Below are 243,793 nucleotides of genomic sequence, written 5' to 3' on the forward strand. Positions count from 1 at the left end.
ATTACGTGGTTGTCTGAGGCTGCGCACGTGGTTGAGATGGTTTGCTGAACAGGGTTTGCTGGCCATATAGAAAACAACTGACAGCAAGGAAGGATTCCCCCTATTCCTGACCCTGGAGAACTCTCTTTGTGCTATGGCATTCAAGAAATACCCAGACCATTCAATAGTCATAAATGTTTTTCCCGACTTTCAGCCGAGAGAAATTCCTTCCAACTGATGTTGCTTTTTTATACAAACCGCAGGGTACATGATCTTGAATCAAACCCAGCCCTTTCGCTTTAAGGTAATTTGTGGCTGTTTCTTGGGTCTGGGCAAAGAATGGGGCTTGAACTTCTCCTTCCCCACAAGCAAGTGGCTGGTGAGTAACACGTGTGAGTAAGCCTCCTCAGATGTCTGTGCAAATGAACCTTTCCCCCACCCAGTCTGAAACATGTACAAAGTGATCCAAAGAAAGTAGAGGTTTTCTGTGAAAACGAGCGGGCAGGAGGACTCGAGAAAGCCTTGGCAGCGGAGCTCACCTCTGACTGCAGGGAAGCTCTGACCAGAATCCGGATTCCTTGCCTCACCCGTGTTTCATTTCCAAATTTAAATGCGGGATAATGTTTACAGTAAATACAGGTCACCTCCGTGTCTGGGATGGAATTTCATATCCATGCACTTCTGTGCTTTCAGAAGAGTTGCATCTTATAGCAAGCCTTTTATTTATAAGCGGCTGGAAAGGGGCTTGTGTTTTAATAAATGAGTAATCAATGGGTAGCACCCAGCATCTTGCTGTCAGTAGCGTATAATTTTCCTGTCTGTAACGTGCTCAAGGATCTCTGTTGACCATTTATGAACTCTATGCATCGCCTAGAAATCCGACTGTGCTGTGAGGTGTACTTGATTGCTGCGGAGACTGCTGAAAAGGCAAATATAAGCGGCCGTGTGTTAAAGGAAATCTCGTGCTTGAGGTCCTGGGTGCTTTAGGATCACACTGTTGGACCGAAGCGAGAAAAGGGCTCCTGTGCTTTTTCAGCCTCTCTCACAAAGAGCAGGACAGATTGAAATTTTGTCCTGGAAATTTGCTTGCCTGGTCATCCCCACGGTCTGGTACGTTTTGCCTGTGTTTGTAGTCATTTCCGGGCAGAGCTGTTGTGAATAATAACTAAACTGAGACCGAAATCATGTTGCAAGCTACTGAAGAAAGCTTTTTTTCCTCTGTGCCCGAGGGTTGTATGCTGAGTTCAGACACAGACAAACCCTTCCCGGACTCCTCTACAACAAGCTTGGAGGGACAGAGCTGTAGCAGAGGGAAGACTTTCCAGCTAAAAACATGATTATAAAAATGATGCTATGGTGGGAAGCAGCTCCAGCTGACGCAGTGGCTGCTGCGGATGGGACCGTGTAGCTCCCTTTGTGGTATTTGGCCTTTAAAGTGGAAGCTACCTCCTTGCCCGGAGTTGCAGGAGTCCTGTCTTCACCTGCTCCACCCTGCACCTGAGCTTCAGAGCAGCGGCCAGCACAGCTGAGCCATGGGCTGATGAGAGGGGACATCAGCCCCAGCCGCAGCCAGGAGGGATGGGGAGGATTGGGTAACTCTCCTATCATCTGCTTTTTGCTGCTCTGTGACGGGGGCGTGGGAGGGAAAGCTGATGACAGGTCAGGCCTTTTACCTCGCTCCAGCTCACGCTTTTCCTGCAGGCCATGTGTAATTTCAGATTCAGCATTTGTGAGCCCTTGGGACCCAGGAGGCGCAGATTCCCTTTTCAGTCCCGCTCCTGGCCCACGGCATGGCTGCAAGAAGTCGTTTCGCAGACGCCCGCCTTAGTTTCCCCCACGCAGTGAATTTTTCATGATTAGTTAGCTTATGCCTATCTTTCACTGCTATCTAAGGGATGCTGAGCGTGAGGTCTATCCAGGGACTAAGTCACCTGTAAAAGAGATCAAAGAAAGGTCCCGGTTACAAAATTAGATTCCTGGTTAGTGGCTTCTGACCTTTCCCATTTCTGGGACTGCAGTCCACTCCTGTTTGCGATTTTGAGCAAGTCTGGAGCTGTCTGCAAGAAAAGAGGATCTGGGTGTATTTTTGCCTTTCCATGAAAGCTGTTCTAAGTCCCAGAAAGGCTTTTCCAACATTAATAACATTTTGTGGCTTCTATCCTCAGGCACATTTAAAAAGGCTTGGTTTTCATAAGGTGGATAATAAGGTGAAAATTGTCTCCTATTATGATTTCTCAAGTCTAGCCCTCCTCCCAGTAAGTACCAGAACTGTCCCCCCTGCTCCTGAGCATTAAATTCAACTGCTTAGACTTGTTAAAAACTCTAGGTTTAGCTTCCTGCTTAAAGCTGTAATTTTAGATCCTCGGTGGGTATAAATAGACACAAATTCACAATGTAGTTAGGCCGACTGACATTAGCTGGGAATAAGGCCCAAACATTTATTCCTTCACCTCTGCTCTCTGTCTTCAGAACACAGACACGCACACATACCTGCACGCACGCTTTCGCACACCGAGACACTGGCGAGGTTTTTGGAACTCTATCTCCTGCAAACCCCATAGCTTTCCTTCTACTGTGTAAATTGATCTGTAGGTTTATTGGTTAAATCTTTATATGAAATAAAATGGCCGTAACAGGAACTGTGTGCAGACCTTTGATGGCATTTTTACATGGCAATTTGCAAGAATACAAAGTCTGCAAATTAATGTGGCGACCCACCAGAAACACTGAAAGTTTATCATTCCTTCTTCATGACTTCATGTATTCAGTGTTTGGAGGAGGCGACTTTTTCTGGTGTTTTTTTTTTTTTTTTTCTCCTGTTTATTTAAAAATAAAGAAGAATTAGAACCCAGCAAATGCTTTTGGAGTTAAAGGGGAACTCATCTCCCATAAGTCTGTCTTGAATGACTAAGCTCTGCGTTGGGGATCTGCAGTGCAGAAACGAGGATATGAATGTGTTTCTCAGCCGTATCTCAAGGAATAGCTTCTTCTTACACGGCCCCACAGGTCCTCACGTATAGCCGGCATCTCTCTGCTCTGGACAAGGGCCATGCTCATCCCTCAGGGACGGGTTGGAGAAGCAGGAGTCTGTAGGAGCCGTGTATGTGCTCATGTGTTAGTACACACGGACGTACCTGCTTCAGCACGGGCAGATCTGGTTTTCTTGCACAGCGAGTGGAGGACCTACGATCTGGGATCAGCCACCACGGGATCAGCCGGGCACGGTGGTCCTGTGTTCATGGAGGACCATCCCGAAGGCTCATTCCGCAGCTTGGCTCCTGCGACCGGAGGTGTGGCCCACAAAAAGGCTGCCTGTAGACAGTGGATGTTGCCTATCACACGTTATCATTGCCTTCTCCCCCTTGAGCTCTGCTTTTGGCAGCTCTTCGCAGCAGCCACTCACAGCAGCCTGTGTGTGCACAAAGCAGCTGGTCAGAAATGTTTGCTCAAGGCTTTTCTTTTCCCCTCCCCCATGAAAAATGACTATTAGACAAACTACTTCCCATGGAGAAATTTCTTTTTGCATGGACTTTCCTGGAGGAGGAGGAGGGCATACCCAAAATGCTGAATTGCTTGTGGAGGATGCAAACATCTGATGATGCTTAAATGGAGGAAAAAAAACCCCAAACACATTAATTTTCACTGGACCTGATTGCCTGAGCATGTTTTCTCACAGCAATAATGTATGATTAACCTTAAGTGGTTTCCATGACTTGATAAATCCTTTTCTAAGGGCCTGCTCTGCACTGGCTGCTCAGGGCATGAATTCCCAGTGCTGTCATCCCTGCCCCTTCCCAAGCCTTAAATCCCTCTTGGAGAAGAGCATCCAAGGGGATCGTCTGCATTAGGCTGGATTTATAGGAAGCAGGCGAGAAAGGAGGGGGAATATTTTCACATTCTTTTGAAACATACGTTGGAAAATTTCCCTAGGAAAGAAAAGTGCTTATGCAGCTTTAGTTACTGTACATGTGCTTTGGATTGTGTGAAACCCTATCTGCTTTTTCTCAGCAGAGTCCTGATCCCCCACATGAGAGAGGCAGACAGACAGGCAGACCGGCAGGCCCAGCGACGGGGACTTGCTGCAGAGCCCCTTCGAGATCCCGGGGGCAAGCACCGAGAAATGGACCCACTGCCTGCATTTGTCGGTCCGGGAAGGTGAGAGGAAGAGGAGGAGGTATTCCTCTCTGGGCTCAGGCCCAAAGAACTTGCGAAAACGCAATATTCGGGGTGTAAAGTCTTTGCTAGAAAAGATGGTCGCGGCTTAGAAATGCCCTCAGACTTTTATCGGGAGATGAGACTTAAGGGTTAGTAGGTCTGTTCCCCTATTCCATGTCTTGATGCTGCTGGTGCAGCTGGGTACTCCCTGCCAGTGGCAGAATATTCTTGGGGTGGCAAACCCAGGACAAAGCCCCTAGCAGCATATTTGTACAGGAGGGCAGCAAAGGACTGAATCAAACAAGTCTCCGGTACTGCTCTGTCCTGCATGTTGGAGGTCTCACCTCCTGTCCAAAAGTCTTTGGGCCTAAATGCTCAGACAGCTCTGTTTGCCTTTCCTGGAAATTAGAAGATTCCTTCCTCTTCCGTGCACGCATGTGTCTTGAAAAAGAGTCTGGGGAAAGAAATGATTGTAGGCGTGTGTGTATGTGTGTGGGCAGCCACACTGCCACTGTAGACGCAAGCAAAAATGACACCTTTTTGTTGCTCCTGGCAGGATCCAAGGGTGAAGGCACCTGTGAGAGGACAGAAAAGTCCCCTCATGCTGTAATGGAAATGAAGTGCTGGAGAGAGCAAGGGGCAGCTTCCAGGAGATGACTGGGCTGGCATTATTGTTCCTCCACTGCTCCTGCCCACTGAAATGCATGTCCCCGCAGGGGCTTGGCATGTGTGTGGAGAGGAGAAGACACCTCCCTGAGAGGGGATAAGGCAGGGGAAGCATCGGGAATGTGAATACCACAAAACCAAATCTGTTAATAGTTACAGCCCAGCAGTGCTGCTAGCAGCGGCTGATTTTCAGGCTGGACTCTCACCCTAAACAGATATCTCAGGCACCCCTGGTCTCATATTGGCTTAAAGCTAGGCAGGGTCTGGTAGAGGAGGCAGCTTCCAGTCTCCTGAATCAGCATTTCGAAAGCTAGACATGCTGAGTTACCCATCTTCCTTCCCCAAAGGCATGTGTGTACATATACAGATATAAAATACACATACAGCTATGTGTTACTACACACACTCCTGCTTCTGTGAAATGTCAGCCAAAAAATAATTCAAAGGTTGCTTGTCCTGGTTCAAATGCTGCCAGGCTTCAGAAATTACACCCCCCTCCAGGAATGGATAAGAGCTGACACAAAGCAGCAATAACCAAAAATTTCCCAGCTGTTGTGTCTGACCTTTGGAAAACAGGAATTCCTTGCTGCAGAGCCTGAAACCTTGCTTTTTCCAGTCGGCATTGCCTGAGGGCGCTAGCATTAAAAGGATATATGAGAAAGGATTTATTGTCAGCAAGGTGCTTGTAGCAACAACGTATGTTTTTTTAAAGACCTGAGTATAGACAGATATTAGGAGGATGGGGGTAACCGTTGCTCGGTCTGGTTTGATTCCCAAGGCTGTGGATGGAGAGCTACTTGCAAGAAACACGTTACGCTCCGGAGTCCAATGGCCCTACAATACTAGCAGATACAGCTCACAACTCTTCGTGGTTTAGTCAAGTTGGCTGCAGTCAGAGCTAGAGAGGAGACATGAAGCAGAACAGAATCCTCTCCGGAGAGCACCATGGGATAACAAGGTACGATGGTGTGCTTGGCCTGTTTTACCGGAGTTTTCTCCAGGGACCTCAATTCTCAAGGGCTGGTGAAACAAACACTGCGGATGAATGTAGGAACTGTCTGTGATTCCCTTAGCTGCTCCCAGAGTCTGTGTAGATTATTCTTAGAAATTCAGGGAGTGGGACGGGAAGCAGGTTTCACCAAGACCTGAATCAAGAGTGAAAGCTGTTCTCTTTTAACTTCCTGGTGCACAGGATCTGAGGCAGGTAGCATCCCCATGAAAGCGTTCCTGGCTGGGGCTGCAGGAGCTGTCTGGCAGCATGAAGGAGCTTTAAAATGCTCCACTGAGCCCCAGTATGCCTTCCATAGGTCTTTGGTATGTGACTTGATGAACTGAAGCGTCAAGTAAAACATTCAAAAGCCCGAGATATTGCAGGGGTTGATTACATGGTATATCTCACCTTAAGAACATAGAAGCCCACAGCTTTTAAAACAGCACATTTCCTCCAGCTTATAACACTACTGCGGCTATTCCCAGGGCAGTCAAAACCTCTGATTTTTTGACCTGGAAATTTTCCCTTCATGGTTGGTACATCGTCTCTAGCTCAAAAGGCTGTTGGTAACGTGTCTTCAGTTGTGTGATGGGTGCTGCACAGATTTATGCTAAACTTCGTGCTTCCTCTAACAAAAGCAAATCTGTGGGAGCTCAGAGCTTTCCTCCTTTCAGCATCCCCCCAGGCCGTCCACATCTTCCCTCCATCTGACGACAGAAACATGCAGCTATTTCAGTATAGATTCCCATTGTTCACAGAGTGCTTTGATCGTTGAAACCAAACTTTGTACTTGGAGTGCTTAATCGGGTACCAGCGCAAACTCTGATTTAAAGCGCTATATATAGCCACGTTCTACATTTTATTAATGCTGCGTGCATAATCATGCCTTTAAACATCCTTTCAGTCAGGCCTCTGCACACGAAGGTGAATATTGGGATCTAGTCATTGTGATAAAATTTTGAATAATCAGAATTTCAAACAGTTGGAAATCACACTGATGTTTCTTCTACATCCTGTTACTTTTAAAGGTTTCTTTCAATATGTAGATGCATGAAACAAAATCTGGTGCAAAACTCTTAGACTTGGTGAGCATTTTAAAATGAGATGAGTGTAAAAAATGGCCTAGATAAAAATGGGAAAAAGATAAGTTGTGATTTGTCTCATGGCTTTAACAACGATTAGTTTGATTTTTTGGTAACAAATGCTGCAAATACAAAAGCCATAAAGAGAGAGTTGAAAAGTGCCTAGTGCTTATTTTGGCTCTAAGAAACCTGTTTTTTTGAGGTGAAGAGCATCTGCAGCTCCTGTTGATTTCAGAAGGAGGACACTACCTCCAGGATTTCAACAACGTGTGGTGGAAACAGTTGAACACGAATCATTCATCACGCAAGTCAGCACTAAGAAAATGACCTCATATTTATTTATGTCCCTAGCCAAATTTGTACACATTTCCTCTGTGAAAGGTAATACTATGCCTCAGCTAGAGTCTTCAGCATCAAGCTTTTAAGCAACGTGATGCCCGCAACCCCTGTGGCATTCCTTGTAGTCTAAAGAGGTCATGACTTCGGCAGCTGAGTGGACAGGAAGAGCCGCCGTGATGGCTCCTACACTCTGTCTTTTCAGGACTACCTTTTCCCAACAGCTGGTGGAGGCTCAGGATCACTAGTCTATGCCTTCTTACATGTCTCAGGAGTAATATTCCGCATTCTGTATTCTTCAGTATTTCTGTGACCATGTGTCTCTGTGCCATGTTTTTCAAATTATCAAACTTTACAACTACAGCACTGGCCAGCCTGCATTTCCCTTCGGCTTTGTTCTTGCAGTAGGGAAGCTGAAGACCTGGGATCATCCTTACATCAGTGAAGTTAATCTTTAAGTGGAATATAAAGAGCTAATCCAATTAACAGTAAAAAAAATTGTAATCTATTGGCGAAAGCTATTAGCAAGTCCATTGAATGAATAGGGTGCCTTTAACCGAGGCTTAAAATCATAGAATCATAGAATCATAGAATGGTTAGAGTTGGAAGGGACCTTAAAGATGATCGAGTTCCAACCCCCCTGCCATGGGCAGGGACACCTCCACTAGAGCAGGTTGCTCAAAGCCCCATCCAGCCTGACCTTGAACACCTCCAGGGATGGGGCATCCACAGCTTCCCTGGGCAACCTGTTCCAGTGTCTCACCACCCTCACTGTAAAGAATTTCTTCCTAATATCTAATCTAAATCTCCCCTCTTCCAATTTAAAACCATTACCCCTTGTCCTGTCACTACACTTCCTGACAAAGAGTCCCTCTCCGGCTCTCCTGTAGGCTCCCTTCAGATATTGGAAGGCTGCTATGAGGTCTCCCCGGAGCCTTCTCTTCTCCAGGCTGAACAACCCCAGCTCTCTCGGCCTGTCTTCATAGGGGAGGTGCTCCAGCCCTCTCATCATCTTCGTGGCCCTCCACTGGACCCGTTCCAACAGGTCCCTGTCCTTCCTGTGTTGAGGACTCCAGAGCTGGACACAGTACTCCAGGTGGGGTCTCACGAGCGCAGAGTAGAGGGGTAGAATCACCTCCCTCGACCTGCTGGCCATACTTCTCTTGACGCAGCCCAGGATGCGGTTGGCTTTCTGGGCTGCCAGTGCGCACTGCCGGCTCACGTTGAGCTTCTCATCCACCAACACCCCCAAGTCCTTCTCCTCAGGGCTGCTCTCCAGCCATTCTCCGCCCAACCTGTATTTGTGCCTGGGATTGCCACGTCCCAGGTGCAGGACCCTGCACTTGGCCTGGTTGAACTTCATGCGATTTGCACGAGCCCACCTCTCAAGCCTGTCCAGGTCCCTCTGGATGGCATCCCTTCCCTCCAGCGTGTCGATCATGCCACCGAGCTTGGTGTTGTCGGCAAACTTGCTGAGGGTGCACTCTATCCCACTGTCCATGTCTCCGACAAAGATGTTGAACAGCACTGGTCCCAGTACTGAGCCCTGAGGAACTCCACTCATCACTGGCCGCCAATTGGACATTGAACCATTGACCACAACCCTTTGAGTGCGGTCATTCAGCCAGTTCCTTATCATCTCCATCGCTTACCATCATTTTGTTTCTGATCATTATTAATTCGTACCCATGGCATGTGTGCAGTGTCCAATACTTATTTCTTGTTTAGCCATCCAGGGATTCATCACAGAGTCATAGAATGGTTCGAGTTGGAAGGGACCCTAAAGATCATCAAGTTCCAACCCCTCTGCCATGGGCAGGGACACCTCCACTAGAGCAGGTTGCTCATGGAACTGGGAAGAAAGTTTCAGTAGTATATCCAATCCTAAGAGTAGTTTTTTCAGATTTTTAAGTTGATCAGTATTTCCAGTAACTGGTAGGGCTGTGTAAGTGGAGAAGCAGTTGTTAATATTGTAATTATAGTTATATTCCATGATGTTTTATTTAAATTGACTTTTTTCTTCTCCTGTCTAAGTAATGTTGCTATGTTATTTTTATGATGTAGCCCTGTGGTTTCTAAAGTAAGGCCCATGGAATCCTGCAGGCTGACTGTCCCACAGCCAGTCCATGGGTTGCACCAAGCTGGAGATTCAAAGAGGCTCCCCGCTAGCTGACATGAAGCTTTGTGTCCCACTGCCACAGGGGTGGGCATGTCAGATGCACACCCTGGCATGTGGTGTGCTCTGTTGCTGCTCAGTAGTTACACACACACAAAATTTAAACAGATTTCAGAACCACTTACCCACTGCATTCTTGCTCTCAAAGGGATATGGCTTCGTCAGTATTTTACATAGAATTAACCCTAAGGCATGGCCCTGGAGAAAGAAGTATTTAATTGGTTCAGAAAGAGCTAAAATCTGCTCCCAAAGCAATCAAAGGAGGCTTTGCTGTTGTTTTATGAAGCTGGAAGAGATTCAGAGCATCCTGTGATGGCAGCTTTGGGTTATGGGAGTTATGATTATGGTTTCTGTTGCTGTTCTTTGAGTCACAGCTTGCTCCAGGTGCCTAAAATTTGAAAAGTCATGTTTTTGCTGTATGAAGTAAAGATGACCTGGGGAAACAGAAGTGGATGGGATGGGTACTCCAGATACCACTTCAGCCCGTGGGGTGGAAGGGCTGTGTGGTACCTTTTATTTCCCCCACTGTGGAGCCAATCTGAAATTCTGAAAAGATCTTCCCTCTATACAATAACTTGTACTTACTACACAAAGACTTATTCATGGTGGTAGCAACGATGATTATGTTGGTGTCAACCCAACTGAGAGCCCCAAGACAGACATTCTTCCCTCTAGAGCTGCCAGTGTGGCATTTCTGGGGGAGGATATGGTAAGAACAGTCATTCCTTACATGCAAGGAGTTATCACAGAGTGCTTTTAGAAGCAGAGTCTGTCTATGCATAAAGCTATGGCACCCATCTGTACAGTCACTTTTGTACACCTTTTAGAGAGGTGTTCATACGTGTGTTTCACTAGAAATATTCAGATAACTCTTTCCAAAAGTGTGAGAGTCCAAAGGAAGTTTTCATAAACCACCTGGGCTGGAACTGGCTGAGTTGGGAAGCTGGCACTATGAAATTTGTAAGACTATTCGCGCTCCCTGTTCCAGTTAGGCTTGTTTGTATGTAAGGTGAATATTTATGTGCAACAAAAGATGTAAAAAAAAAAAGTTTAAGGAGTCCAGGGGATAATTTGTTTTCATTAAACAACTAATGAAGCAAAGGACAGCAATGAAAACCAGGAATTCTCCCTAAATCACTAGGTCTATTAAAACCTGCTTTTTTCTGGTGCGCTAGGACCAGGCCATGCCCCATGACAGAGGAGAGGTGTGAGGTGAGGCCGTATCGGTGGCACGTGCACCTCCAACCAGGCAGAAAAGAAAGCACAGTTCTTTTCGAAGCCTGGCATGGGGCTGGTTCTCTCTGCTAGCCCATACAGTGCTAGAGCTGACTTCAGGGTGGAGGTACTGGACCATGGGTATGTTGGCCTCAAAGCTTTTGTCCATCCCTGTCATAATAGGTGAGCATCTCACTGTCTTTAACGCAATCATCTTCCTCAAACCCTATATTTCAATGTGGAAACAGCAGTAGACGGTATCTTATCTCAGGACATATGGGGAACTTGCTGTAAGGACTGAACTTGGGTCTCCCAAGCTCCAGGTTCCCACTCGGATCACCAGACAACTCCTGCCCTCTTCCCCTGCAGCTGCTGATCCGGGAAAAGCTGTGGCTATAATCTGGTGCTAAATCTCTTCAGATCAAATAGCTTTGCTCTTAACAAAATAATCCTATAGAATGAGTTGGCTCTCAGCTAAGAGCAGGAGGAAGATCTGGGCAGCGTATTACAGTCAGGGCACAGCACCAGGAAATTAAGGTTTATGATGTGTGCTCTGGCAATGGAGCGCACATGGAAGTGATGTTTATGGCATTTGCATCACCATTCTGTCTCTTAATTCTTAATCCTTTGCCCATCACAGTACGGTTGGGGAGTTTTCTTAGGGGAAAACAAAGCTAATTTCTAGGCTTACCGTTGAGAAAAAAAAAAAAAATCTGGCTGTGAAGTTTTCCTCCTTTTTCTTTTTAAGCTGCCAAATGAGCTGACTGCTCTGCCCTGCCTGTCTCTGTTCTCTTTTGGAGTGAGCGTGTCAGATGGGGCATGAACCAGATGTATCAAGGTTAGGTTCATCACCAAAATAGCTCGAACCCCTGGCACCCACTTTTCCTCTTCTGCTTGGCCGCGTGGTCATGAGGCCAGGACCATCAACGTGCCTCCTGTTTGGAGCTCAGGGCAGAATAGAAATGGTTTTGAGCATCACCGCTTCTGCCCAGACCCACAGAGTAATGGACAAAAGAGTTGAGACCAGCTTGTCTGCTACACAGCAGCATGTCAGTAAGACTGTGGATTAGCAATCTGGCATTAAAAAACATTTTCATATATTTTCCCCCAGCTCTGGGAACCTGCTAGTGGTAATGAAAGTCTGAAGCTGTGGCTTCGGTTCCTTTTGAATTGAAAGATTAGATACCAGACTATAAATCAAGAGATTTGGTGGCTGGTCTATAGCTACACTCTAAATCTTTTTCCATTTCCTCTGGCCAGATCTGGAAAAAAACAGAGCTGGAGTCGTGACCCAAAGCAAAATCCCCAGCTGCTGTCAAGTTGCTGGCATACTTCTTTGCCTCAGGGAAACTCTGTTACGTTGGTGAATTCCCAGATTTTATTTTAGGGTATCATAATACTGATAATCGGAGGACCTGTCTCTAGGGATATTTGTGATTTTCAGAAGAATATCTTCTCTGTTAACAGCAGTGCTTACTGAACCTTCAGTTAGCTTGCATCCATGCTTGTGAAGTATTTTTCTGAGCGTGGCCAAAAGGAGGTGCATAAATGGCAAGTTGGTAGTTCACAGTAAAAAATTTTTCCCGAGAGGCTTTTCAGGAGAAACGGAGGAGATGCTTTCAATATGTGAAGGTCTCAGCCAGCTAGAGACATCCATATTTCAGACATGGTGCAGATATCCAACAAAGCAAAATACAGCTCTCCTTAACTTTAGAGCTACAAATGACACATTTATAATTGAAGCTCCAGGAACAAGGGTTTTGTGGTTCAGTCCTACTCATTTAACACTTCTCAGCCTCTGTGTGAGCTTGAACTTTCAATTCATTCAACACATTAATGCTAAACATTGTTGAGGCCGCCAGGTCTCTCTCCAATGGATTTCCTATCAAAACTATTTATTTTACAGGATCTCTCTGTTCCCAAATACGTAGTTGTTTAAAATTGCTGGAAAACATTTGGCTAGGCTTCTTCAGAACTGGACCTTTGCTCACTCACAAGGTTCATGAACCTTCACAACTCTCTAGGTGAACTTAGCCTGACTTTCCCACGTATAACCAAATCCCAGTCCAGGTCAGTCTCATTTGGTTTCATGTTTCACCACAGACATTTTTTTACAGCTCAAGTTTTAAAGACCTGAGCGTGGGACAGATACAGGTCTCCCATAAACATAGACGATAGCCATGATAATAGTTGTGCATCTCATTTGTCGTATGTGATGATAAAATGTATTTCCCTGTAGCAAAATCCTGGTGGAACTGTGATATGAATTAGTAGCAAAGCAGAAATAGAAGAGGAGAGTTTATTGTTCATATGTTAAAATAATTCCACCAAAGTTTGATTTACTCCAAACCTCTGTTTGGTCTAAGGCATTACAAGTTTGCAAAAGTACCCAAAATATTGAGGGAAGCAGCTCAGTTTGTTCTGAATTGACCACAAAAGCGCAAAGGCATTGGCTAGAAATGTATTCTATAATGCACAGTATATGAAGTCTGCCAAAAAGTCTGAATTAGACAATTCTCTCATGCTATTTCCTTATAAGAGCCCAAATAGGCGGTGCTTTATGTCAAGAAGCATGAGTCAATCCTCAGAGGAGGATGCTCAAATGGAAAACAGATCGAAGGAGGACTCTGCAGGCTGTGCTGCTGCAGGTCCTGTCCCTTGAAGTGAAAAGCAGAGGAAGGGAGGAAAAATGGGATTGGTAACAAATGATGTGATGGCAGAGTGTCAATCACAGCGGAATTGCATCCTGGCCCCGTATTACAGCGGCGCTGGGAGTGCTGCTCCAGCGAAGGCTGCGTCAGCGCTTTGTTTAGCTTATACACCAATTTATTATCTGCCCTTTGGGCTGAGGCTGATTTTTCTAGGAGTTAACCTGGCAAAAGTTCTCTTCATATATTTTCAGCTAGTATGTAGCTCAAGAGTTGTTTAACCTCTCACCCCTGCAGCCTCAGTCCCAGCTTATCCTACCACGGCACAATTCTCTTGGAGTGGCTGGGGCTCTAAGCCCGAAATCCAGGCTCGACAGTGAAGACAAGGGTTTGTGCGCAGCTCCCCCATCCTTGGAAAACACCTGCACCCTGTGCCCATCCTGTCCTTAGGCTAAAAGTCCTTTGGTGGCTGATGGACCTGGTGGATATTTTGGGGCAGTTTCCAGCTAGTTTGAATACGAGCGTCATGTGTGCCAAGGGCAGTGATTTACCAATTGCAAGCAGTGGAATTGTCCTACCTAATTAGTTACTGCCTGTCAGAAAAGCTGGAATAAATGCATCTTCTTCATCCAATTCTGTTGTGAAGTCAAATGCAGTAGCTCCAAATCCCCCGTCTTTGTAATGGGACGTGAATGCAGTCAGCTGTATTGGGGAGTGATGGCTCATTAACCCGTGATAACTCGAACGAACAGCAATAAATTGTTAGAATGAGATGCTGTTCTCCCAGAAGCTCTGGTGTTGCTCAGACAGGAAACTGCAGAACCACTTGCTGTAGTGTGAAGCCTCTTGCTTAAATCAGTGTCTGTGCCTGAAGTCTGGAGCATGGTAAATATGTCACCAGTTCTTAAAACATCTCCCGGGACCCATATACCAGGAAGCCTGACTTCTATGTCAGACACGCTGGCAGAAATTTTAGAATTAGTAGGCACTTGGATAAAACTGATAGATTGGGGAGGAGTTAGTGTGGCATTTGTAGGGAGAAATCACACTTCACAAATCTATAACAACTATTTGAAGTGTCAAACAACCCTTAGCTAAGGCTGAGCTGGCTGACAGAGTAAGAAGGCTTTTAACAAGACCCCTCACCATTAGGGAAAGACTTTTCATCAGTTACAAACTTGTAATGATAGCAAAAAAAAGGACAGGGGGAAATCTTCAGATTTTACAGTGAAATGTTTCACAAACACTCAGGAGCATGGCAGGGGGAATGATGGTGTTTGCTAACAATACCTAGTTGTTTAGAACTAAAGCTGACTGCAAAGAGATGCCGAAGGATCTCCTGATACAGAGGGGATATTCCGTAAAATGGCAGATGAGATTTGATTTTGCCAAATGCAAGGTAAAGCACACAGGGACCCCAGCCACAAGCGCACCCAGTTACCACTGCTCCAGAAAGTTTACCAGAGAGATTGGCCTGTACAAACATCAGCTTAGTGTTCACTAGAGAGCAAAAGGTAGGACTTAGCACAGACAAATAGCAAATAGCACAGAAAACACTCTTTGTGATAATATAAATCCCTGGTGTAGGGGTTCCGTCTGCTGTCCTATTCATCTTGTCTCATGAAGGATGAGACACGGAGGAGGAAAACAAGTAAAGGAATGAGTGCCTTGAGGGATGTGATGGAGAGCTTTCAGTCACACATGGTAGGGAGAGTACAACATAGAAATTCAGTGCAGGTCAGGTTCAGGGAGGAGAATTCCATCCATGCCACTGGCAGTCCCTGGCCCACTGGTGGCTGCAAGGAGGAGGGCATGCTGAAGAAAGGATCCCTGCAGGCTCCCCTCTTCTTGCCCTCACTCCTTAGCTATGGCCAGCATACTAGGTTTGATGGGCCTTTGATTTGACCTCAAAAAGAGCTGTTCCTATGATACTTTCTACCCTGTGCCGTATCTTTAGCTGCCATTAGGGTCTATTCAAATGCTCTTTTCTAGCCGAAGACCTTAGGATGGTGGCCTGCTCCAGCAGCTTGCCGTGTCCATCTCCTAAAGATAATCCTCTCCTTTTCCAGCACAGATTGCCCTTGGTCCTTCTCGGTCAAAGACATACGTGTTAGTGAAGTCTCTTTATTTAAAGTGCTTAAGCTGAAGGACCATGCTTGCACTGAAATGCTTTTTGGAATCAGCAAGCAGCCTCTGCTGAAAGGAAGTGGTGAGAAGCTCAGAGCACTGATGCCTTTTTATGCACAGCTCCAGGATGGAAGAGACTTCCATCCTGGCACAGGAGTATGCACCTGCATTTGTTTATAAATCAATACACCTCTTGGCTGGAAGCTCCCATTCTGGTAAAGAAGTTTGGGGTTTATTTAAATCTGTACCCAATCAGTACTTACTTTTGATTTACAAAACAAAACTCCATTCAAGCTAGGTGAGGTAATCTACCCTTGTTCTTAACTGCAACAGTTTAAACTCTGGCCCAAGATCTTGGTGGGAAACTTTTCCTCAGAAATCCTAAAATCTGGTGGCAGGTGAACATGTGCCATCAACAGAGGGTGATTGTTTTTAGAGCGATTGTGACCAATCTCACTGTGAAAGTCCAACAAGGCAAGCAGGAGATCCTGAAAGGAGATATGGCCAGATAAAATAGTATTTGTTGATGAGGGAGAGGTTGTAACGGGGGTGGAAATACTAATGAAACACAGAACCGGAGGAGAGGGCTATCTTTCCGCTAGGATTTGAGCTATTTGAGTTCTGTGTCACCCACACCAATGTTCACAGCAGCTCAGCTGTGTCCCTACATACCTCAAAAGTCTGTCACATAGTCACTATTTTACAGAGATTTTCTAGTCCTTTTAACAGAGGAGTTTAGCTTTACCAAAGAAAAACATACAAAATTTCACCGTAAATGACCGAAGTCCTGAAATGCAAGGTTAAATGGCCATGAGTGAGGGGCCTAGCTTCCAGAAAGCAGGTGCTTCGGGGCTGCAAAGGAAAGACACCCAAATTATGAGCTAAGCTGGAGCACTGAAGCTGCACGTGGGAAGGTATCCAGTGATTGTTGGAGAATAGCTTGTCTTGGTCACTGACCAGGATGATTGCATGTTAAAGTTATTGCTCTTCCCAGATATCCACCACGTACTACGAGTCAGTGGCCAAAATCAATTAGGAGCCATCACATCACACCACAGAAGGCAAATACACTGTCAATCTTTCATTGAGCAACAGTACTGCATATTAGCTTATTGAGGATGTAATAGGAATAGCAATGGGTGAATAGTTCATGACAGATTATTTATGCATCGGATTTTCTCCTGTTCGGTCTGTTTGCAAATTGACCTTGACTTTTCCTGATAAATTCATAATTCAGAACTACTTGGTAACTAATTTCAGTGGCACAGCTCATTTGAGAAGGCTCCATTTCAGCCTTCTAATATCTGAAAGGTGGGCTGGTTTTTAATGACTTAACTCTCTCCATCCAAAGGTTTCGAGGGGGCCTGTATCATGATGGAGATGTTTTATGGAAGCAGTATGGTATAATACAGAGGGACCCAGCAGACGAGTGCCAAGAGCAGAACCCCTCTACTGCCTTCTTTTGACCTGAGTGCTTTAGCCCCTGAACTTGGCACCCACAGCCATATGCAAAGCCTGATGACATCCCCGAGTGCTTTACCGCTGACCCCTATAGGTTTTGGTTCAACGCTGGATCTCCTCACCCCTCTGCCTGTGATATCACAGCCTGCTTTCACACAAACGAGGGGTGAGGTTACACGTTCGAGTCCCCAGGTCTGAAAGCACTGAGGTCAAACCTCATTTCAGTCAGGGGAAATAGAGCAGAAAAGTATTTAGCCCTACGCAGAGACAAGGGAGAGAAGAGGATGAGCTGGGCAGGAGCCCACATGTGATTGAACAGAAAGCGTCTGATGGTTCGCAGACGGTGGGAAGGAATGCTTCGTGAGATGCGAAGCGCAGCCCGGGCTGGATGAGCTGTTTACAGCTCTTGCTTCAGGCTTCAGAATAAAAGCCCAGCTCTCCTGAGAAAGCCACGTGCTCACACGGCAGGGACGGAAACAAGCCACTTCTCCTAAAGCCTGCTTGGGTTATCAAGACTCGAGCGTGACAACACTCTTCCTTGGCCTGTGCGGCTGGGACCTGCAATGCTGAGAAGAGACAAGCTTTTTCTGACACCTAGGAAAAACCAGTGCAGAGGTGCTTCCAGCATGGGTAGCACTGGGAGCATTGGTGGTCTAGGGAAATTACCGACTAGGCACTGCCACTTTTGCATTTGCTAGACTGTCCCAATTTGGGGTCATTTTCATGAAAGTCTGGTTGCATTTGAAGAGCTCTAATTATCCCTTACGGCGATGGAAAGGACCAGCAGACTGTCTGCAGCACATAGAAAGGTCAGGGTCACCCCGACCCGAGCACTGAGTGAGACTGACCAAAAAGTGTCTGTCTCCATGGGCAATATGTTTGTGATTGTCCTGGTCCAGCCCTGAAGGCAAGTAGAGGCCCAGGACAGTCCCAGACAGGCAAATGCCAAAAACGCAACACTTCTGAGATGCTTTCTGAGGTAGCTTGGTAAAAGCGCTTTTGCACTTTGGGCCAAAGCTGTGAAGAGCAGGAATCTGGCTGAGGACACCTGCCCTGGCTGCTAAAAGAGTAGTTGATTCAGCTGTGTTAGGTCTAGCTCTTCCCAAGGTCTCTGGTCCACCACCCAATTAGGCAGCTCTTCTTATAGGTTGAGCTCTGCATCCCTTGCCCTTGGATCCTACCTGTTCTCAGGGGCAGAGGGAGGAAATAACTGCCCCCAGTGACACAGCCCTTAGTGATTGCACAGGTTTCGCTGGGGCACTCGAGGAGCTGCGACTTATAACAGGTATTTAACATTTTATGATGTTGGTTTTCCTTCTCTGGTGCTGGGGCTCAGCAGTTGATATGCAAGTATTTAACCTTTTTTCCTGCCATCCTTTGCCAGCCAGGGTCTTTAGGCTGACAGTGAGTTGTTGGTAACCAAGTGGCAAATGTCCTAATTGGGCACTTGGGTGGTGTAAAGGGGAGGCTACTCAGGAGGTTACATGATAGAGGACTGGAAATGGTAATGTTACTGGGGGAAAAAAAAAAAAGCAAGCAATTTTTGTCTGTTTTAAGAGAGCCTGGAGGTTTTTGGGAGACTAAGGGGTCTTGGAGCACCCAAAGAAGGCTTGAGTGGTGAGACTGAGGTGTGTAGATGTGTATGACTGCTTCTGGGGTTTTGTCTGTGTCTCTTTTAGTCCCTACACTTAGACAAAGTTGGTATGTGACTTCGTTTGGTGTAGCTTTCCTGTGTCTTCCATGCAGTAGCGCAGCGTTAGTCAAATGTAGGCACCAAGGCGGCGTGTTAAGTGCCAATGAAGTCAAGTAAACACTAGCAGAAGGGGCTGACTGCTGTGGTAGATGTTGATGATAGCCAGCCGCCAGGAGATGAGAATGTTTTCTGAAAGGGAAAGTTTTCAGCAGGATTTAAGAGCAAATAAAAGGAGCCCTTGAGAACTCTCAAATCCTACAAAGCTGCGAGCTCAGTGAGAGAGAAAAGCAAGTTCATGTATAGTGTGGTGACAAATCCAATATAGGGAGATGGAAGAACTTGCTCATAGTGGCAAACACTTTGAGGGCATGTAGATTGTCCAAGCTGTCTTTAAAAAAAAAAAAAAAATTTTTTTTTTTTAAAAAAAAGCATCACAGCTGTTTTTGCAGGGAGTTTCTCTGTCAGGGAGTAATGAGATCTTGCTGCCTGATTGATAAAACACACGGGCTTGGAGTAAAGAGGTTTCATCTGTTGTGGTCTTCAGGGCATCACTGTGCTCTGTAATATTTAAAAATAAATAAAAAAATCACTCTCTCTGCTGACTCACGCTCTGCTCTCTGGAAACTGTAGCCCTCTTGGCAATCCCCTTCCTTTCCACCCTCCACCCCTGGCATTTTTTTCCTTGACAGCAGTTTTCCGTTTTTGGATTTTTTTTTTTGGTGAGTTTCTTGGGTTTTGGGTGTTTTTTTTTTTAAACTCAAGCCACATCCAAAAGAATATAGCTTGTTGAAGGCAGGCAGAGTTTTGTCTCCTCTAATCCTATTGGGAACAGATGGAAGATTACAGAAAAGCGTGCCAGTGTGGCTGGAAAAAATGCTACAGTATCTATAGCTGCCCGTGTGCTGTTGCCTTGCACACATCTAGCCATATGCAAGGCAGACTTTAATGTTTTTTTCCCCAAATTACTCCTGTAAAGCAACTTGAAAAGAGGTAGGGTAAGAATTGTGAATGTTTCAAAACTACTTTAATTTCAAAGCTTTCTGGAAAACAATACCATTTAAAACATCCAGTTGCTGTTTTTCCCAAACAATACTATTTTGGAGTGGGTTTTTTTTTGCTGTTGAACTGATGTTTTCACTTGGGATGTGTTTGTAAGATGAAGGCTAATCTGTTCTAACAGTTGCCAAATCAAGACTTCTGATATTTTCCCCCCTTTGAAAGATTTTTCTTTTTCTGTGCTCTCAGTGTGAGCTAAGGTGGAAAGTGCTTCGAGCATCCTAGGACCGTGGTTTGCTCAGGGCAGAAAAGAGTCTCAGAACCAAGTTGTGTTTCCAGAGTCCTCGGATCCATCATCTCTTTTCAGCCTGGTCTTCAATGACTGCTGTTTCCAAAATAGTAAACCCCTCAGCTGCCAGGAATTCCCAATCTGACTTGATGGCCTCAAGCATCTCTGCTGAGAAGCAGCAGGGCGGATAAGTGGTGGTGGACGACCCTAAACGTGTAACACTATTAATGTTTGGAGGAGTTTGGGGTTTGTTTTTTTTTTGAAAAAACAAAAGCAAACAAGGAAGCCACAATAATACTTAACTTACCGTTCTAATTTTACCGTGGTTGCTCTGCCCTTTTTGAGATTCTTCTTACTCATCACCTATTTGTTGCTTAGCATCCGATACTTATGGCAGTTTCAAGTTGATTCCCCCCACCTTTAAGCCCCCTGTTTTGAGTTCATTGTTGTTGTCGCTGTGATTATTGTGATAATAACAGCAATTATTATTTTCATAATCAGCATGACAGACCATCTGAGTAATTCTGGCTTTTGCGATTGTAGTGATTAGTTCAGAGAGCTGAGCTGAAAGCATAATGTGTGTTGGGATTTGGAGGAGGAGGAAGATATAACCCTATGTTTTTCCTGGGAACAGCAGGTCAAATGTGAATAAGTGTTGGCCACTCTCATACTGTTGCTAAGTTTTTCTGTATCTGTTGTGTACCTAGCCATACTTTTCATTTTCCCTGTCTGTTTGCTAGCTCAAAGTGCTGCAACTACTTGAGTTTGAGGGTTGGTTGTTTTTGTTTTTGTTTTTTTTTTCTTTTAACAAAAGAAAAGCTTTGTCTCTGCAAAGTGTTGCAGAGAAAGTCATGACGAATGCAAGAGCAAATTAGATATACTCAGTTGTGTGATTAGGCTAAAAAAATTCAATGTCTTTAAAGCCCAGTGTTGCCAATATAAAGTCCTACACGTATTTTCTTCTAATAACGGCTAGAGACTGTTAAATCAGTAAATAGTCTGCTCAACTCAAACTTCTGCTTGCTTACTTGACTATTGTGCGTTTCTCCTGTTAGAAGTGTGGTGAGTCCATGAACTCAGCTGAAAAGAGGAAAGTGATCTTCTCCATCGCATTTTGGCGAGTAAAGTACAGAGTATCTACCGAAAAGCCCATCGCAAATGTTCACGCTTGCTCTTTGGTGCAGTGACTTGCCCCTAGTAGTTTCCTGAAATGATCCTTTCATTAGAAGATGGAAATTACAGGATATCTGGGGAGCGGTTGTATTTCTTGTACGGAGCTCAGTATAGACCAATTTGTCTCTTAGCACAACTGAAGTAATGAGGGTGGGGTGAGTTTTAGGGGTTTTGTGGGGAGAGGGGTGTTGGTAGTTTTTTGGATATTATTTTTTTATGTGGCGGTTGAGATTCTTGTGGGGTTCTAATTGACAAGCAGCTGAATATGAGCCAGCGGTGTGCCCAGGTGGCCAAGAAAGCCAACGGCATCCTGGCTTGTATTAGAAATAGTGTGGCCAGCAGAAGTAGGGAGGTGATTGTGCCCCTGTACTCGGCACTGGTGAGGCCACACCTGGAGTATTGTGTCCAGTTTTGGGCACTTCAATACAAGAGAGATATCGAGGTGCTGGAGCGGGTACAGAGGAGGGCAATGAAGCTGGTGAAGGGCCTGGAAAACAAATCATACGAAGAGCGGCTGAAGGAGCTGGGACTGTTTAGTATGAGGAAGAGGAGGCTGAGGGGTGACCTCATCACTCTCTACAACTACTTGAAAGGACACTGTAGAGAGGTTGGTGCTGGTCTCTTTGCACAGGTAATTAACGACAGAACGAGAGGGAATGGCTTCAAGCTCCAACAGGGTAGGTTTAGACTGAACATTAGGAAAGAATTTTTCACAGAAGGAGTGGTCGGGCATTGGAATAGGCTGCCCAGGGAGGTGGTTGAGTCGCCATCCTTGGATGAGTTCAAGAGTCGCTTAGATGTGGTGTTGGGGGATATGGTGTAGGGGAGAACTTTGTAGAGTAGGGTAGATGGTTGGACTCGATGATCCCAAGGGTCTCTTCCAACCTAGACAATTCTATGATTCTATGATTCTATTTGTGATGCTATAGGCCTGCTTGGCTTTTTTTCTTCATCTGCTTGTGCTTAGCTTGGTAACTAAATTTGCATCCTAATAAAAAGAAGAAGAATCAGCAAGAAGCAATCGACTGAAGCTGTATCTTCTGCCTGATCTCGGAAAGGTTTCTTGTGAGAAATTTGGAAGAAAGACGAAGTGGGGCCAGAACTGCAGTTTACAACCTGATCATCCATAAAATAATCAGCAGAGTTATTCCAGTTCTTTCAGGTTTGGATAGTTGAGATTCTGGCCCCAGATCTCCCATTTCTAGAGCGGCACCAACCAACCAACCTCCTTCAGCGTTCGCCTTGCCTGGGAAATGACACGCTGGTTTAGTTTAAGATGCTACTGCTTGTTCAGTCAAGGAGAAGCCACGTGAGCTTGGGCTCTCTCTGTACAAAACAGTGGGCTTCTTGCAACTATTTTAAGGGAGCCAGCTTTATGGGACACTGAAATGGACTGAGTGAGAGTAGAAACATCTCTTAAATCTCCATCTCCCATCAGACTGGGCCTTTTTAGGCTGGTTTTACTGGAGACAGAAAAGTGATAGGACTGCAGAATCACCCTCCATTTCTCCAAAACTTGGGTGCACCAAGCGCATGTGTGGGACTGTGTGACGCACTGCTATTGCAGCCTCCTGGGAAAGTCACTATTTTTGCTTGACTTGGAGCATTTGCCATCTGCCTGTGTTTGTTCCCTTGTGCTGGGACACGAGTGTTTGAGGGCAGGCACCATATTGTTTTGTTCTGTTTCATACAATACTTGGCAAAGAGGAAAGAGAAGGGTGTCCTGGCTCTCTACCAGGTCTCCAAAGTGCTAAAATAATACTAACCCTGTAATAAATCTAAGATTTTTCTTATTGTCTGACACTCCACAGCTTATTTTGGCTCTGGGAATCTGTGAATTTGGACAGAAAAAAGTAAAAACTTCTCAATGTGGAGCAAATGAGAGCACCCAGCTTCAGTCTGTTTAGCAAGGCACAAGTATGAATCACTGCTCCTTGGTGAGAAGAACACAGGATTTCCTGGAAGCAAATTCAGGCCTTGACAGAGCTGTTTGATCTTCAATTGATGTTTTGTTTTTGTTTTCTAAGCAGCAATAACATCATTTTAAGCTATAAACAGACCATTTTCCTTTGTCCTTGAAGCGAGTCATTAATTACTTAATAACATGAATTAATTACTGCCTGTGCATAATGAAAGGGGCCATATTTGTTTTATCTACTGTGTTCTTTCTAGTAGTGCATTCATATTAATAGTCTCTCAATATACAATTCTCTTTGCCCCGCTCAGGATCAGCTCTCCCTAAAAGCCTGGTACGGCACCTGTGCCTGGAGTGTAATGAAATGCAACCACAAAGCTTACCCAGGGGTGAGATAAGCAAAATAATTCATCTTGTATGACAAAGAGAAGCCCCGAAGGCTGGGTTCACAAGAGAAAGGGGGGCTTGTCTTTTTTTTCGTGAAGATTGGATCCCTGCCTGCCCGCCCTGGTCACCACCAGCCGTGCTGTGATCTTGGGATGGGAGTTTCAATGCCAAGTTTATGGCCTGAAACTTTTGACAATTGCTTCGTCGTATTTGGTGGCTAAATAAATGGTTTGCCCAATTAATTACCAAGAAGGTGTTTCTGACCGGGGCTGGGGACAGTTTATTGTGAAAAGTTTATGTGCATATTTCAAGCTGCTAAAAGAGGATGCAACTCTTCATTTATCCTCAAATAAAATATAAAATAGACCTTATTCTTTGATGGAGATGCTCCTGGTAAACAAGCAGGGAAAATGCAAAAGCGAAGACGGCTTGAGTGCCTGTCGTCTTTCTAGCAAGACAATTTAGTGCTTAGCTTGGGCTCCTTGTGCTGGGCTCTTCCTCTTCCCTCAATGACCTGTTGATAACGTGTGTTGAATCGGGTGCCGTGGTTTGTCCTCTGAACGAGGTTTCAGTAACCTGGTAGTAGCAACGAAGGAGACTTGCTCCACAGACAGCGAGTGTAGTAGCTTGCAGGAACGTGGGTGATGGCAGCATCTCTGCTGGGTGACTTTAAAACCCACAGTGTTGCTAATCCTAGCTGGACACGAGAGAGAGTCTTCGGCAGGTTCCTCTGCCTGCCTCCAGGCAGCAGGGTGAAACACAGAGTACAAACGATAAGCTGCTCACAGATGAGGCTAATTCCCAACACCTCAGCCTGGCTCCTGCTCTGAGGTAGGAGATCTGTACTCAGCACTGGTGAGGCCACACCTGGAGTATTGTGTCCAGTTTTGGGCACCTCAATACAAGAGAGATATCGAGGTGCTGGAGCGGGTACAGAGGAGGGCAACGAAGCTGGTGAAGGGCCTGGAGAATAAATCATATGAAGAACAATTGAGGGAGCTGGGACTGTTTAGTTTGAGGAAGAGGAGGCTGAGGGGTGACCTCATCACTCTCTAGAACTACTTGAAAGGTCATTGTAGAGAGGTTGGTGCTGGTCTCTTCTCACAGATAATTAATTGACAGAACGAGAGGGAATGGCTTCAAGCTCCAACAGGGTAGGTTTAGACTGGACATTAGGAAAGAATTTTTCACAGAAAGAGTGGTCGGGCATTGGAATAGGCTGCCCAGGGAGGTGGTTGAGTCACCATCCTTGGATGAGTTTAAGAGTCACTTAGATGTGGTGTTGGGGAATATGGTGTAGGGAAGAACTTTGTAGAGTAGATGGTTGGACTCGATGATCCCAAGGGTCTCTTCCAACCTAGATGATTCTATGATTCTATCTATAACCTCTTAAAATACTGTGTTAACAGAGCTGGGTGCACTCGCTTTTCATAGCAGTGCATAGTTGAGATCTGGTGAGTGCTTGAGTATGGGATTTCTCATATTTGAGGATAACACATTGGTTTTTTGCTTGTGGTGTTTTTTTTGTTTCAGTCCTTGCCAACTTGTTCCTATAACACAAGAATTATTTCTCTTATCTAAGGCCAGGCTGAGAAATATATACTTTTTACACTTATGTATACGCTTGTTTGTTTCCTTTCTTTGGACTTAAGGACAAACAACTGTTGGAGAGGGTACAGCAGAGGACTACAAAGATGATGAGGGGCCTGGAGCATCTCTCTTATGAGGAGAGGCTGAGGGACTTGGGTCTTTTTAGTCTAGAGAAGGGAAGACTGAGGGGGGATCTGATCAATGCTTATAAATACTTAAAGGGTGGGTGTCAAGAGGATGGGGCTGGTCTTTTTTCAGTGGTGCCCAGGGACAGGACAAGAGGAAATGGGCACAAACTTGAATAGAAGAAGTTCCACCTAAACATGAGGAGGAACTTCTTTCCTGTGAGGGTGGCAGAGCTCTGGAAGAGGCTGCCCAGGGCGGGGGGTTGAGTCTCCTTCTCTGGAGACATTCAAAACCTGCCTGGACACATTCCTATGCAACCTGCTCTGGGTCGACCTGCTTTGGCAGGGGGGTTGGACTTAAATGATCTCCAGAGGTCCCTTCCAACCCCATATCATTCTGTGATTCTGTGACTAACCTCTGTCTTTCTCCTCTTCTGTCCCCGAAGTGGAAGTATTTGGGGTTCTTTCTTGGCTTTAGCCTCTATGTTCAGACCTACTTAATTCTGTGTTTTAAGCAGTGGTACTTTAAGATTCAGCAGGCCATAGAAACTTGTCAAAATCCCATTTGTGTCACCAGAATTGAGTATTTTAGTGCTCTGTGTGTAGCATGTGGGGTGTGTTGGGCTGCTGCTTGTGTTGTGGAGGGGTGGAAGCATGAGGGCAGTGCCCTGCTCCAAATCTCCCTGCCTGGCTCCCCTCTCTCCTGTACCTTCATGGCCCCTTCTTGTTTGTTATAGTGAAAAATGTAGTGGCTTGTTTTGTGATGTGTGTTTTATATTGTTGGGGTTTTTTTTCCTGTTCTACGTGACCAAGAGTGATCTGATTCTAGTGCTGTAGGTGATGGGCTATAACAGAGCTCCCAGCTCCCTTGCTGCCAGTCTCTGAAGGATTTGTTATGCCCAGGTGTACTGCATGTCAGATAAATCCATCCAGTGCAAACAGGAACAACTCCTTCTTTCCTGCTTCTAGTGTATCTCCCCTGGCCCTTCATAACCACAGATCTTCTGATGCTTTGCTAAATGTGGTGCAAGCCCCGCACTGGCGGCCATCTGAGACATATATCTGAACCAAGCACTTGCTTGCTCAGATGTCCACTGGGTCTTCTTTGTTTTCGGATTTTGGGGTAGTTTCTTTTATATATGCTCCAAGAATTGACAGGCTGAAAGAATTAAGATGTGGCTGGTTGTTGCCGTGTGTGATTTGTGTTGTCCTTGGTGGGACTCAAGGAGTGAAGTCCTCCCTCCCACTGAAAGATTCAACCTTTGCACCAGGACGTGCAGTCCTCTGGAGATGTTTGGATGGGATTGGTGAAGAGGCTGTCTCTGGGACAGTGCCTGGTAGGGCTGAAGTGGGTGAGCACTGAGAGGTGGCTGAGACCAGCGGAAGTTTTGGTTAGCAACGAGGGACTGTAGGGCTGAGTGGGGCAGCAGTCCAAGCAGATTCGAGGCTATGGAAATCTTGCTGGTAGGTGGCTATCAGCCCATCCTGCCCAGGGTCAGCTTCCCTGCAGGCATGAGTCCTCCTTCCTGCTTGTGGCCCCAAGCACGTTCAGCTCCCAGGAGATCTGATTGCAGCTTGGCCCTTTAGGCAAGAAGATGACACCAGCATCAGCTGATGTCATGATTCACTCCCAAATGCTTTTCCATATGCTTGAGATGTGTTTAGCAGGTAAGGGAGAGCTGGCAACTGTCACGATTTCCAAAACAAAAAGACGCCTCTGCTCTGTTTAGGTCCTTCTAGTTCATTTGCCTCGGAGCTCCCTGTGGGCTTAGCAAGCTATGTCAGCACCTTTGCGTCTTCTTCCTGGCTTTAAACCCACCCTGTGAAATGTTAATGCTGGCTTCACTACCTGAGAGTGGGTTCATGCTAGCCAAAAGGGTCAAGGCATTGAAAACATTAGAGAGATCTTCTACAGCCCCAGAGCTCCAAAGGCCGCTGACTCTCCTCTGTGTGTGGGATGGAGGAGTATTTGAGGGACTTGAAGGGCTGTGTGTTTGGGATGTGTTTTTTCTGCTGCTGTCTCACATGTCTCTTGGCAGAGGTACTGAGCCACTCAGGCAGAGGTTGTGACCTAGCTGTCCTCTGTAAGAGGTGTGCGTATGGCCAAACTCGACCTCTGATTATGAGTCCTTGAATGCGGGAAAAGTCCTGGGAGCCACACAGTGGCTACCAATTCCCTTTCTCAGCTGCAGGTTCTTCCTCCTCCCCCCAGGCACCCTCTCTTTGCTCCAGTCTGAAGCCACAAACCACCAGTGAATATTAATGAAACCAGCCCAGTAGCATGAAGCATGTTCCCTACCATGCCCCTGATCATAGGAGTCTTTTGGTCCCAGCCACAGTCACTGCAGTGGTCTTTTCAGTTGATCCAAAGCATCATGCAACAGTGGTCGTTGGGGTCAATGCTTGCTACTACTGCGTGGTTTGGTCTGGTGAGAGCAGATCCCCTATTCCCCAATGGAGAAGGCATGAAAAACACACCTTTGCCTATCTCCTTGTGTCTAGTGCAAGCTTCCCAGTAGTTCATGCAGGACATAGGGATTTTTATAGGGAGTCCCAGGTGATGTTCAGTGCTTCATGCTGACCCGATATGCTGCTCTCCCTTGTGGGCAGCACTAATCCAGCCACCTGCTGTGATTGTCTCGAGCTGTGTGTGGGGCATGTGCATGCTATGGGGTTTTTTGGGGGGGCGGGAGGGGTGTCATTCTTGCGGCTGGCTTAGAAGAACCTCTCCCATTCATCACTGTGGAAAAAATGCACGTTGCTTCCTGAAAGCAGTATTTAGCTGCTCTCCAGGGAAAGCTGAGTGTGAAGGGCTGTTGACAAGTATGAGTGCTGGTATCACCGCCCTTTTCCTCCTGTGGCTGTGGGCAGGGCTTGAGTTGGGACAAAGAAGTGAGGATGGGCCTTTCTCACATTCTGCTGAACTGGCCCAGTGAATGGCAGGGGAGGGGCTGTGGCTGCTTCCCCTGTATCAAACCCAGTTGTCAAATGTTATTGCCTCAGCTCACCTTCAAGAGCAATGTCTTGCCTCCTCGGAGCCCCACAGAGCTTGCTCTGGTCTTAGCTGAGCACAGCTGAAAGCACATGAGCATCTGGTGGGCTGATCCTACATCTGTTTCTAAGAATGTTTTCTTAAGCTCAAGGTACAGCTTTAGGAGACACTGTCCATGTTCACTGCTACCTTCTCTGTAGGCGCTCATGGAGACAGAGACTTGCATTTCAGGCCACAGCCACTAATAGGTGAGACCCTATGTTTCCTCATGTGCTGCTGCAGTATGTAAGAGCGAGTGAAGAAACAGCTTATGAAATACTTCTTAAAACCTTCTTTTAATGTGAAATCCTTTCTAGGAACCTGGCCCCATGCAGCATTTCTAAGCTTGACTCTTGGTTTGGGAACAGCATAAACTGGGGACATCATGTTGATTTTTGTTTTGGTGGTTTTTTTTTTTTTAATCACAGCTTTCCTGGGTAAACCTGCTCAGTTCTTCTTCCCCTGTAAAATATGAGGAATGATAAAAGCTTAGTACTCCTACAGAGACTGTAAAGGTCCATGCCAGTAGATGTTACTGTCAATGAGGGGCTGTGACAATCGGCTGCTGCATGTGGTAACAGGTCTCTGCTCCAAGAAGCCTTTTCCAGGCCACTCCTAGTGGAATAAGAAATGGCACTGACCTGGGAAGCAGAGCTGCTGTGCTTGTGGGGCCTTTGGACTTAGCGTGAGGTGCGTCTGACAAAATTCACACAAGGAATGGTTGTGGCAGCTCCTAGCAAGCTCTTAAAATGAGGAGGTAAAACAAGGGCAAGCAACCTTTCTGGATGAGAGTGGCACTTAGTTCTGCCACTGCTGCAATGTGGATCTGGCACAGGGCCCTTCTTACATCCTCTAAAGCCAAGCTACTTTCTTCTTCGCCATCTCTGATTCTCAGTTCTGGTGAGGGTGTCGTCAAGAACTCTAATGTGAATGAATAAGCTGTTGATATCCATTTGATATTGACTTTTCAGGCTTCAGTGAGACTGGACATGCTAATAGAAGTGCCATGAGAATCACAGGACCTGAGGCTGCAAATGCTGTATCACAGAACAGTGTTTCTATTGTGAGCACAACCACAAAACAACAAGAAACTCATCTCATGATGATTAGCTGTGTGGGTGTTCTTGTTTTTAAACACAGATTTCCATATGCAAGAGACGTGGGCAGTTCCCACTTCATTTATCTTTGCTATCGATTTCGCGTACAAACAACCCAAATACCAGATATGTTTATTTCATGGTGATAAAGTGAATGGGATCCCATAATACAGAGCTCCTTAAAGCTAGGCTAAGTGACCCTCAAAACTTTGAGGGTCATGTTCTGAACTGATGTAAACTGAAATTAATGGGATTGCTCCTGACTCTGGCTTTCTGTATGTTGACTTAACCATGGCAATTTCAACAGAGCTGTGCCTGTTTCTAGAGTATCTTGTTGCCCCCTTTCTTTCAGATTCCTTAAAGTAAATAACCTGTATATCTAGGAGGAGAACAATGAAGAACACCTCTGGTTTGTGGAAAGATAAAATGTTTTGACATCCTTTAACCTATCAGATGAAGGGGTGGGGTGGGGTTGGAATATACAGCAAAAAGCAAAAAAGCTGGAGGACAGGCTCTGAATTATGTTCTTGGTGTCTAATGATCTCATTCAGCCTTGTGAGATGTTCAAGGGCATGTCTGGGTGAGGGAAGTTGGAAAAACAGCAATGCTTTTGGAAGAAGTGGTGTAGCAACTCATGCCTTGCCAGCACACCTAGGTACTCCTCGGGATAGTAGTGGCTGGCAGTATTTGCTCTATTTCTGTCTCTTGGAAGACAGAAAACCAAGCTGCAAACAGTAGGTTCCCCTCTTGAGGATATTGGAAGCTTTCTACAGGGAACATCTACCTACAGCCAGGATTCTCAGTGTTCTTTGCAAAATTAAGGGATTTTGTAGGAAGGAAACAATATAAGGTCTCCTTTTCCACCATGCTCTTCAAACAATTGGGTAAGATGCCTGAAGTGAGAAGTCTTATCATAAATTATTGTTCTTGGCTGATTCTCCTGTTCTGTTTCCAGCATGCAGCTCTTGCTTTGTGTGTTTTCTCCTGTATCTATGCTATGCAGATGACGTTATTTGCGATTAAATGAGAGAATGCAAGGAAAAACTTAGTCAGCTGAGTAGGAAATCATGTGTTTTCCCCCTCAACGCCAGGCGGGCCTTCGTGAGCTTTTGGATCAAGTTATTTCCTGGTCCTCAAGGCTGAAACTGGCTTGCAACAATACCCACTCTTAACATTACTTCAATGATGACTAATTCTAGGAATGGATGTAGTGGGGGAAAATTGGCTGAAGAGCTGCTCAAGAAAACCCCAACATGAATGTCAGAGGTGATAGGACTCATCTGCATTGCTCAAAAACAAAAAGCATCTCTCCAGTTGTATATTCTCTTCCTCAGCCGCTTTGCCTGAAAAAGGAGAAACTTGAATTAGATCACTGGCTTAAAGAAGTCTTTTCCAAAGTGTGGTGGAAAGGCAGAGGGGTACGTGGGGGAGGAAAGAAAGGTCCTGAGTGTGCTGAACTTCAGGGTGCCAAATTTAATATCACAAAAGGCTGCTGGCAAAAGATCTACTTTCCCCAGAGGAGCTTCCCTGCCTTTCTGTGAATATGGAGGCTGCTTCTCTACTCTCTGACTTCTTCTTCCAACTTCTCCAGCCCATCAGCTTTTATACATCAGCCCTCTGCACGCTCCTTATCTTGTCCTCCCTGAGGAAGGTCCAGCCCTGACTCTTCCTCCTCTTGCACATGGCTTGCCTGGAAGAGATTAATTCTTATTGTCTCCTTTCCATTCACAGTATCAGTGCCTAAGAGAAGACAATTTTAATTAGGTTAAAAGGGAGAAGAACTTGCCACTAAGCCTTTTTTTAAACTGAACGATCAAGGTATCCAGTTGTCCTGCTAGGTAGTTCAGCTGAAGAGTGAAAAGGGTTGTTACAACGGCAGCAAGGAAACCTGTGGAATAGTTCCCTGGCACTTTAAAGCCAGACATAAGGAAGAGTTTAAAGACTGGCTCTCACGCCCTTTTGAGTAAGAAGGGAGACCCCCACTAACGGTGGATGCAGCTCTTTGTGCATAGGAGCAACAGCTACAAGTCACGGGCAGAACTGATCTTTCCTCTGTAGCGAAGGCTTAACAAAAACAAAATGCAGGAGTGAGAAACTTAAGGCTTTTCCCCTACTTTCAAAACTAAATCTAAGCCAAGTGATGCATTTTTTCCACTGTATTTTTTTTTTTAAATGGATCCTTTTCTCATAGCTGAAACCATTTCCTGAAGCAATTCCATTTCTCAAGGTCATCCTAAGGCTGTGGATCCTCATGGTATCACTCTTCCAGTGGCCTGCATGGCCCCGGGGGGGCTGCATCTGAAAATTGTTAGGGAAACTAAGAAGCAGTGATAGTTTGTCCCTGTGCCAAGCTGTGTTTTTCTTATTATTGCCAGTATCTCCAGCTATATCCTTCTGTGCTTTGGGGCTTGCAGATTAGCATGTTGCTTCTGATTCTCAACTGAAGGTGGAGATTTGTCCTCGTGTTTCAAGGTTCAGAATTTAATCTTGACACCATAACCGTATTTGATATCTCAAGGCCTGTAGAGCACCTGGCAGGATGGCATTTCCTCCCTGACTGAAGACTCTACTTGGGTAACTTTAGCCACTGGAAGCTGGGTGTGTAGTTTCTCCAACTTGTTTAGGAGGCTGGAGCTGCCTTTTGCAAGTGCCAGCCTCCATTCAGAGTGCCAGAAATTGCTGTGACAGCCTCAAAGGACTATGGGCTAAATTAGTGCTTCACTGTGGAGAGGAGGTGAATGATTTCTTTGTGCTCAGATGACTGGTTAACTCTATTTTAGGTTCACTTTTGTTCCTTACTGACCCTCTTCTCCCTGTTATTCTCCCTTGTTCTCTGAATCAAGTGAGTCCAAACCAAAGAGTAAAACCAGGAACTGCAGCAGGGATGAAAGCTGAGAGCCTGGGTCTGGCTGTCATGGAAGAAATCAATTAGCCTTTGTACTCTTGAGATAAATAGCACAGGGGGATAAGGGTTTGTGGCTGAAGTTTGGAAGTTCACAAACGTTATCTGCTTTGAGAAAAGCAAATATTTGATCAATTGCACTGGATGGAAACTTTTAGGGAGCAGGGGAGGGGGGGATATGTACACAATCTTGAATTTGTGCTGTCATTGTTCAGATGCGGTGAGGGATGTCTCTTTGTCTTGAACTGGTGTATGAAGGGTCTAGTCAGCAGGATGTGAAATGTCTCTGATAGAGAATGGGTAAGAAGTTCTGCATTTGAAAAAAAAAAAAAAAGAAAGAGAACAGCCTCCACTTTCCCTAAAGGAGAAACCTCTAGCTTCTGCTTCCACAGAGATCTTCTGGATGTAGGCAGGCACCAGTGTGTAGGTGTATTGGGAGGAGGAGGTAGGAAGAAAGGAAGGTTCACAGGGTAAATCCTGCTTGCTGCAATACTTCCATGGGCTGTGGTGTGCTCATGGTCAATCTCAAGGACTGCCTCCAGTGGGAGAAACATTTTGAAAGGTACAAAGAATTATAAAGCAAGAAAATTTTCTTGTGCTTTCTTCCATGTTCTTACTGCTGGACAATAAGCCAAGACAAGGATGTTCCTTGCATTTTATTTCCTAAAGTAATTTCTGTAATGGTTACTTTATTGGAAAGGAAACATAGAAATCTACAGAAAGAGAATAAAAGCTCAGCCTAATCATCATCGTTTACCAAATGGAGGGACATCTCCAGTTGCTCAGAGCAAAGGTTTGTTTTTCCCAACATCCTTCCCTCACAAGTGACTAGTGTTTCATGCAGAGGGTAAGAATGCACGAATAGCACAACAGAGTGAAGTGTCCATGGACTTACCCACTTAATGTCCACCAGTCCAGCCTGGGAACCTCTGACGCCCAAAGTCTGTGTCTACATCTTTGATCCAGTTTATTCTCTCATTTATTCTGGAGAGTTTATTCTCAAGAGGACTACTAGATACCAAATTTTAGTACGTTCCTTTTCTACTTAACAGCATTTTACATTCCAGAAATTCTTTCAATATCCTCCTTTTGTGAGGTTAAATGCATTTAGACACTAATAACACCAAAATGGGTTCATTGTCAGTTTTTCTCCACAACTTACCAGCAAGAAATGCATACCTCCATTATTACAGTACATCTTAGAGGCCGGATCAATCATTGTTTTAAATCAGGGTGTTTCCATTCAGAATTATGAGTTGTTCCTTGCTTTTATCAACAAACCAGCTGAGAATTGGCTCGTGCAACAAACCCACACACGTGGGTGTAAACCCAGACAGGATAAAAATAGCTTTTTGCCCCTCTTGGTGTGCGATTCCCTGCCTTCCTTCAGCCCCTCGTGAGAACTAAGATTTTACCAAATACTGTCTTGTCTACCACAAATAGAGAGTGGGAGCAGGGCTCTAACATCAACAGACACTCCCTCAGCCCCAGTAACTCTGAAGCCTACAAATATGTCAGAGAAACTGTGAGAAGAGCAAAGCTGGGATAGGGTTGGTTAGTGGCTGGGCTTGAGAAAGCATCACCAAGATCTCCAATGTCCACCAAGGATGTTAAATTCAAAGTATGCTCTACAGAGGAGTGGAAGAAGTGACAGGGAATGGCAGTCGTCTCCCTCCTGTGTAGCTGAAGGGGGAGTCCAGGAAGTCTCTCTGAAGTGTGGAGATAAACCACATCCAGGGAATATTGCAGCAAGTGAATATTGCAAAACATGTCTGGGGAATACGCCTGCAGTACTTGGGGTGGATGGGAGAAACTCAGACCTCACCATCTGTCTCTAATTGTTGCAATTGAGTGAAAATGGCTACTGAGCTGATTCCAGCCAGGCAAATAGATGTGCTTTGAACCCCCTTGCTGCTTCAGGAGTTAACCTACGCAGTCCCCAAGGTGCGGGTGTGTATTTGAGCCAGGTCTCTTCAGTGCCAGACCACCCCCTGCATGTCTCTCCCCCAGTTGGGACAACATTTCTTGCATCTCTTCCATTCCCTGTGCAAAGCTGAGAAATCTCTGATCTCGCCTTGGCTAGCTGACCTGGGTTATCCCAAAGCTGGTGAGGAGCTGGGCTGTGTGCTGTGGCTGACTTTGGTTCTCTGCCATCATTCCCTGTGGAAACACACCTCTCCCTGAGCAGCATCTGGACATTTCAGCCTCTGCTCCACTAGCATGTGAACTGCTGTCCCTAGGTGACCTTATGGATACACTTTTTGCTCCCATGAGCCTGATGTACCAGGTATCTGCTCATTAATAATTGCAGGCAAGGTTCCTTCTCCAACGTTTGCAATAAGCCTGACTTCAAGGGTGTTTTTCTGCTGAACATGAGCTCTTTTCTACTGAAGCAGTGCCAGATCAGATTTCTCCAGTCTGAGGTCTAAGCAAAAAAAGCTCTTTGTCTTTTAGTTCACGCATCAGACTGGTGTGTAATATTTCATAGTGCCTGCTACAGGACACCAAAGAGTTAAGCTGTTGCTTTGGCTAAAACCTTTTTAGGAGAAATGCAAGAAATTTTAATTCTGCTATATCTGGACTCTATGGTAAGTCTAATGGCATGAGGTATTGTGCTGTGCAGCCATTTAGTGTTCATCCAGACTGATGTCTGCCTTACATTTTGAATTATTTGCAGTAAGTACAAACATGTGCAGTGCATTTTGTTACATCTCATTATAATATTTGTATGATTTTTTTTTTTAATAGACTTCCCCCTTTTTTCCTCCCCCCTTCTTCCCCCTCTGCCATCCCAGGAATCTGGTGCTCTTCTCTTTCTGGTGCAGCTGTGCTTTTTGGGACTGCAAAGCCCTTTCTCTGATTTATCAAGTCCACTGCAGCCCACAGTGTCTGCTCTTGCAGAGCAGCTTCATCTCACACCATGGAGCAGGCAGAGGCAAGAGTTTTCTCGCAAAAGGAGCAGGGACTCAGGCTGCCAGACGCTCTGATTCTTTTTGTCTGCACGTCCTTTAGCAACTCTAAGAGCAGAGGCCAGCAGGATGCAAAATTTGCCCTCTGGCAGTGTCACCAGCTCATGCAACTCTTGTGTTATTTAGTGCTCGAGGACCTTGAGATAAACTGAAGAAGTGGAAAAAAAAAGTTAATAAAACCCTAGCTATCGTAATTCTAGATTCAAAGCCTGAAAATATAACCTACTGTCTGACAAACCGAGATCAAAAGACCCCAAGTATTACTACTTGGTAAGCCACTTGCCTCGCTTCTCAAGGTTTGCATCAGGATTACTTGTAGTGCTTTGCAGTTGGCAAAAGGGTGGGTAGTAAAATAGCAACTCCTGGTATGTGCTTCAGGTATGTAATCATATCCCGAGACAGGCTGTCAGCCTTGGGGCGACAGCGAGCTGTCCTGAAAATTGAAAGAATTCATATAAGCGACAGGAGTGATTGAGTGGCTGAGGAGAGATGTCCTCTTTAATTCTGAAATTGTGGATTTATGTGAACTGAACCACTGGCATTGTCAGTTAAGATGCTCGTTCATTTGTTTCCTCACTCTCTCATACATCCTCCCTCCAAAATCTTATGGTCGTGAATATAAAATGAAGGGACCAGTGCTGTGGGGGATGGAGGTGCCTGTTCAGAACACAAAACTCATTTGGAAAGACCTGCTCTGGGACCGAAGGAGGCTTACAGAAGACCCAGGTGGCAATCTGGACAAGCATGTACCAGCATCCATGTGTGCCTGTGCACATGTATGGTTGGGGCAGGGCCAGTAGTGGGGATGTTACTAAGCCTTGTTTGAGGTCTTAGGGGTGTATTTGTTAGTCTTTTTTAATTCAAATAAACATTGTGGTCCTATTCTTTGGGTTGAAGGACATGGGAGCCTATTTTTCCCAGACACTTTTTCTGGGAATCTATGTTCCCCCCCCAGAGTGCAGAATAAACAAAGTAGAAATTTTGGGTTTTAAAAACAAAAATAACTATTGTTCTGCCTTTTCCTCCCTCCCTCCTTCCCTTCCCACCATCTTCCCAGCTGCCTTCCCTCAACCAGAGCATCCCTTGGGAACTTCTCCGTCTCAGCCATGACGGCAGTCCTGAGATAAAACATCCCACCATCTCTTCCTGATGAAGCACAAGGGCAGCACTTGCTATGTCCTTGCTCCACATCCAGGGCTCTATCAACCAGCCCCAAATCAGTTTGTGGTTTCACGGGCTGCTGCAGCCCATGGCTAACCAACGGAGTGGTCCAGTACCTGAAGGGGGCCTACAGGAGAGATGGGGACGGACTCTTTATCAGGGAGTGGAGCAATAGATGAGGATAATGGTTTTAAATTGGAAGAGGGGAGATTTAGATTAGATATTAGGAGGAAATTCTTTCCTGTGAGGGTGGTGAGATGCTGGAACAGGTTGCCCACGGAAGTTATGGATGCCCCATCCCTGGAGGTGTTCAAGGCCAGGCTGGATGGGGCTTTGAGCAACCTGGTCTGGTGGGAGGTGTCCCTGCCCATGGCAGGGGGGTTGGAACAGATGATCTTTAAGGTCCCTTCCAACTCTAACCATTCTATGATTCTGAGTGGTCCAAGGTGGGACTGCAGCCTGGGTTAGACCTGCTGGCTTTAAACTCTGTCACGAGTGACAACAGCCTAGTTAGAAACGGTGAGACTCTGGTTCAGGTGCATGATTTTCCTCTCAACTCTCAGGAGACTTTATGGACACTTCTAAAAACCTAGTGTTAGAAGGACTAGAGTTACCGGTACTGGTATCTCGGTTGAAGCAATTTGCAGAGATTGCAAAGTAACTTGTAGACTTGATGCTTTGAGTTGGTTAATTCCCGAGCGTTGTCAGTGTCTGAGTCAGAGAGACAGGGAGATGATACTAATCTGGGGGTCAGATGCCATCAGAATAACGGGGTTTAGCTGTTGGTGGGCTGCAAGGGGGCAAGCAACTCTTTGGGTGCCACTGGGAATAATGACCATTGGACTCTGTTTTACACTTAAATATGATCCCACGAGCTTACCCTGTGAAAGCTTTCTCTTGTCAGCATTTCACATCAGTACCTGTTTTTATATAGTGCCTGGTACAACAGATCTCAGGCCTTGGAGACTTGGACAGTATTTGTATTCATGAACCGTTGGAACTGTTGTGACCAGTGGTTAAAATGGGAGGATTGGGAAATGAGGGCGTCTCTGGTGTGGGGGAAAAAAAAAAAATCTATTTGCCAAAAGAAAAAACAACTACCCTAAGCCACTGAGCCTTGCCTACTAGGAGAGCAAGAAAAGGTAGCAGGGTGTCCTTCTGAGTCCCGGGCAATGGTGGTACAGCATATGGGGGTGCAGATGCGATGTTCATAAATTGATCTGAAAGCTGGTGACAGCTTTTCACCAAACTTTGCAAATAAAAAAAAAAAGATAAAATAAAATCCAATTGGACACTTGGCTGACTATAATCACTCAGGGCAGTTTTGGGGGTCTTGCTTGGTGGAAGTCTGAGAGCAAAGCTTTGCTAATTCACATTAGCTGTAGTGCAGCTTGGATCCCACTGGTTATTGTTGGGTACCAAAGATATTAATCGGGCATTGGTAGTTGATTAAACGTGTCAGCAAAGCTAAGACACAAAGTGGTAACTGGAACAATTTGCTGCAAGTGTGGGCCAATGCCAAGTCTAATTACCATTGCTAACAAGCTTCGCTCTACAAGCTGTGTGATAGGTGGAGATGGGGCATCTTCACTGAGGCCCTCCTATCCTGAATAAAACAATCAGTGGAGCACGTCCCAACCTGTGGGCTGTGGCCACAGAGGCTGTGGGAGAGGAAACAGCAGCTAGGAAACAGGAGGTTGTCTTTTCATTGCCACAACACCACAGCTCCCCAAGGCTGCGGGCATGAGTGGTTGTAAGGAACCGTGTGTTTCTACCACACCTCCCACTTCTCAGGTGTCCCCAGGCACAGTAAGCAAGACCAGCAAGTCTGGCTCTGCACCCCTGCGTGGTTCTGGGAATTACAGTGGAGGAGCATTTATTTGCAGTGAGTAAATCAGGCGGTGCTCCCTGCCTCATCCTTGAAAGACGGAGCTGCTGCCAGCAACTGTTGGTAGTTACGCTTCTCTTGAAAGTGTAAATAGCTGCAAGAGACTCCGAGGGCAAGGAGAGGAACCGGATGATGAAGGTAGATGATCCCAAAACAGAGAAAAAGTAGAAAAATGACGAGAATACCCAGATACAAGCACCACCCGAAGGTGCTCGGCTCCTTCCTGAAGCTCTGCTGGAGTCCAGGGAGATGCTTATGTTTCTGTGGTGCTTGAGCCCTTATCACAGCTGTAACTTTGTGCTCTGTCTTTGGGAGAGGCACCACAGCATCTCACCTGAGCTGCCTGGCACTCTGGGACTTTTTCTTATCTCATGAAGGACCCTGTTTTGCCCTAAGATAATAATAGGCTCTGATCCCAAAATCCTTTCCACATGGGGACTCCTTCCATAATAACCAGCAGATTGGCAAGTGAGGGTTGCACTGGTTCTATTAAAAAAAAAAAAAAAAAATCATAAAAAGGAGAAACTAAGGCCTCTCACCCCAACTAGATGCAAATCAACCAAAAGGAAAAAATACATAAATTTAATCTTGCTCTTAAAAATCCAGGGAGGAAGATTCCACAGCCAAACTTGGAGAGCAAGTATAGGAAATTATGGAAGTATTGCTTAATATCTAATAAAAATCATCCTTGATATAACTTAAGCCCGTTACTATTCCTGCTGTCCACCATGACCACTGAGAAAGGATTAATCTGTTCCTCTTTGTCTTTGAAGTATTTGTAGGTCATAATCATCCATCTTCGAGACTTAACAACCCTCATTCTTTCACTCTTTTTCTCATAAATCGTGTCTTCTGGCCCTTCTTGCTGTTACCTTTCGGACTTTCTCCCATTAATTCGCATCTCGGAGCTCGGTGCCCGGGACCAGTCACCGTGTTCCTGGCTTCCTCTTTGATGTGAAGTCGCAGCCTGCGTTTGCGAATCTGCTGGGTAAAAGCGAAGGTCTGGGGTTACCCGAGGCCAGCGTGGGGACAGCGATGTGTAAATTTGCCCCTTGGAATATGAAAGCATCAAGAAAGGGTGTGCAAGCAGTTGTTTGCACGTTAGTCATGACGTGTTGACTGGGGCTGGGGATGTTGGTTGCTGATAGAGAGAGCAGAAGTCCCAGGAAGGAGGTAGTGGCTGAAAGCCAGCCCAGAAGAAGCGTGTCCCATAGCAATACGAACTGGCCCCTTGGTCAGATTGCATGTGTGCTGACATCCTTGTCTTATTAACACAGGGTTTCTGCTTCATAACAGCTTGCACCCAATGTGTGTATTTTTTGGAGATCAGATCTGTTTTATTGCTGATGCCAGGGGCATGACTAATAAAATCATAGCACCATTTTGTCCAGCTCCTAGTCTTTAATGGCATTTTTCCTTCTTCCTCCCCACCCTCACCTGTTCATTATTGATCTGTGAGACAGGTGTGTATTAAAGAAAGACTGTTTTGATGTTTCACTGTGTGGTTAATGGATCTAAAGCCTGGATCACAGAGACACTTGAACATGAGCTTAATTCCTGGGCTTGCATGGAGAGGACAGACGTGCTTGTGCATGAGAAAACAGCATGATACAGCGATATTGTGGGATACCAGGCACAGAGACATTTGCCTGATGCTGATCTGCATCTGTATTTACTTTGCAAGGAGCTGAGCAGTGGTGGAAAACTCCACCCCGATGCGGCAGAGGCATGTCCGGCTGTCCCACTGTCCTTGCTTTGGGAGCATACATCTCTGACAGGCTCTCTGACACCAACAGCTCTTGCCTCTTGCAGCGTAAGAGTGTGCTTTGGCTACGCACACTCTAAGGTGTGGCTTTGAGGAAAAATACCAAGATAAAGAGTAAGCTCTCTTCCCCATGGCTGGGCTAATAGCTTAGGTTACCCCATAGCTTTACCTCTAGAAATAATGCGTTTTTAAATGCTCTCTTGTTTCTGCTAGTACCATCATACTTACTGAAAGATAAGTATGAAAAAGAAAAGAGGGGATGGGGGCTGATTTTGGTGGTGTGGTTTTTTTGTTTTTTGGGGTTTTTTTTCCCTTTGTACATAATGCTGGTTCAGCGGAGAGAGAAAAGGCACCCTTTTATGTCCTTGGCATAGGACACTTCACTGCCTTCAGGAGCGGGGTATAACAGCACTGTCGACTCCATTTAGAGATGAGACAGCAACCAGGGTTGTGTTACTCAAACGCAGACAGCTATGCTCCAACGGATGCTCCTTATTTTTAAAGCCTGCCAATGGCATCCTGGCTTGTGTTAGAAATAGTGTGGCCAGCAGAAGCAGGAAGGTGATTGTGCCCCTGTATTCGGCACTGGTGAGGCCACACCTGGACTATTGTGTCCAGTTTTGGGCACCTCAATACAAGAGAGATGTCGAGGTGCTGGAGCGAGTGCAGAGGAGGGCAACGAAGCTGGTGAAGGGCCTGGAAAACAAATCATACGAAGAGTGGTTGAAGGAGCTGGGACTGTTTAGTATGAGGAAGAGGAGGCTGAGGGGTGACCTCATCACTCTCTAGAACTACTTGAAAGGACACTGTAGAGAGGTTGCTGCTGGTCTCTTCTCACAAGCAAATAGCGATAGAACAAGAGGGAAATGGCTTCAAGCTGCAACAGGGTAGGTTTAGACTGAACATTAGGAAACAATTTTTCACAGTGAGAGTGATCAGACACTGGAACAGGCTGCCCAGGGGGGTGGTTGAGTCACCATCCCTGGATGAGCTTAAGAGTCGCTTAGATGTGGTGTTGGGGGATATGGTGTAGGGAAGAACTTTGTAGAGTAGGGTAGATGGTTGGACTCGATGATCCCAAGGGTCTCTTCCAACCTAGATAAATCTATGAATCTATTTATCTATTTGTCAACCTGCTTTCTAGGCAGGGCAGTGGCCAAGCAGCTGCTCCCAAAGATAGCCCTGCACACAGGGGAGCGCTCAGTCCTACCCCCACCTCCATCAGCCCCAGACAGCACCTTGGTTTGGCAGAGCACCGGCAAACAGCACCCTCGGCCCATGGGATACACAGGGTTTTGTCCCAGTTTGCCCAATGCTGGGCTTTTCTTTTATCACAAAAGCCCAGCTTTTGTGCCTGGGGTGGCTAGAACCTCTTTAGGATTGACTCAAGGAAAAGTGCAGATGGGACTTGTTTACTTTATGCGGGCATCCCTGCCTGGCTGTTAGGCAAAGTCCCTGAAGAGCAAAGGGAAGAGAACAGGGCTGTATTGGGAACTGCTGAAATAAAAGCTCAGGACGGCCACAATGTGTGCTGAGCCAAATGCTTCGCATAGTTGCGTTGTCAGCAAAGACAGAGAGCCAGAGGGCAGGGAACCAGCAGCTAGCACCGCTTCTTTCTTAGCTCCTATTTGCCTTTGCATTTGTTATCTTGGACATAAAGAGGTCTGTAAACCAGGGATTTGGGCAGTTAACCTCAAATAAACCCTAAAAGACCTACTCCAGTGAAGTGTAACAGTGTCCGTTGAATTTAATGGAGCTGGGCTTGCTCTCACCAAGGGTGATTTGGACTCTGAAAGCTTGCTGTTTCCTGGAAGCTAATGGCATTTTGGGGGTGTCTGTTTTGCTTTGTGTACAACTTTAATTACAGCTTTTTTACCTTGGCTTTATGTCTGGCTCCTCTGCACAATTGAGTGTACACATGTGTGAGGGAGAAGAGCCAGCAGCGAAAAGGATGCACCACTGTCAAGACAGTTATTTGGTTTTGCCATGAAATACCCTTTATAATCAGACAGACAGCAAATATTGGACACCGAGCAAGAAAATCAGGTATGCTGTTTGACAAAGAGGATCGCTGCGGAAAGTGGTGTTGTGACTCACCAGCAGATCATTTCATAGCCTCACCCAGCCCTGTTACTTAAAAATACTGTTTAGGATCAAAGTATCCTGCAGGCAATTAGGTTCGTTGCTTTAAACAAAACCAAATCCTGCTTTACAAAGTCAGCAAGCTCCCAAAGAGCAACGTGGTGGAATACAGCTGCAGATGGGTAGCTATGGTGTGAAATTAAACTATTTGGAGAAGCTATCAGCAGCTGACACTGTTCACAGGGGGAGTTGGGTGCAGGAGCTCTCTGTTTCCACTTTTACAGATTGGTGATTCACTAATGGGCAAAGGAAGCTCACAGTAATTAGAAACGATGGTCTCGGCTCTTGACAGGTAGGTTGGCATGCATTTTTCAGCTCTATTTGTTGACTCCTTGAGGATTCTTAGGTGTTCAGGTGCAGGCTGGAAAATAACCCCTATCATGGACTGTTGGAAAGGGAGGCAGTTAAATACAGGCTTTGACCAAGCAAAAAGTTATCCAAATGGGTCTGTTCTCTTGTTCTATCTAATTACTAGCAATTGAGAGATCACTGAAATAAAATATAGATCCAGCAATTTGGAGGCCCTGGAAGATAAAAGCCTGACTGCATCTGTTGCATCTCCTAAAAGCACAAAGCTGGTTGATACAGCTTCTAGGATTTGGAACTTCTGATGCGACCCGACTGAGAGCAGCAAACCAGAGGAAATACAGCATCCCCCACTTTGGGAACTTCTAGACAAAGACCAAGATGGCCCCATCTCCTATTGGAAAAGCTTGGCCAAAGGCAGGCAGGAGCAGAAAGAGTTAAATTTGTATCGAAACCTTAGTTTTTAACAGGATTAGATCAAAGCCACAATTTGGTAATTCAGAAGGCCATGTCCCATTCTCTGGTTGTCCCTGACGTCAAGCAGGATTTCTTACTTACTGGTTTATTTGTTTGTAAGGATGAAGTGCTGTGTTCACAGCTGTCCCGGTGACTTCAATAAGCACAGACTGACCATCTCTGTAGGATCACAGTGCAATCTAACATGTCACAGGTGTAATTCTCCTTTGCACTATTTCACAACAGTGTAGCACAGTCTCACTACACCATCCTGCCCCTAAATGACCTACAGAGATGTGCTGGGTCTCAAACCCCAGAAACCTCAGTGGTGCCTGAGGATTAGGAGTGTGAAACAGCCATCCTTCCCCGGCTGTCCCCTTGTAGCTCTTCATAAATCCAACGAAAGCTACTAGCCCCTTCTCAAAACTTAGACCGTCTATTTTGCATGGCATTTCTAAAGAAAGATCTTGGGTGGCTATCCCTTTTCAAGAAAAGCTTCTGCCTGTGGATTTGAACAGATGAGGATGAAGCTTATGCTGTTGCTGGAGCTGATCTGTGTGTGCAGGGTATGGAAAAGCCCTCTTCAACACATACCCTCTATTCTGAGCCTCTGCCAGCTTTCTGCTAGCCCTGGTTTGTTATTGCTGGGTGCATGGTGAAGGAAGAGGTGCTGATGGCAGTGCTTATGGGGAAGTCTGAGAGCTCTGATTTAATCCAGACAGGGCACACAAGGCAGAGTGGTTTCTCCTTCCCTCCCTGCCAAGGAAGGCAGGATGTTTATGTGCCGCTCAGCTAAAGGTACCCGCAGCCTGAAAGCCTCTTACTCAATTTTGCCTGCTAACTGGGATTTCTTATTGGCACGTCCAGTATCAACGAATCCGGCTGAAACCTGATGTCCCTAAACAAACCCTGCCTTCAAAGCCCGGCTTGCAACATCCTCCGAGAGGTTTCTGGCTTGACGTCATCCTGCTGGGAGTTTCTTTCAAACAGTCCCTTGTTAGCCCAGGAACAGGGTGCATCGCTTAGATGCACGTTCACAGCCCCCATCGCTGCTCAGGAGCCAAACAGCAAGGGGATTTATGAGACATGGAGACCAGAGCCCAGAGGAAAATATTGGGTAATCGGAGAAGTGGCCTTAAGGAGGCAGTTGGGCTGTTTATCTCACCTTCAGGAAGGCAGCTGCACCGTGTCACCTCCATCATACAAATCCCTTCCCAGCCTCATTCATAAAATCCCACAAAAGCCCTATATTTGTGAAGGGAGCCCTGGGCCGGGGAATCCCATGCCGGGCTAGGATTCAGCGCAGGCAAACCATCTTATCGATGTGGGGCTGTGCCCGGTGTGAAAGCAGGAGATCTCCTTTGCCCCTCCTGCTGGGATCCAGGCCAGCTGAGCTGGGGGTGCCTCTGTCTCCCCCTTGCAGTGTGTGCGTGTGCAAGGCTTGGCGGCAGCAGGATCAGGGCTGCCATAAATCAGAGACAACCGCATCCTGGGCTGCACCAAAGAAGCATGGCCACCAGGTTGCAGGAGGTGATTCTACCCCTTTACTCTGCGCTCATGAGACCCCACCTGGAGTACTGTGTCCAGCTTTGGAGTCCTCAACACAGGAAGGACATGGACCTGTTGGAACGGGTCCAGCAGAGGGGCATGAAGATGACCAGAGGGCTGGAGCACCTCCCCTATGAAGACAGGCTGAGAGAGCTGGGGTTGTTCAGCCTGGAGAAGAGAAGGCTCCAGGGAGACCTCATAGCAGCCTTCCAATATCTGAAGGGAGCCTACAGGAGAGCTGGAGAGGGACTCTCTGTCAGGGAGTGTAGTGACAGGACAAGGGGTAACGGTTTTAAATTGGAAGAGGGGAGATCTAGATTAGATACCAGAAAGAAATTCTTTCCTGTGAGGGTAGTGAGGCACTGGAACAGGTTGCCCAGGGAAGCTGTGGATGCCCCATCCCTGGAAGTGTTTAAGGCCAGGCTGGATGGGGCTTTGAGCAACCTGCTCTAGTGGAGGTGTCCCTGCCCATGGCTTGATGATCTTTAAGGTCCCTTCCAACTCTAAACATTCTATGATTCCATGATAAATGCTGTTTGCAGGAGGCAAGCCCCAACCGCCAGCAGGAAGGACAGAAATCCCACGCTACCAACTTCTTGAGGAAGGAAGGAGCAAGGAAATGGTTGTCTGGGAGCTGGGAAGCTGCCTGCCTGGAATCAGCTCTGTGTGAGATGGAGGAGGAATAGCTGAGCAATTGAGGTTTTTTGGTGTGTTGGGTTTTTTTTCATACCATCACACATGGGCCTGTTGGATCATTCCTGCCCTGCAGGAGCAGCACAGCTGCAGGTCTGACCCTCAGGCGGTGTAAATAAGCGTGCCCTGCCATGTTGGTGCTGGATTCGGATCGAAAGCATGGTTGCCACCTGCCTGCTTTGTTAACTGGATTAGCCATTTACAGGCAGTCGCTCTTTTATGGCTTCCGTGTCTGGTTTTCCAACATAATTCTTCCTTTCCCTGTCTCAGACTCTGTTGAGTCTGGCCCCTCATCTCTGTAATTGAAATATAAGCATTGCTGTGCATCAGACAGACTGAGGCTTTCTTTCTGGGTTTTTTCCTTTTTTTTTTTTTTTTTCCCTAATTTCTTTCATGGTGACCCATGGGAGTATGGCTATAACTTTAAATACCTTCCAGCACCACAAGCTAAAATGAGGTTGGGGAACAGGGAGAATTAAAATATGCTTCAAAGGAGTACACAGGAGGAATACAAATAGGAACAGATAGACCCTATAAAAGATTAAATTCAGGCTTTCACAGAGAACAGCGTCAGCTCAGGAGGTGCTAGTGTCTGTGAGGGCAGAAGGAGACAGCCGCCTGCTACCTCCTCCTCTTCCCAAAGTCTCTTATGGAGAGACTGCTGTGCTCTGTGGTGGGCAAATGCAGGATTTTTTTTCAGCTTTCTCATCATACTAAGTTGCTTAAGTGCTCGCCTCACTGTCTTTCCTCTCAGAGCACGCGTGTGGCCCTAAAGAAGACTAAAACTAAATAAAAACCTCGATTGAAATGGCAGAAACTGGTTGTACCCACTAATGTTCTCCAGCCCCATGTGCTTGGGCCGAGCAAGGTACCAACCTGTGCAGTGCGAAGTACTGTGAAAACTTCCCATCTGCTTTTTCCTGGGGTGGAAAATAATTCAAAAAAAGCTGTAACAAGCACTGTAAATTCAAACTGAAAAGTTAATAGTTAGGAAAGTGCATGTTTGCTTCCGTCCCCTTGTTTACTGAAGAGTTATATCTGAAAGGCAGAGCAAATGCCCTTAGCTCCTTGCTGTCATAGATCACGTATCAACCCAGGCAACAGGGCACCCGCTCTCAGAGGGAGCCACTGCCCTGTCTCAGGATGAAATCAGTTCTGCATCTTCAAAAGACACAAATCATTCAAAGGTAGTCGGGGACGGAAGAAATTGTACAAATACAGTGTTTGGGGCCAGGTCCTGAGACACCTGGAATCAGCAGAGCTGCGGTGATTTATGTGAGTGTACTCCAGGGCACGAACCTCTACGCTTGTGCATCGGTTGGAGAGTTGATCTCATCCAGGAGAGCTTGCTAAAGCCATCAAGAAAGGGCTGTGTCCTGAGCAACATCCATCTTCACTGCAGGGTAGGAAGGAGTCTGATGGGATGGCGTCCTGGGAACTCTGGTATAGGAAGGCTTGGGTATCCTCACACCCTTTTGCTGCTCACCGACCTTTGAAGCTACAGAAACATCTCGAGGGTGCTGCCTGCCACAAGTGATGGGGCTCCGTTGGCCTGGGGGACACAGGCTGACATCTTGCTGAACTGGGGAGGGGTTTGAGAAAGGAACCCAAGTGAAAAATAGCGTTTGGTGCACTTAAAGCAAGAAGATAAACTGCTTCAATCGGGTGTGTTTACAACTTAGTCACAGACATCCATGCTGACCTCTTCTTTGCCCACGATTCACTGTTCTCTGCATTTAAAACCCTCTGTCCATGCAAGATTGTTAGATTAAATGGATGTATTATGTCCTTTTGTGTATTTGGAGGAGAGTGCTAATTCTCATAGTTGTAGCTTAGCAAGAGAAAACCAAATGTTGAAGTGCTCGTGACATAAGGATTATTACCATCCCTCTTCAACTCGCTTGTCTTCATTTTTCCCCCCTCCTTGAAGGCTACCTTTTTATCCAATGCTAGTTCACCAAGTGCAGTTAGTCTTTAATGGAAAAGAAATGGAAAAAAAATAGAGAATAGCATCTCCAAAAAAAAAAAAAGCTGCAAACACAGGACTGAAAAGCTGGGTGGTGTGGACCACTCTCGTCTTCTGGATGATCTTTCTTCAGTGCTGAGAAAAGTGTTTACTTTTACCTAGAAACTGCACGGTGACTCCCAGCCCTCCTAAATTTAAGCCTCAAGCTCTCTCCGCTGAAGCCAATCTTTGTGTTTGCATGAATCATCAAAAAAGGAAAGAGTCTTTTTATCTCTAGCAAGTCTTTCTGCTTAGTGCGGTGGGTGGGAGGCTCAGTACCCGGCTGGTGGTTATGTCCGTACCACGTATTTCACAGTATAGCTGTAGGTTTGCTCGCTGTCAGTTCACATAGTTTCATGGTTACGTCTCGCTCTAAATATAGGAAAAGCCTGGTAATCGCTGATGTCAGGCGGTCCTGTTCCCAGTCAGCCCCCCTACCACCTCATTAACTTGTAAAATGTGCAGGTTTACGATAATAAAAACTAGGAAATAGGGCGGTGTGAAAGGTAAGGCTTAAAGGTAGAAAACACGTAACGGCAAACCCTAACACAAAATAAGAAGGATAAAATGTAAGGAGAGAATCTGAAAACAGGCGATGCGTTGGAAAAATGAGCCCGGGTATTTATAACTAGTAATATAAATCGTCAGTGTTAAGGAAAGTAAAGGCTGGGGAGGAAAGAAACTGCTGCTCTGATCCAGCAGATGCTCTGCGGTAGCGTGAGGCGTGTGCGTTGGCTGTTAAGCTTCTTCACACCTCAGATAGCACATACACATAACATAAAGAGAAATTAACATTAGCAAATGGTATTGTGAGTATAGGAGCAAAAACTGTACTGAGCTTACCTTTGAACATCCTGCTTGTGTGTCATCTGTCGGACAGGGTTTGTGTTGGCTTGCAACTGCAAATCCGTGCAGCTGGTCCGATTGCCCATACGGCATTTTGGAACTGAGCGTTCTGTGTGCCGTTGCTGTATGAGGAGCCAGTAATATCTTTATTGATGATCTGGATAAGGGGATTGAGTGCACCCTCAGTAAGTTTGCAGATGACACCAAGCTAGGTGGGAGTGTTGATCTGCTTGAGGGTCGGCAGGCTCTACAGAGGGACCTGGACACGTTGGATCAATGGGTCAAGGCCAATGGGATGAGGTTTAATAAGGTCAAGTGCCGGGTCCTGCATTTCGGTCACCACAACCCCAGGCAACGCTACAGGCTTGGGGAAGAGTGGCTGGAAAGCTGCCCAGCAGAAAAGGACCTGGGGGTGTTGGTGGACAGACGGCTTAACGTGAGCCAGCAGTGTGCCCAGGTGGCCAACAAGGCCAATGGCATCCTGGCCTGTATCAGGAATAGCGTGGCCAGCAGGAGTAGGGCAGTGATGGTGCCTCTGTACTGGGCACTGGTGAGGCCTCACCTCGAGTGCTGTGTTCAGTTCTGGGCCCCTCACTACAGGAAGGACATTGAGCTGCTGGAGTGTGTCCAGAGGAGAGCCACCAAGCTGGTGAGGGGTCTAGAGAACAAGTCATAGGAGGAGAGGCTGAGGGAACTGGGCATGTTCAATTTGGAGAAGAGGAGGCTGAGGGGAGACCTCATTGCCCTCTACAACTCCCTGAAAGGAGGGTGATAGAGAGGTGGGTGTTGGCCTCTTCTCCCAAGGGAATAATGACAGGACCAGAGGAAATGGTCTGAAGTTGGGGCAGGGGAGGTTTAGATTAGATATCAGGAAGAATGACTTTACTGGGAGAGTGGTCAGGCACTGGAACAGCCTGCCCAGGGAGGTGGTGGAGTCGCCATCCCTGGAGGTATTTCAGAAACAAGAAAAGACATTGAGGTGCTGGAGTGGGTCCAGAGAAGGGCAACGAAGCTGGTGAGGGGTCTGGAGCACAAGTCTTACAAGGAGAGGCTGAGGGAGCTGGGGTTGTTCAGCCTGGAGAAAAGGAGGCTGAAGGGAGACCTTATCGCTCTCTACAACTACCTGAAAGGAGGCTGTAGAGAGGCGGGGGTCGGTCTCTTCTCCCAAGTCACAGGTGACAGGACTAGAGGAAACGGCCTCAAGTTGCGCCATGGGAGATTCAGGCTGGATATTAGGAAGAATTTTTATACTGACAGGGTTATCAAGCAGTGGAATGGGCTGCCCAGGGAAGTGGCTGAGGCACCATCCCTGGAGGTATTCAAAAGATGGCTTGACATGGTGCTGGGGGACATGGTTTAGTGATGGGGGTTTTTTTTTGTCAGAGTTAAATTGATGGTTGGACTAGATGATCTTGAAGGTCCCTTCCAACCTAGAAGATTCTATGATTCTATGATTCTATGAAACGTGTAGACATGGCACTTCAGGGCATGCTCTAGTGCCCGAGATTGTTGGTTTGTGTCTGTGGGTGGGTGTGGTGTGTGGTTGTGGGTGTTTGTTTTGGTTTGGTTTTGGTGTTGTGTTTTTTTGTTTTGGTTTGGTTTGGGTTTTTTTGTTGTTGTTGGTTGGACTCGATGATCTCAAAGGTCCCTTCCAACCAAGAAGATTCTGTGATTCTGTAATAGGGAGAGGATGCTATGCTTGTGTTTGACCTCTGAAGCGCGTCTGGGCTGAATTGAGCTCATGGGAGACATCAGGGCTGTAGGGGATTTGACTCGGGTCTCGCTTTCTCCTCTCGCAATGACCCAGGTACGTAAGTACACTTGTTTCATCTGAGCTGCCCTGGTGGAGACCTTGCCACATCTTCACCAGGCATCTGATGTGTTCATCACTAGGATATCACTAAGCGCCTCAGCATGGGAATGGATGGTGGTGTCCAGGTCCGGTATGACCCCTCAGATATTGAAGCAAGAGACAGATTTAAGTGTCTGTTGGGCTTTCTGAACGGTTCACCATTCCCAGTATGTTTGCATGTACTTCGGGGAAGCTCCTTCCCTTCTGCAAAGCAGAATTAGAGCATAAGCCACTTTGATACTTTGCATGTCCTGTAATTCTCCTCTGTTGTCATAGACTTTGGAGAAGTGACACAAACTGCAAACTACACGATTACCCAAACTTGGATAATTTCTGGCCAAGGAGGTGGGAAGGAAAACCGAAAATCTTCTTCATGCAATTGGGCAAGCTAAAGCCAAACAACCCTGTAAAATTGTGTGTCTGATTAGTTCAGGACCAGTTGCTATATATTAACTCTCTCCCTGTTCAGCAGATCTGCCAGTTCATAAACGTTCATGGAAGCAAAAGGCTGCATCTGCCTTTAATTGGGATAGATAAACTGCAGGCAAGCCAAATTCCTAGGCATGCCTGCACATGTCCTTTGCAGAGCTATAGCCTCTCTTGGTGATCTCACTTAAACATAGTCAAAATGATTAAAAGATGCCCTTCCCTTATGTTTTAGAACATCATTTTCACTTGAAAAATAATCGCAGTTCTACTGGCTGCCATGCAGCACACTTTCTTAGTAGATCTCAAAGCAGTTCACAACAAGGAGTTAAGTATTAGGCAGGGTTAGGATTTAAAACAAAACTAAGCTAACAGATTTTCTGTCTGGAAATGCTGATTTATCACAACTGAAACTATTTGTGGGAATAGGTATTCCCCTGAATTAAAAAAAAAAAAAACAAAAAAAAACCCCAACAAAAAATCCAACTGTTTTAGCACTACTTTAAAAGGCACTGCTGTGATCTAAATTTGAAGTTTTATTTTCTGGATAGAAACAATGCTTTTTTCGGCTTATACTAAAAAGCTGGAGAGCATTAAGAAAAGTCAAAATTGAAGCAAAACATCTTGAAATTATTATAGCAGAGTCTTTTGGATAATAGGCTCGTGAACGTTTTAGAGATACGAAGTTTTGCTTGAAGACAGATGCAGAAACATCAAGACCTTGACAGTCCCTCCAGCACAGGAAGACCATTTTGCCATCATCTCTAGTAGGTACGACCTCCCGATCCTACGCTTGGATGGCAGAGATGGGCCAGCTCTGCGAATGGAAAGGGAGTTTCCAAATCCTAGGCCAACTCCCTACCGCCGAGATAACACCATTCCCTTCCCTCCCTCCCACTGCATCCCCAAATGGCTCACTGGGAACTGCTGACTCCACGGGTGCCGCTGGCTCCCCGCTAACCAGATCACCCCTCTGGGCACATCCCAGGCAGGGTGAATCACCCCGCACGGCTCCAGGCTCCCGTCGCTCCTCTATCTGGCTCCTTCACCTAAGGCAGAATGAAAATGCATGTTTAAAGCTAGCCCTGGTCACTTGAGTTAGAGGTATAAGAGGAGTATTTCACAGAGGTATTCTTTCATTCCAAACCTGTCCTCCAGCTGAGTTTAACAAATCTGTTCCACTTTTTTAATTAAAAAAAAGTTTAATATATTTCCTTTGTACCAACCACTATGTTTTTGAAGTAGGTGAAATATTGTGTATGCCAATAATGTTTTCCATACAAATTGCTCGTGCCATTTTTAAAAGGGGAGAGATTCTTTCAAGCAAGGAGGAGGTTGGCTCAGATGACCTCCCGAGGTCTCCTCCTATCTGAATTTTCCCTGTGGTCCCTTGGCCATGAGCAGTGGTTTGGGCTTTATTTTCTTCCTCTAGACAAGTACAGGTAGATCCTCTCGTCACTTGTGGAAATCTTTTCAGAAACCATACTTGTTATTTTAGAGACTTTGATGCAGAAGAGGAATAGATGGGCAGCTGGCAGAAGTTTTGTTTTCGAGTTCAGTGGTGTCTGGACTTGCCGTGGTGTTTGTGTCTCCAAAGTCTGACTCAAACCCAGTTCAAGCCAATGGAAAGAATCTCAGCAGCTTAACAGATATAAAGTTGCCACTCTTGAAAGGATAAACTTTTGGTAGCACGTCGTTTCATAAATATCTCTTCTTTCTGATCTACTGGTGAGCTATCATCAAACTGGGTTTTTTAACGATGGTTATTCAGGCATACACACATCTCATCCTGCTGGTGCTACCAAGATGACGCACTCTGCTGCACCATCACAACACATTTTGGCACTGACGCTGTACCCATTGCACACAACCTTCTCCACCTGCCAAATACTCTCTTCTTTTCTCGGGCAGTGGCCGAGCTGCGCCTGTTTGCCTCCATTTGCTGCCCCCTTGTCTTTGCTTTGGTATGGCTCTAGCTCTTTGGCTGTTCGCTAGTTTGGCTGCCTAAATCTGTTTATTTTAGCGCTGCTGGGATCTTGTCATGTCGAGGGTGCCCAGAGCCTTCATGGCGTCTTCCTTTCTTAATCCAAGCAAGACGTAAAATCCACCTGAATTTATTACCATTTTGAAAAATGACTGTTCTCCTTAAAGTGTAAGGGTAAGGCTTATGGGGAGAGGTGTTATGTTTCATTAGACAAACTGATAGAAAAAACAGACAAGCTTTTGACCGTGCAAGTCTTTGCTTGGGGCATTTAGGAATGGCCAGTGAGCAGATTTCTCCGTGGCCTCCCTTGCCCAGGCGCAGCTCCCCTATGGAAGTGTCCGCAAGGTCTGCAGTTTCTAAGACAAAGAAATGCTTCTGATAATCCGTAACTTGCCTAACAAGGACTCCCCATGCAAAAATGGTTGTTTGTCTTCAAAGGAATACTTTTTGAGAGGTATTTTGTGGTAAGTCACTCAACATTACTGATCCTCATTAGATTAGAAAAGTACATGCTTTCCCTCCAGGAAAAGTATGTAAGTGTTGGGATTTCTAACATTAGAAATGATTGAGACAGAATGGTTTGAAATGGTAATTTTTCCTATAGCTGACATTTAAAAGATGACAGTTTTCTTTCCCGTGTCCATTCTCATTATTTATCAGAACTTACGGTGTGATTTACATCCATAGCAAGTAAAATGGAAAGCCTGACTCCTTTCAGGCCACTGCCTCCCATCTCCGCCTGCTGCTGTTCCAGCCTTTACCAAAAACCTGCACTGCCACCTTCTGCCTGTCTTACAGATCACAGCTGAATTGCCACCATGATTTTTTTTTTTTTTCCCTCATCCTGCCAAATTCATAATGTATGTGCTAGGAAAACTTGGAATACAAAGAAGAAACCATGTGTGCGTATGCACGGTCAAGATGGTCTGTAAATTGATTTTTGTTTCTAGCTTGTCTCTATTACAGATGGCGATTGCCCTGTACATAATTCCAGCTTTGATTTAGAGGAAAGCAACCCTACAGTGTTGCTCCCCATGATCCAAAAAACTAAAATATTTTGTTCAGCCACTGTTAAGCCAACATAGTATCCAGTGATTAGCCACAAATGTTTTGACAGGTTTGCTCAACAGCTTGGTTGATGCAGGAAGCATCTGAAATAGCCAGATGGGCCCTGGTGGAAGACTAAGCATAGACTATCAGTTGGTACAAATCAGGATTTCTTACTTGACTTTGGAGAAGCTACCCTGATTCATAACTAATGGTTATATCTGTTTCAAGTTATCGCACGAATTGTGCTATTTTTGTCTTCTGCTGTGGCAAAGGAAAAGGAAACCCAAGTGGCATGTGTCTGACACTTATGGATGAATTTAAAATGTCCTTTTTAAAATTTTTTCTTGCTTTCCAGCTGAAATATTATTAAATACAAAGTCAATTTGAGAAAAAAAGGAAAGTATCTGAAAGCTAAGAGAACCCAGATGTACTTAAATCCTCTCACATTGCTCATTTAAAAGAATTCTCGGTATTTTTCCTTTTCTGGCTAGTAAAGGGGTCCCAAAGTCACCCTCTATTTAGCAAAAATAAATGTTCTTCATGAACATGCTAATTCCTGCAGCAGCCAGCCCCACACCTCGTGGCACTTCCAAGCAGGAGCAGAGTCCCTGGCCCCTGCCCTGCAGACCTTTGGAAGAGAGATGGGCTCACCGCTGTCTCATGGAAAGCGCCAGAGCAATTATTAAATATCTAAACCCCAACCTTTAACAGAAAGGCAGTTCTTGCAGCCTTGAGAGACTTGATGCATGCAAGAAAAGGCTGGAAAATTTTCCCTTGCGTTGTTGACCTTATTTCCCTCAGCATGGCTAAGGGAACAGTGGCATCTGGTGTTCACTGAGCTCTCTTACAGCCACCGCTTCCCAGGTGGGTGCTGCCAGGCTTTGCTAGACCTGGGCAGCATTTGGCTTCCCACATGCAGGTATCTAGTGGCACGTGAGACCTGTTGGCTGTCAAAGCCATCTGTACAAGCGTGCAGGCGTGATACAGGCCATAGGGGAGACTCCAGCCCATCTGAATTGCAGCTGAGGGTTGGATGGTGCATCAAACGAGAGAAACCCAAACTTGCTTCTAGTGAAGAAGGCTACAAGCTCTTCAGAAGGGACAGGCAAGGAAGTAGAGGAGGAGGAGTGGCCCTGTATGTTAGGGAGGAATATGAATGTGTGGAGATAAATGAGGGTAATAGTAGAGTTGAGTGCCTGTGGGTACGAATCAAGGGGAGGACCAGCAAGGCTGATATTGTGGTGGGAGTCTATTACAGACCACCCAACCAGGATGCAGAGGTTGATGAAATGTTCTATAAGCAGCTAGCAGGGGTCTCGAGATCACTTGCACTTGTCCTGGTGGGTGACTTCAACCTACCAGATATCAGCTGGGCACTCCATACAGCTGAGAGGGAACAGTCTAGGAGATTCCTGGAGTGTGTTGGGGATAACTTCCTGACACAGCTGGTGAGTGAGCCAACTAGGGAAGGAGCGCTACTTGATCTGCTGTTTGCAAACAGAGAGGAACTTGTGGGGGATGTAACAGTTGGAGGCCGTCTGGGGTACAGTGATCATGAAATGATAGAGTTTCTGATTCTCAGGGAAGCAAGAAGGGGAACCAGCAGGACTGCCATCATGGACTTCCGGAGGGCAGACTTTGGTCTTTTCAAAAGTCTGCTTGACAGAGTCCCTTGGGAGGCAGCCCTGAAGGGCAAAGGAGTCCAGGAAGGCTGGACACTTTTCAAGGAAGAAGTCCTAAAAGCACAGGAGCAGGCTGTCCCTGTGCGCAGGAAAGCGAGCTGTCGAGGGAAGAGACCGGCCTGGCTGAACAAAGAGTTAAGGTCACAGCTCAGGGAAAAAAGGAAAGTTTATGTCCTTTGGAAAAAAGGACAGGCGACTCAGGAAGATTACAAAGGTGTAGTAAAGTTATGCAGGGAAAAGATTAGAAAGGCCGAAGCTCAGCTAGAACTGAACCTGGCCCTGGATGTTAAAAACAATAAAAAGAATTTCTATAAATATATTAATAGCAAGAGGAGGACTCGGGAGAACCTCCACTCTCTCCTGGATATGGAAGGTAACATAGTGACAAAGGATGAGGAGAAGGCTGAGGTACTGAATGCCTTCTTTGCCTCGGTCTTTAGCAGTGGAGTAGGGTGTCCCCCGAGTACCCAGACCCCTGAGCTAGCAGTTAGGGGCGGGGAGCAGGACGAAGCCCCCGTAATTCTAAGGGAGATGGTGAGGGACTTGCTCCATAACCTCGACATAAACAAGTCTATGGGCCCAGATGGGATTCACCCGAGGGTTCTGAGGGAGCTGGCAGAAGTGCTTGCAGAGCCACTTTCCATCATCTACCAACAGTCGTGGCAAACTGGGGAGGTCCCAGCCAACTGGCGCCTAGCAAATGTGACGCCCATCCACAAGAAGGGTCGGAAGGATGATCCAGGGAACTACAGGCCTGTCAGTCTGACCTCGGTGCCTGGGAAGGTGATGGAACAGATCATCCTGAGTGCCATTATGCAACACATGAAGGATGCCCAGGTGATCAGGCCCAGCCAGCATGGGTTCACAAGGGGCAGGTCCTGCTTGACAAACCTGATCTCCTTCTATGACAAAGTGACTCGCTTGGTGGATGAAGGAAAGGCTGTGGATGTTATCTACCTAGACTTTAGCAAGGCCTTTGATACAGTGTCCCACAGTATCCTGCTGGAGAAACTGGATGCTCATGGCTTAGATGGGTATACTCTCCGCTGGGTTAAAAACTGGCTGGAGGGCCGGGCCCAGAGAGTGGTGGTGAATGGAATGAAGTCCAGTTGGCGACCGGTCACGAGTGGTGTCCCACAGGGCTCGGTACTGGGGCCGGTTCTCTTCAACATCTTTATCAATGATCTGGACGAGGGGATCGAAAGCACCCTCAGCAAATTTGCAGACGACACCAAGCTGGGTGGCAGTGTTGATCTGCTGGAGGGTAGAGAGGCTTTGCAGAGGGATCTAGACAGGCTGGATCGATGGGCTGAGACCAACGGGATGAGGTTCAATAAGGCCAAGTGCCGGGTCCTGCACTTGGGTCACAGCAACCCCAGGCAGCGCTACAGGCTTGGGGAAGAATGGCTGGAGAGCTGCCTGGCAGAAAAGGACCTGGGGGTGTTGGTCGACAGCAGGCTGAACATGAGCCAGCAGTGTGCCCAGGTGGCCAACAAGGCCAATGGCATCCTGGCCTGTATCAAGAACAATGTAGTGAGTAGGACCCGAGAGGTGATCGTCCCCCTGTACTCGGCACTGGTGAGACCCCACCTCGAGTACTGCGTCCAGCTTTGGGCCCCCTACCACAGGAAAGACATTGAGGTGCTGGAGCAGGTCCAGAGAAGGGCAACGAAGCTGGTGAGGGGTCTGGAGCACAAGTCTTACGAAGAGAGGCTGAGGGAGCTGGGGTTGTTCAGTCTGGGGAAGAGGAGACTGAGGGGAGACCTTATTGCTCTCTACAAGTACCTGAAAGGAGGCTGTAGAGAGACGGGGGTCGGTCTCTTCTCCCAAGTTACAGATGATAGGACAAGAGGCAATGGCCTCAAGTTGCGCCAGGGGAAGTTCAGGTTAGATATTAGGAAATATTTCTTTACTGAAAGGGTTGTCAGGCATTGGAATGGGCTGCCCAGGGAGGTGGTTGAGGCACCATCCCTGGAGGTATTCAAGAGAGGAGTTGACATAGTGCTTGGGAATATGGATTAGTGTTGGGTGGTGTGGTGGTGTGTGTGTGGGTTGCGTGTATGGTGGTTTTTGTTTTTGTTTTTTTGTGTTGTGTTTGTTTGTTTTGTTTTTTGTTTTTTGTTTTTTTTTTTGTTTTTTTTTTTTTTTTCATTGGTTGGACTAGATGATCTTAAAAGGTCCCTTCCAACCTCTGTGATTCTGTGATTCTGTAATCGCTCTTGTTGGGGGATGAATTCCTCCCACCCAGGACTGGGGCAGTGATGTAGCATCCCCAGGGAGCCTTGGATGCTGTTTGAGATTTACATATTTCATGAAATCTTTACTCCAACTTGCTCAGTAGAGAGGAATTTGCTCCTAATGAGGTGCCCTCGTCCATTTGGTGAGGCAGCCTGTCCACCCAGAGGCCTACGACACTCAGTCTGTGCTGCAACAGCTCCAGGGTGTGATGCTCAGCTGTGTATATCATCTGACTTGTTTTTACCGTCTGAACATCTCCTCGGTTTAATCTCATTTTGAGACCCAAATGCAAGAGCCTTTCCCCTCCCAGGGATTTTTAACTTGCCCAAAATCTGGAATGAGTTTCACTGGGAGATGTTTGTTTGTGCTTCTTTCTCCATCTTTGTTCTTGCCATCAAACAATGTAAGTCCCACCGTATCTGCTGTATAGATGTGGGTAACTTTGCCTGTGATGGAGCCTAAATACATCTTTTAAACACCTCTGGCAGGCCAGTATCAAAAGGCAACTGGGCAGTATCTGAACCTTACGGTGAGTGTGTGCCGCCTCTGGGTTCCAGGTGGAGGGTCCCCAAGACCCAACCAAAGGCTTGTATGAAGACACACTAAACTGTGTTTCCTTCTCCTGTGAGCAGAGGAAGCCCAAATCTGAGCAAAACGAAAGTTAAAGGTGTGCATCTCCCTGGTAATTTCTATGCAAATTAGAAAAGGCAAATTATTCTCTTCATTTTACTAACTGAAAGTCAGTTTATCAGTCTTTACCTCAGGTGCACAAAAGACAGGGCACTTCCTCCTGAAATGAACAGAATGATGAACTTGAGCTTGGACCTCTATGGAAACAATTCCTGCTGATTTCTGTAATTTTTCAAGTTGCAGGTTTTTAGACGTTCTACATCCTTACGCTTAACCAAAGGTTGTTCCGCAATATTTGCAGATTCCCCTATGACCGGTTCTATCGGAGTGCTGGGACTGACAGACCTTTTTCTGTTCGTGTTGTGATCGGTCCATAATTTGATGCACAAGTCCCCGAGCCTGGTTACTCCTCCCTGCTGCACGGAAATGAGCGGCTCCGCTCTAATCCCATGCTGCTAATTCCTGCTCCAAGGGGTGGTTCTGCAGAGGTCAACCTCCGTCACCAAAACAAGCAGCACCACAGCTAACAAGACATCTCTTCTTCTCGCCCAGGAGATTTCAGAACTCATCAGGTGGTTTTATGTAACATGTAGTACTATGAAGTGGTAAGATCCCAAGGGCTGACTTTTGGGTGGTGTCACGTACTTTGGCGCGGTGCCCCTCGGACCGCCGGATCTCTCTGTTCTGCAACAGTTTGTTCAAGTCAAACCCTGGAGTTGCCATGCACTGAAGTTTATTTTCTATAAAAACATGGGAAGTCTTCCAAAGCGCCAGCTGAACTTCTGCTAACAAAAAAATAAATCAATGGGAACTGCGCACCTAACTCCATACCCCGCTGAAATGAAATTCAATCGTCTCCATCATCTCCTACAAAGACTCCGGTCCTAAGCTGGCAAATGGCCCTACTCTTGCAAGTCAACGGGCAATTATAAGTGTGTGGAGAACAGGCCACGGAGGTGTACGCTCTACAAATACCCCAACCCTTTTGCTATCAGCACTCAAGATAAATGTTGCTGCCAAACTGGGTAACAGAGAGAGTAAGAAACGATAGTTTCATAATGTGTTTTGTTTATTAAACTCAGTTTTCACTGATGTCTTGAGTTGACAAAAAATGTTTCCCAAAAAGACTGACAAACAGAATCAATTCATAAATATATATATATATATTTAAACACTGTAGGTATAAACAAATAAAAGCTCTGGTTTGCTATTTTGGGAGGTCCTGTGAAACCAGCATTTTCAGCTGGCCAATTAGCAGCATGTGTGTTAACCAGTAAAGAACTTCCACTTGTTTTTAAAAGATCAAATCCAGTGTTTTAAAATTATTGCTCATTACCAGACAAAAACCCAAGATATAAAGGATGTTCATTAAAAACCCTCATTAACAGCAGGGACGGTATATATTGGCAGTACATGCAGCTTTATAGTGGGGGGGGGTTTATGCAATTAAGACCAAATCAGAAATTAATTCAGAAGTTGGGCAACCAATCTGAGGATGTTACAGGAGCCAAACTCTCAGCAGGTCTGACGTTGGCACCTTCCTAAAATCTACCTTCTTTTAAGATCTTGGGCTAAGCACCCCTGACATAAACACCTCCAAACCACTAATGGCAGGGGACACAGCACCCAACAGCGACGCTGCTCCAAGGCTTTGCCGAATCCACTGGGACCTGCCTGGTGGGGCTGCCATGGGTTGGGGATGGAGAAGAGGACCAGTGCACAGAGAAACACAAGGGAGTTGTAGACAACTGAGGTATTTTTCCTCCCTCGCTGGTCCTCCCAGCTAGCAGAGTTGAGGGAGGGGACGGTGGCAGGTACCAGCAGAAGGTGAAAACACAGATCTCCTCACAGCCTTTATAACTAGAGGGATCTCAACTTTAGAAGCTACTGGTAGCAACGCCTTGTGCAGCAGGTTCCCCTTGTGCCTATCGCACACTACTAGGCTAGTGGTCTCCCACCGGGGCTACGCTACAGCAGTTCTTGCTCCCCTCTGCTTGGGAGCACCTTGGGGCCAGCATCTACCTTCCCGTGCCCTCCTGGTGGGGCACAGCTCGCTGACCACCTCGTTCTGCTCCGGCAGGCCCGCTCGCTTCTCTGCCGGAAAACAAGGAGCGGCACTACTTGTGCTAAGCCCGTGGCAGAGGAGCCCGGTCCTGGAGGGAAGGCAACCCTCTGTCCATCTTGCGCCGGCGAGACACGCTCCTCAGGGTATCGTGACGGAGATGCACCGCGGGGCCTTCTGGCTATCGTCCACTCTTTCCCCGCCGGCTCTCTTCGGATACACCACGCTGGCCATCTTGAAGAACTCATCCGCAGCATCCAGAGCTATGAGCCGATCCTGCCAAAGCCAACGGGGTTTTACAGTCACTACGGGCTGCTTTGGGCAGCTCCCTGGTCAGGGTTCTGCTCTTGGGTTAAGACAGGCATTAGGTCTAATTTTTTCCCGCTTCGTTAACAGGCTGCAAGAGCACCCAGTTGCACAGGCTGAAAGGAATTTGGGGGGGAGTGGAGGGGGGCGGGCAAATTTATGGTGCTACAGCACTGACATTTCCAAGGAAGCTGACCAGCCAAGATACAAGTGCAACATCTGACGGGGATGCCCCAGATGCCACCGTGTATTTGAGTATCCTCTGGTGCAGCCCACCTATCCGCTCTCCTCCATTTGAGCTCACTTGGAGAGATGGGGGCCGTGGGGAGGAAGACACGCTCAGAGCTACTCACCACCACAAAGAGGTAGCGCTCAGAAAGCTCCCAGCTGGTCGGGAAGATGTTTGTCTCTTCGGAGAGCTTCAACAGGATATCCCGGGCTTTGCCCATGTTCTGAGAGTCGCTGATGATGCTGAGTTTGGTCACCGACAAGAGGGAGTCTGCTTCCTTCTGGAAACCTAGGAAAGAGATGCGTTACAGAAACGAGTCAAATACGTGGGCAGGGTCATCCCCGAGCCCTTCAGGCTCTTGCAAGGTTCCTTATTTGCCCTCCACCTTGGGCTGCTACATTCCTACTTGCTAAAACAAACTAGCATTTCCTTGAGGAGCCTTGAGGCTCCGTGTCTGCACTTGGGGCAGGTATGAGCTTGCTGGTGGGGAAAAAAGAAAAAACCACATATACCCATTCAGAACAAGTTTGTTGCTAGTTTTCCAGAGAAGGTGTATGAACATCCACACCCAGGGTGTTGCTTCAGCTTTTGCATGTTCCTGATGCTGCCAGAGCTTTCAGGGCTGGTGGGGCTTCCTGAACACCCCAGTGACTACGCCTATATGTTGTTGGGAGGTAACAGTGATCAAAAAAAACCTGCGGCAGTAATGGATGCATGGGTAATTGTTCCCCTAGCAGTCAGCATCTCTTACAGGAAGGGTATCCAGGGAAGGAAAGGGAGAGGAGAATGAATGCAGGGATCTTTAAATCTAACTGCTACCATTAACTCTTTGTTCAGCTCCAGTGTGATGCACCTCACCTGAAAACACTTACAGGGGAAAAAGTAGTGGTCTTAACGATTAAAGCATGGGTCTAGATAACAAAAGATAGCAAGTTTCGCATCTGGTTGCACATCTAGCTTCGCTAAGGCTAAATGATCCCTGGCCTTGAGCTTCCCCACCCTTTGCAAAACAGCTCCAGAGCCATTGCGGATGTGAGGGAGATGTGGGAGACCCTTTGTTAACGTGCAGTAACAGATGTAAGGAAGTTGAGTGATCCCTCCCATGTTTGGTCCGTACAGGCTGTGCGAGCACCTGGGTAAAGATGAACGCTGATACCTATTTATGAATTTATAATGTTCCTCCCATCCAGACGCCAGAACGGCAGGTAGGGCAGGAGCAGCTGAGATACCCATCTCTTTCGCTCCCAGTGATAATATCCTTGAAGAGCCCAACAAGTGTGCTCGACTCGCACATCTTCCTCTCATGAGCTGCCAACCACCGCCAGAGCGTGATGCAAGTCACGGAGCTGATGTTCCGGCTCGGCACCGCTCCTTGTTCCCAAGTGTCACGTGCTGTGTGGAAGGCAATTGGGAAAACCAGGTCCCACCCGCCACTGCCTTGTCCAGAGAAGCAGCAGCAGAGCCCACAGGACCAGTGGGTGCAGTTCATTGTTTGCAGGCTAGGAAACAGCAGGAGTAAGGGAGGTCACCGTTGAGCAATTTCATTTCATGAAGGAACACTTCAGATTCACTTAGGAGCAAACAAAGTGGGTGGTTTAGCTCTGATCGGCTGGCATGGACTAAACAGATGTACCTGTACTTCAAATGTGAAAGGAATATTCATTTCTCCCCGCTTATCTCGCTTAGAAAAAAAAAACAGGGTGAATTCCCAGGTATCCCTGCTAAGTTTCCACAAGGAAGCTTGAAATGGATGATTGTTTATGCTATTATGGGCTTGAAAGGCTCTCCCGCTGGTCACGGCTCGTGGGCTTTTTGATGGGCCTGCAGACATGGTGGCTCCGTCTTCCCCGTGCCCGAGCTCTTGGGAGTCTCCTGCAGGCTCTCAGCTGCTGTGTGGGCTACCCTACCTGACAGCATTGCTCAGCAACCTTGTTTTATTTTCCTCCCTTTCTCCCCTACCAGCCTGATTTTGCGATTTTGAGCCGTTCCCATCTTCAGCCATCCCGGGACCTCTCATTCAGTACCACACAAATGACATCGTTTTGTCCTCTAGCTTACCTAAATCCTCCAAAATGTGTTTCCACCTGCTTCTCACTTCTTTTCGGGTCTGCCGTAAGGTATAAATATCATAGTTGAGCTTTTGCCATTCCTGCAAAGCAAAGGGATAAGAGAGAGTCATTTGCATGTGGGGAGGGCTCCGCTGCTTTTCTAGGAATTTCAGCTTTTAGAAACGGAGCCAGAGTTGAACTGTTGGTGTTGCCACTGAGGGATCGGTGTGAAGGTCGATGGCCAGGCTGCTGTTGCCCCTGGAAGATATTACGCTGACCAGTGTGGAATATTTTAGCTAGACATTTGGTACAGTATCTTTGTGTCTTCTCTGTGTGCACAAAACAGGCTCAAGTTACTTTGAAACTGGATTACAGAATTTAGTTTAGGTGTTTCTGATGAGCAAAGTGGTCTCCTTGGTCAGACAGGGAGAATATAATTCCAGCTCCGTGCTGGAAATTATAATGCTGTCCTAGGCTGGAGAACAACATGAACTTCCAAATGTAGTTCATTTGAGAGACTTCAGTCTCTTTGGTCCAAAGCCCTTTACCCCAAACCTTGACACCCTGCTAATATCAAAACCTGAGGTTGTGAGAATACCTTATTCGGCCTTTGACAGCTTGAGAAAGCACGACCACATATTAATAATTACCTTCTGTAAACTATTGCAACACCTTATTTTCATATCCTTGCAGTTAAACTGGCACAGCACATTTTCTTACAGCTGGTGATAGCCCACGGGAAAGTAAAAGTTTGCAAAAAAGTTCCTGCTCTCAGTTCGGTCACACATACAGCGGCTTCTCCAAACGCCTCAGCCCTCTGTTTGGCATTTAACCGGGGTAGGCGTGTGTTCAAAAGTACTTGGAAAACAAGAAAAATAGACTTTTTTTTAAAGGCTGGGGTACCCTTTTTAAATAGCAAAGAAGAAGGATGCACGTGGATGGTTGAGGGCTGAGCTGGAGTCATTTGACATAATAACTATTCTTGGTGATGCCACTTGCTGCAGTTAATGCCCCACTTAACTATGCAGTTTAAATCCTTGCACTTGACCTCAAGCTTTATATCTACATAATGGGGACACTGTCTAAAGGGGAAGGTTTTGAGATTATTTATTTAAGCTATATCAGCACAGTTAAATGCATCTGTACAACTATGCATTCCTGTGGAAATGCATGTAGTCTGCAAGAAAACCAGCAGTATTTTTCCTAGCTGAGTTTAATCAATGCACTCACTGAAAGGGATGCATTTACAGAAGCGTCCACACGGCAGGTCATAACATCCTTCAGATAATTTCCCCACTCTGAGAACCTTAATTAATCTCATTTCTCAGCAACAGATTACATAGATGGACTCTTGCAGAATAAAGGGGTTAATCTGTGCCATTTCCCTGGGATTTTCCTATGTGACACGCTGGGTTTAAAGGTGTTAAACAACATCCATGAAAGTAGGCTGTGCTCTAGAAATCCCACTGCTTTTCTGACACCTGGAGCCTTAAAGAGTTGACTTGATTTTTGATAAAGAGTTGGAGATTTCTTAGTGTGTTTTTTTCCTGAACCTGGCTGACATGCCACCGCTGCAGAGAATTACATGCCGAGCCTGTTTTCTTGTTGTTCAGTGATAGCTGCAGGAACCCTTGGAGATGATGCTTCGGAAGAAGCAGCCGGTGGGGTTAGGACGCTGGTGAATTCAGGTTGGGAGAGCAGGGGAAACGCAGCTCCGCCTGCAGCCGCTCGCCCTGCGCCGCTCATCCTCCCGGAGAGCAAAATCCCCTTCGTTTTTACCTTTGTGTTGCACTGCTGATTAGAGCTCTTTTTCTCTCTTGCCTGCAGCAGTACTTGAAAACAGCTTTACTGTTGGCACAGGAGGGCACCTGGCTGCCAGGGCAAGGCATCAAAACACCTCTCCAGCCCTTCACTAGAAAAAGGAGGCAGGGACAAGACTCCTCTCTCTCATGACACCGGCTCGTAGCTGGGAACCGAGTTCCTCTCAGTGAAAAAGAAAAGGGGAGTTTTATTATATTAAAGCTTTGTTGGAAGTTTATTGCAACCTTGAAAGTTTTAAACAATGAGAACAAAGGCTGCACGATGCCTTGGTCCCCGCTGGCAGGGATCCCTTGGAAACATCTCAGGCCTGCTCATGACCCCGCGGTATAAGCAGGAACGCCAGCAAATCAGTCTGGGCATGTGGTGGGGAAATAAGCTGTGTGTCTCTGCCCTCCCACGGAGATAAACAAGTGCTTTAATGCACACGATCGATCAACGCAGTGGCTGTGATGCCAGGCGTGCTTCACGCTGCTGAATTAGCAAGCCGGGGGGGGGGGGGCAGGAAAGATGCTCCTCTCCCCGAAACATGGCTTGCTGGCACCTGGCAGCAGCTTTCAGGGCTGCAGGGATTTACCCCCCGTGGTAATGAGCCAGACTCCTCACTAAGCTAAATGGTGAGCAGCGCTTAGCATGCAGGGAAGCTGCTCCTGATTTTCTCTGGATTAACAGCAGTGTGTTTTCCCTTGTCTATTTTTATTTTAAGGGAATCTAGGTTATGGCTTTCGTGTACGTCGTAGCTTCTGAGTTGCATTATGGAAGCGAATACAGTGCATATTTAGTCCCAGAGGATGTCTAACAGTGTCCTGTTGTTGAAGACTTTGGGGGGCGGGGTGGGTGCAAATGAGCAGCTTTGGTACAGAAAATGATGCTTAACAGCTGTGTCTGGAGGGGACCTCTTGTTTTAGTGGTATTTCTTTTGCCTGAGTGTGGAGCTGGATGTATTAGACGAGAGATTATCAGGGTGAGGATGGGCAGCTCCGGGCTGAGCTCTTGAAGGGACTCATGCCCTGTTCTCCACCAGCCTTAGAAAACACCGAGTTTTCCCAGGCGATTCCTTGTAGCAGAGACATCCTAAATGCTGCGGGCACGGGGCTGCCCTCCATGTTGCTTTAATGAGGGAAATAAAGTTAAGAGCATCTTTCCATCACCAAAATTAATCTAAAAACCATCTCCCTTTAACTACGCAGCAGAGGAAGAGCGAAGCTAGTCCTGCCTGTGTCTCTGCATAGGAACGGGCAACATCAGAGACTTCGGGGAGGGTGTTCCCCACGCACATCCCGTGAGTCACCAAGATGTGACCTGGGGAGGGAGCCGGGCAGCATCACGAGGCTGAAGCTGCTCAGCACCCGCTGCCGGCTGGCCCCAGGGCAGGCAGCCGGGACTCCGGTCAAAGCCCACTGTCCCTCAGACCTTGCCGCTGCTGCGATAGGGACCACCGGGACACCAGCCAGCTACAGGACAGGGCACACTGGTCCTTGGGCAACCCTGGGCAGAGCGAGGCCAGAGCAGGCTGTCCTCTGCCCTGCACCCTGGGCTGGCTCCCTGCCGGAGCCCCCTCCCGCAAGGCGTCCGAGCCCGTTATGCGCGGGACGAGCAGCTCTCTCCCAAAAATTCACTTCTTTTTGCACCTGCTGTGCACCTGCATTCCCTGTACTGCCTCTTGCAAAGTTAGATGTAACTTCTGGAGCGGTGAGGGAGCACACAGTACTGGGAGAGTACAGCAGGAGTCTGCTGTTCACCAAACCCCTTGGTGTCTCTACAGGTCTGGGACATCCCAGTAATGCATTCAAAATCAATCCTTTAAGAAAAATACCCTTTTGCCAAAATCTGAATTAACCACAGGAAACCAAAGCAGGTTGCAGTTCCTGGCCCTTTTTTATGCAATCAGCTTTGGCCTTTTAAACCTATGTAGCAGGGCACAACATACACCAGTGGGGGTTTGAGAAAACCCCTTGTGCATGAGACAAGAATATCCCGGTAGCAGCAGGGAAACCCTGCTGCCTCCCTCCTCTGGGCGCTCAGCCCTTCCAATATTTACCTGGAAAACTTCCCCGGACTCCGTAGCATGCTATGCTAAATCTGAAAATGCCAAATGGAAGTGAGGAAATGCTGGGCATGAAATACAAGCCAGGCTGGTATATAACTGAGAGCTCTGGGAAAAAACGTGCCAAGAGAACGGGCAAGCAGCGTCCAACTTTTCACCCCTGCTCGTATGGAAATTTCCTAATTAGTAGGTAGCTTGCTTTATGTTGCCAAAGCAATCCTCTACCAAAGCCTTCTCCTTTATTCCCGTGAAAACAATCGGTGTCAACCTTCTGTTCAAGAGTTATTTTGGAAATGAGGTCAAAACAGAGTTATCAGGGAAGGACTGCAAAATACCGGTCCAGGCAGGTACCACACCACGTCCAGGGATGCTCCCACTCTGGCTCAGCGATTGGCCCCGCTGGAAGTAGCTGAGCAAATACAAACTCTAGATCCGCGCTCACACATTGAACCATCGACCAACGTCTCATCTTAGAATAAGCTTCAATTGGATTCAGTTTTAAGAGAAGCATGCAGGAGTTCATAGATAATTTTTCATACGTATTAAGTGGGTCGGTTCTGGGCTCTCCGACCACAATCCTCAACCCTGGGCAAATCCCATCACCTCTCTATGCCCCAGCAACAGTGTGTCACAATACTGACCTTCTCTGTAATGTGTTTAAAAAAGAATAATCCTGTAGGAGAGCAGGAGGAAGCAGAAAAATAGGCCTTGTCAGTTCGCTAATGGGCTTGCCAGGAGGATCCTACCAGCGCAGCTCTGCTAGCCAGGCCCCCAGCAGGGATGCAGGCTGAGGAACTGCCTTTGCTAGTGGGGTTTATGATCCCACCTCACCCAAGGGAATAAGTGAAAAGAAGAAAGAAACACTGCATTTACAATAAGCCATAAGAACAGTGGTTTTTTTTCTCGGACCTAATGCAAAAACCCACCTTTTAGTTTCCATTCACAGACCCACAGCGCAGCTGCCCTAAACCTGGCTCCTTCTCTGAAGCCAATATTGGTGCAACAGCCCAGGCTCTCTGCCCACGGCTGGGTAACTCCGTGACAGAGGACACTGAGGCCACCACAAACTGGTCCTCGTGGAGCGGGGCATGTGCCACACTGTGCACATAAGCCAAATAAGCCCAGCTCTTGCTGTTAAGATTGGAGGCACAGTAGTCCCCCTTCCCCGTAAAATGCTTTTCTCCCCCTTTAGCAGGGTTTGTGCTGGAACAGTGATTTGGCCTGTATCTATGCAGCATCTTAAATAACATCCTGTTTTCCTAGAGGTCCTCCTTTCACCTCCAGATTTGGGGTTTTACTTCACACCACAACAGGTTCGACGATGCTGCAGGGCAGGAGCAGGAAAAGAAACATTTTTTTCCCTATTTGAAAAGTTGACCTCAGCCTTCAAAAGCTTTGACAACAGCTTTGATCTCCAAAGGCTGCATCAGCTTTACCAGCCCCCTAAAGCCAGCCCTTCAGCCATGGCTTTTCTGGTTTTCTCTGAGCACACCCTCCCCTGCCCCTACTTCGCTTCCGAAATTGCATCCAAGCACATCACGCTCCTCGGCCTCAAGCAGAGAGAAATGTGGAGCTGGAAGTTGCTCAGCCCTTGTGGTTTCAGGAGGCTCCAGCAACTCTTGCCTCACCTACCCATTGCACGGGTGGGTTTTGCAACTGCTGGGTACTCCAGCGTGCCCTTGTGGCCAAGAGGGCCAATGGGATCCTGGGCTGCGTAGGGAAGAGTGTGGCCAGTAGGTGGAGGGAGGTCATTCTCCCCCTTTACTCTGCACTGGTGAGGCCACAACTGGAATACTGCATCCAGTTCTGGGCTCCCCAGTTCAAGAGAGACAGGGAACTACTGGAGAGAGTCCAGCGTAGGGCAAGAAAGATGATTAAGGGATTGGAGCATCTCCCTGATGAGGAAAGGCTGAGAGAACTGGGACTCTTTAGCCTGGAGAAGAGAAGGCTGAGGGGAGACCTTATCAATGCTTTAAGTATCTAAAGGGATATCTGAGGGAGGATGGAGCCGGACTCTTTTCAGTGGTTCCCAGTGAGGGGACGAGGGGCAACGGGCACAAGCTGGAACATAGGAAGTTCCATTCAAATATGAGGAAGAACTTCTTTCTGGTGAGGGTGACAGAGCACTGGAACAGGCTGCCCAGGGAGGTCGTGGAGTCCCCTTCTCTGGAGATCTTCAAGACCCTCCTGGATGCAGTCCTGAGTGAGGTGCTCTGGGCAATCCTGCTTTAGCAGGGGAGTTGCACTAGATGATCTCTAGAGCTCCCTTCCAACTCTGACAATTCCCTGATTCCATGATTCCTCCATGGCCAGCGGCCCCCTGCGCCGTCACCCCCAGCACACAGCGCCCAGCAGGACGAGCAAGTGGGCGTGAAATGGGGTGCACCCGGGATGTCACGGTGCTTGCTTTGAAGAGCTCGCTGCCCTGGTTCAGCGAGGAGCAGGGTGGAGCAGCCCCATCATCCTTACACGAGTTAAGGTCACGCCGAGTTTGGGCTGGAGCTGCCAAATTTCCCAGAGCGGAGCTGCGTGGATCGGGTGTGGGTCCAGCCCCATGGCGGGAGCAAGGAACTGACCCCAAGGGAGGACACCAATGCTGTGACTTGCTGGCAGCTCCCCCGGGAATGATCTAATATCCAGAAAATTGACTGAGCTACAGGGTGCGTTCAGTGTCGGAGCGCCTGGCCCTTCACATCCAGTTCAGCTTATTTATTCACGGTGATCCATGGCGGAGAGGTGCCCAGGACAGGAGAGAGCCACCATGGACCGTGCCCGCTGACATCCAGCACCGTGCCGATGCCACCACTGCTTCTTGGCCCACCACTTCTCCTGTCCTAGCTCACAACACCTTGTCACTACGTGAACAGCCATTTAAAAAAAAACAAAAACAAAAAACCAAACACAAAATACCCAGGAAAGCAGAAGTGGGGTAGGCAGATGAAGAAAAGCGCGATACTGGTTTGAGGCAGAGGTGCCGTACAGATAAAGCACGCGTGACATAGAGCGACCTGCTCTTTGGGATCCTTCCACGGTCCTGTACAGCTAGGACACCACAAAGATAAAGGTGGGGAATGGCAGAGCACACAGTAAATGCACAGCATGCCAAAATTCCTTTGCTAAATGAAGGAGCAGAAATACAGGGAGTAGTTCTCCTTTCAGCCCGATTTTAACCAAGAGGAAAAAAGGAGCTACGGTTTCGTAATGCTTGTCCGCTGTGTAACAGCAAGGGGATGCTCCATCCCCTGTCCTACAGCATCCGCACACCCTCCCCAGGGACTTTGGGAGCAGAGCAGCGCCCAAAGCAGGTTATGGCTTTTGCAGCCCAGTGCTTTTTTTGCAATTGGACTTTTTTTTCTGTCTCCCAGGGCTGAAGCCTCATTAGGAGGGGAGGGCAACGCAGTCTGGCCTAGTTTTAAAATGCTCACTGGAGTAAGGAGAGATTCCAGCACCGGGGGCCGAATACAGGAATGTTGGCTTTGCCAGCCAAGTCCCTCCCTGTCCTGCCACCCAGGAGGAGCTGCAGCTGGAAACTGCAGCAGCTGGCCAGGATTACATATCGTGCCTCAGTTTCCCTAGCTGTAAAAGAGAGGCAGCAGAGAGGCCGGCAGTCAATAGCTGCAAAGGGCACTCTGCCATAAGTCAAATCAAGTGTATCGTGCGTTGGCTTTCTTCAAAGTCAGCCTGATGTTGTCCTCCTCAGGCTTTTTTATTAATTGCACTGCATAAAAAAAAAACAAAACAAAAAATAAAACAGGGTATGTGATCTTACACTCATTGTGGAGAGGAAAGCCCATGCCCCCATACTTTTCTTTTTCACTGTCAGGCACGGCGACTGCACAGACCCACTAAAAACCCTGAAGGCAGAGAGAAAGCATTGATTTTGGGACAAACAGGCGCATTGGGTTTAGGACATGCGGGCACAGGAGCCTTCTCTTGCTCACCCGTAACTGATGCTCTCCTCTGCAGTCCTCAGCAAGGCTGACGCAGAGTGCTCCCTTGCCCAAGGAGCCATCTTTTCAGCAGCCCATCCACTTATGATACTGTTTCATAAATAATAATAGCTTTTAGGAGGCCTGCCGCCCCATATTGAGCCCGAAATCAAGTTAAAAGGCCACTTGACTGGGCACGGGCTGAAATGAGGAGCTTCCACTGAAGGAAGGGCTCATTACAAGCTCGTTATGCCCTGAAGTACACTCAGCTCTGAACAGCCCAGGACCGGTGCGGCCCCCGAAACAGAGTTGTCCTCGTTTCCTTCGGCCGGCGTGGGCTGGATGAAGCTCCCTGTTTCCTCTAAGACAAGCAATCCCAAGATAGAGAAGGCAGTGGTGGGGAGGGAAGAGAGTATCTTCAGTTACAGCTGCAATAGCTGTAAAGGGTATGTGCAGCCAGGAAAATGATGTTACAAACCCATCCATTGTAAACACCACAATTAATTCAAGCCCCGCAAAAAAAAAACCAAAACAAAAAAAAAAAAACAAACAACCCCAAAACAACATTAAATGGAGATTCTGGCCATTAGGATTGCATTATCTCATTTTAAGTTCTAAAAATGGTAATTTTGATCTCAGCTGTACCTCTGGAGTTTAAGGCTTCTCGTGAAAGCTGAGCTGGCTTGTGCTTTAAGGGGACTATTACAGGAGGAAGAGTTACGGTCTTGCAGTCTCTTGGATGAAGTGGGATCATGTTGAAATTAAAAGTGAAGCCTCCAGGCTTTCCTGCAAACATTTTGAAGTCTTAAAAGCGATCAGAAAGGGGAAAATATGTCACTCTTTGCTACAGCCTGCTCCTAATCAGGCCACTGAAATCTCCTTTGCGCAGAAGTGCTTTAGCAAAGGAAATCAGGGCTGCAAAACAGCCTTTATGTAACAGCAATGATTTTTTCCCTTCTGTGCTAAGAGCTGTGCCAGTTCTCCGCTTCTCGATAATTGCCGTACAACCCATTAGAGGAGTATTTAACTTGACGCCTCACTGGAGCGGCAGCTCAGCTCCAGGTGCTGCCATCGCCGGGCAAAAGCCACCGCAGGCAGGGCTGATGCCAGTCTGATCATGGAAAGGCCAAATCAGGGAAATATCGGACAAAAAAAAAAAAAAGCAGCCTGTGAAGCTAGGAAATTGAGCTGGGGGTCCCAGTGCTACCAGCACGCGTTTGCAGGTGGTGGTGGTGGTGGTAGAGGTGCTTGCAGGACATCGTGCATCCCAGCTCAGGGCGGCTCTCCTGGCTCAGCCACCAGAGACATCCCCGAGCTTTCCAGGGAAGAGATGGCTACAGAGACATCCCCGAGCTTTCCAGGGAAGAGATGGCTGCAGATGCATCCATACCAGAAATAGGATAAAATCTGAAGGGCGATGGAGCAGATGGAAGGACCTGATGCCTACGTGAGCAACGCTGGGGGACTTCAGGGTCTTTCTAGCCGCTTGCTGGGTGCTTAAAGAAAGGTACTGCCAAAGCATGGGATAAAAGCACCAAGCCTTGGCCCACAGTGAAACTGAGGGCAAGGAATGGCACCGCCTCACCTCCGAGTCCTTGTCCAGCTGGTTCCTGACCACGATCATGTTGTACAGCACCCGGTCGTCATCTGCCTCTGTGTGGGTCACGTCATGCGGGGTGCTCCACAGGTTCTGCTCCTCGTCCCGTGCCAGTGTGGCTCCGAAGGAGGCGTAGGGGTTGTTGTTACTGCAGAGAGGGGGAGAGCCGAGGCAGTGTTAGCTACTGCAGCATCACGCCACCTCCTTTTACCTTCCCAGGGTAAAGTGTCCATTGCTGTGACACCTCCTCTCGCAGTCCCATGTCCTGCCTGGGAGAGGGAAAGAAGAGGAGGAGCAGGGAATGGGAAGACAGACTTTTTTACCTTAGCAAACAGCCTGACCACACAAGCCACAGTTCAAATTAGGCAGTGCTGCCATGAAAGACATCAGAAACACAAATTTGCTAAAGACACCAGATATTATTTGAGCAGCTAGGATGGAGGAACCGTGGGCATCCGTCTGCGAGGAGGAAAGGCGGCATCTCCCCATCGCTCCCACAGCCCCCTGCCCCTCTCCCCATCACACCTTCCCACCCCAAACACCATGCAAGCCCCCCCGCCCCAGCCTCTCTGATCTTAATGTGGGAACAGTTCTAATTAACTAAGACTCAGAAATCCCTGTGGCTCCTGAGTGTGTGTTCTCTCTGCCCAGCTAACCCTGCAGCTGTGCCAAGATCCGAGATGCATGATCTGTCCCCAGGGAGACTTTGTGTGCAGAGGGGTACGCCTTGAGCAGCGAGCAAAGGGACAAGCCACCTGCAAAGCCTCTCCCTTGCCTCTTGGCCAAACAAGCAGCTTCTACCCATCTTCTCCTGAAAAGCAGTGCCGTTGGGCACGGTTTTATTTTGGACAAAACACACACCACCTCTGCTGAGGGAGCTGGGGCTGGGGAAGAGATGGCTCAGGGGGGATCTTACCCACTTGTGTATGTACCTGATGGGAGGGAGTGAAGGAGACAGAGCCAGCCCCATGGTCCACCATGACAGGACACACATTGAAATATAGGAAATTCTCTTTAATCATAAGAAAAAAGTGTCCTGTTGCGAGGGTGGGTGAACACTGGCCCAGGTTGCCCAGAGGGGTTGTGGAGACTCCATCCTTGGAGACACTCAAAACCCAGCTGGACATGGTCCGGGGTAACCTGCTCCAGATGACCCTACTCGAGCAGGGGTTGGACTGGATGCTCTCCGGAGGTCCCACCTCCGCAACCATGTTTCTGTGTGACCCCACAGCTCTGTTTTCTCCCTAGTGGCCCAAACCCTACTGAATCAAGCAGATGATCCCCCATAGGGGAAAACCACCCTGGTAGCTCCCGCCTGAGAGACGCAGCGATGCACTGAGCTGTGCAAGGACCTGTGCCAGGGCGCAGGAAGGACATCTTTATTTTGGGGATGGAAATGTCCTCAGCCTGCTTGTGAACTCCGGCTTTATTTGCTTAGTGGTCAGCAAAGCAGAGCATCATCTTCTGGGAAGGCTGTCCCCACTGAGGCAAGGAGCTTTTCTCTGCACTGGTGGCAGTTCTGTGGTTTACGACTTTATGTTGCTACTGGGATATGCATTTTTTTATAGGGTTACTTAATTCTGCCAGGAGAACCTTTAGCAGAGTATTTCCATAGTGTTTCTAATCAAAATGTCCAGACGCTTGAGCAGAACAACACAAAGGGAGAAATATTTTCAGCCTTACCCGATTGTCTCATCAGCTATCCTGTGGCAATCCCTGCTCACTTCTTGTTAGAACAGCCCACTCTTTATTCTATTTGCTACCCAAAACCCCAGTCCTTTGCAAGGAACCCATCCAGCGAAACCTCAGATAACTGAATTTCCCTGAATTTCACTGAATTTTTAGAGTTGGAAGGGACCATAAAGATCATCCAGTCCAACTCCCCTGCCGAAGCAGGATTGCCCAGAGCATGTCAGAGCATGTCACTCAGGACTGCATCCAGGCGGGTCTTGAAGATCTCCAGAGAAGGGGACTCCACCACCTCCCTGGGCAGCCTGTTCCAGGGCTCTGGCACCCTCACCAGAAAGAAGTTTCTTCTCATATTTGAGTGGAACCTCCTATGTTCCAGCTTGTGCCCATTGCCCCTCGTCCTGTCACTGGGAACCACTGAAAAGAGCCTGGCTCCCTCCTCCTTCAACCCACCCTTTAGATACTTAACCAAAGGCTAACACTGCAGGCACGTTAGCTGTCATGCCAAGCCATAAAAAAGATGCCAAGAAGAGCTCCAGCACATAGATAAAATAGGAAAAAAATCATTCACATCAGCATTCCTGCAGGAAGGCTAATTAGAATTTCAACAAACCAAAAAACCTGAGCAACAGGTAATAAGGGAAAAGATAATCTCTTACAATCTTTCATTAGACAAGCAAACAAACGTAACTTGGAGGGTGTGGATGGCATAACTCAGCCATTCCTACAGTGGATTCAGCACGGATTCACTCAAACCGTTTAAACATGGAGCAGACGGGATCCCAGCCTGGAAGAGAATCAGTGAGGAGCCAGCCATGCTATCAGCATGAGTTCAGTCCCATCCTGCCTTTCACAGGCGTCTTCCCTCTTAGTGACTTACCGGTACCCTTAACATCTGACTTACTTTAGAAAGCAGTGTTTGGCAATAATGCTAACACGCCTTAGCTTTTATGAGCCGCTCCCTCACAGCTTGCAAGGCACTTCCCAATTCATCCCTATTTCCAAACCACGGCAAGGAGCGTCCAGCAGCCTGTAAGGGATGCAGGCGGTTCCCAGGAGTCAGCAAATCCATACGAGCACGGAGAGCTCTGCCAACAGCAAGCACCCCCAGAGCGTGCTGGACTTCCCAACGACATTTAAAATGAACAAATGGGAGGAAAAAAAAAAAAGGAGGACATGAACAGCAGCCTGCTTTGCAGGGTACAGGAGTCTCCATGGGACCCGAAGGGACTCGGACCACTTCACACTCGGGGCTTTATCTGGGCTCCCTGACTTTGGCCGGGGTTTCTTTTCCCAGCCCTGCACTTAGTGCCGTGCCTAAATCTGTGCTCCGTCCCCACCTCCACGCACAGCACTGGCTGCTCTCACCGGCCTTCTCACGGGTTACAGCCGGCTTTGTATACGCTCAGGTAATATATGCACCTAATTATACATATATTACCTCCTTCTCACTGCTTCGTTCTTTGACGCGTCAGATTTTTGAGGCCACAATCGCTCTGCTTGGGGAAAATAAGGTGAAAAGTCATAAAGTCAACATTTCGGTAGCAATACCAGCTCCCAAAAACTAAAATGCAGCTGAAAGATCTGAAACCTCAAGCCAGTTATTCATTTTAAACAACGCTGCGAGAAAAATAAAAATACAGCAAGCGCGCTCTTGCAAGATCCCCATTTTGAAATAAAACCCCAAAGCCTCCCAAGGAGGGACAAGCCAGCGATTAGGCTGTTAGCTTAATTACGCTGGCACTCTTGTGCAAGAGCAGGTGCCATGCGAATGCGCCGCATTTATACAGGCTTTCCGACTTATCGGCAGCATTAATTGGATCGCCGGCGGAAGGCATGTTACTAAAGAAAGGTGCCCGGCGAGGGACAGCCACCCCGGCTGGCAAGGCAGCAGGAAGGAGTCTCTCCGCACGTGTGCTCGGCTCTCATTAGGTTAATGCCAATTTCCTGAGCTGGAGGCCCCATGCTCAGGATTATCTGATTATTATTTAGGTAACTGCTTCAACAGCACAAAATCAGGACATTTCAAGTCCTGTTGCCGGCTCTGCTATTACCCGCTACCTATGTAGGCCACACTGGGAACATCCCACCCTCCTGCTTGAAATGCCTCTGTCCCACCGATGACACTGGGGGGGGCATGGTCCCTGCCCCATCCCAGGGCTGGGACACCCACCGTGGACTCTGGCAGTGGCCGGGACCCTGGCTGGCGGCTGGGGAAGGAGGGAGAGGTGCTACACACCCCGCACACAGATGTTTTGCAACATGCAAAACCTGCTTACGTGCTTGCACAGCTCACGGCTCTTTCTCCACGACTCAGGGATTCATCTTTCTGTGCACAAATCCCACACCCACACAACCTCCCAGCTCCATGCAGATGTGACCGATGGGAGGACAGAAAAGTGCTCTCTCTAGAAGATCAGCACGCGTGCTGCTTTCACGGAAAGCCAGCTCCAGCAGCCCCATGGCGTGTCCTTTCCAGCATCCCCAGGCCGGGAACGGAGCTCTGCACAACACAGAGCTGCCCACCGCGTAGCGATGTGGGGACCCCCTTTTTCTTCAGCGCCTCGGCCTCCCCTATTGAAATCCCACCGTGGAAAGGCAAAAGCTGAAGGGTTCCTATGGAGAGGGGGTGCACGGGAAACACCGAAGAGACCTCGCTCTCGGTTTGCTCGTTAAAACTCAAGCGTAGAAACCCCCATGGCAGGCGGCAGTCGGGCGTGCATCGCGGTGTCACAATGAACCCGGCCCCTATGGCAAGACAACCCAGGTGGAAAGGGAACTCAAAGCAGCTTCTCACAGCCGGGAAACAATCCATTTGGAGCCTCGCCCGGCTCTCGCAGGGGATGGCCAACTCCCCGCGGAAAGCAGCAGCTGTAAAATCTCTGGAAACTGTTTTGGGGGAAATCGGGGCTCGGCTTGATGCGCCGGGGCGGCCAGCCTCCGGGAAAGAAGGGCTCTGGGGTCCAGAGGGTGCCGGCATGGGGTGTGAAGAGGGGCTCACGCGTGGCTGTGGACCCAACGACCCATCTCCGGTGGGAGCATCCCTCCGCCTGCGCAAGGCGGCGGGGGCTCAGCACCATCCCTCCAAGGGGGCTGGGAGGATAGGGAAGGGGAAGGGGAAGGGGGGGGGGGGGGGGATTTGAAGGGTCTCACCTGAGCAAGGGCTCCTTCTCGGGCGCCGCCGCCTCCCCTCCGCAGCAGCCGCAGCAGCCGCCCAGCGAGCGCAGCCAGGCCCCCAGCCCCATCGGCGCCGCCGGAGAGCCGCGCTGGGGCGGGCCGGGCTGAGCCCTCCCCCGGCCCCGCAGCGCCGCCGCCGAAGGAGCGGGGCAGTGCCGGGCCCCGGGCCCGCCGCGCCTCCCCGCCGCCCTTCCCCGCCACCAGCGGCCGCTCCCACGGCGGCTCTGGGCGGGCTGACTCGGGGCCGGAACACCCCTGCGTCCCCCCCCGCTCCCTCCTACACCCTCCTGCATCCCACTGCATCACATCCCCCCGCATTCTCCTGCATCCTCCCGCATCCCCCTGCACCCCCCGGCATCTTCCTGTACCTCTCTGCACCCGCCTGTGCCTTCCTGCATCCTCCTGCACCCCCTACATCTTCCTGTACCTCTCTGCACCCTCCTGTGCCCTCCTGCATCCTAATGCACCCCTCCTGCACCCCCCCACCCTCCTGCATCCTTCTACACCCTCCTGTACCCTCCCGCATCCCCCTGCACCCCTTACATCTTCCTGTACCTCCCTGCACTCTCCTGTGCCCTCCTGCATCCTAATGCACCCCTAATGTCCCCCCTAATGCACCCCTCCCACGCTCCTGCATCCTTCTACACCCTCCTGCATCCTCCTGCACCCCCTACGTCTTCCTGTACCTCTCTGCACCCTCCTGTGCCCTCCTGCATCCTAACGCACCCCTCACACACTCCCCCACCCTCCTGCATCCTTCTACACCCTCCTGTACCCTCCCGCATCCCCCTGCATTCTCCTGCACCCCCTATATCTTCCTGTACCTCCCTGAACCTTCCTGTGCCCTCCTGCATCCTAGTGCACCCCCTAATGCACCCCTCCCGCACCCCCCCACCCTCCTGCATCCTTCTACACCTTCCTGTACCCTCCCGCATCCTCCTGCACCTTCCTGGATGCCCGTTCCAGCCCGCGCGAGAGGGCCACAACACAATGCGATGCATGGCGGCCTTCTTGCCCCGGCTGGAAGGGGCCACCATTGGCCATCACAGCATGGCCAGAAACCAGAAATCCCCCTTGTCCCATCCTGGGCACCGCTACGCTTGCAGGCTTGTTCCCACTTGGCATTCAGGGCACAGGGCTGTGATCCTGGGAACTGCAATGGGAAATGGGCAGGGGGTGATGGACTCAGCTCTCTGCTGGCGCAGGGGTTTTTGGAAAGAGAAAAGAGCCTAAAAGATCGCTCCCTTCCCCTTTATTTCTCCCTTTCTTACAATGGATATTCCTATTGGAGGCCTAGCTCAGACCCCAAGGCAGGAAAAAAAAAAAAAACAGCTTAAACAGTGAATTAAGATGGTCCTGGATCTCATTTAATCGCCGCAGGTTTGATTGCATTTCAGAACAGGCCATCAAGCATCAGCCAGTCCCCAAAGCAATTGCTCCAAGTGTGGTTGGCCACAGGCACCCCAAAGAGTAATTTAATTTTAGTACAGCAGCTTCCCGACACCGCTGAATTTTTTTTGTTTATCCCAGCAGATACAATAATATAATCGACTATATCCTCCTGCCCAGCACACGCACACAAGGGAAGGTGAAATGAAATCAATTTGAACTCACCTTTCTCTCCCTCTTTTTAATTCCAGGGCTTGTTAATTCATCATCAGTGAATTTATGGCCCCTGGGATGGCCTGGAAGGTGAAGCTCTGTGCTAGAAAAGGCACAACCATTTTGTAACAGGGATGCAAAATACCCTAAAGGAACGTACTCAGCTCCGTACCATCCAAATCCAGCCCTAGTGAGGATTCCCTGACAGTACTTCACATGGAGGGATCGAGTGTGGAGGCTCGCGGACCCCTGACAGGGTGCAGAAGCAGCCGGGAGCAGGGGGAATTGAGCCAGAGCACATTTAGGAGGGGTTAACTAAGCTGCACGGACACCACAACCATCACACACAAACCCAGGCAGCATCAGTGGTGGCTTCCCCTGGGGACCCCCTTCCCCTCCCCAATTCTGTATCCACCAGAGGAGGTGGAAAAACTCTGGGCACCTGAAATGCAGGTGCTGAAGCTAAAGGTAGAGGTACGTGGTGCTTCTCAGCTCTTGCAGAAGGACTGTCTAAGGTGTCTAACTTCAGACTTCACATCTGACGCTCCCCAAAAAGCACTGGAGCCCAAGAGTCCTCCGTCTGTCTCTGAGATCCTTTGCTCCTAAGTGTCTTCTTTATGGTGAGGGTGCCAGAGCCCTGGAACAGGCTGCCCAGGGAGGTCGTGGAGTCCCCTTCTTTGGAGATTTTCAAGACCCACCTGGATGCAGTCCTGAGTAGCATGCTATAACATGCTCTGGGCAATCCTGCTTCGGCAGGGGAGTTGGACTAGATGATCTTTACGGTCCCTTCCAACTCTAAAAATTCAGTGAAATTCAGTGAAATTCTGTGTCTAAAAAGAAACCTTTCTGGTAAGGAGAAGAGAAACTCCCCTTGCCAAAATATGGGTGGGCTGCTCCTCCAACCCAGGTCCTGCCCTCTCTCCAAGTTGCTGCATTGGGTGCTGCGGATGGCAACGAGTTTCAGCAGCAAAAGCCGGCAGCGCCGCAAAGCTGCCAGGATGGCCGGGATCCCGTCAGGAACCGGCTGTGCCCACCAACACCCAAATCACCGTCTGGTGCTTTCGCATCACCCACTTTTGGGACCCTCTTGTCCAAGAGCGCTGCAGCGTTGGATTGCCGTGCCACCAAGGTGAGTCGGGACATTTGGGTCGGTTTAAGGCCGTCAAGTAACAGGAGGTCAGTGGCCCTGCAGTTACAAATGAATTAGAGACAATGATAAGCTGTTGGTCCCGCTGCCGTCAGCAAATAGAGCTGTAAGATGAGCCAGGAAGGACAGAGGGGCCTCCGGTCCCTGCGTGGGGAACGGGAGATCTCAGCATGCTCTGCCACAGAGTCTCGTCTGACTTCTTAATTTCATTCATCCAGCCCCACAATCGGTCTTCGCGCCTGCCTTAATTAAAAGGTGAAATTATGGGAGAGGGGTTGTTTCTTATTGTTTCTGGAAGACCCCAGCACTGGGGCTTTGCTCCCAGCCAGGGCTTTCGGCTCCCCTGCACGCTATCAGTCATTCATAGGGAGGGATTTACAGCAGGGTGAGCCGAGGGGGGAGGCAGGATTTCATTGTTAAGGGCTCTCTGTCTCCACTGACTTCCTCCTCTGACCTTGAGCTTGCCCCTGTCTGCCTTTATTTCTTCTCCAACCTTTTGTGTGCTTGAGGACGAGAATAACCAGAGGATGTGATGGCTGCTATTAAAAGGATCCGGTAATTGGCCGTGACGCTTAATTTGCACGGGGGCAGGTACCTACTCCCCAAAATAGTCACCGCTGCAGAGATTCCCTTCTCCCTCCCCTCTCCCTTGCTGGTTGATCCGCTGGGTTTCTCTTTCATCTGTGCTCTCTTTTCACACGAGCATTGATTTTTTCTGGACTGCAGATGCCAGGGAGCGGGCAGGGACAGCCCCGATCCCAGCTGAGACCTCGAGGCACAGCTGTAACACACACAGCCGTGCAATCAGCTGAGATCCTTGATTTGCAGCTAACTCCCTTCCCTACAAGGAGATTTTAGCCCTGCTGCTTTTAAGCCAAGAGAATTAAGTTCTTCATTAATTTAAAGTCAGAGCCCTCTAGGTTTAAAAAGAGCCTTGTAGAAATATCAAGCATTCTCCAATCCCTTTATTCCTTGTTGTGGTAATAATTTTTGTTCCTTTTCTATCAGAGAACAAATAAACAAGGAAAAGTCTCCCAAGAGCTGAAGCCTTAGTGGGGTCTTAAAAGGAAATAATTTTCTTCACGAGGTAAGAGAAATACTGCCGGCTCCTTCACAGTGCTGTAAATAATCCGGGAGACAGAGCCAGAAGCAATGCTCTGGGGAGCAGCGTGCCCCTGAGTGTTTTTCCCATTCCCCCTCGGGCACTGGGATCCCGTTACGTTTTCATATCACCACTACCTTCTTGGTGGGGAGGGATTCCAGGGTGGAGACACTGGCACCGTGTTTATTTGTCCCCAGAGAGCAAGAGCCTGCTGGTTACGGCATCTTTTGACTCCTCAGTGTAGTCATCACCTAAACACGTGTCTCCCAAGCTCCAAGGCTGTCAGGTAGGAAGGAGGACAGCGCCAGCCCCCATCTGGGATCAGTATCCTGGTGATGGGAAGGTTGGCTCCAGCCCACTCAGCCCTCCTGTGGTGGTTGCTCACCATTTCTGCCCACCTTCTGGGTATCATCCTCCAGCACGGTCCAGCAAAGAGCTGCCATGTCAGTCGAAGCTGAAAATGAAGTTTAAGCCAATTGAATTTGTAAATGAAATGCAGGACCGTGACCGGGCCATTTGCCTCCTCTTCCTTTAGCTCCACGCTGCACACAATCCATTTGCAGGGTTCAGTGCCACCAGGTCAGCGCTGCAGAGAACAGGGCTGGGTGTCTTCCACAGGTCGTGCTGAAGAGTCGGAGCGATGTCAGGTGAAATATGGCCCTGGACATATCCCAGGCTCCCACCGGGGTGAGGACAGTGCATTCCTTGATACATACACTGGGTCCAGATTTCTTTTCCCAGGATAGCATCTTTGAGCTCATTACAAGCAGTAACAATGGTGCCAGCACATGTGTTGTGACCCTACTTAGAACCATAGAATGGTTTGGGTCGGAAGGGACCTTTGAAGATCACCTGGTCCAACCCCCCTGCCATGGGCAGGGATATCTTCCACTAGACCATGCCACTCAAAGCCCCATCCAGCCTGGCCTTGGACACCTCCAGGGCTGGGGCATCCACAGCTTCCCTGGGCAACCTGGGCCAGGGTCTCACCACCCTCATAGGGAAAAACATCTTCCTTATGTCCAATCTAAACCTACCTTCTTTCAGTTTAAAACCATTGCCCCTTGTCCAGTCACTACAAGGCCTGAGAAAAAGTCTCAGTCTTTCTTATCACCCCCCTTTGTATATTGAAAGGCCATAATAAGGTCTCTCTGGAGCCTTCTCCAGGTCAAACAACCCCAACTCTCTCAGCCTTTCTTCACAGGGGAGGTGCTCCAGCCTTCTGATCATTCTCGTATCCCTCCTTTTGACCTGCTCCCACAGGTCCTTGTCCAGGTCCATCTTCAAGGCCTAGAGGGGCAAGATGCCACCTGACTGGGCCTGCCTTGGCCCTGAGCCTCCCGGGGCAGCTCTGCAACTTGTCCCGCTTGCTCTTGGGGAGTTGCCTGGTGTTCAAAATCTCTAAAAACGAGGCTGCTTATTTCATGCCGCAGCCTTCCTTTGCCCTGTAGGTCGGTGTGTCCCCTCCTTCATCTTCCTCCCACGGGCAGGGCAGGACACAGCGGTGGTGCTGAATTAAAAGCGGAAAGCTCTCGACTTGGCTGTGGGCTACAGAACCGCTCCGATTTTAAGGTCTACGTTTAAAGACCTGGTCAAAAGGGCACCTCTGCATCTACTAGAGGCCAGGTCCTGCAGCGTCACCCCTACACAGCTGCCAGCAGCAGCGGGCAGAGATGTCCAGCCCGAGGAAAGGAGGAAAACAAGAAAACTATGGTTATCCCAAACCCCTTCAGGTGCCACGCATCTTCTTGGCACCTTGAGTATAGCGAGATAATATCCCTTTAGGCAGGTGTGGGAAGGGGACCTGGATTGTTTTCCAGGTAGGGGGTTATCCCCAGAGAAAGTAGAGAATTGAGACCTCCGAGCAAGACATTTTGTAATTATTTTAGTACTTGGAGCCTCTGAAATTGGGAGAGTCTCTGAAAGATGTAGCTGGCTGTATCTGGCAGCCTTTGAGCCCTGTGGGCAGGATCCTACGGGCAGAGGCTGGCGTAACCCGGAGGCAGGTGGAACACTGACTTCATTGCAGAGGAGGAGGGTGGAAGGAGAGTTAAATGACACATCGTTAGGAACAGGGAAAACTCATTATGATTTTTTTAAGCGGCCCGGGTAGAAAACCTGAGTGGCCCAGAGTTGCGGTGGCTGAGCTTAAAATACAGTCACGAAGGAAATAAATGAGAATTCATTTTCCATTTGGGAAATAGGTGTAATTAATTAGAAGGTGTTTATGAGTTTTGTAACACATGTTTTGTAGCTGCAGGAAAAGAAGCCAGTTAAGACTTCTCTGAGTGAAATTAGGGAAGATTTTTCTGCCAGAAAGTTATTGCTGGGGACAGCGTGAATGCAATTACAGAGCCAGGCTTGCTCCAAGAGTGACATTCGTATCCTGGATAAAATGGAGCAGCTCTTCCCCACCGGCACCAAAACAAGGGAAGAAGGGAAAGAATATCTTCAGAAATATCAAAGCACGTAGATAAGATGATGCCAGGTGTTTTGTTTTCACGAGGCAGCACTGTTTCCCTTGGATGTCAGGTCATTACACTGAGAAAAAGAATTCAGTATAATATTGACCGACGTGAAATGAAATCGACCACAATAATAGCAACAAAATGGCTTTTCCCATATCAGGATTAGACATTTTGATGCTGTGGAAACGACAGAGCTGTTGGTGACAAACACTGACAAGTGACGCAGAAAGACTGGCAAGAGTCTCATTTGGGCTTTTTTCCCCAAAATAGATTGATTTTTTGTTGTTGTTGTTAATAAATTTCAGAGTGAGACGTGTTCCCAATGAGAAAAAAAAACCCAGACCTCTGTGGAAACGGTGTGAGTGGCTGCAGTGAAAACCCGGCGGCCGAGCAGGGATGCTGGCTGGTACCCAGACCGCTGCGGGAAGGTGATGACACGGCACGGGCTGGGACTGCCGGAAGCAGAGGAGGTGTCGGAAGCACTCGGGCGAGCATCTCTATTTCCCAAAAGCAGGAATTGATCTCCTGGCCGTAGGTGAGGTTAGGGCTTAGCGTGCTGATGCTGTTTAGAAAGGCAAAGCTCTGGGAGCCGGTTTGCCACTGCATCCTGCAGAGGCACAAAGGCCGGGAGGAGGCAGAGCCAACAGACACAAGACTTCAGGAAAGTTGGTGTGGAGGGATGCCGGTATCTTACGTTCTCTTTTTCTGCATTAAGGTTAGGGTTTGGAGATCTATTGATTCAGGACCCCGCTATCTAATTTAAATCTGTGAGGCCTGTATGTTTGGGGAACAAGTCGGGAAGACCCCAGGGTGCTTTGGTATTCCTTAAAGCCTACAGATTTAATAAGTGGGCTTGTAGGGATGGTGGACAGTGTCTGATTCTCCGTGCCACATTAGGGCTAAGGCTCAGCAATCCAAAGGTCAAGGAGACCAAGTTATTGCTGCATGGTGCAGGGTCATCAGAGATCAGCTGTCACTTGGGGAATATAAATAGGTCTAGGGTTAAGGTAGGAAATCAAAGGCAGCTGAATCCAGTGTGTCAATGGCTGGGAGAGCTTAGAAAGGGACTGGTGCCATTTGCAGCCCATGCCTGGCTCACATTTTCTTTTACTGTAGGCATTTGGTCTCAGCTGTAGCCAGAGGATCACAGAATCTTCATGGTTGGAAGGGACCTTTGAGATCATCGAGTCCAACCATAATAGTTGTAATCAGTTAACCTGTACATCGCCCATGAGAGCAGCCCTATGGAGACCTCAGAGTCAGGAAAAGGGCCCATAACTGAAGCCCGGAACCCATCTCTTCCTGTCTGCATTCATGCTCTCAGCAAAGGACAGGCAAAATTAGGGTATCTAAACCTCAAAGAAGCCAGACTCTTGCCAGACGCTGCAGAACACTGCAGGTTATGAAAACACAGTGACCTTTGGTGCTGGTGTTGTGTTTTCTCTTGGTGAAGAGGTGTGCCCCTGGTACAATTAAGCAGCAGGTGACTGGACACAAGCCCAGTAACTTCAACCCGTGCTTTGATTCGGCAAACTGCTTCAAGGCGGCCTCCATCTTCAGCCCCAAGGCAAGTTCCACTGATTTCTCTTAAAATTAGGATGGGCTTAAAGGCTGGGCTTCTTAGCATAGATTCACACAGGTGCTGTGCAAAATACAAACTGAAGTGAATGTGCTTAAAGCAAACCACGGCTCTGCTGGCTTCAGCTGTATGTAATAAGCGCTACTCCAGTGTGTGAAGGGGTAAAATCTTGCCCCCAATCAGGGGAGGGGCTCTGCCTAGTCCTTAAATACCCATGCTCTGTGCTCTCTGAGTTGGTGCTGGGGTTATACAGGCTCTGTTTATGCTTTTTCTCTTTCTACTGGTCGACAGGACTTCAGTGTCATCCTAGACCCCTGTGAGTATGGCTTGGGGTGCCCGGAGCGTTTGAATCCTGTTTTTCTGCCGCCTCACGGTATCTGCTGGCCTTTGCATCTGCGTCCCTGGTACGTGTGGGGCTGCTGAGCGTCCCCACAATTTGTGGGCGACTGGAAAGCTGCCCTTCGTTACCACCTACAGTAACCGCGTGAAGGTGAAGGCTCGGCTCTCGGGCTCCAGCATCTCGGTGGGATGGAAGCTGCCTTCCAGCTTTTGTCCCCTCTCTCGCTCCGCTCCGGGCGGTGTGGGGATCAGCCGGGTCCCGCTGCCCGGGGCCGCACCGCGCTCCCCCGCCGCCGGGGCGGGCGGTACCGGGGGCGGCGCTTGCCTTCCCCTCTGTCCCGGGCCCGCCGCCCTTCCCCGGCCCCGAGAGGACCCCGGAGCTCCGGACTGGGAGCACTGGTGCTGGGAGCAGCTCCGGGCGGGAGCTGCAGGCGGTAAGGGGGGGGGGGGTGATGCTGGGCGGTAAGGGGGCTGCCTGGTCGGAGAAGGCTTCTCCGAGCGCATGGAAAGCACCCGGAGGATCCTGCTCCGAAAAAGGCCTTGGGCAGGGCTGCAGGGAGCGCTTAGCGGCCGAGCCGCTGCCTAGCTCGGCATCTCCCCCCGCATCCCGAGGTGCGGTAACCCTTCACCGCCCGGTGCGGGCTGTTTGCGCGTCCGTGGAGAAGCCCGCTGCTGTCGGCACCCTTCTGCCCACCTCGCTCGCTGTGAAGAGGCGAGAGGCTGCGGTTGCCGGTTCGAAGAAGGGGGCAGGGAGCCTTCCTGGCGGGGTGCGGGGGTGTCTGTCCTCCGGCTCACCCAGACGCCGCGGTCCCGCACGGCGCCTGCTCGGGCACCGCCATCAACAGGATGCGGGCGGGAGCCTTCCGGCGGGCGGAGCCCGGGGACCGAGCGGTTTATAGCGTGGGAGTGGGGGGGGGGCTGTTTAAATTCATGGGGGAGAAAGGAGGGGAGGGGGGAACGCCGTATATGCGAAAGCCGCTTTGGCGGGGGGAGCTAAGGGGGCCCCACGGCGAGGCCAGGCTGGTCTCTGGCTGTCGTTCTTGGGGGGGGGGTGTGTGTGTGTGTGTTCGTGTGTTCGTTCGTGCCTCTGTACTCTGCCCTCGTCAGGCCTCACCTCGAGTGCTGTGTCCAGTTCTGGGCCCCTCACTACGGGAAGGACATTGAGCTGCTGGAGCGTGTCCAGAGGAGAGCCACCAAGCTGGTGAGGGGTCTGGAGAACAAGTCATAGGAGGAGAGGCTGAGGGAACTGGGCATGTTCAGTTTGGAGAAGAGGAGGCTGAGGGGGGACCTCATTGCCCTCTACAACTCCTTGAAAGGAGGGTGTAGAGAGGTGGGTGTTGGCCCCTTCTCCCAAGGGAATAATGACAGGACCAGAGGAAATGGTCTGAAGTTGGGGCAGGGGAGGTTTAGATTAGATATCAGGAAGAATGACTTTACTGAGAGGGTGGTCAGGCACTGGAACAGCCTGCCCAGGGAGGTGGTGGAGTCGCCATCCCTGGAGGTATTTCAGAAACGTGTAGACCTGGCACTTCAGGGCATGCTCTAGTGCCCAAGATCGTTGGTTTGTATCTCTTTGTGGTTGGTGTGGGGTGTGGTTGTGGGCGTTTGTTTTTGTTTTGGTGTTTGCGTTTGTTTTTTTTTTTTTTTTTGCTGGTTGGACTCAATGATCTCAAAGGTCCCTTCCAACCAAGAAGACTCTGTGATTCTGTGTTTCGTGGGCTCTGGGTTTAAAAGAGGCTCTGAGCATCTCTGGGGCAGAAAGGGGCATCCTTCAGATAGGTCGGTAAAGCGCAGGGTGGAGGTGCTGTGACTGTGTTGCTAATACTAAACCATGGATTTCATTTAAAAAAAAACAAACCCCAACCCCCCAAACTTTTCTGCTGTTAGCTTTTCTGATGCTCTGCTCAGTCCTCCCCTAAACTCCCACATTTTCCAGCTGTAAAGGTGATTTTTCAGAAGGCACCCGGGTGGGTGGGAAAGCAAAGGAGTAGGATTTGAAAACCTTTCCTTGTTGGGCACTGCTGGTTTGCTTCTGTGATTAGCTTAGAGCTGTGGGAGGGATGCTTGGAGAGCAGGTTGACGCTCCCTTGCTGGAGCCTCATGGGCAAAGTCCTTCCCGGGGCCCTTCCAGGAGCTGGAGACTTTAGCGCCTGCGGTCACGAGCTAAGGAGGAAGGAGGAGCCTGATCCCATAGTCATGATCCCTGGCTTCCTGCCTCCTGCCAGGTCGCCCAAGCATGGCCACCCAGATGTTCGAGGGGAAAGGGCATGCGGCCGTCTACCAGAAATACAGGTTTGCGCCAGGCAAAGAGCTGCAGCAAACCATCCTCGCCTACCTGCAGGAAAAGGTGAGTGGGGTATGACCAGGCTGTAGGGAACAACAAGATATTTACCCTGCTGCAAGTGTCATGGTGCCATGGCTTGGTGCCATGGGGAAGAATAAATAAATAGGGCAAGATGTGGGCACAGAAGAGTCTTTCCATGGGTTGTGCCATGCTCCTGTGTGGACACTGCAGGAAGGAAGGGGGTAAAAGCACATAAATTGGGTGGCTGCCTGCTGAGATGCATCCACTCCTTCCTGCAGAGAGTAAACCCTGCTGAGCTGGTGGTGGATGTTGGCTGTGGGTCTGGACAAGGCACCCGCTTCCTTGCAGAGCACTTCAAGAAGGTGGTGGGAACAGATATCAGCGAAGCGCAGATCCAGGAGGCCAGAGATGTGCCCTCCCCGCCCAGTGTCTCCTACCTGTGAGTGTCAAGGAAGCAAGCTCAGCCAAAGGAAAAATTCAGGTCCTCACATGGAGGTGGTGTTTTGTGAGTATGAAGGTTGTAAGAGCCAGCCAGCACCAAAGAAAACCCCATTTGGTGGTATTCCTGGTGTAAATGGGCATTATCCTAGACTTAGAGTAACCATGGTCATCATCAACTCCAAAAAATACACACTGGCTTCACATCCTACTGTCTAATTCCCATATTACTGTCTTTTTTTTTTTTCCTTTTTCTCCCCCCTGCAGTGTGTGCCCTGCGGAGGAGCTGCCATTCGAGGATGCCTCAGTGGACCTCCTGACTTCGTTTACGGCCGCGCACTGGTTTGATACCGAAAGGTTCATGAGAGAAGCGAACCGGGTGGTTAAGCCGGGTGGCTGTGTGGCCATCAGCACCTACACTGTGGACATGAGTCTGCGCTACGGAAACTGCTCTGAAAAGCTGACCAAAGTCTTCAGAGAGGTGAGGTCGTGAAAACTAAACTTAGGGGCTTCCCCTCCTGGTCTGGGCAGGGGGAAGTACTTAGATGCAGAGAGGTAGGTGATGGGCTTGGGGGGGTTACATCTAGAGGACTGTAATAGGAGAGGATGGGGCAGGGGGATGGAGAAGTACAGGGACAAGGTTGAGATGGGGTTTAGTGGCTCCCATGCAGTGCTAGGGCTGGCTGAACGAGAAGAGGAGGGACACTAGGATTAATAGGGCAGACTCTGGTGTGGAGAGCAGGGCTGCAGAGCAAAGGATGGGGGCTGGTATCGTCACAGAGACTCTTCCTGTCACCCTGATCAGAGTGAAAATAATGGGAAGTAGCAACTGTTTGGAAAGAGGTTTTCTTAGTGATGTTTCTTGACAAAGAGTGTTTTAGTAACTCACTGAAAGGAGACATTCCACTATGAGTAACAGCAGGGTAAGGAGGAGGACAGGACCTTTATATCTATAATAAAATAGGATGCTTGAACTCTTGACACTGAGCAAGATTTTTGGTGATTTTTAATGCAAGGAGTTTAAAAAAAAAAAAAATCCCCCCAAAAGCAATATATATCTGAATGCATCAGATCTAGGTCCAAGCAAACCTGAGTCAGTGGAAACAGAATGCTTCAAGTGGGTTTGTGTTTGTTTTTTAATCTGCTGTCTTTACAGTCCTGGGACCTGCTTTTAAAGTACTCGCATGAGAGAGTAAAACAAGTCTTGGAAGACTACAAAGATATCTTTGAGGCTGTGCCGTTTCCAGACAAGAAGAGGTGAGCAGAAACCCCCTGGTGCAGTACCTGCAGTGGATAAACACCGTGTCTCTGCTCCTCTGTGGGGCTGCTCTGTGTCCTGGGTTGAGAGACACAGGACTAACTTTTCTTCTAATGCTGGGCAAAATGGCACTTTTAGAAGACTCTGGTATCTGAATTTGTGAAAATATTTACTTTATAGCCAGCCAGGCTCTGTGGGATTCAAGGTTTTAGTGTTTTCGAGCCTTGTCAGGTGCAGGGACGAGGAGGAGCAAGGCCTGGGCATTTGACCCAGGCTGGCCAACAGGAGTATTTCATACCATGAACGTCACACCCAATATAAATTAGAAAAGTTTGCTGCGTAGCTGGCTCTCTCCCTGATGGCAGTGGGTCCAGACAACTCCTTGCCCTGGTACCGGAGCCCTGAGGCCTTCCCTTCCTCCTGAAGCCATTGCGCTCCCAGTGTCCGATACTTGCTATCCACTGCTGGGAGCGCACAGCTTCTGCTGAGAGAATGGGCTGAGTATCATTCCTGTATATCTCATATCAGTATCGGGATTAATACTGGTTCTTTAGTATTGTTGTTAATTATTCAGTCTTAGTCTATTAAATTTATTTATATTTCAACCCTTGTGTTTCTTTGTGTTCCCCGATTCCCCTTTCCAGGTGGGGAGGGGTCATGGGGTGATAGAATAATTGTCTAAACGACAATAGATTGTTATGGGTTCTCTCAAACCATAACACTCTGCCCTGCCCCTGGCCCAGCAAGAACACAAGGGAGCTGGGGGTGCCAGAGCGTGGAGCTGCCAGGTTTCAGCAAATGCCTTTCATTGTGGCAGAGCTGGGTGGCTGCACGTCCAGTCCTGTTGGATTTAATGCAGCTCTATACTGGCCCAGCAAACATGGTCTAAAGGCTGCGAGGACCCATTTATCTTTGACAAGGACCATTCTTCACAGTGAGAGTGGTCGGGCATTGGAATAGGCTGCCCAGGGAGGTGGTTGAGTCGCCATCCTTGGATGAGTTTAAGAGTCGCTTAGATGTGGTGTTGGGGGATATGGTGTAGGGGAGAACTTTGTAGAGTAGGGTAGATGGTTGGACTCGATGATCCCAAGGGTCTTTTCCAACCTACATGATTCTATGATTCTATGACCCTTCCTGCTCGAGGCAGACTTGGGTTAGATTTTTTTTTTTTTTTTAGTTGGTGGTTTATGATAATTTGAGGCTTCTGGGCAGATCACTTATTAGATGAAGGAGAAAAATGGAGTGAGAGAAAGAACCTGCCCCAGACCTCCAGGGAGCCAATGCCTGCCTTCCCACTAAGGTATGGGGCAGGGGCTGACTCCACAGGCAAAAAGGATGCATTGGCAGTGGTGTTTCAGAGGTGCTGGTGTCCCAGATGCTGGAGGGGGAATGGGCTCTGCAGGTAGGTCTGTATTAAAAGGGCTGTTCAAGTCACAGACTATATTAGACTATGCCTGGGACTATCTCTGCTTCTTCAGTAGCCCGTCAGCGCTCCTGACCCACCAAATGCTACGATCAGATGTTGTTTCCATCTGTTGGATGTTTGATGGTGTCAGGTATCTTATTCACCACCACCTCAATCTGTTGTCCTTGTTGCACTACCTTTGAGATTTAGCTTGCCAAAGCTCCTTTCTTCCCCGTCTCCCTTCTAGAATCACTGATATCTTTGACAAAATTCCCATGACCATTGCTGGTGTGGTTGGTTACTTGGAGTCTGTCTCTCCGTATCAAGCCTTTATGAAGAATGACCCTGAAGCTGCAAAATCCCTCCTCCAAGAGACCGAAAAAAGGTAAGAAAACCGCTTGGGAAAACAAGCAGGACATGGAAGACCCCTCTTACACAGTGAATTAAGTGTGAGATTGTGGAGACCTCCTCAAAGCTAGAAGTGAAATGTGCGGTGATACGTTCCCTCCTTCCCCCCTGCATGTGGATGAATACTTGTCAGAGGTGAAACAGCAGATCCTCAGCTGCTCACAGCACAACTGACCTCAGTCTGTGTCAGTTGACTTAATGTTTAAGTCCATGTAGCTGTATGGTGTTCTTACACCTGTAAGTCTCATGTTGAAGGTCTCTTGAGTTTCTCTGCCTTGCAGAGAAGAGGGAAATATTGATAGTTGCATCTTAACCAAGCTATTTTGGCCCACAGCAAGGGCCTGCTGCACAGTCACGAAGGGAGGGCATCCCTGTGCCTGCCATCTTCTTCACTGACCAACGCTTATGCATGTGTTGGAAGCATCTGCCATTGAGCCCTTGGTGCTTTGGGTGGAAGAGACCTATCTCTGGTTGTGAATGTTGCAATACTCTTCCTCTGCTTCTTGTTTCAGAATGCTGGAGATCATGGGAGTTTCTTCTCGTGAAACCCCAGTGGAGTTCTGGGTGAGGCATGTCTGCGTGCTGGGGTGCAAGGGACGGTGAGAGGAAAAACCTTCTCCTGGTCTGGTGCTGGAAGGGAAAGAAAATGTGGGTTATCTCCTAATACCCCACCTGTAACCACTCTTATTCCTTGGGGAAAACTGATGCTGATTTTTGGTGATTAAAATTTTGATCTTCTGTGGAAAGCAGACATGAGTTTATGCCTGCTCTTGGGTTCCTGTCCATGTTGGTCCCCAGGTCTGCCCAGCGCTGCGTCCTCGGTGCTGGAAGGGTTCAGTTTCAGGCTGATGGTGGTTGGGTTGCATGTGAGGATAAGAGTCACAGTAACGGCTGAGAAACTTGCTGCATTTCTTACACAATTAATACTAATAAAAAAAGTTGAGAAAAAATTGCTTGTGGTTCCTCTTAAGACAGGCTCTAGGGCACCTGGTGGGATGGGAATAACTGCATTTCATGAACATTGCTCACCTAGGCCCCAAGTGGCTTCATGGTTTTGGTTAGAAAGGGCTCTTTGCCCCTTTCCCTGCCCGGGCTAAGCTGGGAGCTGTGTGCTCTCTGAAGGCCAAGGTGGAAAGGGGCTGTTCTTGCCCACATCTCACCTCATCCCTGGTGCTTTGCCGGCTGGCAGAGGTGTATCAGCAGCTTATCTACCACAGGTTTGCCCACTGCTGTGCCAGCACTGCTCCTCTGGCCCTAACAAGGTTAGTTGCCCCTAGCACAGCTCCGGGGCCTTTCTGGGATCGCTGCTGCAGGGGAGCAGGTTTGTGCTCCCCTCGGTCCCAGCCTGCTCTTGCTTGCTCATGCTCCAAAGGCAAGATTAATTGCTGTGTTTTGGGGTGGGGCAGGTAGAGGTGAAGGGTTTCAAAGCCAGGTGTAGGCCAGCACAAGTCCCCTCCTGTTTGCTTTCTGCAGATTTTAAGTCCAGGTGCTGCCTCTGCAGGTACCTTTCCTGTAATTCCTGCCTTTGGCAAGAAGGCTGCCGTGATGCCATGGGACAGGACGTGACCTCACTCTTACACCTTGGTGGGTTATTAAGAAAGACATAAGCAATGCCTGTGCAACCTCCCATAGAGAGAGCACTTGGAGGGAGGTTTGTAGCAGCTGGAGGTGCTTCAGCTGTGGTCCTGGGCTCTTGGGTACCATGGGTGCAGAGACAGCCTCCTTGACATAGCAGAGGTGTTTGACCCTGGGTGTATCTCCATAGGGGTCACTAAGTGCTGGCTCAGTCTGCCCAAGGTGGGGAGCAAAGGTTTTGACCCTGCTTGGTGGCTCCCACGAGGGTGGTGGAGTTCCAGGAGGACAGCAGGGGGGAAGAAAGCCCAGTGTTGATCCTAGGCTGGTCTCTGTGCCCATGGCTGTGTGATGGAGAAGACCTCATTGAGTGGTGATGCTGGATCAAGCAATGCAGGTTGCTGGTGAAAGAGCTGCACAGGGTCCATGTTGTGGTTGTGTGAGCAGCACCTGTAAAAACCTCCCTTGCTGGGTGAGGACAGAGCTGGTGGCTTGTCATCTTCTGAAGGAGCACTAGAGGTCTCTCCTTGCCTGGCACTGCATCAGGTGATGCAGCTGGGTGCTACTGGGGGGCCGGTGGCCTGTGCTGCCTTGGTGGGGGAAGCCCCAGCTCAGCTGGTAGGGCTTGTCCTGGTGAGGTGCATCCCCACAGTGGTGCCCTGGGGAGGGAGATGTCCCCAGGAAGAGGACATCTTGTGTCCCTACAGTGCCAGCAGAAAGGCTCTGGGGGAAACATGCTTGCCTGTTTTATTTTCTTACTTTAAATTTAAAAGTTTATTTAAATCAGCTTACTAATTAACTTCGCAATTAATGGCCCTTCCCTCCCTGGTGTCGGCAGGATGCTCGGTGCATCCCCTGGGATGACGCTGTGGGTGACTGGCTGTGCTGTGTAACACCGGAGATTGCATCACCAACGTGTTCAGACACAGCGCTGGCAGCATGGCACAAACCAGCCTGGCACCGCGGTGGCTGATGCAGCTTGGACACGCTGAGAGGCGGTGAAGGGTTCTGGGGCTGGCAGCGCCTCAGGGGCATGGACACACCGGTCTGGTGGGGATGGGTCTGGTGACAGCAGCCGAGCGGAGACCACCTGATTTCCCTGCCACAGCACCACTGGGCCATGGGCAGGGCTCCTGCACATCACCCAGGGTTTTTAGAGAATCGTAGAATTGTCTAGGTTGGAAGGGACCTTTCAGATTGAGTCCAACCATCAGCCCAGCACTGACAAAACCACCACTAAACCATATCGCTAAGCACCACGTCTGCACATCTTTTAAATACCTCCAGGGATGGTGATTCCGCCACTTCTCTGGGCAGCCTCTTCCAATGTTTGACAACCCTTTCAGTGAAGAAGTTTTCCTAATACCCATCTTAAACATCCCTTGGCATAACTTGAGGCCGTTTCCTCTTGTCCTATCGCCTGTGACTTGGGAGAAGAGACCGACCCCCATCTCACTACACCCTCCTTTCAGGGAGTTGTAGAGAGCGAGAAGGTCTTCCCTCAGCCTCCTTTTCTCCGGGCTAAACAACCCCAGCTCCCTTAGCCTCTCCTCATAAGACTTGTTCTCCAGACCCCTCACCAGCTTCGTTGCCCTTCTCTGGACCCGTTCCAGCACCTCAACGTCTTTCTTGTGGGAAGGGGCCCAAAACTGGACACAGCCCTCGAGGTGGGGCCTCACCAGTGCCCAGTACAGGGGGAAGGTCACTTCCCGAGTCCTACTCACTGTTCATGATCCAGGCCAGGATGCTGTTGGCCTCCTTGGCCACCTGAGCACACTGCTGGCTCATGTTCAGTTGACAGTCAACCAACACCCCCAGGTCCTTTTCTGCCGGGCAGCTCCAGCCACTCTGCCCCAAGCCTGTAGTGCTGCCTGGGGTTGGTGTGACCCAAGGACAGGACCCAGCAATTGGCCTTGTTGAACCTCATCCCATTTGCCTCAGCCCATTGATCCAGCCTGTCCAGACCCCTCTGCAAAGCCTTTCTACCCTCCAGCAGGTCAATACTCCCATCCTACTTGGTGTTGTCTGCAAACTTACTGAGGGAGCACTTGATGCCCTCATCCAGATAAAGATATTGATAAAGATATTAAAGAGAACCAGCCCCAATACCAAGCCCTGGGGAACACCACTCGTGACCACCCACCAGCTGGATTTAACTCCATTCACCACCACTCTCTGGGCCTGGCCCTCCAGCCAGTTTTCTACCCATCAAAGAGTGCTCCTGTCCAAGCCATGAGCAGCCAGTTTCTCCAGGAGAATGCTGTGGGAAACGGTGTCAAAAGGCTTTACTGAAGTCCAGCTTTATTTTTAAAGCTGCCTTTTTGGGGGAACTTTTTTGGTTCTATCTCCTTTTCCAAGACCAGCTACTTTAGCAGGAGCCAATTCCTCCCATACAAACCTACCAGCTCCAAAAGGGGTCAGGAAGGAGTGACGTGGGCTCGTCCTTACCCATTCCAGCAGCATGGCTTGTAGCCAAGGCTTTTCCATGTTCATGCCATGCGGTGGCTGATGAGTCACAGGGTGATTGCCTCACCTGGCACCGGTGACAACCCTGCCCGCAGCCCTGCCCGTTTTCGCTTTCCTTCTTGAACCCAGGACTTCCCACGCACCTGGGATTTTTTTGTTCCAAGCAAGTTCAAGTCTCTCCAGCTTGCTGGGCTGTGGGAATCCAAGGAGGGGCTCCACCATCGCCAGCTGCGCCACATTCCTAGCTGGGGTCTGGGACCCACCAGGGACGGACTGATGACGGCAGTGGGTTCCCAGTGCCCTGCAGACCCTGCTGGGTATGGTGTAGTGTCCCCAGCCAGCGCCGACTTTGGGGGAGACTCTCTGCTGTTGTGGCAGTAGCCGGTGCTAGCGTGGTTTGGAGGAGCCGTGCCGAATGCAGCCAGGCTTCCCTGGAGTGGCAGAGCGTGGCGTTGCCGTGCGAAGACGCTTGCCAGCGTGCCGATGCCCAGGATGGCAAGACCACATCCCGTCTGGGAAAAGCCCTTGCTGCTGCTCGGCCAGGCACCAACGGGCTTGGCTACGTCTGGTGGCGAGTGAGGCACAAACGTTTAAGCAAGGTGCCCGGGAGACCTGCAAATCTTCATCACGGCCACCCTAAGCGTGTGGCCCCAGCTTCCTGGCTCGGCTTTCACTTTTCCTTTGGTGCCTTGCGATTTCCTTTCACCTGTGCAAAGAGATGAGGTTTCACTTTACTTCTGCAACTAGAAATGACACCTGGGACATAAAAACCGCAGAGGCGGGGAAGAGGAGCCTAAGGAGGTGGGCCCTGCAGGGATGTGATGCTGCTCTGGGACCTGACGGGTGACCTGAGAGTGTCCCCAGTGCTGTCCTCGGCTGGGACCAGCCTTGCTCTGGGAGCACAGGCTGCAGATGGGGCTGTTCTGGCACAGCAAGCACTGGGCACCACCATCTCAGTGCTGGACATCTCTGTCTGGGTGCTACAGACCCTGCTCCAGTGCTGCTACCAGCCACTGGAGATCCCAAAATGGGATCCCAGCCTGGCTTGTACCTTGGTCTGGAGGAGGAAACAACCCATGGTGCCTGTCCTGTGACCAAGCCATGCTCCACCTCAAGGCAGCACCGAGGCCCCTGCTCCCTCCTCTCCCTCACCAGGGGCCACGTTTATTTTCACATCCGCTGGGATTTTCTGTGAAGGTGCCATCTCTTCCAGCTGAGCTGTGCCTCGCCTGGGCAACGTGCGTGAAGTTATTTATGCTGATCTGGGCTTTTATTTCATAGTTGTATCGCTCATGAACTTGTTGTGTTGAATAAAAATTATTCCTCTAAATCTGTGCCTTTCTTTAATGGGAGAGAAAGAAGTGACAGAGCCGTTGTCGTGTTCACCGAGAGCGCAGATGAAGAACCCGAGCCCTGGTCGGGGCTCAGCATTTTAATTACTGACCTCGCACGATCTGCAGCAGTGGGAGAGGCCGGCACAGGGGCCCTGGGTGGGAGCCCAGTCCGGCAGCGGCACCCGTGACTTGCTGCAAAGAAAAACCCTGTGCCCACCATGCTATGGGGCTTTAGCGCTGTATTTTGCTCTCCTGGCTCTTCTCCAGGCTGTGTCTCCATCTGGTTTTCTCAAAGCTGAGATAGCCACTGCCCAAGCCACACTGCCCACCATCTCCACTTCTCTTCACCTCCACCGTGGTTATCCAGGAAAGACCTGAGCTCTCTGAGATGCTGCTGGGGCAGCAAGGGCCCCTCAAGGAGGGCTGGATAGATCCTGCAGGTCAAGGATCAGTCCTGCTTAACCTCTTCATTACTGATCTGGATGATGAGGCAGAGCATACCCGCAGTGTACCAACTTCACCGATGACACCAGACTGGGAGCAGTGGGTGAGACACCAGAGGGTCGTGCTGCCATCCAGAGGGATCTCGACAGGCTGGAGAAATGTGCACGTGGGAACCTCATGAAGTTCAACAAGGAGGAGGGCAAAGTCCTGCACCTGGGGAGGAAGAACCCCAGGCACCAGGGTGTGCTGGGGACTGCCCAGGTAGAAAGCAGCTCAGCAGAAAAGGCCCTGGGCGTCCTGGTGGACACCAAGTTGAACATGAGTGTCTTGTGCCAAAGAAGGTGAATGGTACCTGGGGCTGCATTAGGAGGATTGTTTCCAGCAGGCCGAGGGAGGTGATCCTTCCCCTCTACTTGGCACTGGTAAAGCCACCCCCAGAGTGCTGGGTCCAGTTCTTGGCTCCCCAGTGTGAGAGAGACATGGATATACTAGTGAGAGTCCAACAAAGCACAATGAAGGTGGTGAAAGGACTGGAGCATCTCTCCTAGGAGGAAAGGCTGAGAGAGCTGGGGCTGTTCAGCCTGGAGAAAAGGATGGCTCATGGACTTTTGGTGGTGCCTACTGACAGGAGAGCAGACAATGGGCACAACCTGAAATATGTGAAAGTCAATCTGACCACAAGAAAGCACTTTTTTTCCTGTGAGGGTGGTCAACCACTGGAACAGGTTGACCAGAGAGGCTGTGGAGTCTCCATCCTTGGAGACAGTCAAAACTGGACAACCTGGTCTAGCTGACCCTGCTTGAACACAGGTTGGACTGGATGATGTCCAGAGGTCCCAGCCCGCCACCACCACTCAGCACAGCACATCTGTGCTGGTCTGCCAACCCACAGGTGTATCTCTCCACAAGCTTGTGCAAGACCGTTTCTCATTTGCTTGGCCTCCTTGAAGGCAGCAGTTTATTTCCAAATACGAACATGAAAAATTGGGTCCTTCTGGAGCAGTGTTCTTCTACGGCCACAACATGAGGCACTGCAAAGTGCATTTATGCCTGTTGCTGCTTTACTGTGTATCTGCTTTTTTAGATACAAGTATTGCCCTGATTTTCTATATTTAATGCTTGGTGAATGCACAAACCTGAAAGCGCAGCAACGATGGCTCCACGTCACAGGAGGTCACCTCGGGGGAAGGATGGGTTTCGCTGAATGGGGCACCGCTCCAGCTGTCAGCAGGGACATGTCAATACATGGATATTCGCATTTCCAGGATAAGCAGGGAGGAAACCCCAGCCAGTTCCAGCGGCTGGGAGGGGTGGCAGCCCTGCTCACCTCCGGCAGCCTCTGTGCACAACCCTACATCCCGCCTGGAAAATGCTAGGTGGAAGTGTTTCTGCTTTCACCCTTTTTCCTGCTTTTGTAGAGAGTCTGGTCCCTGAGAAGATAATACAGACTGAAAGACCATGCCCACAGCCCGCACTGACCAGTGCCTGCTCCCGCCTGCTGCTTTCACCCCCTCCCTGCGCCTTCCGTGGGGAAACTGAGGCGCGAACCACCACCGCTCAGGAGGCACTGAAACCCTCCCGGCCACCCCGAGCCCGCTGTCCCCGTGGGGCTGCGTGCCTGGGGGTTCCCCGCAGCTTTCGGCGGGGTGCTGGGCCGGGTGGTGCCCCAGGCTTCCCCGGCATCTCCTGCGCTGCTGGATGTGGCAGGGCAGGACCCTTGGAGGTGGCGGGGGGAGGAGGAGGGCGCAGGCCGAGGGCAGCCCGAGCATCCCCCCGCAGCCCCGGGGCGCTGGGCGAGCTCGCCCCGTCGAGGCGGGCGGCGGGAGGCGGGCGCCGCCCCGCACCTTGCCGCACCTGCGGGCAGCGGGATTCCCGCCGCTGCCGCTTTCGCTTTCCTCTTTCCCGAGCCGCCAGGACCGCGGATTTTCCTGTCAAGCTGAAAGCGCAATGACGGCGGGCAGGCGGTATAAAAAGCCGGGGGAGATGGGGCAGAGAGGCAGCCGAGGGAAAGGAGGTGAAGCGGGTCTCCCGGGAAGAAGCCACCAGCCCCACGGAGGAAGGAGCGGCAACGCCACCAGGCATCTCTACATCAGGGATTTAGGGAAATCCGTCCCGGAGCACTCCAGTTCATCCTCGCCGGGTCCTTGCACCACAGCCCCTTCGCCCCATCGAAAACCGCTGGCTGTCGAGCTCTCGTCAGCAAAATGCTGCGCCTCGGCTTCATCGTACTGTTTGCATGGCTGTCGGCGGCCAACTTCGGGGCTGCCTTCCCCCGGGACGCCCTGAAGAAAGGCTGCAGTCTGTTCAAGTACCATTTCCTTGAGCCCCACGAGATGAAGGCCATGAGGAAGATGAAGGAGCACTTTGTGAGTACCGCTGGCGATGGGGGATTGTGGGCTGGCAGGGGGCAAGGCAGAGGGGATGCCAAATTCGAGATCCCGTGTAACAAGGTGGAAGTTTTCCAGGGCAGCTTGGGGATGAGGAGGATGGTTTCCAAGGGAGTCTGGGGACAAGAAGGATGCCGGGCCGGATTTCATCCTGGTTTCAAACCCCTCAAGGCTGACCAGGGTTGTACAACATTGCCAAAAGTGAAGATGACAGATTTTCACTCTCTCTCTCTCTCTCTCGGTTTATGCCTGCAGGAGGACATCACGCAGCAGTCAGACCGCAGCTGCAACACCAGGCTCTTCCATCGGAAATGGAACTCAGTGGAGTTGTCGGTAAGAGCGAGGCGATGCTGTAAAAAGGGGGTACACCCACCCCTCTAGACGGGACCTCCTGTCAGCTGGTCCCACCTCTATCTGCACCCCCGGGGTAGGTCTTCGAGACCCCCATCCTGCAGCCCTGGCGCTTTGGGTCCCTAACCAGTATGGTCCTACCTGCAGGTGCCCGACCGAATGATGCTGGTGAAAGCCGAGCTGGATCTCGTCACCGACATGCTGGGGCTCCTCAACGACCCCAGCTTCATCGAGACACACCGGAGGCCCCTGGCCTTCCTCACCCAAGCCCAGGAGGACCTGCGAGTCTGTGTGAGTGGTCCCCCCCCCAAGCCTCCCCAGCCCCGTGCTGGCTCAGCAGCCCCGGTCGCTGCTGGTCCTTACGCAGCCGCTTTCCTTGCAGATGGCCACGGAGGCTCCTTCGCATCAGCCCTCCAAGAAACTGAGACACTGGCTGCAGAAGCTGCAGATAGCCAAGAAAACAGTAAGTCAGGCCAGCAGGGAGAGGGGGTTCGGGGGTGTTAGTGACCCCACAGCTGCATGGGGCCTGCTGCACCCTGTTTCTGGTGCTAACCTGCCCTTTCTCCCCGCCACAGGAGACCACTGGCTGCCCGGAGGCCTCCGCCATCCTCCACCTCTTCCAAGTGCTGGATGACCTGCAGTGCGCAGCCCGCCGGGAGCCATGCACTTAGCCCCCGCCAGCAGCGTGGCTGGCACGGCACAGCAGGGCACTCGCCAGCCCCTAAGGATGCCCCAAGGACTGGGAAAACTGATTTTTTTTTTTTTTTTTATTGCATTGCTAGATTGTATTTCCTATTTAAGCATTTTTCTTATTTATGTGAACTCAGGGAGTAATTTTTTTTTTTTTTTTCAGTTTTTTAAATTATTGGGGTTTATTATGTATTTATAAATGGCTTGGGAGGGTGTAAAGAAATGTCATTCCTGAAAGATGCTGTTCAATAGGGATGAATGTATTTATTGGACGTCTTTGTTTTGCTGGTTTTCAAAACACTGTTTTTAAGGAAATATATATTTTTATCTGCTATTTATTACAGAGTATATTATGTATATTTGCCTGCATAAATTATTTTTTGCAGGCTATTTAATATGAAAAATAAAACAGATACCATAAACAGACAAGCTGCCATCTTGTGTTTTTACTACGTCTTGTTATAATGTCAGCCCTTCAGAAAAGCGAGTTATGGGGAGGGGGCAAGGGAGGACATCGAGCTGAATTTTGAGCATTTGAAAATTAGCAAACCTTTGGCACTCGCGTTCATCTCCAGCTGTCTGGGGGTGTACCCTGACCGTCCCCCGGGGGTTGCCCTCCGGTACAGATGGATGCTGTTGCAGCTGTGGCTGTCCCTGCGCGCTTGGGGACAGGAGCCTGCTGGCCACCTATTTCCAGGACAGAAGCCCATGTTGGGTGGTGCACACCAGGGCACAAAACCTGGAGGAGCCCACAGCCTAACGTGATGCTCACATCCTGGTACGGGCTGGGCAAGCCTCCAGGTTTGGCCATCCTGGGAGCTCTCAGAAGATCCCTGAATGATTTAACCACCAAACCGGAGGTCAGGATGAGTGAGGAGATAGGGAAGGCAGGCACCCAGCAGAAAGAGGAGGAAAAGGACCCATAAGTAGACTCAACCCTCATTCAATCTCTATTTTCTCAGGTTGGGGAGATGGTTCTTTGGAGACAGGTCACCAGGGGAGAGCAGCTGGCAATAGTGACTGCATGTACATGTGATGGCCACACCTGGGGTGAGAAATCATCTGTTCCTGGGGACCACCCAAGGCCTGGGGACACAGAAGGCACAGGTTTTGGTGGCACGAAGAAGAGGAGAGTAGGGGAGCTGTCGGGCACTTGAGGCTGGGGTAATTTTACAGCTGCTGCTTTTAGGTTGCAGGGTTGGGGACTAAGCTGCCAGCGGCCAAGCCGCAGCACAGCCACGGCATCCCACAAAGAGACAGCCGGGGACACGAGCCATGAACGCTTGTAATGAAGCGTGTCCCGTGTTCCACCCACTCATTCTACTCAGGCTTTGCAAGGACACTGTCAAAATGAACCTGTGCTGCTGACAGGGCGGGGGGGGAAAAGTTATCTACCAAGTCATCATGAAATGCAGCTGCTGCGAAACAGCATGTGATGCCACTGCACCTGGGAGGAAGGTGCAGGGCCGCCTGCACCTCTGTCTCCAGGGAAGGAAATCAGCCCAGTTCCCCAAGCAGCAGCAGGGTCACAGCACAGCTCTCCTGAGCAGAAGGTGAGGGCAGAAATCGCTCCTGGGGAACAGCAGTCCCTCTTTATCTCTCCACTGGGCTCATGAGGCACCGTGTCCCTTGTGGTGCTCCTCGCTTTGTATGTCCTGCAAGGGCAGGAAATTAAAGATGTGATGATACCTGCTCTGCTCCCACGCACGGCTGCCTTTGGCGGGTTAACCTCCGGGTATCCCCCATGCAAAGCGTAGTTCACTGCAAATTAAGGCTGGGGAGACTATTTTGTTCTGTTGCCAGATGGCCCAGGCTTCAGCGACAGGGCAGCCAGGCTCCTCGGGGTGCTGGGAGTGGGGCTGATGGGGACAGGGATGGAGCTGTAAGTGCCACAGCTGGTCAGTGTCAGCCTAACGCCCCTACCAGCTTTTTGTAGCTCAGAACAAGCCCCTCTGTTTCTCCTGGAAGGTGCCTGCAGGTGGGCAAAGAGTGCTTTAGCTTTCCTTGCAGGTTCAGATGAGGGATGCTGGGAGGGTGATGCTGGGAGTTCAGAGCCTTTCTGAACATCACCCAGCACTTGGTTGAAGAGCACAAGACACCTTGCGGCAGCAGTGATTGTGGCTCCCTTCTAGTGATCGATGGGCAGAAGGTGTCAAAATCTTCTTTACCTTAAACTGCCCTTTGTCTCTGTTGCCTCCAGCCACCTCCGCTGGCTTAGGAGAACTCATGAAATCCTGCAGAATGTAAATAAAACAGGATAAGGTCCTTTGGGATTTGGCAGATGTCTGGCTAAGGTAAGGCAGTAACAAGCTACCTTATTGATGCTCCTTTCTGCTGAGGCTTTTGTGCCACTTTCAACATCACCTAAATATCCTAGTCCTCGACGAGTGACATGGCTAAGATGCACTGGCGAGACCTGTTTCGTTTTCTCCCTTGAAGAACTGTTTATGCAGTGGAGTTTTATGTTGGTAGCGTTGTTTTTATTTCCTGTATATACACAGCTTTGTTCTTTTATTGAACAAGTGGAATAAAGGTCTGCCAAGTTACAGAAAAGGCAGTGGAGTTTGGGAGTTTTTCAGTTCAGCTTTCTTTACACTGGTCCCAAAAAAACCGACAGCCAAGTTTTACTGATGGATCATGTTATACGCTCCTGGGTCACAAACTTCTGCTCCAAACACTCTGACCAGAATCCAGGTTGATAATATGCAAGGAATAAGTGTGATCTCATCTGTCAGAAGAATTTTCTGGGGATGCTTGGCTCTCTGAGGAATAGGAAAATGAGTTGCTGCTGAAGTTAGGGGAATGTACTGTTCTCTAATACGCCAGATACTGGTGCTCTTGCTGTTTTAATTTCTGCCCCTGTTCAGCGCTGTTTATAATTCAAAATAATAATGCCTGTCTCCCAGCAATCGTACCGGGAATCATTTTGTGACGTGCCCGTGTTGCCATCCAGGAAGAGAGTGTTCCGTGCCTGCTTTTGATTTGCTCTGACAAAAAGGTTATTTGGAAAATAACCTTCACTTTGAACTGTAGAGGACTTCAGCTGCACATGTATGAGTGGCTGACGGGTTACTCATTTTAATGCAACACCCAGGACTTTGGACTAGAGGAAGAGGCCAAAAGATAGACAGCTGTTGAAGGCTCCCGGGACTCCATACTTCTGCCTGGATTAGTAATGATTTGCTTCCTCTGCGCTCAAGAAGTCTCATTTTGGCTGTCACCTCTGTAGCCATGATTGAACCATTTCCTCTGTATCAGGAGATTTTCCCCCAGCAACCCAAGTCCCCTGACTCTCCCTGTGCACTCGTGCTCTGATCGAAGTGCTTGTGGCCAGGGCCAGGACAGCTTTCTGTCCCAAGGAAGATGCCCTTGTCCCAGGGTATTCTTCACTTCCTTTTTTATTATAGAAATCTGTTTGAGTTCTATGTTCTCCTCAGAAAGCTGCTCCTTACTGCCCACTGCCGGGAGGGGGTGGCCTCTGTCTCCAGTTGCTTCAGATAAAAGCCTGAAACCTTTGGGCCCAGCACCAACAGACCAGACAGATAAATGTAATAGCCTTTGAGAAGGAAAAACTGTAGATTTGGAAAGCAGAAGGCTGAGGTTTATGCTAAACTTGCCAGAAATGGGAGAAGGTGTGTCAGGAAAATGTAATAATTGAAATACCTTTGGTGCAGGCATTTAAAGGCTCAGGTTTTAAGAAACAGCCTCTTGTGAGCCAACAAATCAATAAGGGAATTCCAGCTGGTTTATGGGAAAGCTCTGAGAAAGCATTGGCCTTCACAGGTCCAAGACAATGGTCCCATGCCTAAATGCTGGAATGAAAAAAGATGAAGGAGAAAAGTTCATATATACTTCATAAATATATCTCCAGGTCATTCCTGGGTCCTAGTTTACCCCACGGTCTCTTATTTGGGTGGATGTGTCTGGGTGGGTTGGTTGGTGGAGGACTGTGATCGTGCTTTCTTGATGCTGCTTCAACTGCCATTTCCACAAGGAGTTTTACGTAGCAAAAGAAAGCTCTACAATCCATGACTCTCAGTCCCTGTGGTGTCCATTGCTCCTTAGATTTCTAAAGGCTGTTTCTCTCCCTATAAGCTGGGGGCTTCCCAGATCACAGTCTGTTGTAGTGTAGCTTTGCAGGTACAAGAAAGAGTCAGGGTTAATCCCCAACACCCTGTTTGCACACCAGTGCTACCGGGTATGACTGTACGCTCAAATTGCCTGGCTTTCCATCCCTGTGAAACGCTGCCTAAAACCTGCCGTAGTTCCTGCCATCTCAATAGACTGCAGTGGCAGTCACTTATTTTGACCATCCGAACTGATTCCCAGCTGCAGGCAATGTGTCACGCCATGTCGGCAAGTAGATAGGGGCCGTTTAGGATGTTTATGGGTAATGGATTACGGGATGGACTGAAAACTGTAAGTTCTGCTTCCCAGCGGAGCAGGTACCCAGGCTCTGGCAGTGTCACTGGCAGGCGTGCCCTGCTAAAACCAAACCAGAATCTCTTTTTAAAGGAGGAAAAAGTGGTTTTGGGTTTACCATCATACGAACCAATAGCTGAAAATACAATACTGTGTCGTAGTGCCATGCTGGCTCCTCCATAGTTTAACCCCAGCTCCAAAGTCCAGGTTGTCACTGGCAGCTGTGACATAAGGTCCTGCAGGGAGGAGACGGAAAGAGAAGCTTACTCCGCTCAAGAAAGAAATGTTAAGATTAGGCCTGTCTAGGCATGAAACCCAAACCTTCAAAAAACAAATAAAATCAGTGTGGAGCTTTTGACTTTGGTTTTTGTTTTTGTTTTTGTTTTTCCTAGACCTGCAGGCGAAACCTGCCTTTCTAATCTGCTTCTAATCTTGCTCTGGTGTTTTGTTCCTGGTTTTAGCAGTGCCCAGGGGAAGCAGCAGCTGAATTCCAGCTCAGTGCAGTCCCTGATAGGTATCAGCAGTCAAACACGTACACTGATTTTAATCAGAGGGTTGCATGATCGTTTGTTATAAAGTATACATCAAATCTCAGCCGCTTGGTAATCATCATGAGGCAGAGCCCACGGGGCTGTTATGCTCTTCTCTTGGCGTGTTTCTCCTCCAGCGCTCTCCTCACAAACTGTCCACAGTGATGCAGTCATCGACTAACGGGAAGCCAGCTGATACTGCAAGAACTCTCCAGATCCCCTTTTCATACGGCTTTATTAAAGCTGTGTATTGAAAAATTGCTCTGATATTGCCATCAAGACCACAATGAGATTACAGTGATCTCCTCTTCTTCCAAACGGCTTGCAGCAGATGTGAGTTGAAGTCGGCGGGAGGCAAAGTGTTATTACACGTGGCAACGACCTCAGGTGCCTGACATCAGTGATGCTTACTTTTTCCTTGGCTCCACGGATATGAACTAGCAGCTGCGTCACTGCAAGTGCTATTGCCATAGTTACTGTCGCACGACGTCCTCTTCCTTCCGACACGCCAAAGCCAGTCTCAGGTCTGCTGTGACAGGTCAGTCCCTCCTGATTTCACCCTAAAAGCCGAATGCTCCTGTTTAAGAGAGGGAGGCAAGAAAGCCGACACAGGTTAAACCCAAAGAAGCAAACAAGGTGGTGGAAAGCAAAGACTATTAGTGAGCACATTTCCTGCCACGTCAGAAAGTCCTGCTTGCTCACTGCCTTTCTTCACTGCTTAAACACTGCAAATTGCGGAATACCATGTTGCTTTTATCTTTGTACTTAAAATCAGATCCGTTATCTAAAAAGAGTCTTAAAAACCAGCTATTTCTTTAACTTGCCCTTGTTTTAAGGCCTAAACCTATGTGGCCTTCTCCATTAAGATCTTCTCTCCTCCTTTTCTGTAGGCACAATGTGTGATCCCAGCTGTCCTGGCTTGCTGAGCGCTTGAGCACAAACACAGAACTAGCATCTCTTTGGAGACCGCAAACTCTGGGCCTGAAATGTGAGCAGCAGGGACTTGTACTTTATTTTTCAGTAAATGGAATGTGTCTGGATATATTTTTAAAGTAAGAGCACAGAAAAGCTGTGTTTAGAGAACTCATGAGGGAGTTAGGATAATGGTTGGTTCTCTTTGTTCCTGACAACGTGAGAACTTCCACGATTGCTTATTAAGGCAGGAGCTGATACTTTAATAAAAAGCAGACTTCCTCTGTTCCATCCCCAGCAGAGAGATGTATGTGTTAAATAAAAGCATGAACAAAGGACACAGTAAAACATAAATACTCCCTAAATGGTGGCAGTTGAAATGCAAGATGCTTTGTTTCATCTTCTCTAGCTTTAAAAACAGTCACAGTTGGATAATGGAAAACGGTTGGGTAATTGCCTGGAATCTCAGTTTTGTTTGCCGCACCAGGTGATGTCTGCAACTGCTCAAACTTTTGCTGTATGAAACATGAACTACTTGCCAGGTCACAGACAGAGTGATGGGAAAACAAAATACTCCATCATGCGTGCATCGACCTAAAGTGGGTTTCAACTATTAGCAGTTTTCAACCAGTCATTAGTGTTTTTGAGTACTAACTGGTACAGAGGTACAGATACAACATTATGAAATTACTTTATGGACTACTCTCACCGATGGTTATTTCCTTAGGTGCTGATCCTATGGGACTCTTGCCTCTTCAGCAGTACCTGAATATTTTCTTCCGGAAATACCTTGCTTTGATGCCTCAAGCATGCAGTGTAGTGCCTGATTTGGGGCATCCACCAGCAACTTTTTCACTGGAGCATTTTGGCTGAATTTGCCCCAGATCGGCTGGTGCTCGTGAAAACCACGACTCTCTGTAAGTGAATAGTATTTCTCAAGGTCCTGGTCTCCTCACCCTTGAGTGACTGAGAGATCAGCTTCACGATCAGCTTACGCTACACTCCTCGAGCCTAAGTGATAAAAGGAGGTGAGAGAATGAGAAAAACATCCCGTCAAACACAGAACAAAAGAATGAATAGACATGAGGTGAGAAAACATGGCAGTGGGAAATGTGCACGTGCATCACGTATCCCTTGCGATACATATTTTGTGTTTATACAACATGTTCACTTCATTTTTCCCAGACTAGATGTTGTGTGGGTAGAGAGGGATCACAGTAAAAATAGGAGACTCTTGCTCCCAGTAAACACTGCCGTCTCTCTGTCTAGACTTACAACACCACTGTCTGAATTAAAAAGAATAACCGGGCCATGGGTTTAGATTAATCTGATTTTCAAAGACTTTTCTTCACGCCGTTACAAATGGAAATTGTTAAGTAGTTCCAGAAGGTCACCGAACATCGGCTGCTGAATTTCGCTCATCACTAATAAAAGGAACTGGCAGAGGGTGCAAGGAGTCCTGACACCATTACAGACTGTATTGGCTCGGCTTTAATTAGTCTTTAGAGGAGGCAGCAATTTGTTGACAGCACCTTTATGAATTGGCTCATAAAAACATTTTATTAATCCCAACACAGGTCACAGTGACCAGATAGTAACTGAGCTGCTGTACCACAGAAAAGGGAAGGACAGCTGGTGATACCTGAAGATAAAATAGAAGCAGATTTCTTGATTTTTCTGAAGAGCAGCTAAGCTGTTATTAAGGTAGGGCATCTTAAGCCCAACTAATAATAATAATAGTAATAATAATAATAATAATGATGTTGTCATGACTCTGGCCTGCTCATTGAATTTTGGACTTTGGTAGTGGGCAGAGAGAAAAAAATATCAGTAAAAACAGAAGATACACCAGTACCTTGAATATTCAAACTTGTATTTCCAGGATGTTGCTATTAAAAGGCAAACAAGCCAGGAAATACCAGTGCTGAGGTTGACTTCACAACCTTTTTTTGCCCCTGTATGCCTCAGCAGGCTTTCTGATGGGATCACAAAACCATGTTGTGGGGTCTGTAGCCCATTGCAGAGCGTGAAACAGCTTCAGCTTACTGCTGTTGAAAGTGCAGCTGTGTCATGCATGGAGTGATGCACTTCACTCGTGACAGAGAAGCAGCAATGTATTTATTGATATAAAGCAGCCGTTTAACAAAGCTTGATAGTAAACATGACAGTTTTAAGAAGATTCCATGGCAAGGTACACTTGGTTATTTACTGCATAGAGGACCAGGAGAGACAAAACTGCCAGGGAGACACTCCAGTTGAGTCAAGGTTCAGGGAGGTATCCCCTTGCTTTCTAAACTCCTTCTCAGAGAGGAGTCTAGACGTGGCTGGATCCAGTCCTAGTCCCAGACTTGGTCAATGGTTTATGTTGGTCAATGGGCTCTTGGGCTGTTCACTATTTATAGGGGTAAGATGATTGACTTACAGTCATATTTATGTATCAACCACAGTATGAGTACTGTGTTTAGGTGGGCGTGTTGATTCCGTTAGCCCTGGATATCGTGGTGTTGTCTGTCTCCCACTATCCCCTTTGAGCTGGACGCGGCCATCAGGACCAGACGCACCCATGATGACCCCCATGAGTGGTTATCGCTTGGGCAGGGTTTCGGGAGATAAAGATCAGGTTGGGGGGCAGGGGGAGCAGACCGTCACAAGCTGTCCTCAGGCCATCTTCTTGGTTCCTAGCTGCACCGGCACGGAAATCTAGAAGCAGAATCACACAGAGACTTTTCTAAGACACTTGGTGTCTGAGCTGCTCACAAACACTGTCCCCATCCTCCTGGCAAAGGAGAAGGGACTCACTGCTGTGGTGCAGCCAGGGAGGAGGCAGGTGGCAAGGTCTGAACAGACGTACCTTCTGGTGCAAGGTGCCCCATCAGGGTCCTGGCCGTCTCCTGCATCTCTACAGCTAGCTGATGAGCTCATTTTGGATCAATATGCACTTGGATTAAACTGTAATCAGAAAAAAAACCACCCTAGGATTTCAGATAATTTTTGAGATTATGTTCCTTTTAAAACAGGCAATTTTTAAACATCCCAGCTGGTGTATCCGCGTGGCATAGCCATGGAGCCAGGGTAGGAAAAGGAGGACTGCCACGTTCACCGTTTCTAGCCATCATCAGCATATATACACACATTGGGTTTGGTTTTTAATTCTCCTCTTGCCTTTCACCCAGCTGAAGCCAGAGAGCAGTTTTTTTTCTACACACGTACTCTCTTTATCTTTTGTTACAGTTGAAAAAGCAAAGCATGAGCAACTAGAAGTGGACAGGCTGTTACTAAAAACTGTGGAAAAGCCAATTCGACTGGCTGCTTGTCTCTTGCATTAATAGAATAGAATAGAATAATTTCAGTTGGAAGGGACCTACAACGACCATCTAGTCCAACTACTGTGAAAGGCTTAAGATAATTTAAGGACCCTGAGTTGCGGTTCTGCATTGGTTAAACTAGATTTGACTAAATTCAATTCCATTCTTTTTTTTTAATGAAGGGGAAGTGATACCATTCCCATGAATGTTTAGGACGCAGTGAGTATTTCAATAGCTTGTCTGCCAGACTTTCCTTCTGTCTGGTCTCTAGCTTTGCCTCAGCCCTTCTAACTTGGATCCTTCTAACTTGGATCCTTCTAACTTGGATGCTTCTCTAATCGCACAATTGTGGTTCCCTTATTTATCGGAATATACTTAATGGAAGAATTTAAGTTTATGCACATATTTGAGTTTTAAAGGTCAAGAGTCTGATCTATCCTAACTCTGAAAGTTTGTAAAGATTCAACTGGTCACATTATTCTAGTTATGGTATTGGAGTAATATACTCTCCATTATTAAATACACTGATGCTTAGTTTTTTACACTCACTTAATCTGGTTGACTATTGCTTCCACTAATCCAGTGCTGAAATGGTACATATTAAGTGAATTAATTTAAGCAGGCACTAATGCAAAAGCCAGAGCAAGCCACGTGTTTTAGCTCCCCTTCTGAAACCATGCTGATGATTTGTTTGTTCTTCCCCTCTTGTGACATTGCCATTTATCACATCTCCCTGGTCACTCGGCATAATTAATACTGTAGCTGAACCAACCCGCATTTCCACAGCCCTGCAACGGGATGGTAGAAGATGACACCAGTGTTGGCCAGAGGCTGTGCCCTGGGCCGGGGCTGGGCCCTTCCCACTGGCAGGGGACTAACTTCCCTCAGGCACCGGGAGACCCCTCGTCCAGGAGGCAGGGGGCCAGCTTCCCTCAGGCACAGGGAGTCCCTTCGCCCAGGAGGCAGGGGGCCAGCTTCCCTCAGGCACAGGGAGTCCCCTCGCCCAGGAGGCAGAGGGCCAGCGCCCACCAGCCCCTCTGCTGGCAAAGCCGCTGCTCCCTCCACCCCCCCCAAAATGGCGCCGCCCTGCCGGGAGCAAACCGCCCGCCCCCCGCGGCCGCCCGCACCTCTCGCGAGAACTGGACGGCCACGCAACTCTCGCGAGATCGCCGCGCGCTGCTGAAAAAGCTGCCGTTGGAGGGCGCGTGGCCCGCGGCGGCGGTGGCCCCGCCCACTTCCGGCGGCGCCGCTGAGGGAGGAGAAGAAGGAGGAGGAGGAGCAGCGCCGCCCCTCCCCAGCCCCGGGCCAGCCCCGGGGATGGTGTTGGCCGCGGGAGCTGGGCCCTGACGCCGCGCTCAGGTACGTGCGGGCCGTCCCGCTTCCTCCCTCCTTAGGCCGGGGTTATGGCCTTCTCAGCTCGGGCCTGTCCCCTCCCGCCCCGCCTCAGGCCCGGCCCCTCGCCTCACCCCGGCGGTGCCCCCACAGCTCCCGCGGCGGCACCGGCCCCCCAGGCCTTGGGGCCCCAGCGGCGGCGGGGAGGCCCTGCTGGTCCCCCGGAACCACTCCCTTGGCCCAGCAGGGTCGTACCCGGAGATCCCCCACCTTGTCCCCTGCGGAGGGGCCTCCCGGTGGTGGCGGCTGCGCAGGGAGCGGGCACCGGCGTTGCGGGGCAGGGCGGCCCCCCGCTGCCTCCGCTCCTAAGGGGGGAGCTGGAGCAATTCCGGGGCTCTTTTGCCCTTCCCTATAAATAAGCACAACACCTCTCCCTCCCCGGTGTCGTGCAGTGGTAAAGCCTTACTTTCCCCGTGCGGTTAGCAAGTTTGGGGAGCTTCCTCGCTGTGCCCTATTGATGAAATTTGGGGGATAGCTGGAGCAAATTATCTCTTTTCCGCACTGGTGAGTCTTCTCTTTAGTTTCCTAGTTTTCTGTGACAAGCAGTGAGGAAACAGATCTATAAAGATACTTAGGCATTTAATTCCCATTGAAGTTGATTTTATTTGGACTTGGCACCTAAAAGTTTTGTTGTATTTTTGGGGTGGGTGGGTGTGAGGTGTTCCCTGCAGTTTACAGCTTTTCTTTTCTGTGTTTTGGTGGTGTTTTTGTTTGTGGTTTTTTTTTTTCTTTTAGGACCCTGTGTCACTACTTCCCTGATTCCCTCACTCCCCCGCCCTCTTTTTTAAATTTTTTTTTTAAAATCAGCTGTTGTCTTTCTTCTCCAAGGTAAAAAGGACTGTTTTGTCTGCTTATTCTTTCTTTTTCTGGGGTAGTGGGAGAAAAAAAACCTACTGAATGTTTACGTTTTGGTTGAGAAAGCGGGATTTACATTTGCCCTGAATTTTACTTTTTCTTTTTCTTTTCTTTTTTTCTTTTCTTTTTGAAATCTGGGTCTCAAAGCTAACGCTCATACTTGTCAGCTTCAGAGAACTTGACCTTCTTGTAGATCTTACCAGAGTTTCATACTGTTAGGTACTATTATGGAATACGTGCTCTTGTTTTTTTTTAAACCTTGTTACTCACTTATCTATTATAGTCTTCTCAATATCCAAGTGTCCTGTCAGTTGTTTTATGTCCCCTTCTTGATCCTTCACTGGTATTTTGGTGTTGGTTTGATGTTTGGTATAAATCTGTCAGCTTTCTCACAACCTTGGGAAAGCAATAGAGCTGTCTTTTACAGATGCAGTGACTAGATTGGCAGGCCAGAGGCTTTATCTCCTCTTTTCTCTGGAGAAAGAACAAACAAAATGAACAAGTGAAGTAACTGCTGTTGCAGTGGACCTGTTAAACTTCACTTCAGTGCTTGCTTATAGCAAGGAAGGAAACATTCAGAGGTATAAAGCTGAAACTGACAGAGAGAAATCTTTTATCAAGTCTTGTCGCTTTTTAGTGCGATCATCTTAGTGGTTTGCTGGACTTTATCATTTGCCTAATGAATATATCTGCTTATTCTCCATTTTATAATCTAAAGCTGATGTTTCATGTCTCAGTAACTGCTGCATCACACCTGTCTGGTCTTCTGTGGAAAACTAGTTCATGTAAAGACTATATGCTGACTTTTTACATTTTTTTTCCCCCTTCATTTTCTTGAATTAACTCCTGTGACTAAAGGATAAACACTTTTCTCACCATTATAGTGGAGATGGGGCCTAAAGAGTATGGATCTTGTCAGTATTATGTTGGTTTAGGCCAAACTGGTAAGAAGAATTAGTTGCCTTCAACTAGGAGTAGTGTCAAAATGTGTTAAGCCATAACAGACTGTATGTTTCGGTTTTATGACTTTGGCGTTCTGTTCACCTTTTATTGTAATTTGTTTATCAGTGCCGTTATCTTCTATAGTGGAGGACTGACACAGCAAAAAATCCCTTCATTTCACTTACCAAATATCTCTATGTAACTTTTTCCACCATTGCTCTGCACTGTGAAGGGTTACTGTTATGCAGTTTAAATCTGTTTCCTTTCCTGTGTCTGGTAGCTGACTCAAAGCTACTTCCTAGTGTTAGAGAATTGTTCCAGTAGCCCTTCCCCTTTCTCTCTCTCTTTTTTTTTTTTCTTTTTTTTCTTGTTTTCCCCCAGCCAAAAAGTAGCTCTGAATATTTTCACATGGAGTGTGGATGAGAACGGTCTTCAGCAGGCAGTCTGGCCATGGATGTGGCAGGGGTGTTTTCTCCGCAATTCTCTCAAAGGAACGATGTCAGGCTATACTGTGGTAGATGGTGCAGTGAAATTGGATTGTAAACAGTGATGAAAGTCTGATCTTTCTCCAGCAAAACTGAACTTCCTCTTGGCCTAATGTACTATAACTCTCAGTATTCACGTCTGAAACAAGCTGTCATTCTTTAAGTACTCTAGGTCATCCTTATCTTTAATCACAGTCACATATCTGTACACATCATGTTCTTTGTTTGACTGCTAAGAATATGATGATAGTTGTTGAATAAGGAACTAAATAACTTTTTTTACCCCCAAACTGCGCCCCTCCTCCCAGCGCTTTAGTTTTTGTAATTGACTTTGTTTCAATATTTATGTTCTAGATTGAAGACAGCAGTAATGCTAACTCTGGCAAGCAAGCTGAAGCGGGATGATGGTGTCAGAGGACCCCGTGCATCCAATCCAGCTTCTGATTCAACTCGGAGGGTGTCTGTTCGAGATAAATTACTTGTTAAAGGTGAAAGGAATTTATATTTAAATATATTTTTGGGATTTACAGTTGCAGGTGTGTTGCCATTAAACAATATTAAATTGCATATAAAATGTTTCCAGAAGTATTTTTAAAATTGCTTGTGACTTGCGGATTTATACTGGAGGCATACGTCACATCTCCAACCTGTAGGAAACTGTCATGGTCTAACCCCAGACAGCAGCAAAGCACCATGTAGCCGCTCGCTCACTCCCCTCACGGTGGGATGGGGGAGAGAATCGGAAGGGTAAAAGTGAGAAAAACACGCGGGTTGTGATAAAGACAGTTTAATCGGTAGAGCAAAAGCTGTGCACACAAGCAAAGCAAAACAAGGAATTAATTCATTGCTTCCCATTTGCAGGCAGGTGGTCACCCATCTCCAGGAAAGCAGGGCTTGTAATGGTAACCATGTGTAATGGCTACTTAGGAAGACAAGTGTCGTAACTCTAAGTGTCCCCCCTTACTTCTTCCCCCAGCTTTATATGCTGAGCATGATGGCATATGGCATATCCCTTTGATCGGCTGGGGTCAGCTGTCCCAGCTGTGTCTCCTCCCAACTTTTAGTTCATTCCTGGCCTGCTTGCTGGTAGGAGGAACAGAAGAGGCCTTGACTGCTTAGCAACAACCAAAAACATCAGTGTTTTACCAGCACCATTCTCATCCCAAATCCAAAACATAGCACTGTACCAGCTGACAGTAAGCCAGTCAACTCTATCCCAGCCAAAGCCATGACAGACACTTATCTTTATCGAATAATGCAAAAGATAAAAAGCCTCCTCCCTACTTTGCTGGAAAATTAATCCATAGTTGGAAACTTGTCATCAATTATAACATCATGATAAAAAATTGTCACGTAAGTGTTGCTAAATATATAGGAGAAGAATATCAGATTAGACTTTATAGAAAGGTATTTTTTGAGCAAAGCCATAACTGCCTGTGGCAGGAAAGAAAGTCCTAAAAGTAACACCGGTGCCCTGGTGGTCTCTAATGGTATAGATCAGAGGCAATAAACTTTAAAAAGCTTAAAAAAGCAAAGCAAAGAGGTATTTTTCATAGGCATGGAGTCACTGGAAGTTCAGTATGAAGTATTAAAACCCAATACCCTAATTTTTATAGCACCACAAGGTCTGTTCTAGAAAAGCTACTGTAAGTTGTTACTAGCTGGTTCTCCATTTGTAGAAAAAAACCCCCAAGTTTTACTTTGTGGTAGTTCTGGGTAAATGAGGTAGTTTGTGAGACAATAATTAAGCTATTTCTCAGTAAAATTGGGGACTGCTCTTGCTCTTCAGTTTTCCTGTAGCACAGATAATCTTATATTTAAAAATCCATAGGTGCCGGTGTGTCGTAGTTACTGTGCACTTAAACTCTCATTTACTCCCTCTGGTAATAGTTGAGTGTTTAAATGCTTGAGCTAGTGGCGGGGTTGAGTGCAGCTTGAGCTAGTGGCGAGGAATATGTTGTTAAGGATGATGTTTCCACTAAAAATGATCAATAGGAAATGCGCTATTATTGATGTGTAAGCTGTCATGGTTAGAATTCATGCTAGTCAAATGAAATGCTCACATTTCCTGGTCTTATTTCAGAATGATTTGAGACTGACACTGGTATATTTGCCTGAGTGATGTTGCATAGCTATAGTGTTACGTATAGCATTTTCTAATTAGGGTAGATTCTGCCATAAAACCGCATACTGGAGCAAGGTTTCATTGCACATGCTACTGCCTCAGTGCACTGGGAAGTGTCTCAAGCAGACTATAGGAATGTTATGTTCACAGTTTTCTCTCATGGCATTGTTCTAAGGACAGGAAGTTTTAATTCGCTTTAAACCCTGGTATGATAACTCTTGCAAAGAGCGAGACTTTAGGCTTCCAGCTTGGAAATCCTCAGTTAACGCTGGTTCTGAGGGGAAAAGATATCAGGCAGGAGGAATAAGCTCTTTAACCAGGCTAAGCTACAAAGCCAAATTACTAAATATATATAATCTGAGATTTTCACTAACCTACAAGTGTAAACTTGAGGGGAAAATTCCAGTGTAATATAAATACACTTCAACTACAATGCCTGTTATAGTATGAGGTACCATAAGAAATTTGATTGTATCCTTAGGAAGAGCAATCATGGTTTTCACTTTTATGACTAAAACCTTACCTATGTCTGCAGGGGAAGAAAAGAATGTAAGCTATAGAAAATTAGTATTCACATTGTAATTGCTATGGCTATCATTAAGAAGCCAGAACAGGCCAGCTATTGAATGAGTTGAGTCCTAAACTGACGAGTGTTAAAAGCAGGTCACTGCTGACATCCTTCTGACAAGTGCGAGTGTTAGACTGTGATCTGATTGTGTGTGAAAGTTGTATCTTGTGGCTCTCACAAAAGAGTTGTAGGAGTGGCTGTAAGAGTGGTTGGAATGGTTTCTGGAGCAAAATGGGAACTGACAGTAGAAGCAGATCACTTCAGTATAACTACACTGAAAGTGAGGCGAAAGTATAGTAGCTAGTCTGAAAAAGATTAGTTGGGGGTTTTCTCTTTTAAGCTAGTCTTTAAATGTAGAGCATTCAATTGCAAAAGTTTCTAGAACTTGCTCTAACCCTTAAAGATAAATCAGCTGAAGCGGCAGCTACGATGTTGAGGGCCTGAGTGAAGATGGACTTCTGATGTTGCCAGTTTTTTTTACGTCACGGTGTCTAGATCTGCAGGAATAAGTTTGATAGGGAGTGAAGAACTGCCTGCTCAAGGTGTGCATATAGCAAGGGTGTTATTGCATCTGGACCAGCGCCAGTGCCTTCCATTGCTTGATTGTATGGAACTGTAATAGCCTGGTGTACGCTCAACTTCAGGCTGTTGTATTAGACTTGAAACAAAATTGGGGGAAGACTGTAAGAGTAGTTGTCAGTAGAAGTTGTTGCTGATGTTTATTTAGGCTGGTGGTACCAAACATAGAGATGACAGTTGCAGAATGGGTGAAAGGCTACAGTCAATCTCCTGGCAATTGTGAATTAAAAAAATGTGTTCTACACACACAAAAAAAAAGAAATCCTGGCCATAAATAAGGAAAATGGAGGAGACGAGAAAAGGCCTGGTATGTTCTGTCCTTGTTTGCCCCAGCAGTTGTGCTGAGATTAGTGCTGGTTCAGTTGTACCTATTAATGGTGTTAGAACTAGTGGTTTTATTCTACTGTACAAAGCCTCCGAGTTGAAAGAACAAGGGACTGTGGTCGCATACATTAGAAAGCTCAGTGATAGCTACGCTTTTTTCCGTAGCATGTACGGATCATTTTTGGCCTCAAGTAAGTCTATAGCTTCTGAGTCAATAGGAGAACATCAGGCAACTGATCTGTGCAGCGTCCTCCACAGCAGCTTACGCACATGGTGGGCTGTCCTGGAAGCTTAGCTGAGGGTGATTTTTGGCACGGTACCCTAAATCCCGCCTGGCCCTGGGAGCTGGCGATAGTGTACGAACCAAGGTCGGATGGCTGTTTGCCTGCTGGAGTGATGATGTGCTGGAGAGATACTCTCCTATTCCTGATCCACAGTAAACTGGCGATAGTCTAATAAATTCTGCAGGCAGATGTCTGCCAGTTTTACTAGAGGTATCGCCCAGATGCAGACAGTGTCTGGTTTTTATCTGAAGGTAAATTAAAGACAGCCTTGTTTGTGTTGATAGAGAGTCCAGTCCAGGGAAGCATTATAGGACCTCTTTGAAGGATGTGTTGTCACACTGATAACCCTGCAGTCCTCGAAGGTATTGTGTACACTGACTGGTGAATAGATCAATGCCACTTTGATTATGGGGTAGATGGCCATGACCTCAGCCACTGGTAAGTGTAGACGATGCTTACAAACTTTTAAAAACTTGGTGTAGACTAACTAATAATATTTGCTAACTGATACCACCTTTAAATAGGGGAAAAAAGTGGTAATTTAGGTATGATGTTAGCTCACTATATGAATGAGAAGAAAGTTCAAAGTTGGCATCTGAAATATTTTTAGTAAAATTGGAAGTATATGAGCTATCAATAAAGTGTTGTCGGGTGCTGCTGTCTTTGGATTTATTGATGGGTACAAGTTAAACAGGCTTTTTTTCCCACTTATGTGAAAAAGTTACTGGTGCCCTTTGTTATTTTTTCTAAGCTGTCTCTGATTGCTTAGCTGTCTCCTATTGTTATATACTAAAATACCAATCATACCTCAGGGCACTGTTTTGTTGAGTTATTTCATGGACATATTATGAAAGGAAAAACTTTATCCCTAAAGTTTTATGTAGGGAATTAATTCTCAGACAGCTTGGTACTCTCTTCCAGCTGTTTTTCCTCTGGGATGTTAGTCAAGGCTGATAAACAGGCTTTGGTAGCAGCCTGTGCCCTGCTGATTATCTCAGCAACTAATGGAGCATGTTTGGGAGGTTAGCAGGGCAAATGTGTCTGGGGTGAGGATCATGGTGGTAGTTCTGATCTGAAACCCTGGGAAGTCGCAGGAAAACATCCACCACTTTGAAATCACTGAGGGCAGAAGTGTCTGAGGGTGTAAGAGGGCAAAAATTAGTGATTCAGGCTGCCAGTTCTTGCAGAGAGGCTTTCTGGCCAAGGAGGTGTGGACTGGAGAGAGACCCAGCAGTGATGAACATGTTTCTAGACAAATCAAACAGAGGAAATATGAACAGCTGGAGAAGGTAGAAAGCAAATGCTGATATGGGGAGAAGCAAAAGACAGAAATGGTGCTTGAAGGGGCTCTGCTGCCTCTCTGGCAGGGAGAGAGGCTCTAATAAAGCACAACTTTGTTAGAAGATCAGTATGACTCATTCTTGCATCTCTATTTTCACTGAATTATCAATATAGGCTCAGTTGGAGAGTAGGGCCCTAATTCTATCGGCCTAGTACACCAATTAAAATAGAGCAAGAAGTACACTTGCTTTATCAACTTGCAGGTTTTTTCTGTGCTGCAGGGGCAATTTTTGATGTTAAAACATTTTTAAATTATTCTTTAAGGGGAAACTTACTGAAGTTAGGAATAGAGACCACATGACTGCTCCTGCAGGATGCTCTGAGTCATGCAGCGCTGAACTTGAAAGGCAGATCCTTTCTGAAAATTCCGAAGTGGTTGAGGACAAGCCAAAGTACTATTTAAGTTTAATATTGTATAATGAATGTGACTACTAAATTGAAATACAGAACGTGCCAGCATGTCAGTAGTAGCGATGTATATGACTTACTGATCACAAAAGGTTGTACCTTGAACTGGTTTTGTAAAGCACCTAACCATTATCATTCAGTTTTATATTCAAACCATCAGTACTGCTTAGTTTGATTGTGACAGCTTGAAATAACTTAATATCTAAGAAAATGAGTTACCATGGTTTATTCCTCAGTTGCGGCTTCTACACTTGTGGCTTCTGCAACTAGATCAATGTGACTGGAAAATGTTTCAGGTGTGCGTTTGTATAAGCCAGAGAATGGAAGTGGGAAACATTATAAGTGAGGTGTGTGTGCATTGTAAATAAAAATGAGTATCCATATACTTGCTTTCTTCAAGCCTTCAAATACAGTAATATCCCTCCTCATAGTAACAGGTGAGGAAATTGAGAGGGGAGAAAATACTGTTCTGAGAATTAAGCAAACCCTTCCTTAACACTTTTGAGATTACGTGAGGCATTGTTTCGAAAATGCAGTGTTAACTTCTGCACGTTGCACTCGAGTCATAAAAGCATTTTCTTTTCAGTGATGCTTCTTAGCCTCCCCCAAATTAAATCTTTTTTTTTTTTTTTTGAAGAAGGCAGTGGAAAGTTGTTTGATAAATGAGTGATTTATATTTATTAAAGAGGAAACTAGTAGTTTACACTAAAATTTTGTAATTTTGATAGATATTGTAATGCCAAAAAGACACAAGAATTGAAGCTAATTTGAAAAATCATTACTGAGACTTTTTCTAGAACTTCACTGACAAAGGAAGGCCTGATTCAATGTATTGCTTTACTTTATGCCTCTGATTTTCAGCATACCTGAAATATGAAGTGATACATTGCAAGAGTTAGAGATTTCCAACCACAGAGGCTTTTTCTAATTTTTGATAGCAGTTTTGTGATAGTCTATAGAAGCTGAAGCATGTGATTTGATAGTATCTTGTTTAAAATAAATATTTGGAAGGAAAAGACACATCTCTTACTCTGTTGAAAAACTGGCACTATTAGGTGGATTGTTTGATTTCTAATACTGGTCTGTATTGACATATTGGCAAATGGAGTTTTTGTCAGTGTCAAGGTATTTATCTTGATCTCTAGCCGTATTACAGAGGGGACCTAAACAGGAGAGGGGGTTTCTTGGACCAAACCAGAGAGAAGCAAGTATTGCTGTGGATGAGAACAGTAAAAACAGTTGAGGGAAATAATGCTCTCATTTTGCGTACTTAAAAGCAAACTCCAGTGGGAAGCATGTGGCCTGACTCTGTGGCAAGGCTAGTAAACAAAGCGCTTCTATATTCTGACTTGTTGAGTTGAGGTGGGGGAAGGGGGGAAAGCAGAACAACGTGATTATAGTCTGTGCGTTGCTGAATATAACATTCATGTGGGGGTCTCATAAACCATAAGCCTGTACACACGTCAAGAGTGTGTGTTCCTATTTCTGTCCTGAGAATTGTCACGGGTAGGGAGAATTATTGTTTGTGAAATCGCTTATAAATAGCTCTGGTTGCTTGTGTTATGTTTAGTTTCTCCCTGTTTTATAAACTTTGTAAGCTGTTTCTAAGACATAATCAGTTTGCATTGAGCTTTTCCAAAGTCTGTGGTAGGTTTAAGTTTAACCCTTGCCTTTTAACTCCTTAAAAAGAGTTAAAATAGCATTTGAACTGGTCGAGCAAGTGCATACTGGGCAAGAGCAGGACTCTGAAACGTACCTGCCACTTGGGTGTGCTCCTGCACCAGATCAAATAACATTTCAGGAACACCAGACTGGCTGGTTGGGAGCTAGTCTGGGTCTGGTCTGACTGCACCCCAGGTTTTTTCCCAGCAGAAGCTCTGGTGTGTGTCTGCATTTACAACCTTTCAGACCTACCCAGGAAGGCTTATTAGAGTGGGTGCAGGGCCTTGCAGTGCTCCTGGGTTTGCTACTTCTTGGCAGTCAGTCCTCTAGACTGCATGAGGAATTCAAATGGTCCACAGTGTTTTTGCACCTCTGTAAGCCAGTGCTGAGCAGGCACAGACGAGCAGTGGTTTCCCATGGAACTTCTGGAGTGCTTTTGCACAATGCTTCCTGAGACTTGGGTTATCCAGTTATTTGTCTCTGCATATCCAGTTATTTGTCTCTGCATCTTAAGGAACAGTAAGGTGCCTGGCTGTGAATTGAGACACAGGTACTGATAATCCACAAAACATTATGAAAAGTAGTTGAATTGGATTTTCTTTACTGTTCAGCTGTAGTTACAGCCGTTTTTTGAAAGAGAAGGTCAGAAAGATTGTAAGATTAAGTTCGTTCTTTAGTGAGGCTTTTAGAGTTCTTGGGAGTTCAGTGCATTGGTGTTCTATTTGTTCTTTCTATATTTTGCTTATTTTCAAATCTATTAAACCATGCCAATAAGTTGGCAGACTGCACAAGGGGCATTCTTTTACAGAGAATGTTCTTGTCAGTGGTATTGCTTTATGTAGAAAATACATAACTTAAAACATCAGAATCTTAGTGGAGCTTGAATGCTGTGGTCAAAATGTTTGCTCTCCAAGCAGCAAATACAAGAGACTATCACTACCAGAGAGTTATGGAATTTGGCAAACTGACAAATGCTGTAGCTTTGGCCCATTAAATGTGCTGGTTAATCACCAATGTTAATATGGCACACTTAATAGTAACATCTGGTTCTGTACCTGGTGTTACTTCAAAAGTTTACATTATTGAAACAGGTCTTTACCTGCTTTTTTTTTTTAATCTTTATATAGTTGCTTCCTTTTTAGTTTCGGTGGTTTGTTGCAGAGTTGATTAGAAACCTTAATTTTGGGGAACTTGCCTTTGTTCACAAAGCTGTCATGTGGATTAGTTATAGAATCATAGAATTGGAAGGAACCTTTCAGATCACGTAGTCCAACCATCAGCCTAACACTGACAAAAACCATCACTAAACCATGTCTCTAAGCGCTACGTCTACCTGTCTTTTAAATACCTCCAGGGGTGGTGACTCAACCACTTCCCTGGGCAGCCCATTCCAATGCTTAATAACCCTTTCAGTGTAAAAATTTTTTCTAATATCCAATCTAAATCTCTCCTAGCACAACTTGAGGCCGTTTCCTCTTGTCCTATTGCCCTCCCATGTGTTTTGCACACCTTCAAAGAGTGAGCACGCTGTTCTGTACCCACAGATGTGAGCACCTTCATTTTCACGTTTCACAAGAAAATACACTCATTTTTTTGCTAAGACAAAGGGAAACATAGAAGCGTGACTACATTACAGGAAATTTTGCACTTTTCAAAGGAGCTATGGTGATCAGTAAACTCTCTACTGAAACTTGCAGGAGGCAGAAGTGAGGCCTCAGCCCAGCAGAGCTGCTGCAGCCTGGCCGTTAGTGGGTCTCAACTTGCTGTGTCCTGGTTTCTCCCTTTTCCCTGCCTGTCCTTTTCTCAAAAGTGAAAGGAAGGGCGGGCAGGATTCATTAAGCCAAGCAATGCATAAACACACAAAACAATAAGGAAAGCAATCAACACCTTAAAATAAGAGCCAAGTCCTAAACTCTACCCTCTAGTGAAGATTGATAGTGCCTCCCACTCTGAAGGGCTGGTGAGTTTAAAGAGGAAGGGGTGGGGAAATACTTTTACATGGGTTTGTTTAGCTGCAGCTTTCAGTAGTCACTTATGTCTTGTCTTAATTTTTACTTTACCTTCCTGATTATAGCTGAAATTATACTTCTGGTATATTGTAAAGACGACTCTTTGAAAACTTCGAGCAAAAGTATGCCTCAAGTGTAGTCTGTCTTTCAGTGCACAACTTTGGTCAAATCAGTTATGGCTGCTCCAATGCTGTGGAGCGTGGGATTTTAAAGAGTGCAGTTGTGAACTTTTTAGGTTAGTGTGAAACACAGTGTTTGTTTTGGTGGGGTTTTCTCTCTTGGTATAGTAGGTTGCAGATGCAGAGATACCCTGCTTGGCATGCAGGGCTATGCCAAGCAAGCGGGAGGTGGGAGTCAAATAAGCATCATGCTTGCTGCACTGACCAGCCAGGTTGTTTTGTCATCGGCCAATGCGTGTTGCTTGCCAGGTGCTTGAAGTGAAAGTCTGTCTTTTTCTGTTCTTTTGGTGCTCTTAATGCTGGTTTCTGCAGGCAGGACCACGTCTAGTATGACATACTCTTGAATTAGGGTTTCAGTAGCTGTTTTCAAGCGTGCAGTAGTAACTTGGAGGCTTCCCTACAAAAGCAATGCGTAACCTGGGGCAGTCTGTAGCTGATGGTGGAAGAGCATTAGCAGTGAGATGCCAGAGAGTGGTGATGCTTATGCAGGCTATGAACCTCATGTGCGTGTTTTAATTGTTGCACTGGCATCTTGATTCTTGAGGTTTTTCTGCTCTTGTGTTTTGCAGGCTGTGGAGTTCTGGCCTTCCGTATTTTAGTGCCTTAATTAGACAAGTTTAGAGGCTTGGATAATGCCACCTTTTGAAATGCCAGTGCTCTGTGTATTAGAAGCCCTGGCACTTCAGTTTTGGCAGAGTTGAACCTCCTAATCACAGTAGGATACCTCCGTATCGTCTGCAGGGCACATGAGCTTTTTCAGTAATGAGTTGTGTGGCTTAAAGAGAAATTTCAGGGTAAACCTCCAGTGCAGCTTAGTTATATTTTTAAGTGAAATTTGAGTTACAGGGTGGTATAAATTAGATCAGCCAATTTGGACTTAGAGAATGGCTTTGTGCTTGCATAAATAACTGGTGGTTTTTTTTTTCTTTCAACAGAGGTTGCAGAACTTGAAGCTAATTTACCTTGTAAGTATGGCATTCGATGACATTCATTTTAAGGGGAAAAGGACAACTGAACTGAATGTTTTGACTGAAGTATGAATGTTAACTCTAGGGAAAGCTATGCAAAACTCTGACACCCAGGTTTGAACTGGTTTTCTTCATTATTACCTCTTAAGGGATTGTGGAGAGATGAATAGATAGTTAAATATCAAGTGTATGTCTTCTGCTCTTTAGCTTTAGGAAGCCTACTTCTGTAACGGACAGGAGAGCACAACGCCCTTTTATAAAGGGGAGTAAAGTTCCTACTGCTTGGTATTTGTTGCTGAGGGTGGATGTTGACAGTGAAGCTGACTTGTTGCTGAGCTCCTTTTCCCTTCAAGCGTTGACCAGAACAGCATCATTCTGCCATGAGTTCTTGCAATACAAGCAAACACAACAAATTATTGCCTAGTGAGCTCAGAGATACATTCAGAGCCCATTGCTCGCTCTACAGAAGTTCCTGTGTCGGAGTAATCTAAGATGCTTTCCCTGCAGGGAAAGAGGCATGAGCTGCTTGCAGCAGACGGAGGGTGTACGTGCAGGTTATTACCGTGCTGTGCAGGCACACTGTTTTGCCCATATGCTTATTTTACAAAGAAAATTTGAATATTCTTTCTGATTATGCTGGCAGGTAGCTCATGATGTTTCTTGTCTTTAGCCATTGAAGGGAAGCTTTGAGCATATTTTTTTTTTTCCTCCAGGTTAAACTTTTAAACTTCTGAGTACTGCTTCTGATGAGCATCTTCTGTTTGTTAATGATTCTAAGTCTGGATCAACGCTCAGATCTCAAAAATCAGGCTTTTCATTGTACACACAGGAGTTACAAGGAGGAAAAATACAGAACAGAAGCAGCAAAAAGGGAGAGAAGAAAGGCATTATTTAATTCTTCCTTTCTGTATGCTCTTCTTTCTTAAATAAAATTATAGGGATTTTACATAGAGTAATTTTAACTTTTATTAAACTTTTTTGTGTAGACTCTTCTATAGGGTAATGAACGCCGGAGAAATGTGTATTGGGGTTTGTAGTTACTACAGGAGTGCATTACTGGGGTTTGTGTACAGTTCTAGTTATTTTTTCAGGCAAATAGGGTATGTATCTCTGATACTATTTAGCTTCTTGACTACAGAAAAAGAACAGCCAGCTTGATGGATTAAGAAGCTAAAGGCTGCATAATATGGATAATAATGTATCCATGGTTATACACATCTCCTAGTGCCAGCTTGACAGCTTGTCTCTGCCACGATCAAGAAAGGCCAGTTTTGTGCATGGGAAGGCAACTTTGTGTCATCAAATGTGAACAAAGGGCTGTTATGCTGTGAATTTGCATCTGGTGAACTGAAACCACTGACTAGTTGAATTAGATTGATATTTTACCTTTTTTTTCGACGCTTGTTTTTCATTCTCGCTATTCTCCTTAAATTCATCTAGTCTCAGGATAAAAACATAGTGTTTGGTTTGTAATGGTGCTCTATAACCTTTGCTGTTAATATGTGTAATTGGTAATGCAGAATAAACTTGTTCAATATGACAGCTGAATGGAGACTTCACTGGCTTTTGGATGAGGCTTTCAGTAAAGCTTGTATCTCATTATAGCTTACAGGTATAAATAATCCTTTGTTAACATAGGACTGTGGTGGCATGACTTCTTGCAGACTGCAGTGTATGATCAAATATTAAGACATACACGTTACCATTAAAGAACTTGTAAGGAAGAGATGCTCATTATGTATGCTGTCATCTTACATGTAGCTAGTATATATACAGAAGACCAAAACCTTTTGACATTTTAAGGTCTTTGAGACAGCATGGTTTACAGAAAAGAAATAAGTTTCCTCACAGCTGAAAGAAGTGAAATTCCATTGCTGCAGGTGACCTGTAGCTGTATAGGGAAGAGGTACTCAAAGACAAAGTATAGGACAAAATCACTTGACTGGAAGGATTAATCAGGGAGTGAATTTGGAGAATATGGCTGGAATATTTCCTGCTGACTGGGAAAGAGGAAACATAACCCCCATTTTTTAAAAGGGAAAAAGGAAAGACCTGGGAAACTACGGACCAGTCAGTCTCACCTCTGTGTCCAGCAAGATCATGGAGCAGATCCTCCTGGAAACCAAGCTAAGGCACATGAAAAATAAGGAGGTGATTGGTGACAGACAACATGGCAAAGTGTGTCTGACAAATTTGGTGGCCTCCTGCAGTGGCATTACAGTGTTGTGGATAAAAGAAAAACAACTGACATCATCTACCTGACAGTGTCAAAAGCTTTGCACAAATCCCACATGACATCCTTGTCTCTAAATTGGAGACATAGATTTGACAGATGGATGACTCGGTGGATGAGGAACTGGCTGGATGGCCGTGCTTAAAAGAGTTGCTGTCAACAGCGTGATGTCCAGTTGGTGACCTATGACGAGTGGCGTTCCTCAGGGGTCGGTACTGGGACCAGTGCTGTTTAACATCTTCGGTGGCGACACAGACAGTGGGATAGAGTGCACCCTCAGCAAGTTTGCTGATGACACCAAGCTGTGTGGAGCAGTTGACACGCTGCAGGGAAGGGATGCCATCCAGAGGGACCTGGACAGGCTTGAGAGGTGGGCCTGTGCAAACCACATGAAGTTCAGCCAAGCCAAGTGCAGGGTCCTGCACCTGGGTCAGGGCAATCCCAAGCATAAATTCAGAATCAGGGGAGAATGGATTGAGAACAGCCCTGAGAAGAAGGACTTGGGGGTGTTGGTGGATGAGAAGCTCAACATGACCCGGCAATGTGTGCTTGCAGCCCAGGAGGCCAACCGCTTCCTGTGCTGCATCACAAGAAGTGTGGCCAGCAGGTCAAGGGGAGTGATTCTGCCTCTCTGCTCCTTGGTTGTGAGATCCCACCTGGAGCACTGCATTCAGCTCTGGGGCCCCCAACATAAGAAGGACATGGACCTGCTGGAGTGAGTCCAGAGGAGGGCCACAAAGATGATGAGAGGGCTGGAGCACCTCTGCTCTGAAGGCAGGCTGAGAGAGTTGAGGTTGTTCAGCCTGGAGAAGAGAAGGCTCCAGGAAGACCTTGCAGCCTCCCAGCACCTGAAGGGGACGTACAGGAGAGATGGGGAGGGACTCTCTATCAGGGAGTGCAGCGATCGGATGAGGGGTAATGGTTTTAAACTGAAAGAGGGGAGATTTAGATTAGCTATTAGGAAGAAATTATTTACTGTGAGGGTGGTGAGACCCTGGCCCAGGCTGCCCAGAGAGGTTGTGGATGCTCCATCCCTGGAGGTGTTCCAGGCCAGGTTGGATGGGGCTTTGAGCAATCTGGTCTGGTGGAAGGTGTCCCTGCCCATGGCAGGGGGGTTGGAACTCAATGATCTTTAAGGTCCCTTCCAACTCTAACCATTCTGTGATTCTATGATGAAAGATGATATACTTGCTTTCCCAACTGTGAAAAAACAATTGTCTGATGTAAATTGTTGTTTTGCTTTGCAGGTACATGTAAAGTGAATTTTCCTGACCCGAACAAGCTTCATTACTTTCAGCTGACTGTAATCCCAGGTAATTTTTTAAAACATGTTTGTTTCTCTGTGTGTTGGTGTTTAGGAAATGTAATTCCAAGAGTTTGCTCCAGAATCCTATAAACTTTTTAGTTAAAGAAAGACTGGCTGTAATAGTGATTATTTTACAGAGGCAATGGAGAAAGAGTGCTGGATTCTGAGAATTTGATGCCATCAAAATTGAGCAGGTTTAGGAAGTATTCAGGTCTTGGTTGCTCACTTCGATTGAAAGCTTTTTTTTTTTTTTTTCTCTCAGCCGATTTTAAACATTCTTGTTTTATTTGGTGAGACAAATCTTGGACTACGTCTAGAGAAATTACTCTGTTACAGCCCTGTTGCATATTTATTCTTTTCTACTGATTGCTTGAGATTGTGGAGTTGAAAAGGTAGCTGACAGATGTAACACTATGGAAAACTTCAAATCTGTGTGTGTCTGAAGATGCTTAACAAGTCGGTGTCTTTTAGTCTTTGAATATTCAAGTATGTGGAAATTAGAGCATTTCTTATTAATAAAACTAAGTATACTGTGAAGCATCTGGTGGCATACTGTTCAATAAAAACAAAACCTCAGGACTACATTTTCAGAATTCATCATTTCTGTGTAAGTTTCTTAATAGTCATCTGAAATTACAGAGTTTGCTTGCATGGCTGTCCATTTTAGAATAGAAAGTTTTGTCTTTTATGGATGAATTTGCATACGCGAGTATTTAAATTTCATATGCAGTTCTTATTTTAGCTGTGTGCTACCTTTGAGACTGTGCAGCTGTTTAAATGAGAACATTGATGTGTTCACAACAACCCCAGGCAAAGCTACAGGCTCGGGGAAGAGTGGCTGGAGAGCTGCCCAGCAGAAAAGGACCTGGGGGTGCTGGTGGACAGACGGCTTAACATGAGCCAGCACTGTGCCCAGGTGGCCAAGAAGGCCAACAGCATCCTGGCCCGTATCAGGAATAGCGTGGCCAGCAGGAGCAGGGAAGTGATGGTGCCTCTGTACTGGGCACTGGTGAGGCCTCACCTCGAGTGCTGTGTTCAGTTCTGGGTCCCTCACTACAGCAAGGACATTGAGCTGCTGGAGCGTGTCCAGAGGAGAGCCACCAAGCTGGTGAGGGGTCTAGAGAACAAGTCATAGGAGGAGAGGCTGAGGGAACTGGGCATCTTCAGTTTGGAGAAGAGGAGGCTGAGGGGAGACCTCATTGCCCTCTACAACTCCCTGAAAGGAGGTTACAGAGAGGTGGGTGTTGGCCCCTTCTCCCAAGGGAATAATGACAGGACCAGAGGAAATGGTCTGAAGCTGGGGCAGGGGAGGTTTAGATTAGACATCAGGAAGAATTACTTTACAGAGAGGGTGGTCAGGCACTGGAATGGGCTGCCCAGGGAGGTGGTGGAGTTGCCATCCCTGGAGGTATTTCAGAAACGTGTAGACATGGCACTTCAGGGCATGCTCTAGTGCCCGAGATTGTTGGTTTGTGTCTGTTTGTGGGTGGGTGTGGGGTGTGGTTGTGGGTGTTTGTTTTGGTTTGGTTTTGGTGTTGGTGTTCTGGGATTTTTTGGGGTGTTTTTTGGTTTTGGTGGGTTGTGGTGTGGTTTGGTTTTGTTGTTTTTTTGGTTGGTTGGACTCGATGATCTCAAAGGTCCCATCCAACCAAAAATATTCTGTGATTCTGTTATTCAGTACACTGAATTGTTTCAGGTAGATGTGCTGAGATCAGGCTCTCCCTGCCAACCAATTCTTGTAGATACACATTTTCTGTAGATGCTTATTGACAACAGAATTTAGATGCAGTGTGGCAGTTATCCTGATGTCTTACCTATACAAATAAAGGTTTATGTGTAACAAGATGATAGGAATTCTTCTGATGATTCAGTATCTTGAAGTCAAATGGGCGCTAGATGTCACTGTTGCTGCTTGTTAGCCAAAATCAAGTAGTGCTTCCTCAGCAGTGGAAATCTTGGGTGGTCTTTGTTAATATGCCTATTCATGTGACTCCTTTTTGTGATGGAAAGATTAGCAAGACTTGCCCTGGTCAGTGTAATCAAAAATAAATGCAAGTGTTGTTATAGAACTCTTAACCTCTCATTCTGCGTAGGAGATGTATGCATGTTTACTTGGTGTTAGTCTGCTTGCACCAAATGTCCTTCAGCTTGTATGATGCTGCTATATTATATTTTGGGAATGAGTTGGCTTTACGAGATCATCACCCTGTGAGTTAGGGATGTCTTGAATGTGAAGCAATGATAGCTTCTTCATACTATTTCAAAGGTGTCTAAATACAAAGTCAGTTTTTGTCTGTTAATTGCTGTGCAGCAAGATGTTGCAGTCAGTCGTCGGGTACAGAGCATGGTTTTTGTGCTAGCCTCGTTGCTGAAATGATCTTGGGAATGAGATGATCTTAATTAACATTTTGTTACTCTAAATATAGCTGCACAGCTGAAGTCTCTGCAGTTGCAGTCTGACCGAAGTAAACATCTATTTTCAGCTGTGCATAATTCAGGTACAGAATCTTATGATCAGCTACAGCTTAGTGTAGCTCTCTAAAGGCAGAACATAGCACATAACAAGAAAATCTTTGTAGCTTTCTGATTTCCTTTTATTATTGAGGTTTTTCTTTAAAGTATGCTAAAACTTAGTTTTCTCTGGGATGGCAATGGCAGAGAAGCAGCTAAGTGGCTGTCACAGGTTTTTCTGGCTCAGATGAGCCAAAATCTTGAGGCAGCTATTTTTGCAGTGTCTAAACAACGTTGCATGAATCTTGACGGTCAGGAGGAAGAGCCAATTTTCTTTTTCCTGCCTGGAACTGTCTCTTGCATTGAGGGGCTTGGTTACTTCTAGAAATTCTGCTTGTACATTTGGCTCTTAAGGGAGTGCTTTGCAAATATCTCTGTAGCTTCCCAGTTGTGGAACAAGAGCTGGGCTCAGCACAGCCGCGGGTGCCAGGGAGTATCTAATGCTGCCTTGGCAGTTCTCACTGTCAGGACATACACAGTAAGTGTGTAAGCCAGGGTTGGTGGTTTGCACGGCAAAGAGGTTCTTGCTGGCTCGCTTCTTAGTGTTCTCAGTTTGCTTTTCTGCAGTTACAGAGGTTGCATCCTTGTACGACAGATCTGTTAAAGGGGTGCTAATTATTTTGTGTTCATATTTTATGTTTAAGTTCTCGTATATTCTGCTTAACATTAGAGTTTGAATTCTGTAACCATATTTCAAAAGGAATCTTACACCAAGGGAGTTTCTGAAATTAGGTGGCTGTCAGGATATCATCGAGGTACTGACTGAATATGTTTTTTTAAATGTCTTTCGTGATCAGCATTCTAGCCTTATGTTATTGACAAAGCCTGTTCTCGGGTGCTTTGTTTTATGCAGTCATTTCGAATGTGGATGGTCTTGAAAGGGCAGTGAAAGAAGCTTCTTTAGGTTCTCACAAAAAGGCTAACTCAAATAAGAAAATAAACTTTACTACCAAATAGAAATACTTTCAGCTGCCTTTCTCCGTGCTTCTCAAATAACCTTTTTTAGTAAGTATATAATGTCACAAAACTATTCTGGTGACAGTGAGTTTTAAATGAAAGTGAATTTGTAGAAAATTTTGATGAGATTGACTGCTTATTTCAGACAAAAAATTACTTGTGCTCAAGAAGTTCCTATTCCTTTATGACATAGCTTTCTGCAGTGCACCGTAAGTGGATATATGGCAGCACACGCTAGAGAATTTTTAAGAGTTAGATTTTAGTGCCACAATGGACAAACAGTGTGTTCCCAAGACAAATACTGCTGGCTTTCTTTGCTGTCTGAAGCTCCTTTTTTGTTTTGTCATCTGAAACAATTGTTCTGTTGTTGAAAATGCCACCACTTGCCTTTGTTCTTATTTTTGTACCAGTACCATATTGGATCAAAAGCTAGGAAAAATAAGGAGATAGATGCTTATAACACAGGCAGGGTCCTGCCTGCTGCACTGATATTTGGAGCACAAAATTGGAAGCTGAAACTAAAACATGGTAATGACCTGGAAAAAAAATAGATTAATTTAGGTAGGCACATGAAGAAAACTGGAGGAATATGTAGGGTTAATGCAATTTTCCTGCAGTTCCCAGGCAGTTGGGGTAGTTTGGGGTTAGTGTGGTTATTTTAGAGTCCCACTCTTCAGGGAATTAATAAAGAGCCTGTTTTGTGTTTTTCATGCCACTAAATGACAAATGTCGGTGAGCGTGGATGAGCGTTTCAACATTGCTGATTCAAGAAGCTACTATCAAAGGCACATCCATTGTGGCCTGTCCTAATTATCTTGCATTTTCTTTCAAAGCATTAAAATATTTTAGTTTAGTATTTTCATAGCACTTCTAGTCATCAAAGCACCTTACAAATACAAACTAAGATTAGAGTCAGGTTGTTGATAATGAAGCTCGAGACTGAAGTGGGAGGCCTGCTTGCTCTGTTAATATAGCTTGAAGACATAAATTTAAGCAGTAGGAGGAAAACTGAAGCTTAGACACATTCCACTTCTGCAAAAGTCTTGTCAGTGGCGAAATCCCTAAGTTACATGCTAAAGCTATTTTATTTGACTGCTTTATTTAAAGCACTTTCCTCATTATTGACTTTGCCAGAACTTCAGTTTTTCCCACCGCTGTTACATGCCTAAAAAATTGAGGGTCTTTGTCCCAGTCTGTATGGGTGTTGTTGGACACGCGGAAGGAAACAATCATGTGGGAGAACCTTTTTACTTGCTTGAGATGCCATAAGATGACTTCATTGTGAAGGCTTATCTTGTTAATGCATTGCCAGATTTGTGGCTGAGTACTGAGGCCCTCCAGAGATATGAATTTCGATGGGTGATTGGTAAGGAGTACTGTGCTTTACCGTTGCTTTAGTGAAAAGATTTGCAAACATACAGGGAGAATTGTAAAAAAAACGGTGGAGGAGAGATGCTTTACTCTTTGGATTTGGTAGCTATGTCTTTGGTTATTTTCTAGCAGAACCAGTAGCGTACCTGGTGACAAGGTAAACCTGAAACATAAAATGAGTTGTAATGCAAGGCAGTGACGAGTATTGAGTTGTCTTTGAGGGAGACTTGTTCATGTAAGTATGTGGAAATGACCTGCAGTGTGAAGCACAATGTGTAAAGTGCTCTGAGTCTTCCAGAGATTTATCAGCCTTACCCAGAACACAGAAAAAACAAATAAGAGAAAACCAAATTAATACCTGAGGAACCTCTTACAGCCTGTGGAGGTGTTAATAGGTGGTTAGAAAGTGCTTGAGCTAATGTAAAACATGTTTTTGCTAAGGAAAAGGGGTGCTCTTTCACTATCTGGTCCTGCCCCTTCTCTTCTTCTGACACTGGTGATAATTTAACCCCTCTGCACACCAGTTTTCATCTCAGTAATCCTGCAGGATGCTCTGCACTCTTCTTGCAGTGATGGTTTTATACAGAGAGAGGCTCAGCTGGGCTTGTCCCCTCCAGCTGAACTCGCCTTGTCTGATTTTATCCTGCATGTGGACACAGGGAGTTTCTTCCATGGCTGGGTGGAAGCTGAGCTATCCTGAGCTAGGGCTGTGTGGTGGGGAAGAGCAGTGAAAACGAAGAATGGCTGTCAGCTTTTCTTCCCACCTTCTTGAGCAAAGGTACAGTGATCTTGCTGTCTGTGTGTGGGAGTCAAGGACCTACCTTAATGTTCCTGCACGCTGCAGAGGCTGTGAGGCTGGAATTTTCAGTGTGCAGAGTCTTGCTGCTTGGCTGGCAGGAATATGACAGTCTTGGCAGGCTCTCCTTCCTTGGAACCATTCTTGAGTGTGTAGGACAATTGTATTACAGTGAGGATTCATTAAATCTTGGGATTTTCTTTGACGTAAGGCACATGTACATACATCCATCAACAGGCATGTATTTCATATTAGCAGGGATGGAATATGAAGAGCTTGCTGTGCACTTCCTTCCAACTCCACAAAATCAGGGAGCTACTGAGATTAAGCAAAGGAAAATAACTTTCTGCTGCTGGACTTCCTGAGCAGATTTAACAGCGATGGTGTTTCTCCTTACCTTGCTGTACTGGCAGCAGGCTTTTCCTTGCACAAACACATGTGAGTGTTTCATGTGATTGTTTATATTGGGAAATGATAGCTTGATTAAGTGCGTGTGAGCCAAAGGGCAGTGGGGAGGTCTGTGCAAGGCTTTGAGGTACATGGCTTCCACTATAACAAACGCTGAATTCCTGGATGGTGTTGCTTATTTGTTTTAGTACGATCACTAAAAGACCTGAGATTTTTGAGTGTGGTTTTTACAACAATGGCATTATACTTGGAAATAGTGAGGATTCCTGACACTTGGTTAAAAAGCTATTATAATGTGGCAGATGGTATCTAAAGTGCAGTTAGCTGTGTTCTGCAGGGTAACTCAGTGGTACTTGAGCTGTTTGAACTCCCAGGGGGATACGGGACCATTTCCCTAATCGTTCCTTCCTGGAACAGTCAGTATCTTGCTTTGAGTGTTTTGAACATTTAACAGGGAGCAGTTTCATCAGAAGGGTATTGGTATAGCTTACCTTTTACATCTCATTTTTTAGAAATTGATTGCTTTACTGATTTTTATCTCAATATATTTGAAAACAAAAGATAAATGCTTTTATCTTGCTTTCTACCCCTTTCCCCCCCTAAAAATCAGTGCATTTGCATTTACTTTCTGGTAAAGCATAATATGCCTGAGAAGACTACTTCATAAATCAAACACACTTCAAAATTGAATTGGAGTGGAAATGGAGAATGTATTTGAAAAGCATATGTTCTGGACAGGTTATTAAAGTGAGATTTGCAACGGCTAAGGCTTGCAGCTTTATGCTGGGCAGTTCAGTGTGGAAGCAGCTATAAACGTTGCTGTGTGGGGTGGGGAAGACCTGCCATGTTCTGTTTTCATACTCTGTGCCTGTGTTGTTGTTGCAGTCCAAAATTCCTGATGCTGTTCACGTGCTGAACCTGTCAATTGTCTACACAGGCTCTTGGGAGAAGCCGGTCTGCGATGTACTTCCCAGCAACTCTTTTGCTGTTCCGCAGGCACAGGTCTTTTGGAGTGGCATGCTGGGTGTAGTGTGCAGTTGAGTCTGATCTTTGGCAGCATCAGTTTTTGTTGGCTCGTTGCCCCCTACAACTGAAGGTTTGTGCTATTTAGCAGAGTGATGCCCTCTCCTTTTCAACAAGTCAGCTGATAGGAGATTGCAAAGAAGAAGGAGCTGCTGTCTTGTGATTGTAGCGATTACAGTGTGGAAACTGCAGGCTTTTGCTGACAGTGGTGAGAGTGACAGCGTGGAGTAAAACCTGAGCGTGTGGATGTGGTGCATTCGTTGGTACGAGAAAATAAAAGGTTGTGCTGGATCTGTGTAGGGACTGGGAAGGCAGCAGGTCCAGAAGACACCATCTTGAAAGAGAATTTTGATGACATATAGTAGAGAAGCTAGAACTTTTTGTGTTTTGGAAAAAGCTAGATAATAAAATGTTTTAAACCTAAAGGCTTAAAGCAAACTAAGGATTGTTTCCTAGGACTTCCCTTTGCAATGTTGGTTTCAAAAATAGTATCAAAAAATACTGTCATACAATGGTAACCAGCCTTCCTGACCCTCAAGCCTTTACCATGGCTGTGCCATGTGATAGAGAGACCTGATGTACTCAAGGCAGGTTGAGTCTGAGCATTCTTCAGGAGTGCCAAACCCCCAGTGTGGGCTGGGTACCTGTCTGTTTCCCTTTCTTAATGAAAAAACTCAATAGTGGCAATGCCAGACAGATACATTTTAGGTCACTTGCAATCATTTCAGCTGCCAAGCTCAGCCATCTCAAGATTTGTAGGCTGACTGTTGTTCTATTATATTATGCCTGGTTAAATGCAACTAGGTATTTTTGGATTTCATATTTTAAGATTTAGACGTTTTAATAATTCAGTACTGAATCTGAGGGTGACAGAGGCAGGCTGATTTTCCTAACTGATGTATTATCCTAAGATAATTACAATAAAAGAGCTAGCTTGCTCTTTTATTGTAGTACACTCCGAAGCATGCTCTTGCACACCGTTATTCATATTACTCATGATACGTGATTGCTAGCACAAGCCTAAGAATATGTGATAAATCCTGGAGCAGGAATTAGCAAGTGAAGTATGCATCCAGCTCATTTCAAGGGTTGGAGTTGTGGTACGATGTGCCATATAGCTGCTGTGTGACAGAATTTTGTTTATACAGACATGAGAAGTTCAATCAAAGGTCCCTCTAGCTTGATATTGCCTGATACTCTGGTCGGGAAGGTGGTTTTTCCATGGTTGCTCTGGGGCTGTTAACTCTTCTGGCTTAAATTGATTCCTCCTGTAAAGGTTTTGGGAGTAAGTGAAGACACTATGTTCACACTCTCATTGGACCAGGACTCAGCTAATGTTACGGTGTAACTAGGTTAAATATTTGATGATAACCCTGTGCCTTTATTTTAATCTTTATAATGACAGATATTTTGTATTATATAGAATCTGTTAGTTTGTCTTACTTAACTATTTTTGTTGGTTTTTCTTTTTTTTGCTAGATGAGGGCTATTACCAAGGTGGAAAGTTTCAGTTTGAAATTGAAGTTCCTGATGCCTACAATATGGTGGTGAGTATTTGTCATTCATCTAACAGTTCTAATTTCAGATTTCCTTTCCAAGTAATAGGACTTCAGAAGAAATTTGGGATTGAAACTAAGAAAGGAACTTCTGTCTATTACTAAAATATCATAGGTTTCTAGAAAAATCTTGGTTTCCTGGAATTTTTGGAGGTAATCTGAACTCCTGCTCAAAGTTGGAGTAGTATTAAAAGTTGGATTTGGGTGTGCAAGGCTTGGTACAGTTGCAGTTTCAAAATCTCTTAGAATGAAGATTCCGCTACATCTCTGGACCTCTGTTCCAATGTTTAACCACCTTTGTTGTGAATTTTTTTCCTATATCAGGTCAGAATTTCCCTTTTTGCATTTTGTCTGTTGCCTCTTGCTTTATCACTGTGCACCTCTAAGAAAAGCCTGTCTCCATCTCTTCTATACCCCCCTCCGATTAGGTAGTAGTATACAACAGTAGTGTCCCCACCTTCAGCCTTCTGTTCTCCAGGCTGAACAAATCCAGGTCCCTCAACTCTCCCTGAACTGCGTGTGCTCTGGTGTCATCACCACCTTGGTGGCTGTCTGCTGGGCTTACTCCAGTTTGTCAATGTATCTGATGCTGGAGAGTTCAAAATGGGACACGATAATTTTAGTGAAGTGTCATGAGTCCAAGGGAGTGGGAATAATAATTTCTCTGACTATTCTTATGCAGTCCAGTGTTTGTAACCAAACATCCTTAAGGCCTTTGTTGCTGCAATGATATTATTTCTTAAAGGAAAATAAAGTATATGCAGTGCTGTTTAACATCTTTGTTGGAGACATGGACAGTGGGATAGAGTGCACCCTCAGCAAGTTTGCCGATGATACCAAACTGGTGCTGTTGACACGCTGCAGGGAAGGGATGCCATCCAGAGGGACCTGGACAGGCTTGAGAGGTGGGCCCATGCAAACCTCATGAAGTTCAACCAGGCCAGGTGCAGGGTCCTGCACCTGGGACATGGCAATCCCAGGCATAAATACAGGTTGGGCGGAGAATGGCTGGAGAGCAGCCCTGAGGAGAAGGACTTGGGGGTGCTTGTGGATGAGAAGCTCAACACGAGCTAGCAGTACGCACTGGCAGCCCAGGAGGCCAACTGAGAGAGCTGGGGTTGTTCAGCCTGGAGAAGAGAAAGCTCCAGGCAGACCTTATAATGTCCTTCCAGTACCTGAAGGGGACCTACAGGAGAGATGGGGAGGGACTTTTTATCAGGGAGTGGAGTGATAGGACAAGGGGTAATGGTTTTAAACTGAAAGAGGGGAGACTTTGATTAGCTATTAGGAAGAAATTCTTTACTTTGAGGGTGGTGAGACAGTGGAACAGGCTGCCCAGAGAAGTCGTGGATCATCCCTGGAGGTGTTCCAGGCCAGGTTGGATGGGGCTTTGAGCAACCTGGTCTAGTGGGAGATGTCCCTGCCCGTGGCAGGGGGGTTGGAACTCGATGATCTTTAAGGTCCCTTCCAACTCTAACCATTCTATGATTCTGTGAACTGTCTGGCAGAGGCCGCTCAGAAGCGCAGATGATTCAGACCTGAGAGTCTTCCTTCTGATGGAGGTTCCAGGTTCATCTATTCTCTTCTGTTAGTTATTCTTGAGACCTGCACTTAATGATTATTCTCACCAAAAAAATGGTATATCTATAAGAGAAAGAATAAATTAGGTAAACAGAAAGGAAAAGTTTTTTCTTTCTGTTTCTCTGGGGCTTTCAAATTGGTGCTTATAGTTCTGATATTGGACTTACATGCTTAATCCCTTTTGAGAGCGTGCAGTGGAGGACGTGGAAAGCACAGATAGGTGACAAGTAGCCTCCTTTAGTGCACTACTGACAGTTCTACTGGTTGTCTCGCAAGCTGTTTGCTTAAGTATCTTTAAAAAAATAACAATTTCGATGGTTGTTAAGCAAGCAACTTTCCAGAGAACCTGCAAGTGATTGCAGTATCTTACTGTAGAGAATTAGAAAGCTCCATACGAATTGTCCTTTTCAAGCATGAGAAATTTTGGTATTTCATTATTGTACTTTACTAAAATTGTAGAACCTTGCAAGGGAGGGGAGATGCAATTACAATAAAAATAACTTCAGACATTGTTTTCAGAGTTTAGCTGTCAAAAGAACATGATTGACTCCAAAAATGGAAAACATATCTGGTTCTCAGGAATTACACTTGCCATTCTGTGTTCCAATAGTTTGATACTTAAGGAAGATAGACTCATTTGAGCAATTGAGTTGTAATATTTGCATTTAGGTATATGAATTGCAGGAAGAAGGAAGCCTCATTTTCTTTTAGATTGAATGGTTTTGACAATTTTGCTTGCTTTCCTAACTTTTTCCCCTTCTTCTGCTGTCTGTTTTCTTACTTTTGGTGTTGATAGTTCAGAATGCTTCTTTCAGAGAGGCTGAAGAACGTATAGGGGAGGATAGTGAATAAATGTTTCCAAGAAGACTTTTGGCTCGTGTTCAGATGCACCAAGCCTAAATTCAGCATTATATGTATGTACTAGTTGCAGTCACAGCATTGTTTATATACAAATATGAAGGAGGCACCGTGGTCTGGAATGTAGTAGCTTGAATTTCCAGGCTGAGCTTGGAGAACAGTGCATTAACACTGCTAGTAGAGTAGAAAGGTTATGTTTCTGAGATTGGAGGAGTTGGGTCTGTGTTTCAGAAGATACCTTCACAAATTTCCTAGTACTCCTTTATTTATAGTCTAGTGGGACACACACTGTATCTTATAAAAAGTGCATGCTTATGGAGGACTATAGCATTTCTGAAACAGCTTTGAATTTTCCCCCCTCCTTTTTTTTGATAACCATGCTCTCCTTTCTTAATATTGGTAAAGGATTAACTGCTCAAGATGTTGTTTGTTTGTTTGTTTTTCAAAGTGTTTGGGATCCTGGCTGTCTTTATTGATATACTTCTCTAAGTACATGTGTTTTAGATAGTGCTTGGAGTTGTATGGTTTTCGGTGTGGTGTTTTTTTTTTTTTAAAGTTCTCCTTAACCTCACCAAAAAATTTCATACTATAATACAGGCCACCCTTACTAGCTTGTGTGTGGTTACGTACACACTACAAAAACAAAGGTGGTCATTTAAGGTTGACTACATCCTTGTTCTAACTTAAATAAACCGTGCCGTTGCACACCTGAGAAACATGGCCTTCAGTGTAAAGGGGGGAAACCCTGTCGTGTTCTATAGTGTCTAATTTTTATAAGTCATCTTCACTAACACCAGTTTAACCACTGTGGCAATCCTGGGCACAGGGGAACATACACTATATATACTCATTTAAATTTCTTAAATTTTTGTCTTTAAGGTGTTCACCTAAACAACACTGCTGCAGGGAAGTATTTGCTATGTGTTAACAGGAGAGCTGAATGTTAATTTTGATCTGCGTTTTTTTGATTCCCAATTGCTATAATTAAATCTTCTGATTTGTTATGGTTCCCTGCTCAGCACTGGCAGAAAAGCTACAGCAAATGTTAATTAGAGATTTTTAAATTCTGAGCACCTCTCATTCGATACAAAAGTAAAAAGTTTGCCTATGTGCAATTTAGAAAAAAATGCAATAGGTTAAATGTTGGATTATGGTCAGGTTGTTAATGAAAATGTGTATGTTCACAAATATTGAGATAATTATGCTGAGGCCATGGTTTGTTTTCTGCCAGGCAGAGTAAGACTGAAACAAGTGATGGCAGTATTTTTAATAGAGCTCTTCAGACCTGGCAGCGCTCTGTCAGCCCATAAGCAGGGTTGCGATATTGTACATCTGCATCAAGCTCCTTGCAGTAGTGCTGACCATATTTGTATTGGAAGTAAAAATACCGAACAAGACTGGCAAGTCATTATAGCCCTGTTTCAGAGCACACATCCATTTTCTACCTAATCTTTTTAGCTTGCAGAAAGGCTAAACCCAGATGTTTTTTAAAGCTACAAAATGCATAATTTATAGTATAGTTTCTGTAACAGCATCCTTTAATTTCTGTAGCATGCTGTTCCTAAAATTTTCCATGTTTGCTGCTCCTCTGGGGAATTCTTCTTTTTTTGCCCTTCATTCCTCATAAGCAAGCATTCAGCTTCTAGTCTGGGAAAAGAAGCAATATGTAGGCTGGTGGCGTAGTGGAAGAGTGTAAGAATATATAATTAAAGAGGAAAAACTTGGAAGATTTTGCGTTGTGGGCTGCAGCCATGGCATACTACTCTGCCCGGGGAGTAAAGCATTGGAGGCTCGTTTGGAAAGTACTGGGTCTGCGAATACAGAGAGGTAATGTATCCTCGTGTTTTAGGCGTGACTGACTAGGATGTACACTGACTTTTGGTACCTGGGCTATAAACTTCCTTAGCACCAAAAATTCAAGAGCCTAAAAAATATGGGAGGGATGCTTTGCAGCATGGATGCTTTGGCACTACTGTGAAGTGCTGCCTCCTGCTTTTGAACCAACACACAGCTGCTTAGGGTTCAATCAGACTTCTGTACCATGGAGTTGATGTATTGAGTATTGGAAGCGTTTATTATGATTATCTGTGAGGCAATAGAATATTGTAAGGGTTCTTCCACTGTATCTGTAATTAGCTGAACCTATTTAAGCTGTTGGAAATGTGGATAATTTTAGAAGCATCTGAGCTTGAGAATTGAAAGGTTTCCTGTTTTTAATCGGTTAGTGGAGGCACGAGGATGGTTCAGATAGATCTGTGCTGCAGTGCTAGTAGTAATATGCATCACCCCACTCCTGCAGGCTGATGGGCTGTGTTTCACTCTGTGCTTTACAGAAAAGTTGAAGAGAGGCAAGAGAGCTCACCGTGGGCTTTCCCTAAAGCAGTGTGTTTCCCAAAGATGGGAACTCTTCCAAGTTCTACAATTGTGCTTTGTCACGTTGGCTAGTCTCAATGATTACATTTCCATTGTTGCTGATTTAATATTGCAATTGAGCAAGTATTGGTGTTGATTGGTGCTGAACCAAGAAATAATCATATGAAATGGACCTGATGGTACCTGTGGTATGTAAGTGATATTTCTCCTACACTGCTGCTCTGCGAAGGCAACAACCCAAGAGGTCTCAAGTAGTCTTTTTGAGTTGGTTGTTAGTACACTAATGAGGACTTGACTGCTGTCATCTTTATGTTTTAATATTTATTCTCTCTCTCTAGTGTTCTCAGTTAAATTTCTTTCTACCTGATTAAGGCAGACCTGGGATCTTTATCTTTAAATATAAAAATATTTTTCACTGTTAGTGTGAAACTACTACAAAGAACTCTTAATGTTAAAAGTTATTGCTCACTTGTTAAACTCCCATGTTGGAAATGGGGCAAGGAGGGCGAATTCTGTTCATCCTTTTTCTGTGACCTCTGAGCAAACAGTCAGTTGATGCTTCCTGCAGCCCTAGTGAAGGAAGTGGAGGTGGTCATGCTCCCAAGGACACAAGCGTATAAACATGGTCGTGAATGGAAAGGCCTGTGCTTTCCATGGACGGTCAGAGTACAAGGCGTCATGAAAGGAGGACATCATCTCATACATGTCCCAAAAATGTCTTCCAAAAGGAATTTGTGCACCTCGACTTTTTTCCTTTTTGAAAGCATCTGATTCAGGCTTGCTGCTTTTTGGAGCCTTGGGAGAATCTGGCATTGCATCTGCAGAATCCTCTGCTCAGATCCAAACTCTTTCATGACGAAGATATTCTTGATGACTTTTTTATAGCACTGTTTTAGGGGCACAACATAAATGGAACCAGTAGGCTTGAGCCTTTGGTGTCTTCTGGACTGAATGTAGTTCTTCCCATAAGGTACTGTCCATGTCCTGAGTACAAAAAGAAGAAAAAAAAAAAAAATAATCCTGAGTCCTCTTTTCCTCTAGAGTTGGAGGTGATAGTGAGAAAAGTAAAGATAGTGATATGTAATTATTTTTCTTTATTTTAGGACATTAAAAGTCTTTAGAAGACCAGCACTTAATTTTGTTTGTTCTGAATTGCTTTTAAAAATTTCAAATATTTTTTTCCTCAATTTTTCTGTAAAGATAACTGCTCAAGTACTAAAAGGCATGTCAGTCTCTACTTAGTATATGAGGGCTCCTTCTTGTTCCAGGCAGGGAGTGTGGGTTGTACCTGCTCCGCAGTTCAAAACACTTCATATTTCATGATATTTGGGAAGAAAAATGGCTGATCCCTGCTTCTATACCCATCCGTGCATGAAACTGCCTTTAATACGTCTCACGCTTTCCAAATGTACTGCTCTTTATATCCTTAGCAAGTGTACAGAGTGAAGGAAAGACTTAGTTAAGCGTAATATATTACCTACCAGATAGCCTGTGGGCGGCTCTCTTTGATGGTGATGGGATATTGTGTTGTAACAGAAAGCAGTTGGTACTGATACAGATGTTGCAGAGGGATCACGAGAAGTAAACTGGAGCAGAATTAGTTAATTTTGTTGTGTCTTCTCAAACTACCATACTGTTAGAAATACTAAAATCTGTTGGTAAGCCTGTCACTTGGCATTTGTAAAATATTATTCTTGTTAGGAAACAGGCTGCACATTCGTAAGCTTTTGTGTAAAGCAAACAGACGTTTGTTAGTGTTTGTGCTTACAAAACCTGCAGAAGCCAGGAAACAGCAAGCAAAACATTAAATGGTGTACACAGCGAATGCCTTTTGTGCCAAGTGCTGCTGCCTGACCTCTGTCTCTGCAGCATCTTTTCCCCAAGCACTGTTTCTTCGGTTGACCAGCTGCCCAGAAATAGAGGTCAGTGGGAGATGGGAACAAATATTATTAAAAAAAAAAATTATAATTATAATGATAAAAAGTAATCTAATGGGGGGTGTGTGTGTTGATTTAAAAAACAAGCAAACAAACTCTCCTGTCTTGAGGTGCAGCTGATGCAGTAATGGGTGCTACAAGACTGGGGACCTGGTGCATTAGAGAATTGAGCCTGATTAATAGTACAGATGTGGTTTAACACTCATGTAAATCTAAACGGTCTGTCACCGCAGGCTGGGCCTTGTCTGCAGCTCCTGTGGTTCTGATATATCATGTTGTCAGAGTAGACAGTCCTAGAGACTCTCCAGAATAGCAAGGTTTTTATGACATGAGGTGCCTTAGGCAGTGGTCAAAAGCTGGGAATTTAAAAGCAGAGCTCCTAATCTTAGTCCTTTTTCTGGCCAATATGTTAGTTGTGGAAACAGCAAGCAATTGAAAGATATTTGATTCCTGAAGGATCAGATGTCACAATTAAGGGGTTTCCATCCACCTCTTGGGTGATCCTGCTTTATACAGGCCTTGGATCAGAATCGATGAAATGGGAATTGGCCTCATGCTCTGTCATGCCTCCATATGGAAATTTTGAGGTGGTGCAAGGAAGCAAGGAGACCTGCAGTGCACACCTTGGGCTGTTCTTTTGTCAAGGCCCACTCCTACTGTAAGGCAGCTCTTCTTCCAATTGTCAAGCTGGGTAATCCATTCCATTGAAAACACAGGGCAATGTGGCTTAGTTTTCTATGTCTCGTTTCTCTGTACTATGTGTTTAGCTGTCTTTGGTGTTCAGTTTCGGCTGATCTCAAGAAGTTCTTCAGGAGCTGGTAGGGCAGAATGGCAAGAAGGCTACCTTGTAGCTTGGTCTCTGAAATCTGTATTCCTGTTAATGCCTGTTTTGGGGAAACTATAAAAAAAACAAACCACTGGAGTCGTAGTTGCGGGGCAGTTTACAAGAATGCTTTGGGACTATAGGGTCTAGAGAAGACATTGCAAAGAACATTGGTTCCAAATTTCTGCAAGGAACTCCTTCCCTTCTCTAGAGAAAAGGTCGTAAAGCAAAAAAACTACAGTTACAGGACAGATAAAACATATCTGTATTAGTACACATATCATGTTAGAATGCCAAATTGATCAAGATCTGAAATTTTTAATAAGTTCATTTATTGATTAGCACTTTATATTCAATCTCTCATTTGATGAGAATAATGGAGGGGAGAGATTTCTTTAAAAATGCAGCTAATAATGAGACAAATTTTATCTGAGGCTTGTTCTGCGAAAGTTCTACCAAAACTGAAGTTGGTATATGCGTAGTTCTCAAATGCTTGCAACACTTTCTTGTACCATCTATATGTATTCACTGATCTGTTGAAGCGGACTGAGAACGGATATGAAAGTCAAGACAATTTCCATTATCAAAACTAATGAGAGATCCCAAAAGATAAGTGGCTGCTTTCAAATGGAGAAGAAAATCAATTTGTTCACTGCTGTGGCCTCCAACTGAGGCTGGATCTACCTCTGCAGCTTTCGGTATCTGAGGCAAAGGATGAGTTAGAGCAATGAAATAAATGGATTTTGTAAGCTTGGTTGTGCAAAGTGTCACACTTACCACCTGGAGATGGTTGGAGGTATTCAAGTGAAACATCACCTCGAAGAAATCTTGTGTGGATTTACTGGTTAAAGGAAGACTCAAAGGTGACTTGGAACAAGCTTGAAGGAGGAATTTTGTCTGAAGATGAATTTTATGGTAGTGCTGCAGTTGTCATGTCTATCTAACAAAGAAAGAAGAAAAGAGAGAAAACTTGTCAGGAAAGGGTTTTTCTAATTTTTAGCAATGGAAAATACTTTGATGGAAGGTGAAAAGAGTTCTTTTGTTTCCAAAGTACAAAAAATGAGACACCAGTTCGTTCGTTCTTATTGTGAGGATTTGGGGATTTTTTTCTTTTTAAAGATTTAGTTTGTATAAAGCTTACTTTTTTCCCCTCATCAACATAATCCCTGTTTGAAGGTGCATATAGTAAAAATGTACTCTTTTATCTTGATCTACCGGCATGGAATAAATGCTGCTGCTTTCCCTTTCTTAAGAGCTAGACATAATATTTCAAAACAATGTGAAGGTTTAGCTAATGAAAAACTGTGCTGTTAGAAAACTTCTTAGAGGAACATTTGTTTTGAAGGTAAAAAGTTTGAGACTGTTTTCTGCGTGCCACTTCATTTTCAGTAATGCTGTTACCCAGCACTGGGACAGTCAGTGTCCCTTGAGTTATTGGACAAACATGAAACGAGAGTGGAGAAAGGCCAACATCTGCATTATAAATGGCAGATGTGTTAGAGTGATAGGTGTTTCTTCTTTTAGTGCTGGAAAGATATATTATTGGTAGTTCAGCACCATGTATATTTTCTTACCTCTTCTCCAAAGAGTCTTAGTTAAAAAAATATTTTACTAAAAAGCTAATTGAGAACAAAGCGATGAGACAAAACACATCATGCCGCTATGCAAATACAGCTGTTTGAGCTATTTTGTCTCTTGACTGAAGACTTCATGGGAAGCAGTGGAGGAAAATAGCTTCACATCTATAGTATGTGATTTAATTGAAGATATGAAAGGTACTGGTCTGTGCTGATGTATTCCAGTACACTTACTATAAGAAATCAACTGCTTGATTGAAAGCTGCAAATTGTAATTTGGAGAGCATGGATGGAACGACGTGTTGTTGCTAAGCTACTGGAATTTTTATGACCTGCTCTTTATTTACTTCACAAAACTAGAGAAAAATGAGGCTGTATTTTAAGAATCCGTATTTCAAAACCCACTATGGAATTCAGAGATCTGGAGATCTTGCCTGAAAATAAGTTTGGTGGCTTTTCATGTTAGTGTCTTAACTTTGGGTATGATGCGCCCTTTTGATGCTTCTTTTGATACTTCCTATTCAATTGTGAACAGGAAGGTCTGTGTTTAAAAGAAGCTGTTCTTTTGATGTAGTTGTTACCATCGCAGCCTCTGCTAGTGTTTAACAAACCGCTGACTTGTATAAGCCTTGGGGGGAAAACACGTAGTAGTTTTCTGGTTTAAATTGTGTTACCGGTTAAGTGTTAAGAAAGCGAATGACATAGAATGTTTTATTTTCTGTGAAGTAAACAGGATAAGAGAATAAATTTTTTTGGCTTTCTTTAAAGTTAGATTTTTCTAACCAGCTCAGCTTTTGTAAAGAGTTGAGAGAATGTAAAGGGGAAGAGAAAGCTGTAGGTTATGTTATCAGTAACATACAAACATAGGCTGTGAATACCGAATACATTTGCCTTTGCTGTGACTTGTGTAACAGTGATACGGTTTTATTTTAAAGGATAACATTGTAATTTGTTTTCTTTCCTGGCAGCCTCCAAAGGTAAAATGCTTGACAAGAATCTGGCATCCGAACATTACAGAGACGGGAGAAATCTGCCTAAGGTAGCAACAGCATTCTGTTTCTTTTTAACCTTGGAGGTTTTTCTGTGTGAATAAAACATTGCATGTAATTTTCATGCCAATATCTTTTTCAGCAGATTCTGCAAATCAATGGCAAGTGATGCTTAGGAACCTGGAACTACAGAAAATATTTTTCTTGCCGTGTGTTAGAGGCTGTGTAGAGCTCTCTGTAAGTCTTAACTCTTCAGGTTAAGACAACATTTTGTTCTACTTTGGGTAAAAAGTAAACTCCAACCTAAACAAAACTTAGTTGTTTTTTTTCCTCCCTCTATAGGTGAATAGTCCTCAGGCCCTGAGAGGGCTTAAGGGTTTACTTGTTTTAATGCCTGAGTATGTTAAGTGCTTGAAAACCATTTATATTTCAAAAAGGAAGGAAAAAGTGTTCCTTAAACTTTGTCAGTAACTCTTCTATATTTGCCATTTGTTTATTTTAACATTTAATATCCGCTATAAGAGACGTGTGCCAGTTATAACAAAACAGATTTGCAGGAGTCTAAGTCCAAATATGAAGCCCAAAAACTTTATCAAAGTGAGAGGCTTATGTTGCTAGGTGGTTTTGCTTGATAGTAAATGTTTCCTCTTCAAAATCAGTTTCTGAAACTTTGTAATTTCAGTGTTTCATGATGAGTACCTGATGGTGAAATCGGCCAGAAACCAAATATGAATGGAAGTGAGAAGCATGACTGTCATTTTTCAAGTTAATGGGACATAAAAGAAAAAAATAGATGAAGCAGAAGAAATGAAAATAAGTGAGATTGAAAGCTGTTCTGAAAATCCAAAACAGTTGCTACCATTTGTGGGATAGTAGTGCTTAGAGAAAAAAAACAACAAAATTTTTCCTCTAGATTTGAAAATTGCTTTAATGTTGTGTTCAAGGTCCTGGTGAAAAAGAAGTTTTCGCAGGGTTATCTGTCATGCTTCATAGGCAGGTCAGGTTCATCAGCTGATAACAGCTAAGGAGCTGAAAAGCCCATCTCTGTGCTGCACAGAGCACAGTGGTCTGCTTCATGCTTCTCAGAATCTCATATCATAAAAGGGTGATAGAAACCAGCTTGAGGAGGCTGTAGCATGTTTCTGGTGCTCGCTAGTGCCAGACTACTGCACCAGGAGTACAGGCAGCAATGGGTAGCATCCATAGATTTTACCTCACTTTGGGATTGGAGGATTTAAAAGGTGGTTTTTAACAAATACATATTTCTACTTTTAGCAAATTTGCCAGCCCTGTAGTGTTTCTCAGAGCATCCTAGTATTGTTGCATTTTACACAGCTGAACTTGTCACTTGACAGTAGGGAGACTGATTTAAGGATCATGTTTTAACAGTTTAAAATTCCACCAGAGTCCTTGCAGCTTAGTCAGTGGAGAAAGCTTTGACGCTTTTCGTCAAATAGTGTGAGTAAAGGAATGAATAAGTGAGCTGTCTGGAACCAGGGAACAAGAAATGCTAGACACCAAACAACAGCCAAAAGTTTAAGCTCTAACTGCAGTACTACATCTTCTGAGGTTAAATAAAGCCTCTTCATGTTCTTGAGGATATTTCACTGTTTCTTGTCTTTAAATGGTGTTAATTGTGAAAGATGAACATAGTGTTGAAACATCATAATTCTACTTCATGAAGCCTTTTTTTTTTTTCAACACCTGCACTGAAACGCCAGCATTATTTCGTTGTTGGGCACTTCAGCATATGAAACCTTTGAGATGTCTTACCGTTTAGATGGAAAAACTAAAATAACTTAGATTGCTTTATGCCTGTTATAATGGAGAATGCACTCTATATATAGTACCTGCAATCAACTTATACAAGAGTCTTTACATTAGAATAGCTTCAGTTATTTTTAAAAGCAGAAAAAAATTCCTTATCAGTACTTTTCCCAACTGTCTTTTACTAAACATACCTCACGCTATGGTATGTGTTGGTTTGATAATCATCTCTGAATTAAAACGTAGCAAATTATTTTATTTGTGGTCAAGTATAATAGTTTTGGGCAGGAAAAGTGTTGTTTCTCTGTGCTTTATGGATTGCAGTTACTCCTAACTATATTAATAATGGACCATATTAATTAGGTCTGGACAATACTTGTGGGTGTTTTCTCTGCCACACATATGGATAGAAAACATCATGATACCTAGAGCGGATATGCTTGCTTACTACATACACCACTCGACCACCTTCTTGACGATGTGTAACGCATGCCACTGACTGCTTCCCCCCCTGCCCCTGCATTGATGTGATCTCTCAGGTGTTCTTTTTTTTTCCCTCCTTGACCGCATAAGCTTTTAGAACCACTTTTTAGAATCACTCAGCAGTTTCACTGCTATTCTGCTATATGTTGAGGTGGTCAGTCTTGTTGGATGTGTCATTTCTTCAGTAGGTGTTGCTAGTTAAGATTTGGTCACTTCATGATGCAATGTTAAAGGCTTCTAAATGGAGAAGCGTTTGAACTAGTATAGCTCAGTGTTGCAATTTTGCCAGTTTAAAAACTGATTTAAGTTGATTACTTGTTTCTCTTTCCTAGTGCTGTTCCCAATCTTCTCAGCTGTGGCAATGTAGAAACAAAAAGCACTTTAGAAAGATTATTTACACCAATTGCTCTGGTTGTCCAGTCTATAGCATGGCCTCCAGAATGGTTGGACTGGCGGAGCTGGGTTGAGCAGGGAGGTGGGCATTGGGAGGCGAGCAAGAGAATAACCCCTGTAATGTGTCACTGCCAGTGGAGGGTTTCTGAAGTGGATTTTCAATTCAAACTTACCTTGAATGATACTTTCTGTTGGTAAAAGGAAGGCAAAAGTTTTGTTGCCGCTGACATTTTATGTTGATAAATGTGTTCATCTGAGATCTTTACATAAAGCAGACTTTTCTCCTGGTCTGATCTCCCCATTACAAGTAATTCTTAGTCACTTAAGCTGTAAATCATCTCAGCTGGACATCCAGAAAGTATTAAGCCATGTAATTCCCAGTTCAGTAGATGTTTTTGCAAGGTCTCTAGGATGCTGTGTATTTAAGAAGAAAAAACAGAATGAGAAGATATTTGTGGAAATGAAAGCTGAGCAGCTGGCTGGTCACATCAGTGGCTGTTTTGGTTACTATAGCTTCAAAAATAGTGATTTTTGCAGTCTTCCCGTAGGAACTCGGACATAAGGATTTGAAATCATGTTCTGGGAGGTCTCCCTAGATACAAGCACCAGATGTTAAGGCATGGTTGAGGACCCGCATGGCTTTTCTTAGATCCTCTACAGCTGAAGACAAAGCAAATGGAAAGTGTTCTACTGTCCTTCCCCATTCCTAGTGAAGTTCCTTGCCTGACAGACTCCTGCTCGTGCCACAGCATTCCTCATCCTGTCAGCCCTGCCGCCTCTTCCCCAAGGCATGCGCTCGCCAGCTTTAGTAATCTGAAATGCTGCAGAAATGGTACAGTTAGTTTACCCCTCTCTTTATTTTTGCAAATTCGTTCTCAAGCATCGCAAGGGAAGCTTCTGAATTTTTATTCAATCTAAATAATAAATACTAGATGAGCTTTCAGGCACTCCTGGCTATTTTAGAACAGTCACTTCAAGTAAACAGGTTTTCCTGCCCATCAGCTGTCCTGAAACCCTGGTAGAACATATGGCTTCTGTGGTGTATCTGGAAGCTCATCAAAGGCAACCTCTTGAAGCATCGAGTGGGCAAGAATAATTCTGCTGGTTGTGCCATTTGAGAACTTCTAGTAGCCCAGCTCCTCTATGACAGCAGGATCCTGTGGATGACAGATCTTTGAACAGAAGCTACATGCAGATGTTTGTTCATCCACTAAACTATTTCCTGGTGTATTTCTACTCATTTAAGTTTTCATTCTGCTGTTTGTGTATATGGTGCTCTGAGGGCAGATCACCACTTAGACCTCCAGAACGTCTGGCAGTTATATCTAGGTGATCCCTGTGGAGAGCATGAGACTTCCTGTCCGGTGAAAAGTTTTGATTGGGTGCGTAATGATCATTCCAAATCTGTAGGAAGGAAGAGGGATGCTGGTCTAAAAATGAGTTATGTCAGCAAATGAGAAATATTAGGCAAAGATACACTTGTCTGTCTTCATTGCTTTTCTGCCAGAGCTCTATGAGAGGTATGAGTGTCTCCTCTCAAGTCTTGGCTGATGATTTCCTCAGCTGGAGATCTGCCAAGAGAGATCTGAGGCTTTGGGAAGCTGGAAGGGTGTTAATGAGGCTCAATTGATATGGTCAGGGACTTTGAGCTCTGTCAGTTGATGTTTTTTGCATTTTTTTGTGTGTTAACTTATTCCTCGCTCTTACATTCACAGTGAGGTATATGAAGAGGCAAGGGGGAGTACTGTAGCGTAATTTTATAAGGAACAGACAGCAAGCCAAAAAGTCCTTTATTTGCTCAAAACCTGAAAATCCTGGCTCTTGCCTCTTCAGCAGCGTTTTTGCTTTTAGTTTTGTAATATGAACAAAAATCACAGCCACGAGGTGCTATTTTTAATGTTCTTTAAATTAGTTTTGAGCTTTGCCAGTGGTAATGACATATTTTATCTTTTTTAAGGCACAGAAATGAGACTAGCAACACGGTCAAGATGGAATAGTCTTGTCCAGTATGATCATCCTGTTCCTAGCCTCTCTACATTGAACGAGGAGTAATGCTAGTCATAGTATATTTCCTTGGACTGAAATCTTGGCACATTCAATAAATAACTATATGGATAGCTTACATGGTCCAGTCATCTACTGTAATTTGAAAATAACTTAATCCATGTCATCCTGAAAGTTGGTAAAACCTAATATCTTAAGACTATTTTGCTTTAACCCTGTCGTTTCAGTAGTAGAAGGTGATGGTGATGAATTTTTATGCTCTGCTACTTTGCTGTATGAATTTTCAGTTTGAGATTTCCTCTGTTAAGAAGCAGACACACGATTGTGAAATGATGCTTCAAGGAGTCTTCCAGACGCTTCCTTTCTCATTCAGATTAGTGCTTTTGCTTTTACAAATGTGAGCAAGACTTCAGCTCATCTCTGTTATGCTCTGGTCTCCTGTATTTTCACTTCTCATAACAACTGATGTTTTGACTTGAAAGGTCCAGGAATGTCTAACCAACTGAATACACCTTAATGTTTTCAACTTATTAATATATTGGCAGTTTCACTTGACTTAATATGCAGCATAATATGCAGGTCACGTAAAATTCCTGTACAGTATGTGTATAGGAAAGTCTGTATCTTAATTATGTATATTAATTTTCATATATTTTTGTATTAAAATTCAGGAGCGTGTATTATAGTTTATAAGGAACACTTCCTTCCTGTAAGCGATCTCTCTTGCCCAGAGTAGTCTTCATAGTGATTTCCAGTTGGGTTTGTATGGTGTCGAATTTGTAAAGCCTTAAAATATTCTGCGTGCAATATAGCTCACTTACTGTAAGAGTCTGCCCCTAGGCTTTCCTGCGCTGTGTCCCAGAGCCTTGAGATGCATCTGCTTATGTCACAGCTGCTGTAGAAAGTTCCTCACCAGACAGACCCAAACTATTTCACTTTCCTATCCCTGCCTCTAAGAACCTGAAGTCCATTCACAGAAGAGAGGATGATAATCCTCTTTTTTGCTAGTCCCACCAAAAATACCCTTTTTTTTGGATTGAATTGTGCCAGATTCGGTGAGAGATGGGTCTTTCTGCAAGCCTGTATCTTCATCAAAGATTGAACATGTTCTAAACTGGAGCATATGTGTCTGTGTGCTCAGGGGAAAACAGAGGTTCAACGGTGAGACTGTCTCACAAGGGTATCTGTCATACTTATTTTGTATGATGAAAATAATTCAGATTTTTTGACAAAGGTTGAGCTCAGATCGGGTGATCTGTAATGACGTTATATATAATGTAATTCTAGGAAGACATGCCAATTCTTGTGCTTTAAAATCCCAGTACCTAGATAGAGTGCAAGAGGTAATTCTTGTGTTTCAATTACTTGCTAAGTTCTTAATGTTTTCTGAGAAGATTTCTGACAAAGTTTGTTTAACTAGAAGTTGCACTGTGTAATATATGTGTGTCTCTTTTCCAGTTTATTGAGAGAACACTCAATTGATGGCACTGGCTGGGCTCCAACTAGAACATTAAAGGTACTATTTTCTTTTAGATACATACATTTGGCTAGATACGTCTTTTAAAATACTTTTATGGACTTGGAAAGAGACAGATAATGTGGTTTGCTCTACGAACAACTGAGTTTTGTGTCTTTCAGCAAATGTTGGTGACAACACTGAAAAAACTATAGCGCTAACTGACTCTAGATATGTTTGCTAGTTTTAGCATAGCTGCACAAAGACTGTTTTGACTGATAAAAGGTTTTGTAGAATGGTATGATTGCAGACAACCCTGAGAAACCATGCTCGGTAGGATTGATCTGATTTTTGTTGACCCGGACAACAAATACAAGAACATGATGCGAGCAGGACCAACCAGTAATCCATAACCCTTGTAATTTCCATTGTATTAACATTCCTGATAAAGCAATAGTTGGTCCCTGTGTCCCCGTGACCCCCGTTCCCCAAGCTGAGGAACTTGGAAAAGCAAAAGGCAAGATGCACTTGGGAGAAACACTATATGGAACAGAATCGGGGTGTAGTTACTGCACTGTTTTGAATTCTGTTCCATTGCAAGTATTCCAAGGGGGTCAACGCGTCTGCTCTTAGGTATTGCATAAAGCAATACTGACTTTTAGTCATTCCAGTAGGGAACTAACTGCCTCAAATGTCATTTTACCCGAGTCATTAAAATGTGAGTGAAATCTGGCCCCTGTGAAATGGCTGGTAGTTGTACCACTGTGATTGCAGAATGACTTCAGAGGTTGGTCCCACCACCGCTGGGCAGTGTTAACACATTGAGAGTCATGGCGCTTGTATAAAATACTCCTAGGGAGATTGCCATGAACTACATGCACTTCAGTGTATGACTGCTCTTGTCTTGCTATGGGAAGCGGTTGGTTGTCCATTTACTTTTACATGACCTTGCTGCCAGAAGAGTCTTGCAGAGCACTGAGCAATAATTTCCCTTTTGCTTTCACCAGGAGCCGTGCCAGAATTGGTTCTTAAAGAATGTTGGCTACGTTACGTAGTTAAAGGGTATACATGTCAGATGTTTGTTTCGTTTCAAAAGGCAAACTGAAAATGAGTTTTATCTTATACTTGATTTCCTCGTTGGCACTGTGAATGAGATCTGTGACTTTCTTCATGTGTTAAAATCTCTTAATGAGCATCTGATTTTCTGGAAAGTGAAGTAGAATCAGTGTGTGTGTTCTTACACACCCTGTCCCTATATTTTTTTCATCAGCTAGTACAGTTTTGGTTTGCTTTCATGTTTCTGTTTTCATATTAGGTTAAATCAAGACACTGACTGTGTAATTAAGTTAACTGGTCCTGTGTCTGTCCCTGAATTTCATTCCCAGAGAAAGTTTTTGGACTCCAAGTTTTAAACTTCAGACTTTAGAAAATTAGTACATCGATATTGCAGCTGGACAAGAACATACACGTATTTTTATCTGCTCTTGTAGCTTTCTTCATGGTATCTTTTTTCTAGAGATTAAACCATGGCTGTATGTTAAGACTATGGCTGGGAATAACCATTGATGTTACATGTACTTAACTTCCTATCCTCAGTGATGATGAAGATGTGTATTTAATCTCCTTTTTCATTTTATTCTTGCATCAGTTTGCTAACAGCATGTAATTAATTTCATAGATTAAATATCCTGGGATCTTAACTACCAGGAGGCTTAAGTTACTCAGTATTATGAAGCATTTTAGGGTGTTTTTACGTTCAATCAGTTAGAGGGGGGGGAAAAAAACTCCACAACCCCCCCCCCCCCCCCCCAAAAAAAAAGCCAGGAACTGTGTCTATGGGTGTTGAAGTGAAAGACTGAGCAAGGGAAAAGGAGAAAGTAGCTTAACTTTAAAAAGAAAAAAATAAAATCCAGCATCCCCTTTGGATTTTGTTTGGTGTTTTTTTTTTCCTCATGAGGATTGAATCACCACAATTGCAAGCTCACATTTTATAGCTTTCAAAAAAATAAACCCACCCCAAATTGCAAAGTTTCCATTCCTTTTTGTCTTCAGTCTCCATTTTAAATAAATGTGCAGTTTCAGTGAGTGTTCTCTCACTTGTCATTGTTCAATTGTTCATTGTTCATTTGTTCAATCACTTCATGTGATTTGAAGTGTCATCACAAAAAATAAGTACCACACGTTGGTCTTAACTTCCAAGTTGTGCCTCTGTAGAAACACTGTTGTGACACTGTTCCTCTAGTACAAAAGGACCTTAAAAAAAAAATTTGAGCAGAAATGGCCATTGGGGCTGTTGGTAAGCTGCAAGCGCTACTGGCCAAACAGTGTTTATGCTTGGGATACATATTGTACTTGGATGGTAACTAGCATCTGGAGGTAGTCTGTTCTTTGTTGAAGTTATTCTTCATCCATTCCAAGTGTGCTCTTTGAAAGGAGAAATAAACATGGGAAAGCTGGGTCTTGGTCAGGGGCAGGGTTCCTGACAGCCTGATCTTCGGCTGACTGTCACCTGTGAAGCTTCAGGCATGCCTTCCTATTTGTTTTGAAGCTTGATTAGTGTCCAAGTGCTTGGATTCCAGGCTACACATGCTTTTGAGATGGAAAATACGGAATTGTGTTGGTTTATCAACAGTGTGGCCACACAGTCTAGTTACTTATCAACGTGCATTAATAATTGTGGTAGGTGTGTGCTAACAATAGACCACAGAACTATATGAAACAGTGAATGACCAGTAGCAAACAAGAACCATGAGATGTGACCCAGGTTACTTTTATCTTTTTAACGTGCCACCTGCATCTACTCATCCTTTGTTTCTAACACTTGGATGCCATGGTTGGGAGAACCCGCTCATCTCTACAAGCAAAATATTGTGTGAATTTGCGCATTAGCGTTATAGATAGTAATCTGGTCTTAGGCAATGATGGACTTGAAAGTCAGTATTCTGTACTCCACTCATCAAATAATATTGAAGGCAGCCGGCTTTTTTGGAGGAGTAGTACCCAAATTTCTCCACTAAGGCACTCTGAGACACTGCTAAAATTTAATTTGAGAATGGGGAGGTCATGGAGTCCCCTTCTCTGGAGATCTTCAAGACCTGCCTTGATGCAGTCCTGAGTGATGTGCTATAGGAAATCCCGCTTCAGCAGGGGGTTTGGACTAGATGATCTCTAGAGCTCCCTTCCAACTCTGACAATTCCGTGATCTGTGACAAAAATTGATAGGTATTACTGATGCAGCCATTCTGAGTGCATTAGTAAAGCCATTCAAATAGATAACACAAAACCTCAAAAAGCCACATGCACAAGCCAATTCTGCTGTATACTACCGCATGCATTCATGTTACGTGCGTAACCTTTTCGATGACTTTAGAAGCTTTAGATTGTCTCATCTTCTGTATCCTTGTGGTGGCAGCAGAGCTCTTACATGAAAAATCCTTCAAAACAAACTGCTGTGACCTTTTTAAGACTTTCTTTAGTATTGAATGGGTAGAATCTTGAAGCATTTAAATTATGCCTCTTATCTTTCTGCAATAAAAAAATAAAATCTCCTAAATGCTTTTTAGATGTTATCTGATAAAATGTGTTTTAACAGTGTAGAGAATTCTTAAGGGGATATAAAAAAGCTAACTCAGTTCTATATTCTAGCATTTTGTTGCACTCGGTGTCATCTCATCCATGATTGAATTCTCTTTAAGTTATTTCCACTTTACTACTTCCTGCTGCTGAACGCGTTTCTGTGGGCCGCTGTGAACAGCAGCCTGTGTACTAGTGGAGGCGCTAAAGAATGTGCTATTTCTGAATTCCTGTATTAGATGCTCTTTAAATCAGGTTGTGAGGAAAGTTGGGCTTTGACCCTGAAACAGATCACTAGTGAGTTAATGTTTTAAAACAATCTATATTTACTTTTATAGTCACTGTTGATGCAATTATAAACGTTTTCTTTGTCCGTTGAAACACTCTTGAATCCTAAATTCTTAGGTAATTTCCAGTAGCAGTTTGCTTATGGATTGTTTGTGTAATCTTTCACTTCTTTATAGCTGCCCTTACAGTTAGCAACATGAGCTTATTTACCTTTCTGTCTCCATTCTGTTATGTTCTGCATCGTTTTATCGCATACTTCTTTCCTTTCTGAAACAGAGTATTCATAAAGTGAAGAACTGCTCAGGTTATTTTGGGCCTCTGCTCAGGCTGTCTGAGCTTGCTTTTCTCCTGCTTGGTCCGATGGTCAAAACTGAAGCTTTCCAGGTGGAAAGGAAATAGGTGGTTTTAGTTCCATTCTGTTCTCAGATTTATCACTGAAAATACTAGCTTTTAATACCTAGTATAAAATAACACTATTGTTGTTGCTCTGATACCCTGCTTCTTCCCCCTCAATAATACCAATTTCAAAAGTGCTTCAGCAGCTCCTGTTAGTCCTTAACATGCACTTCCTTGTACCTTATTTGACATGAGTATCATTGCTTAGTTACGATAGGCCTCCCTAGTGTTCATCAGCTTTCTCTCAAATGCTTGTTTTCACTTTTCTATAAAATTATCTCAGATAATTGATTTTAAAAAATAAAGGAAGAAGTGGATCTGTGTATTGTGATTGCCTAATTGATTCTAGAAGTCAAGCTGTTCCTTCTGCAATGATCTCTAACAAACTACAACTAGAAATTGGTCAGTGATGGATTTATGAACCATAAAAATAATCAAAGCACACTTGTGCAGCTCTGACTGACTTTGCAGGTCTGAGCAAAGCAATATTAAAACCAGTATTTTTAAATGTATGATGTTCTCAAGGAATATTTAGTACTTTTTTTTTTTTTTGCATTTTCTGTAGGATCTACATGTTTACTGGTAAGGGGTAGATGCATTTCAATTCTTCATTGAGATATATTAGAGAGCTAGTTTTCGGAATTTTTTGTGCTTTTGCTGTCAGGAGAAAAAGAAGTGGGAATGGAAAACATCAAGAGAGTCTTAAACTATAGATATGCAGATAGCTTTTTATACCCACTTACAGGAAAACAATTTTTTTTTCAGGAATTCCCTTCGATAACTTCAGATACTAGGTTAAGAAATATCTGTCTGTGGTGTTAGCTAATGCAATCTAAAAGGAATTAGGAGTTGTGTATGATAAACTATTGCTATTTGGAGTTTATCCATAAGAGGCTTCCTTATTTAATTAGCATTTAATACTAAATGGGAAAATATGCCTTATTTGTTGCCTTGATTCTGCTGTTGTCTTCAGACAGTAAAATTACTTTACTTGAAATCATGCAAATATCAAACTGTTATCTCTTGAACAAATAAATCAGAGGATCTTGACTTAATTTTTCCAGTTATGTTTAAGTGTAAACCTGAGTGGTTTTAAAAAAGCTTCAATATAAGCACAAAACTTTCATTTGTCGTCTTAGTGACGACAGCAGGTAGTCTGCTGTCAAAATTATATGTAATTAGTGTAGAGGAATATTTTAAGCAGATAATAACAATTGCCGTCTTCAGGATGAAGGGAAAAAAGTAAACCTGTATGTTCTGTGTTATTCTCATTAATTCTTGCTGCTGATACTATTTTTTTTTTTTTCTCAGCCAGCATTATGGTAATGTTACTCTGCTATTGGTTTATTCAAATCCTATTTTGGAATGGGTCTTTGTCCTGTATGTAGAAATGTCAAAGCATATGCTTGTAAAAGCTGCCTTCCTGGACGGAATGTATTTGTCCCCCGTACTGGTGAAGTCAGGAGGAGAAAGTCATCGAAGGAAGAAAACTCTAGGCTTCATGGCAGCAGTGGCAAAGAGCACAAATGCCAGCCCTTACTGTGCAGGAGAGGAAATTACTGGGAAGTCAAGCGTAGTTTGGCAAGGAGATTCTTGATCTTATATAAATTTTACATCCATCTCCTGGTATCTTAGAATCATAGAATCACAGAATGGTTAGAGTTGGAAGGGACCTTAAAGATGATCGAGTTCCAACCCCCCTGCCATGGGCAGGGACACCTCCACTACAGCAGGTTGCTCAAAGCCCCATCCAGCCTGGCCTTGATCCCCTCCAGGGATGGAGCATCCACAGCTTCCCTGGGCAACCTGTTCCAGTGCCTCACCACCCTCACTGTAAAGAATTTCTTCCTAAGACCTAATCTAAATCTCCCCTCTTCCAATTTAAAACCATTACCCCTTGTCCTGTCACTACACTTCCTGACAAAGAGTCCCTCTCTGGCTCTCCTGTAGGCTCCCTTCAGATATTGGAAGGCTGCTATAAGGTCTCCCCGGAGCCTTCTCTTCTCCAGGCTGAACAACCCCAGCTCTCTCAGCCTGTCTTCATAGGGGAGGTGCTCCATCCCTCTGATCATCTTCGTGGCCTTCCACTGGACCCGTTCCAACAGGTCCACATCCTTCCTGTGTTGAGGACTCCAAAGCTGGACACAGTACTCCAGGTGGGGTCTCACAAGCGCAGAGTAGAGGGGTAGAATCACCTCCCACGACCTGCTGGCCACGCTTCTTTGGTGCAGCCCAGGATGCGGTTGGCTTTCTGGGCTGCCAGTGCACATTGCTGGCTCATGTTGAGCTTCTCATCCACCAACACCCCCAAGTCCTTCTTCTTGGTCATGACCACCATGGTGACAGAACTGAGCACCTGAGAAATTGTATGTGCAGTCCCAAGGGGCAGATGGACTCGTATCAAGGTGTCTGCTGCCTCCTGGTGTAGATTGGTATGGAGCCTCTAAGCACTGGAGAGAAACAAATTGTGTGTGGCTTACAATCGGTCACTGCATGTGGGTTTCAAATACTGCATTAAGCAGAGTAATACCTGTTTTTTCAGGTGGTGTGCCTTGACCTACCTTCTCTAGCGTCATACAGGAATTGAGTCTGGTGGCTGTTGTTTTGGGCAATGTGTTCCTGCCTCCTGCACTGTTGCCCACTGAAGACTTTTTACACTACCTTATTCCTCCTTGTTCTGTTTCCAAGAGGCATGGTGGTGCATGTCACCCGAGCCTAATCCCCACCCGGAGCAGTGTTTGGCACACTGGTAGGGAAGGAGAGGGATGAACTTAATTCTGTGCCTGCAGCAGCTATTCCAGAAGGACACCCTGAATGAACTGACACCTGGGCACGTGGGCTTTCTTTTTTGTCTGAGGAGCAAGACACATGGAGTAACTTTCTGGGAGTCCTCACCTCCTCAGCTGTGCTGTGTTTGGCTGGCTGTAGGTTTTATGGGTGACCTTCTGGCTGAAATACTGTTTGGAGGAGAACTGTGCCCACTTACCTCTCGGTACTCGGAGTACCTCTCTCTCGCATGCAGAGAGCACTTTGAGGCCCAGCTCTGCGTGTTGATCTCATGGAGGCTCCGAGGACCACATAGCACAATGTCTCCTGCTGCCAACATCTTTGTTCTTTCCCCTGCTCAACAAAGTGAGTAACAACACATATGCTTGCAAGTAGATAGCTTTAGGGAAAGGCCACCAAGCAGCAGGGAGCTATACCTGTAGCTTAACAGAAACAGCTCAGTGCAAGTGTTTAGTCTTACCCTTTTTTCCCTGGAGATTTACTCTTTATTTGCTGAAAGCGTGTGAGATGAGCACTGTGGGTCTTGACCAAGACCCACATTCCTTGACCAAGGAATCTGTGAAGGAGAGAAAAGCAAGCCTGTTGGCCGTTGCATGTCCCTGAAGGTATGGCACTGATCTGCTGCAGACTGCTTTATGTTCCAAATAATATGGACTTTTTCAAAGCTATACTCTGTTCTTGCCAGCGCAGCAGGAGAAGAACCCACTGTGCTGCTGCATAAAGTGCTGCCGCTGAAGAGAGCGAGGCCGTTCTTGCTGTGTCTGTCTCTCAAGTGCATACATACATATGTGTGTATATATAATCTTTCTAACTTGTTTCTAATGAAAGCCTTAATCCCTGGCTACCCTAAAGATGAAAAAGAAAAGCGGTATGCTTTTGAAGTCAGAAGAGGGAGAAGTGCAAGAGGGTTGCTGATGCTAGCTGGGATGAAGAGTGAACTGATGGTATATCCCTGCATGTGTCCTTGAAGGGATTTTCTGCAGGATAGGAGGGGTATACTTAAGGTATCCTCCAAATTCTCCTATGTAGTGATCTTAGGGCATGGATAACTCATGAGCTAGAAGTTTTATCACGCACTCCCAACTAAGATCTGTTTCAGATCCTCTGTAATGACGTGGTTTGTGGTTTGACGTGTCACCCTCCCCAAACTGCAGTTGTCCTGAGGCTTAAGAGGCAGGGTCGTCCTCTTTCATTTACTGTGATTATATCCTGTGATTTTCCTAATCCTTCCTGGCAGTCATGAGATCACCCACTGCCTGTTACTGCCACTGGGTCTGGTGCTCGTGAAGCTTTGGACCCTGTTGCGACTCGTATTTACAATGTTCCTTGCTCAGGGGTTAAGCTGCACACCTTCCTGTATTTTCTGGGGTACTGAAGGGGATATCAGCATTGCAGAAGACAGCTCAAGGGAAGCTGTGAAACACAAAGGGATAACTACAAAAGGAACAGTAATTTGGCAAGAAGGTAGGGAGCAGCAGCAGAAGGTAGAAGCAGGTACAGAAGAGAGTGGTTTTGAACCAGTAAATGGGTAGATGAGGAAGGACAAAAGAGTGACAACCATTTTAGAGCTGGTTGGTTGTCAGCAAACAGGAAAGGATGTGCACAGTTTGTCTTTTTCTATAATGTAAGAAGTACTTAAGGGTGTGTCATGGTTTCAGCTGGGATAGAGTTGACTTTCTTCCTAGCAGCCGGTGTAGTGCTGTGTTTTGGATTTGGGATGAGAATGATGTTGATAGAGCACTGGTGTTTCTGGTTGTTGCTAAGCAATCAAGGGCTTATCTGCTTCTCACACACCCCCACCAGTGAGTAGGCTGGGAGTGCACAAAAAGTTGGGAGGAGACACAGCCAGGCCAGCTGACCCCGACTGACCAAAGGGATATTCCACACCATATGACACCATGCTCAGTATATGACGCTGGGGGGGAAAAGAAAGAAGTGGGAGCTGTTTGGAGTCACAGCATTTTGTCTTCCTAAGTTATGTGTAACGGAGCCCTGCTTTCCTGGGGATGGCTGAACACCTGCCTTCTGATGGGAAGTAGTGAGTGAATTCCTTGTTCTGCTTTGCTTGCGTGTGCGGCTTTTACTTGCTAAACTATCTTTATCTCAACCCGTGAGTTTTATCACTTCTGCTCTTCTGATTCTCTCCCCCATCCCACTGTGGGGGGAGTGAGCAAGTGGCTGCATGCTTCTAGTTGCTGGCTGGTGTTAAACCACGACAGCGTATATTAAGAGTTCCTAGTGGTTCAGAGCTTTCTTTTTGGTATGGTTTGGAGGGTGGTTTCATCTTCATTGGTCCAGATCTCTACATCCCAGCCTGGTGCTAGAGCCCATGTGATACGTATCTGCAGCAGGATGTCTGGCCTGACTTTACCCAGAAGTTTGCTTGGCACACACCACAACTGCTCTGACGCCACGGTCAGCAGGGACAAGGGCAGCTTCTGCTTCAAGATAGCACTGCTGCTCTGAACCAAACGCTGATGGGTTTGTTGGTGCCCTGCTCGCTGTGCAAGTGCCTGGCCTGAGGCGGCTCTCACAAGGGCTGGGCTGTCCTTTGTGGCTCTGATTGGCAGCAGGGACACGGGGGAGAGAGAGAGCCTGTGCGCATTCAGTGAAATCCAAGAGAGGGAGACTTAGCTGTTGCAATCAGCGGGGTTTCTGGATGTCCTTGTTGATCACAATTTAGACAGATATTTGCAGCTTTTACAAAAGGCACAGCTTTAATTCAAGGTACCTTTCAATGGTTCAAGTCTCCCTCTGTAAAGGAAGTCATCTAAAGAAAAGTGCAGTGCGAAAGATTTATATTCTTAAATACCTTTGCTCTCTAAAGTGCTTAAAATGTCCATTGCTGCTGCTTTCATTTCCTTACCTTTTCTCTCTGCCTCTAAAAATTAGCAGACAAAAAAATTTCAGACCCAGTATTTCGTAAAGAGGAGCTATAAATCACTGAATAGTCTTCTGCGTAGATCTGACATTATTCTATTTTTGTTAAAGTAAGCTTCAGGAAGTTTTTCTGCAGGGATATATTGTGTTATGTTTTGATTTTATAAATCAGCTGTATCAGTTTTGTAAAAAATGGTTTCTTTTTTTCCCCCTCTGAGTATGCTCAGGCTGGTGAAAATACTTAAATCACAAATCAATGTTTTATAAAAACCTTTGCTTCATAAAAGAGTTGCAAGAATCTTCATTTTCTTTCTGTAATAGCTAAAATAAAGCCTTATCCTTGTTTTAAATACAGTAGCTGCTACTACTAGCGCGTTTTTAAAGAGTGATTCTGTAGAACAGTGCAGTACATTAGTAAGTCTAATTAAACCATGCTTGTTTTCCCCAAATTGTTGAATATGCAATTTGTGTCAACTTTAATCAATTGAGTAGACTGGTCTCCGGAGGGCGATTGCTTTAGTGTTCATAATCACTGTAGTGTAGTTCATTAAGAAGCTATCACAGAATTCCCCTGGGAACAATTTATAAAAGATTATCTGCTTGCTCTGAAGTAACCTTGGGGACAAATGTCAAGGAGTCAGTAACAAAAGTAAGGGATTTTAGATGACTGCTCCTGCTTACTTGGCAATTCACAACTGTCTTAGTCTGGGAGAAGAACAGACTATAATTGTTCCTGTTTTCTTCCCGCTAGTATATTTGAGCACAGAAGAAATCGTTTTCCAGCCTTCCTCCTTTTTTTGTGTTTGCTAACTGGAGCGGTTCATGCCATTTAAATTACCCAAAGCCCTCTAAATAAACTACTGTTGTTGTGTTTGGGTGGGAAGCATGAGCTGGGATTGCAGGCACATGAGAATTGAGGTGGCCTTTGTGGTTGATTAAAGAAAGCTGATATTCTCTTCATCACCTTATTCCAGGTGGAAATGATGTTTTACCTGCTGCAGGAATTTTGCAAGTTATTGTAGCAGTGTTATATGTAATATTAGAGAGGATCAGGACAGGGAGAGCAAGTGTAAAAGAGAATGTTTTATTTGGTAGAAGGCTGTTTAGGAGGGAAGCAGTATTTTCGTAACTGAAAAATGCCTACTGTCTCTGGCATGACATTGTAATTTTTTAAAATTTTTTTTTAACCCCTTGAAGCAGTGGTTAAGTTTTGTGCGGTCAGTTATGTTGTAGTGTTTGCAAACAGGTAGTTAGTCCATGGGGAGAAATCAGAGATGGTTGTGGAGGTGTGTTGAGGCAGAAAGAGAAGTCCAGTAGAGCCTGGGGAAGGTGGGGCTGGGTGGGATGAAGGATGCTCGGTTTTCTAGGCTGTAATAGAAGGAGAAAGAAGCTGGGCTTGTTTGTAAGAGACGATTAAAGAAGGTGAGTGCAAGTGGAAGACCATCTTGAGCTGGTGTGTAGGCGGACAGGACAGCAAAGAGCTGCCCCAGGAGACAGCAGGCTGAGGTTTTGGGTGTAATTTGAAGCCCTTTTCCAAACTGTGATGTACAAAGCTTGGCACTTGTTTTATTTGAGTTACTACTTCAGTTTGTTTAAAAAACAAAATAAAATAAAAATTTGCTTCAGACATCTGCTTGTATAAATGACTGCTGCTCCTTTCATTGATCTGAATGGCTCAAATTGTTTGTATGTGAAAACTGGTTTAGCAAAAAGCTTTAACTTAATCAGTCTATTAGATCAGAAATGCTCCTTGGATCTCTAAAGAAGTTTCTTTGATTGGAAGTTCATTAGCTGCTTTTGTCTGGTGTGTTCTCTGCTTAAATTAATGTAGTAAGTATACTTTGCCTGTTAAAGGAAATTCTTAATTTACAAGTTTCATGTTTACTCTCTCTTCAGAAGAAGTGCTGCGTGGTTCTGTTTCCAAACATCAGCAAGCGTAGCTAACCACTTGTCTGATGCATGGTTTAAAGGGTATCGCTTATGTGAAGTGGTCGTGAGAACTGTCACTTGGGAAGATTTGGTGACTAACTAAATTAGGACCTCCTACAAATGCAATGCTTTGAGACTCTCTAGCTTCAGGAGAGACTATTTCAAAAGCTGTATTTAGTATTTTGATTCATTGCTCTTGAACTTTAAACATTGCTGCAGTGGCAGATGTTTTTCCTCATTTGGCATGCCATAAATAAATCTGTGGGCAGGGGTTTAATGTAACTTTTCACTCAAATGCAACACAACAATGCTCGAGATTGAAAAGGGGTGATTATAAAGGGTTATTTATAACAGTCTGTTGATCTTCTGACTTGCTTGTGTTGGCTTCCCCATGCTTGAGCTCAAAATAGTGATAGTGACGAGGAGCAGAGTGATTTCCTTCATTATCCACTCTTCCACTATGGATTTAACCAGGTACTGCTCTTTAGCTCAAGTGTGATACTTGAATCTTCTGAACTGACATAGTAGAGTGGAATTAAACATGAAAAACACTGGGTTACCTGAGACCTGCAGTTGGCTTGCAAAGACATCTAACCCCATGGGTGATGTCTGAGCTGATGCAAAGCTTTCAGGAGACCAGGGCAACAGAGAGAGGGCCTCCCTGGGCATAGCTGGAGCAGAAACCAGTTAAAGAGGTCTGGAGAGTTCCGCAGTGCCTTTTCTGCGGGGTCCACCCCAAGCAGAACGTGCTGCTTCATTATGAAAAGTGCAAGAAGTCCTCAGTTTTGCTCTGAGGTTACCCCTCAGTAGTGGGTGTACTTGTACCCCGTAACTGATGTTAAGCACGTAGAAGGAAGTAGACAAAAAGAAGTATTGTAAAGGAAGTGAGCTTGTCAGGTATTTGCCAAGTGAACAGACAGATCCCTATGTCTGATTCTCCTTTTGCAAGCAGATTCTCTCATTGAAGTAGAGCAGCATAAAGTGTGCGCATTATTAACATTTTAAAGTGACATCTGCCCTACTCCTACGTGTGAAGAGAACCTTTAAAAATTCTTGCATGTAGGGTTGACTTTCTGCTTTCAGAGTACTTAAGCCAGAAGTTCACTAAAGGTTTGAAGCCAAGGATGATGCTTTTATTACGTTAAAAGAAAACGGAAGTTTTTGAACTGTTAAATCTGACAGGATCTGTTCTTCGTGGCTTGCATATCCTTTTAGCTTGGCAGGAAAACGCGAAGCAAGTGCTCAGGCAAGTGCTTATCTGCATGCAGCAAGCAGCTCCGCTGAAGTCAATAATGCAAAGTGATTATTTTTGCAATGCAACAGTGTCAAGTTTTCCAAACATGAAATACTTGCTTCACTCTTGCTCATCTGTTCCGTCCCACTTCCCATTCTCAATATGATAGATTTAAATCCAGGCTGGCCTCAAAAACTCATTACAAATAGTGTTGCCCTCTGGTAGTAATTCAGCATTATTTTTTATGAAGCTGTACAAGGGTATAAAACAAATCCAGCAAATCATAAAACTTGAAGAGGTAGAAACAGATCTAAAATTATATTAAGAATTTCACACATAAGTTATTCAGTAATATCAATAATAATCCTTTCGTGCTTTTTGTTGTCTAGAATGGCTATGAAAATGTACAGCGCTCTGAAAACTCACAGCCTTACAGAGTTTTTTGCTGGGTTTTTGTGGTTTGGTGTTTGGTTTTTTTTATAGAACTCTGTGCAGAGCCAGCTTGGATTAAATGATGAGTGAAGTGTCTCAAAGTCTTTAAACCAGGGCTCAACAAATGAGAATGGGGGAACAGTTTAGGTAAACTTCAAAAGGGGGTGTTTATGGAATGGGAAAATAACTTGATATGATTTACATTTCCATTTTGAGTTCCAATGTTTACTTTCGTAAGATAGGGCTGGTCACTGCTTGTATTGAAGCAGAAGCTGTTTTGTTTGGAGAGACAATCTGCAGGTGTCCTGGTGGGGAGGGTCTGGGAGCCAGAGGTTTAGCACACTCTTTGATGTAAAGAGAAGGTGAGCTCTTCAGGATTTCAGGATCAATGTGACCGAGTTGCTCTTTTGTTTGTTTCTTTTTAGCCATGCTGGTAAGTGGTTGAATAGTTGTGAATAGTTTGCAACCCTGTGAATGCCATTTTGGTGTTCAGGCAGGATTTGGAAATGGACAGACCCCAGTGCATTAGTGGAGCTCCTCGTACCTCTTTAGCATGTTCTTTAGTGCTCAGTATTGTAATTCTGCAGCTACAGTCTGCTCTTTACTTGGTGTAGATGAAAGACGACCCTTAAAAAGTTACTTTATTCCTGCTTGTTCAAGTGGAATAGAGCAAATTACCATGCTTTAGTAAGGTCCCGTTATCAAAGGCTATGGGAAACACACAGTGGGTTAAAATCAGATGTAAGGAATTCTTAACACCCACAAGACATTCACTCTCCCTCCCTGTAGGACAATACAGCCTTTGAAGGCAGCAGTGTAAGGGGCTCCTGACCTTCAAGGGTCAGAGCATCTGCTGGGGCAGCGTGGGTGGCTGGAGACAGAGGCGCTCTCAGCTGTCCCTGGTTACAGAGTCCTTGGGCTGTGTCCATGCCAGGGACAGCATCCGTAGGGGCACCCAAGCTGAGCAGACCCTGAGAGCGGTGACACCGTGGCAGCCTGTGCTGTGCACCCTCTCATGCCTGAATGCAGGAGAGTGAAGTGGAGGTTGAGACCTTCACGTCTGTTCCTACTCTCCAGGCTCTCCATACCGCTGAAATCCTCCTTTATTCGGTGACTTTGGCTTATTTTTTTCTCTAGCACCGCTGCACTTCAGAAATAGTTTATCCCTGGGATTGCTTAATACAGGTTTCCTTAATACCATGTTTTGCTAACCTCTGCTATGCTCTGTTCCTGTGACAGTAGTTGTACAAGCAGCACAAAACTAAAAAAAAAAAAAAAAAAGATGAATTCAGAAGCTCCATTAGGAGAAGATGCTGAAACTGAAAATGCTGTCTGACAGTATCAGCTTTGCTGGGCAGATTCACGTTATTAAAAGCAGATAAACTGAGTAGGTAGGTTGTGCAAGAGCAAAGGAAAACTGGATTGTGAGAGGCTGTTGCCCAGATGATGCTGACACCTTGTCTTTTTCATTAGGGCATAATTGGACAGCGTTCTTAAGTGATATGGATTTCTGTGGTCCACCACAGTCGCCAGAGGGCTCGCAACAGGAAAGAAACTGCAATGCGCTCCTTCTTTGCTGTGGATAGGAAGTTTTTACTTTGAGGCTTTATCTTTACTGTGAAAAGTACATTTTAGCCATGAAAGGAGTAATGTGCAGTGTTTGTCCTGCTACTGGAAATCAGGCAGTGTGATTTTTCTTGGGTAAGCAGTCAAGTGCTAGCAGGCTGTAAGGGCAGGAGGTGTAATGATGATGTTAATTAAGTGTCTGGTAGTTGTGAGCTCCAGTGCCCAGACTTCAGTGGGATTTCATAGTAGGGTAGCTTAGTTATGCTGCTGCTAAAGAAAATGTTCTAGGTAGAAAGCTTGCCTCAGAGTTGTTGGTGGATGATGCTTTTAAGTCTCTTTCTGTAATATTTGGATCTTGTGCATCATCTTACTCTCTGAAGGTTGGAACTGAGGATGTGGGCTCTTAGGTCAGTGCTAGTGGAACCCTTTTGGAGAAGCCCACCCCAAAATAAGCTGTGTTTGGTGGTGCATTTGGAGGCAGATCCCCTGAAGCTTCCTGTTTGCACAAATTGCAAACCCTCTCTAGTCAGCTGTGTTAAAATAGATACTTAAAGGGAGTATTTGAGATTGAGTAGAGATTTGAGACACATGCTCATACAAGAGTGATATTTCTCCATGCTCATACCACACCTAAATCTCTTCCTCTAATATTTTGAAACAGTTTCAAATACTTGCGTGACACCGCTTTAATTTTCTAATTTTAAGGATGGACTGCTGACTTAAGTTTTATACCCACCCTTTGAACTAAGCAGTGTAGTCAGTTGGTGGCATATACTAAGGTATTATTCCTCTCCTTAAGCAGAGAAGCAACAGGAATAAGTCTCCTATATGCACAGAAAGATCTGAACTTGTATTTGAATATGCAGTATTTATTTTTTGGTGACTTCTCAATATCAAGCATCCATGAAATGGGAAAGCTTTTTCGATATTTTGATTTAAATTAGGAAAACATCACCCTTTATCTAGATTTGATTTCCAGTAATTTCACGGATTACTAGATAAATAAATTATGTGAACATGAAATGCATCTGAAATGTATGCCTAACTGACTATGCTTTTCCTTTGCAGGATGTTGTCTGGGGATTAAACTCTTTATTTACTGTAAGTAAATGAATATTTTGCATATGCACTTTCCTTTTTCCCGCCTAGCTTGGTTTTAGCATCACCTACTGTGAACCACATCTGTTGCCTCTTAAACTTGAGACTATTATTTGCTTTGGCTTCAGTGGGTGTTGTACAAGTATGAAATCAGTTTGTGTTTTTGTTTGTATAAGTACAAGACTCATACAGATGATCTGATTTGTGAGCTTTTTCATACGTGGTTTTTACTCTTGGTTATGAATCTATTAGGGATATTTTGGTAGCAAGTTACTCAGAATCTTCCACACAGTATGAAATTCCTTCTGCTAGTTTGCAGGAAATAGAAATTCATACTACTCTGAGAAGGAATTGTGTTGGTGTTATGTTTTTTGAAAATGTTTAGGTGTTAATGACTGCCCTGCAGTCTCCTTCCTGTTTTGAACACTTACATTCCTGTTCAAGGGCCTCGGTACCCACCTGCATTTTTGCATAAACCCCAACTTATTACAGAAATGATACGGTTTTGTTCAGGGATCCCATTTTCTTCCTTTTACTTAAATGGACAGGAGCAAGAAACCTGTGCCTTGTAATTACAGGAGCAATTTGAAAATGGAGGAGAGGGTAGGAAGCTGCAAGAGGCAGGCAGGATGCAACAGCTGCTTTTGCCCTAAAAGCAGAGGGAGGCTAAGTCTTTACTGTAAAACAGCTGCTGTTTTTTAGGGACTTGAGGATTATGGTCCCCTTCCACAGCCATTGCTGCTGAGTGGGAAGGTCAGGAAAAAGCAAAGAAAGGCACTAACTTGATCGCCACGTTTGTCATCAGTTCTGGAGAGAAGTACCTCAGCCACTCCAGAGTGTACAGAGGCAGCTGTGAAAAGCTTTGGATGGGGAGCATCACTGCGGGCTTCACTAGTCCCAGCCTGTTTTCAGGAAGAGGAATTCCTTCCACAGCTACCTATGGGAGGAAGGGCAGAGCAGTGTCTGCCCTCATGGTGCTATCGGCAGGATCGTGGTGTGTTTCTAAAACCTCTAGCATAAACTGTAGCCAGTGACTGGCTACAATCTCCTAAACTTTCCTGGTATCCAAAGGCTTGATTTATTTCGACAACTTCTTTGGTAAATTGATTTAGAAGATTGGAGAGCATTTGCCTTTTCAACAAAGAGTAATTGCATTTCACAGTTAGTCTCCCACTGTGTGCCAAGGAACTGGAAGAAAGTGAAAACCACTGGAGGTACAGAGAAGTGCCTTCAGAGGCAGAACTGCATGTAAAAATAATCTGTTGGGCAAACAGCTGCAAAGAGCGATGGTCATGCATTGGAGGCTGCAGGGATTTGTCATGGCCAGTAAGAGCGGTGCTTCCCTGCTTGCCTTTTAGATTTCCCTCACACCCAGCTGCTTAGAAATAATTAGGCTTTGAAAAGCTGGCATTGGATCGTACTGGCCTTGTACATTTTTTTGGAGGTTTTCTTGAAGAAAGTGAGTGAAAATGAGGTGGGCTGGTGTCCCGGTTTGAATGAAATGGGAGGTTTTCTGCTTAAAAACGAGTCAGAGTGACACGAGCCTTTCACACTTGAGAAATGATAGCATTTCACTGCTGTCACAGGCTAACCTTAAACTGGGGAAAGTGATCTGGGCTGCAGGCAGAGTAGGGGGTTTTGTGATTCAGTGTTATTTTTTATGATGATTCCCCTTTTATCAGCCTCTTGGTTTCCTTTGGTTTTAACCCTAGACCCTTTCTCCTTCCAAAGTTAATATTTATTGAGATTAAACTGACAGGCTTGAGATTTATTTTGACAATTTCCGTTCCCTGCTCCCATGTGCCCTTCGATTTTGGGGTCTTTGCACTCCCTTTCCTCTGGGCCCTGTCTTTCCCATTGCGCTAAAACCTTCCTGTCTGTCAGGCTCCAGGTTATGTAGTGTCTTCTCAGAGGGAATGAGATTGCTTGGCTATTGGAGATGGTATTAAGGAAACTCTTTATCACCAGGACATTTGCAGGTCTGAACCTTTTTTTAAGTGTTTACTGTACCCTTGGAAAAACAGAAATTGTGCCTCCTGAACCTTTGAATGTTCCTTCAAAATTTGATTTAAAGCTGTCTCAGTTTTCAAATAGAAATGCATCACTGCCAGAGAGAAGTGTCATGGGGCTGTGTGGAGTGCCACGAGAGGGGGTTGAATGCCTTGCTGCTGTTGTCCTTTGATTGACTTGTGATTTGGTGTGCAATCATCACACTCATTTGCATCTACCTTTGGCAGATATACCTATCAAGGTGGTGAGACAATGGCACTACTCTTGCTGGTTTTCCTTGTTTTGTTCCATTATCTTGTTCATTAGGGCTTTTGATTCCTTGTATCATACAGTGAGTGGAAACTCTGTAGTGTTAACCTGTTTCTTTTCCAGGACCTTTTGAATTTTGACGATCCTTTGAATATTGAGGCTGCAGAGCATCATTTGCGTGACAAGGTGAGTCAGCGGTTTATTTAAAGCATGTTGTTCCTAAACAACTACACGTACTGTACTCAGCAATTCCTAATCATTCCTTTTAAAGCATTCGAGCTGGTACTTCAGGCAATCGAGTGACTCATTGTATCAGCAACCAGTTACTCAAACAGAGCTTTATCTGGGAAGGTAAACTCTTACATGGTAGTGTTATTCACCATAGGCTGGAATGGTTGAGGATAATGTAGTCATACCCCCAAAATAGAGGATCTTTTCCTTCTCGTTTGTGAGATTTTCCCTGAAGTTGTACATGTTCTGTACAGCAAATGATAGCGAATTGGTTTGATGCAGTTACGTGAGTAGCCTTTACCTTAAAAGGCCTGCAAAAAGATCTCATCCTTCTCTCTTTCAAAATGCAACTTGTTTCTTCAAACTCTTACATGTTTCATGATTTTATTAAGCCAGGAGAAATCTGGGCACGTTTAAAAGACAGGAGTGGGAACTTTATTTTCTTTTTACTGATCCTGCTTGTTCTGTGTGTATTATAGACTGGGCAAAGCAAAATATGGGATTGATTAGTGGCCTGATGAACTTCTGTTAGATGTACCTCTCAACTGAAATTGAGCATGGAGGTAGAGGTGAACAAAGTACTAACTTCCACCTTGTATGGCTCTCTGCGGTTGTGTCACATTACATTATATAGATGCATACTTCAAGCATATAAAAGATACACTTGGCACGTTCAAGATCTCTTGTTCTAATTAAGCTCTTCTGATACTCTTGTTAAGTTAACCTTAAAGATGGAAGAAAGTTTTCAGGTAAATGTTGATTTGAAGAGTTCATTGAAAATGCAAAGTTAAGCAGTGCACCTAATTTATGTAATTTTTTCAAGAGGAAACATCAGGCTTGCAAGTTCATTTTCTAGCTCTTTTCTTGTTTAATGACATCTTGTAGCTATTCTGGTATCTGTCAGTGTTTGCAGAGCTAGGACAAGACTGTAAGCCGAAGGTGAGAAAAATTTAGTAGACACCTACTCTGAAGAGACTTTTTAAATGGCTTTGTTACATCATTTTGGCAAAGAGTGCCAGGAAGCCTTCCAAGCCATAAAACACTGAAAGTACTCACAGAGGGGATGCAGCCTAAGAAACAAAACCAGCACAGTGAAGGTAGCAGGCTGAATCATTTTCTTTGTTTGTATTGTTAGACGGAATTATTCTCCGATATCTTGTCAGGGAAATTTGTAGCTCTTTGAGAATGGTGAGGCTGCACACCTATGGCTAAGTGTTGAATTTGACACTTGATTTCTTCTAACTGTCAGAGGGAAAGCAGTTTGTCTGGGGCCTGGGTAGGTTTTTGTAAGGAGAGATGCTGCTATAGTACTAGTACAATCTTGTGTCAGATGTGCTGGGGCTGTGGTAGATGAGCCTTACCAGTGCTTGGAGTAAATTGTCAAGACCTCAGACCAGCCAGACGGTAATGTTCTCTTCCCAGAGAGTGATGAAATACTAAAAAATCGCTGTCCTGTATCTCTCAATCTCATTCAGAAATTGGAAGTCTTGGGAATCCACAGAAAGGAAGGATGTTACCTGCTTTTAAAAACACACCTCCCTCAAAAACGAGAGGTGAGCTCTCAAAATACATACTGCTACATTAATAGCATGGAAGTTTTGGGGTGGATTATTTTTTTCTCAGATAAAAGCAGCTGTGGAAGAAGTGAAAGGCAAATTGAGTGGGTTTTTTGACAGTCTTCTAAATTAAAAATATTTTTGGAACAAACATTTCATTTTTTATTTAGTAAACTCTAAGTAGTCTCCAGAGGTATCTGTAAAATTCATGTTCTGCTATGTTAAATTTTTTTTTTAGTTTATCTGAAGTTAATTTAGGTATTTCATTGACAGTGACAGCACCAAGTAGTGCTGGATTTTCCATAGTATGTCTTACAGAAACATCAAGACAAAAGCAATAATGCTTGTCTGGAGAGAATAAATTATGCAAGGAAGGGAAATGGCTGCTTTTACAATTAGCCTCAAAGGATGCAATTGCAGTGGGAGTTAGTTTTTGTCTCTCCCAGGCATAGATGTCATGTAGTGTATAAGCACTTTGTTGTGAAGTGAAACTGCTGTGGTCCTGTCCTGTCTCTTAAGAAAATACTTTCAATGCACGATATCATTAATATGAGAATGCCAACAAATTTTCCCGAGATATTTTTGTGTAATACAATTGTATGCCTGCTTGCACAGTCTATATACAAACAGATGTGCAAATATATCTATATACAAATAGTTTCGTATACAAACATCTGTGCCTTAAGAGATACAGTAGGAGAATGCCTTTGGTCATTTGACAGCGTGGGAGTGTATGGCTTGTAGGAGCCAAAACAAATGTACATCGAGCTGTCTTCTGTGGTTCTCCTGGAGGAGATGACTCAGTATTTCACTGATGTCACTTCAGATTTCAAATCCTGGGATCCCTTTGCTGACATTCCAGGCTAAGTGTGGCTGCCTGAGAGGTTAACAGCTAATCTGAAGCCTGCCTCTGGTTATTGAAAATGTGAAACTGGAGTTTGTTCAGTTCCGTAGGCTGGTATTAAGTCATCAAAAATGACTGCTGCCTTGCAGATGCTGGAAGAAGTCACATCGTAGATATCAAATCCTTATTATTGATTCTTGGAAAACAGTTGGGCTGTGAATGTTTGTGTTACAGACCAGGCTGCGAGGGACAGTTGCGATCTCTTCCTACATAAGGAACCTCTTAATTTTTGCATCAGATCTATAGCTTATACCTGAGCACGTAGTTGTAGATTTTGGGAAAGCAGCCTTGTTCTAGGATGTAAATGTGGTACAAAATTAAGAGCTCAAGTTGTTCAATTAATTGCTTTAAAAAACTATGTTATCTGAGTTAGTGCAGCTTCAGCTTTCAGCCCTCGGAGACCTCCTTCGGCTCGGGGAAGGAGCTGTCGGTTACTGAACCTCCTCACTTGCAGCTTCCTTCAGCCAGTGATCATCAAGTCATTTTTAAACATTTTTTTTTTTTTAAAGTACATATGATTGTTTATACAGCTTGAGTAATTCTACAGTTCTTCCCCACACACTTTGCAAGATGGCTGCAACTTTTTTGAAGATTGTACAATAAATTTTGGCAGACTCATCAAACATCCAATTTCACAAATGCTAGATAAAATTATCTCAGTATTCAGGCTCAATAGCCCTCTACTTATGTTTCCAAAACCTACCTTCTTATCAGCTACAGGATTGATCTGGAGACCTACGTTGTAATTGGTTGTTCTCATCAAAAGACCTTTTCAGTGACAAAAGACACTGTCTTCCACCTTCTGTAACTTTATTTTTTCAGAGAGAGAACCCCTGTGTTTGCCTGCATTGTATGGTACTGTTCAAGTGATTTCATCATTGTGATCAAGTTTGTAATGCTTCAGTTTTGCCAGTCATGAGTTTATCTTACGATTGTCATCTAGTGATGTTGGATGCTCCAAAGCTCAGTTACCCACAAGGTAATCTTTTTCTGTATATGCAGTCAGACGTCTTCCCTTTCAGTTTATGAGTTCAATCTCACGTTCTCGTCACGCACCTCCGAGAAGGCTCTGTCCTCTCGGTCACCTCCTCGCTAGTATTGGGGGGATGCTTTTAGGTCCCCCTCAAAGCGTGCTCCTCTCTACCAATAAGGCCCTGTTCCTCAGCCTCTCCTTGCCCTGAGGCCTTCCCAGTAGAGCTGTCCCCAGCCTGGCATCTGCGACTGTCCCTGTGCAGAGGCTGAGTGTCCCTGGGGCAGGGCTTCTCATTTGGTATTGCCGAGTCTCCTGAGGTCGCTCTCGGCCTTTCCTCCAGCCCAGGCAGGACCCTCTGAAGGGTGGGTTTGTTCTCCGACATGATGGGAGCATCCTCTTTAGTGACTGTATTTCTGTAGGCCTGGTGCGAACTTCCACACTCGGCCAGTTTTTAAACTCAAAACTTCTTGCAAGTTTGTTGACTGTGGCTTTCAGCATTTAATAAAGCGTTTAGATAAAATTATAGTTTCCTTTCACTCTTCTATTTTTCCCCCCTCTGCCTTTGTTTAACTCGTAATTGTTTCCAGCTTAGGGAAAGTTTGCACTGTTCGTTTTTGTAGTGTTACTGTTTAGAACATTCCTGGTGCCCACATTGCACTGCAGTTAGGTCACAATCACTGGAAGATAAGCAACCATTCTCTCTTGCTTTAGAGCTCAATAAATCAGAATAAAAACATGATTGATATCTCTATGTAAACTAAGTAAGGTGTTTCCCAACATTCAGTCTTCTCACACTGATACAGTCTCATTAGTTTGGTACTGTGAGTTTTCTTGTGGAGTTTAAAGAATTGCTTACCTAGTTAATCAGTGCAGGCTGCTTTGGATTTAGCAGAGAAGTCAGCCTGTCAGTAATTATGTGGATGGCCAGAGCCATTAATTGTCAATTGATTCCATGGATTCCTAAGCAGTGAGAGAGTATTTTAAGTTTTAATGACTACTCACTTAAAAACAGTGTACTAAAAATTGTAGGATTTGCTGGTTTATAAAGTGAACAAATAGAGCTCTCCTGATTTGCTTTCTGTGGCTGCCAGGTAGGCAGAATACTGAAAGAATAGGGATATACCTTGGTAATACAAAACTGAACCAGCTTAGTAGTTCAGGACTTGTGTATTCCTTAGTCAGAGGTGCCGTGTCTGCTATTTGTTAGCTGAAATGTAGAAAATACTTTCCATACATATATCTCATGGTTGTTTAGAGATACTCTCTCAGGACATTGCAATTTGCTGTCTTCCTTAAAAAGCCCTTATATTTCCTAGTACTGGTTGCCGTTGCCAAAAAAAACCCGCAAACAGCATTTCAAAGCCATATGTGCAGCACACAACAAGAAAATTCATTACACTGTTCATGTGGCTTGAAGTAAAACGTTTTTCCAAATATTCTTTACCTTTCTTCCTCACTGGGGCCTGCCATATCAGCAATGCTAATGCTGTGTCCTAGTTTAATTGCATTCACCTGTTGTATTTGGTGCAATGTCACATCCTAGAGCAATTTTTGTCATCCTGCAGATTAGCAAACACTCATTTGCTTGTTCGTCCATGCAGTCGTGAGTTGTTTTAGTAGGAGAAGCTGAGTAACCTCACCCTGTGTTATTTTCCTGCACGATCTTTCCGTCTTCTCAGTGAAACTCATCTGTAAGTATTCAGTGCTTCCTGCTGTGTCGTTGTGAAAGAGTAAGATAGATAGCACTCTGGGAGGGACTTCCCCCCCTCATTGTGAAAATCTAGCATGTCTTTTTTCATGGGACTTTTACCAGCAGCTCAGAAGTGCCAAAGCTGAGAAATCTAATCGGAATAAGTGTGCGTTTGCCGGGGATCCATCTTAAAACACAAACTTTTTATTTAATTCAGAAAGCCCTGATTTTATTTACATCTTCCTTGGAAGGCAGCGTTATATGTTTCTGGTTGTAGAGCACAGGAATTCACTGAACAGTATGAGTGTCACTGCTTTGGTGACTCCAGGTGACTGGCGATTGTGTGAAAAGAAAGCCAGGCTTTTGTGGCTCTCTCTTTGCCAGAGGAATGAGGACTGTTGCCAGACTCAATGTAATTATTGCTGGAAACACCCAGTTGCTCCTGGATGTGGAGGGGTCAGTGTGTCACTTCCAACAGGCGCTCCAGGTGCTGATCATCCCAATCTTGTACCTGCGTTGTATTGCCCAATTGCCTGCCTGGTTTTAAAGAACATGCAGCAGAACAACCCTATGCAAAAGGGGTCTTGGTTTTGCCTTTTTTCCTCTAGTTATCTTCTGCTGCTGTCAGCACAGGGAGTTTTTAATTTTTTTCTATGCCTTTACCATGGCTAGATCAGTAGCAAAGCTTGTAGCTGTTGTTTTGGTACTTCAAGGGGGAATTATTTTGCATAGGTTTGTGTGGAAGAGTTTGGTTCTAGCCCAGCTTTTAGAAAGCATGGGTTTAACTAGAGCTGCTGAATTTTAGCAGCTCCTGTTGTCACTGGTTATATTTCTAGATCACCTGTTTTCAGGTAGATTTATATTCTGTTATGATGTTGTTTGTAGACATTGTATTTTTACTCTGAGGAAGGGGGGATTGTACAACAAGAATTTTAAGGGGAAGGGTTGGAATTTTTATATAACATACTGCAGTTAAACATGACTGAACAATTCATAATGTTCTTATGGCTGTCCTTAGTCTTATGAGATTATCCTCACAGTTGGGGTCTCTAATCCTGCTCAAACCATGTCGTTGTGATTCTTCACCACGGTAATACTAGCACACTAGCAAAAATCCTCCAGAAGACACCAGAGATGGTATTGCCAGCCTCATTTCACCTGGGATAATGCTATATTTTCGTGAGCTACACCCTGGGATAAATCACACAGTCAGTGCTGGCACCAGTGATATGTGAGGCCAGAAGGTACTGAGGAGGAGGAGTGTTGGGGCAGACTTTTCCTTGTGTCACTTGCACACTGCTGTGACAGCTATTGAATCTTTTTTCTTTTTTTGTACACAAGAAAATACATTACTGCTTGGCTTTTGCTTTTTTTTTTTATTCAAGACTTCTCTTAGTATAAAGAAAATAAGGTTTTTATCTCAGGATTGTTTCAGTGGAGATGGATTTATAATGTTCATGGTGTTATGGCGTCTGAAGCTGCCTCTTAAGATTTCCTCTTAGGATTTTAATTGCCCTACATAGCCTCAGTTGCTTAGGAAACTACGCTTGAAAAAATCATCTCTCCTCTCAATTGCTTGCAGTCTTTGGAGGTTGTTCTAATGAGTCTTCTGGGATGAACATTTTCCTTGTATTACTTGAGGACTGTCTTCTTGTCTTTACAAGTGAGAGCACTAATCTAATTCCATTAGAAATTCCATTGATAATTAGGAACAGTTGCTGACTACATATTTCACTGAAGAGCTTTTATAGCCTTTCATAATTGTATGCAGGTTTTTTGAGTCCTTAAATAGCAAACAGTTTAGGTTTTTTGTAGAAGAATCTTAATTTCTCAAACCCTCCCTTGGGCAACTGGGCAAGAACCAGCATCACCTGACAAAATTGCCAGTGCCTGGGCCGGTTTCTGGAGAGGACATGAATGTATCTTCTGAAAACAGGTAAATCATGGAAAGAGAAAGTTGTTAGCAAGAGGTTTGCCCGTAAGTAACGATCATAAGTAGAAAACAAATACAGATATGTCTGTAGAAGATCTTTAGGCATCCTTTTGGAAATATAGTAAGTAGAATTTCCCCCTCAAATTGTCCCGCTGCATCAAAAGCTGTCATTGCCCACCATAGTCACTTTAGTTCTGGAGCCACTAAGAAACAGCAACAACTTGGAATTGTAAAACTTCTTTTTTACCAAGAGTGATTTCATCCTTGCTGGGTTTGGTGGTGTGTGGGGTTTTTTTTTTGTGTGTGGGTTTTTTGTTTTTTTTTTTTTTTTACATCAGAAACTACTAAGTCTGGCTTGTGAAGCACGTTCTCAAAGTGGAAAGGGGTTACTGTTCTTCTGTCTCACCTCAGGTTTTATCAAACACTATAAACTAATCTGCCACACAGAGTGAGAGCCCGGTGCTTTCCTTTCTGAGCTACCCTGCTGGGTGCTAAATACAGAAGCTGGCAGCTTTGGGATCTTTCATCTCTGCTGAAGTTTACAGTGATTTTGTTCTCAGGCTGATAATGCCTGCAGACAGTTAAAAAGTCTCAGAGCTCGCTGCCTCTGTATCATTTCAGATTTGATCCTTCTAAAGACTCTTCCAAAAAATGTCATGGCCAGCTCTACTTTGATCCTCCTAGCTTTTCATTTCTGTGCTTATACATAATAAGGGCATAATCACATTTAGATTTAAGATTACCTTGAAAATCCATTTTTCTTTGTATCTGAAGAAATGCATTTGAAACTAAATAGCGTCTTCAAATTTGGATTCTTCTTGATTTCTTGTAATTGATCACTTTGAAGTTAGTTTACTTCTATTAATGTAATTTCATATATAAGAAGAGTAGCCTGTTTGAAATATTATTTGATGCATCTGAATGAAAAGCACGATATAAATGCTAGCATGTCGCAAGTGTGTCGGATCCTCTAAGCAGACAAATAGTAACACAAAATAAAACAAAAATTTGGAAAGTTTGGGCAATATACTCATTAACTGTATTTCTTCCTCAGGTCTTCTGGTATAAAGTCATTCATTTAACTGATCTTGCAGTAACTGCTCTGTTTCTCTGTCTACCTGCCCTTTTTTTGTTATGTTTTTCATATCAAAGGCACTTGAGTATACATTGGAGAACTGGGCTCCTGCAGTTAGTCTTCCTGTTCAGAAGAGATCAAGTCTTTCCCTTGCTGCTTCTCCAGAACCATCCCAACCTTTAGAGAAAGAGAAAGCAGCTGGCAGTGGCTGCCCCCCAGCACAGGCTCCTTTACAGATCAGCATCTTCAATGCAGATCAACACCTTTGCTTATTGAAACAACTGAGTAATGTGAACTGTTGCCCTTCAGTCAGACACTAGCTAACATCTGTGTTGGAAATGAATGAAGCATCTGCAGGAAAAGTCTAATAAATAACTTTGTTGGTTTTTTTTTTTTCTTACCTCCAAACTGCTTAGACTCTGCTTTTTTGGTTTTTATTTTTGGCTTTATGTAAAATTCAAACAGAGTGGCTTAGTTCTCTGAGACTTAGGCTGTAGAGCCCAAGAACAGAGGTACCGTGACCGTTGTAGGGAATGCATAGAATCATAGAATGGCTAGAGTTGGAGGGGACCTTAAAGATCATCAAGTTCCAACCCTCCTGCCGTGGGCAGGGACACCTCCACTACAGCAGGTTGCTCAAATGCATGATTATGTGCATTAACTTTTTTTTTTAATTTTAACTTATTATGAATTCATGATTTAGTGCTTTAGCTTTTCTTACTTGAAGTATTTGGGTTGGTTCACCTCTTCATAAATGGGGACTGAATGACCTGCAAGAACACTTCTTCCAGCTTTGAGTTAATTGGGTTTGTGTGGCTGGCAGCAAAAGCTTTCCTGTGGGTGTTCTTCACTGGGTTTTCTGCTTGCTAGATTTAATAGTCAACAGTTAAATATCTTGAAGTAAATCTGGCTGAGAATTAGAAACACTATCCACTGATCTATAGCGACTGTTGGTGAATTTGGGTGCAAAACAATTTGGATAGTACTCACCAAAATTGTTCAATATTCTGTAGAAGACATTTAAATATAATACATTTATACTATATAAAATATTGTAAATAAAATTTCATGGTCCACAGGTGCTGCATCTTGTCACTGTAGATTTCAGAGGAGATATTATTTGTGATAAAAAGCACTAGAAATAGCTCTAAACAAGCACTTTATTTTCCAGATAATTATGAATTTTGTGAAATAGCTGTGTTCCTGTGATGGGTAGTGTTCCTGGAAGAAACGGAAAACAGTTTAAATGGTTTTATTTTGCAAAGTAGTCAAAAGCATATGGGTAGGTCCAAAGGCAAATACCAGCTCTGTATTAGCCAAGTTTATATCTTGTTTCTATCTGAATACTTGTTTCTTTATCAGACTGGGTCTGGGCAATGCACTCCAAAGGTTTTTAATGGCAAACTGGTTTTCCTAATGCCTTCCCCAAGGAATTTTTTTAAAAATAATGCTCATTTAATCCATTAATGCATCATTTTTAATCCAATTCTCTTTGTCAAACTTGACACCCTATCCCATCACAGCCATGTGCTTCGTTAAACTTTTCCAATTTCCCAAACATATCCTTAACGAAATTTTGTATGCAAACAGTGGTAATTGTATTTGAAGAAATCTGATCATTACTATTTTTGTTTTTAAGCTCAGATGCCTAAACTTTAGTGATGGCTCAAGACAGCTGGAAAATTAGCCTTCGAACAGAGAAATTATTTTGAAAACATTTCCTTGAAGTTTACTTCAGGTGGTCTTTATTACTATTAATGTGTTTGAGGTGGTGCTAGAGGAGTGTGCATGGGGTCAGTTGTGCTAGATGCTCCTAAGTGGTGAGGAGCAGTTTCACAGCTGTACCCTGCCTGTCTAACTGCAGGAGAACATGGTGGGGAGAAGTGATGGAGCATGCAAAAGTGACTAGCGTTGTCATATCACACAGTACAGAGGGAAAATCTTTGCTTTGCCTGTTTCTGAAGGTATTTTCTGAAGTCTGACTGGTTTTTCTTTGCACTGCTTCCCCGAGGTCATCACAGGGAGGAGAAGAGATGCTCCTCTGAGTCCAGGCTTCCCCGGAGCTGGGAGTACTCTTCCCCCACCACAGCAACTGCAAGAGTTGCTGCAGGGAGGCAGTAGATCACAGAATCTTCTTGGTTGGAAGGGACCTTTGAGATTGAGTCCAAACAACAACAACAAAAAAAACCAACACCAAACAAAACAAAAAAAAAAACCCGCACACAACACCAAACACCAAAACAAAAAAGAAACAAACACTCACAACCACACACCACACCCACCCACAAACAGACACAAACCAACAATCTCGGGCACTAGAGCATGCCCTGAAGTGCCTTGTCTACACGTTTCTGAAATACCTCCAGGGATGGTGACTCCACCACCTCCCTGGGCAGGCTGTTCCAGTGCCTGACCACCCTCTCAGTAAAGTAATTCTTCCTAATATCTAATCTAAACCTCCCCTGCCCCAACTTCAGACCATTTCCTCTGGTCCTGTCATCATTCCCTTGGGAGAAGGGGCCAACACCCACCTCTCTGCAACCTCCTTTCAGGGAGTTGTAGAGGGCAACGAGGTCTCCCCTCAGCCTCCTCTTCTCCAAACTGAACATGCCCAGTTCCCTCAGCCTCTCCTCCTATGACTTGTTCTCTAGACCCCTCACCAGCTTGGTGGCTCTCCTCTGGACACGTTCCAGCGGCTAACTGGATCCAGCTAGCAGATCTAACTAGACATCACAGCTCTTCTTTCTCTTTGATGTGGGAGGCTCTTCAGTCCCTTCTACCAGATTTTACTGAAGAGCCTTCTCACTAAATTGTCTTTTACACTTCATTGTAATAACCTTGACAGTTCTGCTGGGTGGAAATGCTTTTGATTAAAGTTGAATTTTTTGAGTTTGCAGCTTGGCTAAAGAGGCAGTCGTGTTTCTTAGTAGCTCTTCTATCCTGTGTAGTGCTCTCCGCTTTTTCACAAAGTAGTGTTTCCTGCATACATAGACCAAGTGAAACCCAGTAGGTGTTGTGGAAATGTCTGGCTAGGTATTCACGTTTAGAGAAAAGCATTTACCATGGCCCTGTGTCCAATCTGGAAGTCATCACTACAGCATGTGTGTGTGCAAGAGTAGGGCCTGGAGTTCAGAGTCTAAACTATTGCCTCTTTTATTACTGCCCAGGTTTTTTCCTACTTGTGGGACATAAGTAGGGATTTAAAAAGTCAGCACGGTTTTTGTGATCCTCTCTCCCCCCAGCTTTGCAAGGTTGCCTATGCAGGTCAGAATACCTTAGAGTTCATCTTCCAAGATGTGTCTGTCTTGTCTTTTGCTTAGTTGAGTGCCAGGCTCTGTCCTATAGTCCCTCACTGAAAATATCCAACTGCTTTGAAGTTTTACTAAATTATTTTTAAGGGGTTAAAAAATGGGCACAATCCTGTATCATTTTCAAAGTTCCTTGAGTCCTGGCCAGTAACATCATGGTATAACAAATGGAAAGCTGAAAATGTTTTAATAATAAACCCCTACTTTCATCTGTCAAGCCAACCAAATGGAGAATGTAGATGGTCAAGGCGTTATTTGACAGCCCTTCAGAATATTGGGAAAGCATCTTTATCTATTATTGGCAGGGCAGAAAGATTTGATTGGAGTTTGACACTTTTTTGTGGTAGCTTGGAAAACACAAGTCAATCAAACAGTGCAGAGTGCTGGTGCCCTCAATTTCTCCTTCAGTTAAAAAAGAATTGAGACCATTCAGAGCTTTTTAGGATGAGTATTTAGTTTTGCATTGATCTCTTAGTAGCTGTTCCACAAAACAGCATTAGCTAACTGTGCTTCCTCTGTTTCATCATGGCACATGAAAATGTATTAACTGTTCCTGCAGGACTCAGGGGTGTAATGAAGCGCGAATACAGATTATCCGCCGTTCATCCTGTCTCTGATCACAGCGTGGAGATGGATCGTGATCTATTGGTGACATACCCTAATGTAATCTTGCATAAATACATGGAGATAAAAACCAAATGTAACTTGGCTGTTACTGGAAGGATGTAATACAATATCCAGCTCCAATGTGATGTAGGTAGCCTGGTATTTTGCAAGTTGTGCAGAGAGTTATGAGATCTGGCATGTCGCATTACCGGCCTGTTTTCTGCTGTGTGCTCATCGGTAACCTCAAATTCATGACTGACAGCTCTTGAGCTGCTTGCTTGTACTTCTGCCTTCATCTGATTTATTTTGTAATTTATTGAGACGCAGTAGCTTCCTGCTCTAAAATGACTCAAGGAGCGACAGATGGAGACACACCTGTCGCGCAGAAGCAAGGCAGGAGACTTTTGGTATGAACACATCAAAAAATGGAGTCGAGAAACATCTTCTGCCTTGTGTAGAGTACATGGTGGTGCTGGCTGTTTCTTGATTAAAGGCAGCGATTCCTTAGTCACGCTCTTCCGCATCTGGAGCGTGAGCCTCTGCCAGCGCTTTTAGGTACGGTGACAGATGGCTCACTTGACACAGCACGAAGGGGTATCGTCTGACAGTATCTTGCTTGTTTGTGTTCTTAGCTATGAAACCGAGTTTACGTACACGTCAGTCAAGGGAGGATAGTCCGCTGAATATTTGTCAAAATAGTCTGAAATTTCATTTGACCTGTTGAACGTGGCATAAGAGAGTGGCAGAACAGCGATAAACAATTTTTTCTGGAACCTCTTTGTAGCACCACGCTGGTGCGGACTTCAAATATTACCTTGCTTAGCCTCGTGTTCGTTTTGGCAAAGTAAACGGAGAGAAGTGAGTTGGTTACAGCAGCCAAATGAAGTATTGTCAGGGAGTGGGTCTTTTCTATGGATTCCAGCCCTGTGTTGGCAGACTTTGGAGGAAACTATCTGAAAACTGCAGCTTGTCACCGTGTACTGACTACGTTGTCAGTAGTGTGAATATTCGGTAACAAAATCTATAAAGCCCAGAATTTTTTTTTTTCTGGTGTCTTGAAAGAGCTTTATTTCAATAGTAAAACATTTACCATGTAGCCTGCAAAATACTTTCCATGTATTATATTTTATTACTCAGGAGAAGCTACAAAAAAGTTACTAATTTTGAGCCCGTGGCCTTCTGTTGTAAGGACTGACCAGAGCCACCATTCTTAGAGGTGTGGGTTGCGTGGCCAGCCCTGCCCGTTGGAGTTGGCAGTTGTTAACATTGACATTAATTTCAACAGATTTTGTACTTGTTTTTAGCACTGGGGGAAAAAAAAAAAGCTTTCTATGAATTTCATAGGAACAATTTAACAGCTATGTCTATCCAGAGCCCTTTAATCAGGCATCCCACTGGATTTTCTCATCTGAGGATATCATAAGGACGCTGGTTATTACCTGGCTACTTCTCTGATTAGGTAGTACTCTCCACTATGTCAGCTTATGGTCAGGCACTGTAATTTTGTGCTTAGATTACAGGTATTTATCCTGGAGGCTCGGGCAGTTGCTTTTACTGTGTTTTATTTGTCTGTGACAACGGAAGCAACTTCTAATGGTGCTGCTGGCCAAAAGAACCTATGGGGTACGTACTGACCAGCAGGGAAGTCTGTAGAGACATGGTACCTAACGGTTGTTGTAGCTACAGGTAGCTGGGTTTCTTGCATGTAGCAGTGAAGCGCTGATCTAACGCTGCTGGGGTATGAGCATATCACTCAACTAAAAAATAAGTCCTTTATAACTTCCAAAGTCCTTACAGTGCTGCTGGTAGAAAACAACAGCTGCTTTTGATTCTTTAGTATCATTGAGCATATGAACCCCTGAGCTGAAATCTCTCTTGAAAAATAAATAGGAATTACATTTAATAGGAGGAAGAGGCAGTAAACCAGGTTTGGACATATTTTGAATATTCTGTTTATTTGATATTGTCTGAAAATTCACAGATGTCCATCTGCAAATCTTAAATAGGTAGATAACCCTGAAAGATTTAACAGACAACAACAAAGATGATCCTTTGGTGTAAGATTCTTACTTGCTTCACCAGCAATGAAAATTAATGTTTCACCATTGCAAATTTGGTTTTTTCTCCACTGGCTGCAGTCAAGCTAATCTTTTCACTTTGTCTGTCTTGATTTTTCTTATAAAGATTAGTAGTAATTGTAAGTGATTTCATTTTGATATCTGTAATAATAAACTGAAGAAATAGATTTAAAGAAAAATAGGTTGGTGGCGTTTATTTTGTTTTCAGTATCATGAAGCTGGTTAATGTTGGTTTACAGTAGAATCTGTAGATATGTTTGATGCTTATTTTTATGTGCATAGAATAGGATCTGATGTCCCCAAATTTAGTTTGATCATCCAGCACTGCAATTTTGAGCATGGTTTCTTTTAGATGGGACCTAAAGTTATACAAATTGCCAGAGCTCTGAAGCTGATTGAGGACACAATGTCATGGCAGGAGGAGGTAGTTACCTTCTCTCATGCTTAGGTGGCAAAGGGCCACAGGTGCTTGGGCATTCTCAGTTCACTCTAAGTCACTGTTAATTTTGAGATCTAATGCCTAGATCTGATGTAGGGTATTTCCTCAGTGGAAAAAAAGCACACTGATGGAGAGCTCGTTGCATTTTTGCTGCTTTGCAGGTGGGAATGTAGTGATGCAGTTGGGGGTCTGAGCATTCATTTGGATCCTCTTAGTCCTGGATTAATACCCTGGCATTTCAATTGCATTCTACTTCTTATCTTTTCCTTAGTTTTGACTTGAATGTGTCTCAGTCTTGCTGTAATGTTGCTACACAGACAACTTTTCTCACTTATTTTATCTCTGATCTGGCAAGTTCAGTTTTGAAGGAGTAAAGACAGACCACTTCTCTCTAACTTGTAGGTGCCTAAGGATCCTGTTATGTAGAAAAGCTAAAATGCACAAAGGAAGAAGCAACCAATTCTGTAATCTAAGCTTGACATTCTACTTTTTTTTTTTTTTATCTGCCTGCAAAATAAATCCCTTTTCTGGTTTTCAGAACTGAGACTGGACTGTGGTTTAAATCAGCACTGCGCTGCCCTGACCACAGTCACAATTGAGACTCTTGTCCTAGGGGTTTTCTTTCTTACCTCTCAGAAACTCCAACCCTACAATCAGCCCATGTTTGTGATAAGCAGAGTAGAGAATGTTTGGCAGGGAAATCAGTGTGAGTCTTGAGTCCATAACAGTAAGTAACTCTCCTGTCTGAATTGATTCGATATCCATTCTCCCTTGAGGAGCCCCTCTTTGGAACGGTGTAACGCTGACCAAAGAGGCTTCACCTGGGTTTTTGAAACTGTTCTCCTTATGCTGCTGAGAGGAGAGTTGCTCTTCATGGTTTGGCAGTGGCTGCACACCATTCACTCATCCATGTAAGTGGTTACTCATCCATGATACAAATTACTATATTCTACATGCAGTCCCAGTTATAATTCCTTAGCTGAGAGGTATTTTGCTCTTGTGTGTGATTGAAGTCAGTGGCCATCTTTATAAAAATAAAGGCTGCCATCAGGAGGATAATTTCCGGAACAAGGCAACACAGTACAGACAGCTACTAAAATAGGTGGAAAGGAAAAGAAAGTTTTTGCCTTGATCATTAGAAGCAATCAATTTAACATAATTAATATAAATTATAGTAAGTGGGAAGAGATACGGAACTGCAGGGCACTTCAGGTTTAAAGTAATTTTTTGATTAAAGTTTCCTAGGCTGTAAAACTAATTGAGTAAGGGGAAGGAGGGGAGTCCATCCATATATTATAAGCTAAACAATCTGTTCTTGAGCATATTGGAATATGAGATAATAGTAATTAGGTATAGAACAAAAGAGTTTGTGGAGCTGAGAGTAAGGGAATTACTGAGTTGTCAAGCCTGACACTTTCCTCCTCCGTTCTCAAGACTAAAAATTACGCTTTTAACAAAATGTTCCTATGTTTGGTGTATCACTCTGGTATGGATAGATGTGTCAACCTCAGTGTCACTGTCGTTTTTGGAGGATTTCTGTTTTCTATCCTTTCACTTGTCTGATAAAAGTTGGATATTGTTTTGGAGACTGTCAGTCTAATAGTCTTGTAACAGCAGCAGAATAATTTGAAGGAATATAAAATGATGGATAATGATGAAATTGAGTAAGGAGACACTGGAAAAATTTGATAGGGAGCTGGCAGGTTACATGAAAATAAGCTTGTGTTTTAATGTAACTGCAAGTTAAAGGTCTTGATAAAGACATTTATTTGTTCTTTCTTGCCTGTGCCCAGCGTAACCAAGTAAATGGTGATTCTGAATTACATTGTGGGGGGGACTGTCCATAAGTTTTCCTCGCTTCATCCTTGAGACGTTTTCAGAAGGTATTTTACAGAATCACAATGTCACTGAGGTTGGCAAGGACCTCCGGAGATTGTCTAGTGCAGCCACTGTGCTCATGGCAGAGTCAGCTGGAGCAGGTTGCTCAGGACCGTGTCAGGTCAGATTCTGAATATCTCCAAGGACAGAGACTCTGGAACCTCTTTGGGCAACCTGTTCCTGTGTTCCACTACCCTTACAGTAAAAAAACTCTTTCTAATGATCAAAAGAAATTCCCTGTATTTCAATTTGTTCACATTGCCTCTCACCCTAACACTGTGCACCACTGAGAAGAGTCTGGCTCTGTCTTCTTTGCACCGTCCCATCAGGTATTTATATCCATTGTGGTCCCCCAAGCCTTCTCTTCTCCAGACTGAACAGACCCAGTCAGTCGATCTGTCTCTCCTCATGTGCCAGATGCTCCAATTCATTAAGCATCTTTGTAGCCCTTGGCTGGATTCAGTCCAGTAAGTCCGTATCTGTCTAGTCCTGGGGAGCCTGGAACTGGACCCAGTGCTCCAGATGTGTCTCATCAGGCCCGAGTGGAGTGAAAGGATCACCTCCTTTGACCTGCTGCTGGTGCTCTACATGGTACACCCCAGGATACTAGTGGTCTTTGGTGGTTCTTGGTCAGCTTGGTGACTACCAGGACCCGAAGGTCTTCCTCTGCACAGCTGCTTACCACCCATACAGCCCCCAGCACGTACTGCTGGATGGTGTTACTCACAGGCAAGACTTTGCATTTTCCATTGTTGGAACTTCATGAGGTTCCTCTCTGTCCAGTTCTTGAGCCTGTCGAGGTCCTTCGGAATGGCAGCACTCCTATCTGTTGTATCAGCCACTCCTCCCAGCAAACTCTGCCTCTTCATCTAGGTCATTAATGAAGAAGTTAGACAGTATGGGCCCTAATATCAACCCCTTAAGTACTCCACTAGGCCTTTGTGCCACTGATCACAACTCCCTGAGCCTGGCAGTTCAGCTGGTTCAGCCCACCTCACTGTCCATTTATCTAGTCCTTCCTTAATCTGTTTGTCTTGGAGCTCCACTGAAGTGAACCCTTAGCAGTTACTTTGCTTTTTATTCTTTTTTTTTCTTTTTTTTTTTTTGTAAAGGAATAAGGCTTATGCGGTGATGCCATCCATCTGTCCCCTTCCCTCATCCTAGCCTCCCCCTCAATCCCCGTAGCTTTTGAACACACACATCAGTTTCCGTCAAATTTGACAGAGCAGCAGAGTCTTTACATGCAGTTCCCGTAACTGTCACAAAAACTGTCAGCAGCAGCAAAGAGAGGATGGTCTGTGAGTGAGCCACCGGGAAAGTCTCCCATGCAAGCTCAGCCAGGACCCACTCCGGATGGGCTGCTGCTGGGCCTGTGCGGGCATGCACAGCTCGGAGCAGACCGTGAGCTTTGCCCTTCCCTCAGCTGGTGGCCAGGAGACCTTGGTGCAACCCAGGAGGGCTGCAGGGACACTGAGTGAACTGCAGTTCTTGCTGGGAGAGAAGAGGTGGTAAAGAGTATCAAAGAAAAGCTGTATTGGGAGGGAAGGGGGAGACAGTAGTAATGGTAGTCTGCAAATCTGTAGGCAGTCAGTTTTTGCTGTCTTTGGTTGCTGAATGTGTCTTTTAAAGCCCTTTCTCGATTGTGCTAGATGTTCTCTAGCTGTATGGGTAAAAATGTGTGGGTTGCAAATAGACTCTTGCACGCTAAGTAAAGCTTTATTCTGAATAGCTTGCGGGTAGTTCTCTTTACCAAACACGGCGGGGAGTTCCATTACTTAATAGTGATCATGACATCTGCATATTTTTACTTCCATTTGTCTTTCTTCCTCTTCTGTATTTAGCCACATTTGAAGTAATTAGTAGTCAGACTACTGTATACATTAGTTTTTAGGGCACATTTGCACAATTCTCACTTTTTTTATTTTCAGTACTGCTGGTGCTTACTCCAACAATATTTGTATCTTTTGAGATATATGCTATGAAGATTGCTTAAGAAGTAATTGAGGTCAACACTTTGAAGCTACTGCTTCTTCATCTTGCATTATTAATTCTCAAGGTTTACAGAAAGAGTGGCATTTGTAAAAGAAACCAGTGTAAAATTGTATAGTGTATCGTAGAATCATAGAATGGTTAGAGTTGGAAGGGACCTTAAAGATCATCTGGTTCCAACCCACCTGCCATGGGCAGGGACACCTCCACTAGAGCAGGTTGCTCAAAGCCCCATCCAGCCTGGCCTTGAACACTTCCAGGGATGGGGCATCCACAGCTTCTCTGGGCAACCTGTGCCAAGGTCTCACCACCTCCACAGTAAAGAATTTCTTCCTAAGATGTAATCTAAATCTACCTTCTTTCAGTTTAAAACCATTACCCCTCATCCGATCGCTGCACTCCCTGATAGAGAGTCCCTCCCCATCTCTCCTGTAGGTCCCCTTCAGGTTCTGGGAGGCTGCAAGAAGGTCTCCCTGGAGCCTTCTCTTCTCCGGACTGAACAACCCCAACTCTCTCAGCCTGTCTTCAGAGCAGAGGTGCTCCAGCCCTCTCATCATCTTTGTGGCCCTCCTCTGGACTAACTCCAACAGGTCCATGTCCTTCTTAAGTTGGGGGCTCCAGAGCTGGATGCAGTACTCCAGGTGGGGTCTCATGAAGGTGGAGTAGAGGGGCAAAATAGCCTCCCTCAACCTGCTGTCCATGCTTCTTTTGATGCAGCGCAGGAAGCGCTTGGCCTCCTGGGCTGTGAGCGGGCATTGCCAGGACAGGTTGAGCTTCTTGTCCACCAGCATTCCCAAGTCCTTCTCCTCAGGGCTGCTCTCAATCCATTCTCCGCCCAACCTGTGTTTGTGCCTGGGATTGGTGTGACCCAGGTGCAGGACCCTGCACTTGGCCTTGTTGTATTTCATGAGGTTTGCACAGGCCCACCTCTCAAGCCTGTCCAGGTCCCTCTGGATGGCATCCCTTCCCTCCAGCGTGTCAACTGCACCACACAGCTTGGTGTCATCAGCAAACTTGCTGGGGGTGCACCCAGTCCCACTGTCCATGTAACTGACAAAGATGTTAAACAGTGCCCATGCCAGTATCGATGCCTGAGGAACACCACTCATCACTTGTTGCCACTGTTTGAGTGTGACCATCCATAATTTTTAGTTGTTTTCAGTTCGTCTGTAAACTGGATTTCTCCTTCTCTACTTTCACTCTTCCACATGATCTTGGAATTATTCTGATGATAAGTCTTGGCAAGAAATTATAGTGAAAGGAAGGTTCCCAAGAGTTTGCTGGGTCTATGGAAGAGTTTGAGATGATACAGAGGCTTCTATATACCCATATAAACAGTAAGAAAATATTGTTATTAAAACTTATTAGCGTAAGAAATATTTTACTAAATCTGATGATTGCTACAATAATTCAGGAATTCTTTGGTCTTTTACTGGGTTTCCTGATGCTTCATCTCCAGTTGCAGTATGTCAGGAGATTTCAGGACAGCTCTCTAGACAGTTCTTTCTATGGAATGATCCAATTAATCTTTGCAAAAGAAATGCATAAAGACATAGGTAAGTTATAATTTGATCTCTTTACTTCCTTTCTCTCTTCTGTACTATTATTTCTTCTTAATATCTGTTTTTGTTTTGTTGTTGGTTTGTTTTTTTTTTACCAGGAATCTCAGCTGGTTGTCCCAGAGCTCGTAGCACTCACACATCAGACTTTTAAGTCTGAGTAATTGCTTTGCAAGGTCATCATTACAAATGGTGTCTGTAAGACTTGCGGCGTTTCAGACTGGAGTGCCATCTTCACCTTTCTTTTCAGTGCTACCCTTACTATTGCAAGCACGGAGCAGGTTTCTCCAGCCAGGACAGCCATCTCCATTCCATGTGCATTTTCTCTGACTGCTCTTCCAGAGAGTTTCAGAAAGAGCTACCAGGATATACCTGGGCCCCCAGGATCTCCTCAGGCTTTTGATTTGTCATCTGGGTCCAAGAATTTAGGATGCAAATTAATATGTTTTTATCTTCAACTTTTTTGTGAGCAGCTCGGTTGATGCAGTTGGCTCTTAGCTTCAAGGAAGGGTAGGCAAGAGAAAAGCTGTTTAGTACTTGTCAAAACAGGATATCATTAGAGGTTACGAGGGGAACCATACCCAGATCTTGCTCTCATTATGTTTGCTTCAGGCTGGCTTGGTCAGGCCCTCATTTTTTTTTTTTATATTTTTTGCACTGTAGAATATTTGAATCAAGTGTGTTGCTTGAATTAGTATAGTCTCATCCTTGCTGTGCTGTTTTACTTGCTCGTGTTTGAGCTTCTGTTGGACTGGGATCTGTCTTTGTCTGTTGTCTAGTATGAGGTTTTCCACTTAACTTCATTCCCTTGTTTAAATTGATGTCACTGCACCAGCCCTTGACATCCTGAAATCTCTCTTCCTAATAGGAAGTAGCTGGTTCTGAACGTTTTCAAGAACGCTGCTTTTTATTTCTAACAGTACAAAACTGTGACGTGATGAAACTGTGAGGGTTTTTTTTTAACCTTCTTCAAGTAAAATAGGAAGCTCGCATTTATTCCTGGATACTGCATTGAGTATCTATTTCATGATTTCTTCCAAAAGAGGTTACGAAGCACTGAAGAACTGTTCTAATTAAATGCACCCACAAAGTGTATCTGAGGAATTGAAGTATTTATTCACCTTTGGCCGGACAAAACTGTCACCTCTTCGTAAGCAAACTTTTTTTCCCCGTATTTGGAATGAATCGTAACTCATCCAGAACTTGCAGCCTCGCTTTCCTGACGTACGCTGCCACCACTCAGACGTCAGCTGCTACATGCACCAATTCAATTGTATGCTGGTGATGGAGATGTGCGTGTATCGCTGTGACCCCTGAAGACGTCAGCTGGGCAATAGCTGACAGTCAACATCTGCGTCATTGCCTTTGCTTTCCCTGGCCCTTCCAGATCTCCGGATTTGGAGGGCTGCGGAAAGAAATGAGAGCTAGACCCCCAGCATATCAAGTGCTGGGTCCTGCATTTTGGTCACAACAACCCCAAGCAACGCTGCAGGCTTGCGGAAGAGTGGCTGGAAAGCTGCCCAGCAGAAAAGGACCTGGGGGTGTTGGTCAACTGTGTGCTGAATACAAGCCAGCAGTGTGCCCAGGTGGCCAACAAGGCCAACAGCATCCTGGCCCGTATCAGGAATAGCGTGGCCAGCAGGAGCAGGGAAGTGATGGTGCCTCTGTACTGGGCACTGGTGAGGCCTCACCTCGAGTGCTGTGTTGAGTTCTGGGCCCCTCACTACAAGAAGGACATTGAGCTGCTGGAGCGTGTCCAGAGGAGAGCCACCAAGCTGGTGAGGGGTCTAGAGAACAAGTCATAGGAGGAGAGGCTGAGGGAAGTGGGCATGTTTAGTTTGGAGAAGAGGCTGAGGGGAGACCTCATTGCCCTCTACAACTCCCTGAAAGGAGGTTACAGAGAGGTGGGTGTTGGCCCCTTCTCCCAAGGGAATAATGACAGGACCAGAGGAAATGGTCTGAAGCTGGGGCAGGGGAGGTTTAGATTAGATATCAGGAAGAATGACTTTACTGTGAGGGTGGTCAGGCACTGGAACAGCCTGCCCAGGGAGGTGGTGGAGTCGCCATCCCTGGAGGTATTTCAGAAATGTGTAGACATGGCACTTCAGGGCATGCTCTAGTGGCCGAGATTGTGGGGGTCTTTTGTGTGTGTGTATGGTTGGACTCGGTGATCTCAGAGGTCCTTTCCAGCCATTAAGATTCTGTGATTCTGTGATCTTCATTGTCCTCAAATTCCCTTCGAGCTTCTTGTTTCAGGCCGTGGGTCTCCAGTTGATATGAGTGCCTGTGGACGCCACATTTACAGTTTATGAGTCGGTAAGCTGCAGAAGGAGCTTCCCGAGGGAAGAACTTGGTCTGTTGCATTAGAGGCTAACCTTAGGTTTTCAAGCTTTTACCACACTGGAAAAGAATTTAGCTCTAAAAGGATTTCAAACTTGATGTGGGTTTTTTGGAAGCTGTTTAATTTTTGTTGCGGGGTTTTTATTACTCTTTGGTTACAGCTTAACTGTCTTATTAAGAACAACAGTGCTGTCCCAGTCCAAAAAGCATCTTTTCATAAGAATTCACCCTGTGAGTCATTGCATTTATTTATCTCCATATTTATTGCAGTAAATCCTTCACTTCCTCTGCACACCCAACAACCAGTGTTGCTCTCACTGAAATTGTGGCAGCCACAATAGAATACGTATTTTGGTTTTCTGCGGTATTCTTGCATTTATAGAACGGTCCTGGGGTTTTTCTTGGATTGCCTCCCCATTTTATGTTCGTTGTCCTTATTACAGCCTTTGAAGCCTTTTCCCAGTGAGCGTAAAGCACATTAAACCGCATGTGCAAATGAGCAACAGCACAGCTGCTAATAGTGCTAACAGATGTAAATAGGAAAACATTACTTTTCTAATGCTAAAAGTATTTATAGAAACCATATTCATTTTTCATAATACTTTGATTATGGGTGGAGCCTCTTTCAGGTTCAGCAGAGTTGGTTAAGCTTTTGCAGATGGCTTGACTTGCTGAGGTAATGCTAGAAACGTGGAAGAAATGCAGATGTTTTAAAGCTTTTGTTTTACATGCTTTAGGCAAGTAAGTGGCTTAAAAGGAAAGCTTTTGCTTTGAGTTCCTTAGAAATTTTTCTAAATTGGCATGGCTTTAAAATGGAAACATAGAGGAGGGTTGTTGAGTGCAAACAAGGAGCCTGACGTCTTTGAGCTGAAGTTCCCTGTGTCCCTCACATGCCCGGTCAGGTTTATTTGAACATTGTTTGACTTGAGTAGAGTATGACTTGCAAAAACCCTCTTACCAGACCCAGGCAGCTCCCATTTCCTCTACGCTTGTAATTTATCCATTAAGATCTCAGATCCCGAGGCCATATCCTCTCTTGGGAATGAGTGGCATCCTCATGGGCGGAAGTGCGTTTGTAGCACAGGGGAGGTTAACATCAGTGTAATTGGGATGATTCAGGTAATTTTCTTGAAGGGCTCTCTCTATAACCCTTTCCAACAACTGTTCTGACAAGACGGCCAGTGTGCCTCGTGCCAGCCTCAGGCCGACCCTTGTAGTTCTGGAGGAGCAGGGAGGCAAGCACCTGACATCAGTCACTGAGTGACTGAGCAATCTCTCTGCTCCCTGGTTTAATCTTCCAGAAGTTTTTCTTTGTTTTCAGCGATCTAAGTGAAATAATAAATGGTCATGAGAAAAACAGTCGCAGCCAAGGCAAAACCTGAGTCGTCGGGCACTGCAGCTGTTATGACGAGAGCTCACAAAAGTCTCCACCATCTGCCTCCAGCCAAGCTGCTGTGTAAGCCAAAGGGCAGATTTGGCAAGTGTGTCAGGACTCGCATCACATTTGATCCAGGGAACAATTTTCTTTGGGAAGCTGCTTTGCCCTGTTCAGCTGGCTCAGTTCCCTCGCCTTTGCACAAATGGGATTTAGACGTAGTTATCCCTGGCTACCCTGACAGCTTTCTCACCCTGCCTCCTAATCCATAGCCCTTTCTTCTTCCGATAACTTCAGAGAGTGCTTTTTTTTTTTTTCCTTTATCTGCGCTTCACTGGCAAGCAACAGAAAGTTTGTGGAAGCATGAGGGAAACGGTTCCGACTTAAGGTCTGAGCATCTCGAACAAATGGATGTGCTGCTTCATGTTCAGCATGCTAATGCTTTGCTCTCTTTGCAACACATCTTTGACTTCTCCCCAGAGCAGTGTCCTGGCAGGCAAGTCGCTGCTTTTCACATCAATTGTGTAACCTACCTATAGGTACAGATACTTTTGAAAAAAAGGACAAAAACTTAGTGTTTCTCTTCTTCCCCACAATGCTGCTTTTTTTCCAGATAGTTGCAGTAAAAACAGAGCAGAGGTGTGGGGTTTTTTTGATACACCACCCCCACCCCTCGCAGTAAGAATTCCACCACTTTTTCCCCTTAGGACTTAGCTACCAAAGAGATCTACTAATGCATTTTCTCATCAGTTTGCAAAATCGGAATTGCGTGACGTCTAGAAAAGAGGTTTTCAAGCTGAAGTGGAGAACATGGGCTGTGAAAATTGATGCAATTTCAACTGCACCTGCTAGGCATGGGAGCCTGTGGGAGATACCTAGGTATAGGTTTTTCACCCCCCCACCCCTCCTCTTTCTTCACAGAAGTAAAATTTAATTACAGAGTGGGGCAAATTCTTCAAGTGATGTAGAGGCTGAGCTAAATAAAACAGTGACAGGGAAATGATAGCAAGGTAGGAACATGAATTGGAAAAACACCTCATACTTGAGATTTTTGTATTAGTCAAAGGTTTCATTCAGCTCCTTTTTAAATGGGAGTGGGTGTGTGGGGGTTGGTGGGTGTGAATACTCATTATTTCCTGCAAGATGGAAAAGAAAGAAAAGGTCACTTTAAATATAATTCATAGGGCTAATGGGTAAATCTACCTGGTTATTATATCGTCCTCCTAAATCTTTGGTTGGAGCTGAGTAATGTCATCTGATTGCTTGGCTTCTGCTGCTCTGAATACCCCTTTACTAAACACTTTAAGTAAAACCACGGGTAAGGTCCCAGTAGAAATTGTTTGGAATTTAATCTTGGTGATAAACTTGCGGTTAAAATAGTGTTCTGTTAAAATAGTGCTTTTTTAGTATTATTAAAATAAACAAATAACATTGTTTAACATGAAAGAAGGAAGGGCAGGAGCAATTGAATATTTTTGTGATCTTTTTTATCTCCGTTTGAATGTTACAGAATTGTAAAGCTAGATGCTGTGAAGGTGGGTCAGAGTTTGTCACAGTATCTGGGTTGTTGCAGTTGCAATTGAGGGACAGACGCGGTCCACTGCGCGTTTTCCTGCAGGGACTGGCCAGTATGGCCTTCAACCTTGTGAACACAGTCCCCAAAGAGGGGGGAACGGTCTCTGGTCTCTAATGTACTTAAGGGCAGAAACTGAGGTCAATATTGTGAGTAGGAAGAAGAAAAATTTTGCCAAATACTGCAGTGTGTGAAGTGGTACCTGTAGTGGGTATATCAAGGATAATGAGCTAAATCTGCTTTGTTTTCTTTTTTTTTTTTAATTGTGTAATTCTTATGTATAGATTTGTTCTAAATAATAATAATATTTTAAAAAATCCTGAGATAAAATTTCCATTCCAATTTTTCCAAGCTTCCCTGGTAGCTGTCACAGTACTTACAGAGAAGTACTGTGTTTACTTTGGATAACTGAGCAGATCTTCTTTCTTTTTCAAATTAAAAGCTTAATAATAGACAAAGCAGTTAATCAGTACAACTCAGTGCAGTATAAATTGTTGAAAAACTAAAGTCTTCTCTCATAGAGGTGCTAAATCAGGTCAAACTCCGGTTTTCAAAAGGGTACCTCATTCTTGAGTGTGTGCTTCAATATGCTTTTAGAAATTGTAAACTAATTCTGGCTGGGGTTTTGAGGTGCCTGTTTCCCTTTGGTTTCTGTAATTGTCTATCAAGCCTCTCCCAAGTGCTCTCAAAGATACATAACTTGTGATAAATTACCACTCTGACCAGGTACTGAGGTTGTTTATGCCTTCAGTGTAAAATGTCTTGTGACAACTTTTTCTAGTCTGCTGTATTTTTTTTAATCTCGTTTCACTGTGGCATGTTTTTAAGATAAGCAGCAGTTGAGGCTTAAGTGAATTTTCCTAATATTATATCAGTGTTTTTTGTCTAAAGCTAATGAGATAAAGAGATTCTTTTTAATATTTTCTTAATGCAAATCTTTGCACATATCATTCTGTCTGGTAAGAACAAACTGTATAAATGAAAATTACAAAATCAATAAGTTGTTTGAAATTTGGCTTTGGCCAGAGCTCTTACTAAGATGTATATATTTATCTGCTTAAAGGTTATTAGTTAAATGTCTTTGTATAAAAAAAACCTTAAGTACAAAAATACACCCAGCAGAAGTTTGATGGGGTGTATGTTTTAACTTTTATGGTGCTATAACCCAATTTTCAGCTAATGATATTATGAAATATGTTGCAGCTCATATATTCCATACTCTTAATCCACCGATGAATTTTGACTTACCTTTCCATTGATTGTCCCCAGATGATTTTCATCAAATGAAGCAGTGATTTGGCCAGCATTACTCGTGCAGCGATTGCTTCCCTCAGTGCTACTCAGGAACTGCTCTTCTCTCCCTCTCACGTCCCTGCAGCTCAGGGCAAAGCTGCCTTTCTGGTAGTCCCTACATGTAGGATCTGTCCTTGAAGGAAAGTTAAAAGAGGGTAAAATGCACAGCTTTGTGTCACAGGGAGTATCAGGGCAGGTACGTACTGCGTGGCGATGGGTGCTTGCACACACAGCATCCACGTGCCAGGTGAACGACACATCTCCAGCTGCACTCCCTGTGAAACCAGTCCTCCTTCCCCGTGGCATTCCTATCGGGGTTTTGTATGTGCCTCTTTGTAATGCAGAATATGTGCTGCTCTGTTTAATTTTTTTACTTCTGATTATTCAGTACTGCACATAAACAGATGTGCACATAGTAAAGTGCCCCCTGTTAATCAGGAGCTGTTACACCATATGGCATGTGAAGATGGATATTACAGCTATGGGATGAGAACCTCCTGTTCAGCAACCAGGTTCACATGCGGCGAGTACTGTGTTAATATATTCTTGCCAATGCTGTCAGTTCCTTCATCTGGCGAGTCAGCCTAAGTGGCGGCGTGGATTTCTGGAACGTTCCTTCTCCGCTGAGTTAAGTCAGTGCTGAAAGCCCGTCTTCCCATTTAAAAACTTTGTAAAGGTACTGGTGAAAAAGCGGAGGGTGCTCTGAGCTGCCTGTACTGAACTGCTCTTAGATATTGCCCAGGGAAGTTGTGGATGCCCCATCCCTGGAAGTGTTCAAGGCCAGGCTGGATGGGGCTTTGAGCAACCTGCTCTAGTGGAGGTGTCCCTGCCCATGGCAGGGGGGTTGGAACTCGATGATCTTTAAGGTCCCTTCCGACTCTAACCATTCTGTGATTTTATGATGGTAGATACAGTGAAGACGCAGATGGCCCTATTGCATGTCCAGTGGTATTTCTTGGCCCAGTTTCTTCTAGTGACCCGTCTCTCGGAGAATCACAAGAGTAGGAAAGTCCAAGAGGCTTCACGGATCAGATGCAGTGTTGTGACCGATGTGCTCTGATGCTGAGAGTGCTGACAGTGAGCGTTGCTGCTGCGAGTGGTCAATCCATAATACTGGGAACACCCACCATAACCAGTGAGTGAGGTGTTTCCACCATTGTTCGCCATTATGAGTCATTATTCTAGTTTGCATTGAGGTAGTCCACAACGTGTCAGAGCTGAAAACAAATTCAAAAGGTCACTTTTCTTTGGTTTGTGTGATACTTTAACAGGCTCAGGGCACCTAGAGATTCTTCTTCCCCAAGGAAGCCCACGATCTGGGAACCACTCTAACGGACGTGTTGCTTACAAGTAGTTACTCAAAACCACTTTAATGTGATACTCGGCTGCCAGAACTGTCATCAAAGGGTTGAAGTTGCCTGGTATCTGAAATCTTATTTAAAATGAAGGTGGCATTAGCTCTGTAGTGCTAGTTTCTTAGCACACTTAACAAATGATTGTATAAGCACGGAAATGGGTGTGTTTGCAGCAGAAGTAAAAAGTCACTACACAGAATATTGCCTTTAGCAGGTGCCATGTTGTCTCAAAATAGCTGCTCCTTTCTCCTAAAGTGCAAGCAGCCTGTCTTTAAGGAGGAAGGGGATTTCTGCAGCCATCAAGATTTGGTTTCTGTTAGCAATCAGTTGTTGCTCCGCACCTGGGCTCCTACTGCCCGATGCCAAGATGTCAAGCATCTTACAATGATTTCCTGTAGTGGAGGATTGTAGTCTATGCTCTTTGCTTTTATTTCTCCTCTCTTGAGAAGAGCCATTAGTGGTGGGTGTTTTCTTCCTTAAAGTGCGTTGTTTATTTTTGTTTCCACAGCTATGATATTTTTGGCCTCAAACTGTGCGTCAGACTTCTTTGAGATTCAGAGCACTTTGCATATAGTTCATGGGCATCTCTGTGATGCGCTTTATCAGTTGGAAAATGAAATCACAGACAACGTTTCTGATGGATCATACTTTGTCATTTATCCCTTGATTTGGGACTTTAACCGTGAGATAGCCTTTATCCTTTTGTTGATAGAAAAGCTCTCTGGCAGAAAACCAAACCATCATAAAGGGAGCTGATCAGGAGCTGTTTGAAGTGTCATGTTGGATGCAAGGAAATATCGATGTGTTCCAAGGCTAGCTGTAGCAAAAAGGCCATATTACTGCTTCATTCTGGTGCGATGTGATGTCTAGCAAAAGTTTTAGTGGCAGCGTATAGCTAAGTGCTGATCAAGGCATGGGGGAAATCCAAATTTCTTTTAAAAAGGCGGACACACTGCTGAAGAAGTCAAGCTAGAAATGGGCAAAGTTAGCTTGGGGAGGGGAGATTTTAACTTTGATTTCTTTTTCTATTTTAAGTATCTTACCATTATATTTCAAATTTCAGAATGGGTTACTGCATGGAAGACAGCTTTCTCCCTGTTTTTAAAAAAAGCTCACAGTTAAAAGCAACTACTCGCTACTTTTCAGACCTTCTTGCCAGTAATTAGTACAAAGTCATGGTGCATATTGCAGTGCTCACCTTTTATCTACTGTTAACAAAAAAGTAAAAAAGACCTGATATTAAAGTTCTTGAGTAACGGAAGGCCATTATTTACAGGGGGCATTAAATTCATGAAGTGCGGCTTGGTCTGTAAACTTCATTTTTCTTTGCTGAGTGGACTGTACCAGAATACTCAGTCTGTGTTCTAAGGGTGTCATTTTATATCAGCAAAGCTGGAGCTGCTCTCTTTGACAAGGTACTTTGTTGAAAGCAGGAGTGTACCTTGCTGAGATCCCTCGCGTCACGGCAGCGAGACTTTGTGCCCTTCCTTGGGGCAGAGCCTTGTCTTGGTGGAGAGAGGATTTCAGTGCTTCCATGGTCCCTGCTCTCCAGGTAGCTCCGGCGCAGCGCGACACTGCATTCAAAAACCTCTTCATCTGTTGTGTGCATTGGTTTGTTGCTTGGTGGGGTATTTATTTTTTTTAACAGAAGTGAGGATGTTCGTTTCCCAGGTTTTCCTGCTGCATATTCTAACCAGCACACAAAACTGGGAGGTGGAAATCAAGCAAGATGCATTTTGCTGTGAAACCCCCACTTGAATCTGGAGCACAAGCCACTCAGTGCGGTTGTGTTGAACATATTTAATAACAGGCTGTAAGCGCATGAGGCAAGGTTCAGACTCAGAGGAGTGTAGCATCTGTCTGACATCCCAGCTTGGACAAGGATCAAATGAGGAAAGTTTGTCGGAATTTCACTCAGCATCTGTGTGCTTTACAAACTATCAGAAATGTGTGCTTTTCCATAGATACAGAGGTTAATTATATCATAGTCCCATAGGTTTTCTGTGGAGGGCTATAGGTAAAGCACGTTCCCTCTGAACCACTTTAACAAACGAGTGACTTGGATGATGAGCTTTTAATTCTCTAGGTTATAATAAATGACAAAAAAAAAGAGCAGTGATTGATTTATCTTAATTATGTGCTAGCTGCGATATTGTAGAGTTACCAGAGGGAGGCCGGAACGAGTATTTGGGACAGAGCTGCCTTGGGGTGCGCAGCTTTTGTAACAGTTCTTGCCGTAGCTTTGCCTCTCTTACCCGGTAAGGACCCGCTTCCCTTACCTCTCTAAAACCGTGGCCGGACCTTCAGCACATGCCACCAGCCAGGGCCTGGCCTCCCAGCACTGGCAACCTGTGAGGCACGCTCTGTTTGCCACTTACGTTGATAGCTGGCAATATCCAACTCTTTGTCCAGTTCAGTCCCAAGAGGAGATACCTGCTTACAAGGACTGGAGCGGTCAGTTCAGTTCTCACAGGCTGCATCGGAAACGTGTGCTGGGTGATTTGATGGAAATTTGACCCTCCTGATGCTAATTTAAGAATCCACCACCACCGTAGTCCTACACGAGTCTCTCTCTCTGACAAGCTTAGGGTAATTTTGACTGTGCTTTCCTCTAGGAGGACTTTCGGAATAAAGTTGAAGATTACATTAAGCGCTATGCGAGATGATGAAGGGAGATGAATGGCAGAACCATGGCTTCCATACTAGAGTTGTCCTTAACTTCAACAACAACAGCAACAAAACCAGCCCGGATTGTACTAGTCCTGTGTCCATGTTGTACTGAAGAAGAAAACTAACTTCATAACTTGTCCATGTTAAAAGGAGAGTTCAGCATAAATACAGCCAGAAATTGTGTATGTTGGTTGAAAAAGTTGTTTGCTTACTTTTAAAAAATGTTTACTCTTCTGAACTGTACTGTATATCCTGGTGATGAGATATGCTTGAGAAGTTAAAAGAAATCACTATTGAAATTGTAATTACACTTTTTTTAAACTCTTGCTTAGTTTGGAGGGGGGAATGAAGGAAAAAAAAAAAAAAAAAAAAAAAGAAGAAACCAGAAAAGGTGGTGTGTTTTTGGAACACTTCAAGTTGGCAATAAAATGGTCTCCTGTGAACCAAATCATAATACTGTTGCCTTTGATGAGCAGAAACAATACGAGCCTTTTCCAAGAGTCATTCAGCTAAGGCTTAGAGCTTGCCAGAATGCAAGCGCTAAATGAAACTCTACTTCTGATATTGCAATTCTTGATTATATTTAATGTAAGTATGTTTTTTGTCACACATTTGGAATTTTTACGTTGTTATTTTCAGCTCCAGTTTGGGCTACAGTATTTTTTTGTTTCTATTCATTGTGTGAAGTAGTTAAAAGAAATATAGGCTAATCTGTAACTTAATTAAATGTGTAGTATTAGTAAAATTATATATATAATATATATTATATATTTCTGTGAAAATTTAATGAAAGGGAGATTTTTTTTTTTAAAGAAATCTGCCTTTGGCTTTCCGATCTGGATGTTGTGAGGGAGCATCAGACGCTGTTTGATCTGATGAAAATAAATTTAAGCACCATTACCTGGAGAACACCTAATTGTGTTCTTCACAATTCTGCACTGAAAGTGAATGACTAATAACGCAGCTGAGAATAATAATGCACTGCACCCTCTTTTAAAAAAACACTCATGCGCGCCTGGCTTTTTTGGTAATTTGAAGGGATACGATGCTATAATTGCCTTTTCTGTAAGTAGCTGTATATCAAACGCATAGTGTGTGCAAGCAGAGATCCTTCAGAAGAGAGTAGCGTGTACCTCAGGAATCACTTCAGAGTAAATGCTGTGAGAAGCCGCTGCCTGTCGTGTGCCAGAGCTCCCGGCCGCTCGCCCACTGACCCAGGCTGTCCCTGGGGCCCCCGAGCCGGGGGGCATTGGCATAGCCTCAGAGACCACAACGCGTTTTGCTCGTGGGATCACACAGAGGAGGTGCAATGGAACAGATTCAAGCTTTTATAAATAGATAAACCATAGAAATAAACATTCGTGTGGTTTCATATGGAGCAAGTGTGTGTGTGTGACGCTCGGGTGTTGACTGTTGGTTTTTTATCCCCTTGAACCATTATGCTTCATTTTTTCCTCTGCAGCCTCAGAAGGAAACCCAAATGGCCTCTGTCATTAGCTTGGGCAGAGGTGGGTTGCAGATTTTAAGCATAGTGCAACTTTGCTTGTTAAGTTTTCCCTGTGCCTTTTCCCTTTCAGCTTCACAGGTTCCTGTACGCGTTACTGGAGGTCTAGGGAAGCAGGGAAGTGAAATGCAGAGATTGGCATGCAGGAGGAGAGCTTTATCCTGAGCTTCATCTCTGGATAACAGCTCTGTGTGCATTTAAAATGAAACGTGGACCAGCATACTACCTTATGCAGGCAACTGCAATGAGGGATCTTTGCTGCCAAAATAGTAGTGTTGGCTAAGGTAAGCACTCACAAAAATGGAAAGGTTGGAAAATATGTCCAGTTTTTGTGTATTGAATCAGAACAATTCTGTTATTTTCAAGCTGAAAACGCTGAACCGGTTTGCCTTAACGAAGATGAGTGCTCCTTGCTGTAGCAGCACCCTGGTACCGTGATCACCTTCTGTCCTTCAGCAAAAGGGGAAAAGTCTCTGCGTCCTGGGCTGTCACCCATGCCTGGCTCCCCGCTCTTGCCTGGGAGCCACCCAGGGCAGAGCAAATGCAGGGGGCTGCTTTGGAGAGCCGGGAAAAAGCTGTGTCCAAGCGTGCAGCAGGTTTGGGGTAGCGGCAGCCTGTGTGAACACACAGGTGCAGTCATCAAAGCCAATCCCCCCCTCCCCAGTACAGCCCTGCTGTGTGATCCCTTTGCCGTGTTTTTGCTTACCTAGAGGAGATGAGCTCTGTTCAAGCTGGGATGCTGTTAGCTAGTTCACAAGAAGGCTTATGCACCAGTTTCTTCCCATCCAGAATTCATTGGGGAAAAATGTTAACACCTCATCCTCATCCTAGAAGAGCCCATTAGCTTGCAGTCCAGGAAAATAAACTGAATTATTTTTTTCCCGAACATGAGGAGCCGGGAGATTTTTTTTTAATTATATTTATTTTTATAGGTATTTATATATGTATATTTAGATATGTTTTTGTATAGATACAACTCTTTCTAGCCACTCTCAATTTCCACCTCTCAGCGAAGCACTAAGCTGGGGTGCCATGGGGGGCACGGTTCACTGCACGTGGCCAAAATACTAGAGAAATCTCACGGGGAGCTTGTCTCTATCCTGCACGCCCGTGGACCCCTGTGATGGCAGAAGGCAAACTGTCCTATATGTCCCTGAACTGTCACCTGCCCTTGTGGCTGGTCAGTGGGTAGAGGCTCATAAGCAAATAGCAGTTGTGCAGGAATCGGCTTCTGTAATTCCCACACAGCTTTTGGATCAACCTTTTGGCTTTTCTTGGGGTTGGTTGGTTGTTTTGGGGGTTTTGTTGTTGTTGTTTTGGGTTTTTTTTTAATTAATTTTCACCCTAGGCAGGTAGCCATCTTCCAGAAAGGCTCTTCAGCTCTCCCTGGCAGCAGGGACCGTAGTCTCTGAGGCCCTGGGTGCTCCCCATCAAATTATGCTGTTTGGTTTTTTTTTCTTAACTTGTTAAGTGCCCCTGAAAAAAAGCCCCAAATATCAAATGGTAAAGTAATAAAATGCTGCAGCGTACTGGAAGAGGAACAGGGGTTGGGACCTGGCAGCCAGGTGGATGGCTGGATGTCACAGAATCACAGAATGGTTGGGGTTGGACTGGACCTCTGGAGATCATCTAGTCCAACGCCCCTGCCAGAGCACGGTCACCCAGAGCAGGTTGCACAGGAACGTGTCCAGGTGGGCTTTAGTGTCACCAGAGAAGGAGACTCCACTACCTCTCTGGGCAGCCTGTTCCAGGGCTCTGCCACCCTCACAGGAAAGAAGTTCCTCCTCATGTTGAGATGGAACTTCCTGCGTTCAAGTTTGTGCCCGTTGCCTCTTGTCCTGTCACTGGGCACCACTGAAAAAAGACCAGCCCCATCCTCTTGACACCCTCCCTTGAAGTATTTATAAGCATTGATCAGATCCCCGCTCAGCCTTCTCTTCTCTAGACTTTTTAGTCCCAAGTCTCTCAGCCTCTCCTCATAAGAGAGATGTTCTAGTCCCCTCATGGTCTTTGTAGCCCTCTGCTGTACCCTCTCCAGCAGCTCCCTGTCCTTGAACTGGGGACCCCGGCACTGGACACTCCAGTGGGGTGTGGGGCTGGATGGGGCCTCACCAGGGCAGAGTAGAGGGGGAGGATGACCTCCCTTGACCTGCTGGCCACAATCTTCTTGATGGACCCCCAAGATGCCATTGGCCTGCTTGGCCACAAGGGCACATTGCTGGCTCATGGTCATCCTGTTGTCCACCAGGACTCCCAGGTCTTTTTTCCACAGAGCTGCTCTCCAGCAGGTCAGCCCCCAACCTGTCCTGGTGCAGGGGGTTATTCCTCCCCAGGTGCAGCACCCTACACTTGCCTTTGTTGAAGTTCATCAGGTTCCTCTCTGCCCAACTCTCCAGCCTGTCCACGTCTTGCTGTGTGGTGGTACAGCCTTCTGGTGTGTCAGCCACCCCTCCCAGTGTTGTGTCAGCAAACTTGCTGAGGGCACACTCCATCCCTTCATCCAGGTCATTGATGAATATATTGAAGAGGACTGGACACAGAACTGACCCCTGGGGAACACCGCTAGTTAATGGATCTCCAACAAGACTCTGTGCCCCTAATCACGACCCTCTGAGCTCTGTATTTCAGCCAGTTTTCAATCCACCTCACTGTCCATCTAACCCACACTTCCTAAGCTTACCTGTGAGGGTGCTGTGGGAGACTGTCAAAAGCCTTGCTGAAGTCAAGGTAGGCAACATCCACTGCCCTCTCCTCATCTGTCCACCCAGTCATACCATTGTAAGATGGATGTCCTGCTGCCTGGCACGTACAATTTTGGGGGGGTTGGAAGACGTGAGGGTTGGGGGGAACAGTGACTGGGTTTCCCAAGGGGGCTTCTTCCTGAACCAGCAAGACACTGAAGTGGATCTGGAGTGGTCCAGAGACGTTGGGGATGGCAGAGACCAGTGGCAGGGACGGAAGTCCCCTCACCATCCCAGATCATAGAATCACAGAATGGTTAGAGTTGGAAGGGACCCTAAAGATCATGGAGTTCCAATCCCCCTGCCATGGGCAGGGACACCTCCACTAGAGCAGGTTGCTCAAAGCCCCATCCAGCCATGCTGCCCAGCCTCCCACCAGGGGACTTGACCCCACTCCTGGTTCCTGATGAAGGGGAGGACCCCTGACCTGCCCACCCAGGGATCCCCATAGCTACTCCCCAGGGACCCCGCTGCCTTGGAGGGGCAGATGCCACTCAGTCAGCCCTCCCAACCCATCCACCCCAAAGGGTGCCCATGGGACAGGGGTCAGTGCTGTTGAGGGGTCTCTGGGATCACGGAGGCTCCTGTGGGGCAGCGAGGGTGGCATATGGGGGTGGGGAGGGCCCGTGACCCACCTGGACCTCAGAGTTCACAGAGGTGGCCAGTGCTGCGGATCTGCACCAGAGACGGGCACCTGGTTTATTTATGTATTTATTTATTTAGGTAGGAAATGCACCTTATTCCTGTTGCTCGTTAGCCCAGAACACTGCCATGGCCACCACTGGGTGCTACCAGCTCCCACCGCCAGTTTTTACCCATCGCTTCCCACCTCCCAGACACAACCCACCCCACGCAGACCTTGGCCTTGCGCTGGGGGCCAGGGCAGGAGGTGCCTTTCCTGCCGTGGAGAAAAAAAACGAAGGACAAAAAGAGAAAGCCGTGGCGGTTCCATCACCCGGGGTTGCACCCAGACCTGCTGCCCTCGCCGTGACGCCCACCGCCACCTCCCGACGATGCTGCGGGGCCAGCAGGATTTCAACCCCACCCCACCCCATTCCCCCCCGGCCCCTTTTCTTTCTTAATTTTTAAAAATTTTCCTCTTTTTGGCAAAACACAAGGCTGTGGGGTGCCAGGAGGGAAGCAGATGGGAAAGATGGCGGCGGTGCCGATGGCCGAGGTGAGCCGTGCTCCCCGGTCCCCCAAGAGGGCTCCCCGACGCCGGGGCAACCTCGCCGGTCACCGGCATCCCCTGTGGCCAAACGACCGAGTCTTAAATGACGGATTTATTCGGAAACTGCCGGGCGAGCAGCACGTGCGCGGTGCCGGAGGGGTACCGGCAAGGGAGGAGCGGTGGCGTTTACCGTCTCTGCCTCCCGAACTCGGTACCCTCCCCGGGATGCTCCTCCGCCAGCGTCTTCCCGAAACGACGTGTGCTTTCGGGGGGGGGTGGGGGCGCCCCGTCCCTGCCCCGCGCCGGCGGCAGGGCGCCCCTACACGATGCCCTCGCTGCGTTTGCTCCTCCACACCACCAGCGCGGTCATCAACAGGGTGACGAGGACGGGCAGGAGGATGAAGGGGCAGAGGACGCCGTTGGGGGGGTCGTGCAGGGCCCGGCCGGAGGGGGAGCAGTTCTTGAAATACTGCCTGTGGACGGCCACGAAGAACTCGTCCACCAGGCGGTTGGGCCAGTAGCAGTCGAGCCTCTCGGCGATGAGCGCCGTGCAGTTTGTCAGCTCCCCGTAGGTGCTGCAACACAGACAAAGGCACCGCCGTTACACGCCTGCTGTTACACACACCTGTGCGTGTTAGTTGAGATTGTGTCTGAGACTGTTACCCGAGTCCTTTTATTTTTTTTAAGTAATTTTTTTGAGACCGTAGGTAAATAGGTATAAAAAAATGTTTTTTTTTTTGAATTCCCATCAGGTTTTGCTACTTCGAGCACGCTTTACGTGCTCACCCACAGCCCAAAGCACAAAGAGTTTTCACTTACAGTTATTTTATTTTTTTTAAGTATTTTTTTTGAGACCGTAGGTAAATAGGTATAAAAAAATATATAGTTTTTTTTTTGAATTCCCATCAGGTTTTGCTACTTCGAGCACGCTTTACGTGCTCACCCACAGCCCAAAGCACAAGGAGTTTTTACTTACAGTTATTTTATTTTTTTTAAGTATTTTTTTTGAGACCGTAGGTAAATAGGTATAAAAAAATATATGGGTTTTTTTTTTAATTCCCATCAGGTTTTGCTACTTCGAGCACGCTTTAAGTGCTCATCCACAGCCCAAAGCACAAGGAGTTTTCATTTACAGAAGGAAGTGGCTAGCAGCGAGGGGTTTTTTGTTTTTTTTTTTTTTTTTTTTTTTGGTTTGTATTAATTTTTTTCATGGCCCGACTGATGCTATTAGAAAATACCGGTCGGACCCAGATAACCCTCTGGCACCTTCATCATATCAAAAGACCTTCAGGAAACCCACCCCGAGCCACGGAGCAGCTCGCGTGGCTGCCGGCCTTGGGGGCACCATCCTTTAGCCTGGGTTCAGCCAAAAGGGGGCAGAAATAAGTACAGTGAACCTATTAACAATACTTTTAATTGCCTAAAAATAAGGGGTTTGGGTTTTTTTTTTGCCTAAAAATAAGGGGTTTTTTTTTTGAACCAACAGCATGCTTTTGAAGCTCGTGTCTCTGCAGTTTGCAGCGCCACGCTTTGCAGGTCCACAGGACCACAACCCGTCCCACCTCTCCCTGGCAGGCAAGTATATTTTTTGAGGTCTGTTTGGGGTATTTTTTTCAAATATTTGGAACATGCGGAGCAGCCTTGAGCAAGAGGCACTGCAGGGAGAGGACAGCCCCTGTCTGTGCTGGTGCACCCACCCACCCTCTGGAAGGACAGGTATGACCACGGGTTTCAAATCCAACCTGCTTTAAAACTGGCTATGAATTAAAAAAAAAGAGGGTCTGTATCGCTTTCTTTTTTTTTTTTCCCATCCCAATTACTCACGGCTAAGCCGAGAGAAGCAGAGCTAACCAAAAACCCGACTATTCAATTAAAAACCCACCTGGGGGAAGAAATGTCTTATAAGCAGCTGCCCGGCTACGCTCTGCAGCCTCTCTGTATCTCATCAGCCGGGTTTTTGGGCAGGCAGCGGTTGCCTTGCTGTGCCCGTCGGCACACGGCAGCGCCGGAGGGAGGCCCTGCAGAGTCTGCTGATTTAATTAACGGGGCGCCTGGAGCTCCTAAAAGCGGCTTCTGCTCAGCGTCCCAATGTGCAAAATTACCGTTTCCCGTTCACCAGCATCCTCAGCAGACCTCGGGGGCTAAAGCGTCTTCAGGAAGCAGAGGCAAAGAGTTAACAGAGAAGCGAATAAAAGCTGGTTTTTGTTTTTTTTTTCAAACCGAAGGGCCTCACGGCGGCTGGCTTTGCCCTTCCCCGCCTCGGCTTTCGTGCTGCTGAGTAGCTGCTCCCATCGTCGCACGTGAAGACGCGCAAGGAACCACAGCGAAACGATGTCAGCAAACGAAAGGAGAAATAAATTGTAATTAACGCTTTGCGCTTGGGCAGCGTCCGTATTTCCGTGCTCGGATGGCTCCCTGCACACCGGCTGGACCCCAGGAGAGGAGCCAAGGGGCTACAGCCCCGCGAGCAGCGTAGAAGGGCGAGGAGGTGGCCATGGGGCTACGATCGGTCAGTCCAGGCATGGAAGGAGGCCCTGCCATCCCGATGGAGGGGTCTGCAGCTGTGGCTTAAAATACCTTAAGTCTCTTGTCCCTTTTATTTTCACGTCCCCCGCCTTTGTTAAAGCCACTCTGCTCTGGATGGGATTGCATCCTCAGCCAGGAGCAGGTGGCATCGTGGCCACTGCCACCCGCTGTCCCCGCACACCTCTAGAGCCCGGTGTGGGGCGAGCAGGAGGGGCCTGGAGGGAAGAGGGCCAAGGGAAAACAAAGTCTGGATGCTCTTCAAGAGACAAGTTTCTGCCCTTTGCTTACACGAAGCACTACTTGACCACGACAGTTTTATGACCAGCCAACTAAAGGCAAAGCTGGACTCTCAGCTGTAGCCGAGTGCTTTAATTTCTTCCACTCCCTCTCATCGACCCATGGCCATCCATGGACGTGAACCACTGGCTGAGTCCATCCCTTCCAGCTGTGCGGGTCCTGAGCTGCCGTGTCTCGCATCTCATGAGACTCTGTCCATCTTAGAATCATAGAATCATCCAGGTTGGAAGAGACCCTTGGGATCATCGAGTCCAACCATCTGCCCTACTCTACAAAGTTCTCCCCTATACCATATCCCCCAACACCACATCTAAGTGACTCTCAAACTCATCCAGGGATGGCGACTCAACCACCTCCCTGGGCAGCCTGTTCCAGTGTCTGATCACTCTTTCTGTGGAGAATTGTTTCCTAATGTCCAGTCTAAACCTACCCTGTTGCAGCTTGAAGCCATTCCCTCTTGTTCTGTTGCTAATTACCTGTGAGAAGAGACCAGCACCAACCTCTCTACAATGTCCTTTCAAGTAGTTGTAGAGAGTGATGAGGTCTCCCCTCAGTCTCCTCTTCCTCAAACTAAACAGTCCCAGCTCCCTCAATCGTTCTTCGTACAATTTATTCTCCAGGCCCTTCACCAGCTTCGTTGCCCTCCTCTGCACCCGCTCCAGCATCTTCTGTCCTCACATGCAGAGCCCCAAAGCACATGGCATGGAGGACCTCCTCATTACCAGTGCAACGTAGAGGGCTACCAAAGGGATCCATTTGCTGGGATACGGATAAACCAGACCGGTTGGAACCAGGCTGCTGCTTACAATGCCTTGTCAGAAGGGATCAGAATCCCACCGGAGAGCAGCAGTGTTGATGCCCGGGGCTGAGCGTGTTCTTCCCTGCCACAGCCGTGGTGAACATTTGTCCCATTGCATCTCCAAAGCGGCATCTGGTTCTCTTTCTCTCCGCAAGCAGAGCCACGTTATTACATTAGCACCAGGCCAGTGTGGTCCCACCTGGGAATTCAGGCTGTCCTGATGGTGAAACCTCTCGGGAGGGGTTGTTTTTCTGCCTTCTTCTTGGCATCCCACCTCCTACCCCACAGTCCAGCCCAGGAGCTTAATGTCTCCCTGCCACGCTCAGCCAGGAAAAGCTGAGCCCAGCTCCGGGAGCAGGGAGGATCATGCTATTTTTGGCATCCAGAAAGAGATGTAATCCTCAGTCACAGACTGAAAACTCTCTTTGGAGAGAAGGCAGAGTCAAGCTTTTGGCTTTAACAACCCTACATCTCATTTGCAAGCCTCCACCTCCCAAAATACCATCTCCTCCAGCTGAGTGAGGGTACTGAGCCTCCAAAGCAAAGCCTCCAGAGAGTACATGCTTGCAAGTAGGAGAAAGGCATCAACAAATCTCAGCCCCACCACCACCACGTCCAACGTGGAGGACTGTGTGCCGTGCCCCGCTGTGCTGGGAATGCCACTGGGGTCAGGGCGCTGCCAGCGGCTACAGCCCAGGAAGGGACCCCATGGATGCTGCTGCTGCAGCTGAAGTGAAAGGTGACACAGGTGCCCGACACAGCTGCAGAAATCGAGTGACACGGCATGCCACTGGCTTTGCCGCCGCAGCCCTGGGCAGGGGGGGAGCTCAGTCTGTCACCCACTGCTGGGGGAAGAGAGGGGACAGGTGTTTAGGGAACCCCAGGGATGCAGCTGGGACCACCCTGGAGATGATGGTGAGGACAGAAACTCAAGTTAGTGGCATCAGGGGTGTCTGGGTGCTGCAATGCCTGGCAAAACACTCAGACAACTTTTTTGTGAGGAGGACCTGAATGTCATTGACCCTAAATAAGACCCGAGGTGGGACTGTGCAGAAAAATCACAGAATCACAGAATGATACAGGGTTGGAAGGGACCTCTGGAGATCATCTAAGTCCAACCCCCTGCCAAAGCAGGTCCACCCAGAGCAGGTTGCACAGGAACGTGTCCAAGTGGGGTTGGAATGTCTCCAGAGAAGGAGACTCCACCACCTCCCTGGGCAGCCTCTTCCAGGGCTCTGCCACCTCATGTTTAGGTGGAACTTCTTCTATTCAAGTTTGTGCCCATTTCCTCTTGTCCTATCCCTGGGCACCACTGAAAAAAGACTGTCCCCGTCCTCTTGACGCCCACCCTTTAAGTATTTACAAACATTGATGAGATCCCCCCTTAGCCTTCTCTTCTCCAGACTAGAAAGACCCAAGTCCCTCAGCATCTCCTCGTAAGAGAGATGTTCTAGACCCCTCATCATCAAATACCCACACCCTGCATCGTCTCCTCCCTTGCCCTGCAGACCAGGGACTGGCTGCCCTCTACAAACAGCCTGACGAGGCCTTATGGCTGTAAGGGGGTGGGTGAACCACAGGGCAGATCCCTGGCCAGGCTTCCAAGAAGCTCTGCAATGGCTCAGTTCGGTCGGAGTAAATAAGGATGCAGAGAAGCCCCCTGGGCCACCGACCCACACTGTGGCACGTCCTTGCAGCTTTGCAGAGCAGCCGGAGGATCTGAGGATGCGACATCTAAGGATGGTTGTCCCTGACTTCCCAACCTGCCTGGGAGCAAGAGGAAACTGAAGGAGCAGCTGTTTTTAATGATGTTTGCCAGGGGCTGTGAATAGCCAGCGCAGCCCAAAGCCACACGCCGTGTTCTACTCATTACAGCTGAAAGCCAGGCTGCAAAACCTGGCTGGTTAGTTAAGATGATATTTGGAGTTAGAGGACACGACAAAAGCCTTTCCATTGGGTGCCTCTGCCCCCACGGGAAGGTATCTCTCTTTGCCTCTCACAAGGACCATCCAGTTGTACGTGCAGAAAAAGCCCTGGTTGGAGCCTTTGGGCTGGTCCTGCTCCCCCCAACCCTGAGGAGAGCTTGGCAGCTTCGAAGGAGCAGTGTTCCCACATTGTGCTCCCTTTTCCCAACTGGGATTGGGCTTCTCTGGGATCTTTCCCAGTACCAAAAAATCACCAGCAGCCCAGCAAGGGCTCCCCTGGGAATGGCAGCTCTTGGGGGCTCGCCTGCACTTTGAGATGGAGGGATGGAGACGTGCCTGCGGCTGGAGAAGCGCTGAGCGTGGAGGGTGTCCTTGGCTCCCCGTGGTGGCCAGCGTGTCCCCAGAGACCAATAGACAGGGTGGGGAAAGGAGAAGCAGCCTGCACCCACTCCACCTCCCTCTTCTTCTGCCCCTCCTCTCCCTTGGTTTTGCCTTAAATACCAGCATCTTAATTTCAAATCCTTAAAAATGCCTTAAAAGACTAGCTTTAATTACTAAAAAAAAATGTGATTATTGAGCTGATGTAGGATAGCACTGGGAACAGGGCAAGTTTTCCCAAGCCATCCCACCACCAGAGGCTGTGGACAGGGAGACGAGCAGGGAGACAGGCAGCCTGCCCTGAAAAGTATGGCTTTGCTCAGTTCTAAATATTTTTTTCCCTACCCAATAAGAACTGCAATTAAGACTGTTTTCCTCATCCCCATGGAAACGGTTTGGGTTTCAAGGATGCTGCGGCAGGAGGAGGCCGAGCATCGCGGGGACCAGGTGGGGATGAACATCTGCAGGCAGGATGAGAATGGGGCTGGGCCGCTGGTGGGAAGCCGTCGAGGACCGATTTTATGGTGTGACGGGACCTGAATGCTTACACTGCTGTAAAGCCTAAGCAAGGCTTCTGTTTGGTTTTTTTTTACCACTGCAACCGGGACTGGAATTTATTCCTCACCAGCACCCTGGTGCGGACGGTGTTACGCTATGGATACTGGTTGGGGCTCACAGGATCACCAGCTCTCCCTTTTGCCATGAGTATCAGGATTTTTTTTTTTTCCTATCCGCCACAAATCCCTTCCTTCAGAAGGGGAAAAAAAAAAAATCCCACAAGGCTTTCCTTTTGCTTTGTAAATTAAAAGAAAAAACTGATTTCTTCCTCTGCAAGGCTGCGGGGTGAGCCTGGAGACATGGTAAAGGTGTAGCCAGAAGGGACCTGACAACCTGAAGCTAACTAAGTAGATAACGAGATGATAAGGTAACGGATCAACCTGTTGTCTATAAGGTAATAGGTAAACAACCTGAAGACAGGCTGTGAGCGTGTTCACGGCTGCGAGAGCGGCCCCGCAGCAGGGGTGGTAGCGGGGCAGGGTACCAGGAGCCGGCAGCATCGGCACATTTCTGGACCCGGCCGCAGCTGTCAGCCCGGCAGGCGAAATAATACCACTCCGGGGAGCTCCTTCCCCACAGGATGCCCGCAGCAACGGGAAAGCATTCCCCGGAGATTTTTAAGGGGTGCCACGGGGCGGATATATTTGGGATGAAGGCACCTGGCTCAGCTGGAGTGACACCCGCAGCTGCGGCATCGCCCAGCACAGCCAGCGTCCCATTCACCCCCCCCCAGACCCCCCAAGCCCTCCTCGCTGCTGCCCGGTGTGCCAACCCCAGGCAAACACCCCAGTGCCAAGCCATCCCCTGGCGTGCCAAAACCTTGCACGAAAAATATCTACAAGTCATCAGCTCCTGCCGATGCATTCATGGGTGAGCCGCCAGCAGCCCGGCCCCCTCCAGCTGCCCCAGCAGCACTCCGCGGCCCCAAAAATAGCTGCCGTGCCGATGAATCTGGTCCTGGAATCAGAATAGCCAAGTTGATCTTCGGGATAATTAGTCATGCCCAGCTGAGCATCCGGTCAAAGCAACTCGGCCACCGCCGCGAAGCAGAGGAGACCACGACGCAGCTCCAGCTTTAAGTAACGAGGTAGAGTCAAGCCCTGGAAAACTGAACACCAGGGTGGCTTGGTCTAAATTTCTCTCAGGCCAAGGGTCCATGGGGCAACCCCACGGAGGGGCTGGAGAGACCAGCTTGCAGCACACGAGTGGGTAGGTGGGCAGCTCACCCAGCAGGCACCGGCTCGCACGGCTCCAGCAGGAGCATCTGAGGTCACGCCAAGTCACTCATCCTTTGGGGAGGAAGAGAGGGAAGGAAACCAGATGACCCAAGGGAAAACACCTCTCAGAGCAGTCCTTCTCCCTTTCCCAGGAGACAGAGTTCACAGTCAACTTCTGGAACTAATTATTTTATTAAAAAAGACCTGGCATCCCATTCCTGAAATGTGTAATGGCTCACCAAAGTTCAACTGGTATATGATTTCCCATCAACTTTCCCCAAATAAGTATGACTAAGAAAGCCAGCAGAGCTCAATGGCGTTGGACAAACCTTCTCACAGAGTTGGTGCTTGTTCACGTGGTCCAAGCCCAACCCCAGCAAACGCTCCTCATCCAGAGAGACCCCTCTGGTACATCTGAACGCAGCGCTACCAGCAACACAAGAGCTCGGTTAATACTGAGGGGAGGATAATCTGCAGCCTATAAATAGGACCAATAAACCACAATTACAAGCTCTGCTGAGACAATTCATTTATCCGGATGTTCCCATCGTGTCATTCTCAACAGAGCAGTAAGTGATGGGCCTAAGGGGCATTTCTCCGCTAAATGCTGCATCTGAGAAATCACAGCTCCAAACCCCATGCTGCTGACGGTACGGGAGCTGTCAGAGGCAAAACCTTCAGATAGTTCTCATTCTCATTTCAGACATGTTTTACGCATCAAAATTCCTTAGTTTGGGGGAAGAGATGAAAAGCAGACAAGGCTCTAGGCAGGTCTTTTATTTCTAGTTCTTCATCTCATGCCTGGTGGAAGTCAAAAAAAAAGCCAGAGGGGCGAAGAGCCAGCCTATGCCACCCCTGCCCACTCCTGCTGGGACAGCTCCTAACAGCACTTTTTCTCCTAGAAGGGGACGGTGAGCCCCATGCACACCCAGGCAGCAGGGGTGTCGAGCAAGGTGGCCACCCGAAAGCCGTATCCTTGCAGAACAAGTACATTTACAGCAGTAGCTGGGCTATTTCTACTTGATTTTCCCAATGTCCTGAGGGCGCAGGAGGATCAGAGGAATGTCATCTCTTAAATACCCCTAGCCTTGTGTTTGCACGGAACAAATGGACTCGCGCAATCAAATTAAACACTGCAAGTTTATCAACATTTCCTCCGAGTGCCTCAAGGATAACAAGTTTAGTAGAAGCTATTTAGAAAAAAAAAAAACAAACAACCCAGGACAGTGGAGATAAAGAACACTCTTTAATACACCTCTGCTTCCTGTGCAAAGGCTTCACTGAAGGCCTGGAGGAGGAGATGGATTGCATCTCATCAAGCTTGTAGATAGCACTGAACCAGGACCAAAAGGAAAGTCCTGCCCTGGGACACACTCAGCCCCTGCACAGGAATGGCCTGACTTGGGGACAGCTCTGCTGGGATGGCCCCAGGGGTGGGAGTTCACCCCCAGCACAGCCAGGAGACCCAGGGAGGCGGTTATCCCCTTCACCACATCTGGACCACATCTGCTGCCTCCACAGGTTTCAACAGAGGGGGACAGGTCCCACGGAGATGCCCAAGGAGACAGCAGCCCTGGACATTTTTAAGGACCAAATGAGGTTTCTCAGAACCAGAAAACCTCCCACGGTCTTTCCCCTCTCTTTTCTTCCCCTCCATTTTGTCACCGATAAAGGGGAAGGAAACCCCAAGCTGTCCTTGTCACAAGCTACCTATCTGTATACGTATGTCTGTCTACACACACAAATGTATATAGATTTTTAATTTGGCACAGAAGAAAGGGGAATGAAGCAGGAAATCAACCAAGATCTTACAAAAACTCTAGTTTCTGTGCAAAACACTCTTGGCATACGGCAACATCTGCTCACCATTTCCAGCTGCCCTCTCATGTCCCAAGAGCTCATTTTTTGTCCCCCACTTTGTTTTCCCGGAGAAAGGCCATGGCACAACAACGCTGTACGACGCGGAAAGCCAGCTTAGAGTGGAGAATGGGTTTTTATCTGCTCTTCTCAGGCCCTCACGCCAACACGCAGACACCCCTGACTGGTCTTTGCAATTTCAATCAAAACCATCTCGCCAGGAGAATAATTCATGCCACGATGGTACTGAAAAATTCAGCTCTGCTGACTATAAATAAAGAAGAGCTAATCCAAAGAAAGTGCCATTCAGGTGGTTCTGCAATAAAAAGAACCCAAAAGAAATGCCAAAAAAACCCCAAAACCAAACCCACAGAGCAGCACGTTCCCCAAATGCAACATCCCTGCTCTCCTTGATGCTGCTTCATTAAGTAGGGTTCCCTTATCACCCTCATTATCCCCCCCAAGGATGTCGCCGAGCATTTCCTGGATGCCACCAGGAGAGCAGACCGCATCGCCATTTCTCCGAAGTCATAAATCACTGCTAATTCTCTGACGCTGGTTACAAACAGGCGATTCAGCAGAAGGGTGCCATGCCATACCATACCAGCCTCTCCCTATAGCTGCTAAGAAAAATCAACACACAACTTTTGGAAGTACCAGGCAAGCCAGCAAGTCCAGTGGAATGGCCTGGACTTGCTCATAGAGAGGGTCTGAGGGCATCTCAGTGAGTTAAGGGATTTTCAAGCTGAGTGAAGACATTTTGGACTGTCCGAGAACCCGAGCGCTGAGAAAAAAGAAAAATCTCATGGAAAATAAGTCCATCAAGCAGTGAGTCACCAGAAGAGGTAATGGAGCTGTGACGGGGATCCCAGTCTACTGCCTAGTTAACACATTGATATCCAGCATATAACAGGCAGCCGTGGTCTTCTCCTGTTCAAGCTTCTCCACTGGGGCGTGTGGTTTTGTCACACATACGTAACTGTATTGAGCAAGACGGCCATCCTGCTTTCCAAACACTGCTTAGGTTGGGCTCCTTGAAAGCCCATTTAATCACAGAATAGCTGAGTTTGGAGAGGACCTCTGGAGGTCACCTTATCTTGTCCAAATGCCCCTGCTCGAGCAGGACCACCTAGAGCTGGTTGCTCATGACCAGATGGTTTTTGAGTATCTCCAAGGATGGAGACTCCACAACCTCCCTGGGTGACCTATGCCAGTGCTCAGTCACCCTCACAGTGAAAAAGTGTTTCCTGATGTTCAGAGGGACACCCCCCCCCATGCTTCAGTTTGTGCCCACTGCCTCTGGTCCTGTTACTGGGTACCACTGACAAAAGCCTGGCTCCATCCTCTTTGCACCCTCCCTTCAGGTATTTATATACCCCCTGAGCCTTTTCTGAACAGCCCCAGCTCTCTCAGCCTTTCCTTGTAGTCCCTTCATCATCTTCGTGGTCCTTCATTGGATTCTCTCCAGTACGTCCATGTCTCTCTCGCACTGGGGAGCACAGAACTGGATCCAGCACTCCAGGGGTGGCCCGGCCAGTGCTGAGTAGAGGGGAAGGATCACCTCCCTTGGCCTGCTGGAAACACTTCTAATGCAGTCCCAGGTACCATTCACCTTCTTTGGCACAAGGGCACGTTTCTGGATCACGTTCAACTTGGTGTCCAACAAGACCCCCAGGGCCTTTTCTGCTGAGCTGCTTTGTAGCTGGATGGCCTGCAGCACGTCCTGGTGCCTGGGGTTGTTCCTCCTTGTTGCAATTGTTGTTGCAATTCTCCTTGTTGAACTTCATGAGGTTCCCATGTGCACATTTCTCCAGCCTGTGGAGGTCCCTCTGGATGGCAGCACGACCCTCTGGTGTGTCAACCCCTCCTCCCAGTTTGGTGTCATCAGTGAACTTGCTGAGGGTACACTCTGCCCCATCACCCAGACCATTAACGATGAGGTTAAGCAGAACTGGACCCAGCATTGACCCCTGGGGTACAGCACTAGTTGCTGGCCTCCAGCTAGTCTTTGTCCAATGACCACCACTCTCTGGGCCTGGCCGTTCAGCCAGTTTTCAACCCACCTCATTGTGTGCTTTCCTTCATCAGCTTGTCCGTGAGGATCTTATGGGAGGTGTCAAAAGCCTCACTGAAGTCCCAGTAGACAACGTCCACTGCTCTCCCCTCCAAGTCTACCTTGTGGTCCCTCCACAAGCGACCAGGATGGGGAAGCTCCTTCAGCTGGACCCAGCAGGGATGAGCCAGAGCAGCAGCAAAGCAGAGTGAAATGGCATATTCGTTTACCCCCTCATGAACTAAAACCCACTGCTGACCTCCTTAACGCTCCAAAATCAAAGACGGGCGCAGGTGGTCCCGGGATGCCAGGAAGGGAAGGGCAAGCGGAGGGGCCTCACTTACCCCACGGTCTCATCCCAGTCACACCAGAGCCGCTGCCCGATGCCCTCCATGCTGAGCTGGAACTGCTTCAGGCAGTAGTGCCGGATCATCCAGCCGTAGTCCGCCTCCTGGCACGCCGTCGCCGCGATGAAGTGATGGGCTGGAAGACAGGTGAGGGGGGAGCGGGGTTAGGCAGTGAGTCGGGGCACAACGACAGCCCCTTTGGCCCCCCCTCCCTCAGCTTGTCACGCAGAGGGCATCTGCCAGGGCAAAGCTGGACATCAAAGCAACCCCGTTCTCAACCAGCTTCTCCAAAACCTCCTTCTCGGGGTTTTATTTCCCTCTTCACATTCCTCTGACCCTGCAGCAGCATCCCCCGTTAACCCTCCCAAGAGCTTGATGCTAGAGAAATCAATTATTCAAAATATGCCAGGGAAGTCATAAATAAGTAAGGACGCAGATTTATTCTCTGCTGATCACTTGACACACATCTTCGGAGTTTAAATTCCCAGTTTTTCGGTTTACAAAAAGAGTAAAGGGGTGGAGGAAAGCAGGGAATAACCCCACAGCTCCCAGACGGATCCCTGCTGCTGCTGCTGCTGCTGCTGAGCAAAGGACACCTGAAAAATGATCTGCGTGGTGCCACACTTGGAAACAAATGAATCACAGAATCTTCACGGTTGGAAGGGACCTTTGAGATCATCGAGTCCAACCACAAAAAAAAAAAAAAAAAAAAAAAAAAAATCCAAAAATATCCATCTCCGATGGAGTGCAGGGAGAAGCACGGTGAAACTCATCTCCGGCTGCGTGCTGCTGATTTAATTCATCTCTGGGCTCACGTCCCCGCTACAGGATGCCTTCAAGTTTGGGACCAGAGGAGGAAGAGATGCTGCTTCCGTCCTTACAAGTTTGTGCACAATTAGTCCAGTTTGGGTAGCGAAGGGAAAGGACAAAGGACAGTAATGCTACGTGGGGGAGAGGGAGCCGGCTAGAAGGCAAAAAAAAAAAACCTTGGAAGGAATGACTTACTAAGCCTGGCTATAAATAATACCTTTCCCTTGGTCCCCAAGTGCCAGCTATGCCTTTGCAGCTCCTGGAGTACATTGCAGACAAGGCATCGCGTACCAGCTCTATTTTTTGCTCCGCACAAATAACTCCGAGCAAAAGAGCGGGGCTTTTTTTTTATTTTTATCTCGTTTTTTTAACAAACGAGAAATTAGCTCCTTATTCAGCGGTCTGCGTGTTGCAAGCCATGGGACATCGCCGGCAGCTCCTGCCTGGGGGATAACCCTCCTTGAGAGGTCCCTCCACGGCCCCCAAACCCTGGGAGTGCTTAGGTACCAGCATCCTATGACAACGGGGGGGAAAACTTGGGGACTTGCTGGGCTATTTGGGTTGCACGAGGCTGATGACCCTGGGGTGAGGCTTCTGGATGGCTGCAGCTCTCCCACGCTGCCTCCCACCGCGGCGGCCGCTTCAGTCCGGCTCGAGATGAATTATCAAGCCAAGGGAAGGGAGTTAAGGAGCGTTAAACCCTCACCGCTGCAAGGAATAAAACCGAGTTTATCGTAACCTCAAGCTCTCCCCAACGGATACTGCGCAGGGGCTCAGCCTACAGCACCCGTGCAGCACCACCCCCAGCCAGAGACAAGCCCTGCTCTGAAATCACAGAATCACAGAATCACAGAATATTTTTGGTTGGATGGGACCTTTGAGATCATTGAGTCCAACCAATAAAAAAAAAAAAACACAACAACCCCTCCCCCCCAAAAAAAACCCCAAAAAAACCCACCCAAAAAATCCCAGAACACCAACACCAAAACAAACACCCACAACCACACACCACACCCACCCACAAACAGACACAAACCAACAATCTCGGGCACTAGAGCATGCCCTGAAGTGCCAGGTCTACACGTTTCTGAAATACCTCCAGGGATGGTGACTCCACCACCTCCCTGGGCAGGCTGTTCCAGTGCCTGACCACTCTCTCAGTAAAGTCATTCTTCCTGATATCTAATCTAAACCTCCCCTGCCCCAACTTCAGACCATTTCCTCTGGTCCTGTCATTATTCCCTTGGGAGAAGGGGCCAACACCCACCTCTCTGCAACCTCCTTTCAGGGAGTTGTAGAGGGCAATGAGGTCCCCCCTCAGCCTCCTCTTCTCCAAACTGAAGATGCCCAGTTCCCTCAGCCTCTCCTCCTATGACTTGTTCTCCAGACCCCTCACCAGCTTGGTGGCTCTCCTCTGGACACGCTCCAGCAGCTCAATGTCCTTGTAGTGAGGGGCCCAGAACTGAACACAGTTGGACACAATGGGAAGGTTTGGAATGCTGAAGCAAAGTGCCGAGGAGGAGGAGGAGGAGGAGGAAGGGGATGAGGAGGAGGAGGAGGAAGGGGATGAGGAGGAGGAGGAGAAGGAGGAGAGAAGGTGCAATAATTTTACGTGAGAGCTGGACTGCAAATCTCAGTCCGGGCAGGCTCAGGGATGATTGATGGCTGGGAAGCTTTTCTCCCCTTCCCATCCCTGCAAACCTGGATGAATGTGCAACCTGCTCTGGGTGGACCTGCTTTGGCAGGGGGGGTTGGACTAGATGATCTCCAGAGGTCCCTTCCAACCCCGTGTGATTCTGTGATTCTGTGAATGGAATGAAAAAGTGATAGGTCTGAGCGAGCACCAGCACCCAGGGGGGGAGGTTCAGGTGCCACCCCCAGGGGTCACCCCTCGGTGAAGACCGTGCACCAGACTGCGAAGCACGAGCGTCCTGCAAACATTTCCTCACCGCGTGGCCGGACAAACAGCCTGCAAAGGAAAAGCCACCGGCGAACGCATGGAGCACGGAGCAGGAGGGAGATGCCTAAGGGGAGAGAGCAGCGCAGGGGAGGCCAACAGATTAAAAAAGCAGCTGGAGGAGCAGCCAAGGGGAACGAGGGAAAAAGGAGGAAAAGGAGCCAGGCAGAAATGAGTGAGACGCACAAAGCACGGAGAGAAATTGAGGAAGACAAAGCGGCTTTAAGAAATTCAAGAGCAATACAGCAGGAGAAGAAAAAGCAGAAGTTAACTGAGCATGGCCAGGCTGCCCTTCCCCTGGCTTTGCTTCCCCCTGCTCCCAGTTAGCACGGATGAGCCTAGAGACAAGGCACCACTTGTCCCACAGAAACCAGCTATCTTTAGAGATACCCAGAGATTTTCTGATGACCACGCATCTGCTCCTGCAGAACAGACCTAGGGGGAAACCACCTCACCAGGCAGCTCCACCTTGGGTGGAGAGAGGAGAAACGCTCAATAAACCCTGGGGACGAAGCAGCTGAGACCCGCAAACTGGCTGCAACGCCTGCTTGGGTGGCTGCAAGCCACGTATATCTGGTAGTCAGCATGGAAATGAGCCCTAGTATTAAAATTAAAACAAAACAGAGCAAAAACGAAAACCCAGGGAGCTCTAAGCGCATCCCAACAAGAGCAGCTCAAAAGGCGCTGCTGGGTTAGATGCTGTGGCCTGAGCATCTCCGGCCAGGAGAGAGCCGGAGCAGGGGGCTTCCTCATCCCCGAGCGTGTGACTTGTACCCGTGCACTTTGTTCTCCCCTCTTGTCTCAGCTCTGAAGTCCTTCGCAGGCACGTCACCACCTTTATTCCTCCCCCTGTCCCCCCTGGCCCCGGCAGCTCTTTGCAATGTTCTCCAGGAGCTCTGCCTCCCCCACCAGGACTTGTCTTCTGCAGCGGTGAACGCTGCGGATGCCGACAGCCGAGGCTTGGCTTGCTTAACCCCGAGGAGCGGTGCAGAGACCGTGCTCGTTGGAAGACATCTCCCCACCACATCTCCCACACCTGCACGTGGGGTCTGGCTGCAAATCCTTTTCCCTGGGGGACTGGGGAAACCAGACCCCGTCTGCCAGCGACTGAGACATCAGATTTTTAACATCGCGAAGGGCTCTTCTGTTTTACACATCAGAGGCAAAGAGCATCCAAGAGGAGCAAGGCTCAACACAGCCCGCCGTGTACATGCTGCAAGGACAAAGCTGGGCACGGCGAGGCCAAAAAGATCCTTCGTTTTCAGCTGGCCGGGGAAAAACTGGCTTCAGCTTTAAATGCACGTTTTAAGGTCAAAGCGAGGAGAAGCTCCTGCCGTGTTCCTACACAGTCCCCACCTAAGCCCATGGATATGTCCCTGCTGTTGACCGGATTTCCCCCAAACCCATGCTTATTGCCACATCAAGCTGGGGCAGGCTCCAGGTTTGTAACAACAAGAGGAAAAAAGCTGGGAGTGATTTTGGTTTTGGTTTGGTTTTTTTTTTTTTCCCCTTCTTCTGGCTCTCATTCCAGAAGGTTTCCCTTCCCCTCTCAGCCCTGCTGACAGAGGAGGCATAAGTCAGCTGCAGGGAGCTGTAAATAACTGAGCTCCGGCACGGTCACGTCTCCGTACTCAACAGCATCCATTTGTGAAGGCTGTAAGGAGCCGCTTAAATGAGCTCCAAAACCTGACTACATCAAGGCTGAGCTGCCTCCAGGAGCTCCCCCTCTCACACGTCCCCCTCCCTTAGGAAAAACGGCATCGGGAGCTGCAGGAACACAGTGGTCCCCTGGGAACACCCCACCGGAGCCATGTGGTACCTCCAAAGCCCCGCTTGGTCTTCGGGTGCCACCTAGACACAGAACAGGGGGTTATCTCTGTCTTGCTGCAATCGCCCCAGCCCATTCCATCCATACAGGTGATACCACTGCAAGTCGTCCAAAATTCATCCCTCCAGCATGTGTGTGTGCTGCCTTCTGCATGCAAAGATGTCTTCTGCTGGAAGGAGGCTCCATCCGACGTGCTGTTTATCTCGGAGCAAGGACCCACGCGACTGTTGATGAACGCCGTTCCCTGCCAAGAGGAGCACTGATTGCCTGATAAAAGGCAACTTTAAGGATCCTTCATTTGGCTCCTCACAGGGAACACCGGGGGAGCGGTGGGGAGGAAGTGATTGGAGGGAAGGCTTTTTCAGCCACCCCAGATCCTCTTGATTGCCCTGGGATTGATGTCCTGGAGAGTTTCAGCAAATGTCTACCAGAGCTCAGCTTCCTGAGGGTTGGCTGCAAAAAACCCATCGCTCACGTATTTCAGCAGAAGAACAGTGTTGGCCCTGAATTGTTACAAAAATTTGGGAAAAATAACAGGACTTTATTCCATTGCATTTTTGTAGCTGGGGTTTGGGCCAAAGCTGTGGGCTCACAGCTGTAGAAAACAACTTGGTGGACACCACCTCCTCCTTCTCCTGCCACCGCTGCACAGCCTGCACACTTGCCACGGTGACAGTTGACCAGCAGAAAGCCCTGAGCTTTCACTGGCAGGAAAGTGTTGCATTTCACATCACCACCACCACCACACCAACCCCGCAGAATTTTTCAGTCTCTGGCCATTTTCTCCTCAGTTTTCTGGAACTTCTTGGGCTTATCTTGCTGGGACGTGCAGCCAAGCCCAGGGGGAGGTGGAGGTAGGGAGGGCCGCGGAGCCTGAGAAGAGATGAGCATTTCAGGCTGGCATGGCACAGGAGGTCAAGGCGATGCCAACGCTGACAGACCCAGTTCCCAGGCATCGTGAGGGAGCTTGCCTGCATTTTTTCCAAGCCTCGCCATCCCAGCCCTCTGCCATTCCACCTCCGGATGCTGCCCACAACACACGCACGCTGGGAATATATGGAGAGTTCGGGGCAGCAAGTCCCAAGTTAGGTAGTCTCATTTCTGGGGAGGTCCCACGAAGGTGGACTCACATGTTGTGTCCTTCTGGGCTTGCTGGATTTCTCCAGATGCAGCTAGGGCAGCCCCAAGCCATCAGCCACGTGGCTCCTGCAGATGAAGGCTCCTCCCTCAGCACCTGGACTGTACCCCTGGTTTGCAGTCCCATCCAAGAAGGAAGCCCTTGATGGAGGCTCTTATCCCAGGATGGGAACTGGAGACACCCTTAATTTGTGATCCCATTCAGTGGCACCTGCTGGGTGCTGTTGGAGGGGCTGCCAGACCCACCCGGCACGGCTGTAGCTCACTGCTACCCAGGAAATGGGGGAGCTTGACATCCCCAAGCCCATGACACCCCTTGATGGTGCTGGATGGAGGATGAAACTATTTGACTACGTGTGCAGAGAAGTCACCAGACCATCCTGGATAAGACTGGCCTCACAGGTTTTTTTTTTTTGGTGGAAATCATTCAGGGCTTCCCAGCAAAGAGCAGAAACTAGCCAGTTACTCATCAAAAAGCTCAGAGGTCTCATTAAACCCCAAAAGATCACAGATAACTGCAAAGCGACGCTCAGCAGGGCTGGCAATGAACAAGCCACACGTAGCCAAACCCCAGCACCAGCAAAGCTCTGGGCTCAAGGAACAGGCATTTTGATGTCTTCTCCTGGGCTTCTCCCAAACGCTGTGACCCTCCCTGTGAAACCATCAGCCCCCTCAACAAGCCCCAAGATGAAAAACAGTCTGTTTTCCCCTCTTTTTTGGTGTGGTTGGTTGCTCTGTTTTACCGAGAGCAAACCTCGAGGCTTGGACCCGGCTGCAGAGCAACGAGAACTGGAAATCTGGAGCTCGTTTGCGGAGTGCGCTCCGAGCCCTGCCTCTGCCGTGTCCCCATCCAGCGGGATGTATCCTGCCCTGGCAGATATCAACCCGTGAGATGAAACAAGGGAAAGCCCAGCTGGAGAGATGTGCTGCATGCTGCCAAACCAGGTCCTCACCAGCTGGGAAGGATGCTGAGAAGAAACGACGCTTGTGGCTAACCCCAAACCCGATTTTGTCCCACTGTCTGTGGCCAACACCCCCTGGCCACCTTAGACTTGCAGGCGTCCCTCTTGGGCCACTCACCCTGGTGACAAAAAACCTCCAGTGGGGACCACAGCCCCGTGTCCCCCCGGGAGGTTCCGCATGGCTGCGGGAGAGCAGGCGTTGGTCAGGGCCGGGGGGGGGCTGTATTTTGCAGGCACAGCCCTGGGAAGCCTTGAAAGCTGCTCTGTCCGTGGCGAACACACTTTCATCAGCCTCACGCGGCCTCATTTTGCTTTTCAACCCTTCCCTTCGTTTTGGGACCCGCACTTACAACCAGACCAGCTGAGCCGGTCCTCTCCAAGTGCATTTCTCAGCACCTTCACCTTCACTCAGCAGAGCCACCACGTCCGCTGCTAATTAGTAACTCAACATAATTAAGCTCCAGTTTTCATCTTAAGCCTGGTGAGCATCTAGTACCCACCCCCACAAAGGGGCTTGGCCACCCTTGGGAGCATCCCCAGGTCCCATCGGAGCAAGACGGCACCCTGGTGCTCAAAGCCACGGGAAGGATCAGATCCAACCCAAAACTCCTCATCCAAAACACTCGTGGGAGGGTGGGGAGAGGATACGGGGGCAGGAGGAAGAAGACGAGCGTGAAAAACATCCCGCTTTGCAGCCAAAAAATGGCAAATTTGGGGTGGGGAGGTTGAAGGGGGTGGGGGTGTGTGTTTGATTTGTTGACTCAAAGCCAACAAAGCCAGCCCTGCTGGCAGCAGCAGATGGTTTTGTGGGGGACGGAGCAAGTGCTCACAGGACTAAAAATAAACCCCACCGCTTCCAGCAGCGCTCGCACGTAAAGGGCTGGGCTGGGCTCCGGCTGGAGCCCGCAAACTGTCCACGTGGGAGCTGGCGGCATCGCTGCAAACCTGCCCCAGGGACCTCCCTGACCACCTGCCTGTACCTACCCACACCTCCTCAGCCTGATTTTGCCCTCCCCAGACAGAGCCAGGCTGCTGCTTTGTATGTAGCCTCTGATGGTGGCATGGCACTGGGTACCGACCTCCTCTGCAGCTTGTCCATCCGAGGAGCACCTTCTACTACCAGGCTCTGAAGGCCCCCATGGACTACAGCTTCAGATGAGGGCTTAAAAACCATGATACTGCATAACCTAGTAGGAAGCTCAGGTCTTGCACAAGAAACCTCATGCCAAGAAACACGAGAGAAAGGGGGAAGTCAACCCACGCCGGTTGGGGAGAAGCAGGAAGAAAGGCACAACTGCCCCTTCCAGCATCTGCAGCTCTGTTAACCCCCAGGAAGGGTCCAGCACCCTCTGCTTAAAAATATAGCAGGTGGAGGGAGGTCATCCTCCCCCTCTGCTCTGCCCTGGTGAGGCCCCATCTGGAGCACTGGGTCCAGTTCTGGGCTCCCCAGTTCAAGAAGGACAGGGAACTGCTGGAGAGGGTACAGCAGAGGGCTACAGAGATGATGAGGGGCCTGGAGCATCTCTCTTATGAGGAGAGGCTGAGGGACTTGGGTCTTTTTAGTCTAGAGAAGGGAAGACTGAGGGGGGATCTGATCAATGCTTATAAATACTTAAAGGGTGGGTGTCAAGAGGATGGGGCCGGTCTTTTTTCAGTGGTGCCCAGGGACAGGACAAGAGGAAATGGGCACAAACTTGAATAGAAGAAGTTCCACCTAAACATGAGGAGGAACTTCTTTCCTGTGAGGGTGGCAGAGCCCTGGAAGAGGCTGCCCAGGGAGGTGGTGGAGTCTCCTTCTCTGGAGACATTCCAACCCCACCTGGACACGTTCCTGTGGGACCTGCTCTGGGTGGACCTGCTTTGGCAGGGGGTTGGACTAGATGATCTCCAGAGGTCCCTTCCGACCCCATATCATTCTGTGATACCTCCCAGTGGGGCTGCTTTGGGCAGCTGCCAGCTCAGCGAAGGCTTCAGAGCTTGGAAATGCTCCCTTGCCTCACCAAGAAAAAAAATGAAGCTGGCACTTAGCAAATGCGTGACACACACCACCACCCCCACCCCCCCGCCCCCCACTTCAGCTGGAGCTGGGGGACAGAGAAATGCAGATGTTGGTGTTGGGGAAGGACAGGGTGGCTGGCTCAACACCGCTCCTCTATCAGAAAGGAGGGAGCCATCTGCTAACACCTCTGCTTGCTGACAGCCGGGGATGTGCCCCCGCCGTCAAACGAAACCTCTGAGCCCTGGCAGGGCTATTTCTGTCCTGGTTTTGCACAGGGAATGTATTTTAAAAGCCTCTCCTCCCTGCCCGGCTGGGTCAGGCTGGGGGCACTGGTACCCGCCCTGAGCTGCTGGGACCCAGCAGAGATTCCTGGGGCTGTCGGGGCTGTGCAGCGGCTTGGGAACAGCGAGACCCATGGAGGTGTCCAAACACCGCAGGCAATCATAGGGCAGAGAGAGACCCAGCCCCTTCTCAAGCAGCCTGCCTGAGACTACCACCAGCACAGGACCATCCCATCCCATCCCATCCCATCCCATCCCATCCCATCCCATCCCATCCCATCCCCGTCCCCATACCCACCCCATACCTGTCCCCATCCCTTCCTGTGAATGCTGAGCCCAGCTTCTCCCTAGGCAGCTCCTCTGGTCCCCTCCTCCCTTCCAACCTTGGCAGTATTTCATCTCCCGCATCTTTCCCTCTCGCTACCAGCCTGCTGCAGGGGAACATCTGTGGAGGCTTTCAGTATCTCCTTCATGGTGATTTCCAAGCTCAGGTTAGAGGAGCGTTGCTCAGGACACCTTTTCCTCCCAAGCTCAGTAGTGTGGTGGGAGGAGAGCACAGGGCTCTCCACGCTGCCCCCTCCTCCACGGGCACAGCCCCCCCTGCCCATGGCACTCTCCTGCCCCAAGCTCCAGCTTTTAACTCAAGGCACCTCCCTTTCCTCAACTGCAGGTAAGGATGATCATCTTGGCCCCTTTTGTAGAGCATCTGGAGGTGCAGAAAAGCCGTAATTGTTACTTAACAGGCAGAAAAGGAGCCGAAAGCCACCCACCCACCAGGCCTGCAGCTGCCAGAGCTACCCTGCCACCACCTTCGACCAAATACACTTGGCCAAGGAAAAGAGATGATACGTAGCGCTTCAAACATCTCAAAAGCTTTACTTATTAATGCATGATTGGATGAGGAGCTGCTGCTGCTTTCACCACACCACCTGCAGCCAGCTTAGAGGCCTCAAAAAATACGTGGAGGTGGTTGAAGTCCTTGCAGAGATGCCTCTACTTCCCAACTGGTGCAGGGATGCAGGTCCTTGGCAACTGGCAGGCAAGCCCAGGAGAAGAGCCTGGCTTGGGGAAATCAGGACAAGGAGGGGACTCACTGGCCACCCACCATCTTGTTTAACGTGAGAAGGGCATTTCTCACCCCAGCAGTATTAACTCGGAGAGCTGCTCTGTCCCAAAGCCCCTCCCTGAGGCATCTGGAGTATCCTCGGGTACCAAAACCAGGCAGCCTCTGCCTCCCCTGCCTGCTGCACGCCTGCTCACTGGGCATGTTGGGATACCGTCCCTTAATCTGAAGGATTTTCCTCCCCAACGTAGCCGTTCGGGATGTGAATTAAGAGGGAAACCATGGGATTCAGGGGTTTTCACGTGCTGAAAGGGAGCAGGGATCTTTCAACTCATCGCCGAGGCGCTGTGCAGCGAGGATTTCAGAGGCAGAGCAGATGCTGGGAGGCGGGGGGAACATCTGCCTGTCTCCCAGCCCCTGGGAAGGCTGATCCCAGGATGTCTTGGACGTGCTGCCACCGCTCACTTTGGAGAAGAGAAGGAGCATCCCCCCTTCCTTTCCTCCCCTTCACCCCGGGGGGCTGCAGATGGAGCAGCAGAAGGAAACCACTTCGCTCCTACTTGAACAGAGCAGTCTGTAAGCACTGTAGGCACAGACGTGGTTACGAAGCGTGGCCTCAGCTTCCCCAGTGAGGTCCGCAGGCGGAGGGCTCACCCTCTCTGACAGCTTCACTACCGTGAAGCCACGAAAGCTTTCAAAGGACTGGAGGACTCGGGAAACTTGGATGGGAGAGAAGTCACTCAAGCTGCGGGGGGAAAAAAAAAAAAAGCCTCATGGCTGGGAAAAAAAATGTTAAAGGAAAAGAGAGACAGGGCTAGGAAAGCCCAATTTTAGGAAATCAGATATTCCTCCGAAAAACACATGTGTGGTTGTGGCTTTGCTCATGCAAATGAGACCTCTGTGCCAAACACACGCCGTGGTGGGGTGGGAGGTGCCACGGTGTAAGTGCCCTGCCAAGGGTGCAAGCAGCAGCAAGGGTCAGTATAAAACCTTGCTGGCTTGGGAGACAGCAGATACCTGAAAGTGGAGTAGGTAAAGTCAGTCCCTGCTCGGCCAGGCTGGGGACAGTCCCCTTAACAGGGACCTGGCCGCGCAGAAAGCTCAGGCAAGAGATGCCCTCCAAAGCGGCCAAAGGCTTCCACACCTTTGGGATTAAAGCACAAGATGTGGTGGGTCCAAAGAACACGCTGCAGTCCCACCACCGCTTCCGGAGAGGCGTCCCCAGAAGTCCCATTTCTGGGGACAGTGGCCTGGATGGGCGCAGGAGCGGACCCAGCGTCGGGGGCTGCAAAAGCCAGGCTGGAGGGAGCGCGATGATGCTCCAGAAGCGCTTCTGGGGATAAACATCACCGGGCATGAAGACTTATTTAGGGGTAAAAGGCGGTAACAGGAGAAGGTCAAACGGAAACAAGCGGATGGCAAATAAGCTCCAGCTCCAGCTCAGCTGCACGCCGGCAGCCGGAGGTGGCTCTCAGGACAGACGCCAGCCCCGGCCCCCTCATCACACCGGCAAAGGGAGCACAGCACCAAAGCGCCGCCATTGATCACATCCCTACCTATTATTTTAATTTTTTTTTGGCAACCCAACGACCGTTAAATAAACACACCCCCTACAACTCGTGCTGAAGCCACACCAGGTACCCTGTTTTTACCAAAACGCGTTGGTTGCTCCCCGGATGCTGCCATCGCTGTCCCCGGGGGGCGGCAAGAGCAGGGAGCGACTGCAGCTCTGGTCCCCCCCTCGCAGGAGCCACCGGCCGGACCCCGCCGCCCCGTCCCAGCTCCGCGGCCCCAGGAGGAGCGGGGCAGCGGTACGCTCCGCTGCGCCTGGCAATCAGCGAGGTCCTTAATTAGGGCCGCTTTGTGAGCAGCGGGCTAACGAAGCTGGCTGGTGCAGGGGTAGGGAGTCCTTTGCCCTCCTCTCTCTTCCCAGCGTGACCACCTCCTCACCACCTCCTGGCTCTCGCTGCCGGCCAAAGGGACCACACAATGACGGAGATGATGTTGGGACCACACAATGACGGAGACGATGTCGGGACCACACAATGACGGAGATGATGTTGGGACCACACAATGACGGAGACGATGTCAGGATCACACAATGACGGAGATGATGTCGGGACCACACAATGATGGAGATGATGTAGGGATCACACAATGACGGAGATGATGTCGGGACCACACAATGATGGAGATGATGTCGGGATCACACAATGACGGAGGCGATGTTGGGATCACACAATGACGGAGATGATGTCGGGACCACACAATGACGGAGATGATGTCGGGACCACACAATAACGGAGATGTCCCTGCCCGTCCCCCCCGGGGACCTGCACCTGTCCCCCCTGCTGCCGTAGCGCTTTTCCCACGGGACAAGGGACTCGGCCTGAAGCACCTTTTGGAGACATCCACGCTTCTCCCTGGGCATCAGGGAGTCCTGCTGCCAGAGACGGGGTCCCCCCCCACCCAGGGTGGCAGCTCTGCAGGGAGGAAAACAATTCGGGAGACTGAAATGAAAAACACTACAGCCTTCAGCCTGCCCTCCTGCCTCCCTCTACAGATAATGCTGCCCGCCTCCTGCCCGGCGTCCGTGTGGCAGAGCTCCTGCCCCACTGCCCCTCCTGCCCATGGGTGACCAGTGCCACCCTGTCCCTGCTCCCCCCCCTAACTCACAGCCCCGCCTGAGCGGGAATCCCAACCGCCAGTTAACAAAAGCACCATCAAATCTGCTGGTTCAAAGTGTCCTGCCTCGTCAGCTTGACAAGACACCCGCTTAAAATAATAATAATAATAATAATAAAAACAGAAAAAAGCCCCCAAACAGGCATTGTTTTCAGACAGCCGGCTCCTACCTCAACTTCAACACATAGCAGTTATTTTTAGGCAGTTTATTTTGTGGCCTCTCGTAATGCTTGGGATAATCATAAAATGATAGCAAAAACTCAAACACCCCCATCCTGGCAATAAACGAAATGATTACAAATCATCAAAGTATCAGCTTGATGGATAAATCACTACATTCCTTCGCAGGCACAACAGGATGCCAAAATTAAAACCTCGGGTATCCCTTTGGGTTTCACGATTATGTTTCGCTGTATGCAAAATATCTCATTAGTGCTGGATGGAAAAAGAAAAAAAAAAAGCAGCTATCTATTTATTTTGCTTTCTGTAATAAAATGAAGGGGAATAACTGTTCCAGAAGCAGAGTCCCACTGGATGAAGTTCTCCTTTTCTACACTGAGTTAATAAATCAGATTAAAGGCGTTTCGGTTCTGTGTGGAAAGGCCAACTCCAGTTCTCCTAAACATGAAAGTGATTAGTTTTCTTAAGATTTGAGGGATTTAAGAAACATGGAAGTGCTTTGGGGTGGTGTAAGGCTTCCAAAGCACTAAATTGCTGTAAGATACAGCAACTCACAAAAGTTACCAAGTGATTGCCTCAACAATCCCTTAGAAAACCATTTCTCCAGCCCCTCTGGCTGGGATCCCTGCCACGCTCAGGAGATGCTTGGGTGGCAGAGATACTGCTGCACTGTGTTATTCTTCTTCCCAGTTTGGTATTTTACAGAGCACTTCAGAAAGCAGCCGAGCCCTCCCCAAATGAAAGGGTAATTTAACATCGTTCCGATACGGGTTTCCACACAACGGCTCCTGTAAGAGGCAGAATATTTGATCAAAATTAAAATGCAAAATAAACACTGGTATTTTGTGACCTATCACCCGGTGCAGGACAGTCCTGCTCAGCTGGATCACAAGGGATTCCCTTTTTGCCATCTAGTATTGCCATTAAATAATATTAACTACTAAATACACTGAAACAGGCTGCTCAAAGAGCCAAGACCCTGGTCCAGTTTCTTTCCTTGCCTCAGTTTCCCCACACGTATCAGCACGAGTTACGGTACGTCCTCGTTACCCATTAGTGGCTGCCAAGCACATTTCCAGGAACGGGACTTATCTTACGTGTCCCTAGACTCTCCGTAAGGCAGAATGACAAATACTTTTCTTCCCCCTAAAATAAAATCCCCCATACAATTCTCGTGGAAAAACTGGCTTCACACGGCCTGGATGAGCATACGATCCGCTGGGTCAAGCAATGGCTGACTGGAAGGTCCCAAAGAGTGGTGCTCAGTGGATTTAAATCCAGCTGGCAGCCGGTCACAAGTGGTGTGCCTCAGGGCTCAGTGTTAGGACCATTTCTGTTTAACGTCTTTATTGATGATCTTGACAAGGACATAGGGTGTATCATCAGCAAGTTCACAGATGACACCAAGTTAAGCAGGAGTGTTGATTCCCAGGAGGATAGGGAAGCTCTACAGAGAGACTTAGATAGATTGGGTCATTGGGCCAACATCAATGGTATGAGTTTCAACAAGGGCAAGTGCCAGGTTCTGCACTTGGGCCACAATAACCCCAAGCAGCGCTACAGGCTTGGGGAAGTGTGGCTGGAAAGCTGCCTGGAAGAAAGAGACCTGGGGGTTCTAATTGACAAGCGGCTGAATATGAGCCAGCAGTGTGCCCAGGTGGCCGAGAAAGCCAAGGGCATCCTGGCTTGTGTTAGAAATAGCGTGACCAGCAGAAGTAGGGAGGTGATTGTCCCCCTGTACTCAGCACTGGTAAGGCCACACCTGGAGTATTGTGTCCAGTTTTGGGCACCTCAATACAAGAGAGATATCGAGGTGCTGGAGCGGGTACAGAGGAGGGCAACGAAGCTGGTGAAGGGCCTGGAGAATAAATTGTATGAAGAGCGGCTGAAGGAGCTGGGACTGTTTAGTTTGAGGAAGAGGAGGCTGAGGGGAGACCTCATCACTCTCTACAACTACTTGAAAGGACACTGTAGAGAGGTTGCTGCTGGTCTCTTCGCACAGGTAACTAATGACAGAATGAGAGAGAATGGCTTCAAGCTCCAACAGGGTAGGTTTAGACTGGACATTAGGAAAGAATTTTTCACAGAAAGAGTGGTCGGACACTGGAACAGGCTGCCCAGGGAGGTGGTTGAGTCACCATCCCTGGATGTGTTTAGGAACCGTTTAGATGTGGTGTTGGGGGATATGGTGTAGGGGAGAACTTTGTAGAGTAGGGTAGATGGTTGGACTCGATGATCCCAAGGGTCTCTTCCAACCTAGACGATTCTATGATTCTATGAAAATCAAAACCAGCTGAGAAGGGGGGGGGGGGGGGAGGGGGGGAGGAAAATGTGCGTCGAAACCCAGGCATGCTGAAACCCAACTGCTGGCTGACTGCAAATCAGGAGGGGGAAAATCTGCCACAAGCAGTTAGTTGGGAAGATAATCACATCTTAATTAATAGCGGGGTCTTTTTAAAAATAATTCACCTTGATTAAATTAATGGAGGAAAACCACAGGTTCTAGGCACGTGCTGGAAGTTCGGGATGGTACGGCCCTGACTTCACCCATTCCTAGTTCAAACCGGGTCTGACCATGTTTGGTCAAAACCATGTCTGACCAGACAAAACCATGTCTGACCGCCATCGAGTGCCCGCTCACTGACCCAGATGAGCTGAACCAGGGATCCCCATTTAATTCTGCATGCCTGTCTCCTGCAAACAGCCCCTGCAGTTGGCAGCATCTTCCAGGGGGCTGAAGGGATGCCACCCTCGGGAAACAGCCGCATCCCTCCTGCCTACCAGAGGAGGACAGTGGTTTCCAGCATCGTCATCCCAACACCTTACGCTGACGTTAGACTGGCGCTTTAAAGTTATTTTTAAAACATCAACAAAACGTGGGATGCCAAAAGAGGCCAGATGTGGTCTCAGGCTCAAAGCTGGGTTGGTCTTGTTGCAGAAAGCCAAGGAGAAACGAGCAGCCACCGCGCTCAAGTTCTCAAGAACACGCTGAAGGCAAACGCACTCTTCTTCCCCCGCCCCCAGACTATTTTTTCCTTCAGCTATTTCAGTTGATTGAGGCTATAATAAGAACAGGGAAACTAACACCAAGGCTAAAAGCACCCGGCACCAGTTTGGAGACAACGCGCTTCGATCCTTGGCTCGGGTTTCAACGGGTTTGTGTGTATTAAATGGGGATTATTCTGCTACGTGGGACTACGAACCATTTCCCCGAACTCCCTTCGCGATAACAACGCTGGTTCCTAGGCAAATGTTACTCCCTCAAAGAGAATGCCATAAAGAAGCACATAATACATAAATATAAAAATTCATTAGGGGGAAAAACAAAATAAATCACCGCACTGCCTTGTTGGTGCATTCATCACAGGCTGCAAAGAACAGCAGCTTCACTAAATACTTTCAATAAATAGTTTCCAGACTGAAATCTGCTGCCGAGCTGCAGGAGCAGCCCGGGAACAATTTATTTTCCTTTTTAGCAGAGGTTTCTCACTGCGGTTTCCTTTCCTTCCAGCTGAATAACGCGCGGAGGTGGCACTTCTCTGCAACTCACCCCACACAGAGTGCCGCCCTTTTCCCAACAAACGTTTCCCTAAAGGACACACGGGGAAGCCTGGAGGGATCGCATCCCCCCCACACCTTGGCCGAAACCCCAACCCGCCAGAGGTTTCCACCCAGGTTGCTGCCCCTTTCCTGGCACACAGCCCTGCTGGGAAGCTTTCCCAAGGTGTCAGGCTGTGGGTTTTAAATCCCAAAAATCTCAAGTTGTAGAAGCGCGGGGACTGAAACCGTTAAGTAGGTTCACTACTGGATTTGCTGATTAAAAGCACCGAGCTGGTTAGGCAGCATCCACAGCAGCAACATGGCAGAGCAACGGGCACCCCGGGCTCAGGATTCCCCAGCAATCCCCTATCCACAGCCGGAATGTGCCCAGCAAACCCTCGCCGTGATTTTCTTGTAGAAGGTAAAAACATATTTAGCTATTTAACCAAGTCGAAACACGCTGCGTGTCCCCTGTAGAAGCAGTTTTTAATGCTTTTAATGCTCCCGAACCCAGCGCTGCCCCGTGGTGCTTTCAGTCCTCGCTCAGTGCGCGGTCCGTGCCGGCGAGGGCTGCGACCACAACCATCCATCACTTTGGGGCCACAACCTCCACCAAACACGCCGGCTAATACGGACAGAGCCAGGCTTTGCAGGGCTGGCAAGAAGGAACTCGGGAGCGCAGAGCAGTTAATTCCAGATTGCCACCCGCAGGTTTCCCAGACCTCCCTCAACTCTGTAATGACCCGATACTGATTTCCAGCCCTACGAAAACACGAAAGATGCCATCCCCATTTTTAGCGATTATGAGGTCTCTGATTTCCTTCCAGGTCATGGCATCTATATTGTCATTACCCACAACCTCCCACGTCAGTATAAATACAAGATTACAGTGGCGGTGCTTAACGGCTGTTTAATTTTACAGCATTTCAGAGTTAATAAATGCAATTCAATTTCTCAAAGCCAAGTGGCTTCCTGACAGGGTGTCGTGGTTTCGGCCAAATTTACCAAAACCAGACCGACAGATGGCCCTTCCCTCCCCTTCACCCCCCACCCCAAAAAGGGGAGAGAGGAGGAGAAAGAGATAAGGAGATTCAGAAGTTTAGAATGAACTAAACTACTTTAATGAAGAATTAATATTAAAATAAAAATAAAGAAGAAAATAATGAAATAGATACAATATATACAAAACCGTGTCAAGCTCCCAGGATGACGGTCACGTTACCGGCAGGCACTGGGGAAGTCCCAGACTGGACTCAGCGATGGATGGGAACTGGATTCCAGCTCTGGAGTCAGGAACACATGGATCGGGATCAAAGGCAGACAAACAGACAGAGTCCTCTCTGGACGTCGGCCATCACGGGAAGGGAGCTGACCCTTTGATCCCTCAGCTTTTACACTGAGCGTGGGGCAGATGGGATGGAACACCCCAGTTGGTCAGGTTTGGGTCACCTCTCCTGTCCCCTCCTCCCCACCGATGTGACCCCTTTACGTTTTTTCCGTTTCCCACCCTCTAAGGGGGCAAATAAGGAAATTGGCTGCCCTTGGTTGTTACAGCAATAAGTATAAGCAAGAGCCTCCCTGCACACCATCCCTTGGCACGGAGCACAAAAATGGGTCTTATCATTCTGAGAACGAGCAGCTTTCTCCACAATGTGCCGTTAATTTCAGAGAGTTAGAGGAGGCCGAGCTAGGATGTAAAGTTACAGAACAGACAATTGGTTCGGTTTTACTTCAAACCGGGACACGGGGTAACACAGCCCGCATGCAGCTGACCAAACCCATATGCCACCGGTTTCTATAGGAATAGAAAGCCATGTGCAGCACGTATGTACGTGGAATTACACGGTGGAAGTAATTTATTTTTCACTCCTCGCATGCTTTTCTTTTAATGTATAGGAAGCCTCGAGTCCTCTCCATCTCAGAGATGCTCTGAAAGTGAGGAGGAACAATTTACTTTATTGTTAGGGGTTTATAACGTGACACACTAAATATTTAGGAGGATTTTCCCAGAGGAGCAGTAGCCTTCAATTAGTCTTTAAAGCGAGACCAAGTATTTTTCTAGAAGGGGTGCTCAAGCTCAGCTGACACGCGGGCATTACCGAGTGTGCTTTGGCGTGAGGGGGGGACACAAATAATCCTAATTTGCAGTAGGGGTGCAGCCGCCTGTCTCGCAAAGCCGCACTGCTCACGGGCAGAGGTTTCCCTTCCTTGTTACTTTTAGTGTTAACTTTTTCTTCTTCTTACTATTATTTTTGAGTCCAGGAAATTCAAGTGATGAGCTGACCACCAGCCTGCAAAGCTTGACGGATGGTATCAAGGTATAAGGTGTCGTGGTTTAAGGATTGTTACAGGGCGAAGGGAAGATACAGGCACCCAGGTACGAGCAGAAAACCCAAAGCATCTCCTCTCACCGCCACCTCCTTTCCTAGAGGCATCTTGGTCCAAAGCCCAGGGATCAAAGTCGTGATGTTTATACATAAAGTGAAAACAATTTCAACCACTCCAAAGGTTTTAAGTTGCTACCTTTTCTCCCAGCTCCAGGGGTTGGGAGAAACCCAACCGAACACTTGCTCTGCAGCTGAACAGAGCACACAAAGGCTCTAGTAATTTTATTTTTTCCAGGAGAGATCACAAATAGTGCCAATAACTGTTTTGGTTTTTTTTAAGAAAGCACAATTTTCTGTAGAATATGCAAACACAACGCTGTACAGCATAGACAGAAGACGCAGGGAATCAGTACGGCATTAACGTTTTACTGGCCTTATTTGCAATTCCCTCTTATCTCTTTCAATGATAGAGCTATCTAAACCTGAAGGAAATCAAAGCAGCACAGCACAGCACAGCACAGCACTGCCCGCCAGCAGCAACGGGCAAAGGAAGCGGCAGCAAACGCCGGCACGGGGAACATCCAACGCCGGCACGGGGAACATCCATCCCCGGCGGGATCTCCAGCCACCCTCTGCCACATTTGTGAGAGGCACTTCTCAGGCCAGCCAGCATCCCCAGAGACACACACACACACACGGATGCTGCTGGCACATCCCTGCCCCACGCTCCAGTAAAGTGCCATCGGTGCGGACCCATCTCTCTGCAAACCCGTGAGGGGTTTAGCAGAAAAAACAGGGTTTTCCTGTTAACTCTCAGCTGCACAACTTTGTCCTGGCTCCCCAAGCCAAAATCCTGCTTCCTCACCATCATCACCAGCAATAACGAGTCTGCTTGTGAAGCTCAGCCCTCAGGTAACCCCCTAAACACCAAAGTAACGCTGCCCCAGTAATCACCACTGCTCCCAGTAATGATGAGTGAGAGCATGGCTCGTTCCCATGGCTCTCTGAGCCAGCCTCTGCAGGGAACCTGCAGGCAAAAACCAGAAAAAAAGCCAAATTTTACCTCTAATGGAAGCAGTTACCTTGGGATAGAGCTGAATCTCAGGCCGGTTGAATAAGACTGGGATTATTTTTAGGCAGTCCGTACCCTGACTACCACTGCTTTTTAAGGACTCCGCAGAAGTCACTTAATGCTTGAATTTTAAGAGAAAGTCTTTTCTTGCATAGGAGGAAAGCTCAGCTGATCCTGCCAGGATCTGGACCCCGGCTTTGGTACAGCCAGGGGTTTTCGGTGGCAGGGAGAGGGTCTGTGTCATTCTCTCACGGCCCAGACCGCATGCAAATCTGTGAGTTATCAGCTTTGAGCTGCCAGGGGAAAGCTCTCCAGTTGGGGACTACGGCCGTCACAGCTTCAGGCCAGGGGCTCCGTCCCCACCACCAAGAAGCCCTGCAGAGGCTCCGCTCACAAGGCAGGGAGGATGTTCCCAAGCCCAGCAGCAGAAGGTGCTGTGCTCCGACTTGATGTAGAAATGACCAAGTCACAGGCACAACGAAGCAATATCAACTTTCATCTTGTCCGTTAGTGTTCGTGTCCCCCTCTCTTCCCCCCCTCCCCCCCCATTTTATTCCGGATGCCATCCAGGCATCTCAGACAGTATCTATTTCTTCTGAAACAGAAAGATGGTCTCTCCAGACCACTTCTGCATCTTGCTGTGGGCTGCAGCGACAGACCACAGCGGGAAAGAGCTGGGGCAAGACCAGGCTTGGTAAAAGCCCCTGAGCTCAGGGTGAGCTGCCTACAGAGGCGGACATGTCTCCAGAAATACAGCCCTGGGGAGGAGATGATCATAAACCACCTCTCAACACCCATCCTTCATCAAGCTCTCAACGATTTGCAAGGGAAGCGACAAAGGCAGCTGTCCCAGAGCACGTCCCAGGGCAGCGGCAGGGCTCACGAGCCGGCAGTAAAAATGCCAACCCGCAGCCATAAAACCCGTCCTCCCTACTTGCTGCCTGTCCAAAGACACTCTGCAATGGCGTGTGCCGTGATTTACAGGGATAGAGACAACGCTCCCCGCATAACACCTGGTGTTGAGCAGAGGCACTCCGGGTTTGCCTGCTGCCTCAGCGCTCACCTGGCACATCTATTGGCAGAGCTTCCCCCCGCCCCCCTTTTATCTTTCCTCTTTTTAAAAAAATAATTAAAAAAAAATATTAATTTTAAAACACCTGCTTCCTCAGAAGGATCGGCAACCTCAAAATTCACAACTCCACTGTGATTTCTGGGCTCTCTCTGAAATTGCAGCTGTCACCTGCAATTTCAGCGCAGCCCGGTCTGTGTGCCGGGTCATAGAGCAGAAAGAAATAAAGAGGGGGGTTTGTTGTTTTGGTTTGGGTTTTTTTTTTTTTTTAATAGCACAAAATGTGCTCCAAAAAAAAAAAAAATTAAAAAAAAAATGATATCACAGAAGGAGGATGCAGCAAAAGTCAAATGCATCCAACCACTTGACACCACGATTAGCTGTCATCTATCATGGTTAAGCGGTCTGCACAGAGGCAGACATCCTGCGGCGACGGAGCCTATGGGAGATGGAAAAGAACTCCTGCTGTCTTCACTCTCCCAAGTTACAGTGCCCGAAACAAGAGAAAGGAAGGGGCAGGAAAAGGGGAAAGGAACTGGGAAAACGCAGCAGAGAGAAATCCTAACTAAGCAGGAATTAGTGCTCACTGGCAGCGATGTCGGCCACAAGTTTCTGCGCGGGACTGCTCCCTCCTCAGCCTTTCCCTGCAACCGAGCACAGAGAATGTGCTTCATCTCACGGCACAGCCTTCTCTTCCCCGCGAATAACTGCCAGCTGAAGAGTAGTAAATAGTTAATTACACGGTACAGATAAGACCGTTACATGCAGCACAGCTCAATGCATTATTCACCGGGGTTTGGAGGAGAAAACCAGCAAGGGAGAACGAAGGGGAAGGAGGAGAAATCAACGCTTCCTCAAAGAGCAATTTAATTTCATGGAAGATCAGCGTTGGGATGAGGCTACATGGTTTCCCCTTTAAATAACCTTAAATAAACACACTTTGTATACAGAGTACCAATATGTGATCCTTCGGAGCTTTCTGCTGCAGACACACGGGTTACAAATCTCTACCTGTTGCATCTGAAACGCTAGAAGCATCAAAGAAACCCAGGCACGCTGCAACCCCGTGAAAATAATGAGGCAATGCAAGAATTTCCAACCTGATTTTAAGTCGACCATCCGCAAAACCCAGAACATCTGACCTCGGCTTAGAAAATGCTTGCTTGAACAAGCACTTCGGGCTGTGTCCTCTCCCCGTGGCTCAGAAATAGGAAAACGGAGACTCCGAAAGCAGTGTCTTAGTAATTCATTTCTACTTTTGAAACAAATGGCTGAGGACATCTTCCAGCGCAAGCATACTTTGGTAAATCTCACCTACCACGTAGGAAACCCTGCACAAAACAGGCTGTGTCCAACAGCACTGTCTTCTGACGTTTTGAGAAACCACGTTAGATGTTTTCTTATGTCCTAGCGCTCTGAATCACAGAATCACACGGGGTTGGAATGGACCTCTGGAGATCAGCTAGTCCTACCACCTGCCAAAGCAGGTCCACCCAGAGCAGGTCCCACAGGAACGTGTCCAGGTGGGGTTGGAATGTCTCCAGAGAAGGAGACTCCACCACCTCCCTGGGCAGCCTGTTCCAGGGCTCTGCCACCCTCACAGGAAAGAAGTTCCTCCTCATGTTTAGGTGGAACTTCTTATGATCAAGCTTGTGCCCATTTCCTCTTGTCCTGTCCCTGGGCACCACTGAAAAAAGACCAGCCCCATCCTCCTGACACCCACCCTTTAAGTATTTATAAGCATTGATCAGATCCCCCCTCAGTCTTCTCTTCTCTAGACTAAAAAAACCCAAGTCCCTCAGCCTTTCCTCATAAGGGAGATGTTCCAGCCCCCTCATCATCTCTGTAGCCCTGCTCACTCCTGCTCTGGAATGATTTCTCCTTTTAATTTCCACCTGCTTTCTGTGTTGCCAGCAAAGCCTGGCTAGAGACTTTAGAGATTTCAGGAATAAACAGGTGAGGGAGGAGGAGGAGGAGGCCGGTGCCGCACAACCCCTCCGGCCCCGCTCGGGGAGACCGAGGACTTGTACCTGACCGAGGACAGGTACCGCTGCCGCCGCCCCGCAACCCTCCGCCGCCGCACCCGGGCGGTTCGGGGAGAGGAGAGGGGGGGTTTCCAAGGGGACCTTCTTCCCGCTGCCACCGCCCCGCGGGAACGCTTCCCGAGTCCTTCCCCGGCACAGGCGAAGTTTGCTCCCGGGGCCGCGCACTTACCCAGCAGGAAGCAGAGGAACCGCCGGGGGAGCAGGGCCATCTCCTCCTCCTCCTCCTCGCTCTGCCCCAGCGCAGCCAGCCCGCCTGCGGGGCGCTACCTCCCCGCCCTCCCCGCCGCGGGATGCCGCCGGCCCATGGGAGAGAACGGGGCGGGATCCGCTCAGCTCCGCGGGGCCGGAGGAAGGAGGGGGGGGGGGGGGGGGAAGGAAGGCTCCGCGCTGGCGGCCCTTACGCGCAGGGGGCGGTCCCCGCAGCTCGCCCCGCCGCCGGCTGCCGCCTCCCCGCGGTGCGGCCCCTGCGCCCCGCTCCGCTCCCCTCCGCAGCCCCTTTTTGTCAAGAGGTGACGGATGGGGTGAGTTCAGCCGAGAGCGTCGTGCCCGGGTAAGGCAGCGGTACGGCCGTCTCCTCCCCGAGGAACGGGAGCCCGGAGACACGGGGAAAGGGAACGAACGGTTGGGAAGGAAAGAAGGAACCGCCTTCTCCTTAGCCGTCCTTCCATGGCCACCGAAGGCATCTCTCCAGCCTAAGGGCTAAATGCCGTACCTCCCCTTTCTTTTTATACAGTGCTGAATATGAACATAGAGGATCTAATGAAATCCGAGGAGGAAAATGCACGTTTCCCGGGGGTTTTCTTACCGAGTGGAAAATCAGCTCCACCTACAGCCGATTGCCTCTCACGCTCAGGCAAGACAAAAATTCAGCTATCTCTAAGCAATCCTGCTTCAGCAGGGGAGTTGGACTGGATGATCTATATGGTCCCTTCCAACTCTAAAAAAAATTCAGTGAAATTCAGTGAGAGTACCTGCTGAGGCTCTTCGGAAGTGCATTTAGGATTAGGATATGCCATTAGGAGGTACAATCCCACTGAATGGGGGCTCCAGCTGCAGGGAGGTCACCACCCCCGGTGGTTCTGGTTCTCACATTTTAAGTTAGCTCTTCCTTTCAAGGACAAGAATCAGGAAACCTTGAACAAACACCACAGTGTCCTAACGCCAGCGTTTCGTATCATAACCAGAATTTCTGCTTTCCCCACAGCAACAAAACGGCTTGCATGCCAGAAAGCCAGTTCTGTCCTACAGCTAACACCCAATTACAAAATCAGGTCTGGGGAACAGAAAAGGGCAGCATTTGCTATTCATAACGTGGCAGAGCAAAGCCTACGCCTGTTTTCATCTTGATATGAACAGGGAAGAAACCAAACCTGAGGGCTCAGCACAGCTTCAGGACCAGGTTTACAGTACTGGCTGTAGAAGAAGAGGCTGGGGCTGTGAAGGCGTTACCTACAGTGGTTCTGCTAAGAGGAGAGGGAAGGGATGAGATCTGAACACAGCAGAACACCAGCACGACTTTCGAAGAAGGAATTTTAACCTTTATTCACAGGTAAGCAAGGCTGCTATTTTCAGCAGCAAACGCAGCTGGGATCTAAAACAAAGTATAACAAAGAGCCAGAGATGGACAACAGCAACGTACCGTCTCGTGCAATATCACAGCATGAGCCTGTCTACGTCAATCAAGGATAATTCTCCTCACCCCCTGACCAGACACGTACACCTAAGCTGCCTCTCCTTCGTTTACCAGAAGAGGATTTAAAATCTAGACCTCTTCTGTACGGTAACGACACAAGAAAACACGAAAAACTGGATACTCCCAGCTTTCCTCCTCCCCCCTCTATCAAGCCAAAGCAGAAGTCTCAGGGAATGTGTGCTTCCCACACGTGGGACACAGACAAACAAAAAAAAAAAAAAAAAAGGGATTTAGAAGCCCATCCTCTGCTTGCAGAAACAGAAGTGGAATATGAGACAACAAAATGCCATGTTCTAAAAATAAATAAATAAAAAAATAAATTAAAATCCAGGCTTCATGCTGAAGGAACTGTTTGGTCATACCAGCACTCTGCAGTCTGCAACGCACTTCTGAGTCAAAATGGAGAGGAGGTGACTCTGCTTCAGCACAGGAAAGGCATCCACCAGCACTGCCAGCTCTGAAGCCTGGTTTTCCAAAATGAAACTCTCGCTGCCTCCCTTGCTCCTCCCCGGTATTCAAAGGATACGTGGAATTTCTACAGACTACTCAGAATCAGATTATCTGTAAAGCACATGCCTGTTGGCTATTTATTAATATCTTAGCAGCTACAACTATGCCTAAAATTCAGTGGCACACAAGAACTGGGGGTTGTGTACTTCAGCCTAGAAAAGCCCTGCCAGTATTAGAGAACTCTCGCTTCACCCAAGTGTGATCTTTCTACCTTAGAGAAACCTGCTGAAATGCTTGAGCCAATTACGGAGAGCAACAAAACTGGAAAGAATCATTTAGTATCTGCATAAACAGAAAAAAACCCCAAGCTGACCTTCAGGTTATATTGTCTTGGATAAGACTGCATATCGTACAGTGATGCTACGTGAGTTTTCATTGAGATCTGCTGAAATAAATCAAACGAAACACAGTATGATCTTGGAACAAGCTGG

The 243,793-nt window shown here is 46.6% G+C and overlaps 5 protein-coding genes across 9 annotated transcripts; 3 read left to right on the top strand and 2 right to left on the bottom strand.

Moving 5' to 3' along the window:
* Positions 1-58,729: 58,729 nt before the first annotated feature.
* Positions 58,730-76,646, bottom strand: MREG (melanoregulin). Its single transcript, XM_074145627.1, has 5 exons — positions 76,554-76,646; positions 71,700-71,859; positions 62,331-62,421; positions 60,397-60,560; positions 58,730-60,013 (listed from the first exon to the last, which is right to left on the bottom strand). The coding sequence occupies exons 1-5, from the start codon at positions 76,643-76,645 to the stop codon at positions 59,879-59,881; spliced, it is 642 nt and encodes a 213-aa protein (XP_074001728.1). The 5' UTR covers position 76,646; the 3' UTR covers positions 58,730-59,878.
* Positions 76,647-85,131: 8,485 nt separating this feature from the next.
* On the top strand, positions 85,132-91,572 carry LOC141463158 (putative methyltransferase DDB_G0268948). 3 transcript variants are annotated; one of them, XM_074145443.1, is made up of 8 exons: positions 85,180-85,248; positions 85,922-86,015; positions 87,040-87,161; positions 87,398-87,558; positions 87,825-88,038; positions 88,714-88,814; positions 90,468-90,605; positions 91,141-91,572. In XM_074145443.1, exons 3-8 carry the CDS (start codon positions 87,051-87,053, stop codon positions 91,229-91,231), a joined length of 816 nt encoding a protein of 271 aa, XP_074001544.1. In that variant the 5' UTR covers positions 85,180-85,248; positions 85,922-86,015; positions 87,040-87,050; the 3' UTR covers positions 91,232-91,572. The 3 variants fall into 3 exon arrangements, with proteins under 3 accessions (XP_074001542.1, XP_074001544.1, XP_074001543.1); XM_074145441.1 differs by lacking the exon at positions 85,922-86,015 and having other exon boundaries at positions 85,132-85,248; XM_074145442.1 differs by lacking the exon at positions 85,180-85,248 and having other exon boundaries at positions 85,687-86,015.
* Positions 91,573-98,648: 7,076 nt separating this feature from the next.
* Positions 98,649-99,853, top strand: LOC141463461 (interferon lambda-3-like). The gene is made up of 5 exons (XM_074145846.1): positions 98,649-98,810; positions 99,087-99,164; positions 99,330-99,473; positions 99,565-99,645; positions 99,758-99,853. Exons 1-5 carry the CDS (start codon positions 98,649-98,651, stop codon positions 99,851-99,853), a joined length of 561 nt encoding a protein of 186 aa, XP_074001947.1.
* Positions 99,854-110,254: 10,401 nt separating this feature from the next.
* Positions 110,255-201,590, top strand: UBE2F (ubiquitin conjugating enzyme E2 F (putative)). Of its 3 annotated transcripts, XM_074144853.1 has the most exons (11): positions 110,255-110,400; positions 113,070-113,203; positions 123,130-123,159; positions 126,643-126,708; positions 135,247-135,314; positions 145,441-145,511; positions 151,567-151,624; positions 167,718-167,750; positions 170,130-170,192; positions 171,713-171,790; positions 200,777-201,281. In XM_074144853.1, the coding sequence occupies exons 2-11, from the start codon at positions 113,086-113,088 to the stop codon at positions 200,825-200,827; spliced, it is 636 nt and encodes a 211-aa protein (XP_074000954.1). In that variant the 5' UTR covers positions 110,255-110,400; positions 113,070-113,085; the 3' UTR covers positions 200,828-201,281. The 3 variants fall into 3 exon arrangements, with proteins under 3 accessions (XP_074000954.1, XP_074000955.1, XP_074000956.1); XM_074144854.1 differs by lacking the exon at positions 171,713-171,790 and having other exon boundaries at positions 200,777-201,590; XM_074144855.1 differs by lacking the exons at positions 123,130-123,159; positions 171,713-171,790 and having other exon boundaries at positions 110,293-110,400; positions 200,777-201,284.
* Positions 201,591-205,797: 4,207 nt separating this feature from the next.
* Positions 205,798-241,385, bottom strand: RAMP1 (receptor activity modifying protein 1). The gene is made up of 3 exons (XM_074145685.1): positions 241,329-241,385; positions 218,202-218,340; positions 205,798-206,822 (listed from the first exon to the last, which is right to left on the bottom strand). Exons 1-3 carry the CDS (start codon positions 241,366-241,368, stop codon positions 206,567-206,569), a joined length of 435 nt encoding a protein of 144 aa, XP_074001786.1. The 5' UTR covers positions 241,369-241,385; the 3' UTR covers positions 205,798-206,566.
* Positions 241,386-243,793: the final 2,408 nt, after the last annotated feature.

This window comes from Numenius arquata, chromosome 3, assembly GCF_964106895.1.
Source record: "Numenius arquata chromosome 3, bNumArq3.hap1.1, whole genome shotgun sequence".
NCBI lineage: Eukaryota > Metazoa > Chordata > Aves > Charadriiformes > Scolopacidae > Numenius > Numenius arquata.

Excerpts from the sequence above, each read along its gene's own strand:
- MREG (XM_074145627.1), bottom strand. The coding sequence starts at position 76,645 with ATGGGGCTGGGGGCCTGGCTGCGCTCGCTGGGCGGCTGCTGCGGCTGC. Across the intron at positions 71,860-76,553 it reads GAGAAGGAGCCCTTGCTCAG|TAACAACAACCCCTACGCCT; the intron begins GTGAGACCCTTC and ends CCCTCTCTGCAG. Across the intron at positions 60,561-62,330 it reads ACACATTTTGGAGGATTTAG|GTTTCCAGAAGGAAGCAGAC; the intron begins GTAAGCTAGAGG and ends TCTCTTTCCTAG.
- LOC141463158 (XM_074145441.1), top strand. The coding sequence starts at position 87,051 with ATGGCCACCCAGATGTTCGAGGGGAAAGGGCATGCGGCCGTCTACCAG. Across the intron at positions 87,162-87,397 it reads TCGCCTACCTGCAGGAAAAG|AGAGTAAACCCTGCTGAGCT; the intron begins GTGAGTGGGGTA and ends TCCTTCCTGCAG. Across the intron at positions 87,559-87,824 it reads CCGCCCAGTGTCTCCTACCT|TGTGTGCCCTGCGGAGGAGC; the intron begins GTGAGTGTCAAG and ends TCCCCCCTGCAG.
- LOC141463461 (XM_074145846.1), top strand. The coding sequence starts at position 98,649 with ATGCTGCGCCTCGGCTTCATCGTACTGTTTGCATGGCTGTCGGCGGCC. Across the intron at positions 98,811-99,086 it reads GGAAGATGAAGGAGCACTTT|GAGGACATCACGCAGCAGTC; the intron begins GTGAGTACCGCT and ends TTATGCCTGCAG. Across the intron at positions 99,474-99,564 it reads AGGAGGACCTGCGAGTCTGT|ATGGCCACGGAGGCTCCTTC; the intron begins GTGAGTGGTCCC and ends CTTTCCTTGCAG.
- UBE2F (XM_074144853.1), top strand. The coding sequence starts at position 113,086 with ATGCTAACTCTGGCAAGCAAGCTGAAGCGGGATGATGGTGTCAGAGGA. Across the intron at positions 167,751-170,129 it reads GATTAAACTCTTTATTTACT|GACCTTTTGAATTTTGACGA; the intron begins GTAAGTAAATGA and ends TTTCTTTTCCAG. Across the intron at positions 170,193-171,712 it reads AGCATCATTTGCGTGACAAG|AAATTGGAAGTCTTGGGAAT; the intron begins GTGAGTCAGCGG and ends AATCTCATTCAG.
- RAMP1 (XM_074145685.1), bottom strand. The coding sequence starts at position 241,368 with ATGGCCCTGCTCCCCCGGCGGTTCCTCTGCTTCCTGCTGG. Across the intron at positions 218,341-241,328 it reads GTTCCTCTGCTTCCTGCTGG|CCCATCACTTCATCGCGGCG; the intron begins GTAAGTGCGCGG and ends CCTGTCTTCCAG. Across the intron at positions 206,823-218,201 it reads GACTGGGATGAGACCGTGGG|CACCTACGGGGAGCTGACAA; the intron begins GTAAGTGAGGCC and ends TCTGTGTTGCAG.